Source organism: Kogia breviceps, chromosome 4, assembly GCF_026419965.1.
Source record: "Kogia breviceps isolate mKogBre1 chromosome 4, mKogBre1 haplotype 1, whole genome shotgun sequence".
In the NCBI taxonomy this organism is placed as follows: Eukaryota; Metazoa; Chordata; class Mammalia; order Artiodactyla; family Physeteridae; genus Kogia; species Kogia breviceps.
The window spans coordinates 29,158,354-29,446,711 of NC_081313.1; the positions used below are offsets into that span (position 1 = coordinate 29,158,354).

Sequence of the window (288,358 nt, forward strand, 5' to 3'; positions counted from 1 at the left end):
AAATAAACTCATTCTATTGATTGAATTACTTATGGTTGAAGTAACTGTGAGTAGCACCATGAACATCCTTGTACGTCTCTGGGTACACATACACACACATTTTTGTGTGATATATATACCGGTTGCCAAGCTCAAGTTCACCTACATTTCCTCCTACGTTACCTTCTAGAAGTTTTGTGTTATAGTTTTAGGTTCATGAACCATTTTGAGTTAATTTTTGTGAAAGGTGTAAAGTTAGTGTCTAGACTTTTTTTTTTACACGTGGTTATCCAGTGTTCCAACATCATTTGTTAAAAAGACTACCCTTTTCTCTATTGAATTGCCTTCGTTCCTTTGTCAAACAAATGACTACATTTATGTGGGTGTATTTCTGGGCTCTCTGCTCTGTTCCATTTGTCTATTTGTCTGTTTTTTCAACAATCCCACAATGTCTTGATAATTGTAGCTTTATAGTAAGTCTTGAAGTTGGGTAGCGTCAGTCCTCCAATTTTGCTCTCCTTCAGAATCGTGCTGGCTCTTCTGGGTCTTTTGCCTCTCCATATAAACTTTCGAATCAGTTTGTCAATATCCACAAAATAACTTATTGGAGCTTTAACTGGAATTGCATTGAATCTATAGATCAATTTGGGAAGAACTGACATCCCAGTCATATTGGGTCTTCCCATCCATGAACATGGAATCTCTCTTCATTTATTTTGTTCTTTGATTTCTTTCAACAGAGGTTTGTAGTTTTCTTCACATAGATCTTAGACGTATTTTATTAGATTTATACCTAAGTATTTCATTTTGGGGGCTGTGCTAATGTAAATGGTATTATTTTTCATTTCAAATTCTACTTCTCCATTGTTGGTAAGAGGGAGAGTGATTCATTTTTGCATATTAATCTTATATCCTGCAAACTTGCTATAATGACTTATTCCAGGAAGTTTTTTCTTTTTTTTTTTTGGTCAATTCTTTTAGTTTGCTACATAGATGATCATATCATCTGCAAACAAATACGGTTTTATTTCTTCCTTCCAAACCTATATATCTTTTAATTTCCTTTTCTTGTCTTATTGTATTAGCTAGGATGAATGTGAATGGTGTGTTTTTAATTTCAAATTTCCATTGTTCTTTTTGGTATATGGATAAGCAACTCTCTATTTCCTTTGTCAGCCCAGCTAGGGTTTCATCAGTTTTACTGATCTTTTCATACACTCAGCTTTTGGTTTCACTTATTTTCTTTGTTTTCCTGTTTTCAACTTCATTGATTTCTGCTCTAGTTTTTTTTTTTTTTTTATTGGAGTATAATTGCTTTACAATGTTGTGTTAGTTTCTGCTGTACAGTGAAGTGAATCAGCTATATGTATAAATATATCTCTTCCCTCTTGGACCTCCCTCCCCGCCCCCATCCCACCCATCTAGGTCATCACAGAGCACTGAACTGAGCTCCCTGTGCTATACAGCAGGTTCCCACTAGCTATCTGTTTTACACATGGTAGTGTAATTATGTCAAACCTAATCTCCCAGTTCATCCCACCCTCCCCTACCCCCTCCCCGTGTCCACACATCCATTCCCTACATCTGCGTTTCTATTCCTGCCCTGCAAATAGGTTCATTTGTACTATTTTTTCTAGATTCCACGTGTATTCATTAACATATGATATTTGTTTTATAACAATTATTTATTTTAACTATAAACACAAGATAAAGTAATGCGGAACCTACAGTATTTAATTATTTACCTTAAAACATTTCTTTTGTGATACCTGTTAATAAATTTGTAAGGATAGTCTACTAAAAAGAGTTTAATCTCAAAGGTGGTATGAAGTAAAACACATAATCAGCAAAATTCTTAGTAACTTGTAGAAATGTACTTTATTTCATGCAAAGCTACATAATTTCCTATATTTTAACAGCTAATCAAATAAACATTTCAAAAAATTCATTACATCACAATAAGTTAAAATACTACAAAGCAATTCCAAGTCCATGAGTTTGTCAAAACCAAACTAAGAGAACATTATGCATAGATAAGGCCAAAGATGCTAACTTACTTATAGGTAGCACTTTGCAGGTTTGTTCAAATACATATTTAGTGAGAATCTGCAGAGAAAAATAGTTACATCTACAACTCATTAGTCAGAAAGGAAAACATCTGCCATTACATACCAGGTAGTAATAGCTGATTAAAGATAAACTGGCATCATGCACCAAAAATGAACATAATTAACATTTTGAAAATTATGATCAGATGCACATTTGAAAGCCTTATCTTCTATTTCACCTAATCCACTGAATTAGATAAATAACAAGTACTTTCTTAATGCAACACAGAAATTAGGCATTTGGTATACTTTGCTTGGGTACTGGTATATATAAAAAGATACTGAAGAGATGTAGGAGTATTTCAAACTCATACTGGACTACTGAACTTTAGAGTATTGCCCTAAGGAAATAGGTTCTGGGCAGAATTTATTTGAGAAAGATTTTTAAACTACTTAAAAGCAATACTACAATTAGTTACTTACAAAAACATTTTATAAAAATTAAATACCAGAAGGTAACAATATCACTATTAGAGCTCTTTTTTCAATGCTATAATTTATAAACATATATATTAGATTACAGTAATTTAAAAGACAGGTCCACATGTTCTCTATCTTCTAAATGAGAAAAATCCTTCAAGTTGTGTTCAAAATATGGACAAAAACAAATCCATTGGATTGCTTTAAAAAAAAAAAAGTCTCTCCCCTACAATTTTGTGTACTAAGTAGGGAAGATGTTAGCTAGCATTCTTTTGAGAAATACAGCTCTAAGTGATTAGGTTGATAAGATTTATGTCAATAATATCAACTCAAAATGGTGTTGTACAGTCAGATGAACAAATTATGACTTTATTCTCCATATGTCTGCCACAGTAAACCATTCTTTCTACTCTTTTGCACTAAGTACAGTAAAAATCTCCTTTTGCAAAATGATGAGAGATCAGGATAATCACAAAAGAAAAGATTTTCAAAAAAAAAAAAAAAAAAAAGATTTTCACGGGAAAAAAGGTTAATTCTCACCAGGAAGTGTGTTAAAAACAGAAGTCTTTTAGGATATCTATGAGAAGAGGAACAGGCCAATATTCTTGCTTTATTAACAAGTTTAAAATTGTGATCAACCTCAATGGACAAATCTTTTGAAAGTGAAAATAAAATGTTAGGAAAACCAGGCTGAACATGAAAGGAATTAGGGGTGAGGGTATGTTCCCATTGCAATGGGACTGGGGATGGGGCAGGGCTAGTGGCTGCTCTGATGGTGGAGATGGCTCACAGGACCTGGTCTCCAGGAGTCAGTACAGGGGATAACACTGCCTACTCTTCCAGGTCTCTGAGCAGGAAAAAAGTCACTGAGTTGCAAAGAAGTACCCCACACAAAGGGAATTCACAATTCAGAAGGCTTCCTGTAACCCTCCCATATTGTTCCAACCTCTCTTTAATGAAAACTTTGACAATTATGTATATTATTTAGGAACTCCTTTTCATAAAAAGAGGCCTCAAGGTTCTCAATGTTTTGGGTTTGTCTGCTTGTTTTGTTTTTAACAATTACTGGTTTTGGAAGTCTAATTTTATGCTAAAACATTTACACTGAGAATAATTCATTTTACTGAACTGTCCTACTTAGTGGTGAAAGACAACACACTGGGCTAGCATCCATCACATTTACATTCAGATGTTGCTTAGTTGTCTAGCAAAATCTGTTTCACTACTCTAAGTGCAATACTGCTATTCAAGTAGTGGGATCTGTAGTAAGAACCTTCTGAGTGTACTGATCATCAAAAACAACTGTACACAAAGAACAAACGGAAAAAAAATCTGTGAGCACATTAGAAGTCATACTATAAAGGGAGGCTTCAGAGAGGAAGGAAGGTATAAAAGGAATGAAGGGAAGAAGGAAGAAAAGAAAGGAAAGATAAAACTCTAAATTCATTTACTCCTCAACATTTAGAATTTAATACAATACAATCCATTGTATTTTGGAGATTCAAGTATGTTAAGATTTTTCAGGGACATGTTTTGCCTCTTAGTGCAAATATATTTATCCCAGTGATTTTTCAGGCATTGCCCACACAAATCACAAGTATAAAACTCACACTACTGAACAGTGTGAATTATAATTATGGAGAGCTTATTTTTCCTTTAAAATAGTAATCAACACAAAAATCAAGAACATTCTCTAAATCTACTAAAGGTATAAAAAAATGAGGTTTGCTATTGTACATCAATGAATCCCTTCATTGATATTCTAAAATATACTTAAAAAACACTCACACTGACTTTCCTATCCAAATTTAATTTCATTTGGGCACACAACCAGCATAAATTTAAGAACTGATAATCTAATCAAATAGTAGTGTCCAAAAACAAATCAATTGGCAGCATTTTTTTAAAGAAAGTTTCGATTGTCAAACTCTCTGATCTATTCTTTAAATGAAAAACCCTTGAATGTTCTGATTTAGCCCTTACCAACTCTTGTGAAATGAGGGCCTCTTGTGTGATGAAATTATTCCAAAGCCCCTGCATTCATTTGGTAAGAGAACAAATTCTAATAATTAGGCTTATTTTAATAATGATTTTCACAAAAGTGCTCTACTGATAATAAGAAATTATTGATGTAGTAACAAAAGTTAATTAGCAACTTACAGATTCATGAAATTAATAGATTATTGTTATTTTCTGTAATGGTTATTTTGAACTACTGGCTTAGAATATCCTTACCTAACATTATTTAGAAAAATAATTTAGAAAACTTAACCAGATATCTATTATTATGTAAGAAATACCTCAAAAGATAACTGCCAGAAGTAATTCTTCAAGAAATTTACTTTGCATGTAGTGTATGAATTTAGTAGTAACGTTTTACAGTAGGTATCATTATATTTTAAAAAGCTTCTCAAAACAGAAAACTTTTGTTCTTATTACAGTTTTATACAAGGTGGCTTAATGAACATTAACTCACTTTCCCAGCAATGAACTCTTAGTCTTCAGGGGTTAAAGCATTACCTTCTATAAACACATATTTACCTAACTAGGTAACCTTCCTATATGATCATATATGAAATCCTGTAAGATAAATTCTGCTTAAAAAGTTGAATACTCTGGATCACTTACACAACCAAAAATTATTTTGGAAATAACTCAAAAGTTATTATAATCATAAAAAAATTAACAATAAAATAAAGTAGTACATTCCTTTACCTATTTCTATCAATATATCTTAGGGTATTATAAGTTATAAAAGTAACTGGATCATTTCTTCTCTTTTTCTGCTTCTATTTCTACAATAGCATCTGAGTTTCATGATAAAACCTGATGAGAAACAACATTATACTTAAGGAAAATATTCCAAAATAAACCCAAAGGCTGAATAATAAAACAATATTATTTTCAAAGGATTTTGATTAATTATTCCCCAAAGAGCTTTTGCTCTGGGAAGTTGTAAGCTTCTCCGTAATAATAAGAAACTGGACCCCTTCCAGGGGTGATCCTTTTACCATCCACTATTTTCATATAACAAAACCAGCACAGCTAACAACTTATTTTCTCTTTTTAAACGCCACCATATAAAATATAAACATCAACTCAATACCCTCACAATAGCTTTGTGAGGTAGATCAGTAGGTAAATAGCAAGAGTCCTCTTCATTTTGAAAATGAAGAAATTGAGGAACTGAATGGTTACATGATTTGCCCAAGGTTTCAATGGTCAATAATGAAATTTCAAACAGTGTTAAATTATCTCTGCTCCTGGCCTACTGCTCTCTAACCATGCTTCACTATAAAAGGCTGTGTGTGTGTGTGTGTGTGTGTGTGTGTGTGTGTCTCTGTGTGTTCTTGAATAAGCAGTCTATATAATCTTCGATTGAGAGTAAAATCTATCCATTGATAATTATTTTAAAAGGGATCTAATCTCAAAGTTCATAAAAATTTAAGAAAATCAGATAATTAGGATGATACACTATTCCTTTCAGTATCTGCATAAAACTGTGGCTTTTAAAAAATTTACATGATAACATTACGAAAAGAGGAAAATAAAACATTTAAAATTATGATTCACAGAAAAACTACCCTCAAGAAACATATAAACAAATTTGACTATATAATTCATCTTCAAACTGGGCCACTACTAAAAGTTACGTGGGATAATAGGTGTTAAACTAAGACAGCCATGGGCAAGCTCAAGTACAGTCACCACTGGGTGAATCCAAGGTATGGACTCTCAGAGTTGCAAATATTTCAGGGACATAACTCTCTGCAAACATGTTGTGCTCAACTATAGTCACTGTGCAATAAAACACTGATGATTTAAAATATTGGGCTTCCCTGGTGGCACAGTGGTTAAGAGTCCGCCTGCCGATGTGCGGAACACGGGTTCGTGCCCCGGTCTGGGAAGATCCCACATGCCGCGGAGCAGCTGGGCCCCGTGAGCCATGGCTGCTGAGAGTGCGCGTCCAGAGCCTGTGCTCCACAAGGGAGAGGCCACAACAATGAGAGGCCCGCGTATCGCAAAAAAAAAAAAAAAAAAAAAAAAAAAAAAAAAAAAATATATATATATATATATATATATATATATATATATATAAAAAATACCTAACTTTGGCTTAAACACAAAGTTTAAAAAATTCAATTTTAAATAATAACATGTTTAACCAACAAGTTACTACACACCTCCATTCTAAACTAGTTTTCTGTTTTCTATAAACCATAATTTAACTGTTAGTAATAACAGTAAATGGATTGACTTTTTACCTTTGAATAACCAGATATTGTTTTTCAAAAGGAATAAACAGGCACCTTTCAAAAGCAGAGAATTTTGTGGGACTCTTTGGTTATTAAAAAACCCCACTATTTACCATTAATAATTACGATTCTCCTTGAATGGAATAATCAATTCAAATCAATATGCTAAATGACAAAGGTGAACACCTCTCTCTGAAATGAAAATGTTTTACAAAGCAATACCAAAAGCATAAGACAATTTCCAGTTACCACCAAAGACTGAAATACATCACCTGATTATAGTACACATGCTGAAGATACAAACACTACCAGTTGAAGGATAATCTTAATTATACATGCAAAAACCTAACTAATTTGCATACAGCATTGAAAAAGAGCTTTCTACATTCAGTTATGTCTGGTAAGTAAGCCGTGTTTTAAGACATGGGTTTTGTAAATATGGTTGTTATTGAGGTGTCCATCTCTCTGAGAAATAAAGGATCAACATACTCTTTAGAAACAGCAAATATGTAAATCACAATAATAAAACTGTATAATATTATTCAATTATAACTTATGGCTTCCTTGGACCTTTGAAACAACTTTCCTGAAAAAAATTAATCTGAAACAAACTGAACTACATGTGTTTTCAACATATACTGATCTTAATCATGAATTAAATCCTTCCACTGTAACTGTACTTCTAAGGCAAACACTTCAGGAATGGTATGTAACAAACCTTATTAGAAAAGATGATACTCTATTCAATGAACAATAAACTATTATTACTAAGATCCCATTAATTTTTAGTGCCTTTTTTATCCTGACACTTTTCACTGAGAGTTCAGTGTAAATTCTAGGGCATACAGATGTTCATAAAGACTGAACTTATGTGTTGATCTTGATTAATTATTCCATATATTCTTACAGATTTTAAACATCATCAAATATTCTGCTGCGAGACATTGAGAGGTATCGTCCACCAGGCTGATACCTGAAAGGTGGATAAAGAAATGATCTGAGGCATCACAAATAAAGAAGGAGAAAAACAAGGACACATTAAAAGGAAGTGGCTACATAATTTGTAAGAACTGTAAAGTCTATTCAGTAGCTGAAATCAGGAACTTATTATCCAAGAATATTATCCCAAAGGGATTTACCTAATTATAAATCAACCAATGACTGTTTTAGAGCCTATGACATACAACACATATGGCGGGGTGAGAGATGTAAAAAGAAAGGAGTGGGGAGATGTAAAATACATCATGGAACTTAACAGATTTAATAACTACTCTAGATTATTGAATATAAATAGAATATCCTTTTTGCTATTTATAGGCAATACTATAGCAAATATCTTCATGCATATGATGTTTTGCTTTTGTTTAATTATTTCTACATAGTATAGTAGCTAAAAGCACAGAGTCTGTAGCCAGAGTCCTGGGGTTTAAATGCCTGACTTTGTCATTTACAAGCCGTGTGATTCTGGGTAAGTTACCGAGCCTCTCTGGATGCAAATTCAATTGGACTTACAACCGTAAAATACAATTACTGTTGTTAAAGTGCTTAGAATAGTGTGCCACCCAGTTATACCTACATAAACTATTGCTAAATATGATATATTTCAAAAACAGGATTGTCAGAAATAGGCATATAAATATTGTTAAGATTCTACCAAATGATTCCAATTCTTTTTTGTTATTTATCATACTACTAGTAGTAGTTTGCGAAGATACTAATTTCAATCACCACTACTAGATGCTATAATTTTTTAAAACAAAAGCATTGGAAGGTGTTAAAAGGTTTCAAAGGTTGCTTAATATGCTTTTATTAGTAGTAAAGATGAATACTTTCCTTATGTTTATCTTGTCAAGTCAGAATGTTATTAAAATTTCAGAGGAATGCTGGAGCCAAAATGATAAGCTGCAACTTACCTTCCTGATTCAGATTCAAGAGGATCATCAGTGAATGTTTCTGCATTAAAATCCAAAGGTTCTGCATCTTGGAGGAGTTCTATTCGGTCCCTTTCAGTCCTATTATTAGCCCTGGTATATTTGGATGCTGCTGCAAAAGAAAAAAATGTCCACTTTCTATTGTCTTTATGGGTCACAATCTATGGACTCACAGAAAGAAAAGTCAAGATTATAAAGGATCTGAATTTTGATTGTAAAAATAATATTAAGAAAAGATAACTGTGCAGTTATCTTAAAATTAGAATAAAATGATTAATAGTATGATAGAAAATAACAAGGAAAAATTCTCCCTTGTATGTAGTCTAAGCTCAGAAGCAGCTATAGTGCAAAGACTCAATATGAATCAGAATTAGTATTTAACTATGGTATCATAACAGTGAAATTGTTCATAATCAAATTAAGTTTCAGCTGGTTGCACACTGAATACAGGGGGTGCTACATCTCACTTCTCGGCTAGGATTTTAAGGTGTAATCAACTCAAGCTCTTCAAAAAAGGCCTGAGTCTTTTTCCCATGAAGCAAGAGTTTAGGGCAGTAATGTCCAACAGAAATAAATTCCAAGCCCCGTATTTACTTTTTACTAGTAGATACATTAAAAAAGTAAAAAGAAATACGTGAAATTAATCTTAATATATTTAATTTAACTCAATATATACAAAATATTATCATTTCAATATGGGGCACCATCTATACTGCAAATGCTCAACAGCCATATGTGGCTAATGGTTACCATCCTGGTCAGCACAGATCTAGAGAACTAATCCCTTCTCTACGTGAATGGGGTTTTCTTCATAAACAACCTAAATTTTCACAATGTTATTTTAAGCAGCTCAACAGCTTCAAAAAAACTATAATATAGGCCTTTTTGAAAATTTAAGGCAAGTCAATTCTCTCATATTTTTGTCATCTTGGACTCTGCCCTTTACCGTTTCTTTCATTCATTCAGCAAATATTGGTTGCCTACCACATGCCAGTTTCTAACTCATCATCCTAAGGCTTTGTGTTTTCTCTTCTCTTAACCATTCTCCATACTCCCAGATCTCTGCACTCTGTTAACTCCAAATCCATGATAAACTTCCAAATCTCTTTGTAGAATCCTCCCTCTATTTTCTACCTTTAACTGAAACTTTAGTTTTCTCCCATTTCTTCTACGCTAAATCTCATCCAAACACATCCTTTCTTCTTTATTTCCAGGGTCATCTCAAGGGTGCTTATTTCATGCCCTCATCATTTTTTGACTGCATTACTGAAACAGACACTAAACTGGTTTCTGTCTCACTTCTCTGGAAATCATGCTTTATACAGATGTCAAATTCATCTTCCTAAACCAAAAATCTGAGCATGCTTGTTTCCATATTGAAATCTTATCTTTGGGATAAAATCTAAACTTCTAAGCATGATAATACCTGTTTCCCAACTATCTCTGCAGCCTCACCTCTCATCAGGCTTCTCATACTTTAGGCTCTAGTCATAGAGAAAAACCTACATTTCCCCAAAGGTTCTCTCATGTCACTCATTCTTCCTTCTGCCTAAAACCGCTTCACCTGGCTAAGTACTACTTATTCCTAAATAGTACTTCTTTATAACAGAAATCTGTTCCCAATAAAGAATTGTTTTTCCATCCCCTGAGCTGAGTTCCCTCAGCATCAGGCATGCACCCTTACACTCTCTCAGCATCCCTGCATCTCCCCCAAACAAACTCTGCCTTCTACTCAGTGCTGGATGCTGGGAATTCACATTCCTAGAAGCAGATGGCAGGGTCAAGGATGTGGGGAGGTTTCCTAACCCAACCCACTGACCAATGTCTTGGGCCTGATATCAGTCCCTCACTAAATTATAGGCAAACCAAGGATGGAAGCTATCTTCTTTGTATTCCTGGGAAAGTACCTGATATATATGGGTCAATCAGTAACTTATTATAAAAAATCACTGAATAGCCTGAAAAACATCTAGGTAAATAGAAATCAGTACCTGCCTACAATGTGCCTGGGATAAGTACTACTATTTAGGTAGTGTAATTCCAACTATTCACTTGATGTCCCAGATGTCTCCTTCTCCTACCAGAATGCATATTTGAGTTTCTCCTTCCTCTCATACACTGAGGGATGAAAAAAGTAGTCACTGCAGAACCACATTTATAGTTCTATAAAGGCATTTCTGGATGGGTAACTAATCCTCAGTCTCTATGCAAGCAAGCATAAGAAAAAAATTTCTTAGAAAACTAGATAATAAACTACTTACATCGATTGGTACTAATATCTGAGAAGTTTGATTCTTTTGGGTCAATATGAACATTTCTGTTTCTAGTGGAATCTTCTCTACTGTGTCCATAACGTTCTTTCCATTCCTAGGAAAGAAACACAAATGATTATATAACACAAGAACACAGAGTCAGAAAATAATTCATCACTGATAACAAATTTAGATTACATATGTAGAGTAATATAATCTAATTCTTTTTCATCAGGAATTCATCAGTTAATCAGTATAATTAGCATAGTGCCTTTAGAAATCATAGATACTTTTCTTATCTCTAAATGCTTTTAATACTTGCCAAACTTAACTTGAATGAAGATATTTATAGACATTTTTGCTAGCTATGATTATTTTAAGTTACTGAATTCTATCTAAAATGTCAAAATAATTTTACAACTACAATAAGGTTACCTTGACCATGTAAGAGTTATGATAACTCATAGTAATTAATGAGATGTTAATAAAATTTTCTCTCACCCAAATAAACTACAAATTGTAGAGACTTGTAAAGTTATTTCTGACAGCAAAATTAGAGTTGTATACAAACATAATTAGGTAATGACTCATGTGCATTGTGCCTTAACTGCACTAAAACCTTATTAACTGGGATTCTACTCATTAAATTCTTAGAATTGAAAGGAACTTTAGAGGTCCTAATTAAGCCTCCCAGGCAGTGCAGGGTTTCATTTTAAAATAACCATGCCAGATACCATTCGGCTCTCTTACTAGAAGACACGGAAATTTCTATGTGTGATCATCCCACTGCAATTTTGGTGAACTGTGGAAGTTTTCACAAAGAGGTGAACTCTATTTCCAGTCACTTCTGCTCTTTTGTTCTAGTTATGCCTTCTGAAATAAAGACCAAGTCTCCCTTTACATAACATACACTAAAATACACGAAGACAACTATCATGTCTCCCGAGTCTTCACTTCTCTGGTAATGGACACACTCAGGTGTTGAAAATTTGTGGTAACTGTGACTAGATTTTTCTCATTTTTTGCCTTTTCAATTCTCTAGGGTGTTAGTTTGCCTCAGGAAATGAAGGATTAAGGAAAAATTAAAGAGGAATAAAATTAATGTCATATTACAAAAAAAGCATAATTTTCAAGCAATCTAAATCACTTTAATAGCAAGATTGCATGAATTTATTCACTTATCCAATAAATATTTACTGAGCACCTACTCTAGGCAAGAAACTGCTAGATGTTGGACATGAAGTAATTTATTACTAATGACGTTTCAGAACAGGTCTGACAGGATACCTACATGTACATCTGAAACTATTAAAACTGCTTTTCTGTAAAAATATATCCTATTTCTTTTTCCCACTGTTTTTAGCCAATTATTCTAAATCAATATGATTCGTATGATATTTTACATTAATCTTTAGGTTACAGAAATTTAGTAAGTATGGTACTTACTCTTCGTCGATTTTCACCTTCTTCTTGCCGTTGCCTTTTTCTCTTCTCTAGAGACAGAAAAGTGGTCTCAAATTTGGTATAACATGGTTTAATTAGATGTAGAGTAACTGAAGTAAAGGTATCAGGCTATGACCAATTTCCTTTAAATTACTACAAAGTCAAAGGTAATAGGTTATTGTTGGAAAGAACCGGAGAGGTCACCTAACTCCACAGAGAATACTTTCTCTACTTTTGTTGGAGATGGCCCTTTAGGCTCTGCCTAAATAGCTTTAGTGAGGAAGAACTTCTTCCCCATGGTGACTTGAAATTTGTTTCTCTGCAACTTCTCTTTTTCTTTATGTCTTGTCTTCTAAATTAAGTTCATACTTCTTTCTGCATAAGAGTCTTTTCCATTACTTTCTTCTGGCTATATACTCAGTGGTGTTTTCCCATAAGATATGCCCGACAGACTCATTCTGGTTGTCCTAGATTCCTTCTGACTTATCAGTCTTACTCTTGAAAATCTTACCCAGGACTGGATATGATACTCCAGATGAAGTCTAATTAATGCAAAAAGCAGCAGAACTATTACATTAACTAGATACCACCTTCCTATGAGAGCATGTGAAGGATATGCTGGCTTATTTTAGAGCCACAATACATTTTGGCTTACATTTAAATAAGATCACACAAAACCCCCAGACCCAAGTAGGGAGAATATCTAAGAACCAATGTCCCAAAACTCAAGTTTTGTTTTTCTTTTTTCCCATATTCTACCATCACTTGAACATCAGGAAATTTGATACACTCAGTTTTGAGATTAGATTCTAACAGAGTGCCATGCATTCTAACAGGTTGTTAATGATTACCACATTCTAAAAACCAGCCTTGGCCTGAATGATTTCCTATGCAGCATTGAACTAATGATGATTCTTTACCTTTTTTTATGACGATTCTTTAAATTAATGAGTTTTCTAACTGTATTTAACTTGGCAAATCTATTTCAAAGCAAACAGGAAAATGACTCCAACACCAAACAAGGGCGTTATTTAGTTGCAGACATATTAATTATTAAATCCTCTGCAGAATTTCTTAAAGACAGATGAAACAATCATTTATGTTTTCGAATTATTTTTGCTATGAAAGTTTTCTGTAGAATTTTAGCTAAATCACATTAATTTGTAATTTCTTAAGATAGATTAAAAATTTCAAATCATACAAACATTAATTTTGTATTCTCAGTCTTAGCACTTTCCCTTCATTTATTTTAAAAGACAAGTCTTACCTCGTCTGATTAATTCTTTTCCTTCATCAACTAAGTCTGATGTCATATCATTATCTCCCATGAACTGCTGGAAACCAAGTAGATTCAAACAACGAGTTCCCAAGCTAATAAAAGTCAATTTTCAAAAAGATAAGCATTATTTCACTCTGTAAATGTTTAGATAAATTAATTGTTCTTAAGTATTTGCACCCCACAGAAGCCTGTGGTTTATTACTAGTTATCATGTCAAGTTACCTGGAGCTACATTTGTCTTTCTTTAAGAAGTACTTATTTCCCTTTCTAAGAAGCTTACATGCCCAGTACTCCACTGACTAGGGTATGCACCAAAGCCATATTTCTTACAGACACAAATTAAGTTAGGCCATTAGCATACCTTCAGAAGATTATTATAGCAGGATGCTAAACAATGGCTATAATACAAAAGCAATTTGTTATTTTCTTATATTCAAACAGCAATTTTAATACTGAAAATACAGATACACAACCAGTATTTACAAGTGCAGAATATTCTGGCTTAGAAAGCCTTAGTTACGCAAATTAATTTTCATGTTTTTTTTTTTTTTTTATCCTGAGAACTAGTCAATTCTATTTAAATAGGTGTTACTATAAACTCAGAATTCATTACTATAGCTTATCTGGGGGTTATCATTTTATATCTTATTTACTATTTACTTTAAACCTCACTGTTGTACAGGACAGAAATACTCTGAAAATATGGCACGCAAGCAAGGAAGGATTAATATTTGTTAAATTCCTATTATGCATCAGACAATTTACAGATACTCTTATTTAATTCTTATTATAATTCTATGAGATAAATAACACTTTACAGATAAGGAAACAGAGGTACAAGGGGTTAAAAACCTTGCTAAAGATCAATTAATAAATTTTAGACCTGAGGATTTAAATCCAAGACAAAACAAAGACCAAACTCTTTTTATTATCTTAGTTCTCAAACTTTTTCATTGATGTACATTTTTTTTTTCTTTTGAGGTAGAGAAGAATAGTTTTATTGCTCTGCTAGGCAAAGGGGGCCACAGCAGGCTAATGCCCTCAACATATGCCCTCAACACCATACATGGAGCAAGGGGGAGAGAGGAAGAAAGAGAAAGGGAGAAGTACGTGTGTGTGTGTATGTTAGGAGGAAGAGAAAACAGCAGAGCAATATTAAAAAAGTGAAGATCTCCCATTTTACATTAGTAATGTGCAAAAATCTGGCTAATTCATAAATTATCTGCCTGTTTTAATATATAACGAATGCTCGTATGACTTAATGGTAAGTAAAACTGGGGTTTCAGGTAGATGGTCATGCTAATTCCATGACTTTAAATATTCCCTTACCATCTTCATATTCTTGTGGGGAATACTATATACTCCAGGATGAGATCATTGTCTCTGGGAAGGTCTTAGCTTTGTCGAAAGTGTCAGGAAACAGCTTTATATTCCCTAGGCAGTTAAGTCTGACTATAAGCTCTGGGTATGGCTGTGTGCTAGTAATATGGGAATTAGACTAATTATGGCAGCATTTCAAAAGAAAATTGACCTATAAAGTCAAGTTACCATTGAAATGTCAGCAAGGCATAGCTTCATATACTCCTATAATAGAGTATTTTTATAATTTGAAAACTAAGGAATATGACCATTTTTTCTCTTAAAGACAAACAGGCACTCATAATTTATCTTAATTAACTCTAAAACAACATTTTTAAGGAATTATTTTTAAGTTCAACAATTTTCCTTTTAGACATAATTCCTTACATTTGTTCAAGATTTTATAGTTGACAAGGCACTATCCCACACATCTATTCCTCGATCAGTATAACAATCTAATAAGATAAGAAGAGATGCTAATCGTACCAACATAACTATTAACATGAGAAGATATGATTTGTACATCAGAAGCTCTTAATGTTCCATTTGTAGTTTATAAACTGTTAAAATGAATAAGCATATAATAAAAATTTAATTTTGGATATCCAAAGGATGATTGGTCTCTTCCTTTAATACATCATTTTCATAGTATAAACCTGTCTTTTCTACCTTATGGAAAAAAATTGAAAATATTAGGTTTTTTTGTCAGTTCAAATTAACCGTTTTATTTTAAATTATAATCCTTTAGTTCCTTTACTTATGAGAAGGTAAAATATATATGTTTTACAAAATTCAATATAGAATTTATTTCAAACAAAACTTCTGTTTACTCAATATCCTAGTGTTAGAATATCAGTACAATAATGTACATTATTTATAATAACTATATAATGGTACTGAAAGTTTTAATGAAAAGTGGTTGGATGAAACTTACTATCAATAAAATTTTTTTTTTTTAAGTGGCATTTTTAGTGTGTCATGGAGCACTTAATCAGTGAAGAGGGTAGGCAGAGTACAGGATGTGGGCACCTAACACGTGGAAGTAGGGAAGACGGGGCTAGAAGCCAAGCACACCTGTCTTTTAACTCCTTTTGAGTCTGATCTCTGCCAAGGTTCTACCACTTTTTCTGATCCTATAAAAAGAGCAGCCCACATACTTTCCTGCCTTACACGTACTATCTGATTTCAACTGTTCCTCACCTGACCCTTTGTTCTGGCTATGATTTGAAACATCTAGAAACCCAAAAATGATTGTGGGGAAAGCCCTAAGACTAATATATGTTACTAGATAGAAGCTGGGTATGGGGATGCTTTATAAGCTACACTGGCTGCCAGTATCACAGGTCAGGACTCAGAGTTAACATTCTGTAATTAGTCCTATCACTCTGAAGACTAAATATGTATAATAGAATAACTCTCTCTCTTTTCTTGAAAATATCTTTGGAGGGAGAACCTGACCCAGTCACTCAAGCGACTTCTTTAAACTATGCCCAGCACCCCCAAACCCACAATAAAACAAACAACCAGAACCCAATCAGTGAATATTTAAAAGAGCTTTAAGGAGAAAAGTTATCCAGATCAGGCTAAGCATATGTGGAAAATAAGCAATGTTAAGTTTCTTACCTAAAATAAGTAGCAATGCAGAGAATTACCACCAACATAGGATAATATATATAGAACCCATCTGCAATAAAGGATAAAACTTTCATGGAACCCATAATCTGAGGAGCAAGAAAAAATTAAATCAGTACAGTTCTATATCTTTCATTCTTTTTCATCATTAGAAAATTCACCTATAACCATTTATATCAATTAATTTGGAGTTTTCATAAAAGTAGAAATGAAGCACTAAATAGACTGATTTTTAAGTTCTCATCACAAGAGGAAAGAAATTGTAACTGTGAGGTGATGAATGTTAACTAAACTTATTGTGATAATTATTTCACAATATACATATACAATATACATATACCAATTATGCTGTACACCATAAACTAATACAATGTTATATGTCTATTATATCTTAATTTGCTTATTTATTAAGATCTTCCTCTCCCAAATATTACCATTTTATAAATACTACTGAAAATCATCAAATACATTAAGACCATAAACATAAAGGTTAATATTATTATAGGTCAGGTCTATTGATATTGCTCAGCTGGACAAACTATATGAACAAAAAAATAATTTTTTATAATAAGGGACAGCAATATCACTTTTATTCAGTCATTAGTAATTACATATACAATCTGTAAAAGAAAGTTTAGTAATTTTTAAAAAGATCCTAATAATGCAACAGAACTTCTCTGCCAGCAGTAAAAAGAAATTTCACAATAATAGCACCCTATATAGATAATGAATCTAAAGAACTCTTTTTTGACAATACTTACAGATGTATAAGCAGTTGGCTGTGTATTCTGGTGAGAGATGGATGAATCCATATGGGTCAAACCCAAGAAATTAAGACATAAAGGAGGAGTCAAACGGCAAAATAACCTGCAGTAAGCATTAATAAACACAATATATAAAAAATAAACCAGCAAGATACATTATATATTATGTTGAATTACATTAAGAACATTTCAGATCATTGTAACTATTATTCTCATCCATTTGTATTTTTAATTCTTAATACAAACTGCCCTTACTTTTGAGACATTCTGAAAATCCTATTAATCACATCTTCCTTAAAAACATCAACACATACAAGGCAAAACTCCAGCCTCAGGATATCTCCTTCGGTGGTGTTTGCCACTGCTTTATCCCAAGAATTTGTAGAGTGCCTCTGTATGTGCCTCTTCCACGCCTACCATCTGTGTAATCTAAATCTGTCTCAATAGCATGACGAGGACAGTAACATCCTCAAGGTGAATGGTACTCAGTACGTAAAAGATCTGAAGTTTTATCAAAGTATGTCAACTCTGACAATTACAGGTATAAATAATTGTTGGAGCTCAGTTTTGACCAGATAAAAAGAGAACCTTACAGAACTACAGAGTTGGAGAGTAGGAGGAGACAAAAATGAAGAGAGGGTGTGAATACAAAGAGGTAATATGAGGAGTTCTTTTGTGGTGATAGAATAGTTCTGTATCTTGATTGTGGTGGTGGTTACGGGAATCTACACACACACATACACACACACGAATAAAGGACAAAAATTACTGAAAATTAATAAGGTCTGTGGTCTAGTTAACAGTCGTGTGTCTGTGTTTGTACAACAGCAATATAAAATGTCTCCCCTGGGGGGAGCTGGGTGAAGGCTACTAGGACTCTTTGTATTATATTTGCAACTTCCTTTGAGTCTATAATTATTTGGGAAAAAAAGGTAAAAAAAAAAGTCTTAGGGATGCCTCAGATATTGATTCCTCTTGAAGTTTCCAAAGTCCAGCCCTAAAAACCTAATATAACTAAGTTAACAATACGGACAAATAGTAGATTGTGCAACCTAGCCCAAGCTGGAACCATCTCTCTAAACTTCTACTAAATCTCTCAGCAAAAATTATTCTTTTGGTGTTCTTGGTCCTCCACAATTCAGTTTGAGGCCACTGAACCTCATAACACTTTCTAGGTCTGACTTAGTCTCTAAACTCTCAAATGTTCTTATTATTACTAACCTATTTATTGACCCTCTAATTGGTAAATCCAGGCTCACTATGTCTTTCTTTTCCTTCCTAATCTAGCATACCCATTTTAACCCTAAACTTCAAGCAGGATTTATCTAGCAATCAACAAGCACCTAATTAATACTTAAACCTAATCAATTAGCTCATAGAAATACAGGTGTTAGTGAAGACCCATAAACACAAAGAAATAAGAGAGATCCATAACAATACATGTAATGGAGACATTTCCCTTGTTTCTACACACAATCTACTTACATGCCACTGAAAAGAAGGCTGTAAGCATCAGTCTGGTGATGTGAAGCCAGGTAATAATAGTTAAATACACGAATCCTGAACACAGTAGAATAAACACAGATACTGAGGAAGAAGATGGAGAGGAAGCAAGCAATCTAGGAAAACAAAGAACCCAGTTTCAGGACTAACAGACTTCAATATTTATACACTATCACAAGCATTATCTTTTTTTTTTTTTTTTTTGTGATAACGCGGGCCTCTCACTGTTGTGGCCTCTCCCATTGTGGAGCACACGCTCCGGATGCGCAGGCTCAGCGGCCATGGCTCACGGGCCCAGCCGCTCCGCGGCATGTGGGATCTTCCCAGACCGGGGCACGAACCCGTGTCCCCTGCATCGGCAGGCGGATTCTCAACCACTGCGCCACCAGGGAAGCCCAAGCATTATCTTTTAATTCCAGTTAACATTTATTGACATTCTAAAATTTATACACAGTAACAGTATAAATTTTTAACCACCTAAGAAAATGAAATTATGAAAACAAATCTACATCTTAATCAGTCCCACATCCTATCCATAAGTTTCAAAGCTACCTCCTGAAGTGAGCCTGTTCTCCCATTCCCTTGGCAACTCTTCACATGAAGACTATAAGTTATGTAGCTTCACTGGCATAAAGAGGATCAAAGCATTCTCATAGAAGTACTTTGCACTATTTTGCATCTTTTCATCTCTCCTCAAATACAGTTCTTAGTTTTTATATTCTGGGTAAAATGATGAAGCTCATTTTTGGAAGTCTGAATAATAACACTGTGGGAAACTTCACTGCTTTCATTATTACTAGAAGAAATATATGGAGAAAAGATATAACAGTTAAGGATTATACTATGGCTGACATTTATTTACGACCCATATAAAATAAACTGACCTCGATATAAATGTAATTGTATGTTTTTTCGGCCAGCTGTATGAAGACTGCAAAGAGGGATAAGACAGGTGTAGTGCTAAAGAATGTGCACTCTGACCACACAACAATCACGGAGAAGATGGACAACACCACAGCAAGTACCCTATAAAACCACGGTCGCAAAAGACATTCCCAGTACCACTCTGGAAGATAAAAGAAGAAAATGATTAGGAAAACCATAAAGGAGTAACAGCGTATTTACAGTGTTTCAAAATACCTCCAATACAAGATACGCAATTGCAAAGAGAAAAACAGTGGTGGAACCAGGCAGACGCCATCCTAAGCAAATGATCATCAGTGATGGGACAAACTGATATTATGTGCCTCATGCTCTGATAAGAACACATTATTGCTAAGGTATTCCTGCCAAAAATGCAGAACCTGCATCTGATTATGAGGAAACATCAAACTCAAATTCAGGGACATTCAATAAAAAACTGACCTGTACTCTCCAAAACATCAATGTCATAAAATAATAACAGAGACACAGAAATTGTTCCAGATTAAAGGAGACTAAGGAGACACGACAACTGAATGCAATGCACGATCTGGGATTTTTTTACAAAGAATATTATTGAGACAATTAGCAAAATCTGAACAAGGTCTGTAGATAACTACTGTATCAATGCTAATTTCTTTATTTTGATCACATTGTACTTAGTTATGTACAAAAACGTCTTTATTCTTAGAAAATACACACTGAAACATTGAGAGGTAAAGGGGTTATCATGTCTGGATTTAACTCTGAAAAGATAAAGGAAAATTATGTATACAGAGAGAAAAAGATAAAGCAAATGAATAAGGTAAAATGTTAACATTTAAAGAATCTAGGTGAAGGGCATATGGGAATTCTTTGTATTATTCTGGCAACTTTTTGTTAAGTCTGACTTTAGGCAAAAAAAAAAAAAAAAAAAAAAAAAAAAGTTAAAGAAAAAAAAAGAAGAAAGCTCACAAAATTGAAAAGATTATACTTCATTTCATTCATTGAAGAGTTGAGCTCCCGGCTCACTAAATCTTTTCAACCCTACTCACAAGATAGTTCCTGGTGATTTCAATATCCACACAGGTGATCCTCCTTTCAATACCCTGGTCTTTCACTTCCTCGACCTACTCTCCTCCAATGAGTCTGTCCTCCAACTTACCTCAACTACTCATCCTTTAAATCTTTTATTACCGATAACTCCAACCCTTATAATCTCATTAAAGAATAGGATCCCTGTCCCCAAGCAACACCTTCATCTAGTATTCCAGCTCCACTGACTGACCTTCCCCTGACCAACAGTTCATTTATTCTACTACCTTTTTCTTGCCACTTAACCTGATGTCCTTATTGCTTTCTTTACCCAGCTCAGATTCCATAGTCTTTGACGATAATCACTCTCCAGTATCCCAGTTCCTGTGGCCTCTCTTGCTTCCCTGTACTTGCTAAGCTAAACCACGCTCTGGTTAGATTCAACTCCTTGGCTACCCTGAGCCTGCATCAATGGAACTGCACATTGCAAGAGTAAGACACACAACTCTTCAGACTCGTCTCACTTTCAATCTTTCATCAATAGCTTCAAGTGGACCCTGAGCACTGCTTGGCTAGCGTACTATAATTCACCAATCTTCTCCCATGCCTACTCTCCCTAAGCAACTATTTTGCGCCTTCTTTCCTCAAATTTCCCAAATCTCTTGCCCTATAATGACTCTCAGCATTTCACTGAGGAAACAGAAGCCTCCCCAAGTGCCCGCCACTACATCTTTTCACACCTGCTCAAGTATATTTGTGCTTTACCTTTCTCCTCACTATTCACTATCTCCCATTTCATCTCGCCTGTAAATGTACATTGTCCCAGCCATTCTCTTCTGTCTCAACATATTTCCTCGAAGGTGTCATTTGCAAATTACATGCAATAATTTCTCTTGACCCTACCACCCCCTCCTTCAGCCACTCCCTCTTTATTCCCTTTTATAAGGAAAACATTTTGAGAGTTTTCTATTGTGTCTCTAACTGCTTTCCCTCTTTCTTCTTTCAAATTTCGATCAGGCTTTTTTACCCTTCCCCCCACTTCATTTCTCTGAAATCCCATTGTCAAGTCTTAATATTCACAATAATCTACCTATCTGAAACATTTGAAAATGTACTTTATACAACCTTTTTCTCAAAATGTTTCACTGTCCTGGTTTTCCTCCTATTTCACTGGCCATTCTTTTTCTAGTCTTTTCTGCTGGTTCCTCCGCTTCAACCTGATGTCTAAATTGGCAGTACCTCAGGCTTGGTCCTCAGATGTTCTCTTCTCTATCCCATCACTTCTTCACTGACTTTATCCTAACCCATGGCCCACCTGTACATTAATGACACCCTAATTTATTTTTGCAGAGCAGACTTCTTCCCTGAACTCCAATATCTACAGCCAACTACCTACTCAGCATCCTGTTCATAACTTTATGTATATATTGCCTGTTTTTCTCACTCTGCAAGGGCAGGAATTTTTGTCTTTTTTGTTCACTGATCTATATCAAGCACCCAACAATTCACAGCATATGTAGGCTCAAATATTTGTTGAATGAATGAAAACAAGTATCACATCATTCCTTTATTTAATTTAAAAAAAAAGATCTTCATTGAGACATTTGTTATGGCCATTATGTTTTCATACTCAAGACCAAACATGTAAAAGAAAATCAAGTGAACTTAACAGTTTATTTGAATAAACAGGGTAAACAGAAGTTCTAATACTGTGACACTTTGGTATTTTCATTAAGTTCTTCATACTAAATTTGATAACATTTGAAGAAAGTGTCAAATAATCATAAAGGAGAATAAAATAATTATGACTATTGAATGTAGGTTTTGTATATAGACTAATAAATGTAAGTAATCAAAGAGGACATCTTAGGGGAACATTTTAGTAGTATGTCAAGACTAAAGAAGAGATCCACACTTGTGATATAAAACTGCTTAAAATTCTAGTTGTTTTAAGTATATATTATGTATACAAAATATGCTTGATGTATTGCATATATTTTTGCATAGAATTTTGGTTATCTGTGAAGAAAGAGTGGAAGCTAATAGTTTATATGTTATATGACAAGTAAATAGTTTTTTGGGGGAGGTTTATCAAATACATAGTATTACCATATGGCATAAGTCAAATAACACAATTATAATTCAACTTTGCATTGGTGAAAATATATACTTTCTGTCAGAAAAATTATCAGCATTAAACTTTGAAATGTACATCAAGTTACATACCAACTGTAGGATTATAAAAATATTGAATAAATCTATTTTCTGGCTCCGGCGATTGAAAGGTATGAACAAACTGACAAGTAGCACTAGTTTCATTTTTTGCTACATCTTCTAGGTAAAATGCTTGTTCCAAAAGAATCTGCCATTGTACTTGAGTTCGACGGTGTCTCTGAACTGAATAAATCACCTAACAAAGAGAGCAGGGGTATACCTGTCAGTGTTCTGATCCAACAGTGATTCAACTCCCCACTAAGGAGCATGTTTTGGTTGTCACAATAGGAAAGGGCTCGTGGCATTTACTGGATGGAGTCAAGGATGTTAATATTCTATAATACATATAACACTTATGCTTAGTGAATAGTTCTCCCTCCCCAAATGCCAACAGTAACCATGTCGAGAAAAACGAAGTTAAAACACTTCAAAGAATAATAAGGACAGGATCAAAGGAAGTTTCTGATACACATTCACTCAAACTTCCTTTTTTGTGGGCAGTAATTACAAATCTAACTAAAATCATCAGAAGGTAAAAAGGCTATATAAAGTTACCTGTTTATGTAGTTTTACCAGACTCTTTTCACTTGGATAGGTATTATGTTTTTCATCAAAATCTTCATAATCATCCATGTTCCTACCCATTTTTTCCTGATACTCTATAGGGCACTAAAAGGAACGAGTAGATTTTTAGAAATTTTATTTGCAGAAAAGATAAAAATTTTATTTTTATTAAAAATATTTCATTCTTGAGCATATCTAATTTTCTTGCAAACATCTTCCAGATTTGGAGTCGTCTACCCCACTATTAGTCATTTATTACCTCTATGAACTTGGGCAAGTTGGTTAACCTCTCTGAATAGATCTCAAAAGGTAGCAAATATAAGAGAAATGATTAGAGAATTGATTCTCATGACTATCACCTTCACCAAAAGGAGCACTAGCTAATAATTAGTATAATAGATTTAAAATATTGGAAAAGAACTGGACAGCCATATGCAAAAAAAGGAAACTAGACCACCATTGCATACCATACATAAAAATCAACTCAAAATGGATTAAAGACTTGACTATAAGACCTGAAACCATAAAAATTCCAGAAGAAAATATAGGCAGGATGCTGTCTGACATCAGTCTTAGCAATATCTTTCTAGATATGTCTCCTCAGGCAAGGGAAGCAAAAGTAAAAATAGACAAATGTGATTATATCAAACTAAAAAGCTTCTGCACAGCAAAGGAAACCATCAATAAAATGAAAAGACAACCTACCAAATGAGAGAATATATTTACAAATGATATATCCAATAGGAGGTTAACATCCAAAATATATAAAGAACTCATACAACTCAACAATGAACAAACAACCTGACTGAAAAATGGGCAGGAGAGCGAAATAGATATTTTCCAAAGAAGACATACAGGTAGCCAGCAAGTGCATGAAAAGATGTTCAACATCACTAATTATTCAAGAAATGCAAATCAAAACCACAATGAGAGTATCAATTCATACCTGTAAGAATGGCTATTATCAAAACGACAAGAAATAACAAGTGTTGGTGAAGATGTGGAGAACACAGAACCCTCATACACTAATGGTGGGAATGTAAATTGGTGCAGCCGCTATGGAAAACAGTAGGGAGAGTCCTCAAAAAATTCTATGGAAAACAGAATGGAGAGTCCTCAAAAAATTAAGACTACCGTATGATCTAGCTATCCCACCTCTGGGAATTTATCCAAAGAATATGAAAATACTAATCCTGAAGGATATCTGCACCCCCATGTTCACTGCAGCATTAATTACAATAGCCAAGATAAACAATCTAAGTGCCCATCAATGAATGAATGGATAAAGAAGATGTGATACACACACACACACACACACACACACACACACACACACATATACATACAGGGGAATACTACTCAGCCATTAAAAAAAGATGAAATTTTGCCATCTGTAACAACATGGATGGACCTTGAGGGTATTATGCTAAGTGAAATAAGTCAGATAAAGACAAATACCATAGGATTCAACTCATATGGGAAATATAAAAAGCTGATAAACAAACAAACAAAAAGAAAATAAATGAATAAACCAAACCAAATAAAAACAAACATGTAGATACAGAGAACAGAGTAGTAGTGGGGGATAGGGTGAAATGGGTAAAGGGGATCCACTGTACGGTGACTGATGGAAAATAAATGTTTGTGGTAAGGATGGTATAGGGTATCTAGAGGTAGAAATATAATGTTGTACACGCAAAACTCATATAATGTTATAAATCAATGTTACCTCACTAAAAAATAAAGGCTTACATACAAGTCTTTAAAAATAAACTAAATACAAGAAAAGGAATAGTTCAGTGGCTCTGTGGTTGCAGAGAAGACAATTGGGTAACTCATTTTTCTGGAATAATCATTTTCGGAAGTATATGAATACCTCTAATTCAATACTAATGCATCAAAACCTTAGTTGTATGGTTTCTTATTAAATATCTGTATTAAATATCTCATCATGTCATTCATTTTATAAAATATATTGTAAAATACCATGTACAAAGCTGATTAAATGTGATTATTGAGGACCTAATTTATTTTCTTATAGGAAATATGCTTTCAGTGACCACATTTAATGACACTTTTACAACCTATAAAGGTCCATTTCCATCATTGTGTCACGGTAATCATTTTACATTATTTAACATAACCTCTAGCCACATTTCAATGGAAAATACTGCCAATAAATAATGTTAAACCTATAGTAACAAAAGAACAAATTCTATGTACAAATTACTATGCGTTTATGGTTAATATTGTCATGAAAATGGAAAGGAGTTGGAAGACTTCAATCATAGGCTGTTTGCATACTTTTCTGATGCTTTTATTATAATATTATAGTATGTAAATTTACATTTCAAAAGAAAATAGAAGAGAATATTATTTACTTACCTTTTTAAGTATTGTGTCAACACATTTTCTCAGTGGGTGGTTATACTTGATGCTCTCGTTCACTTTACGAACTTCCTATGAAAACAGTAAGAGAAATAAAAATATAACCATTTCTGTAGATTAGATGTTTCAAATCAGGATGCTCTAGGTACTACATATATTCTCACAAGTTTAGTTCCAACCCAAATTACTCAGCATATAAATATTCTCTGAATAAAAACTCTTAAGAACACAAATAAAAACACAAAATTACAGGGCTTCCCTGGTGGCGCAGTGGTTGAGAGTCCGCCTGCCGATGCAGGGGACACGGGTTCGTGCCCCGGTCCGGGAAGATCCCACATGCCGCGGAACGGCTGGGCCCGTGGGGCCGTGGCCACTGGGCCTGCGCGTCCGGAGCCTGTGCTCCGCAACCGGAGAGGCCACAACAGTGAGAGGCCCGCGTACCACAAAAAAAAAAAAAAAAAAAAAAAACACAAAATTACAGAATAGATATTCCTATACCCTCACACTTTTTATAACTTTCTAGATTTACTGCCTTACCATTTGCTTACTTGGTACACAAAGATGAATAATCATTATAAAAAGTCATGAAGGATCAGGCAAACTGAGATTCTAAAATAATAGGACTACATTTCTCCATCTTGCTCCTCAAGCTCAATTATCTTATTATCTAAAATACAGCAGAGAAACCAGAGGAAGCAGAACAGGCTAAAAATGTCACAAAGCACCTGCTCCTTTCCAATGAGAGAGTACTTTACAGCAGTCACAACTAATGATTCATTCCACATTTTTAAAATTAAGAGTTCACTATGTGCCAGCACTGTGCTAGGTGTAAAGTCACCACAATCCATACTGGAGAGTGGAGTGGGAAGACATGGTGTTATAAGTCTTTCACTAAGATTGCAGTGTTGTGATGGGATAATTAAATCAACAATTTAATGCATATGAAAGAAATAAAGGGGTTAGAGAAGGGAATCTTTAGAATTAGTAGTTCTAAAAGAATCACAATATTCTATAATATTAATGAAATTTTTGAGAAGTTGGAACCACTGTTCTAGGAAGAAGAAACAGCATGTTCAAAGGCTGGGAGGCAAGAGTGAACCAACCAAGGTATTAAAAATAACATTCTGATTATAGGGTAGAGGATGGCCTTAAGAGGTGTAAAACTGGAGGGCAGGGAAACCATAGGGCATATAGAAAAAGTTGTGAAAAAACATAACATATATGGAAAAAAAATCACTATCCTTAATATATGGAGAGCTCTTAAAAATCAAAAGAAAAATGGGAAGATACAGAAGAAATGCAATTGGCCAATAAATATCTGAAAAGACGTTCAAACCCACTAAAAAAAACTACAACCTTTTAAAATGAGGACAGTTTTCTTGTAAATTATAAAAAATTGCTCTCACGTAATGAGGTAAGATTGCGGGGGAGAAGGCCTCCCTATACACAGTAAAATGTGATATAACCTATTTGGAAGATAATTTAGCAATATCCATCAAAATTTTAAATATGCAGACCCCATGAATAATCTGTACCAACAGACACTGCTCCTGTCAAAGAGCTTAGCTTAGTGAAGAAAACAGACATTATTCCAATAGAAATGGTGTGAAAACTGCTGTATAATCTAGTGTGGAAGACTTTCTGATGAACTGATTACTTAAACTGAGATAAAAAGCTAAACTGAGGGGCTTCCCTGGTGGCACAGTGGTTGAGAATCCGCCTGCCGATGTAGGGGACACGGGTTCATGCCCCGGTCTGGGAAGATCCCACATGCCGCGGAGTGGCTGGGCCTGTGAGCCATGGCCGCCGAGCCTGCGCGTCCAGAGCCTGTGCTCCGCAATGGGAGAGGCCACAACAGTGAGAGGCCCGCATACCACAAAAAAAAAAAAAAAAAAAGCTAAACTGAGGATAGGAGTCAGCTGACCAAAGGGAGGAGCAAGAATATTCCAGACAGAGGGACAGCATGTTCCAAGGCCTCCAAGCAGAAGTGAACAAGGAGTTTCAGGAAAAGAAACTCCAGTGACTAATGGGAAAGGAGAGCAGGGGTCTGCACTGTGCTTGATCAGGCTGTAGAGTAAGAGCAAAGTATTCCAGAAGGCCTTAATAACATTTCATTTTTGAGGTCAATGAGTCAGGCCTAAAAACAGAATGACAGGACTTGGGTTTTTAAAAGGTGCTTGAAGCATCACTACATTACACTCTTCCATTTCTAAGCTACCTTAAAGTTTTGTTGACTAGTTAGCATAACTTTCAATACAAACTATACAGTCTGATTATATATTATAAATGAAAATCATATTTTTCCTCTAAATTCTTTAGCATATTAAACAAAAGCAAGTAATGAAACATTGATATTTGCTATATCTTATAAATTTAAGTTTCCTTCAAGGTTCATAATTTTTATAAAGTGTGCAAAGTATTTGAAATAATAGCTTATTTTCTTCATATCAAATAACATAACTTTGAACTCTGTCATTATTGTGCCCAATTTTTTACCAGACAAAATATATCAAGTCAGACTAAAAGGCAATTTTCAGTGGAATAAGTAGCTATTTGTCCCTCTCCAAATCCTCTACCTTGAAAAATGACAGCAGGTAGAGGTGACCCCTGGCCATCTAGCAAAAATTCCTTCTGAATGGTTTGACATGGTTTATAATTTTTATTAATGCTTCAAAGAAAAGTAACAGACACACAGATGTATACATTCACTCCACAGAAAACATATCATAAAACACTAAGTTGGTTTCTATAAAACTGCATTTGGAAGATTTTATGGATAGATGAAAAATATAATTAGTAATTACCAGAAAAAAAAAAAGGTGATTGTGATCTCTTAAAAGATGTATTCAAAACCAGTGTATCTTAAAAGTTTTCTCTCAAAATAAGTTATCAGTATTCTTGTCCATGCTTTATTTTGCACACCTCCATCAGATTATCCTAAACCACATACAGGATCATGTCTCTTCCCTGCATGCAAGGTGTCAATGATTCCTCACTGCTTTCAAAATACACTCTGAACTTTTGAGTCTGACATTCAAGGCCCTGCTATCTGGCTATCTATCTTTCAAACCTTATAAACTTTATCTTTTATCTTATGCATAATTAACTTGGTTTTAAAACCTCCTGATACCTGACCAGAATGCTGTCAGCTATGAAAATTCTACCCATTCTTCAAGGCCCAGGTCATATTTCACTTCCTCCATTTCACCTCTTCCTCTAAGCAAAACTTCTTTACACTACAGCATGTATCATTTACAGTGCATTTATCATATACTGTGAGGGACTGTACAATTTTCTACTCTAGACTGTTAGTATCCTAGTGGCCAGTTCCACATAGCGCTTAACATGGCAGGAAGACACTAGGTATATAAAAAATAATGAAAAAAAATTTCTCCACCAGTTTATAAATATTCAGACATTCAGAAAAACAGAAGGATCCCAAATTCCCTTTAAACATATGGACAAAGAAATCATACCTGCTAAATCATGCATTTTTTGAGGGGGCAAAAAAGGGCTAGAGTTCTCCTGCTATGTATGTGCTGCTATTTTCAAAAGATCCATTAAGAAATCAGTGGTTTCTTACCATATAAAAATGGATCAAATTAACACTTGGTACACCTTAAATTTACACAATGTTTTACGTCAGATATATTCAATAAAAAGAGTGGTTTCTTTTTTACATGGAAAAATCTCTCTTATTGAAAATATTTTAAATCCCTCACACCTTAAACCTACACTAAAATAGCAAAGACGGCATCAATTCCAATCCTTAGTTTTCCACATCCTATTTCTAAGTAGAGGACTTCTATTTAACAACAATAACAACAAAATCTATCTTTATTCAGACACTAAAGATTCCTCCTAGCAAAATCCAGATCTAAAATAATAAACTGGGGCTTCCCTGGTGGCGCAGTGGTTGAGAGTCTGCCTGCTACTGCAGGGGACACGGGTTCGAGCCCTGGTCTGGGAAGATTCCACATGCCGCTGAGCAACTGGGCCTGTTAGCCACAACTACTGAGCCGGCGCGTCTGGAGCCTGTGCTCCGCAACAAGAGAGTCCGCGACAGTGAGAGGCCTGTGCACCGCGATGAAGAGTGGCCCCCGCTTGCCACAACTAGAGAAAGCCCTCTCACAGAAACAAAGACCCAACACAGCCAAAATTAAATAAATAAATAAATAAAATAATAAACTGCATTTAATTTATACTTGGTCAAGGAATTTTGAATGAACTGGTGAAATCCATATTCCTTAAATCTGAAACAACTGAATTTAATACCAACTTCTGAGGGGAACATTATCAAATTTAAATGATCTCCTTTAAATTATTTTATTATCAAATATAAATTTTCAAATTTTTTTCAAAATTCAAATTTTCAAATATATCAAATATAAAAAATACCAAATATAAATTAACTTCTTTTAAAAAATGTAATAATATCCATCACATGCCTAAGGAAACTTAATAGAGTATTATTTATAGGAGATTTACTCCTATATTTTGAATCAATGTCTTCTGCTACAGTTCTTAACATTTTATAAATAAATGCTGAGAAGCAATATAAAAATTTTCAACCACAATTAAAGAATCAGTATTCATTCTTTTGTTCATTTATTCATTCACTTAAAAATGGCTGCTGAGTATCTAAGAATCTGAAGGACCAAAGAAGGTGTTACGGGTTGAACTGTGTTCCCCCCAAAATCATATGTTGATGTCTCAAGCCCCAGTACCTTAGAATGTAATCTTGTCTGGGAATAGGGTTGTTGCAGATATAACTGGTTAAATTATGATAAGGTCATACTGGAATGCAGTGGGCCCATAATCTGTCTGGTGTCCTTAAAAAAAGAGGAAATTTGGACACAGGCACACAGGGAGAATATCATGTGAGTATGAAGACAGAGATCTATAATACAAGCCAAGGAACACCAAAGACTGTCAGTTAACTACCAGAAGATAGAAGAGAGGTATGGTACAAATTTCCCTATAGCCCTCTAAAGGAACCAACCCTGCTGACACCTTGATCTTGGATTTTCAGCCCCCAGAGCTCTGAAACAATAGATTTCTGTTGTTTAAACCACCTAGTTCATGGTACTTTGTTATGGCAGCCCCAGGAAACTAACACAGAAGCCTCCGCTGAAGAATTCTCACTTGTGTTGAGACCTGAAAATGAAGTAGGAATTAGCTAAAGAGACTGGAGAAATGAGCGTTCCAAAAGTTTGGGAATAGCATACTCAAAGACAGAATAGAGTGCCAACGAATGTAACAGTTAAGAGCAGGGGTCGGCAAACCGGATCCAATCAGGCCCACCATCTGTTCTTGTTTGAACACATCCATTGCTCATTCATTGATATACTGTCTACGGCTGCTTTCATGCTACAGTGATGGAGTAGTTGCGACAGAGACCATATGGCACAGAAAGCCTAAAATATTTACTATCTGGCCCTTTACAGAAAGTTTGCCAATCCCTGTTAAAGCATGAACTTGAGTCACACAGTGGCTCTATCATTCAGTAGCCATGTGAACATGGCAAACTCAACCCCTCTGTGTCTCATTTTGATTTATAAAACAAGGGTAAAAATATCTCCCTTATAAGGTTGTTTTGAGAATTAAATGTATTAATATATATAAAGTGCTTAGAAAGTCACAGGCTAATATGTGACTCTATATACTTGTTTGCCTACATACTTGTTTGCTATTATCATCACCATTATTAAGTCTGAGGAACCAAAGTTGACCAGCATGGGGAAGACGGAGAGATAAGAGAGAGCTAGACGTGGGCCAAATCATGTTTTGGTAGGCCACATTACAGCATTTTGCTTTACTCTAAAGTGAACGAAAGCCTTCAACATAAGGTTTTAAGCTGAAGAATTACATTATTGGAATAGCATATTTGCCCAGAGAAGCAAAATTTGAGGTGACTACAACCTTTTTTAAAATCAACAACGAAATTATCAAACAGCAAAATTTTATAATTTGTTGTATTTTTTGTGTGTATATTATTGAAATGTATACTTTCAACAACTGTGTGAAGTTGGTTCAAGTCATACGAATTTTACAAGTGAGTAAAATGAAGTGCCTTATTAAGATTACAGACAGGAAACAAAACTTAGGGACACGAGTTCCCATGTATATTGGTCTCTAAAGAGGTTTCCAGACTTGGTGGGATTACTTTGGGTCAAACTTTCAGGAAGATGCGTCCTTTAATTTTTATTTTCACTTCTACTATGTCACGGTAACCATATAACTTATCATCTAATCTGGGAAACTTTTGAGTCTTAACTTTTAACCATTAAAAGTTAACCCAGGGGACTTACCTGGTGGTCCAGTGCTAAAGAATCCGCCTTGCAATGCAGAGGACATGGGTTTGATCCCTGGTCAGGGAACTAAGATCCCACCTGCCGCAGGGCAACTAAGCGCGCACACCACAACTACTGAGCTCGCGTGCCTCAACTAGAGCCCCCATGCCGCAAATTACAGAGTCCACGTGCCACAACTACAGAGCCCACGTGCCCTGGAGCCTGCACACCACAACAAGAGAGAGCAAACCCACACGTCACAACTAGAGAAGCCCATGCACCACAACGAAGAGTCCGTGCAGCACAACGAAAGATCCTGCATGCCCCAACGAAGATCCCGCGTGCCGCAACTAAGACCTGGCGCAGCCATAAAAATAAATAAAATAAAAATAAAAGTTACCCCAAGACAACGAGCATAACCCTGCACTGTTGAATATATTCTCCCTGCATCTGTCGGTTAGAAGATGGAGATGGTATCTCATGAAGCTGAACTGCCAATAAGAAGTCATTCGAATGGATGAGACATCCTTAATAACTGTACATCACCGAATTTTTATTCTAAAGCCCATCAGTGTGCCAACAACAACGACAAAACCAACAGTATATCCAAAAGGAGATACACACAACTTGATGACTGTTGACTCTACGGTTTAAAGTTGCTTACCTCCATGACATCTTCTAAAGTCTCTTCTGCATCTGCTTTCTCCGTCATCAATTTAGCTGCCTTAAAATAAGTTTTCATAAGTAGATAACCTCTTTTTGCTCCATTCCAGTATGACCGAGGGATTTCTACCAAGCCATACCCCAACAACAACACCAGAAGAAAAAGACCCCATGTATTTGCAGCAGCTATCCCAATTGTCTGAAGCTGATTCCTAAGGAAGAAAACATAAGCAGATAGCTGTGATAGGTAAATTTCTGCAATAAAAATGTTAAATGGAACTAACTAGTATTAAAGTGTTAAATGGTTTTTCAGAAAACTGCCCTACAAGATGGCTCCAATTTTATATGAAAAAATTCGACCTTCAAATCCTCAGCTACTCTTTTAGCAACAGCAGATAACGTGTTTTAATGACAAGTGTCATTAAAGTGTGACTTTAATGACAAGTGTCATAAAGTGTGACTGCAGAAATAGACTTTAACACAGGAAACACGGCTTCTATTAGTTAAAATTAGAATCTAGGAAAATTAATGGCAAAAATTATCCTGAAGAAAATATATTTTTGGGCCTCCCTGGTGGCACAGTGGTTGAGAGTCCGCCTGCTGATGCAGGGGACGTGGGTTCGTGCCCCAGTCCGGGAAGATCCCACATGCTGCGGAGCGGCTGGGCCCGTGAGCCATGGCCGCTGAGCCTGCGCGTCCGGAGCCTGTGCTCCGCAACGGGAGAGGCCACAACAGTGAGAGGCCCACGTACCGCAGAAAAAAATAAAATAAAATAATAAAAAATAAATAATTAAAAATATATTTTTCATTAGGTGCTTTCTTATTTAATATTAACCAAGAGAAGCCTGAAATAAATTTTAAGCCTGAAAAAATTTTAACTTGTTGTAAGGCAGATGCATGCAAATCTCAACAATGCAACAGTAAGGATTATCATTGCTACTCCATTCCTAAACTTCTCAGCTCTTACTCTTTACGTATAACAGACCACAAGTATAATACAGATTTCAATTTTATTGCAATGATAAATCCAAAGCTAAAGAGAAATATGCCCTCAAATTATAGTCAGAACAAAAGAAAAGTATTCACAAGTTCCAATGAGAAAGAAATCTAGGTATTTAGTCATACACAAAATTTGAAAGTCTATCAAAAAATCATGGGAAGGGCTTCCCTGGTGGCGCAGTGGTTGAGAGTCCACCTGCCGATGCAGGGGACACGGGTTCGTGCCCTGGTCCGGGAGGATCCCACATGCCGTGGCCACATGCCGTGGAGCGGCTGGGCCCGTGAGCCATGGCTGCTGAGCCTGTGCGTCCGGAGCCTGTGCTCCTCAATGGGAGAGGCCACAACAGTGAGAGGCCTGCGCACCGCCAAAAAAAAAAAAAAAAAAAAAATCATGGGAGTTAATACTTTTAACATATAGCTCCTAGACAAAGCATCAGTCCCTTGTCCAATATGTATATTCAAAGATGTTATTCCATATTTTCCTTCTTAATAATATATATTATTATGATATTGGGGGAATCTATAAAACATGTAATGGTAGGTTTCTCAAGGAAATGTTTGTTTATCTGCATATGAGATAAAAATTAATTTTCAAAAATGCAAATGTATACAGAAACAATGTTAAGAACATGGTTTTTCTTACCATTCTAAGTGCAAGTGTGGGTTTACAGCTACATAAATTAAAAACGCTCCAAAAATCAGCAAGTAGGTGCCATAATAGATTGCATTCTCAATCAGTGCAGTTTTGATCTTTCCAGTAATGGAAAACCCTCCCGATCTTGCATATGACTGCATAAAAGGTAACAGAATCCTGGATGATTAGAAAAAATATGATTAAAAAACACTTGACATGTCTGTATAATCTCAAAATACTGAAAATATGTGAATCTCAATTTTAATGTGTGGTTCTTTTCATGAATAAATATGATTTTGAGTAGCAATTAATACTGAACCAAACTATAATAGATAGCTGAATATTTTTCTAATATTAAATTTTGGGGAGAGCAAAGCACATTCCTGGGAGCAAAAGGAGGCCACAATGACCAACAGAGAGTACAACAGTATGGGTGACTTACAATGAATCTAAAAAAAGGCCTTTAATGCTTTTATGAATAATTTAGATTGCATCCAAAGGATAATGAGGAATCATTTTCTTTAACAGAAAGGAGACATGATCAAATTTTAGTTTTCTAAGGACTGATAAAGCTTCAACATGGAGAATGTACTCAAATGGAACAAAATTGGAACTATATAGAGAGGGTAAGGGGTGGTGCTGTGGTAAGAAGCAGGAGAGAAGGGTGGCTGTCAGTATACTGATGTTGAAGTAGCTAGGACATATCCCAAAGGAGGTGCACAGGAAGTAGCTTAAGGAGTCATCACCATATTAATGGTACTGAAACACCAGTAGATGAAATCTGGAAGGGTGAGTATACAGAATGAATGAGGGGCTTCCCTGGTGGTGCAGTGGTTAAGAATCCACCAGCCAATGCAGGGGACACAGGTTCAAGCCCTGGTCCGGAAAGATCCCACATGCACGGAGCAACTAAGCCATGCACCAAAACTACTGAGCCTGCACTCTAGAGCCCACGAGCCACAACTACTGAAGCCCGCGCGCCTAGAGGCCATGCTCCGCAGCAAGAAAAGCCACCGCAATGAGAAGCCAGCGCACCGCAAGGAAGAGTAGCCCCCGCTCGCCGCAACTAGAGAAAGCCCGCACGCAGCAATGAAGACCCAACGCAGCCAAAAATAAAATAAATTAAAAATAAATAAGTTAAAAAAAATAAAAACTCATTTAGAATGAATGAGAAGGACAGATCTGAGACGGACCCCTGAGAAATATCAACTTTTAAAGGAAAGGCCAACAAACAGAAGGAGAGACCAGCAAAGGAAACTGAGAGAGCAGTCGAGAGTTACAGAAGAAGACTAAGGAGTATATGGAGCAGAAACCAGGAGAAGAAAGTATTTGAAAGTGGAGAGAGAAAACAATAGAATCAAATGCTGCCAAGAGGTCAACTAAATTAGGAGCCTGTATGTGTGAGTGGGAGGGGTAGAAAATACGGTTGAATGGGTTGAGGAAAGGGTAAGCAGTGAGCAAATGGAGACACTGATGCAGACAATTCAAGAAGTTTGGCTGGGTAGGATAAACTATGGTATATTCACAAAATGGAATGTTTTACAGAAATGAAAAAGAAAAGAATATGGAGACATACAACATAGAAGAATCTTCCAAATAGGTGAGCAAAAGGAGAGAGGCAAAAAAGTACATACTGTATAACTCCCTATTTATAAAGTTGAAAAGCAGGCAAAACTAATCTATGGTGATCAAAGTCAGAATCATGGTTACCTTTGGGGAGCATAATGACTGGGAGAGAAGTATGAGGGAAGCTTTGGGGGATATTGTTAATGTTCTATATCATGATCTGAGTGCTGATTACACGGGTGTATTCACTTTGAAAAAAGTCAAACTAAACACAATCTGTGCAATTTACTGTACTAATTCATACTCAAAAAAAGTCTCTCTTAAAAAATTCAGCTGTGATGAGTAATCATTGAGGGGGAAGATAGAAAACTGGAAAGGGTTCTGATTTGAGAGTTTTGTTTTGTTTTTAAAGATGAGAGAATTGTACATGCTTGGTTGAAACTGGAAGCTAGAAGTATAAGTAACGAGAGCTGAAGGGGATGGGTCCATATTTCAGAAAGAGAGACTCTTCCATTCTTGGAGGGAAGGAAAGAAAGGATGGGTAGGTAGGTAGGTTTGTTGGTGAGAAGCTGAAATGAGCTGCCATCTGATGACTTCTTTTTTCACTGGAAGGCAGGAAGTAAAGTCATCTGCAAGGAGAGAAGGCGATTGTTTCTAGGATGTAAGAGAGAGAGAGAGTCACAAAGGGAAGAGCTGAGGTTTGTAGTGATTGGAAAGATTTGTTGTGGAGAATGAAGAGCAAGCAGACAAGAGAAACAAAAGATGAAAGTCTGGCAATGTTGAGGGCCTAGTCAAGTTCAGTGAACATGCTACAGGGGCACTACACTGTGCTATGTGATTTTTCTCTTGAAATGTTCACCACTTCCAGTTTTACAGCTTAGTTACCTGCATAATATCTAAAATGCTCAGTAGGCAGTGGAAAAAGTATGAGTCTGGAGCACAGCAGAAAGACAAAGCTATAACAGGTAGAAAGAAAGATCTGGAATGCATCACAGGTTAATGAAACCACGGCTATAATTAAAGTTACTCAGGGAGAATCAGATAACAAGATGACCAAAGATGGGACCCTAGGGAACACCAACATTTAGGAAATGCGCCACAGAAATGGAGCCCATAAAGGAAATTCAGAAGGTTGGGCGAAGCACATAGAAAGAAAACCAGGGGATAATGATGACCTTAGCAAGAGAGCAGTTTCACATAACAATGGGACTTGAAGAAAACTGAATTGAAGAATGTCCAGAGAGAAGGCAATAACTAAAAGGGAATGGTGACGAGGAGAATTTTTTGTTTCTGTTCTCTATTTCTTGTTTGTTTTCTTTCTTTTCATTTCTTTTAAGATGTGAGAGACCTGAATGAGCAGAAAGAGACAGGATACAGATTTAAGGGAAAAAATAATGACACTTGAATAAATTCTAAAATATGAAAGTTCACTGGAAAAATAATCACTTTTAAAAGTTTAGCCAAAATATCAAAAATTTTATCCTTCACTACCACTTACCATGTTAAAAATTGTGATGTCCAATATACTACCCTCCAGAAAATTGGCATGATTCCATCAGGAATATAACTCCATGGCTTGAAACACGGATGTTGGCTATTTAATAACAATTTAAAGCCAATTAATCATAAATGCTTACTTACATGAATTGCACAATTAATTTGTGTGTGGCAAAGTTCACTTACATTCAGATTTTAAATTATTGATTCTAATTTGTAAAATTTCATAGAAAACTTAAAATTCAAAGCTGACTGTCGAAAAAACATACAAAAAGGGAATAAAACTGTTTCAACGAGGAATGCATTTAAAATTTCAACTTTCAGTGTTTTTTTAAGTCATTGAGTAAAAAGAGGACAGAATGCTCTAATAGACTAATAAAGTGACAGTCTTTAAAAGCAAATGCATCGTGAAATCAAATCTCTGATTTGGTTACCTTTAGGGCTGATGATTACCTTTAAGATACACACTCACCCCATTTGTGGGGCTGGTTATGGTAGGAAGGAGAGAAAGACGTTAGGTGATTAATTCCTAGAAACTGGAACCCTAATTCATCAGTCATTTAGCATATCTCTTATGGAGACAGATGCCAGCATCTATACATAATTCTGTTTGAAGTTTCTGAATATATGTGTATCTGCCCATAGATTCTTCCAGTAATAGTCAGCTTGCCTAGATTGTAAGGCTATCCTTTAGTCCAAGGGCTTCCAACAATCCATAATGGTTCTTCAAAAGGGAATAACAACTACATTTAAAATTTACCCTTATCCAGCTTTGATTTTAAAAAAATAAAATAAAAGCTGCATAAAGAAGCATGCAAATACTACTTAAAGCATTGGTAAAAGCTATAACCAATATTTGTTAGTTTTTTACTTGGAAGTTTGATATGAATTCAATATAACCTTTTGATAATCTGAACTTTATTCTCAGTCTAAAACTATAATGATATCTAAGGATGTGCCATATGAAAGGAATATCCTACATACAGAATAACCTCCTCGTCCTTTATTACAACCTTGTAAATTAAGGCAAATGACAAAATGCATGCCCCATTTTTTTTGATGGGGAGAGGCTGAGAGGAAAAACAGCTTTTGGAAGTCACTTTCTTAGTAAGGGACTAAAAAAAATCAGGTCTTCTCCAAGCTTCTCATTAGCATCTACTGAAAGGCCTTATTTACCAATAAATATCTAAAATTTATTTAAGATTTAAACTTAAATAAGATACAAGGTAATTAAAAGTCTATTAGCAAAGGATGAAGAAGGGAGGTGAATAGAGAATGAGGATAAACTTTTATAAATATAAAATCCAGATGGTAAAAACTGACAATTTTTAAACAAATTGCCCCCTACAATATAAAAAAAAAAAAAAAAAAAAAAGAAGAAAGTACCTTGGAACCGGGGTAGCAGCTGCATACAATCCTGTAATGTTGCTACTCTCAGTAGGGCTCGAGTTTGCAGCAGCATGTTTGCACCGGTTGTATATTGTCTAAAGCAATGAAGGTATGGTTTAAAAATGAAAACCAAAAAGTTACCAAGTACTTAAGGGATATTGAAGTGTATCAACCTATCTACCCAAAAGTACCTTCCTGGCTATGCTTTTTAGTGATCAAATTCATAGAGTTAACACTTAAGTTTAAAATATAAGTTAACTTTTACATGACTTGGTTGTCTTAAAAACATATCTCAAACATGCTGTATGACTACAACTGCCTTTTAAATTGTGAAAATCAGTTTCACCTCTTACCGTACTAACATCCAGAGGCAGTATGAAGACAATTAGAAAGCAGAGATACCAAGCTAGCAGTGTTCCAACAATTACAAGTCTATGTTGTTTCTTAAAGTCTCCATATCGATGAAGTAGGAATAATGCCAGAAAAAAGACAAAAACAATCTCAAGTCCCAAAGCTGCACCACTCATTATTCAATGCTTGCTCTGATTAACCAAAGTAATTCACATAGAGGCCTGGATCATATCTGTAAACTGAAAAAAAAAAAAAAAAAAAAAAAAAAGTGTTAACATAGGAAATGACCACTTGGAAATCTAATTTTTTTTTTTATTAATGTACTAATAGAGTCTTTAGAAAACTGTCAGGCTTTACATTGGACTATGAGTAAGATGAAAAGGATAATTCCTACTTTCAAGTACTTATGTCTTATTTTTTAAATCATATGTTGAAAATTTCACATATATTGTACCTTCAGGAAAAAAAAACTATTTTAGCAAAAACCACACTAGTTCCAAAAATATTATAAAGTAAGAATACTAGATATGAACAGTTTCAATACAGCATCACTTGAAGTTTGTTCCTTAATATTATAAGTCATAACAGAATATTTTCTATTAAATACACTAATTACTGGATTCTAGGAAATTACATATTTTGTAAAATAAAGTTTTCTAAGTACCGATAGTCATTACTTAAGATTTTCTAAAAGAGAGGGAGGGAGAGCCAGAAAGAGAGAGACCATTTGAAAGTAACGTTTCCTTTGTTTGAAATAGTATTTTTCTTTCTTTTGTCCTAATCTCATCTAACTTTTGGGACCTGAAATTCTTATTCATTTACTGCTCCACAAAATAAACTCAATATGCTCATCACTTTCCATCTATAATAAGATTATTATAAGATCCATAAATAAGATTTATACAAATCTTATTTTCTTTAAAGTTACTTCACCTCTTTTATAGGCAGAAAAATTTATCAATGATTACTGAATAAAGTCATACATTCGAAAATATTTTTAATTATAAATGTTGATGATACAGATAGCAGAAAATGGTTTATCTGATGTCTCTCTACTCATAAAATAATTTACCTTCACTAACTGAAGAAAATATATGTGCTTTCCACCTCTATAAAATCAATGTCAGGCATTTTTCTTTGTCTATGGATTAACTACAGTATCCCAAGGAATGAATCAACATCTTAACATAGAGAATCAAGATTATGATGCAACCCACCAAAATAAAATAAGGTAGAATCAATAAAATATGTCAAATTAACAAACATCTTCAACCAAAACTAGTTATTAAAAGAATAAAGAAATCTGGGTACTTTAACAGGCTAAATTTAAATTTACATAAGAAATACTTCTATATGGAATATCACAAATAAAAATCACATTTAATAAACTATTTACTTCATTATTTCTTTATATTATTGAAGTAGTTTCTTTCCATTCCTCTGTGGATTTCAACCAATATTTTCATTCTTAAATATCTAAAATTGAACCCCATTTGTCACTCTCTATCACCATATCCTGCTATATTTTTCTTCAAAGCACTTATCCACCTGATATAATGTATATTCTTTACTGTCTCCCTGAAAACACCCCCCAACACACACACACACACACACACACACACACACACACACTCTCTCTCTCTCTCTCTCTCTCTCTCTCTCTCTCTCTCTCTCTCTCTCTCTCTCTCTCCATGAGAACAGAGACTTGACTATTTTATTCAGTACTGTACCCCATGTCTCTAATACAGTGTCTGGCATACAGTCGCTATTCAAAAAATATCTCTTGAATGAATAAGCCAATGAATAAAAAACATTACTGTATGCTTTAGTATATACACTATTTTTTATTACTGCTGACTTCAAAGGCAATGTAAAACTCTTGTTATTGTCTCCAAAACTAATTTTACAAATACTTATTACAACTCAAAAGGCTTAGAACTCTGCTCATTACTACTACTAAAAATTTCAAATTTCATTTTCAAAGAAACAACTTGTACCATCACAATAACAGTGAGTCAAATCTTATTTTTAAGTCAAGAATAGATTAAGTGGTTAGGTGACAGCTCGATGGAGAATGTGCTGGTGAAAATTGTTACCATCTTTAAGATACAGCTTTTTTAAGAAAAAAATCACTCAATGTGAATTTCATATAATTATCATATGAAAATCCCTTTATGGTTGGACCAAAATATTTATTTTGCCTGAAACTGTCCAGTGCAAGGAATATGACAACCATAGAAAAAAGAATGAATATCAGAGATTAGCAAGGAAATGCTAAGGCATGGCAGAAGCATTGATGGACTATTATTGAAGTATAAGAAATGATACTTGTGGGCTTCCCTGGTGGCGCAGTGGTTGGGAGTCCGCCTGCCAATGCAGGGGACGCGGGTTCGTGCCCTAGTCCGGGAGGATCCCACGTGCCGCGGAGCTGCTGGGCCCATGAGCCATGGCCGCTGGGCCTGTGCGTCCGGAGCCTGTGCTCCGCAACGGGAGAGACCACAACAGTGAGAGGCCCGCATACCTCAAAAAAAAAAAAATAAAATAAAAAAAGAAATGATATTTGTTAAGATTATTCAATAACATTAGAAAACTACCCTAACATTAACTGAAAAACTGATTCACAGATTTTTACATAACATGCAAAAAAAATAAGAATGAATGAACAACAATGAAATATGTGGAAACATCGATAATAGTTATGTGATAAGATTATGGGTATAAGCAAACAACACAATCAGTTATAAACTTGCTGCTAGTTACTAACTCTTTTAAAACATCTGTCAGTTTTTCAGTCTGATTCATAGTCAGTACTTTTGAATGTTATAGTGAATAAACAGAATTATGGATCCTTTATTCTAGTATAAAGAAATGATTTGGTTACATATCTTTCCATACATACATGTATTCGTCTCCTATTGCTGTTGTAAAGAATTACTGTAAACTTAGTGTCTTAAAACAACACCCAGGTGTCATAGTTTCTGAAGGTTAGATATTTCATAGTTTCTGTGGGTCAGATGTCTAGGCACAGTGTGGCTCAACTGAGTTCTCAATATTGAAATCAAGGCGTCAGCAGGGGCTCCTTTCTGGAGACTCTGGGGAAGAATTCATTTCTAAGTTCCTTCAGGCTGTTGGTAAAATTCAGTTTGTTATGCTTATAGGACTGAGATCCTCATTTCCTTGCTGGCTGTCAGCTAGCATTTGCCCTTAGCTCTAGAGGCTTCTTTCTAGTCTTTGCATGCAGCCCTATATACCTCAGGGCCAGTAATGGCTTGTCAAATCCTCTGCATGCTTGAAATTGCTAACTTTCTCTTCTGCCCTTTGCTTGAAGAAAACTTTGCTTTTAAGGGTTCATCTGACCTTATTGGGCCCACCTGGATAACCTAGTCATATTTACTGGTTCCACAGGGATTAAGGCATAGATATCCTTGGGGGTCTATTATTCTGTTCATCACACCATTTATTTCTGCTCAAACTGAACACTTGTTGCCTTGTTATGACACAAGGTTATGCCTAGGGGGTCCCATGAAACTAGAAATGAAAGTTGGTATTTCCCTAACCTGAGATGATATAATAAGTTTTAAAGTACATATCTTTGACCTTGTACCTAATTTCAAATAAGGAATTTTTTTTTTACGGTCCAGAATTATAGTAGTTTCCAAGGTTCCTTACGAATTCCTATAGCCTGTTTTAGTTGTTTCAACTGAATAATTTTCTGTTCAAAGCTAGGGGTGCTGTATTCTCTATGAGATTTAGTTATTTGTATATTAAATTCATAAAATAATTAACAATTAAAATCTAATAAAAATAAAGACTGGACAACTCAAGTTTCGTGTATTTAAAAAAAACTCATTGCCAGGGTGGACAGCAAATTGGCACTATGTATCGAAGAACTTAAAGAAGGTATATATCCTTGTGGCCATAGCAACACTTCTTCAAATAACTTAGAGAAAAACCAAAATGGGAACAAAGATTTATCTACAATATTATTTTTCACAGCAGCATTATTTAAACATAAAATCATAGAAACAACTTAAATGTTTGTACTAAATAGTTCAGCAAGTCTTAAAAATGTCCACCAGTCTCACTGTTGTCCATTACCTTTTTGACAAAAGCAGCCAAGGGTTTCATAAATCACTAATCCCGCTAACCTGGCCATGACCTATGGGAGCAGGGATCTGTGTGTGAGTCAAGGACCACCTAACAGAAAGACTCCATTACAGACAATGATTAAAGGGGTCCTCCAGATTCCTCCAGCCCAGAAGAAAGGTGAGATCCAGAGGGACACTTTAGAGATGTAAAAAGGGGCGTGGGTGGGATCTTAGGGTGTATACATAAGAAAAGCACATATATGCACGGACAAATATACATCAAAATGCTAAGAGTGGTGCCACAACATAGTAAAGAGATGACTTCTCTTTTTTTTCTTGCTCTTTCTTTGTATGTGTGCTTTTAATTTCAAATGATAAGTGTATTTTTTGTAATTTTAATACTATTTAAAAATCAGTGTAGTAATATGAAAGACACATAGCAACTAGACAATGAAAAATTTTGCTGTAGTGTTACCAAGTGCCTAGAATTACAACTATTTTAAAACACAAATGTTTTATTATATTATGGTAAACTTGGGTTCCAAATCCCAACTCTATTTAATAACTGTGTAATTGTATGCAATTTAAGCTGTTGAATGAGGATATATGATCACCTCACACAGGTTGCTATGAAGATAAAGTGAGTTATAAAAGTAAAACACCAATAGGAGTTCCAGAGTAGGTCTTCAATAATGCTAGTTGCTAATCTCCACCTCCTTCATACCACGTGCTTCCAGAAGATAACTAGTTGCCTCAATGGTCTCAAAGCATAGCTTTACCCTAAATGGTCTCCCCCGCCAACCCCCAAAAAACCATGAATGGATGGATACCAAATGCTTTTTATTTCTCATTCTCTGTGGTTACCACAGCTTGGAGCCACACTCATTCCTATAAAACAAAAAATGATGTTCATGTTCACAGAAATTGCTCCCCTTGTCTCACCTGACAAAGTGGGATTACCTCTCTAGGTCTGTAAGATAGCCCAAACACCCCTTCATCTGTCCTTTGCGTTCTGTCCATTGTGCCATGTCAAGAAGGTACACTTGACACACCAACGTCAAATAAAAGACAATGCCATTCTTCTAGGCAAATGATCAAAATGGAGGTGAATCAAAATGGATCACTTGCTGAACTGTAACGATGTGCAGCTATGCAAAAATATACTTGGGGGCAAAAGGGCAAATATTCCTTTGACCACAACAATGGTCCTTCTAATGATATTCTTTATCAAAATAATGTGTTTAGGCTAAAAGGCAAAAATAAAACAAGAAAATGCTAAAAATTGGAGGCAAATCCAAATTTAGTTCCATGTGATTAGAAATGAAAAAGAGGCATAAAGCTATCATAGGTGGGCATTAACGCCACAGCAGCAAAAGTAGATTTTACTTAAAATCAAAATGCCAATTCATTCACTCATATTTGAGTACCTAATATGCAGGCACAGTCTACCTTTCAAAATATCAGTTCTGAAAGTTTTAAACATTTAAAATCCAATTCAGTCTTTTACCAATCATCAAGATATTACACAATACTACCTTCAAATGCTTTTCATAATTAGTCTGCCAATGTTACTGACTTGGAGTACTATTTCCTGAGTATTTTATGGTTGATAATAGTTTTTCAGGCTAAACACACTTTAAGTAGAAAACTTAGAGGTTAAGATCATTTTGGAATCTGAAACATCCCAAATATTTTCAAAGAAAAAAAGGGGGTGGGGGGAGAAAAGAAAAAGACAGGAAGGAAAGATTGGTATCAATTGAACAAGAGAAAAAAGGACAAAAATTTTGTCAAAACCTAAGATTCTGAACTGAATTAAAAACTTCCAACTAGAACCTAATGATTCATCAGACAGACTGTGTTAACTTAAATATGTATCTTTACTCAGACTTGTGAATAAAAACTAGGAGACAACTCGAGATCCAAATAATGAAAAATCAAAAGAATCAGAACTAGATGTAAATAATGAAAGTTAACAATTCTTTACCACCAATCAAAATTTAAACCTTCCAAAGATAATCATTAATCCCATGTTTAATGATTTCAAGTATAGGGAGAATTCAGCTTAGGATACAGATAGAATACCACAAAAGAATGTAACTCCCACTCTAAAAATGCAAAAAAGGCATAATATCTTTTGAAGCCATCTTTAAAAATGAGCTGAGTTGGCAAACCAACCAGGTGAAGTGAATTCCAAAGAGCAACAAGCCTTTTGAAGAAAGATGGACATATACAAACTGTTCCACCTTTGGGAAGGCATGAGAGAGGTAGCAACCAGTAAGTAGGCAAGAAGAAAACAACTGGAATTTTAACAGATCCTTAAAGATTTTAGGTAAAGAGATTATAAGACTTACTTTGGTAATTAGAAAATAATCTTTAGAATCCTTCCTAGTAACAAAATAATTTTTTTAAAAAACAAGCAGTTAATATTTTGTGTGAGTTTACTAGATTCCAAGCATTGTGCTAGCGCTTAACATGCTGTATCGAATAAGACTTCACAGCTAAGAAAGGTTAGTATCCTTGTTTGGTAGAGGAGAAAATGGCACAGAGAGGGTAAGAACTGGGATTCAGAGGCATCCTAACTACACAGCCAGGCTCACAATTAGGATACCAGAGTCTCTGCTCCAGTCCAAGACGTACTTTCTCAATGCAATTTAGACTTTTTAAATAATTTATTTTGCTCAGTTTTCATTTGCGCATTTCATTTCAATGAACAAAGTAGAAAGGTTCTCCTATTAGTTATTTCTTTATATATATAGAGTGCTAATAAAGTCATGTTTAATATAGAAGTTAAGTAAGCCTTTTTAACTTTGCAGGTTTAAGGCTGCCATAACTTAAGGATAATATATCACTCTAATCTACATGGGGAAAGCAAAAGAGAAAACAGCATATCAGAATTGGGAAAGAGTCCTGTTCTTGCCCCAATCTGCCCATTATAGAGAGTATTAAAAACTGCAGATAACTACTTTAAAAAGTAGATCTTTTAGGGCTTCCCTGGTGGCGCAGTGGTTGAGAATCCGCCTGCCGATGCAGGAGACACGGGTTCGTGCCCTGGTCCGGGAAGATCCCACATGCCGCGGAGCAACTAAGCCCGTGAGCCATGGCCGCTGAGCCTGTGCGTCCGGAGCCTGTGCTCCGCAACGGGAGAGGCAGATCTACTTTAAAATTAATTGAGGGGCTTCCCTGGTGGTGCAGTGGTTAAGAATCTGCCTGCCAATGCAGGGGACACGGGTTCGATCCCTTGTCCGGGAAGATCCCACATGCCGCGGAGCAACTAAGCCCGTGCGCCACAACTACTGAGCCCACGCATCACAACTACTGAAGGCTGTGCACCTAGAGCTTGTGCTCCACAATAAGAGAAGCCACTGCAAGGAGAAGCCCACGCACCGCAACGAAGAGTAGCCCCCGCTCGCCGCAACTAGAGGAAGCCCACGTGCAGCAACAAAGACCCAATGCAGCCAAAAATAAATTAATTAATTAAAAATAAGTAAAAATAAAATTAATTGAGGGAAAAGGAATCTTGTGAAATTTGATTAGCAGATAGAAACCTCTTGCTATGTAACTGTTCTTAGTCTTTTGTTCACCTAAGCTAAATAACATAAAAAAACACTAATGAATCTTAAGATTTACTTCATGCTATGATGGAATTAAGGAAAAAGCACATCACACTTCTACTTAAATAGAATCTCTTTTGTCACATTTGACTTTCAAAAAACAATAATATACTACTGAATATATACATACATAGAAGCTATATACATAGCTTATAGCTGAATGTAATTTCTAGTCCTTTTTGGCCTGTCCTATGCCCTAATATTGAATATGTTGTAACTAACTATGCTCTTGCCTCTTATATGAGAAACATTTTCCCAATTTACAAAGTCACTTTGTACTCTACCTGAAATTTCTAAAGAGTACTAGAAATTACCCACTCTAATGTCATTTGCAGACATAAAAAAAAAATGTAATTGATTTGTCCTAGATACTGATCTAGTAATTCTACTTCTAGAAATATGGTATACCTCTCTCACTAAAATGGGACATGGGGTGTGCTGAGTAGATTAAAATAATAAAATTAATCAGGAAAACAAAATAATCCACATCAGTAGCAATCATAATACAGTTCTTGAAAAGACCAAACAGCAACCTCTATGTAGCTGGTAATCCCAAGTCTTCAATGGACACAATTCCTTATATTAAAGTACCAAGTTAAACTTTTACTTACTATATTAAGAGAACAGCCATTATTAGAAGGAATGCAGAAAAACATTATTCCCATTTTAGTAAGCTAAAATATTTCTGCTGCCAGAGCAAACTGTTAGTGAAATATCTATTCAACAATTTGAAGACTTTGATTTTCCAAGTTGACAGGCTCTCTCTGAAGTCCTATAAAGGACCTTGTGCCCACTAATTCAGATATTTCAAGTATTCTGAAAACTAGAAATGTTCCCTAGCTCTCAGGCTAAATCCTAGTATGAGGATATTTCTTATCTTTAAATTTAGAATCATCCCATCTGTTAGAACTTCCTATCTATAAGATCTCTAAAGTGGCCTCTCCCAATTACTTTATACCTCAAAACTTTGTTTATTCTCATCATGGTATTTTAAATATTTTTTTCTTGATTGTTCTTTCTCCTCCATTAGCTTATAAGCGCCCTCTTGTCTTGTTCACTTTCCTGAAGGAGTCTATAACTTTTTTATGTTAAAAATATTTCCTCTGAGTTGCAATTTTAAGGCAAAAGGATGTAGATTTCAAGCGAAGGTAACTGCTTAAAGGTCACTTTATGTAAAAAATCAGAACACTGCATTTAACAATATTTTCCAGGTAACATTAGTTTAATGAATTGTGAACATTCAGCCTCGTATTCTTCACCTGGTTTCCATCAGACTAAATCTGTGAACAGACCCCTCTTTACACCAATTTCACCTAGTTTCAGGAACAAATTAAAGGTTCATGAATGCTTTCCTCTGTCAAAAGGTGGTTATTTTTCAAGCTAAGCATCAAGCCTGAAACAAGCACGTACCCAAGCAAGGGAGGTTTAATTCCAGGGTAAATCGAAGCTTTTTTTCCTTTTTTTAAAAGCAATTTTTTAAAAAGCCCCTCAATTAATTTTTTAAAGTAGTGGTTATTTTTCAAGCTAAGCATCAAGCCTGAAACTATCACGTACCCAAGCAAGGGAGGTTTAATTCCAGTGTAAATCGAAGCTTTTTTAAATAAAGAAATAAAAAGGCATGCTACACAGCATACTTAAGTAATATTCTAATATATTTATGACGCTGGGTTGCTTACTTCTGAACCTTATACATCCTCTCCATTTTTATTAGGGTTTGGAGGCTATTCTCCTATCTCTCTTCCACTGTTTTCCCAGGGTCACAGTTACAGTACAGTTTGCATAATGCATTTCGCACGGTCATCCTACCCGGAGTATGGCACCCTCTCTACTCCAACCAGCTCCAAACTCTTCGCGGATAAAGGCTAAAAACAGCGTGCTTTCAGGAGGCGAGGCAAACAGAAAGAAGCCGGTTGACAGTGAGCAACCAAATGGCTTTGCTGGCGGCGCCCAGCGTTGCATTGAAAGCCCTTTGCAAACAATTACTCACCTTATTTGTTCTCATGTTAGCATGTATGAGCCTTCTCGAGGCTGCAAGGGGATGTTCAGCGTTGCCACTGCACACAGGAACCACCGTGATCTCCTGCTGCCCTAAAATTAAACCGCCGCCTCTCGTCTGAACCGCACTTTCGTCTACAAAGCGCTTTCACACGCGTTATCCGGTTTGACCCCGACTCCAAGCCTGTGAAATGAGCGTCGCTTGCCACAGTGCCTAGTTTACAGATGAAGAAAGGATCCTGTCCACAGACCTAGTGCTAAGGGCCGCCCTCTTCCCGGTGAAGAACGCAGCTCCGGGCAGCGGGGCAAGCAGGTGTGACGCCCGCGGCCGCAACCTCTCACCTGGCCGGCGGAGCGGGTCACCGCCTCCACTCCGCGGCCGGGGACGTGGGCCCCGCGGCGGCGGCCTGTCTGGGTCTCCGGGGTCCCTCTCTCTCCGCCCCCGCTCCGCCCCAGACTCCAAAGTGCCTCACGCTCTCCCCCTCAGGCTCACCGTCCGCTCTCGCCGGACAGCGTCCAGAAGGACCGGGAAACCCCGCGTCCGCCACAGCCGTCCAGGGTCTGGGACCCACGCTCCCTGGCGACGGCGGTGGCGGTCACCTGAAGGCCTGCGGGTTCCGGGGAAAGGAAAATCCGACCCCAATCAAGCAGCTGACATTTTCCCGTCAGCCGCAGCACCGCCCGCTTCCGCTTCCGCTTCCCCTTCCCCGCCTACCCTGTGGGCCTTCCGGTCTCGTAGCCGCGGGGGGTTGTGGGTATCCTGAAGGCGGGCAAAGCTGCAAGGAAACGCAGTCGTGGCGAGGCAGCCGCACTACCCGGCAGGGCAGAAACTACAATTCCCAGCAGGCAGCGGGGCCGCAGACGGCGGCCGCGGAGGAGAGCGGGCAGAAGAATTCTGCGCGCGCGGCGGGGATGGAACGTTGATAGAGTTCGCGGGTCTAGCTGCTGGGGGCAGGACAGTGCGCCGCCGCGCGCCAAAGCGGGAATCCAGGAGGCGGGCACCTCTGCAATTAATGCACGCATTTAAAACTCCCGAACCTGCGGACGCCATGCACAGGTAAACCGATTGAAAAAAAGGGGCAGACGTGAATGGACCGTCTTAATTCTTTTAGGCCGCGAATTTTGCTGCTTGCTAATATTGTTAGTAATGCTGTAATGTGAATGGTTGCTTAGCCTCTTCTTTGGGAAAACGTGGATGGGTGGATGCTTTAGCGCGGTGATCAGCGTGCGATTTTATTTGGCTTCCCTTATTGGGCTTTCCGGCTGCTGTTTTCAATCATTGTATGATTGCCCTCCCTCTTTCCTTGTCTGTTCCTTCCACTTTAAGAAATTCTTGAGGCCTTCTGCATGATCGTAAATCGAAAAGACTTTTCGATGTGTTAGATTTGTTTGGTTCTTTTCTCTTTTATTCTTGGGAACTCGCCGCCGGCGCGTAGAAATGCAATTCAGTTAGCTGCTGTGAAAGTTTTCTGCAATGCATAACTTAGCTTCCTTTAGGCCTACCTTGGAATTATTTACGAGTGTGTTTTTGAAAGGAACGTGGGGCTACTGTGCGTTTCTGCAGGAAACACCTCCAGGAGATTCCCGACCAGAGTAGCAACGTTACCACCAGCTTCACGTGGGGATGGGATTCTAGCAAGACTTCTGAACTGCTTTCAGGCATGGGGGTCTCCGCCCTGGAGAAGGAGGAGGTGGACAGTGAGAACATCCCCCAGGAACTGCTTTCAAACCTGGGCCACCCGCAGAGCCCCCCACGAAAACGGCTAAAGAGCAAAGGGAATGACAAGGACTTTGTGATTGTCCGCAGACCTAAGCTAAATCGAGAGAACTTTCCAGGTAAGGTATGAGGGTAAAACTATCAGTCCAGTAAGTGGTGGATTAAACTATTTTGTTGGTAAACCTTTGTTCAGGGGCCTTTAGGATGGGGCCTTTTTAAAATTGCTGAATTCTGAAGTTATTTTCCAAAGAAATGGGACAACTCATTGTCTCTGAAGTGTACAGAAATGTTGGTATGTGTATCTCTTAAGGGGCACGACCGATTTTTAACCCATGGAAAGACACTCCATACTTTTTCTTTAGGAGGGACTCTGCCTGGTCAAAGGCCAGCTCATTGCCACTGACAACTGGGAACAAAGCGATGATCCTCTAGGATTCTTTTTGTTTATATTCTGCTGCTCTGTAGCCCTGGTTGAGCTTTTTGCCGTAATCTCTTTAGTTATTTGTCAAGGGGCTGCTAAAGTGAATGTTGAACTAAGGGGAGGAGACTTATCTTCCCAGGTCCATTCCCAAGTGGGATTCTTCCGGATGCTCTGTCTTCATTACTAACCGTGTTATCTGTTCAGTTCCCCAGCCCCCAAACCTGAAGGTTAGTCAGATTCCCACCATCCCCCAACATCCAACCAATCATTGACTCTTTCCCTCTTGTCTCCTAAATATTTCTCAAGCTGTCATCATCTCTTGCCTGATTCCTGGAATGGACTTATAATTCCAGCCTTATCCTCCCCAGATCCATCCCCCAGAGCTAGAGTGAACTGATTAAAATGTAGAACTCACCGCATCATTCCACTCTTAATAGCTCCCAGGTCCCAGGCTTCTCAAGCAGGTGAATAAATGCCTCCCAGAGTGGATCAGAGCCCCGGGAGTACTCAAAGCCATAGGGTAAACATAGTGCATTGACCTAGGGTTATCAGTTTTTCTTGCTGGCAAGCCATGTAAAACATTAATTCAGCAAATACTTGCTGAGCACATTCTGTGTGCTAGGCATTGTTCTAGGTGCTGGAGATACAGCAGTGAGCAATACAAAGCATTTCTACCCTCATGGAGCTTCTGTTCTAGAGAGAGGATGCAGTAAACATAAATCTGGTGTGTAGTATATGAGAATAAGTGCTATGGCTAAAAACAAAAATAGAACAAGCTAAGAGGGATTGGAGGTCCTGGGGTGGGAAGCTGGTTTGCAGGGTATTAAGGGAAAGCCTCGCTTGGACAGTGAACTTTAAACAAAGGCTTAAAGGACATGAAGCAATGTGCCATGCAAGTATCCTGGAGAAGAGAGCCCCAAGCAGAGGAAGCAGCTAGTGCAAAGACCCTGGGGCAGAGGAATGTTATGTTTGTTCAAGGAACAATAAGGAAGCCATATTCCCAGTGGATGAGCAAAGGGGAGAGTAGTGGGAGACGGACTAGAGGTGCTATTGAGCGAGCTGTGATGTGACCTTTTAAAAGGACACACTGATGTGTTGAGACTCAACTTTGGGGAGTTGAGGGTAAAAGCTTAGAGACTTGTCGAGAGGTGTGGGAGTAGTATAAGCAGCAGTCAGCTTTCCGGATAGATCCTGACATGAGAGTGGACAGACTTAGGAGACTTTGAAATTGTCTGTAGAAGAGGTGATCATAGTCTAAACTGAAATTGGGTGGGTCATTGATGGAGAAGAAGAGACAGAGTTAAGAAATAAAGAGGAAGTCTTGCAGAGCCAAGGTAAATAAGTATATTCCTGAATTCCCCCATCTGGCTTTCTTTGAGGACGGTTGATGGGTTGGTTGGTTGCTCGCTTGCTTTAAAAAAATATATATGTTTTTTTGGCTTTTGACCTTTTCTTTAGGGAAAGAGAACCTTCAAGTTATGAGGATCTATATTTGGTGTTGGATTAATTAGAAAGGCGGTGAAGTCAGGCACATCTGGCTTTGAATCCCAATTGCGCTGTTTACCAACCTCGGGAAGTTGTTTGAGCTATCCGTTCCTTAGTTTCTTTGTGAAACGGAATAGTAATACCCGCTTCATGGGTTCCTGTGAAGATTAAATGAAAGCGTATACATAAAGCCCTTAGCATCTGCCTGCACGTAACACTCAACAAGTAAATCCAGTTAATTTGGTGGACAAAATGACACCCAGTTGAGAGGCTACTTCAGTTGTCTTTCGTCCTTAATCCTGTTCGCCTGACCCTGTTTGCGTAGATCTTTTTGCTTCAAAATTGAACGCCACTGCTATTTTTGGTGTCTGGAATGCAGCACGAGCAATTTGGTGCTTGACTAACCAAATGTGGTGAAAGACACTTCCTGCTAAGATGAGCAGCTTTTGATGACTTTGTCCAGTGCTGATAGCTTCTGACATGGCGTGATTGCTGTGTGTCCTTCCACATTCACACACACAGGTGGCAATACAAATGACATTTTTAAAGCAAGGCATCATGGAAACAAGACAGAAGATCAAGGGATGGCTGCCGTCTTCTAGGAAATTGCAAGTCAAGTTGAGGAGAAAAGAGAATACATAGTAAGAGAAGCTCGCAGCAAAAGATGGCAGCTCATTCACTAGCAGCTGCTGAGTGGTTCAGGCAGCAGATGCTCTAGGAGGCCAGAGGGAGGGAGCCCCTTGTGCCAGAATGACCCAAAGCTTCCATGATGATCCCTACTGGACGTAGACACCCTTCCTCCTTCTACTCAGCAGAGCGGAGGCTCTGAGAAAAGAGAGAAGGATCTGGAAATGGTCTAGTCACTGAGTCCAGACTGTGAAAATTGACTTCAAAAATATATATTTACGGGGCTTCCCTGGTGGCGCAGTGGTTGAGAGTCCGCCTGCCGATGCAGGAGACACGGGTTCGTGCCCCGGTCCGGGAAGATCCCACGTGCCGCGGAGCAACTAAGCCCGTGAGCCATGGCCGCTGGGCCTGCGCGTCCGGAGCCTGTGCTCCGCAACGGGAGAGACCACAACAGTGAGAGGCCCGCATACCGCAAAAAAAAAAAAAAAAAAAAAAAAAAATATATATATATATTTACCTGAAGTGAGAGAAAAAAAAATCATGAGTTTTACGTTTGTTGTGACCTAAGAGAGAGGCAGGGAGGGACACCAGTTCTATGCTGTGTCTGTGCATGGGATTATGCACAGTAGATATTGGTTAATTGGTGTGGAGGGGGAGGGGCAGAGCCAGGGATGCAGGGTGAGGGACAGCTGGTGTAGAGGGTTCCCACTGGGCCTCCAGTGGTGCCAGATCATCATGCAAGCGAGTTTTGTCTGCAGTTGTCAGGACAGGTGGCTAAGAGCGCTGCAGGATTCGGCTGGAACAGGCCACACCTGCTTTCCGTCGCTATCTGATGACAGTGGCCCTGGGCTGTGTGAGTTGTTCTTGGTTCTTCACTCGGCCGTCTCTCTTTCCTGCCGGCCCCAAGCCAGGCTCACATCTGGTGACTAAATCCTCTTCAGCTGTTTAGTTTGGAAGATGAAAACGTTGTGGCCAACCCATGCCAGGACAGGTCTGATTGACCTTTGGGGTGAGTGTGTAGAAGGAGTCGGGAGGAGGAAACGGCCCCGTGATGAGGTCAGTAATGGACAGAAAGAGAACGACTGCACTTTATTCATGGTTGTCAAATGCCTGTCCTGGTCCCCTGTCTTCTGTACCCCCCATCTCCCCACCCCCGACCTCCCAAACAGGGCACAGCCCTGGAAACTCTCTTGAACTGATTTGTTGATCAGCTCTCCCGTGGCTGTTAAACTGCTTCAGATTCCAAGCCCCACAGTGGTTTTCAGACTGGAGACTCCAAAGTTTAGAGCCTGCTGGTATCCCCAAGGGAACATGTTCAAAGTGCAAAATTCCAGAGATTCTGATCCCAGGAGTCCTGCCTTGAGCCTGGGAATCTGCTTTTCAATGTCCCCAGGCAAACGTTTTTCCTCCTTTCTCTCCCTTTCTTTCTTTCTTTTTTGTTTTTTAATAACCAATAAGAAATACGTTTTACATTGCAACGCTGGGTGTGTATCTGGAGCCAAAATGTCACGAAACTAGATTTCTCTTTACTAAGATATTTCCTATTCTCTTCCATTCCATTCTTTCAAAACAATGCTCATCAAATAAATTGATTTCATGACTCACCAATGAATCTCAGCCTGCAGCTCCCAAAACTCAGCTCTGAAAGAGCCTTTACAGGACCCTCCCAAGCACCTTTCTTTGCCCTCTAGCTTCCTTTCATTCATTCAGCAAATGTGGATGGACCGTCATTCTAGAGATTGGGGGGGATCCAGCAGTGAACATAACGGACCAAAGATCCTGCTCTCCTAGAGCTTGTACCCAATTCTCCAAATCCCAATTTCCATGGTTTCTTAGTTACTCTTCCCACATCCCAGGGTTGAGCATAGAAATATGGGGTTAAGAGGGGTCATCGAGGACCCCTGTTTTAGTTTTTTGCTGTTTTGCTTTTTGCAGTTTTGTCTAGCCAGCCAAAAAATAAAAGTAAAAAATCCCCAAATACCAAGAGCTAGCATGGTCTAGTGTTTCTCTTAATGATTTTCAGGAAGAGGAAGGAAACCTCATCCCGGGTGGCAGAATGTTTGTAGTTTTCCAGAAAGGAAGCATGGGTTGTTAATACTTAAAACAAGCTAGCAAAGGCACGAACATGAGGTGAGCCTCCACCCTTAAAAAACAAACAAACAAAACCCCCAGAAAACAGTAGATGTGAATACCTGTACCTGCTTATCCTTCACGTATAACAGTTTATCTGTGTGTAAAGAGATGGGTAACTTTAAGGATCAAAGACTGAGATGACTTTGGAGTTTGAATTTGCATCTGAGTATAGGTGATGTTCCAAGAAATAAACATGTCAAGTAAGATGTTACCTATACTGCAAAGTCCTAATGCATCGAAAACTCTTCGACAAGCACCGCTTCCAGAGGACTTTAAGAGGCATGGGAGGTGATGAGGTTACAGAAGTGGACAGCTGGCTTTACACTGGAGGAATAAGTGGTGATCCTGGTGGCTGAGGGTGGTGACTAGCAAGTTTGTGAATCTGGCCAGTTTTCACCTTTCGTGGCTCCGAAGTATGTTTAACTGCTTCTATGTCGTTGAAACTAGAGTCCATGGAGTTAATTCTTTTCCTTACTGTGCAGGTCTGTTGTGCAGTCTTGGAGGGTTTAGAAGAGGTGAGTGGAAGAAAGACTTGCTCTGGACTTTCTCATCCTCTCTGGGCAGACAGACCAGGCAGCAGTGTAGTCAGGAATCCAGGAAACAGATGGTCGATGTTTTGAGAATTAAATATGGCAAGTAAAATTAGATTAAGCGTATCCCAAGCCTGGATACCAGCCCCTGGGGCAGCTACATGAAGACAGACTCTGCCTCCTCTGCTGGAACCAGCACCCAATTTCAGGCTGTGAAACTCCCCCTGCCCCGCCCCCTGGCCTTCACCCCTACCAGGGGCCCTAGAATCAGTGTCAAGTGTGGTCCTGTGATCGGCTCCATGGAGCCCTAGGTACTTGGCTGCTCGCAGAGGCTGTGCATTTTCTCAGCCACTGCACCTTTCATCTGCTCGCTGACCCGCTGAGAGCTCTCGGCATCTTTGTCTTACTCCCTCTCCCCTCTCCCCTCCCTCCCAAGCCCTGATAGAATCCTTTTTCCGTAGCAAGTCAGATTTAATTCTCACCTTTTAAAAAACTTGTAGAAAATTAAGTACTCAGAATAGGAGAAAGAATCCTAGGGTAGAAAGAGGGCAGGATTTGGAGTCAGACCTGGGTTTGGATTCCCAGTTACATCTTCTCGTGAAGCCCCTCCCCACCACCTCCAAGACTGCTCATGTGCCGACAGAGGACACTACCTGTGTCCCCGGGTTTCTGTCTTTAGCCTCATCCCCCCAAACACCTACAGGGCCGTGCCATTCCTTTGCAGGTGCTGTGCCCCGAGCCACCTGGCCAGCCTTCAGACATCCTCCTCTGTGGCTCTGTGCCTTCACCTCAGGATGTGGGGTTTGGAAACAGACAGAAGAGACCCACGTTGGCCTCTTGGCTCTGCCACCTAATCGTTGATAGCACCTTGGTGAGGTTAATTCATAACCCCACTAAGATAAGTTTCCTCATCTATAAAACGGGATACTACGACTTAGGACACGGACACATTAGAATCAGTGTGCATTAATAAATGTCTGAGACTTTGCTGAGGGCTCTCAGTAAATGGCAGTTTTAAATGTCAGGTTATGTTTTTGTTTATTAGTTTGTCTCCCACTGAGGCCACCAGGCAGGGACTGTGCTTATACACACTCGTGCAGTAGTTAGTCACCCAGGAATGTATATTGAAGTGGAGCCTTAGGCCAGCCTTGTCATTTTGCAAATGAGGAAACTGGTCCTAAGAGGCCGACAGTCTTGCCTGCCTATAAAATAAAGCCAGCATTCTTCTCTTGGGTGTCAGTCATTCCTTTGTGTAATATCAGTTGAGTACTTTCTTTTTTTTTTTTAAGCCCTTCCGCGGCATGTGGGATCCCCCCGGACCGGGGCACGAACTCACGTCCCCTGCATTGGCAGGCGGACTCTCAACCATTGCGCCACCAGGGAAACCCCAGTTGAGTACTTTCTGATGTTCACCGCCAGGTTTGTCTTAGGCACCAGGTGTAGCAGTTAATCCGTTAAGGAAGGTTAACCAGTCACACAGATGCAGAATTAGCACATTCACAGTTTGCGTGAAGGGGGAGTGAAAGGTATAACGCATTGAGCAATGATTTAGTGAATGCCTGTTATGTGTCAGGTATTGTGCTGGGTGCTAGGTGTGCAAATCTGGGCATGGGGGCTGTGGTGGTGACCTGGGAATGCTCCTCTGAGAGAGCGACACTTAAGCTGAGGTCTGAAGGATGGCTAGGAGTTGGGCAGGTGAAGATGGACATTGCAGTGCAAAGCCCTCCTAATTCTAGACTTAGCTTACTTGTGTGGCTTCATTTCCTGGCTTTGCTGTCCTCGGCAAACATCTGCATTCATTGCTTGCCACATTTTCCTTCTAGCATTTGAATGACTAATCTCATATTCTAATTGCTCTTGATTTCTTATGTCTTTCTAATAAAATGGGAAGCATCAAGTTCATTAATTTATTTATTTCTCCTGCCCTACACTTCACAACAAGCTTCCCTATTTCCTTTCCTCACCATCTTTGGTAGACACTTTGGTGCCCCATCCATAGCTCCTTGAAGGTCACCATTCCCTTTTATGCCGAAGGCTTTCTCCTCCATGTAGATGACACTGTGTTTGAGGGCTTTCTCTGGGCAGAGGTTCTAGGCAGTCAACATTCCTGCCCTCTCCCAGAAGCCGCCAACCAATGACTGACAGCAGTTGGTGGATTAATGCCCCAGCACCTGTGCCCTTGGCTGGGACCACTCTGGGGCAGGTGCCATATGCTTCCCCGGAGTGCCCTGCAGATTTGAAGCCCAGTTGACCATAGCGGTAATCTGCTTATTCACATACCCAGATTGGCTTCCTGCCCTTCCGTGTCTCGCTTCACTCTTTCCAGTACTTCTGAGGTCACTTCCCAAATAAACTACTTTAGTTCATGTCCTCAGGATCTGCTTCTGGGGATCCCAAACTTGGGTAGAGGACAGTTCGGGGGTCTCAGTAAATCATACCAGGCAGCCCTTGTCCAAACCCTACTCCCACCGTGGGTGTTTTCTCATAGGTGAGAATTCCAAGCAGCATTGAAAAGACAAGGTTACAAGAGGAAAATGTACAGATTTTATGGAGAAAGGAGAGGAATAGAGGCAAGAAAGTGAAAGTTTGACTCTCTGCTGCTTAACCTCTTGGCATAAGTTATTTAATCTTCATCGTGAACAACTTTGCAAGATAGACCTTTTGATTCCCATTCCTACAGATGAAGAAACCGAGCCCCAGAGGGACTGAGTAACTTGCCTAAGGTTCGTAGTCTTGGAGGCAATGTAGTCGAATTCCAGTCGAAGCTGTGCTCCTCCCTCAATCCAGTAGTCCTCACGCTTGTGGCGGGGGTCAAGCACGTGGTGTCAGGATGGTCTGTGCAGATCATAGTAAAAAAATCTCAACACGTTAGGTTCGAAGTGACCAAGTGTGTGATTTTTTTGCCGAATGAAATGCCAGCATCTGATCTGTATACGCAAGAAGCAGCAGAGGTCAGGGAGTTAAGAAGAGTTAATGGAAGAAAGACTTTCCCCCAATTTGGGGAGCAGGACAGGAGCCCTGTTGGAGAAGCTCTGTCCACACTGACCTTGGACCAGGAGCTGTGTGGCAGTGATGGAGGCTTGTGGGAGCTGCCTCCCCAGAACGTGGTCCAGGCTCAGCGCGGATGATCTATCTGCCTTCCTCACCCTGCCCCTCGGTTTCAGAGCCTCAGTCAGTCCTTTATTTTATTCTCTAGAGAGGGAGGGGCAGGGGTTCATTGAGCAGCTGCATCTCTCCTCCTCATCTTTCCACAGAGGCTGCTTCCCTGACCACGACTCCAGCCCCATACTCTGCGCAGCACAGCACAGCACCCTGAACCCTAGTGCAGCCCATGGTGATACTTGCTTGGAATTTCCTGTTTATTTATCTGTGTCTCTGAAAGTCTGAGCAGGCCAGGCCTTGTTCATCTTTGTCTGTAGAACAGATCCCAGCATAGAGTACATGTTCAGTAAATATATGAATGGATGAATGTGTCAGACATTGTGTCCTTAGAATACAAAGACTGTTTAAAAAAAGAAAAAAAAATCGTGTTCTCATTCTCAAGAACTCATGGCCTTGTGGGGGCCTACACAGGTGAGTAAGCAAATAATGAAATCGTGGTTAGAAAAGCCACCTGTTCTTGGTGATGTCATGGGAGACCGTCCATAGGAGTTGAGGCATTAATGGCCACTTGATGTTACATTAGTAGCAGTCGGGGGTGGGCACAGCATGCACGGAGGCACTGAGATGTGATGAAGAATGACTCATTCTGAGAATTCCAAGTAGCTCCAAATGGCTGGAACATATTTCTAGATAATGAACCTAGAAAAATAAGTGGGGCACTGCCAGAAAGCTTTGAATTTCAGGCTAAGCAGTATAGACTTTAGAATGAATATTCAAGGGACACCACTGAAGGGTCTCATTGAGGGACGGGCATGGACGTTTTCAGAAGATCGCCCAGGAATAGGAGAAAAGAGTCGGACTGCCATGTTTTTCACTCTCCTCCATGCCCTCTCCAGCTCTCCATCGTGTTCTCCACAGAGCCTGTGTAATGTCCGTGTTCAGTAAATACTGGCACCTTTTAAATGGGGAGGTGGGAGTGTTTGGGTTCTCCAGTGACACTGAACAAATAGGAGATATAGGGAGATTTATTAATAACGGATTGGCTTGCGCAGTCCTGGAAGCTGAAAAGTCCCAAGATCTTCAGTCCCAAAGACCTGAGACCCCGCAGAGCAGATGGTACAAGTTTCAGTCCAGGTCTGAAGGCAGGAGGAGACCCAGGTCCCAGCTCAAAGACGGGAGAGAGAGACAGTTCTCCGTTCATCAGCTTTTTGGTCTAACATGGCCTTGGATTGGATGAGGCAAGCCCACAACTGGGGAGGGCAATCTGCTTTTCTCAGTCCATTGATCGAATGTTAATCTCATCCTGAAACACCCTCACAGAGACACCCAGAAGAGTGTTTAACCAAAATATCTGGGTACCCCCTGACCCGGTCAAGTTGATACTAAAATTAACCATCACAGAGAGGAGACGATAGTGCTAGAATTTGTGTAGCAGATGGATTGGAGGTAGAGAGAAACTGAGAAGGCAAGTTATTGAACTCATCTAACCACTCTAAATCTAATCTAAATCACTCAGTATTTCTTTGGTGCATACTTCTTTCCTTCTAGGCCATTGTCATGTTAACCCAATCTTGTGGGTTATCCTGTACATTCATATGTAAGAGTTTAATACGTGTTGAATAGCTGTTTAGAGTTTGCTTTTATAAGACTAAGAAAACTGGTTTTCCTGCATCTACCTTTTTCTCCCTCCAGTTTATTCTGCACACAGCAGCCAGAGTGATCCTTTTAAAACCTCCATGAGATGCCGTCATGCCTGGGCTCAGAACCCCCTGGCGGCTTCTGAGCACCTTCATAGTCAAAGCTGAGGCTCCTCAAGCCCTGCCTGACCTGGCCCCCCCTCACCCCTCTGACCTCTTCCATCATTCCTACAACTTGCTCACTCTGTTCTACACTGGCCTCCTTGCTGTTCCTTAAAACAGACATGCTGTTCCTGCACCCCGAACGTACCCCAGAGACTCACAAGGCTGGCCCCCCTCTCTCTTCAGCCTTTGCTCAGTGATCACCGGCTCAGTAAGGTCTTCCCTGGCCGCTGTGCTCAGTCTTAGAACACTGGCCCCTGTACTCCCCATCCTGTCCTTCACCCCACGTAAGTTTTCTGCATAGCACTAATCAATTTTAACATATCGTGTACTTTTTAATATATTGAACAATTTTTAGCGTATCATCTAACATGTGATCGTTTCCTCCCGCCGGAATGTAAGTTCCATGAAAAAGTATTCTGTCTGTCTTGTTTTCTGTTTTCTCCCCAACATCTGAAACGATCCCTGGTGTCAGAGTTAAGTGCTCAGTACATATTTGTTGAATTAGTAGATGAGAACACCCTTTTGATATTGCACTTTTAGGTAAATTGACTTGTGAGTGCTTTCTGTAAACCCGAAAGAAGAGGGAGGAAGGTTCGTTTGCCTTTTAAATACGGTCACTACTTGATAAATCCACCACTGAATCCACTTCAGAGAGAAGTGAGGCGTTCCTTAGCAACCAAAAGCATCGCGATGTCTTAGACATTGCTGTCTGAGATCTGAGTGTCGTGGGACTTGCTGTGAACCACTGTTAGTATAGTACTTGCCTAAGACTGGCTGGTGGGCACTGAAGAGAAGAATGTTATGAAAAGTATTCTTGATATTTTCTCCTTTGCTGAAAAAGTATGGTACCCACTTCAGGGTACATAGACAGTGGGTGAACAGAAAAACATTTGTGAGGATGAGGAATTCATTTAGCATTAAATTCCCCTGTTTAAGCTACATGTTGTATATGCTTTAAGTGCATGAAAAGGCTCAGTAGACTTGATAGGGCAAAAGAATGGTGATTGGAAGACACTTCTTTTTTTCCCCTCAAAGGTGTTTCATGGGACTCCCTTCCAGACGAGCTGCTCTTAGGAATCTTCTCCTGTCTGTGCCTCCCTGAACTTCTGAAGGTCTCCAGTGTTTGTAAGAGATGGTATCATCTAGCGTAAGTATTTTTCACCCCTTCTGGTATATGTGGAGGAGGAGAAAAGAAGGGTTATTTATTTATTCACTTGGGTCTGGTGAAACTGAAAACCAAGAAAAATATGGCAGCACAAAGCAAACTAGGTATCTTCTCCCTTTTATTAATAATCAGTGTCTTGGGCTTCCCTGGTGGCGCAGTGGTTGAGAATCCGCCTGCCGATGCAGGAGACACGGGTTCGTGCCCTGGTCTGGGAAGATCCCACATGCCGCGGAGCGGGTGGGCCCGTGAGCCATGGCCGCTGAGCCTGCGCGTCCGGAGCCTGTGCTTCGCAACGGGAGAGGCCACAACAGTGAGAGGCCCGCATATCACAAAAAAAAAAAAAAAAAAAAAAATCAGTGTCTTATTTCAGAGTGAAGGGAGGGAGCTACCGGAAGTGACTTACCCCATTTCTGAAAACCTCCTTTCCCTGTATCCGGTGTAGCCCATGTTTATTGGGCAACGTACCGAGAGTGAGGGCAGTGATGGGCGTGCGCGAAGGCAGAGCTGCTGCTCCCCTGCCGGCTGGGCTGGGCAGTGAGTGCAGCGAGAGAGAACTCAAGGCTCTGGCATTAGACCTGAGTGGGAAGCCAGCCTCTGCCGCTTAGGCTCTGGGGGACCTGAGTGAGGTTCTTGACACTTCTGAGCTTCAGTTCCCCCCCATATATAAAATGGGGGTGATGGTACCTTCAGGACAGCACCGCTGTGAGGATGCGGTATAAAGATGCCAGGGCAATGCTCAGCTCGTAGGAACATTTCAGTGGGGGCAGCCGACAGTTGTTGGGGTTTTTGTTGGTTCGGGGCAGCACTTTTCAAGTGTGGACGCTGTAATGGGCCAGAAGCCGGGGTGGGGGGGGGATGACTGCCTTTCCATCTTCACCTTTTCTCCTACCCATTAACCTCTGGCCGTGCTTTGCTTTGTGCTTAAAGGCCATCTGTCTCTCTTCTCCCTCCACATATCTAGGACTCTCGTTGTGAGACAGCAGGAGCCCTTACCCTTCCATTCACGGGTGTGCTGGTAATAAGACACTCTAGGTTTTTACAGGAGTGGGCTACAGTCGTCCCTTGGTATCCGTTGGGTATTGGGTCCAGGACCTCCTGTGAATACCAAAATCCACGGATGCTCAAGTCCCTTATATAAAATGGCATAGGACAGTCTGTCTCTGTATCCGGGGATGCGTGGTCGCTTGAGTGCTTGAGTCCGCGAATGCGGAACCCGTGGATAGGGAGGGCTGACTGTATCTGCTTAGAAGAGCCACAGAGAGGTCTGCACACCTGAAATACTGGAGCAGGTAAATGGTGGTTGACTTTAACTTATCCCCGCTCAAGTGACCCCATCTTGATTTTCTTTTTCCGCCAGCTTTCCTCTCCCTGCAGAGTCTATTAATCTTCATTTCAACTGTCATAAAAGTTATAACTGACATTTATTCAGCACTTGTTATATGCCAGGCACTGCGGTCCTGCCTTCTTAATAATAGAGGTTGAAAAACATGTTGACAATTTGTGTAGAATTATTTCGAAGCTCTAGCCAGGGGTCTGCGACCAGTATTAAACAGTAAAATTCTCGTAGATATTTAAAATGCCTCCTCATGGGCTTGATCTCATGTTTTCTTTTTTGTTAAATTGAACTAATCTCTGGGTATTAAAGCTTTATTGTGTTGTTTCGGACATTTTGGCACCTCTTTTTTGCTTCAGAAACACCATCTAGAATCTAAATAATATTTTTACGTTTTTCCTTCCCATTAGTTCATATGTATATACCTATACATATATATATATATATATATATATATTTTTTTTTTTTTTTTTTTTGGTATGCGGGCCTCTCACTGTTGTGGCCTCTCCCGTTGCGGAGCACAGGCTCCGGACGCGCAGGCCCGGCGGCCATGGCTCACGGGCCCAGCCACTCTGCGGCACGTGGGATCTTCCGGGACCGGGGCACGAACCCGTGTCTCCTGCATCGGCAGGCGGACTCTCAACCACTACGCCACCAGGGAAGCCCTATACCTATATTTTCGTGCGTATATATATATTTTAAGCTTTTAAGGTATTGTAAAACAGAGCTGAACTATGACTTTTTCCTAATAGATATCTGACAACTATGTCTCATAATAAAGTTGTAAAAACTTTCCTTCTTTTAGTTACATTTACACGTTCGTTAGGGTCATAGAGGTAGCCTGTTCCTGCTTCACAAAAATGGCAAGTGGGATCATTTGGGCCATTTTGAACCTATCTACTCATTTGATAATCAGTTGAGTGATTTGAATAATCATTTTTAAAGTTATCGAGTTGATTTGAATCCTGCAATTGTATTCTTTGGTTCTAGATTATTGCATTGCACCTGATAGCATTGAACCAGCTAAATTGGAAATCCATGTAAAGAGGAAGATAAAAGCTTATCTGTGATAGGACCAAGAGCTATTCAATAATGCCTTTAAAATATCATAGGTAACTGTATAGTCAAAAACAAAGATGCCTTCGGAATTTGCTTCAAGGCGATTTAGTGGCTGTGTCCTCACGTTAGTAACGGTGTTGAGGGCCTCCAGTAACCAGTGCCTCGGCTTACCAAACACAGCACCTCCTCTTTTCCAGGTTTGACGAGTCTCTCTGGCAAACCTTAGACCTCACGGGCAGAAACCTCCACCCAGATGTGGTTGGTCGGCTGCTGTCTCGAGGGGTGGTTGCCTTCCGCTGCCCACGATCGTTTATGGACCAACCGTTTGTTGAACGTTTCAGGTAAGAAAGGAAAATCCCTGGAAAATCTTGGGATGGAAAACAGATCAAAATATCTTTTTTCCTGTATTCAGCTGTATGCCCTATGATAGGTCATCTGTGCATAATGGAGAGTTAGTTGCACATTTTGCCGTGTAGCCTTTGTGTTGAAACATGGCACAGGTTTCAGTGACATCATTTCCATTTTAACTCAGGGTTGCTCTTGGGCTCTTCCGAGGGTCTTAGATGCACTTGGGGTCCTCAGTAGATGGGTGTCCGGAGTCCCGTGACACAGGAGCCAGGCAGAGCCCTCACCAACAGATGCAAGGCAGCCTAGCTATTTCCCCACTGCCCACTTGTGATCAAGAAAAAATGTGAGGCATCCTTTCAGGTTTTGTCACTCTTGAGTTTCTGATCCTATCGTGGACAAATTTGCATCCAGGAAAAAAAAGGCCCTCTTGGAGTGTTTTGTAGACGGTTCTGAGAAAATATTACTGATAGTTTTGCAATGTGGTTCAGTGCCATCCCACACTTGAGTGGAAGAACTAGGTACTGAACAGAAAAATAAGCAGAGCTGAGGATGAAACACGCATCCCACCTCGAGGCCTTTTTGCCTTCTCGCCGTGGTCGTATGGCGACACTCCTCTCCCACGGGTGTTTGTCCTTCTCCTGCGGCTCTTCCTTCGTGGTCTCCTTCACGTGCGTGCTTGGGTGTGTTCCTCTAGGGTCTGTGCCTGGCTGCCTTCTCTTCCTGATCCACACACTCTCTTCGGATTAGCTGTGTCCTGTACACCCGTGTTTATGCCAAGACTCTCACAGTCTCATCTCTAGCCCAGCCCTCTCTTTCAAACAAACTCTTATTTCTAATTACCTAAAAATCTCCACACCTGGATTTCCTCCAAGTACCTTAATATTAGCATAGTCGTACCCAAAACCACGATATTAGCCTCCCTTTACAACTTACCGTCCACAATCTTCCGTTCTGGTACTTCTCCCACTCACCCTTGCTGGGAGTCATCATAGGCATAAACTTTTTGTCATCCACATCCAGCTCCTTCTCACAATGCCCATTAATTAATTTTCTACATGGGACTATATTGGCACAACATCTGGACTTGGCAAAAATGCTCTTGAATTTTAAAACAAACGAGGGTTGGGAATTAGCTAGTAGCAACTTATATTATGACCAAAACTAGAGCTAATATTTGAAATGTGTATTTAGGGTCTTGTCTGTGATGGAGTGCCCAGGTGGGGAGGAGAAAGGGGTCGGATGTGATCTGGATTTGCTGGCGTGAGCCACCTTGTGGAACCTCTTTTTTTTTTATTCCTTCTGTGTTCAGCCCTTTTCGTGTACAGCACATGGACCTGTCGAACTCGGTGATCGATGTGTCTACCCTCCACGGCCTTCTGTCTCACTGCTCCAAGTTGCAGAATCTCAGCCTAGAAGGCCTACGGCTTTCGGATCCCATTGTCAAGTGAGTGGCAGCCAGGAGCGTGTCACAAAGGCAGTTGTTTTGTTAATTTTGTTTCCTGAGTGTACCTGGGGTGTCCTGTCCATATCCAGATGGACTCAGAAAATATCCAGCGCAGTGTTCCAGCTTCCGCAAAACTTGCCAGGATTCACCTAGGCAACCAAAGTTTGCGTGCTAAGTATATTGCCAGGGCTCGTGCTAGGTTCTAGACATAAAGGGATGAATCGAGGCCTGGTCCCTCCCTCATTCATGGGAGAAACAGGTAATTACAGTGCTGTGTGTTTGTTAGGTGCGTTGGCGAATATGTAGCAACACACAGAGACCTAATTAAATTTCGAGAAGGCAGCCTTCTCAGAGGAAGTGACTCTTAAGCTGAGTATTGAAAATATGTAGGTAGGAGTTCTCCCCATGATACGGGGAAGGAAGCAGTCTGGTTGGGTCTAAACTCTGAAGTGGTCGGGAATTGCCGGAGCGTGGGGCTCAGTGAGGGAGGTGACAGGTGAGGGTGGTCGGGGACCAGATCATTGTGGAGTGGGCCCCTGCCACGCTGGAAGAAGTCTGGATTCTGCTGTGCGCTGTAAAGAGGATAGCGTGGTGAAGAGAGGAGAGTGGTTCTGAGGACGGAAGGAACATGTCAGAGTTGAATTTTAGAAAATTAACTCACTGAGCATCTCAGAGGGTCAGTCAGACATAAACTAGATTAGTTAAGATACTGTTGTATTCATTCAGGCAAGAAATGATGACGCCTGATGGGAAAAAATAGAATAATGATAACAATAGCAGCTAACATTTATTGAGCACGTACCATGTGCCAGATACTAGATTATTTAGAGGTATTCTGATTTAATCCTCCCAGCAACCCCATGAAATATGTTCTTATTGTTCCCTTTTTACAGATGTGGAAACTGAGGAACAGAGAGGCTGAATAACTTGTCCAAGGTCACACAGTTAGGTGGCAGAACCAAGATTTGAACCTGGCAATATAGTATGATTCCAGAACTCTCACTCTTAATCACTATTTCACTAACATGAGGCCTTTGGGAATGTAGAGGAGAGGGCAAGATTGAAAGAACCTAGTGACTTTATAAGTGGAAGTTTTACCAATTGTGGGTGAAATGGAAAAATGTTTATTTCATTGCTGGGTTGTTTTGGTTTTTTTTTAAAAGTACATTGATCCGTGTTTGTTGTGGACTTACTCTCTGTGCCAGGCACTGCTAAGGCCTTTATTACATTATCTCATTTAATTTTAACAACCTTACCAAAAAGGTACTGATCTTGCCATTTCACAGATGATAAACTAAGGCAAAACGTCCTGCTTGGTGTCATCCAGATAGTAAGATGTGAATTTAAACTCATTTCTGACTCAGAGGCCCGTGTGCTTTTAACTGTCTCAGCCTCATGCTTGTTGATTGAGTAAGAGTGTCTTGTTGGTGTTCATATGACTTTGTCTTCTTTCTCCAGTAATCTTGCTCAGAACACAAATTTAGTGCGATTAAACCTTTCTGGGTGTTCTGGATTCTCTGAATCTGCCCTGAAGACTTTGCTGAGCAGCTGTTGCAGGTAGGAGAGATTTGAGATTTTGATTATAGAACTGTTGTTTCAAATATACAATTATCTTTCACATCAGAATAGAATCAAGGAAAATTTTTAAGCTGTTCCTAACTCTCCAAGCTCTTGATTTGGATAATGCAATGCCTTTTGCCCTCCATACTTTCCATCCAAACTCAGAAGCCAAATCAATTAAGTTTCCAAGGGATACTTGTGTACTGATCCCGTTTTTTTCTGTGACTATTAAAATACGGAAAATGTAGTAGTGTGTTTATCAACAATATGTACAAACAGTATCTGTTTATACCTGACTGTACAGTCAGGTGTTTTTCCCTATAATATCTGTAGACCTAACTTAACAGTTTGGATTAAATTTGTTATTGCAAAATACACCATGAATTTGGGTGATTCCATTAAAAACATCTTTTATATTATGTAGTAATGTCAGTATATAAATAAGGTTACAGAGTTATAGAAATTAATAAGTGAGGGGAGACATGGTTCACAGAGTACCCAGTACTTTGTGTGTGTGTCTGTGTCTGTGTCCTTTTTAATATGCCTTGGTCTCTGTGCTAATAGCATTGTACTTATTTCTAATTAATGATCTGTTGAAAGTAGATTGCCTTTGGATAAGAATGTTATCAACGAGATAAAATGGTAGCCCTACATTTTCTCAGCAGTGCCAGGAGTGGGGTGTATAGTTTAATGGTTGGACTCTTTCTCCGAAGCCCTCATTTCCTCAGTTAGCAGAGGCCCAATAAGGTAAAGTGGATTTTTGTAATGTCAGCATCTCTTTATTAGGAATCCCCGGTACAATCCAGCAGTTTTTTAAAGCATCTCGGGCTCTTGCTCATACTGTGTAGTTTGCTAACAACCCAGGTGATTGAGAAAGCATAGAGACTAGAATTTTTCCATCTAGCCCTGCAATGAGGTTTGAGCAGGAGAGGAGAGTGCTTCCCTCCTCTTCCAGAAGGGGGCAGCATTCACTAAGTCCTTGGCTCACATCCCCTGGCAAGTTTCTGAAACACGCTGGAACAAGATGGGAGAAAGCAGTTTCAGGTGAGCGAATGTAGCTGCTTAGAGGCAGAGGTTCTGTGCAGAAAATGGTAAGGAATCGACAGCTTTGTATATTCTTGGTTTGCAGCTTTTGGCGGTGCTACGTCGAGAACTCATTCTGGGTAACGGTTTCATGCTTTCCTTATCACCCCTCTTGTGTGCAGATTGGATGAACTGAACCTCTCCTGGTGCTATGAATTCACTGAAAAGCATGTGCAGGTGGCTGTCGCACACGTGTCAGAGACTGTTACCCAGCTGAATCTCAGTGGGTACCGAAAGAATCTGCAGAGATCGGGTAAGACCTTCTGGGCTGCCGGCCCCTTAACCACAGCAGCCACAACAATAACAGCAGGTTTGATTTCTCGAGCATCTCCTAGGTATGGTCCTCCATAAGTTGTCTCATTTATTCCAGTGCATGTGTTCCTATTCCTGTTTTTCAGATGAGGTAGCAGCTGGCTGATCAGAGGGTCAGGTAAATGCCAACAGCTAGTGAGTAGCAGGGTTGGAATCCAGAATCTGAAAGTGGAAACCTTTATCCTTTAAAGCAATTTATGTTTAAGCAGAAGTTCTTTTCATTAACTAAATTGTTAGGTAAAACCCCAACATAAAAATCGATCGGTGCAGCGTTTGATCAGTATTAAGCTGTGGTTCTCAACTGGGGATCATTTTGCCTGCAAGGGGACATTTGGCGAAGTCTGGAGACATTTTTTATACTCACGGCTGCAGGGGTGTTACTGGCATCTAGTGGGTAGAAGCCAGGAATGCTGGTGAAGAACGCACAGGACAGCAGAATAACACACCAAAAAGAATCTGATCCTAAATGTCAGAAGCGCCAAAGTTGAAAAACCCTGTTTATAAACCCTCTTTCATATTTATAACTAACTCCTCTCAATTCAGTCTAAGAAGACAATGAGGTGTTTTAGACAAACACAGACATTTGAAATCAGGTAATGTGTGACAGTTAAAGTCTTTATAAGCCTCAACGTTCGGTTATGCTTTGTCTTACTTGTCTAATATGTCTAATATTGACAGAATCTTAATTTGCAAAAATAAGTTTTTGCAAATGGCAAGGTGTTTTTTTTTGTTTGTTTTTTTTTTGCGGTATGCGGGTCTCTCACTGTTGTGGCCTCTCCCGTTGTGGAGCACAGGCTCCGGACGCGCAGGCTCAGCAGCCATGGCTCACGGGCCCAGCCGCTCTGCGGCATGTGGGATCTTCCCGGACCAGGGCACAAACCCGTGTCCCCTGTGTCGGCAGGCAGACTCTCAACCACTGTGCCACCAGGGAAGCAAGGTTTTTTTTTTTAATTAAAGTGTAATTGATATATAATATTATATAAGTTACAGGTGTACAATAGAGTGATTCACAATTTTTAAAGGTTATACTACTTTTACAGTTATTATAAAATATTGTCTATGTTCCCCATGTTGTACAATATATCCTTGTAGCTTATTTTATACCTAACAGTTTGTACCTCTTCATACCCTACCCCTGGATTGCCCCTCAACCCTCCTTCTCCCCACTGGTAACCACTAGTTTGTTCTCCATATCTGTGAGTCTGCCTCTTTTTTGTTATATTCACTAGTTTGTTGTAGTTTTTAGATTCCTCATATAAGTGATAGCATACGGTAGTTATCTTTCTCTGTCTGACTTATTTCACTTAGCATTTTAACAGTTCCCTTCGTGATCTCGGGCTGTGGGCTGCACAAAGCCTAGTTAAGCCAGCCACATACCTCAGCCCTACCCTCGGGTCTTGATGGTGGTGTCAGCTTATCTGAGTAGAAGTGTTTTTATTTATTATAGTTTTTAATATACTTTAAAAGATTTGAACCAAACATTTGCAGCATGTGTCTAACAGAAAAATGTTCTGTGCTACATTTTTTCCCTTTAAACACAATTTTAAGTCTGGTTATAGTATTATATAGTCATTCTCAAATATACCCAAAACATGTAAAAACACAAAAACAAATCAATAATCCCGCTAACATTTTGCCAGTCTTTTTTCCTGTTAAAAAGTTTTTTTTTTAACGGGACATGGTGTATGGAATTCTTTGTAACACATTTTTATTTCAGGTAACCCTATTTTAGTAGCTACACAAATGTCATTTTCAGTGGCTGTGTGATATTCCATCAAATATATTTGTGTTGATTCATTCATAGCTTATTCAGTTAATCTCGTTGTAATGAATGTTTAGAATCTTTGCAGTTTTTTCCTTTTTTTTTTTTTTTTTTTTTGTGGTACGTGGGCCTCTCACTGTTGTGGCCTCTCCCGTTGCAGAGCACAGGCTCTGGACGCGCAGGCTCAGCAGCCATGGCTCACGGGCCCAGCCGCTCCGCGGCATGTGGGATCTTCCCGGACCGGGGCACGAACCCGTGTCCCCTGCATCGGCAGGTGGACTCTCAACCACTGCGCCACCAGGGAAGCCCCAGTTTTTTCCTTTTATAAACAACTTTGGTACGGACAGAAGTGAACCTTTGAGTGCATTTCTAAGTGGCATTGCCAGCTCCGGGATTAGGTTCCGTTCTCAGGTTTTGGATAGTTCTTACCAAGTTGCCTTCCAAGGATTTTAAACTCCCACCAGTGAGCATCCTCTTCACATTGAAACCCACCCCTGGTTCTTCCCTCTTCATCCCCAAGAGAAGACAGTGCCCTATGTACATTTCTGCCCGTATCTGAATTTCCCACTTCTTTATTGAGAGTTTTGTTGTAATGAACCAAGGCTCTGGGTACAAGGTCGAGAAGCTCTGCTGTAGGCAGACTGCTGTAAATTGTGTCCAAGTTTGGCTTAAAACCCTTTTCTTTGTTCCTCCGAAAAAGAACAAATCGCCTTTTTACTGAGTTTTGGCAGGAATAATAGGTAGTAAAATCCGGCTTGCTAGACACATTCAGGGCAAGGACAAAGACGCGGAGTAGAAGTTGAGGTGTTAGTTTCCTTAATTATACAATGGGAGTCAAAGATTTTTAAATGGATGTCTTTAGTAGTGGCACACACTATTTCATCGTTTAGATGGTAATGCAGATTTTGTATTTTAGTTCCAAGACCGGTGCCAGACCTCCTGGGGTCAAGTACCCACTCTGCCATTTACTGGGGAGCCTTGAGCAAGTCGCTTAACCTTTCTGTTCCTCCATTTCCTCATCAATAAAATGGAGATAACAGAACCCACCTCTTCGAGTAAGGAATAAATGGGTTAATACGTGTACTGGATGTTGAATTGTTCTTGGCACATAATGAGAGATCAGTAATGGTTGCCTGTTGATGTTTTCCTTCTCTACCCAGATGGGCACTGAATGAGGTTTGGAGGACCTAGCTTTTGGTCTTGGATTTACTTGGACTTCTCTAGCTAAAATTGTCTCTCTTTTAAAATGACAGGTTAGATTAGGTGGTTTCTAAGATCCCAAGTGAAATGAAGGAGACAGTAAAGAAGAATCTTGGCAGGGACTGCTGTTTACTAACTCTTCCCACCAAGGGAAGACCGTGGCTTCAACAAGGGCTGGAGACAGAGACTGACCAGTTTTATCCCCCAAGGTTTCGTTCTTTCCCAGGTGGTGGCGAAATAAGATGGTATCTGGTTGTGGATTTTGTAGGTGGCTGGCTGGCTGGGGAGATGATGGGTCACTTAAAATTGTGCTGTGCACTTCTTCATTTTTTAGTGACTAATGAGACAAATTTATTCCAATTTATTGAGCCCCTATAATGCATAAAGCCCTCTTCAGGCTTGGGAGGCGTGGCCTTGAACGGAACAGAGAAAGTCATCCTTGTGAAGCTTCCATTCTGGTGGGGAAGCCAGACAATCAACAAGGAATTAAATGTGATAAAAGGAGGTGAAAATGCAAGGAGGAAGAATTTAAAGCAGAGTGCTCAGGTGGAATGTAGCGGGTAGGGGGCTCTTTTCAGATGGATCAAAGAGAAGCCCTCCCTGAGGAAGTGACACTTGAGCACAGACCTGAAGGAGTGAAGGAGTGAGCCGTGTAGATATGTAAGGAAAGAACATTCTAGAACTAAGGACCAGCAAGTGCCTTTGGAGGAAAGTCACACATGCTACTTTGTAATCAGAAAATGAATCCATAAATGTTATTTATTTTTAAAAATGGACAAACTTTATTAATGTGTGAGGTTTTTTCCTCTTGGTATGGGAGCCAGTGATGGGGGAGGCAAGGAGGACAGTGGTAGGAGCTGAGATAGCTGGGGGGTGCTCTTTAAACCGAGGCAAAAGCTCTGTTTCCATTTTTTTCCTGAGTAAGATGGGAAGCCATTGGAGTGTCTTCAGCAGGAGTGAAATGATCTGACTCACCTTTGAAGTCTCCTTCTGGTGCTGTGCTGGGAAAAGGCTGCTGGAGACTAGGGTGGTAACATTTGAGGAAGTAAGAAGTGATCCGATTTCAGACACAGTTTGAAAGCCGACCTAATAGGATTTGGTAACAGATTGGATGTGGGATATGAGGAAACAGTCAAGTACGACTCCCAGGGTTTTGGCTACAGCAACTGGATTGGTGAAGTTCCCACTTACTAAGATGGGGAAGACTTTAGGGAAGGAGAGGATTGAGAGGAGAAATCAAGCGTTTGGTTTTAGGCATAAATTTGAGATGCTTATCACATAGCCCAGTGGGCGTGTTGGCTGTGTTGAAAATGCAAGTCTAGGATTCAGGGGAGGGGATGGGACTGAAGATGTAGCTGTGAGAAGGGGAAAAAACAAAAAACAAAACCCTCAAACATTAATAAAATTTGTCTATTTTCAAAGTAAATAACACTGACTCATTTTCTGATTACAAAGTACCGCATGTGACCTTTCTTCCAAATTCTGAAAAGTTATCTCTGATCCTACCATCATTGGTGACTGTAGTTAACATTTGGATTATTTTCTTCCAGCCTTCCAACCCCCAACCCCCTTTCTTTCTGTGTGTGTTTGTGTGTAAATATGAGTTTGTGTGTTTTAACTAAATTGAGATTATAATGCATTATATATGTTGTTTTGTTTTCACTATACAACATATCCTGAGTATTTTTTCCTGTCACAAAATGTTATTAAAAAGCTTTTTAATACCTGCTATTAACATTGTGTTCCGTAGGTTGGATGAAGGTTAACCTATTAAAGTAATCAGGGGAGGGGCTTTTGTAACTGTCACTACAATGAATATCTTAATGCATATCTCTAATTATTTTTCTAAAAGTGGAATTACTGAGCCATAGAGCTAAATGTGTAATGCCCTGCACACTTTTTTAAAAAAGAGATCAGTTCACTTTAAAAAAAAAATCGGGCCTTCTAAAAGGCTGCATAAAATTAAATATCCACTTTTAGTATATGGAGGGACTTACTTTATTATAGTTCATCAATTCTGGGCATTATAATAGGATTTGTTTTTCATTTGATGGCAGAAAAGCAAATTTTATTTTGCATTTCTTGCTCCATTTTTATTATGTCTATATTTTGCAAAGTATCTGTTTATGTTCTTTGCCCATTTATTTTTTAATACTCTGTATATAATGACCATTAACTCTGTTGCAAACATTTTTTCTCAGTTTTCTAATACATCTTTAATTCTGCTTATGTTCTGTTTTGCTTTAACATGGTAGAGTTTTCAAAAAATGTATGTAGCAGGGGACTTCCCTTGTGGTCCAGTGGTTAAGACTCTGCACTTGCAATGCAGGGGGCCAGGTTTGATCCCTGGTCAGGGAACCAAGATCCCACACGCTGCAACTAAGCCCGTGTGCTGCAGCTACTGAGCCTGCGTGCTGTAGAGCCTGCACGCTGCAACTAGAGGAGCCCATGTGCTTCAATGAAGACCCAGCATAACCAAAATAAATAAATAAAAATTTAAAAAAAATTATGTAGTAAATTATCAGTGTTCCCTTTATGTTTTACTTTATGTTTAGAAACTCCTTACCTATCCCAAGATGCAATGAATAATTATTCATTTTTGTATTTGGAAGTTTTTAACATATGTGGAATTTATTTGGATATTTTATTTGAGCTGGAGAAGTAAGTTTTTTCCAGTTGTGGTGGCCATATTATTTTTTAATAATCCATGATCTCCCCCACTGATTTTGAGTGCTACCTTTATGATATGTTGTTTGTTTATATATTGTGCTGTTTGGTTTTGCTTTTTGCTATTGTGAATAGGACTTGTTTTTCTCTATTTCCAGCCAGCTATTGCTGACACATAGATAAGCTAAGGAGTTTGTTTTCCAGTCATTTTACACAGTTAGTTCTCTTACTGTCTATTTCCAGTAGTTTTTCAGATGATTCTCTTGGATTTTCCAGGTAGAAAGTCTTATGTGCCAAGCTGATAATTTTGTTTTTTGTCTCTAATAGTGAGGGACTCTAATTGCACCATTCTGAATTTCCAGCACAATGTGAAATGAAGTATTGACAGCAGGAATCCTTGTCTGATTCCTCATTTGATAGTGACCATCATTTTTTTTCTAGATGTCTCTACCTTAGTTGGAAGATGTCCCAGTCTTGTCCACCTAGACTTAAGGTATGTTTTTATTTAAGACAAAAAAATTTTTTTAAAATGAAAATTCATGATGGCTCACTGAATGAAGAAAGGATCTTAATATGTTGAATTGAAGGAACTGAACAATAGACTATTCCTGTCTTCTCTATCTGGGATTGATGGCGAGATTTTGAATTTTTCCTTCTGTTACAGCGATAGTGTCATGCTGAAAAGTGACTGCTTTCCGGAATTTTTCCAGCTCAACTACCTCCAACACCTATCACTCAGTCGGTGCTATGACATAATACCTGAAACTTTACTGTAAGTACTTTTGTTTTCTAAAGGAAGCAGAGGGCAGGGACCAAAAGAGATGTCACTTGGTGGTAAAATTCATTATTAACAGCAGATGTTTAAAACTTACTTAAACATCAAATTAGTGTACCACACACTGGTTAGGAAAGACTAGCAAAATAGAAAAACCAAGGCAAAATTTTTTGCTTAAAATGTCTAGTAAAGTTGAGTGGAGTGAGGTAGTTTACTAAACATTTATTTAGCTGTGAGTGAGTTTAAATATTAGAATACTGTACTAGTACTTGTGAAGAACTTACAAAAGCGGGAGAAGATAGCCTTTACTCCCAGGAAGCTCAGATTATATGATGGGGTAGGCAGACCCAGTGTGTGTGCGTGTGTGTGTGTGTGTTTCCGAAACTTCAAGTCTACTAGAGTTGATTCCAAAAACCTTCATCTGAGTTTAGAGGAAAAATTCTGTAATCTTCTACTGGCGTCTGTCCTGGATGGTCAAGGAATGGAAAAAATATAAACAATTAAAGTAGTAAGTATTGTTAAGAATGATGCTCTCTTTGAAAAGGGGGGAGATTGAGATCCAGAAGAGTAAAGTAACTTACCCAAAGCTGAATAGTGAGTTGCTGGCTGAGCTGGGTCTGCATTCCAGGTCTCCTGGACACGTGCAAAGTAGACTGTGTCTAATCTGGTAGCTGTTACAGGGATTAATTTTGTCCCTGCTCAGCATCTTCCACAAAATCAAGGCAGTGCAAACAAAACCAGAATCGGGTCCATCTTCCTTTTAAGAAGTGCTATACCTGAGTCATCCTAGAAATAACATCATCTCTGTAGTTTTAAGACGTTTTCCTATATTTCAGAGGGCTGGAAAATTCTTCCCTGGTTCAAATATAAATGTATAGCAGCTTTATTAAAAACCTCAAGAAGTAAGTATCTTGGATTTGGCCTGGTGCCCTTCTTTCTCGTTCCAACCAGTATGCCCTGAATTAGTCTGCTGACCTCATTTAAACTCACTCTCCATATGAAGGTAATCAAGCTTCTGGTTCCTACCAAAGAAAGGTGGTGAATTTGAACACAGAATTTATGTAGTCCTCAAATTACTGGTTTGGATCTTGTAAGTTAGTTTCAAGAATTAATGAATATAGCAGCACTGTTTACAGTAGCCAAGACATGGAAGCAACTTAAATGTCCATCAACAGATGAATGGATAAAGAAGATGTGATATATATATATATATATATATATATATATATACACACACACATATACATACAATGGAATATTACTCAGCCATAAAAATGAATGAAATAATGCTATTTGCAGCAACATGGATGGACCTAAAGATTATCATACTAAGTAAAGTAAATCAGACAGAAAAAGGAAGATATCATGTGATATCACTTATATGTGGAATCTAAAAAAATGATACAAGTGATCTTATCTACAGAACAGAAATAGACTCACAGACATTGAAAACAAATTTATGGTTATCAAAGGGGAAAGGGCAGCAGGGGGGAGAGATAAATCAGGAGTTTGGGATTAACAGATACACACCACTATATATAAAATAGATAAACAACAAGGACCTACATTCAGTATCTTGTAATATAGCACAGGGAACTATATTCAATATCTTGTAATAACCTATAATGGAAAAGAATCTGAAAAAGAATATATGTATACATATATATAACTGAGTCACTTTGCTCTACACCAACACAACATTGTAAATCAACTATACTCCAATTTTTTAAAAATAACTTTTTTTTAAAAAAAGGACTTAATAAATCAGATACTTCAGCTACATAGAGTTAACTAGAAGAATTAGGGAATCTGGTAATTACATTTTTTTAATAAATCACTGTAATTAATCTTGGGCTCAGGGTCTGAGCGGATATCTCATTTGGGAAAGCACTGCCTAAAAGGAATGCTAGTATTTAGTTTCAGGGCTCTCAGATGTTGGGGTCTCAATTCATATGCATGGAACTCTTATTAAAATCTCCTGCCACTTGAATTTTCTAGCATCCAGAACTCCTAGGAGCCTGCAGTGTCCACCCAAAAAGGTTTCTCTGTCAACCATTCTTTCCCATGCTTGCCATCTAGGCTTCAGCTTCATTGCCTGTGCAGCGCCCTGGAGTGCAGTGATCATTCTTTTTTGGTTGCTTTTCTCAAGAGAATCTATCCACGTGTCTTACTTTTGTTCTTTCTCTCCAGAGAGAAAGAGCTAAGCAGTGAATACCCAAATGCTTTCTCTTAGCCTCTCCTCTCTAGAGCAGAGGCTAAGGGGAGGCTGTGAGCCTTCACATATTTTTATCCAGTGAGATGATAATGCTTGCATAGTAGTATCTGCAGCAGTGTGAATTGATGGTTCAGAGCTTGGTCCTGAAGTCACAGACCTAGGTGTGAACCCTCACAGAATTGTTGTAACTGATTTGTCTAAATATTGTCTCGAAATAAGGGAAACAGGGGCATCAGGAGTTTAGTGACAAGCCAGACCACCAGGATAGAGTGAGAACAGACAGAAGAAAGATGCAGTCCTTGAACTTTAAGGTAAAAGGGTATGTTTCTTTAGACATTCCATAGATAGTATACTGGTTTACCTTGTCAATCCATTAAGGTGAGTTTGCTAGTACCCTATCCTTAAAAGTTTCTCCAGATAAAATGTCTTGCCCTCCAATTTCAGTCATACTGGTGGCTGATGTCCGTGAAATGCATAGTAAGAATTCTAGGATCCTCAACAGTAATTTCCAGAAAGTCATTTGTGCTAAAGAATTTTCATTTCTTATCTCAGAAGTGGGAAAATAAAATTAGAGTATGTTTCTTCTGTAATGATAATGCTTTAAAATACTTGGGAAACTGTAGGATTTTTGTCTGCAGGACATACCCTCATTTTATTTATTCCCTTACTCCTTAATTGGTCTGATTTCCTTATATCCAAAAGTCCTTCTAATTATTCTGTATTTCTCATTCAAGTAAGATATTCAAGCTGGAGATAGTAAAGTGATCTGAGATTACGAGAGACTAAATAATAACTCCTGTAGGAGAATTTGTAGTTGAGGAATTTAAGATTTTATAAGAAAAATGGGATTATGTAGAGGAGGTAAGCAGTGAACCTGTGAAAGCGTTTATAAATACCTTTTGTTTACTAACTAGAGACATTTTAAGACATCAGTGTCATTTTATACTTCTTAAGTTAGAAATCATGGCTCTTAAACTATGCATACCTATTTACTCTCCCTTCGTTGGCTTTTCAGTCTCTTACCTTGTAGTTTCTACTTCTTAAGTTAGAAATCATGGCTCTTAAACTATGCATACCTATTTACTCTCCCTTCGTTGGCTTTTCAGTCTCTTACCTTGTAGTTTCGAAAAGATACTTGCATATGTGTTCTGCTGTGTTGTAGGTGATACACATACAAGAGGCTTGTTGTTGTTTGTTTTTTGTTCTCCTTAAAATTTTAGAGACTTTCTGGTTTTTTGACTTGGGAATGATCATTCGTCCACCATCCCATCTTACACCACTCACTTCTTACTCACATGTAAACACCTGAGTGTCTTCTTCTAAGTGTCTGGTGTAATTTCCTTCCTCACCAAGCTCTTTTAAAGTGCTGTTGCAAGAACATTTCCTCTTTTATCATCTGCCATCCCTCCTCACTCCCACCTATAGTTTCTTCTTTTAAATACTATCCACTGCAGAATATCTTACAATTTGGCTAATCTGGAGATCGCAGAACCCAAATTCTCATGGCTATGACAAAGTTCTCATACTCAGATTTCACATAAGAGGGATTTAAGTTTGGGGCAGGATTGCTATCATCAGTGATAATAAGTATAAACACCTATGTATACTGACCTTTCTTTACACTCCTGTTTTTTTTTTTCTTTTTTTTAAAATAAGTTTATTTATTTTATTTTTGGCTGCATTGGGTCTTCGTTGCTGCATGTGGGTTTTCTCTACTTGCGGTGAGCAGGGGCTATTCTTGGTTGTGTTATGCAGGCTTCTCATTGCGGTGGCTTCTCTTGTTGCGGAGCACGGGCTCTAGGCGCACAGGCTTCAGTAGTTGTGGCATGTGGGCTCAGTAGTTGTGGCTCACGGGCTCTAGAGCGCAGGCTCAGTAGTTGTGGTGCACGGGCTTAGTTGCTCCGCGGCATGTGGGATCTTCCCGGACCAGGGCTCGAACCCGCATCCCCTGCCTTGGCAGGCAGATTCCTAACCACTGTGCCGCCAGGGAAGCCCGATGCACTCCTCTTTTGTTCCAGAGATTAGCTTACTTTACAAACAGCAACAGTTTGTTCTCGCTGACTTTCTTTTCCGTCTGTTGTGACCTCTGGTTCTTACTGCCCCCTTAGGAACACCAAGCATATTTATTTTACTTGGATAGTACTTTTATTTTCTAAATTACCCTTCCTCTTGTTTTCAGCTAATGTGTATAAACACCTATGGGGTTTAAAACACTTTCCTGAATGTAGAATAAATATACTTAGAGGGGGAGTGGGAAGAGTGGGAGAGCAGGTTTAGCAGTGAAGGGCCTAAGGCCAACAGAATGGTTTGAGTTCTGTAAACATGAGGGAGGTATAAAAGATTTTTGAGCATGGGAAGGACGTAGTCTGAGCTAGGCTTTACGAAGATGCCTTGGTCATTGGTATATACACTAAGCTGAAAGGAAGAAAGATTGGAGGCAAGGTGACAATTATTATCAGGAAGGTTTATTTTTTTAAGTAATTATTAGCAATATGAAAATATAAAGGATGCTTCTAATTCTAGGTGATTAATGTGCTCATCGGTCTGCAGTGGGATTTTGTTGAAACTCCAAACTAAATATTCCCTTTCCTGAGACTTTGTACTGTGTGTCCCAACCTGGAGCACATACAGATCAGAGAGATGAATTTCTAAGCACACAGACCTGGGTTAAAAAAAAAGAATCATTACCAAAGAGTATTTACTTTGGGAAAACAGGCTCCCTTTTTTGTGGAACAGAATTTCACTCTTGACAGAGTTGTGTTTCACTTAATGTGAAATACCTAGGAAGAGGACTGCGATACATATGACAGAAAAAAAAATGGTAATATGTGGAGAAGTAAGATGTCTACTGTCTCTATCTGCACCCGACACATAACCTTAAAATATCGTCGTGAAGTCAGTTAGGTTTCATCACATGTAATGGACTTGTTGAGTATTAACCATTATTTAGAAGTTATCGGCTCTGCTCACAGCTCCTTTCGGGAGGGCGAGCCTAGTTCAAATAAAGGTCAAATCCGTATCCTTAAGTTGCATGTAACCTTTGGTGACTCCATCTGATGCCACAGTAAAACATTTACTTTTACCACCACTAGCTTGCTGGCTTCTCCTCACAACACGGTGACACTTTTCAGTCTAAACCAAGAATGGAGAAAGGAAGAAAGTATGGTTGGACTTTAAATAAACCTTGGAGTTTTCCAGTTATTAGAAATTGAACAAAATACACTTGTGTGTTTCCTTACGCTGTGTTGCCCAAGCTACGGACTGTGCCTTGTGGTTTGATTCACCTTTACAATTTTCTCAAATCACTAATTGCAAATTATGTCTTCAGTTTGCATTTTATAAAATATAATACAAATTGTAAAAAGTGGGTCATGTTACTCTAGGGGAACAGTTACCATAGATACTGCTACTCTGAAAGTCTCTCTCTTCCTTTCCAGTGAACTTGGAGAAATTCCCACACTAAAAACACTACAAGTCTTTGGAATCGTGCCAGACAGTACCCTTCAACTATTAAAGGAAGCCCTTCCTCATCTACAAATTAATTGTTCCCCTTTCACCACCATCGCCAGGCCAACCACAGGCAACAAAAAGAACCAGGAGATATGGGGCATCAGATGCCGACTGACACTGCAGAAGCCCAGTTGTCTATGAAGTATCTATTCCAGGATGGTGTCTCCTCTTTTCTTTGAACAGGGAAAGTAGGCAGGAAGCCCAGTTGTGGAGAGCTCAGCTATTTTTATTCTTGGTTTTCTCTTGCCTTCATTCTACAAGTATATTAGAGAACCGTTGGAGAGAGAAAACTATGAAGTGTTGCTTTTGAAAAATGACTATGAAAGCTTTTATCACTGCTATATCCTTAAGAGCCTAAGCTGTATGCCTTTCGAAATTTTAGGAGAGTGAGCCTATAATTTCAAGATACCTTAAAGAGCAAACTTTGAGCCACCTCTTCCAAGTGCCCTTCTTATTAAATCTATTTAGAATCAAGCTTAAAAATCACCACCAGCAAATCATTTTCATAGCCTATATGGCAACTGAACTTTCTTCTATTTAATTTTTCAGTACTGCTTTATAAGACGTAGGTTGCAAAAAATAATAAGCTATTTGTATTGTAAGCTGAACAAAATGAGAATCATAGATTTGCGGCAGTCTGCTGAAGATAGAAAGAAAAATACACATTTCAGCTTTGCCTTTAGATTTGCAATTAGGTATATGGAAACGAATAGCCCCAGGTCATTCACCTTAAAACCTAAATAAACAACCGGCCAACCAGAGGTATAGAATTAGTTAGAATTTACAGGCTCAAGAGGCAATTTTCTATGACAGGTTAACCTGGGGGATCCTCTAATGCACATTAATGAAGTCTCCTTTACGTACTGTGTTCCCAGCATTCTAAATTAGCTGAGGAAATTTAATTGTGGACTTCTGACTTTATGATCAAATTATGTTAACATAGGTTCTTTAGCTTTTAAAGTGACATGCTTTGTTTTAGAAAGGTGGTAGGAACCAGTCAGTCTCTAATTCTTAAAATGGATGGAATGCTGAACTGAGGTTACCTGTTGTTTTCCTTTATCTCTGAGGTTCTTGAGTTAGTTTTATATTACTCTGGAATCAAGTATTTTAAATTATCCTTTTTTTTTTTTAATGGCCTCCCACAGTGATTGAAACAACCCATTTTATAAGGTTACTGGACCTAGAGTTCCCTAAGAAGAACCGCATGTTCCTTTCAGTCAGAAATACACAGCAGAAGCACATGTATATTCCACACAGTTTCCGAGCGGTGAGCATAGCTGGCACCTGCATAAAAGTTAAGGCTCAGGTGTTGAACCTTTTGATGGCATCAGTGAATTGTTTTTAAATGATACATGGAAGCAAAAGGATTAAATTCTACTTTAAAAAACACTAATCTCTTATTTAAATTGATGACCTCCTCACATGTTCAAAATGGAACAAAAAGCCCAAACTCATCATTTCTATTAACATGGCTTTTTCTAAATCAGATTTTTCAAATGTTAGAAACAATGGTATGAAGTGCCCTTATCTGCTCAGACCTAAGGAAGAAAGAACATTATAAAGTAGTGTTATACAGGAAATGATCAGGTTTCAATTCCATAGTAGTTAAAAAGTGCTAAATACTACTTGAAATTATTGTTTACAGATTAGTGACAAGGGCTGGAGGTAGGATCCGGTTGGCCTGACTTCCGGATGCCCTCAGACATACAGTACTTCCAAACTCAAGTCCAGCCGTAAGCTACTTTGCTAACATGTCAGAGTAATCTGTATTTTTGTATGGGATTTCTACTTTTATAGACTTGTTTTAAAATAAAACACATTTTTATAAAAATGAATACTTCAGCTAAGTTGTATTCCTTTCTTCTTTCTTAAGTACTCTGGTTAAAATGAACATTTGCTGTGGTGTGGGATTTGTCTCAACCCTCTGAATAAGGCACTTTAAAACAAGCCCTAGGGCTTCCCTGGTGGCGCAGTGGTTAAGACTCTGCTTGCCAATGCAGGGGACACAGGTTCGAGCCCTGATCCGGGAAGATCCCACATGCCGCGGAGCAAATAAGCCCGTGCGCCACAACTACTGAGCCTGTGCTCTAGAGTCCGCGAGCCACACCTACTGAGCCGGCGCACCTAGAGCCCGTGCTCCGCAACAACAGAAGCCACCACGATGAGAAGCCCGCACACCGCAACGAAGAGTAGCCCCCACTCGCCGCAACTAGAGAAAGCCTGCGCACAGCAAAGAAGACCCAACACAGCCAAAAAACTAAAAACAAACAAAAGTTCCGTTTTTTAAAAGAAAAAATAAGCCCTAACATGGTCCCTTTTTGCCCCATCTACTTCATGTGTTGTCAAATTAAAATGTTTATAATTCTTTGACAAGGGGCTGAATATACAGGCTTGTTATGGTTAAAGTACCTCTCAAAGTATTAACGTGTTTATAAAACATTTGAGATTTAAAGTCAGCTAGTAGCACTTTTTAAATACAGACTTGATCAGCTTATATAAAAAATGTCAAATGCAAAAGATAGAGAAGATGATGAACCTCATTATCCACTTTCAAAGGTCATTAACTCATGGCCAATCTCAATTCATCCATCATCTCATCCATCTATATCTCCCCCACCCCACACATACCATACACAGGCTCACTGATTATTTTGATGCAAAACCCAGAACTCTGACTTCATAAATAGTTCAGTATCTACCTCTAAAAGATAACCTCCTGAATTAATTCTGAAACATTAAATATCAAGATGGTGTTGAAAGTTCCCTAGCTGTTGGAAGTGTTTTCTTACATGGGTTTGTTTTGATCAGGCTCCAAACATGGTCCATACATTGCATTTGGTTGACACTGACATTTCCTTAAGTCTCTTAGTCTTAGGGTTCCCCTTCTTTATTATCCTTACAATTTATTTACTGAAGAAACTAGGTTGTTTGTCTAGTATTCCACATTCTGGATTTTGCAGATGTGATCAGTCCCTGGAATAATGTTTAACAGGTTAATCTGTCCCCTATTTCCATAAACTGGTAGTTAGATCTAGCAGCAAAAAGCTCCTAACCAAGAGTGATTTTGCTACCCGAGAGACATTTGGTAACATCTGAAAACAGTTTTGGTTGTCACAAGTAGAGGGGCACTGCTGGCATCTAGCAGTTGTATACCAAGGATGCTGCTATCCATCCTACAATATCTAGGACAGCTCCCCACAATAAAGAATTACCTGATCCAAAACCTCAAGTGTCAGTGTTGAGAGACCCTGATATAGAGGCTTTGCCTATCAATGTTTTTTGTTTTAGCAAGGAGATATTTGATAGGTAGTATTAGTCTTCCTTCAAGACGCACATAACATCTGGCTGTCATTCTTTTTATGATATTAACATCTGCCTGTGGCCCTTGACTTTTCTCCTATACCCTAGCCGCTAGTTCCCAAGATATGTAAAGTCTGGCCAAATGCAAAATGTTTATTTCTGGGTAACATGACTTATGTCCCTTCTATCATGGTGAACTCAATTACAATCCAACACTGACTAACGATGTACAATGTAGAGGACGGGGGAGGTACAGAGCATGAGGAAAGGCACTAAGTAGTCCAGGAAAACTAGAAAGAAACACCTTTCCACTGGATACACTAAGCTCGGAATAAACAAAAAGGCAACCTCCTCTCTCCCATCCCCACCTGGCCAAATGTCCCAGGAAGTCAAAAAGCTCTCTTCACCAAGAGGTTAGCTCCTTATAATACAGGTTGAAGCACTAAAGCCTATATTAAACTTATTTTATGGCTTTCTTTTCTTTAATATTTATTTTTACTTTTTAGTGCATCTAAATATCAAAACGCTGATATTTTGGTATTCTTTAAGCCAAATATCAAAATATCTACCTTGCACATTTGAGCATTAAGATCACTATATTTTCAGGTCTTCAGATGGCAGTGTCTGTGATGAGAGACAGTAAGGCAGGCTTTTTCCATAGCCATACATTTTAAAATTAATAGGCACACTGGAATGTATCATATCCCAACCATTACCATGCATTTATATTGTCTTTTAAACAAAAACTGGCCATAGTCATTTACATTAGCTTTTTAAAAATTTTTATTTTTTATACAGCAGGTTCTTACTGGTTATCTATTTTATACATATTGGTGTATATTACATTGGCTTTTAAAATGTATTTTTACTCAAAACTATTTACTCATGTAAAGTGGATAATCCACAACCCATTTAAAAGACTAATGGAAATACTTAAAAGATTAATATTGGGGGCTTCCCTGGTGGCGCAGTGGTTGAGAATCCGCCTGCCGATGCAGGAGACACGGGTTCGTGCCCTGGTCCGGGAAGATCCCACATGCCGCGGAGCAACTAAGCCCGTGAGCCATGGCCGCTGAGCCTGCGCGTCCGGAGCCTGTGCTCCGCAACGGGAGAGGCCACAACAGTGAGAGGCCCGCATACCGCAAAAAAAAAAAAAAAAAAAAAAAAAAAAAAAAAAAAAAAAGATTAATATTGGGCTGTCCAAAAGGTTTGTTCGGTTTCTTCCATAAGATGGCTCTAGTAGCACTTAGTTGTCTTTAATGTCATTTGAAACAATTTTGTTAGATTGCATGCGAGCTGTCATACTACCATGCATTTAAAAAAAGACATCAAAATTGGTTAATTTTTGTGTAGCCATTTTTATATTGAAGATGGAAGAAAAGAAGCAGTATTTTCGGCATATTAGGCTTTATTATTTCAAGATAGGTAAAAGCGCAACTGAAATGCAAAAAAACATTTGCACAGCGTATGGAGAACGTGCTGTGACTGATCGAATGTGTCAAAAGTGTTTTGCGAAGTTTCGTGCTGGAGATTTCTCACTGGACGATGCTCCATGGTCGGGTAGCCCAGTTGAAGGTGACAGTGATCAAATCGAGACATTAATTGAAAACAATGAATGTTATACGGCACGAGAGATAGCCGACATACTCAAAATATCCAAATCAAGTGTTGAAACTCATTTGCACCAGCTTGCTTACGTTCATCGCTTTGACATTTCGGTTCCTCGTATGTGAAAAGAAACCTTATAGACCCTATCTCCACACGCAATTTTCTACAGAAATGTAATGAAAACATTCCGTTTTTAAAACAAACTGTGACAGGTGATGAAAAGTGGATACTGTACAACAATATGGAACAGAAGAGATCGTGGGGGAAACGAACCACCGGCAACCACACCAAAGGCCGTTCTTCATCCAAAGGTGATGTTGTGTATATGGTGGGATTGGAAGGGAGTCCTCTATGAGGAGCTCCTTCCAGAAAACCAAATGATTAATTCCAACAAGTACTGCTCCCAATTAGACCAACTGAAAGCAGCACTCGAAAAGCATCCAGAATTAGTCAACAGAAAACGCATAATCTTCCATCAGAATAACTCAAGACTTCATGTCTCTTTGATGACCAGACAAAAACTGTTACAGCATGGCTGGGAAGTTCTGATTCACCTGCTGTATTCACCAGACATTGCACCTTCGGATTTCCATTTGTCTTTACAAAATTCTCTTAATGGAAAAAATTTCCTTTCCTGGGAGACTGTAAAAGGCACCTGGAACAGTTCTTGGCTCAAAAAGATAAAAAGTTCTTGGTGAAAATGAAAAATGTGTCTTTAATTATTTTTACTTAAAAACCAAAGGCACTTTTTGGCCAACCTAATAGAATGATTTTGTGAAGAATCATTTCATCAAGAAATGATGTTTTGGACTTCCCTGGTGGCACAGTGGTTAAGAATCCACCTGCCAATGCAGGGTACACGGGTTCAAGCCCTGGTCCGGGAAGATCCCACATGCCGTGGAGCAACTAAGCCCGTGTGTCACAACTACTGAGCCTAAGCTCTAGAGCCCGCAAGCCACAACTACTGAGCCCGTGTGCCACAACTACTGAAGCCTGTGCACCTAGAGCCCATGCTCCGCAACGAGAAGCCACCGCAGTGAGAAGCCCGCACACTGCAACAAAGACCCAACGCAGCCAAAAATAAATTTTTTAAAAAATTAAAAAATAAATATTTTAAAAAACGGTTTGTAAAAACCTGTTTCTCAAATACTGTCCTACTTACTTCAACTATCCATACATCACCCTCCCAACACACACACAGTCTCCCTAAGAATGTTGTTTCAGCAGAGTAAAACTATTATTTATTATCATAATAGGCAATTTCTTCTCTAGCTATGCCAGTTTTCAAGTATTCATTGGGAGAAGGTACAAATCAGAACTCATAATCCCTACTCCCAGTGAATTCATAATCTTCTGGTATAAAAAGCTGTGTACTGTTCAGATAGATCTCTTCAACAGTCTTTTCAGGATCCCAAGTTTTGAAAAAATTTTTAACTGTTGATGTTTGATTTTTTAAAATGGGAGAACAAAATTATTTATAATCCATGCCTTTGCTATCGTATAAAATATTCAAATTAACACTTAAAACATTCTTTTCTATATTTTCCTTTTAGCTCCTCCTTAGTCAGTAATTTTCCAAAAATTTTATCATAAAATAAAGCCCATGACACTTAAAAAAAATACTCTTTATACCTTCCTTGATGTAGAAAACTTATGTAAGCCTTCTTATTGACTTACAGTACACTAATCCTTCATGGTTATTTTTAATGTTAACAAGAATAAATTACATTTGAAATAAACAATTCCTCTTTCTAGTTCAGCAGTTCAGGTAATATGATTTACTAGGGCCATGAATATAAATACATATGGAGCATCAAAAATATTAACTCAAAATTATCTGAAGAGTTTACATTTACCAAGAAGCACTGTGTCACATTAGCAGTGAATGAAGTCAAAGCGCACAGAGTAATACATAGCGGTGGGGAAAAAACTCTTGAAACATAACATTTTGGGGAAATCTGGTTTTCAAATAATGACCCATAAGAGCTAAAGAAATGAACTAAAAAATAAAAGATAACAATGGTTTAATTTTATTCACATGTAGTTGCCATGAAAAGGTTAACTCATGCATAAAAACATTTTTGCTCTTGAAACATCCCTTGCCTCTCATCATCTCTTACAAAGAAATCCCCACCACAGAGCAGAAATGTTAGAAGTTATATCACAAATGAAGCACATTAAGTATATTTAAAACCTTTAAAATATGGCTTATGAACAATTTTACATAGCAGGTTACCTATTAATATGTTACATATTAAACAGATCTCTGGTACCATTCTGGACAATCAGATTTCCTTGATATTAAAGATGGAGTTGGCACTTTTGTCAAAAAGGTATTTTAAACCTGTTAGGGAGTTTCTATAGTGTGGAATTTCACTTCTTTCTAAAGTGGCATCTTAAGTATATCATTTTTAAATCAAACAAGAAATTAGATCCATCTCTGGGAAAATACCAATTTTTATTGTATGCATCACGTAAACTCCTTGCTATTAGTGTCTATGCAGATACTCTTAACTAAGGAAAAACAAAACAGATTCTTGTTCTGGATATACAACAAAACCTAGATTATCTTTGTATAGTAACATTTACATAAAAATTTTGACAAGAACATGATAAATGTTGCCAGAACTAAGAGCACTCAATTTGATTATAATACATCCTAGCTTTCACAGAACTTACTTCTGAGTTCACTAGACTCAAGTTCTATACGATAGTCTGTTAACTTTACCAATCTAGCACCTGACACAGTACATGGCACAGAGTGGGTATTCAATAAATATTTCAGTGATTGAAGAAAAGCCTTTAACAGCAAGTGAAAAAAAAATACAACTTTGAATAACTGGAATGAGAATACCAATTGTTTCATGATGCAGCAAGAGGTACTTTCTGTGATAATTCTAGAATTACTTATAAGTAGATCAGGAATTAGGTAAAGAAACTGTCAATAACGGGAAAAAAAGAAAAGCCATAACATTTTATCCTCCAAAGCCAATGTGTAAAACTTGGAATATGAGTTAGGTGAAAACTACCATAATAATAAGTAAGGCAATTCCAAAACTAAAGTGTTTTGCATATTTATTAAATAATCCATTTTCTTTCTGACAATACTCCTACACTAGATGAAAATATTTGTTAAAGGTTTTACCAAACTCCTAATAGAATATGTCTAATTAGTTCATCCTTTTAGTCTTTGAATCCATGTTAGATAGTTGTAAATAAGGAAGAACTTTATTAGACACTCAAATCATTAAAAAACAAATTACCTAAGACCTAAAATAGTTATTGGATAATTAATACATTTGAAACGGAGTCATGATTTTGTCCAGATATATTTCACCCAGCATTGTCAAAATTAACCTGACAGCCAATTAAATGAAAACATCTATAAATAATTTCAAAAATGATTGTTTGAATTTTTAAAATCAATAGTCCTAACAATATCATTGTGTTCTGAAATTAGAAAACTCTTAGCATATAAAAAACACATTTACCTACTTCAATTAGGTCAATGTCAGGATTTATCAAAATTCTCCATCACCAAATCTTTTTAAAAATCTTGACTTTTAGGTACTATAAAAAAATACTAACCAGATGTGTTTGGTCTGACCAATTCCACAAAGTTAGGAGGAAAAGGAAGGAAAAAAAGCTTGTACAGTTTAATTTCAAATCCTGAACATTTAATCTTTTATTGGAGCCTACCTCTCTAAATTTAAAGATATCAGCACTCTTGGAAACCAACTGCAAGCAATATAGAAATTTCACTGGTATGAATTCTAATCAATTTAGTCCATCCATTTTCTTACACACCGAATATCTTTTCCATCAGAATCCAACAGAAGAATAATACAAATCTCACTTTCTTGATCACCTTTGAGGCCAAGGCCAACCAGTCTCAACGATAACCAAAAAACGTAGCCTTATGACTGGCAGTCTGTTTCCACAGTAAAACTATTTTTTCCAGTAATCAAAATTGTCATCTGAGGAAATCCTTCACTGTTCTAGAAGGACAGTTCGAAGCTCATCTTCTTTATTGATCAACATTGAAGCAATTGCTCCGTCATTAAACTCAAAGGAAGTTCCTCCATCGACAACCATGCAGGCATCCCAACAACGAGAACGAACACAAACCCTAAGCAGAAAGAAACATCTCATTAAATATTAACACTTTCCTTAATCCTAAATTAGTTTCTTTAAAGCCCTTCATTTTCATCTAAATTGGCAGATAGATCATTTGGCCTTGATTTTAAAAATCAAGTTGCTCTTTGGTATGAGAGAATTAGCGACCATGTGAATACATGGGTACATTATCAAAAAAATCTCAAAACTTAAATGTTCAGGAGAGCTCCATTCACCCACACATGTATCAGTGAACAGTTCAGATGCAATTCATAGGCTTTTGAATGTTGAGTTATTACCATTACAAGTATTTTAAGTAGTGAGCAAGAATGTAACTATTTTCATATAAAATTTTTATTTACATACAACATACAGAAAAGGCACAAATCATTAGCGAACAGCTCAATGAACACAGTTGCGTAATCAACACCCAAATTAGGAACTGAATGTTACCCAGCTCCCCAGAAGCTCCCTCACTGCTCTTACTCCCATCTCCCAGTCTCTACCCCCAGCCCCTCCTTCCCAAGCATATCCACTATCCTAATTTCAATCACCATAGTAGTAATAGTTTTGCCTATTCTTGAACTTTATATAAATGGAAGAACACAATAGGTATGCCTGTGTCTGGCTTCTTTTGCTCAATAACATGTTTGTGAAATCATCCATGTTATTACCTGTAGCAGCCATGTGATCATTTTCATTGCTGTCTGAAAACACTTGCATTGTACAAAAATACCCAAATTTAAGTATTTCTTCTACTATTCATGGACATTTGGGTTTTTACCTATTGGGAATAGTGCTGCTATGAATATTCTTGAGCATGTCTTTTGGTGCACACATTTCTTGTCAGTGTATACATTTCTGCTGGATATATATCTTGGAGCAGAATTACTGGGTCACTGCATGTTCTATATTCAGCTTTGGTAGGTAACTGCCAAACAAGTTTCCAAACTATTCCTAATGGTAGTACATAAAAGTTCCACTTAATCCACCTTATCAGCAACTGGTATTTTAGCTATTCTGGTGTGTGTGGTATCATATTATGTAGTTTTAATTTATATCTCTCAGATGAATAATAAGGTCAAGGATATTTTTCCATATACTTATCAGCCATTTGGATATTCTCTTTTGTGAAATGCCTGTCCATGACTTTTGGCCATTTTTCTACTGGCTTGCCTGTCTTTTTCTTATTGACTTGTAGGAATTTTTAAAATATATCCTGGATATGAGTCCATTGCTAGACTATCTCACTCTGTGGCTTGCCGTTTTATTTTCTTAATGGTGTCTTGATTAACAAAAGTTCTTAACTCTAATGTAGTTCAATTTATCAATCTTGTTGCTAAGAAATATTTTCCAACCACCAAAGTCATAAAGCTATTCTCCTACTTATATGAGCAAACATTTAAATGAATTTTTATAGTTTCACCCAAACTCAGTATAGATTCGTTGATTAATCAAAATTAACTCTCAAATGATAAAGTGATTTTTAAGTATAACGAGTTTCCTTTTTTGTGTCTTTCCTGGAAAAATTCAGTTGTGTTATTTTCAAAAACCTATAGGCACACTATAAGCAGCAATTTGTAATTAAACTGTTCTTTGCTTTCCATGAGATAGATGACAGTTTTTCAGAATTATAGTAAGATTTGTTAGTTTGGAAAAAAACCTTTACAAAATAAGAAATTACAAACATTTCTGTATATCCTCTTCCCCTCAAAAAAAAAAAATCCAAGGCAAATTTAATAGATGTGGGGAGCGGGGGGATTCACTTTTGGGGAAAAGCTAAAAGCAATGAATCCTACTCTAAAGTTATATTGCTGTACAGATTAGACTTTGTATGAATGCATGTCCTGCTTTTATGCCACAGCACATGAAAAAAAAAGTTGCTTTCCAGTCAGTTTCTTTTGAAGTGATAATTCGATCTTACTGTGTCTTACTAGAATAAACAAACAAACAAGCCCACATCACCCAATTAAATAACTATGTTCTCCTTTCTATTAACTTAAATTTTAGTTTCTCTAAAATGGAACCCTAAGTTTTAGACAAAATATTACTTTAGCCAGGTTAGCATGACACCTCTTTAGTTCTACAGGTTCTACTTTCCCTGCTAGATTAAGTTTGAAGGAGTGAATTTAATGAAATTGAACACTTTTAAAGCCAACTGTGCTTTATAATTACAAGGGAGGAAAACAGCCACAAGACAATTTTGGAAGCTTACTTTGAGGTGAAACAACGCTGACGACTGCTTGAAAAAACTCTGTTTGCTATTGGTTCTCGAATACTGAAAAGTATTTTTGGTTCTTCTGGACTGTAGAGCAGCGATTCATTATATTCATTTGTTACTATAAAGGAAAAAAAACAAATATTAGCACATTCGATGAAAGACAGTCACTTCTGAGAAGTGCAAAATGAAAATGGATGCCATCCTCAATTTACAAGCACAGTTCTATTCCAAAGGTCTGGTTGGCAGCAAGTTCCTTGGAACTCACAACACATTCCATTAAAAAAAAAAAAAAAAACCAACAAAAAAACTCTTATAAATGAGGAGTATGTTCCAAGATTAGCCCACAGAAGCCTACATCACCCACAATATAGCAGAAATAGGTACATTTGGCTGGGGTTGGGGGGTACCTACAAAGCTAGTAATCAAAAAAACAGAAACTAGTTTGAGGCACTCGAAAATGGACCTTAAGTTGCCATAATCTCTTGCTAATAAGTTCCTTTACAAAATACCATGTCAAAGAGTTCATAAGTATAAATTAATAGTCTTGATATAAAATTCAGTCTCAAACAATGGCAGGCAATATGCTTTCTCTAATGAAACTGCTATTACTCAAGATATTTCTAGAAGTCTTTTGGATCTGCTTTCTCTCTAACCAAGAGGCACACAAGAGTTGGCATGCAGAGCAAGCACAAACTGGTTAAAAACAACTGTACAAAGAAACTGGGCTTGGAAGAACATTTAGTTGAGTACCCCATTGAAAGACATTGCAAGACTATCAGATAATCTACCCTATATACCAAAATTTCATTTGAATTAAATGAAGTGTCTGTAACAGTGACTGCACCACTGGCATTCACTATTGATTCTGAAGATAGTCAAATCTTCAAAGGAATAATATTCATTCAGTAAAGCAGTATGTTTATTAAAAGAAAAATCAATCACTGTATTTTACATATACCCTTAAATTAATTTGTATACCTGACATAAATTTCAGTTGTTTTATATACATTATGCTTTAAGTTAAATTATATAATGAAGAATCAATTACTATAAATACCTAACTTTCCTTTCTTTGATGCAGATTTAACACTAATTCTAGCTCAAAGCCATGATTAAAATTATCTTTTAGGTCTCAAATTGAGAGAGGGAGAAAACAGTCCATTTTAGAGAGCTGAAAGTAACCGCAGAGATTTAGTCTTGTTTACAAACTATATTTTAAAGACAAACTATCTCCCCAACAGAGTCTTACGAGAATCCAAAATATATAAATAAAAGGAACTCACACTGTTAATATACTCTATCATGTATTGCTAAATCATTTTAAAAGCAACCAGTAAGAACATGTCTGTTCTGATAACTCTCAAACTCAAATGTTTATGGATGACAGTTGCAGCACAGGTAAATAGATGCAACTATAAACAAGTTTGGATTTTTTTGTTTCTTTAAAAATAATTTACCTTGAAATCTTAGGATACTCTTCAATTAAACAGAGACAGCACGATTTAGCTTTAGTTTGAGGTCCATACTTTTGAAAATGATCCTAGCAGATGAGTAGACTTTAGAGTGTTATAATTTCATATGCAAATCAAATGAATGTGGTTTTCAGTTTACGAATTTAAATATTTTTAAAAAATAAAATTTAACAAATAAATTTGAAAAATTCCTATGTCCCAGCAATCTACATCCACTCTCTTATTCCACAGTTGAGGAAGCAGAGGAGCAAAGAAACAGTCTTGCCCATCGTTTCACAGTGAGTGACTGGCTGGTCTGGGATTGGAACCTAGTCTTCAAATTCGCTGATCAGTATCCTTTCTCCAACTGTGCTGGTTCTCTTAAAGGAACCCTGAAATAACTGGGCAGGGATATATAGGAGAAGGTTAAAGAGAACATTTTAGTGAATGTGAAGGTAAGCAATCAGAGCTCAGTGAATTCCTTCTCATTTAGAGGATATTAATGAGTTTAGGTGTGCATTTCCTAATTTCCAGATGTGTATTCTTCTACATTTTCCTATCCCCCAGGACATGTTTGCAGTCACACTGTTTTGACACAGAGGTTATATTTCCATGGTTGACAAAAATCATAATATAAAATTCCAGCTTTAAACTTTTTATTGTTTAAAATATATTTTAAGGGGTATTATATTAAGAGCATGTTTGAGTCAAAAAAGTACTACACTTTGCTTAATTAGACAAGTACACTTCACAATAACATCCTCAAAATATGTACAGAACTTAACTGGAACATAACTACTGTTAGTAGTTATGATCATTGGTCACTGACCTTTCTCTACAAATTCTCTGTTCAATGGAAGACTTAAATTTCCTTGTCGTTTTGCTATTGAAAAAGGAAAGGGGGAAATATCTTGATTAAATATTTTATAATGTACAATACAGCTAACATACAATAAAATATATTTAGCATATTATAATAGTAACATATAAGAGCTATTTGGTACTCACCAATATTTAGAACATCTTCCACAGCCTGAGGTGCAACCCTGTTAATATTGAATGACCTAGAAACAAACACCATATACATCTTTTCTTATTTTAGTTCTAAAAACATACGAAAAATGAAAAAGGAATAATCTACTTAATGTACAGAGAACTCTTAGAAATTATCAGGAAAAAAAAAATGACCAAAAGACAACAGCCGCCTTATACAGTTTTAAAAAGTGGGCAGAGTATATGGGCAAATAGTTCATGGGTCTACATGAAAAAAATGTTCAATCTTACTCATACTTGAGGAAATAAAAATTAAAACAAGATTTTTCTCAGATTTTAAAGATTAAAAACTGACAATGTATTGACATGGGTATGGGAAAAGAAGTATTCTCATATACTAATGGAATTACAGAAATTGCAATTGGAGGGCAATTCTGCTCTATTAAGATTTAAAATGAACATATTCTTCAATCTAGTAGTTTATCCTAAAATATATTTGTACATATAATACACAAAGACAAATACAAGGATATTTACTGAAGCATTGTTTATAATAGCAAAACAACTGGGAAGCACATAATAGCAAAACCTTAGGAAGCTGGGTAAATAAATTATATTATAGCCACTCAGTACAATACTATGTAGATATTAAAAAGGCTAAAATACAACTATATGTACTGATAATGGAAAGATAACAATATGTTAAGTTAAAAAACCAAAAGCATTATATGGTATGTTATGTGTGCATATATATATATAAAACTTACCTGTTTTACTTATATTAAAAAATATATGCATATACAGAGTGGTTATATCTGGAGATTAGTACTAGAGATATGAAATGAAAGAGACTTTTTGTTGTATACTCTGTATTATTTAACATATTTAAAAATGTGTATTTCTTCAAATTATAAAATAGTTTCTGAAGATGAGAAATCTTTTACTAGCAAGATGTCTTGCTTAACCACTTAAGAACAAACGTTAACACAAACATGAATAACTTTTTAAAAAATTTATTTATTTATTTTTGGCTGCGTTGGGTCTTCGTTGCTGCGCGCAGGCTTTCTCTACTTGCAGCGAGCTGGGCTACTCTTCACTGCAGTGCGCAGACTTCTCATTGGGGTGGCTTGTCTTTGTTGAGAAGCACGGGCTCTAAGTGCACGGGCTTCAGTAGTCGTGGCACGCGAACTCAGTAGTTGTGGCTCGTGGGCTCTAGAGTGCAGGCTCAGTAGTAGTGGCGCACAGGCTTAGCTGTTCTGCGTCATGTGGGATCTTCCTGACTAGGGCTAGAACCCGTGTCCCCTGTATCGGCAGGCGGATTCTTAACCACTGCGCCACCAGGGAAGTCCCTGAATAACTTTAAAAGAAGCTCTGTGCTGGGGTCTAAAAAGATGGTTAAGGAAAGGGTTTTTGTTTTGTTTTGTTTTGTTTCACTGTTGTGGCCTCTCCCGTTGCGGAGCACAGGCTCCGGACGCACAGACTCAGCGGCCATGGCTCACAGGCCCAGCCTCTCCGCGGCATGTGGGATCTTCCCGGAATGGGGCACGAACCCGTATCCCCTGCGTCAGCAGGCGGACTCTCAACCACTGTGCCACCAGGGAAGCCCCAAGGAAAGTTTTTTTAAAAAAAAACTCTTCCAGGTAATTTGGAATTCTCCTGCCTTTAACTCTTCTCACTCTTCTCAGTAGATAATCCACACGAACAGGAACAACGTTGCATAGTCACACAACTCCAGACCTAATTCAGTGGCTCTTAATACTCTGTATACCCCTCTAATCCAATAGCTTCCACATTTTGAGAAATATGAAAACATTTTGGACATTCTCTTAAGAAAAATGCAGATACACAAATTTTTACATTAAAAAATTGGGGTCATTCACAGACCATACCCCTATGCTAAAAAAATCTAAAATCTGGCCCTTGCCTTTCCTATTTTTCACCATTATCTGTCCTCCAATTTCACATTCCAAACACCCCAGGCTCATTCTCGCCTCTATACCTTTGCTCATACTTACTATGTGGTATAAAGCAAAATACTTTGAGTGTTCTGACTTCCTTATTGTTTAGTATGAGGTTCACAAAACCTATCTCATTCACATTACTGTCACACACTACAAGACATAAGGCACTTAGGGCACTACCTGGCTCACAGCAAGAACTCAACACTGAATGAAAATGTCAAATGCAAGGAATATGTATGAGTTACACTCTAATTCCTCTGAATATACCCATTACTGAAAGATACTGTTTTGGAATTATACTTTAAATTAAAAGTCACATAAAAATAAGCTCTTTATTAGGGTGCCACTGAATTAAAATATGTTTAGGGCAAAAGATATTAATGACTCATGTCTCCTTATTGTAGTTAAGACTTAGTTTAAGAGAACAGAAGTCTTATAAGACATGCTCTAACATTCCTAGAACTATGACTTATTAGATATACCACAAATCAGCACAAACTAAGTTCTCTGAATTGGGGTTAAATTAAAACTAATTTCCTGTGGTTGTAATCTAAATCTCAGCCAATTCACTCTACCTTTAGGAGTAGTTTACATTCTATATCAAAGACAAACTATATGCCAAAGCAGGTGTTAGCTAGCACACAACTTTTTCCTTAGATCTACAACCTTCACCATTCTAAGAGTTCTGATTTGAAACTGGATATAACTTCTACTAAAGACAACCAAATTGAAAGACAGAGTCTCATATCTTCAACAGCTAGTAAAACTTTCTCTTAAGAACACCTCCTCACCCTTAATTAAGTCTGCTAGGACAGAATGTATGGAGGAGGAGGACTGGCAACAGTCTTAAGAACTCATGGAAACATAAATAATCCCGCTCGGTGGTACTTCTCCTAGTGTGTGCTACAGATCACATTCCACACTGGGAAGAGGACCGAGATGAGAATGCAACAATGCAGAGACACTTGCTATGCAACATAACCATTACATCCTATGTCTTGTGCAAGAATTTTTGGAAACGCAAAGATGGGATAGCTAATCCCTGAACTCTCTTTCCCCCGCCTCGACCCTGAACACATAATTAGGCTATGTTTTCCACCCCCTCTTGCCACATAAAGTGTAACTAAGCTCTAGCTAAAGGAACAAGAGTGGCTATCATGGGCAACACTTCTAAGCATGTCTCACAACCTCCCACATGGGACTGTCCATGCTTTTCCTCCTTCTGTGGCTCATGAGGTCTACAGCTTATAGTTAAGTCCAGAATTTAAATCCTGCCTCCACCATTTATTAGCCACATGGCTTTGGGCAAGTCAGCTAACTTCTGAGACTTTTTAAACTCTATTAATGAAAATAAAATCACTTAATTCCAGAGTAGTTTTGAGAATTTAAATAAGACAATATACTTACTTGGGACAAAGAAAGTGCTCAAAGATGGTACTGCAGTAAGTTGAAATTATTAACATATAGAACATATAACTTTCCCTCAGTCCCTCTGGCCCCCTAGGCTTCTCTCTTCTCCCCCTACTTTCTGAAGAGAAAAAGGATCAAAAGATACACGGGAAATGCAATCGTAACAAAAGAATTATCAGTTATGACAGGGAGGAGGGTAGAACATGCTAGAAGCAAGTAAGCTACATAGGGCTGAGTAGAGAAGAAAAAGGACTGAGTTAACCAAGGTGGCAGGGACAGGATATAGTTAGAGAAACAGAGAGAGTTGGTTCTATACCAGAGCACGGGAGACAAAGCAGACTCTAATAAGCAACACAGGAAGACTGAAATTCTAGTCTCAGCCATACTTATTTAAATGCAACATCAACACAGGACTCAACTATAAAGTGTGTGGTAGGGGAAATAAAACTCAATTTTAAAGCATCCAAACTTAGTCAGTTTGATAAGCACTGTTTTAGCTGTATTTGTGAGCATGTAGTCATTTATTCAAAAAGTATTTAAGTGACTTTGTATTAAATACTGTGCTATGCACACAAAAAATTAAGCAGGATGGGCTTCCCTGGTGGCACAGTGGTTGAGAGTCTGCCTGCCGATGCAGGGGACACGGGTTCATGTCCCGGTCCAGGAAGATCCCACATGCCGTGGAGCGGCTGGGCCCGTGAGCCATGGCCACTGCGCCTGCGTGTCTGGAGCCTGTGCTCCGCAATGGGAGAGGCCACAACAGTGAGACGCCTGCGTACCACAAAAAAAAAAAAAAATTAAGCAGGAAAAGAAACACCACTGGTCACCATCCCATGTGCCTCAAGTTGCTCAAACTAACTGGGTATGAGCTTATCAGAAACTAATAATGTGCTAAGTGCTACAACAGTGTGATGAGGAAAAAGTGCTGGGTAAGGGCAAAAAAGGGGATCAATTAATTAGGCTTATGAAAGGAACTACGTCTTAAGTAAAGGTTTCCTACAGAAAATGACATTTGAAGATTGGAATTTTCAGCCAGTGGATAGAAAGGGGAGAGTGTTCAGGCATTCAATGCAGGAAGAAGCTGCATTGAGCAAAAACAAAAAGCCCAGAGAGAACATGGCTTGTGCTAAGAATGGCAAGTAGCTTGCAGTGTCTCCAGTGTGATGGGTTAGGGTGAGGAGAAGTAGGCTGGCAAGGAGGTCATACTTAAAGGGCCTTACACGACAGTCTGAGCAATGTGAACACAGTAGTCAATGAAAGTTTTAAAGCACAGAAGGAAATAGTGAGTTATACCTACATTTTAGAAATATTACTCTGTGGTAGTAGTATGAATGACAGCCTGAAGAAAAAAGGGTGAGACACAAAGAATATTCACTGAAAAGATGGGGCCCTATACCAAAGATATAGAAATAGAAACTGAAAAAGGGGGCTAGAGCTTCTGAATTATATCTGACAGGATTTAGAGACTGGTAAATGCATAGGGGAGAAGAGAGAGACTCAAAGATAAGAGCAAGGTTTTAAGGAATAATGTGTTTTCCTGAGAACATGAAGTCGAGGTTAAGGGTGATACTATTAAGCAAGACAGGGAACACGGGGAGAACAACTGAAGACAATAAATTCAGTTTTAAATGTGTTGAATTTGAAATGCTATTAACATCCTATGTAGTAGGTAAGTTTACAATATGAGTTTATACTCAAGAGAGAAGACAGCTACAGATAAAGGTCTGGGAGGCACGTGCATGTGTGTACCAAGAAGTAGAAGAGACTTCCCAAAGAGAGGTCACAGGGTAAACAAGTTGCAGGATGTCCCAGGTTATCTCCAGTTAGGCCTTGAATGCACAAACCTCCAGCATATTTTTTGGTACTGTACTTTGTTTTCATTTCTTTACTATTACTTATTTTATATTTTTAAAAATATTCATTTTTAAAAATATATAGTCCCTAAAAACATTTCTCATTTTCTTTTTTCTCTTTACAAACCTAGTATGGGAAGCTAAAGAATGACCAGATCCAGGCTGCGCTATAATCTAAGAAGTCAAAGCTGGGCTCCTGGACCCAATCAATGAGTGTAGCATAAACTGAGCCAACAGATATAATAACACCAGGCTAGCTACCTCTTGCGTATTAGAGGCCTTAGATACACCGATGTGAGATAGCAACTAAATTACATTACTTAAAGTATTTCACAAAAGTTGATAAGCAACATCCCAAGTTACTCACCAGGCCTTTGATCCTGTTCCAGTACACAAATTGAGCCCTGAACTCTTCTGTTTTTCCCATGGACCATCATCAACTGAAATCTCGTAGTAGGAAGCCCTGTGAATGGAAAATATAAAAGTGGATTGGCTGAACTTATGTCTCATGGTAAATAATATAAACATAGTCTTTCAGCGCTGATGAAATCTAAGTAGGCCAGCTTGACTCAGACATACCTGACTTAGTCGGCACACACATCATGATGCTAATTTCAATACTAATTAAGTGAAAAAAAATTTAAAATATCTGCATGTCTGCATCCCTCTCTGATTATATGCACCTCCTTTCTATCAATACTTTAACATTTCAAACAGGAGCTTCTTGTAAATTTTTACCTAGCATTGCTGCTACTGCTTTTATGGAAACATACAGAACCTTATTTCAGAATTCAAAAAGAAAATACCATTCCTAGGAGAGTTTCATTCTTGGTAGCTAGTCCTTGATACATCTAAGTCTCCATCTAATCCTTCAAGTTACCAATAGTTTCTGCTAAACTCTTGTTTCTTAAGTTACATGCTAATGTGCCTTTTGAATTGATAGTAGCTAGCAGAGATAATGAAGTTCTAAAGAAAAATCTCAACCAGTCCTGGATCACTGGACGAAACTAGGGAAAAAGAACTGTAATTTTTTGAAAGATTTGTATTTCTTAGAGTATTTAATAAATACGGAATCAACTGAGTCTTCTTCCACCAGCAATAATGACACTTTCTTTAACTGCATGAATGTATAAATGATTTGCAACTATTCCAAGAGCTTTTGAAACACGTAAAAGCCTATTTTGTGAACTATATCTTAAAATAATGATGTCACTGGTCAACAATGGGTTACTTTTCTCCAGCAAATAAAAAAGTTAAAATAAACCCTTAACAAAATATAACTTTTCAAAATAATGACAATTGTTAGACATGCCTGCAAATACTAACATTCAATGGATAATTTATCTCTTATTCTAACCCTTTCATTTTCTCCTGCCAAGATCTTGGTTTGTGAACATTTTACATGATATAACTCCATGTCATTTTTTCTCTAAAGTCAGCATTCTCTACAAAAATAAAAGATAGCAAGCCTAATATTCACATTTAATCTATTTCATAGCTTTGTTATATCTTCCTAGAAAATTAGGAGTTTTAGGTACATTAGGAGCCTATTATACACAGACAAGCCATCTGAATCCATAGGAATGGCTGCTATTATGCCAGAATCACATAGAACCAGAGATTATAGGTAAGTGGGGATAGAAGAGAAGCAGAGGTGAAGAGAAAGGAAAGTATAGTCAGGTGAGAGACGTTGAGCCCAAAACAATGAACAAATTTAGTGTCATTCCCACATGCAGGTTTATCAAGATTAGTCAACTCATAGAATTTTGGCTTCGGGGAGATTATTTTTTTAAGGCAGCAATAAAACTCACAGTCCCTTTAGAGTGGGTATACTTCTTCTTAAATTGTCCACTGCTACAGCCCAAGAATAAGACATTCTAGGTTAGAACAAATAGGGGAAAAGAAAAAAAAAATTGGGCTTTTAAAATGTTCTTAAGTCTAAGAACATTATAAATGAGGCAGGAATAATATTGCTGCACTTCATATTTTCCAAGCAAAGCACTTCAGTTTTCAGGAAGACCACAGTTCTATTGTATACACTGAAGAAGAGCACAGGCTTACCCTGGCTCTGTTATTTATTAATTGTGTGATTTGGAGCAATTTACTTCACTTCTCTGAGCCACAGACTTCCCTATAAAATGGAGATAATGATAACATTTGGCAGGACTCAATATTTATTCATTCCATAAACATTATTAAGTGCCTAATATGTTTTAATAAGCACTGTATTGGTACTGGGGATTTAATGGCAAACATAATAGACACGATCTTCTTGACGTTTATATTCTAGTAGGTAGGTCAGAAATTTTAAAGTAAATAATAATTACCAACTATTTAGAGTACTGTTTTCTGCTTTAAGCAGTAAACAAGATACTATATAAGAAATAATACAAGATGACCTTGAGATAGCACTGCCAGTAGGAAGGCGTGTACAGGCAGGGGCAGTTCAAAAAATTGGCAATACTTCACAAGTTTTCATGACAACTCAATACAGGATCTGGAATCAGAAATTCTGGGTTTACATGATGGTTCTGATGCTAATTAACTAAATATATGACCTTGGGCAAGTTATTTGAATTCATCAAATCTCAATTTTTCACGATCAATACAACTACTTTTCTCACAGAGTTGCTATGAGCATACATGTGACAACTTACACAACATGCACAGTGCCTGACACATAGCAAGCATCCAATAAGTGTTCATTTCCTTTCTGCCTAAGGGTCTACGTCATAGAATCTTTAAAAATAAGTTCTAACATTTCCAGTAGTTAAATCTTTTTCAGTAGCATCAGAAGCCAACCCGTTGCTGCCCTTGTCTTAGTAAAGATATCAGGTGAGGCATCTAAGACAAAAAGAATAAGCATCAGACATCAGCGGTAAACCAACCAAATCACGACCACCACAAAAAATAAAAGCATTCAGCCTAAAACCTCCTAATGGGACTTCACTGAATTTCAAAAAAACCTATCAATCGACCCCAATTTTCCTCCTTTTATAAGTTATTTTTTAGTAAGTACAAATCATAAAGCAACACTAGTAGAAGCTCTCAGAAGTTATGACCTTTAAAATATACAAACAGAATAATGTAAGCCATTAAATGGCTTCCCTAGAATTAAGCATAAACTCACAAAACATCTTTACCTTTGTCATTTATTTGAATGCAGACCTCCTCCAATCTCATTTGGAAGTTGTTCTCTTCTGCCTCTTTAGCAATAATAACTAGATTATATCACTAATTAGAGCTACATTCTCTTCCTTATCTCTTATGACACAAATGTATCCATTACTCATTTCCATGTTGTTTCAAACTTGATATGCTATATACAAAGTTTTCCCGTTGCTGCATAAGTCTTACTATATTAAATACATCTTTACATTTTACCATATTTTAAAGTTCTTTAAGTAATATATTTTTATTTGATTTCTTTGAAGAAGACATTTTACTTTTAATAATTTTTAAACTATGTATTTTACTACCTTTATGTGAGATACCACTATCTTTACCTTATTCATCTTTATATCCCTAGTGGGTGCACAATGTATTTTATTGCATAAATTTAAAATTATATTAATCAAAATAATTACAACTCAACAAGATCATTCAAATCATTCTGTTGAATCAAGGCTTTGTGCTCTTCAGTACTACCTACCTCAGTTAAGTTATTGGCTAAAATGTGACTTTTTTAAGACAATAAGTTATTGGCTAAAATGTGACTTTTTTAAGACAAATTTTTCTCATCATAATTAAACTTCCTGTAAAAGGATATGACTTATAATAAGGAGAATTTCAGAATATATGAAACTCTCGGTAAACTAGGGAATCAATTATGTGACCTTCAAAGGGTCACATGGTTCTGGAAGCAGGAAAGTAGGATATAGATTCATCTCTATCTTCCACCCCTAATTCACTTACATCAACAAAAATGAGAAGGAAAGTTCTAACATACTACCAAGAGTTAAATTAACTTTATATTATGGCAGTCACTTTATAACTGGTAACTGGTGTCACACACAAAAATTTTTGCAAAAAAATTCTGACAATTTAAGCCTAAATTATATTCAACACTCACAAAATAGATTTTATCAGTAATAAAATATTGTATTTTTATATTCCTAGTAAAGAACTTCAATAACCTTAATTTTTGGTAATAATGGTTACAAATCTTAAGCTGTCAATATACTTGCTTTATGATGTTGCACTAAGAAGGATCAATATTATCTATGTAGTATACTTGCCAAAGGTGCTTATTCTAAATCTTATCATGCGGAGAAGAAAAAAAAAAATCATACAAATCTAAAAAAAAGGAATATTCTGCAAACCAATTGGCTTAGACCATTCAAAAATGTTAAAATCATAGATGACAAAACAGGGGTGGGGCTAAGAACTGTTCTTAATTAAATCTAATGGGCCATGATAGCCAAATGCGTTCTCCTTACCTGCATCCTGGACCAAAACAAGCAAACAAATAAATCAGCATTAAATAACACTAAGACAGTCAGGAGGGCAATTTTAATATGGACTGTCTATAAAATCAATGTTTTTATCAATTGCAAATATATGCCTATATATCATTCTCTTAAACATTTATAAAGCACCTATATGATAGATTAAAGGCTCTGAGAAATACTGCAGTAAAGAAATCTGAATAACTTTGTTTAACCTAGGGTTTCACAAACGTTTTTGGTAATAACACCTTCTTTCCTCTTAACATGTATTAACATGTACAAAGGTTTGGAACTATTTCATTAAATAATTCACTTCTCTTACTTATGCAGTAGTAATCACTCACAAATCTTAGGTTGTAGAAATAAAGAGCTTAAAAATTACTAAAATATTAAAATTTCAAACTCAAGATCACAGGTTTAAAAGTACCTGGAGGATAGACTCTCCCCAATGAAGACTTCATTTAGTGCTCTCACTGGCAAAAGCTGGGGTCCAGAAGCCTCAAACCCTGAAGGTAATGAAAAAAAATCCAAGAAAGCTCCTTAAATTTTAGAAATTTTATAAAATAGTAATATTCATATTTGTCTTAGTAGTGTCTACACCTTAACATTATTAACATATAAATTAAATCATATTTAAAGTATTCATAATACAGACCCACAAAATCATCTAAACATTATGAAGCAATGAAGCCCCTGTCTCTCCAAAATAAACCTTAGGTCTTCTTAAAACAATTTTTCAAGAGTGATAAAATATATTTATCCATCGCATAAGATTCATGTGGTCACACTTGACTTAGTTTTACTCTGGAAGCTTCACAAGTAGAAATGATCAAGTACTTCCAAAGGAGAGCCATTCTGGATTTAAGCAGCAAATTACATGAATGGCTCATATAGGAAACCAAATCAGTTATGTTAAAAATCAGGTTATTTTTTTCAAATAGAAAAGCTCAAGAGTGATTTTTAGCAATGGCAGCACTGGAGGAACAGAGCCACATCTCCTTTTATGACTCCTAAAAAAATGTCATCTATTTTTTACTCTATAAGGTTGTATGCACAGCTTAAGTAATCGTCCTTGATGATTACTTAAACATCACTCCATCATGCAAAATCCTCCAAAAAATTCCCACTGCTTTCTGGATCAAACTTGTGATTGTCACCTTCAATTGGTCTTACTTTTTAATCTTCTACCAGTCTCCAAATGGAAATTCCAGGACTTTCCTCTCAGTGTCTCCAAGAGCAGATTCATTGCACCCAAGTATCTCCTGCTAGGCAAGCTCTATGGAACAAGTCCCTTTTCTGTCTCATCCACATCTTTTTCCTTAGTCAAAGCTTAAAGTCCACCTCAGCTGTGGCAGCAGCTAGCCTCTAAGATGGTCCCCAGTGATTCCTGCCTCCTGGTATTCACATTCTTGTACAACTCTCCCTCTCACATCACACCAGGATTAGTCTATGTGACCAACATATGGCAGAAGTGACAGTACGTCACTTCTGAGATTTGGTTAAAAAAGACACCCTGGCTTCTACCTTGGTCACTCTCTCTCTCTCTCTCTCAAATCACTTGCTCTGGGGGAAGATATTTCATAAGCAGTCCAATGGAGAAGCCAGCATAGTGAGGAACTGAAGCTAACAGCCATGTGACGAGTTGTGACGCATATCTTCCAGTACAGTCTTGTCTTCAGATACTGCTGTCCTGGCCAACAGCTTGACTGTCACCTCCTGAGAGACCCTAAACTCAAACCAACAAGCTAAGCCACTCTTGGATTCTTGACCTTCACAATCTCTGTGAAATCATAAATATTTTGTTTTAAGATGCTCAATTCTGGGGTAATTTGTTACATTTTAAGATTCTATGTTTCGGGGTAATGTGTATAGCTATCTAATACACATTAGACACTTAATACACTAATAAAACTTTCCACCACTGTCACCAACACAACCACCAATCTATTATTCTCCTGACTTGTAGCCCATTTATGTTTATTGAATGTTAATTACATATATCTCATATCTTTTGGATTATAACTGCCTCAAGTGGCCCAACTATTCTTTTGATTATAAGCTGTTGTTACAATACCAAAGAACCTTTGCAAACTTATTTGACTAAATTATGTAATGGGTTAACACTATCAGCTAAATCTCATTAATACAGTAGGAAGAACGTGACACAAAAAGGTATATAGAAAATTTGCTGTGTTTAATCAAATTTGATTGTACTTCAGACTGCAAAACCTAACTCTTGAAACTCTTAATTTGGTACTAGATATATTCACATTTTCACATCTGACAAGTTTTACCAATGTAAAAAGTTAAAATTTGTTTAAATTATTTTTCTTTGCATAGGGTAAATCACTGATGGAATGTTTTACATCTCCCCACAGATTTCCTGCAAATGCTCAACTAACAGTAAGTACTCACTAAATATTACTAATAAATCTGAAATCTCACCATCAAACTGTAACCATATATTTTTATTTTATATGGTCTTGACTTTTTAACCTCTATACCCGTTTATCCTCATCCTAATTTTCCTTTCTGTATTGTACTTTTATTATGTGTGCTTGCTGAATTTCACTTGAAATCTTTTATCAAAGCAGGAAGAGAAAACATAAAATTGCTTCGAGTCTCATTAATCATCTTAATTCTGCTTATATTTTCTTTCATGCTAATTGACTACCAAACATTATCTAATCATGAACTGTTCATTTACAACTTGCTTCAACAGGACATAAGATGGACTCAATACCAATTAACAATTTTCTATCCAAGACAATGCATTACAAAATTAATTATTAATTTGTATTTTTAAGTATAGAATTGTTATACTAGTGACAGAGACTGCAACCCTGTGCAATTCCCTCACGCTGTCAGACTGTTAGACTATGCTTCCAGGTCTACTCGCATTGGGTATACCCATGGGACTAGTAATGGCCAATGGAATATAAGCAAAAGTAGTGAAAACTTCCCTAAGGATCCTCCATGCTCTCACTGTCTTCTTCTCCCCACAAGCTACAGAGGACCCAACAGAAGACTCAGAGGCCTTAGAAGATGGTAGGAGCCATTGTTCAGAGGTTGCCTGAACACCCCTTGGACAGTGAGCTGAGCTCTAAATAAACCTTCAGTATGTTAAGCCACTGAGATTATGGGATTGTTTATCAAATCAATTCACTTATCCAAATTAATACAACCAGGCTTGTAAATCAGAAAGTTACTAGTTTATGTGATTAAAAGTTTTTAAAAAAATAACTAATAAATCAACCCTACCTTCCCTTGAAGGTATAACGGTAATAAAAATGAATTCTTCTTCATTAACTTGTAAACAAATATAACCTAGTTAAGGATAGATAACACTAGATAGAAATTTTTATTTGCTTAAAAGTTAAATCATCCCTTTTGCAAGCTGAAGTTTAAAAAAAAAAACTAGGATTGTTTTTCTCTGTAATCTTTTGTTCTAAATTAAAAAGCGATCAGGGATCAAACATGGTGGTATATTTATAATTTCAAACCTACTCCTGTATTCAAAAATCCCAAATGGCAGCTTCCTAGAAAATGTTCCCTGCCAACTTGAAGAGAATTTAAATAGCAAATACGAGATATACCTTGAAATCCTTCTAAATTTTTCTCAGAAAATAAAGCTCTTTTATAAAACAAAAAAACACACCAAAAAACCCTCTAACAAGCCCACTAAAATAGTGCCTAGACATTGTAAATGTTATATAATTGCTAATAATATTAATAATTAACATAATAATTTCCAAGGTTATTATTGAGAAATCTGAAACTACTCTGATTCCAGATTCTTTATATATCATATAACCTGTTCCAACCACAATCACCACAAACACCACCACATCACTTCCTTTCTGGAAGCTTGCAAGAGGTTTGCTTTATCCCTACTATTCTAATAGACATACCTTGGTGTGGGACCTCTTTACCACTGACTATGTTAAGAACTTTGTGGGTCCTTAGATTCAAAAACTGGTGCCTAAGTTTTGAGAAATTTTCTTATATACATTTTAAAAATTTAGAACATTTTCTGTTCTTTTTCTAGAACTAACACTAATGAGATAGGAACATCCTGAATATTACTAAGTTTATGTATAATTTTGTTTCATATATAATATATTAATTTAGCTTATAAACTAAAAACAGTGAATCTGAGATAGGAATCTAAGCAATGAATCTTTAAATACCAATCTACATCTTTTCTATAATGCTGTTGGTGAAAAAAACCAAATCCTGAACATCTTTTGGAGACAGCAATAACTTCTTTTGGTGAGGTATAAAGTAAAATTTCTAGCTAAGATTTTAATATCTTAAAAAAATTTTTTTAAACTTAATATTTACTGCAATCTTTCAAGAATTATATAAAGAAATAATATGCTTAAGAATTACTTGAAAGATGCCTAGATTTTTAAAAAATAATTACTTAAAAACTTTCTAAAAATCAAATGATTTTTTTTTTTTTCCCGGCGAAGAAGTAGCATCTTTAAAACATGGCATTAACTCAGTTTAGGAACATGTTAACCTATAAAGCTATAAATCACCATGAAAAACTCTGAAAAAAAATAAACATAAGTAAACATCAAGATACCATGACAAGACAGAAACAAAGACAGAAAGCAGATATGTAAAGATAGCTTTTGCTGATAAGTTTAGCCAAGAAATGAAATGCAGGAGGAAAAAATATCCTTTTATACAGTCCACAGACATTTAGGATATCTCTTGGGATCTTCTTGAATCATAAAAGTCTTACAATTTACTGGAAAAAGTGGGAAAGTATTGCTAAATTATAATCCACAAATTAGCTCAAAACTGAGCATTCATCTTAACACAACAAAAAACCTGCATATCACCTTATGCTAATATTCTTTTAGCATTTTACACAAGTATTTGAAATGCAAATCTTAAAGCTGGGATGCAAAAATTTCCTAACAAAAAGATTCTAATCAATAACTAGAACCATGGTAAATATAATTAAATGTAAATATATAAATGTATAATTATTATGAAATCTTCCACAGATTAGTTCATTTTCTTTCTACCACTTTCTTTTCCCTTTCTGACATTTCAAAGATTAAGGCCAAGAATCTTTCCCTAAATATCAACTATCCTCTTGGACATTTTATAGTCCTTCCCTAATCAATGAGTTTTCAAACCCACCCTAGAAAAAATTTCACATGGAAATGTGCTATATTTGTTATTTCAGAATCTAATCATAATAAATTTTACAACTCATGTAGTTCATTGCACTTCCTTAAGTGTTGTCAGTGGCACTGAAATCCCCAAATAAGTTAATTATAAATTATTACTTCTAGAAATTAGAGATCAAAGGAACTATAAATTACATATTGCCCCAAACACACTTAATTCCCAATCTACCTACTTTCATCATGAACTCTCTCAATGTTGAAGGCTCTACTATGCTGATTCAGACTTAGCTGCTGTTCATGAAGATCCACAGGAACAGGGTTGATGCCAGTCCCTTCAAGGTATAACCTGATTCGCTGCCTCCACAACCATCTTAGAAGAGTGAAGGAAAAGCAAATTATATTAAAATAGAATAAATTAAACAAAGGGTTAGACATTATAATTTCTCCAAATTAAAAAATTCATAATAAAAAACTAGTTATACTCAAGCATAGCTGTATTAAGTTCTGCCAGATTGCTCTATTTTATACATTCCTACCAATAAAATCCCATTTCCTTAAAAAAAAAAAAAAAAAAAAAAAAAACTAGTTATTCCATGAACTTATTATACCAGAAACACCTAAAACCCACAGGTTCCTGATCAAAGACAGATTTAGATGTTTATTTCTCCTTTCTATTATAATGGAAATATCTAATGTATTTGTATAAAACCTCCCAAATAACTTGAATTAAAGTCAAACTCTTAAAAAAAAAAAAAAAAAAAAAAAAAGTCAAACTCTTTATCAAGTATTCATTAGATCCTATATACTTAGCTAATAGTTGTGTTTTGCTCATCAAAAAGTATAACACATATATAAAAAGGAAAGCATTCTGAAATTAAAACACTATTATGTTAAGGTGGTCAGATTAGATAAAAATCCCTTCCCTAAAATTCTGTAATAATGTTTTTCTGTTTTTTACAGTAAGAGATCAATAACAAATATTGTAACACTTAAGATTACACCTAAAACTTAAATGACTTTGGTAAAAGTGAAGAAAACAAGAATCAGGTTTAATGTCAAAATCAAAAACTAACATATGAAAAAGCCAATGGGACAGATTCTACTAGGTAAGTATACAAAAATATACTCCTACTTGGAGTGTATTAGTCATTTGTGAAGGTGCTAAATTTCTGAAATGACTAGAAATTGGAATCGTTACTAAAAAAAATGACTCCAGGGACTTCCCTGGTGGTGCAGTGGTTAAGAATACGCCTGCCAATGCAGGGGATACAAGTTCGAGACCTGGTCCAGGAATATTCCTCATGCTGCTGAGCAACTAAGCCTGTGTGCTGCAATTACTGAGCCTGCGCTCGAGAGCCCGCGTGTCACAACTACTGAGCCCGCATGCTGCAACTACTGAAGCCCGCACGCCTAGAGGCCATGCTCCGTTAACAAGAGAAGCCACCGCAATGAGAAGCCCGTGCGCTGCAACGAAGAGTAACCCCCGCTTGCTGCAACTAGAGAAAGCCCGCGCGCAGCAATGAAGACCCAACACAGCCAAAGATAAATAAAATAAATAAATTTTTAAAAAATGATTCCAGAAGTCAAGAAGATTTAATACAATTTCACAAATACCTAGAGAAAAAAAGTTTTCTCAAACTATAAAATCTAGGCTAAGTCAGGGAGAGAAAACTAGTCCAACTTGGCTCTCTCTAATTAATCGGCCAACCTCAACTCAGCTCCTCCTTCTACCCTTCTCTTTTCAGGGCAGTCTGACCACTGAACAAATTAAGTGAAAGAAATATGAAAAAAACATCTCCACTGCTTAAGAAAGACTTAACATGTAAGACAGAGATACCAGTAATCTCAGCATGGTTAGAGTAAATCTAACCCTCAGTCATTCTGGATGGGAGAAGATGAGGATAAAAAATGTAAAATCTCAGAGAATTTGAACATTTAATTTTTCACCAACAGTTTTAATCATCTTTCTACCAAACTGCTAAAAACATGTAACGAGTTAAAGTAGAGATATGGCCTCTATCTCACTGAAGGAGAAAAAACCTCTACTTGACATTACAGGCCAAGTGGCACTTGGCAGGGTTTTTCCATACAGTTCCAGTCAGGTTGGAAGAAGGGAAGTTAGATGTGGTTGTGACTCAGCTAATGTATTATTATTATTATTATTATTATTATTATTATTATTTTTTGTGATACGCGGGCCTCTCACTGTTGTGGCCTCTCCCATTGCGGAGCGCAGGCTCCGGACGCACAGGCTCGGCGGCCATGGCTCACGGGCCCAGCCGCTCCGCGGCATGTGGGATCTTCCCGGACCGGGGCACGAACCCGTGTCCCCTGCATCGGCAGGCGGATTCTCAACCACTGCGCCACCAGGGAAGCCCAGTGTATTATTTTTTATGGCTACTGTTACAACTATGGACTAATCCAAATATTATCTAATTTGTTCTGTTTAACAGCATTTTTAATGGCACACATTAATATAATTATATAATTATAATATTATTTTAATAAGATAATGATAGAGCAATAGTAAGAAATTCCTACCTGAACTCACCACAGTAGAACTTCTGTAAGGCTTCTGGGAAGGAATGCGTGTATCGAACAGGAAGACATAAATGACCCTCAGACCTTTATTTTAAAAGGAATATGCATGGTGTAAAGGGAAGAAGAAAAAAAAGTACTTAATTCAAAAGTAATTCAAAAGGTATCACTAAACTACAAAAATCAGATATGAAATTTTTTGAATTTCTACTTCTATAATTCATTTTGCCACAAGTTGTCTATACTTTCAACAAGAACAAAAAAAAGACCAAATAGAAATAGTACTTTAAATCCAGGTTTAATGCCATAATACAACTTAAGTTTCCACATTACAGTAAAACTAAAACTAACAGCGAATTTGCCACTGATTGATTTCCCTGTAAAATTATCTAATGGTATTGTGGTGTTTGCATCTTACCTTTAAATTATTTAACTATAACTTTGGGCAAGTCACTTTAGCATCAGCTTCCTCATCTCTAAAAGGGCCATAAAATCACCAATCTAAAAGGTTATTCTGAGGAATCAAACTATTTATGTGAAAGTTTTTTGAACCATAAATCCCTTTTAAATGTCATTTAAGATGTTCTCTTAACCAAAAGAGAACTCACAGCTTAATCTAATGTAACCCTTCATTTATTCAAAAAATATATAAGGATGAGCTCCTTCAAGGAATTAACAGCTTTATGTGGAAGACAAATTTTTTTTTTAAATTGCAAATTACAAAGTGTTAAGATTGCCTATAGGTTGATACAGGAAGATGAGAGGATATGGCACCTAACGTGAGGAAAGGTGTCCAGAAAGTTCAATCATCATCATTTATATGATGCTTCAATCTTGAAGGAAAGGTTGAGAGGAGGCCTGGCAAAACAAACCCTTAATGATAACTAAATTAACATAAACATGAAGAGTAGAGAAAAAGGCTTTTACAAAGTTGTGACTAATCAATTTATCTGAAAGGGTCAACACTGTGGTTAAGAAACTTAGGCAGGGGACAAAATTTTTAAAACTTTTATATTTACTGCAATACTTCTCTACAGTACTAAGATTATAAAAGATAATCAACATTTGATAGAATGCCTATGGAGGTCAACTGCAGGTCTAAAACACTCTAGAGAGAAGAATCTAGACCTGACCTGGAGGATTCACTTTCACTGTGGCTTACTCACTGGTGCTAGCTGTTGGCAAGAGGCCTCAAGTCTCTCTCCATGTGAGCCTCCCCACAGGGCGGCTCTGGTGTCCTCACATCACAGTGGCCGACTTACCCCAGAATGAGCAATCCGAGAGACCAATACAGAAGTCGCAATACCATTTATGACCTAGCCTTGGAAGTCACACACTGTTATTCCATATTCTATTGGTCCCATAGGCCGGCCCTGATTGAATACAGAAGTGGGAAGGGAACCACATAAAGGTGTAAACACTAGGAGGCTATCTTGGAGGTTGGCTATCACATGCCCTCTATCCCATTTTGATCATTAAGCATTTAAATGTCATAATTATTTACAGGGGTCAGTAGAGTAGAGTAAGTACAGAATACAAAAGAGAAAACCGAAGTTGTATATTTAATTTAGATGAGTCCACAAGTGAGCCATCTTAGAAGTAGATCCTCCAACCCAAGTCAAACCTTCGGATGCCTGCAGCCCCAGCTGACATCTGACTATAACCTCATGAGAGATCCCAAGTTAAAACCACCCGGCCAAGCTCTTCCTGGATTCCTGACACCCAGAAATCATGAGAGATAATAAATGATTATTATTGTTTTAAGCCTCTAAGTTTTGGGATGATTTGTTATGCTGCATTTGACAACCACTACAGAAAAGAAGAAACTTAAGTTGAACATTAACTTCTGGGCTTATTTAAGGATTGTGAGACACCTCAGTGCTTAAGAAAAAGAATTCAGGCAACCTGAATTATGAAACAAGCCAGGGGCTTAATACATTTCTGCCTGGAGGCAAAAAGAAAAACCAGAGGACTTCTAGAACACATCATTTTAGGCAGAAATGAGAGAAGCAACACCTGTTGCTTACCAGTTTCAAAATCCCCACAGGCTAATGAGTATTAAGCCAGCTTTTAAAGGAAAATATATTTCAACAAACTGTATAAAATATGATCACTAAAGAATCTCTTACTTTATTTTTTTATTTATTTATTTATTTTTTTTTTTTGCGGTATGCGGGCCTCTCACTGTTGTGGCCTCTCCCGTTGCAGAGCACAGGCTCCGGACGCGCAGGCCTAGCGGCCATGGCTCACGGGCTTAGTTGCTCCGTGGCATGTGGGATCTTCCCGGACCAGGGCACGAACCCGTGTCTCCTGCATCGGCAGGCGGATTCTCAACCACTGCGCCACCAGGGAAGCCCTCTCTTACTTTAATGATGTAAAAATATGTCATTGCAAAGTTCTAAAATACATGTGCATGAATACTAAAGGCAATTAAAATGCTAGCAATAGAGAAATTAAGTCCTATACTCAAGGAATTTATAGTCTAATGGAAGAGACAAACAATCAAGCAGAAAATAGTATGAAGAGATAAGTGCTCTCTGTACATGGAATCATAGTCAGAGCCCAGGAGAGGTACCAGTCTTGAACGAAAAAGAACTACACAATTGAGTAAGTGTCGTAAGGGCACTCTAGGCAAAAGCACAAACAGGCATGAAAAGCACATGGACATCTGGAGAACTCTTTCACTTACTCTTTCAAACTTTCTTGATATCAACAAAGCTCCTCACCAGAGCAAAAACTCCCATATGTGAGCCTTCAATCATGACATGAGGATGCTCATACATTACACTGCACTTAAGAACAACCTTCAGAGGTTAGGGGAGAGGGGACTGAATGAAGGTGGTCAAAAGGCATAAACTTCCATCTATAAGATAAGTAAGTCCTGGGGATGTAATGTACCACATGATGGCTATAGTTAACACTGGTGTATGGTGTATTTCAAAGTTATTGAAAGAGTAGATCCTAAGAGTTCTCATCATAAGGAAAAAAAGCTTTCCTCTCTTTTTTTTTTCAGCTATATGAGTTGACAGATGTTAACTAAACTTATTGTGGTAATCATTTTACAACACATGTAAGTCAAGTCATTATGCTGTATACCTTAAACTTATACAGTGCTGTATGTCAATTATACCTCAATAAAACTGCAAAAAAAAACAATTAAAAAAAAACCCAAAGAACAGACTTTAGGATCCTAGAATGTTCCTAGAGAGGCATCAGTCTTTTTTTTAAGCTGAAGAATGTATAGTGCCTACAGGTAAATGAGGGTAGATGAAACTAGAAAAGCAGATAGGCAACAGATGGTGAAAGATCATATATATTATGCTATGGAATTTGTAATATAACCTGAAGGTCATAAGGAAACCCTGAAAGACTTTAATTAAGGAGTGGATACAATCAAATTTGTACTTTAGAAAGACCATTAAGGCAAAGTATAAAGAATGGGTTGGAAAGAGCAAGACTGGAAATTACTACAGTAATTTAAACCACAAACTATAAAGCTATGTTTAAATACAGTGAGGAGGGCAAGAGATGGACTCAAAGGTAAGATCCCTAAAACTTAGAACTAAATCCCTAGACCAATACGACGAAGGGAGTGAGGGAAGGCGGTGAGGGAGGGGTCATCACAGCTTCAGCACCCATTATGATTCCATTTATCAAGTATGGGTGGGGGGAAGGAGAGAAGTTCATCTGTAGACATGTTACATTTTTAATGCCACCGGATACATGCAAGTGGAGGCCAGTATGGCTAGAATAGTATGAAGAAAGGGAAAATAATAGGACATAAGGACACAGAATAGTCAGGGGCCAGATAATGTAGAGTCTTGAATGTCACAGTGAAGGGGACCAACTGTCCCAGTTTGCCTGAGACTGACAATTTTCCCAGGACATAGGACTTCTGGTGCTAAACTGAGAAAGTCCCAAGCAAACCAGGATGAGGATGAGTTGGTCACCCCTGTCATAGTAAAAAAATCAGATTTTATTCTGAGTTAGATGGGGAACCACAGTAAGACTTTGAGCAGAGGTCACAGAATATATCAAACTTTCATAAAACAATCACTGTGGCTGCAGTGGGGAGAAGAGACTATAAGGTAAGAGTAGAAGCAAGATCAGTGTTGGATATACAGATTCCGGAGTCACCGGCATTTAAGTTAAAATAACAGATGTTAATCAGTTATTCTGGAGATAGAAAATAGAAAAGAATAGAATAGAAAAGACTCATCCATGATTGAGCAGAAAGATAATGGTACAAAATACTTAAGAAATTTGTCAGGAAAGTGAATGAAGTAAGGGAGAATTAAGAAAAAAATAGAGGGGATCAACACACTGAAAGTCAAAGGGCAGATTTACTAGAATTGAGGAAGTAGGACTGCTATTAAGGTAGGCGGCTATGGTCAGAGTGATTTGAGAGGTGGGGAAATTCTAGGTGATGACAAAGTCCAAGTATGATCATGGCTGTGGGTGGCTGGAACAGAATGAGGATAAATGTCAGTGAAGCTAAGGAAAGGAAAAGAAAGTGATAATAGGGTTTGGTCTATTTATTAAGTCAACGAAGGCACCCAGGAAATCAGTGGAGGCATATTCAGGAATGTAGATGAGAGCCAGAAGGAAGGGTAGAAGATGGAACATCATTAACTCATCCATCTCCAGCAATACCAAAGTCACCAGTACTCACCTGGGTCAAGGGCTCAAGTCTATTCTCCCACAGATATTACTCCCAAACTATCCGGGAAGTCAAATGTGAGAACTTGTCCATCCCATACCATAATTTTCTACCACCAACGCCGGCTAAATGCGTATATATTTCTCATACCTAAGCTCAAAAAGAGAGCTGTGTCCTTGAAAATAACGACAAAGAAGATAAATCTATCTACTAAAGGTAGAGATCAATTCTACATGCCTGAATTTCATCACTGAAATGATTTTGGAACATGGTTCTAACATTCACGATAGCCAGGAACGGTGATGTTTCCACTTACACAGCATGCACCATAGTAAACACCCTGTACCAATAGGATAAGGAGCTTCCACATTTAAGATTTATCATAAACAGGTACTATGCAAAGCAAAGCACAAAAAAGTTTTTCCTTACCGTTCTGGGTCAGTGTTTACTCCAATAACTGGTTTAAGTCTGTCCAAGACTTTACTTGCTGCCAAAAGCATTGTGCCATCACCTAAAGGACATAAGACATAACCAGAATTGTTATAAAACTAGTTTTTAACAACATTTTGAACACTAGTTCTTTTAATAATCCCACCCGCACCCCGTCCTGTTGTCTGCCACAGTCTACTCCTTTCTACCCACTATCCCTCAGTATTATCTCTCCCACTCTAATCCAGAATTTCTCAACAGTGGCAAGATGGACACTTCAGGCCAGATAATCCTTTGTTGTGAGGGCTGTCCTGAACTTTGTAGGGTGGCGAGCAGTATCCCTGGCCACCCACCGGATGCCAGCAGTAGCCTCCAGCTGGGAACCGCTATTCTAACCCTATCACTTCTACTAACCAATCCTCTTTCCCTCTCACATAACATCAGTCCCAATTCATAAATTATTTTGATGAGACTACATCCAACGAAAGTGTCCAGCTTTGGATTTTTCTCTCCAAAAAAAATGTAAAGGTTTATAGAGAACAGTCACTAACATAATAATAAAGCTCAGGAAAAAACAAGCGTTAAGTGTAAGTATATTGGGGCCAAAGAGGGATAGAATGTATCTAATCTCATTAAACTCAACTTTTTTCTAAATACTGGCATAACTAAACCAAAATAGTTATAAATAATCCTTTGAATCATACTTAAAGTTAAACACACTTTAAATATACACACAGAAATACATGCACAGAACCACAGTAACATCGTTCACTAGAAAAGTAAAATGTTGTATAAAGCACGTCTTTTAAAACCTGATCCTAAAAATCCAAAAATGTGTCTTATGATAGGACTCTGAAAGCTTTATCACAGCTATACCACAGGGTATTTGGCAATATGATTATTAAAGAGCATTTCCATATTCCAGCACCTTTACCTCTGTAAAACTATTACCTCCTGCAGCTATGACAGCATCTGCCCATCGAACAGTTTCTTCATCATATTCTCTCCTCTTTACGAGACGAACCTCAATCCCCTCATTCCTAAGATAAAAAAAAGTAAAGCGTGTATAAAATTTCCACTAACATAAGGGAGTATGTTTTTTGAGAGGCAGATTATTACAATAGAGATTTAAAGTAAATAAACAAGTTTGTTTTATAAACAAATTTATGTTTAGCTTTGTAAGGTCAGCTTCATTTTCACTTAACCACAACAACCAATTAACTATTAACTATAGGAAGCATATGAATAAACTGACTATCCCAAATCGCCATGTGCTTTAAAAACATCTCTTAAAGCCCTTGATGAATAGCAATATTGATTAATCAGAATTGCATTTCCTTTTCTCTACTCTTTCTGATGCTAAAATTCATTAATACAAAACGGCCCAGAAGACTAACACCTAGAGAGACAATTTTTTAAATTATAAAAGTGAATAGCTGTTATTTTTAATTCAACAAATATTGAGTGCCAGACACTGAAAGTGACTACAATACTTTCTAATTTGCATGTTCTCACACTGATTCTCTTGCATACACAGAAACTTATTTGCTGACTCATTTAGGCCCTAATTAACTGAAGTTTCTGTACTTATAATCTTTACACATTCAAAGACTATTAATAATGAACATCTACATAATCCACTATTCTGTTTAAGAAATAAAACACTGCACTACAGTTGAAGCCTGCTGTGTACAAAATTAACTCTTTGTAGAAAAGGCACTTCTTGGGCAGACCAAATAATAACTGAAAATCTGTGAAATTTTCAGAGTACAATAAAAATTTCCTTAAAAACACTATATCAGGTCCATTATCCATGATATAATTTTCTTAAAATGATTCTATAATGGTCATCTTTACTAAAAATCTAAGTATTAGCTGCTAGTAAAAATAAAAATTGAAAGTCCCACTCAAGACCTGATCCCCCAGACTTACCGTAAACTATCAAGAATGTGCTCTACATTTTTGGTGTGAATATGATGTCGTTCAAGCAGTCCACTGTAGCTAGAGCCTTTTAATGCAAGCTATATCAAAATAAAACAAGTTTTGCCTTATTACATAATATATATTACATATTATATTTCTTTAAAAAGCCCTATATAAAACAGAATGGGGTTTTTTTTGAAGATACATTTTAATGACTATATGTGAAACCTACAAGTATAAACTTAATTAGAAAGTCTGGTTCCAGAAAATCATAACTTGGTTTTAATACCAAATACAGCAGTAAGTTTCCTGAATCATGTGGTTAATGGGATCTCAAAAATCTCATGTTTTACAGCTTGAGTGCTTTTTTTTTTCCTAAATGGATTTTTAACATACTGCATGCATGTGGCTACTGAAGACCAAAGATGAACTAATATTTTAGGAGGCAGTTAGATGACCTTTGTTCTACTTGGATTTTCAGCTCTCTTGTATTCAGATTAATGAACTCTATTTGGAATTTACACAATCCAAACAAAGGGCTTGTTAGCTGCTTGAGAATGGATAACTTTTAGATATACAGACATACAGCCCTCAAGGATTATTTTTCCTAGTCATTTAGAATATTTTATAATGTCACTATCTTATCAGTAATATTCTTTTAAAGTATATGTCTTCTAAATAACCCATAAAGTAAAATGTTGAGAGAGTTTAGAAACATCCATTTAATCATCAAGTAGGAAATAGGTCCACTAGAGTGTATGCTAGAATTAAAAAGCATGTTATTTTTGGCATACAACAAAATTACAACTACTTACAGAGAAACTATTCAAGAAAAAAACCAGGAGACTAGCAGAAAAGATCATCTACAACTGAAGATATAAAAGAGAACCACAACGAGACAGGTAAGAGGTTCGGAGATGCACTATAGTCAATACCCACCCATACCCCTGGGTGGGCAACCCACAAACGGGGGGAAATAATTTACAATTGCAGAGGTTCCTCCCAAGGAGCAAGGGGTCGGAGCCCCACGCTGGCTCCCCAGCCCAGTGGCTCTGCATTGGGAAGACGAGTCCCCAAAACACTTGGCTTTGAAGGCCAGCGGGGCTTACTTTCAGGAGAGCCGGGGCTTTGGGGAACAGAGACTCCACTCCTAACGGGCACACACGAAATCTCACAGGACCCAGGACCCAGGGCAGGAGCAGTAATTTGAAAAAGCCTGGGTCAGACCCATCTGCTGATCCTGGAGAGGCTCCTGAAGAGACAAGAGGCAACTAGAGCTCACCCTGGGGACACAGACACTGGTGACAGTCATTTTGGGAAGCTCGTTCTACCACGAGGATGCTGGCAACGGCAAGCACCATTTTGGAATCCGCCTTCCAGCTTTTTACTGCCAGGATGTGAACCCACAGGTCTGCTGCCTGAAGACTCCGAGGCCACAGATACCCCAGGACCCAGCCCTGTCCACCAGAGGGCCCAAGACCCAGCCCACACACCAGTATGCTCACACTAGCCCTGGGACCCCCAGGGCCCCACAATCAGAGACCCCAGGACCTGGCTCTGCCCACCAGTGGGCCTGCAACAGTCTGGGGGCCAGCCTCACCCACCAGTGGGTAGGCACCAGCCCCAGGACACCCTGGGCCCTGGCCCTGGCCACCTGTGGGCTGAAATACTGACTCTAAGACCTCCAGGGCCCTGCAGCCAGAGACTCCAGGACCACCTGCATCCACCAGTGTGATGGCACTAACCCCAGGACCTGGCCTCACCCACCAGTGGGAAGGCACCAGCCTGGAGATTCTCTTGAACCCAACCCCACCCACCAGTGGGCCAACACCAGCTCTGGGGCACCTTGGGCCTCTCAACCAACTGCCCCAGGATCTGGCCCCTCCCACCAGCTTTGAGACACCCTTGAACCCACAGCCAGTCATGTCGAGAACCAGCCCTATCCAACGGCAGGCCAAGACTAGACCCGGGGCCCCGCAACCACCTACTCCAGAACCCAGCTCTGCCCACCAACACAAGGAGCCCCAGGGCCCCACAGCCAGCAGCCTCGTGACCCAGCCCCACCCAACAGCAGCTGGCAGCCACCACGCAAGGCAAGGCCTGACAACCAACCAGACCTGGGGCCAGCCATGCCTTCCAGACCACCCACAGTAGTCAGCCCATCACAGGAGGGCCTATGCAGCCCACACAGGGGTCACCCCTAGAGCACACAGGTCTGGTGACCAGAGCAGAGTGTGCTGTTGGCATGCAAAGGACATCTCCTACAAAAGGCTGCTTCTCCCAGGTTGGAAAAACATAACCAACCTACCAAATACATACAAATAAAAACAGCAAATTAGGAATAACGAAGCAACAGAGGGATATGTACCGAATAAATGAACAAGATAAAACCTCAGAAGAACTAAGTGAAGTGGAGATAGGCAATCTAAACCTGATAAAGAGATCAAGGTTATGATCATAAAGTTGTTCAAAGAACTCTGGAGAAGATGAAATGAAAAGGGTGAGAAGTTAGAAGTTTTTAACAAAGAGTTAGAAAATATAAAGATGAACCGAACAGAGAAGAACACAATAACTGAAATGAATAATACACTAGAAGGAATCAACATTATATTAGATGACATAAAGGAATGGATCAGAAACATGAAAGATACAGTAGTGGAAATCACTGAAGCTGAACAGAAAAAGGGGAAAAAAATAAAAAGAAATGAGGATAGTTTAAGAGACCTCTGGGACAACATCAAGCATACTAACATTCACATTATAGGGGTCCCAGAAGGAAATGAGAGAGAAAGGGGCAGAGAACATATTTGTAGACATAACAGCTGAAAACTTCCCTAACATGGGAAAGGATAGACATCCAGGTCCAGGAAGCACAGAGAGTCCCAAACAGGATTAACCCAAAGAGGACCACACCAAGACACACAGTAATTAAAATGGCAAAAATTAAAGATAAAGAGAGAATATTAAAAGCAGCAGAGGAAAAACAACAAGTTATGAATAAGGGAACTCCCATAAGGCTATCAGCTGACTTTTCAGCAGATACTCTGTGGGCCAGAAAGGAGTGGCATGATATATTTAAAGTTAAGAAAGGGAAAACCCACAACCAAAAATACTCTACACAGGAGGGCTTTCATTCAGATTTGATTGAGAGATCAAAAGTTTTACAGACAAGCAAAAGCTAGAAGAATCCAGCACCTCTAAGACAGTTTTACAACAAATGTTAAAGGGACTTCTCAAAGCAGAGGGGGAAAAAAGGCCACAACTAGAAATATGAAAATTACAAAAGGAAAAAGCTCATTGGTAAAAGCAAATATACAGTAAAAGTAGCAAATCAACCACGTACAAAGCTAGTAAAAAGGTTAAAAGACAAAAATAGTAAAATCATCTATATCCACAATAATTAGGTTAAGAGATATGCAAAAAGATGTAAAACATGATGCCCAACAGTAAACATGAGAGGAAGGAGCAAAAATGAGTTTGAACTTAAGAGATCAGGAACTTAAAACAGTCACATGTATATATAGATTGCAAGATATAAACCTCACAGTAAACACAAACCAAAAATCAACGATAGATTCACATGAACAAAAAAGAAAGCAATCCAAATATAATACTAAAGATAGTCATCAAATCACAAAGGAAAAGAATAAAAATGAACTACCAAACAACCCCCCAAAATTAACAAAATGGCAGTAAGTACACACCTATCCATGATTATTTTAAATGTAAATGGACTAAATGCTCCAATCAAAAGACACAGAGTGGCTGAATGAATACAAAAACAAGACCCATATCTATGCTGCCTATATATACACAGTGGATTACTACCCAGCCTTGAAAAAAAATAATGAAATCTTGCCATTTGCAACAGCATGGATGAACCTAGAGGGTATTATTATGCTAAGCCAATTAAGTCAGACAGAGAAAGACAAATACTGTATGATTTTACTTATATGTGGTATCAAAAAAAAACAAAGAACAAACATAACAAAACAGAAACAGTTATAGATACAGAGAACAAACAGGCGATTGCCAGAGGGGAGAGGGGTGGGGGAAGGAAAGAATAGGTGAGGGAGATTAAGAAGTACAAACTTATAGCTGCAAAATAAATGGGTCACAGGTATGAAATGATCATGTGGTGACCATTTTGAAATGTACAGAAATACCAATCACTATGTTCTGTAACAGGAACTAACATAGCGTTGTAGATCAATTATACTTCAAAAACAAACTCACTTATAGAAAGAGGTAAGATTTGTGGTTACGAGAAGCAGGGGATGGAGGGACGTGGACTTGGATGAAGGCAGTCAAAAGGTACAAAGTTTTAAGATAAATAAGTGTTAGAGATGTAATGGACAACATGGTAATTATAATTAGCACTGCTCTATGTTATATATGAAAGTTAAGAGAGCAAATCCTGAAAGTTGTTAAGAGAGCCAATCCTAAGAGGTCTCATCACAAGAAAAAAAATTTTCTATTTCCTTAATTTTACATCTATATGAGATAACAGATGTTCACTAAACTTATTGTGATAATCATTTCATGATGTATGTATGTCAAATCATTATGCTGTACACCTTAAACTTATTCAGTGCTGTGTATTAATTACATCTCAATAAAACTGGAAGAAAAAAAAGCATGTTATTTTCTTTCCTTTTCCAAATTCCCTTACACCTTGCCTCTTTATGATACAAAATCTGTTTTTCAAGTACCTGTCCAAAATACAATCTTAAATATATTCTTTTGTTTTAAATCATTACTTACTGAATTATAAAGTAAAACCAATTTTTAGATAGTATTTTTAATATGTATTTTTCTTTTTAAAAGGTTATAAAAACAACACAACATGGAAGATACATTCATGAAAAATTAAAACTACATATAATCTTATTACCTTGGGATAATTAGTGTTAATATTTTGATACCTACCTTCCCAATCTTGTTTATGAATAACGGGTTAAGACTTTTAAAACAGTGTTGTCCTTACTCTATAATCTACAGGGAAACATATGCTTTTCAGAAGAGGAGCTGAGGACATATTTGGCTATTTGAAAATTAGTCCATCTACAAATAATAAATGCTGGAGAGGGTGTGGAGAAAAGGGAATCCTCCTACACTGTTGGTGGGAACATAAATTGGTGCAGCCACTATAGAGAACGGTATTGAGGTTCCTTAAAAAACTAAAAATAGAGCTATCATATGAACCAGCGATTCCACTCCTGGACATATATCCAGAGAAAACTATAATTTGAAAAGATAAATGCACCCCAATGTTCATAGCAGCACTATCTACAGTAGCCAAGACATGGAAGCAACCTAAGTGTCCATCAACAGATGAATGGATAAGGAAGATGTGGTATATATACACAGTGGAAGATTACTCAGCCATAAAAAAGAATGAAATAATGCCATTTGCAGCAACATGGATGGACCTAGAGATTATCATACTAAGTGAACTAAGTCAGACAGAGGAAGACATCACTTATATCACTTATATGTGGAATCTAAAATAAAAATGATACAAGTGAACATATTTATGAAATAGAAATAACTCTCAGACATAGAAGACAAACTTATAGTTACCAAAGGGGAAAGGGGTGGGGAGGGATAAATTAGGAGGTTGGAATTAAAATATACACAATGCTGTATCTAAAATAGATAACCAACAAGGACCTACTGTACAGCACAGGGAACTATACTCAAAATATCTTGTAATAACCTATAATGGAAAAGAATCTAAAAATGTTTTATATATATGTATATAAATATGTGTATGTATATATATATATATAAAACTGAATCACTTAGCTGTACACCTGAAATTAACACAACATTGTAAATCAACTATGCGTCAATAAAATTTTTTAAAAGGGAAAAAAAATAAACTGAATTCCACACACAGAAAAAAAAATTAATCCATAGATGTTAACTCGTATATACTAAATGAGACAGCCTGTACAACAGTTTAATGCCTAGATATAAACCTCATTATATTTAGACAAAGCAAACCAATGTTAAGAATATTTTCTCTAAAGGAAAGCAGCAAGCAAGGTAATAATTAGATAATCGTTCATTTACTTTGATCAACAAATCAATGTAAATCAGGGTTGAAGACCTATTCTAAGAGTATCATTTCTAAATATGGATGAACATAGCATTAATATTCAGATTACTTCCATTACCCAACCACAGATTAACTAAAACTGCACTAACCACCTTTCAGTAAATATGGATCACAGTGATTTTCTTCTCTGCTCTCTCCCTGGGGATCTCTAGTTTCAAGGCTTTAAGAGATCTTGTTATGCTGATGCTGATGCTGATGCTGATGACTCCTAATTGCAATCTCTAGTCCTGGCCTATCTTTAGGGCTCCAGGTGAAGGTACCCAACTGTGTCTCTGACATCTTTCTCTGGATATCTAACAGGCATCTCAAACTAACCTGCTCAATATCAAGCCCCTGATTTTCTAGCAGATTAGTTACCACGCTATATTATTTTTTTTACAATAATTACCTCTCATGAGCCATTTCAAGAGTAAACACTGAACAGCTAGAAATTAAGCTCTAAAAAATTGAATTTATCATTCAGATATGTGAGTGCCTACTACTGTGTTCAGTTAAACATTAGCTGAGCTCAATCAAATGCATTAAATGCAGCACTGAAAACTCAGTGAGAACTTATTCAAAGGTAGAAAAGTCTATTAAAATATTTTCATCAAATTTACTGCCTCTAACCTGCTATAAATAAAACTTAAGGGTAAATGGCCTTCAGAGTTCAATTCACTGTCCAGATTTTTATCTTATGTTCCCATTTTTGGCTTGCACAATACAGAACATGTACCCAGGAATAAAGGACATAAATCCTAAATATCGGTACCATTAATTCTAATCTGGTGGTTCAGCTGCTTTGGTGCTTACTTCCTGGCTCTCAGAAAACTCAAGAAAATTAAGATTACTCAGCAGCTGAGTTTTATGAAACTTCAATTTGACATGGTGAAGGAGGTCTGAATTTGCAGGGGAAAAATTATAGAGAACTAACAGAAACTAAGTTTTCCATGATTTTAATATGTTTTGCTAGCAACACTGAAGTTTCAAATCTAAAGACAAAGTTCATTTAGCATTAGAATACTTAATATTGGAGCAGAAATGTCACTTCATAAATTCTTATTCCCACTCACATTTCTTCTTGTGAACTAATTCTTTAAGAACTCATGCTCGATACATTTATTTAGAGAATACAAGTTCTTTAATTATTTTCATAAACAATCTAGCTGGTTGGGCTAGTAAGCTGCATTAACATGTACTGGCTAACTAGGCAGCTACGAGATAAGGCATTTTTAAAAATCACTAATAAAAAGCATCAATTAGAAAGTCTTAAACCACTATTCAAATGGCTAATATTTTTTTTAAGTTTTATTTTTAATACTCAAAGGCTAGTAAGAATTTCTAGCTACCCCCTCAGAAAATAACACTTCAAAGATTAAAAACATACTTCAATCAGACAAAAATAAGAACACATGAATTCCCTGTAAAATGTCTTACAATTAAGAGATTAGAGAAATTACTGAAATTTAGAATACATTTTCAATTCTGCAATGCTACACATTATGTATTAGTAACAAAGTTCTTAATATTTTCTTCTTTTTTCCCCCAAAAGCTTGTTAGTTCCTATTGGCATTAAAAAAAACAAAACATTTGTTTTAATGATTATTCAGTAGGATACTTGGAAAAAGCAGTGTGAATCTAAAAGCTCTACAGGCAGACACATTCAGTATTAGCAATAGAATTTTCTTATAAAATCTCTAAAAGCCAACATCACTTCTTCCCATGCAGCTCAGAGGTTAAAACACAACACAGCATGAAAGGAAAAAAAAAGAGGGTTCTGAAGGGACAGAAATTCACCACACCTTAAGGTCAGAGGTGATAGGCTATTTTCTAAACGGCCCAAACACTTTTATTCAAGTATCACAGACATTTTTACTTGAGCAAAACTGAACCAATTACAAATACAAATTGTTTAAATTTGTTTTACTAGTCAGCTGAGTGTTACTATTTTGTACTCCAGTAAGGGAAGGAAATATGTCTTTTTTAATTTAACACATAAATTTAACACTCTGTCTCACCAACTTGTGAGACAATGACATGTCTCACATGTATGGTATGTAAACTCAACTAGGCATAATTTAAGCACTCTTAGAAGAATTCACTTAACTAAATGGTACACCAAGCACCATTCAAAATTGCCTTAAAAGCGTTAGTGGTACCTAATTGACAGCTAAAGTATACTACTTACCTAGTACGATCAGGCCAGGTGCAGGGAACCCTAAATATTTCTTCAGCTATAGTTGGTATTTATCTTGGATCATTTCTATTTCATTTAGTCTTTACCTCAGACTCTCACCTTTACTTTCCCCACTGTTTTATTCCTACTTCTGCATTCCCCTTAATTCTGTTTACCTACTCCCTTATAGGTTGGGATTGCTCAAGTTACCTTCCTTGGCATTCTTATCCATTCTCACTTCATTTTCGTTATCTCCCCACTCTAGGGACTTGATCTACCAAGTATACACCAGTACCTATGAAATTAAACTGTTACGGCAAGCTTGTTTCTTGAGCTACAGGCTTAAAATTTCAAATGCCTACTTTTATATTCACCCACAGGTAGATCAAGTACCGTTCCCCAAAACCATCTAAATCTGATTATGTATTCCCCTTTCTAATTTGCTTTTCTGAATCCCATATAACAGTTAATAATACTTCCATTTACCTAGTCAACAAAGTAAGCCCCAGGTGTCACCTTTAATTCTCGCTTCACACTCAATCTCCATAGCCGGCCAATGGTGAAGTCCAATAATTAATTATACCTGTAAACTGTTTCTCCAATCTGTCCTTTACATTCATGCTGCCACTGCTTGAGTTCTGGGCAACATCAACTCTTATCTGGTCTCATGCAACAGCTTGCCTCTGGAATTTCTAAATTAGTTTCTTCTCTAAAGAGTATTTCCTATTCCCCTCGTCATCTAACCACTCCCACCAGAAGCCTGCTTTCATACTAGTCCCAGAATGGTGACGTCTCAGAAAACTGACCCATCCCTCCACTACTGTGGGGAAGAGAGTAGGGCTGGGCAAGGGTTGTGCTCCTCTGCTAAAAGACTGAAAACCACCAGGAGATAAAACCATGGCATTTAACAACTTTATAAGGCCCACTTACCTGTTTAGCCTCAATATTACTTCCTCTTGAGCAATGACTTTCAAATTGCCCTTAGAATGGGTACCATACCAACCCAGGGATCACAACCAGCATTATAAATAAACTATACTACATGTAACAAGGGTAAACTGCTTCAGGTTATCTTCTATTTCAAATATGAGTACATCATGATGTAAGATTTTTCTGACTGTGAATTAAAGTCACCAATGTTTGAGTTCTTTTTACTGGCAAAAAGATGACCTTTCCCACTGTCTGACTAGTACTGTTCTCTCCCCTTCACCTATAAATTCTTCGTTATTCTTTAATATTTAAGTATCTTAAAATTAAAAGATACAATTTCACCCTCATCACACTGGCAAAAATGTTAAAGTCTACCAAGTGCTCATGAGAACACTGGGAATCAGGGAGTTATTCAATGCTTATGGAAAAATTATTTGTATTATTATTATTTTTGTGTGTGTGTTACGCAGGCCTCTCACTGTTGTGGCCTCTCCCGTTGTGGAGCACAGGCTCCGGACGCGCAGGCTCAGCGGCCATGGCTCACGGGCCCAGCCGCTCCGCGGCACGTGGGATCTTCCCGGACCGGCGCACGAACCCGTGTCCCCTGCATCGGCAGGTGGACTCTCAACCACTGCGCCACCAGGGAAGCCCTGTATTTTTAATTGCAGCATTTTTTTTAATAGTGGAAAAACTGGAAACAACCTAATTATCCAAACAATGGAATATTATACAGCAGTTAAAATGAATTAACATATATCAACACAGATAAATTCCAAAACCAACAGTGAATAAGAAAATTTCTAAAAAATAGACACATTCTAAAGAATATGATATTACTGATGTAACTTTTCAAAGACACAAAACAATATTAAAATAAAGTCAACTTATACTTTACTAGCTGAGAAGATATTAATGTGTATAATATCTTAACTCAGAGCTTAAGCCATATAATTAAAAATATAGAAAAAGTGATCACAGTAAAAATAATGTTATTTACAATTTCACTGTAAATGAAATTGTATTTATCACGCTTACCTGACTGGCTATAGGCTCCCCCAGGGAGGCCTGATACATAGTGTAGGTTGAATATCAGGGCTCTAAAATATATTGGTCAATGATTCTGTTAATGGTTAATTCCAGCTACTGTGATATTCAATCCTTTTACATCTTTATGAGTCTCCTATTTAACTGCAAATATTTACAGGAGTATACGTTAAGCCTCTATTTTCCAAGTTGTGTTCCACAGAATTAAAAACATTTTATGCACCCCCCCAAAAAAATCATAGTCATATAAAAATCATCTTTTGTTTAGGCTCATGTTTATCAAACATATTTAACCATAAAATCTCTTTCAGGGCACTCACATCAGTAATCTCTACCTTAAGTTTTTAGCAACTAACATCTTTTGGAAGACTGACAGCTGGAAATAAGGCCCTAGACTGGCACCCTCAGGGTGAAAAGAACTAAAAATGTTTGTTTTTAATTCAGAAACATTTCACCACCTTTAACTAGTGGGGATGGAAAGGCAGAGAGGATGATGAGTAAGATACAGTCCTTGTCCTCAACTCCAGAGAAGAAAATAACCACAGATAATATACTAAAATGGAAATCTCAAAAACATATGTATCATGAAAATACAGTGAAGAATACCTAACGTAACCTTGGTGGCCAGAAAGAGGCCCAGCAAGGTTACCAAGGATGGCTTCCTGTGAGAGTAATGTGTAAGCTTCACCTCACAGCAAGAACAGGAATTGGCTAAAGGATGGAGGAGCATTCAAAGCAAAAGGGGTTACAAAGGTAAAGACAGTGATGGATGCAAATGAAACTACCCTGAAATACCGTTTTTCATCTACCAGGTTGGCAAAGACCACAAAGTATGCTAAACTGTTTATGAAAAAATAAGCACCTCCATATATTGCTGGTGAAGGTATACACTGGCACAGCCTCTAAGGGAAGCAATTTGGCAATACCTATTAAAATTTCAAATCCACATACTTCCTGACTCAGCAAGTCCAGTTTTAAGTATTTTAGTGTTTGATTCATTAACACAAATACTATTCATTACACAGTGTATTTTAATAAACTAAAGCATCTGCACACAATAAGTACTATATACATACTATTAAAAAAAGAACAAGGTGCAGAATAGCTTAAATAATATATTATCACTGAGTAAAACGGGATGGGATAAAGAAAAAGAATATTTCACTCTGTTGATTTGTATGTATATATTATTTCTGGAAGGAAAAACAAGAAATTGATTAACATTGGTTACTTCCAGGGACAAAAACTGAGTGCCCGGTGACAGGAATAAGAAAACGACTTCTCATTGCATACTCTTCTGTATCGTTTACAGTTTGAACCATTTTAACGTGCTACTGATCCATAAATAAGTTAATTAAATAAGCACATCTAGTGGAAATTAAAGCAGTTTGAAATCAATGGAAAATGAAGTTCTAGACAAGAACTGATTAGAAATGAAGCTCAAGAGGTGGACAGGAGTCAATTCATGAAAGGCCTTGTTTTAGCACACTAAGGATAATAAAGGTTCACCTACAATAATGTTTCTCGAAGTCTGATCTGGGAACCACTTGCAAACGTGGAGAGCTTGTTAAAAATGCAAAGCCCTGGACAAAGCATCAGCAACCTTAAGGGTATAGTTCAAAGAGGCAGTGAATCTTTATACTGAGGGGGATGAGAATAAGGTTCAGGTACCTGCATTCTAACGAATTCCCTGGGTGACTCTATAGGTTATAGGGAGCTTCTGAGGGGTTCTAAGCAGAGGAGTAAAGTGGCCAGATGTTTACTTTGGATAGACCATTCTGGTTCCTGTGTCTGGAAGATTTGAAAGGAGTGAGGCTCCGTTAGAAGGTTCTCTGGCAGTACTCCAGATCATGTTCTTTAATTTGATAAATACTCATATTGCATACACTACACTCATTGCACATGTGGCAAAAATATTATCTACCCAAGAATTACAACCTAAGCTACACCAGTGTTTTAAGGAAACTGAGTAAGGGAAACAAAATCCAAGGCACAGCAACTCCCAAATCTGCTAAGAAGGCAATAACTAGTAAGCCAATAAGAGAGGGACCACTAAATGAAATTATTCTATCCCATTAGGAAATTAATTTGTTTAAAAAAACTAAAAATGGAAACCATTAAAGGGGGTTGCTTCTGGGGTTGTAAGACTTGGAGTGGGGGCAGAGAAGGGTGGAAACTGCTCATTTCTTATTTGGTATGTATTAAAATATTTTGAAATGAAACATTCTCTTTGGCCAATAAGGCATGTTTGTGACATCAAAACCCTTTCCAATCAGCTTTGATTCACCTAAAGGTCTAGTTTGTGAGTGTCATCAACCCTGTTAATATAAGCTCTACAACCAACAGCTACATCACTTATGATGCAAGTAAACTGTAATAATAGTTCAATTAGCCCTTGCAAAGTCTTGAGCCAGTAGATGTAAAATCACTGACTAGAAATCCTCTATTCACAAGAAAAGTCACTGACAGGTTAGGGGGAAGAGAAATGCAAGAATTAAAAATAAACCAATGTAAAACCAATATGAAAGAGCAAATGAAAGTCAAACTTTGACCCAGTCTATACATGCTTTATCAGCTAAGAAGTATTTCCTCTAATTGTTTAAGTTTCTACAAAGTTAGAGTACCACAAGGCTTCAGGGTATGAAATTATACTAGCACTCCATCCCTCCTTTCATTTGCATTTTAACAAGTAACCTAATAGAGATCTATTTTGCCACAAAACAATCACCACCACCACAGCAAAAGAGAACCCTCTGATACAAAACTTCAGGTTACCAGGACACCACAGACATAGCCAGCCAAGGTGCCAGAAGACTCAAGTAAGCACTTGGCCACTTTCTTTCATACCCAATTCACATGACTCATATACCTTAGTATCTTTTACCCCAGGAAAACAGCAAACAGTATTAATCATCTTATCATTCCTATTACAGAATCCCATTTTAGAACAACTTCATACAGTCTAGTATTATTTGGTCTGTTCCTGATCTCTGGTCCGGGCTCCACCTAATACTATGCCATTCTGAATACTGGCCTTAACATAAATGATAAAACTCAAATCAGTAAGAAACAAATCCAGTAAAATTTAATTGAAATGATAGCAACAACAACTATTTCAAAACTGTGTTCTACAGTCCAGAAGTTTTACTTCAAAAGTTTTCTTATTCCAAACAGCATACTTAGCAATAGGCAAATATTTACCTATTACAGATTTCTCTTCAGATACTCAGAGTGGGTGTACTAGGTAGTTCGATTTTTAAAGACTTGATTTGCCTTACATTTAAAAAGTTTTGATTAGTGTCAATCTAGTTCAGAGGTCCAAGAATTAATCTAATTCAGATGCCACTCATATTCTTGAGGTCTTGTAAAAGTTCTTCAGTTTTAAAATACCAGAAAGGGCCTTGGAGGCCACCTAGTCCAATCCTAGTATTTCACACACTGAACTGGTGAAAGCACTTTGAAAACGACAGCACAACACAAAAAGTATCGTTGTCACCAAAGAGGCCCACGGAAGTTAAAAAGAAGTAGAGGAAGTTAACCACAGAGAACCTGGGCCTGGCTCCAAGCTCGTGACCCCCAATCCCACACTCTGAACATGCCAATCAAGTATACTATTTTTACTTGTTGTGAGAGGCTTCCATAAAATTGTATGAAGAACACATTTATGGGTATATGGCATCCGACAACTTCTAAAAAGATGTGCAAAATTAGGAGTACAACCCATATGGCACACCTCTTTCCCAAATCAGAAACGCTTGCTTCAAACATTTTTATTCCCTGCCTCACACTCAACTTCACTCCCTAACACAAACTCAACTACTCCGACCTCCTGCTCCAACTGTTTGCTGATTTACTCTTTAAATGATGCAAATGTTTTCTATAAATTGCTACCTTCAAACACTTACAGAAAAGGAGAGAAATCTGCACCTAGCATGGCCACCCGATGAATACAGGGGCCCTCCTCAATTAACTCATTAAACAGTCAAGAAGTTAAATGCTGAAAACAGTCAGTACTTAAACAAGGATGATTTATAATTTCATTTTGATACCTCCACAAAATATTACCAAAAGATTGCTTATGATTACGAACCAGAAGTTCAGAACAGGCTGTCTACTCCTGCACAGAATTCTACAGGATTATGGTTATAGGCGATTTATTCCAAAGCCTTTTGGTGCACTGTCAACAATTAGAGATTTCCAATGCAGATTTTTCTGGACATACTGCTCATGGTAGCGTCATCCCTCTCGTTTCCTTAAAGTGGGTGGGGACATGGGATCAGAAGTTCCAAAAATAAGAGTGAAGGCAGATAATATTCAGGGTTTATTTTCCCCCCTTAGGTGTATTTATATACTTTGCAAAGGTATTAGTAAATATCTATACCAAATATAGTCTGTTGTGGAGGCACTACTATACTATACAGACCTAGACGCTGTATTTCATAATTACCCTGTTTACCTGCCTTTTGTCTGGGCCTTTCTACTTAACAACATACATTCAAATTTTCCCCGCTGCTCTGCCCAGCACTGGAGACACGTGAGCTTTTGAAACAAACTCCTGGAACCTTGTCTGAGAACCACGCTCCAGCGCGGAAAAGGCTCAAGCAGACCGGCTCCCCGGAGTGCCCAGGCCTGGCAGTCCTGCCCAGTAAAAGGGGGTGTGTCTGCGGTACCATAGCCTCTTTTCCTCTGCCCACAGCGGCGCCCAGGGGCTCCCTTTCCCCCGGGGCGGCCTGCGGAGCGATTCCCAGAACCCCCCACAAAGTCACGGCCGAGCCAGTGAGCGAACCAGCGCCGGGCCGAGGCACAAGGGCGGGGGCCGCCGGGACCCACCAACTGCTTCAGGTCCTCCTCAGAGAGCTCCGCGTAACGGTACCGCTGCTGCTCGAACTCGTACCGGGTGGTTTTGGCCACCACCACCACCCGGGATGGCCGGAAGCCACCGTCGGGGCGGCTGCCACAGCCCGCCAGCTCGCGCGGCTGCCCCTGCCCCAGGTGCCGCCGGCCGCCGCCGTCACCGCCGAGCCGCGGCCGCGCGGCGGGGCCTCCCGCCCCTGGCCCCCTCAGTGCCGCTGCCCGGCCGCCCGCCACGCGACGACAGCTGCCCAGCAGGAAGCCTCGGTAACAAGTCATCGTCGGCCCGGCAGCGGCTGCAGGCCCGGGCTCCCGCCTCCGCTTCCAGCCGCCAGCAGTGCGCGCCGCTCGCGCCGCCCCGGCCTCTGCGTTCCAGCCGGGCGGGTAGAGGTTAAGTGCACAGCCGTGCGTGGCCGGCGCCGCGAAGGGGACGTGCCCAGACGTTGACGGGGGCGGGGAAAGCCAGGCGATTGGGAGTCGGGAGAGCCCTCGAGAGGGAAAGGTGGGCGGGGAAAAGCTGTAGGCCTCCAGGTGGTGGGTTGTGTTTGTTTGGGGAGCCTTGTACATCGACGCCTGCGCAGTAGCCTCTTCCCCGCCCGGGGACCGACCTCCAGCTCCACCCCTTTCCCCCTGCGGTCTCCACCCTCCCCCAGGCCACCTCTGCCAGCCACTCAGAACCCGCAGCGGTTTCGGAGGCCGAGGAGCTTCAGGGATTGGCTGCGCCCGGGGGAAGGGCTGGAATTCTATTTGGTGCTGGAGCTGAACCCAGCTGGAACCGGTCTGAGGCTAAGCAGGGCCTGCGAGTGCGGTTTTAAGGGCTTGGCGGGAACACGCGTGAGGCCGCAGCTTCTTGCTCGGGGTCAGTTCTTTTTTTCGTTATTGCACATAAGACTAGACTCTTTTATTATTGCACATAAGACTAGACCCTTTGTTCGTTCATTCAGCCACCTCGTATTGGAAGGCTGATATGTCCAGCTCTGGGCCAGGGTTTGAGGAGACGGACTCAGGAGCAGCTGCACAATTTGCGGGGCCTAGTGCAAAATGAAAACACGGAGTCCCTTGTTCAGAAATTGCTAAGAATTGCAAGAGGGATAGAGAGCAGTAAGCCGAGCACCGGGCTCATTTAACCATGGTACCCTGTGGGACTGCAGAGGTGGTACAGCTCCTGCTAACCTCCAAAAAACTTGGGGCGGAGGGGAGGTGTTAGCCTTTGAGAAAGTTAGAGGATGATGGAGAGACGAGTCTGGCCAAGTGGACAATTTCTAGATGGGAAGATATGGTTGAAAAAGTAGATAGGAAAAGAGTGAAGGGTTAAGAATGTTAATAATTTGGACCTTATCCTGTAGGCAGTAGTTAGCCTTTTGAAGGCTTTTAACTGGAAAGAAATGAGTCCTGAGAGCAGTGTGTGATGACTTGTTCGGGCTTTCGAATGTGGAACAAATTGGGAGGCAGGAGGAGGAAGGGAGACTTGCGCGCTGTTCGAATAGTTACACTTGGATCAAAGCTAGAGTAAAAGTAATGGAAATGGAAGAAAATGCTCCTGTTACAAGAGGAGAATCAAATGGCAGTGCACATCCTAATGTTTATCCCGCCTGCTCTTTAGATCCTTTTTTGGTTTGGCACTCTCTTTGCTTCTTTGTAGTCCTAGCACTATCAATAACTAGCTTTTGGACTTTGGGCAGGTTGCTTCATCTTTCTGGGCTTCAGATTCCTCATCTATAAAGTAAGGGAGTTGAACTAGAGTGATTCCAAGGTTCTGCCAAGCCCAAATTGATTCCAAATCTGTGACTTACTTTTCAGCTAGCCGCCAACGCCAACATTCACTCTTGAGTTCACTGAATATTTACTGGGTCTCTACTATGTGCCAGGTAGTATATTAAACTGAGAAATACACAGTGCAGTCTGATAGATGTTTGCTTTTAGTAGGTCACTGACCCCTTCTGGCCAGGAACTTTGCCTCACAGTAGCTGCTAATAGTGACTGGTAATGCACCCTAAAGCACACCTCTTAACTTCTGTGAGATGTGAGTTACTCATTTGTAACTTTGAACATCCTCAAGGTCCTTTCTAGTCTTACTAGTTCAACACTTTATAATTCCTTAGATACTAGGAAGGAAGAAAAGGGAGAAGTCACAGATAACACTGAGCTTTGAAGCTTGGTGACTAGGAGAATGTCAGTTGATCCATTTGACAGAAAAAATGAATTTAGAAAACCTGGATCAAAGTCTATGAGTTTTGTTATGCATATGCAACATTTCAGACCGCTTTTCTTCCCATTTCACAGATAAGTACTCAAATTTTTGGAAGTACTCAAATTTTTGGATCTCCCCCGGTTCCAGCTACAAACTTGTCTACACTGACATCTTCTCATTTGGTATATCTCTGTCCATTGTTATTTTGGGATCCCATCTCCTTCCACCTGCTCAAAAATATTACTCTGTCAGGTTATCACCTTTAATATACCTTTAATTATCCCTCTCTTTTGGACTTTCCTCTTCACTGTTTAAACATGCTCATGTCTATGACATCTTTAAATTAAACAACAACAACAACAACAAAAACCTTTTATGCCCTAGCTTTTATATATTGCTTGTTTTCTCTTTATAGCTAGGATTCTTGAAAGAGTAGTTGGTTCATCATTGGTCAACATCCCTGCTGCCTATTCATCTGTCAACCTGTTGTAATCTAGTTTCTCCGTGCTACTTTACTAATTACTGCTATTTCCATGGTGACCAAGGATGTGATTGTAAACTCAGAAGACATTTATCAGCCCTTAACTGACTTGGTCTTCCTGCAGCGTTTGAAATGGTTATCATTTCCTTTTGAAATTTTCTACTCTGGTTCACAGCACACCAGTTCCTAATGGTGGTCCTCCCATCTTTCTGTCCCTTTTCTGGATTCTTCCTAAGCTCATATTTGGGATCTGTCCTTCCCTATCCTCGCCTTCCCTTCTCTCTGTCTCTGTCTCTCTCTCTTTCTCTCTGTGTCTCTCTCTGTGTCTCTGTCTCTCTCTCTCCACTCTTCTGCATGATCTTATCTACTCTTGTGTAATGAAAAGAGCTTGGGTTTGGGATTTAAAAAGACCTTGGTTCAATTCCCAGCTTTACCATTTATTACCTTTGTCAACCTTGGACTGTTCCCTTAATCTTTCTGAGCCTATTTCTTCATTTACAAAATGTAATAGCTTCCTTGTAAAGCTATAAATATATGTACAAATGCCTAGCCACATGCCCATTACAAAGTATACACTTGTCAAATATTAGCCCTTTTCCCCTTCCCTGACTTCAGCTACTACCAGTATCTTTAGCCCAGACTATCTCCGGAGCTTTACCTCCTTATTTCTAGCTTCCTATTGGATAACACTTCTTTAGTCTTATGTATACAACACGTCAGTGGAGGTCAAATTATACTTGATTGCCTGCTATGGGCGAAGCACCCTGCTAGGTGTTGGAGATAAAATGGTAAATAAATAAGTAGTCTCTCCCCTTGAAGAACATACAGTCTGTGCAATGGTAAAATTATTCACAGGGTGCTGTAGGAATTTGGAGGAACAAATCTTAATTCAGCCTAAGTGGAGTTAAGGAAGGCTTTCTGGAAATGTCTCAAGCTAAACCTTAAAGAATGAGTTAGGTATTATCCAGAATCAGCAAGAGTAAGAAAGGAATTCCACAGAGGAAACAGTATGAGCAAAGATATGGAGTAATAAAATAGTTCTGAAATCCTAGAACATTTAGAGAGAGGCAGGCAACAGTGGGAGATGAGGCTAGAGAGGTTGACAGGGTGAAAGACATGAAGTGTTATATCCATGCTTAGGAACTTGGCTTTTATCCTGTATATGCTAGGAAGCCACTGAAAGGAGAGAATGACATGGTTAGCTTTGCAAAACTTATGAACAGAAATTTCTTAGAAGAAACACAAGCAGTGAATACATATCTAAAAGATCCTCAACCTTAATAGAAATCAGAAAAATACAAATTAAGCTAATAGTGAAGGAGTCTTTTACATCCACTAGATTGGCAGAAATTAAGAAATATTGGTAATCCTCTAATTGTTTGAAAATTATTATATCATCAAGTATTTATTAGGCTAAACATTTGCCAGTTATTTCAATATCTCCTCCAATGCCATAGTTTGCAAATATCATCTTAGAAGTTTCAACTATGTTCAGGTATTCGAGTTTGTCAATTCTGAGTATGATGTCAAAAATTACTCAGTACCGTGGGTATAATCTGCCCATTGCAAAACAAACCAAAGTGTTGGCATTCATGGATTTAATATCAGTTTCAACTACCCTCAAACAACTAAAATAATCTGTCGTATTATTGAATTTCAAACTCAAACCCTGCCTATGACAAGGCTGGTGTTCTTTTCTAGTGAATAAGCCTACCCAGTAGCCACATCTCAAGCAAGCTTAATTGTTCTCAACATCTTATGGGGAAGAAATTATATATCACTGTGATATTCACAACTTGAAGATTTACAAAGGTTAAGATCTATCCTTCCCAATCCCTACAACCCCCTCCAGCTCACTTCATGTACATTCTGATTCTGAAAAATATATATGACCACCCCGTGGCTTTTTAAAAAATGGCATGCACTTACTCTAAGGCATGTATAGGATATTAGGCCCTGACAACTAAGGGTTCCTGGCTTTGGCAGTAATGGATGTAAAATACTTTAAGAGAGAACATTTTGCTGGTTTACAATTAAGCTGAATAACTTGGTATAAAAGTACTGTTGAGGGCTTCCCTGGTGGCACAGTGGTTGAGAGTCCGCCTGCCAATGTAGGGGACATGGGTTCATGCCCCGGTCCGGGAAGATCCCACATGCCGCGGAGCGGCTGGTTCCGTGAGCCATGGCTGCTGAGCCTGCACGTCCGGAGCCTGTGCTCTGCTGCTCTGCAACGTGAGAGGCCACAACAGTGAGAGACCCGCGTACCGCAAAAAAAAAAAAAAAAAAAAGTACTGTTGATAAAAAAGAATGTTTAGATTATTGTAATATATAATCGGATATCATATTAAATATATCTTGTGTATTGGGGGAATATTTATCTAAGTAACTTTTAATAAAAGGAGCTTCTGGGACTTCCCTGGTGGCACAGTGGTTAAGAATCCGCCTGCCAATGCAGGGGACACAGGTTTGAGCCCTGGTTTGGGAAGATCCCACATGCCGCGGAGCAACTAAGCCCGTGCGCCAGAACTACTGAGCCTGCGCTCTAGAGCCCGCGAGCCACAACTGCTGAGCCCATGTGCCACAACTACTGAAGCCTGAGCACCAAGAGCCTGAGCTCTGCAACAAGAGAAGCCCACACACTGCAACGGAAAGTAGCCCCCACTCATGCAACTAGAGAAAGCCTGCGTGCAGCGACGAAGACCCAATGCAGCCAAAAATAAATAAATAAATAAATTTATTTTAAAAAGCAGCTTCTATGGAAGAAGACGTATGCTTTGAAATCACCCACCTAGTAACTTGTGGAAATGAATGTCATTATATGATTGATCACTTCACATTAAAGGGGGGGACAAAGGATACAGAAAAGCCAAAAAAGAGAAGGCTAGATGAAGATATAGGACAAGGAGAAACTATAAGATGTTTCTATTTCTATTACCCCCCCAAAATATTACCAAATATATGCATAAAGAGTATAAGAAGGAATAGCAGAGTGGAAATGGGTTGAAAGTCATAAGCTAAATATCATGTTTCTGCTGTTAGTAGCCATGTCAGAATCCCTAAATAAAATGTTTGAGGCATTGAGAAAATTCATCTCCACAACTAAAGAGGGGTCAAGAATGAACATGTCAGGAAGATAAGGAAAATCTCTGTTTCTCTGCTTTACTTTAACAATTTAGCATAATCCCAATGTTCCCATATCAGCTAAGATCTTATAAGAGAACCATTTCTTTTTTTTTTTTTTTTTTTTTTTTTTTTTTTTTGTGGTATGCGGGCCTCTCACTGTTGTGGCCTCTCCCGTTGCGGAGCACAGGCTCCGGACGCGCAGGCCTAGCGGCCATGGCTCACGGGCTCAGTCGCTCCGCGGCATATGGGATCTTCCCGGACCAGGGCACGAACCCGTGTCTCCTGCATCGGCAGGCGGATTCTCAACCACTGCGCCACCAGGGAAGCCCGAGAACCATTTCTTTAATATCTTCTCCAAATGTCTCCCTGTTTATATTATGCTTCTAATGAAAATTCTCATCCGAGTGTGTTCTGCATCAGAATCACTCTTTTAGAATTAAAAAGAAAACACTTAAAACTTCTGATTTTCCATTCTTTTTATTCTTCCTTTCATGTTAGAGCTCTTCTTTACTGTTTTTTATTTTTCCTTCTCTCAACCTTTTCTCTCTTCCTCTTACATTAACTTTTCTTCTCCACTTCCTGAGTCATTGCTTAATTTAGAAGTAAAGGATTTTATTTACTGTATTTCTTCTGGAGTCACTAGAAGAATTAATGAAAGTTAGATACTCTTAGTAGCTAAATTTTACTAAGTTATAGTTAGTGATAGGGAAAGAGCAAAACTTTCATCAATTATAACATACTAGCTAAATTATAGTCTAAAAGTAATTCAACTTTCATATGCTAAACTTTCAAGCATTAGATTTGACAATAAATGCATATATATAATTGCTTTTACTATTATCTATGGTATATACTATAATAAAGTAACGTAACTTTTAAAAAATATGTATTCACACGTATACTTCCATGTGAATATTGTTCTTCGAAGTAGAAATGAAGCTATACTCTTATCCCATATATGTTGTCACTGTCCAGAACATTTTCAGAAATCATTTTGTACTGTGAATTATTCCTCATTATGGACTGAATGTTTATGTTCTCCCCAAATTCATATGTTGAAGCCGACCCCACAATGTGATGGTATTTGGAGATGGGGCTTTGGGAGGTAATTAGGGCTAGATGAGGTTATGAGGGCCCTGGTCTGATGGGATTAATGTCCTTATAAAAAGAGACACCAGAGAACCTGCTGTCTTTTTCTCCCTACCGCCTCCCCGTGCTCCCACAAGAAAGAGGTCATGTGAGCACACAGTGAGGTGGTGGCCCCGGAAAGCCAAGAGAAGAGGCCTCAGAATGAAACCAACCTTGCCAGCATCTTGATTTTAGATTTCCCAGCCTCCAAACTAGAGAAATAAATTTCTGTTGTTTAAGCCACCCAATTTGCGGTATTTTGTTATGGCAGCCTGAGCAGAGTAAGATGCCTCTAATAGGGAAATTGTATAGGGGTCACAATCAAAAGTCATTTTGAAGCCACAGGGTGATCGTACTGGATTGAAAACTGAAATATGTCTACAAGTACTGAGACTAATTTTCTTGTGTAACTCCTGAAGTGTCTCTGAAACAAATCTCAAAAGAGGAACATCAAAATTCTGTTGCACAATTGTGGAAATTACTGTGTTTTACCTTAATAATGGCATTTAAGAAAAAAAGTCATTTGGCTTATAAAAGGTCTCTGTACAGCCTCACCTACTAGAATGTTAATGACAATTTAATTACATAAATAAAGCAAAGAACAAGTTAACATATTTCACTTTTCATATAGTTACTGTTTTGATACACAGGTAATGTATTTTGTTCATTCCTTCAACAAATATTGGATACTGACCGTGAGTCAAGCATATACAAGGTGCGATAGATACAAGTGCAAGAACAGATATTCTCCTTAAAGGAATTCATACCATGTATATATAATATTATAGAATTAGGAAGTCCAAAGGTTAAATGAAAATACACATTTCTCAGAAGAAAAACATGATTTAATAACATGTTAACATGCAGTTATAACATTTTTCAAAGAAACGACTTTGGAAGTTTTGTAAAATATTTGTTTTATGGCCAGACAATATATGACTAAAAAAATAAATATCTTAGATATTTATCAAATCCAGCAATTTATTATTTTAACTATTGTATCCATCAATGTGATGAATAGTCCAAATTAGTTACCAAATCTTATTCTAAATTAACTTCTTCAAAAGTGAAAAATTTTGAACTTCCAAAGGCCGTGTGTTTCTTAAATTCTGTCATTTTCTCCACAATAATCAAAATATAAAACCTCAGAATTATTATACTATACAGAGAAACATTTTAATTGCAACAAATTATATTTCTTGGACTTTTCTATAAAAACTGTTCCAGGAATGAATAGGATCTTCTCATTTCGTTGTTAGGATGGCTTAGATTTTTTCAGTAAGGTGATCTTTTTGTAGATGTTGTCATGTTTATAGTAGGTAGCGCTCACGAACAGGCAACCGACTGTCTGTGGGTCCACCTAGAAGAATCTGTGATATAAATTTAAAATAATTTATTGTACAATATTGTATTCAGTTGGGTTTAATATTGAGTACAACTGAACATGAATACTCATGAATATGCTTACTAGCAAGGAAATAAAATATATATAGAATCTACGTATTTTTAAGTAACGTTTGGAAATGTTCCTAATTTTAAATGTGACATTTTCAGATAATTAAACCTTTCCTTGATTCCTGGGCAACAAAGTTTAAAAAGCCAGACATTTTATTGCTTCCATAACATTTAGCAGTTGTGTGCAACACTTCCTAGAGAAAGTACTAAGTAAGGAGGGGAGGAGATGGGTTCATATGATTGGCGTTTACTTGGCCTTATTTCCATTGTTTCTCATTTTGTATGAAGATAGTTGCATATCACCCCTTTCCTAAAATGGAATGTGATAGAATATAGATTCTATTCATAAACGTGTCATTTGTTGATGAAATAATTTTGCCATTTAATCCTAACTGCAGGTTAACATTTTTAATGGATACCAACCCATTTTCTAATAGATCCCATTTTATTGTGACAATATAAACATTATAATAATTTTTATATATACATTTCATACATTAAAAACAATTAAACCTCTTGTTTAATAGTAACAAGAAAAATCATATTCGCTTAGTTCTCTGGCTCACTGAGTCTAGCAGTTTATGATCCTGCTCTGCATGTGTTCTTCATTTTTCCTCTTGACTACATTTTTAGTATTAGGCCAAGGAAGCTATTTCATCAAGTTCTGCACATGTTGTTTGATAGATTCTTAAATTATGTATGATTAAAATAGCTTTAAGATTTAAAATGATTAAAAATTGGGAAAATGCCTGCTAACACTATTTTTGTAAGTCCTTTGTCAGTCCTCCATAGAACAGAATTCAGGGCTAAATAAAAATATTACTGAAAATACTTGGACGACTTATTGGAATAGCTACATCTGTATAAAAAAGCTGGATTACTCAGCCATAAAAAGGAACAAAATTGGGTCATTTGCAGAGATGTGGATGGAGCCAGAGACTGTCATACAGAGTGAAGTTAAGTCAGAAAGAGAAAAACAAATACCGTATATTAACGCATATATGTGGAATCTATAAAAATGGTATAGATGATCTTACTTGCAAAACAGAAATAGAGACACAGATGTAGAGAACAAATGTATGGACACCATAAAAGAAGGGTGGGATGAATTGGGAGATTGGGATTGACATATAGGAAAACCTACTGTGTAGCTCAGGGAACTCTACTTAGTGCTCCGTAGTTACCTAAACGGGAAGGAAATCCAAACAAGAGGGGATATATGTATTCGTATAGCTGATTCACTTTGCTGTACAGTAGAAACTAACACAACATTGTAAAGCAACGATACTCCAATAAAAATTATTTTAAAAACCCACAAAGCTGGGCTTATTATTTCCTTGACAGTGGTTTTCTCCAAAAATAATGATGAATTTTAGTTTTAAATTCACTCATCAGGACAAGCACTAAAACCTAAAAATCCATTAACCAGTGGTTCCACTGCAACCTTGTTCAATTCATGAATCCGGATGTAATAAAAGAAATAGCGCCTTTTGCCCTAGGTAAAGGTCTTTGAAAACAAAACAGTCAAATTCCAAAAAGGGAATAAGCCAGATTTCCCTGCTGGTTCCATTACGAGTATTTATAATTTCTTCTATTATGACCAATAATAGGAGAATGAGAACAAGTGAAGAGAAATCTTAATAATTGGTTAGTTTCAGTGTAGCGATTAATAGTTTACATTGTAAATATGGTCTTTTATGAAATGTATATGCAAATGATGTGCAGGTATTAGAATAAGGCTGACTTTTGGTGAAATCCCAATGAAGGCCACATGCAGAAGACAGTGATTTTCAAACCCACCTCTCAGATCCAAACATCTAGGGCTCTAACCCCTGCCCACTTTGAACAGACAAGTTCCACTTTTAAAAAATCTGTTTCATATAAAAGGGTTGTGAGTAAGATTTCTTTCTTAAACCTCTGAACTAACAAAAGAAAAGTTCTTTACCTGATCTAGTTTTAGTAACTTGGATAAAATCATCCTCATCCTCATCACAGCTATCACAGTTAAATTGTTGGAGGACTGTTTCTGACTGGCTTTCAGCTTGATTTGCATCTTTCTGCTTATAGAAGCTTCGAAGTGCAACAAGACGGTGATGAATTGCTGCATGCATACATCCTATATCTTTGGCACTGGCCTGCAAGAGGAAAATTAAGTTGTTAAGAATATAAGTAACTTAATAATAGCCACACTTTACACATTTGTAACCTTTCACTATTAATAAGGAAGGAATTATATGACATAAATCTAGAATGTAAATAATCCTAGAAACTAAAGGGTAAAGAGCCAATTCATCTTGAACCAAATTGAATCCTAGAGCAGATAATTTTAGGAGGTCCCAATTTGTGCATTTTAAACTGAGAAAATGAAATTTTGTGATTTAAATTTTCTATTTGAATTTGTTTGTTAAGACCATCCTTCCTTCACTGTGTTATACTGTAGAAAATTTTAGGGTTAGGGGAAAAAGACTTTCATTTCCTTTACATCACTTAGACATCCCTGCAAGCCGCATAGCTCTGTAGAAAAGCAGAGCTCATTCGAATAGTCTATAATGTTGTACCATAAACACATCAGAAGTCCTTGCTTTCAGTACTTTTCTATTTTTACAGTTGCTATTAATATAAAAAATGATGGTAACAATAACATTGGTATAACATTTGCTGTTATAATATCCTTTTATTTTTTCAATCCTTATAATAAAACTTTAGGTTATTTATTCCGTTTATGTTAGCAAAAGCACATAGTGCAGGTATTCAGTAAATACTTGTTTCCTCTTCCCTTTACAGATGAGAAAATTATGGCTCAGAAAGGCACAGCTTGTCTGCATTTAAACAGCTAGTTGACAGATTGGCTGGGACTTCGTTTTTGTCATCAAAGTCAGTGCTCTTTAAGGTAACATGTCAGTGGCTTACATTTTTGTATCTTTTCACAATTTCAAAGAAAATCTGGGAAAATTTTTCTCTTTGCTAATCCTTCAGAGAGCTACCAAATATTTCAAAACCAAGAACTGAGGGTTGAATCAACTACATGCCAACATTTGGGGAGAGGGTCTTAAAATATGTTTTTTCTTTTGTATGTTATTAAGTTACCTTAATTATTTTTAGGGAAGAAAGTACACATTAAATAAATATTTTTGTTTCTCATATTATGTTAGATATTACATAGCAGGTGTTGAGTAAATATTTGTTGACTCTTGACCAATTTAATTTTTATATTAAGTACAAGGGTGTAATTTTTCTTCAGTAGGTTAATTAATAACAAATATTGAAAATACATGTAATTGAAATATAAATACAGTTCTGCTGCCTTGACTTTTTTACATTAAATTTTAAATATGCCTTTCACTAGTGTATATATATATATATATATATATATATATATATATATATATCCAAATTCATTCAGATATTTTCATTCAAGAAATTCAGAACAAGAAGTAAAAGCACAATAATATATGTTTTTTTGGACAACAAATCTGCAATGCTTAAAAAAACTTTCCATGAAGTACCATAAGAAAATGCTGGTGAGAATGAAAATTGGCTCAGTCTTTCTGGAGATAAGTGTGTCAAGACAAGTCAAAACCTTTTTCCAAGAGAAATAACATGTATGTACATAGAGAATTCCTTGCAGAATTTATAATAATGAACACAGTAAATTGCCTAAGTATTTAACAAAATGGGATTAATGGAATAAATTATGGTACATAATAGAATAGAATTTATTTTCACCTATAAAAGAATTCTTGAAGAATGAACTACTATTTAATAACAGAAAGCACTCATTTTCATTGATAAGTGAAAAGGTTACATATGTGTATTTCACAATCAAATGTTAGCTATTTAATCTTCTCAATCACTTTATAAAGTATATTATTATTGTCTTCCATTGGCAGATGAGTAAAATCAGGTTTAGGAAAGCTAAATAACTTGCCTGAAAGTCATGCAGTATGTACAATATGGTACACATGTATATATGTACCCACACATACATGTATATACTAAAATGTAGTATAAGACCAAAATGTTAATAGTGACCATCTCTGGGAGTGGAATTTTGGGTGATTTTCATTGCATTTTGTTTGCTAATCTCCAAAAATTATCCTGCAGTTTAAAAAGTCAGCATGAGCCAGATATTGAGCAGCAGAATCTAGTCATAGTTAAATTTAATCGAATCTAATCATAGTCTCAATCTCAGACAGGCTGCTTTACCCACTCAAAGACAGGGGCATCTGGCCTAGCAGAGTATCCAGTATTATCTCCCTAAATGGTAAACAGGGTTTAGACACCTTACTCTAAGATTTTAACACTCAACATCACTTATACCTAACAGTGCAGTTACTGGTAGTTAATAAAACCTTTGGTTTTTTCATCAGTGGGCTCTCGCCAACTTTTTTTTTTCATTATTATATGGAAGCCAATTTACTTGTATTGTCATCTTCTACCTGAGTCGCTTAGATATTCAGTCTTCTCAAGTCTTCTGAGACTTGGCCTGTGGGGGAAATCCAGCCTTTTTTCTCACCTGATTCATGTCAGCTCTGTCTCTTTTGCCTGGATCTTGTATTTGAGGTCAAGCATTCCTGCTGCCAGAACAGCTAAAGCTGTGCTCCCATCCTGTTACCTTGGAGACTGACTCATATCCAGAATTGGAATTTGCTATTGGACTGGTTGTTTTAACTTGCTAGCCCTGTGTTTTTCCATTTCTCACTGGTTCCTTTCCAGTGATTTCAAAGCCTCAATTTCAGCACACAGTGTAAGCATCAGGGTGTGGATTCTGCTGGCCTCCTAGGAGCCAATAGTGACAGTAGTCTCTCTGGAATTTAGTAAGATGGTTGACATAATTTTAATAGTAAAGAAAAAATGTAGGGGTTTGACAGCATATACCGATACAAATGTCTTGGGACCAGTACCAATTGACTGCTTTAAGTTGTTAATCTCTAAATTTCACGCAAAATTTAGGTCTTATATTAGACTGCAAACACCATAATAAATGGCTGATTTTTTGCCAATGGTATAGGTTATTTTAATAAAATGAAAAAAAATAAGAGATCTGCAGAGATCTATAGATATAGTATGATAATCTTCTATCACTGAAATTTGTCACTTACCTGAATTAAAAACACTTTGATGTTATAGTCTTCTAAATCAGTAGCTGTTATTCGTAAATTTTTGTGGTTTGCTCTTTGAATCTCCATTTGAGCCCAGAGTTTACTATTGAGAATCAGCCTCAGGCTGCCTTGATTGTGCATAACTAAAATAGGAAGATGAATTTATCAGACTTTAGAACAGTTGATTCCTTAGCCTTTCAGAGGAATTTGCCATTTTGGAAAGCAAATAAATCTGGTAGTTGTTTTTCAGACTCTATTTTCACTACTAAATTGTAATTTAATTGACTAGATTATAATTTGGTTTCCAAATTGGGCTTTATTATGTTGGAGGACTTTTTTTTAGCTTAAATGCTAAAATACTATATTTTTTTTACTATAATATTAAAAAATGATTAAATTTTAGAATTCCTTTGAGGACATAATGGTCTGAAGAATATTTACCCAAGCATTGTTTATAATGAAGAAAACTGAAACGAAAACTTTAAACATTCAAAAAATGGAATTAGTTAAATAAATGATGGTACAGCTATTGAGGATATTATGAACTCATTAAGAATACCAAAGAAAGATAATTATTAATGTAGAAAGGTGACCATGGTATACTATGCAAAAGAAAAAATCAGGTTACAAAGTAATATAAACACCATTTATCACAGATTTTTCAATGTATTGTATACATTTATTGTATACAAAGTCCTTAAGAATATATTTTATTTTATTTATATTTTATTGACAGAAGCTAGCTACTACAGGAAGATAGGCCTATGAGTAATTTAATTGTTTTTTCTTCTTGTCGATCCATATTTTACATCTTCTGTAGTGGACATGTTTTACCTGTATAATTAAAAGAAAAGTTGTTTTGTGCATTTTTTTGGCAAGCAGTGGAAGGAGTGAAATTAAACCAGAGTAGAAAACAGCTAATACCTGCCTTGGGAATAATAGTCAGGTTATTTAGAGACCTGTTTGCCAGTGCTCTTACTCTCTTAGTCTGAATTCTATTCCTTACTCACTTCTTGAGCTTGATACCTGAAACTCACCAAATATCCATTTACCAGCTTCTACTTGTGGTCTCCTCCGCAAGATTTGACCACCCGATATTGACTGGTAAACCCATCCACCCCTGCCCAGATCTTTGCCTGTGCTTCCTTTCAGTTTGGACCGCTGAACAATGCCCGGTGTGTCTTTTGGATGCCAGAAACCTCCTCAGGCTTTTGGTTTGGCTGACCAAATTCTGACCAACACTCTGCCTGAAGGATTCAATAACCACACACCTTTATTTACTTGGAAATTGACCCTTCCTCCCAACCCACACACTGTGTTTAGAATGCCAAGAACAAATTACAGGGCAAGTATTCTCTTTTAGAAAAACTATTCCACTTCAAAACTAAATTCATCACATTCCTTTAAATAATAATGAGATTACTATTTAGGTGTGTGCTGGGCTCAGTCATAGGTGCTTTACGTGCATTATCTCACTAAATTCTCACACTCACTAAGTCATGGACTTCTATTATCTCCATGTTAAACTGATGCAGCTGGGGCAGAAGGAGATTAAGTAATTTGTCCAAGGTCACCAGTTAGTGATGGAGCCAGAACTAGAACCTGTATAGTCTGACATCAGAGCCTACTTTAAATAGGAAGCTCCTGTAGTACATTAAAAATAATATTGTTTGTTGACAGCAGTCTAATGTATTGACAGCAGTCTAATGTATTGACACATAACACATCTCCAGAAAATGATATGTACTTATATTGGAAAAATTTCCCTGAGAAATACTGACTCGCTTTACAAAATGATTCCTTACTTAGTCTTGACTGGAATGTTCCACAGTCACTGCTTGCTGAGTCATTCAGTCTCAAAGCTCCTCTGCCCCTTTCAATCCAGGACTGTGTTGTTATGTTGAATATAAAAAGCTTGCAGTTGATCTAAAGGACAATTTTTTAAAATGTCAAAATATAGAAAAATTTTCAAAGTGATTTCTTTCCTGTGCTATAACACTTTTATTGGTCTGATATGTTACCAGAATAACCTTTGTTAATGATTTCTAAGCCAGCTTTAAAATTTTACTTAGCTTCTAAAACAATACAGTTTTTGAATAGTTCAAACATTAAAAAGCAAAAAGATGTACAAAGTGAAAAGTAACCCCACCAACACTAATTCCCCATCTACCAGTTTTCACCCCCTACAACAGGTAATCACTGTTGCTAATATTTTGTTTATCCTTCTAGAGATATTTGTATGTATATACATGCCAATATGTATATATTTTTCTCCTATTTTTTCTATAACTGGTAGAATACCATAAATACTTTCTGCATCTTTCTTTTTTACTTAACAACATATCTATATATACCAACTTTTAAATTAAACAATGTTATTTGAATCATGTAATTTATCTGAAAGTTAAGGAATCATGGAATTACTTGTATGCTTTAAAAATTTTAACAAATACAGCATCCGAACTAGCATGTGATACCACAGAGTACCATACTATAGTTTAATGCTTACCAGTGGTTCTCAAATACTACTATGTACAAGAATCACCTAGATGACTTGTTAAAAATATAGAATGTCAGGGCCTCACCCCTAGTGATTACTTCAGTGAATCTGGGATTGATCTGATCTGAGAGTTATGCTGTGAGACACACTTGTACAGTAAGTGTATCAGTAGATCAAGGGGGAAGAAAATAGGAATGAAGAGAGTTTGGGGTAAAGCAGATGGAGAAAGGCTAAGGGAAATCTGTGCTTTGTTGAAAATGATTAAGTTGTAGTAATTACATTTTATATGCCTAGATTGACAGCTATACCACTCAACATTTGAATCCTAGGTGTGATACTATATACTACATCTGTGAAATTCTTGATTCATGTGAAATTCAAAAAAAACTTATTTAAAAGAACCTTTAGGATAAACAACAAGGTCCTACTGCATAGCACAGGGAGCTATATTCAATATTCTGAGATAAACCACAATGAAAAAGAATCTAAAAAGAAATGTATATATATGTATAACTGAGTCACTTCACTGACACAACATTGTAAATCAGCACAACATTGTAAATCAGCTCTACTTCAATTTTAAAAAAGGAACTTTTAAAGGAAAACAAAAGCTTTTTATTATCTTGAACTGAAATCAATTCATCTTATCTGCATTTTTAACTTTCAGTGTAAATAGAATTTTAAATCATATGATGAATTATAAAAGCTGACATGAAAAGTGTAAAACATAGGTTGTTTTAAAACAGGGTCCTTGGTTGTCTTCTTTCTAAGGGACTAACGGGCATGGTTGTAAAGACAGCAATCCGTTTTCCTTCAAATTACACATACAGATCTAAGAATACGACAAAATATTGGTTTAATCCTTGGAAGCCTGTAACATTTTTATTTAAGCAGCTCAGTCTTTCTGAAAAGTATACTTCTGCCTTTATTTTTCAAGCTGTCTCTGCTAAGGGTAGTTTATTCCACATGGAGGTGCGGCCAGGAAGAGCAATACATGATGCACAGACCTTTAACACACTGTGTTCTGCCTCCTCCCCGGTTATGACATCAATTTTCTCCAGCAAACATTTTGGTGATGGTTTAGAAGAGAAAGCTGCAGCTGATTCAGTTAGGGGTATATTCTTAAGAGAGTCTGTTCCTGAGAGAAAATAGGGGGAAAGAACACATAAAACGCCCCATTTTCCCTACTGTGAAAGTTCTTTCTTGCCCCTGTTAACATGCATGTAGCCTTAGCTTTTTATAACATTGAGTGTTTCCAAGAAATCAAACTGCTTGAGTTGAGGCAGATCTCTTTAACGATCCCCCATATCATTAAGTCACACAATTATTAAAGCTTATATATCATGTTTATATGCTTTAATCTTCACCAAACATTTTAAAACACTGGGCTATTGTTTTTGTATTTTATAGATATTAAACAAATGACATGGAAAAACAGGAAATAACACCAGTTGAATCAGATGTTTTACAAATGAAATAATTCTTACTTGAGTTTGGAGAGTTGATAGGAAATTTTAAAGTGAATTTGAATGTTTTCTCCTTGATGTATGAATCATTTTCAAGTTGAGGCTGAGTGAGTTTTTGAGTACCCTAAGTGGGGGAAAAAGATGTATTACTTAATTTTATCCCCATATATTTGCAGTAAGCCAAGAGATACTTTTGTTCTTCTCAGGGTGGCAAACAAACCCAAAAGCTCTGTTTTTGTTTTGGGCTTCTTTTGTGCTAAACAGAGAATTCCTCCCCATTATTAGAAGACCTTGGTTCTGATCTCAGGAAACAATCTAGTTACCACCAGCCTACTTCAGGTGGCATCTGGTTCCAGGGGCAATGGGAAAACTTTTCGAGACCCAAAAGGAGGTAGCAGCTGTTGCATGCTACCACCACACTAACCTGCTGCCTAGAAGGAGGTGCAGCTGTTGTCACTTTTTCAAGGTATTTCAGTATTCCCAACAATCCACTCTTTCTATCCAGTTCATTTAAAAAATTAAAAAGTTATCCAAAGAACCCGCTAGCTGTCTCAGGTCATCACTACAGAAGGAATCCTAACTTTTCCTCTAAGACAATTTTTGCCAACAATCACTTTTTAAGGCTGCATACCTGGGGATTCGCACATGTGTCGTAATCAATGCCTGTGTGAAAAAAGACCAAGTAATTTCCATGCCATTTATAACCTCCTGTACAGACCCCTGCATAGCTCCCTGCAGAACAGGGAGAATTGGACAATACTTCAGAACTTAGGTTTATATCTTTTCCCTTACTAATTCAAGATTCTTTCACGTTATTTAACTGGACATAAAGATAATCTGTTAAAATTGGTAGAGATGGGTGTAACTATTGCCATTTTAAGAAAAACTAAAGCACAGAAAGTTTAATGACTCACTCTAAAAGCACATGGTCAGCAAACAAATCAGGAGGGCATCCTGGCCCCCAAATCACACAGCCACAGGATTACAGGATTAACTAGAGGACAAACACAGGTGATCTCTACAGCTCCTGCTATCCTAGCGTGTTATCAGCTTAAGGAGACAGGAAGCTCAGGTTCCTTTGTAAGTCAAAGTTGAAGCGCCCATAGGAAATGCACACAGGTACCTACCTCCTCGCACCAAATCTGTAATTCCCACTGTAGTTCATTTGTATCTCTCTCTTTCCCCTTACTGGGCTATAAATGTCTCTAGAGGACAGGGTCTTCTTTAGCTTTGCATAACCACTTACCCAGGTGGTTTTCAATCCTGGCTGTATATTCAAATCACCTGCCACCTGGCCTCACCCACGGAGATCCTGATATAATTGGTTAGGGGAAATGGCCAGGCATAAGTCCTCTGAAGGCTCACCAGATAATTGTAATATGCCACCAAACTTGAGACCAATGCCAATGCTTTATATATCATAAGAACACAATCCATGTCTGTTAAATGAGTTGAATGTTAAAGTTGATCCCATGAGGTTTGAAGAGTATTTTATTTGTGTCTGTGACATCTTACAGAAGCTGTGACTAATCTAGAATAAATGTGCCTAAATATATTGCCTGGAAGTTGGTCCATTCTGGTTCAGATCCAAAGGTGTGGGTCAACGGCTCTTGGATCGCTGGGGCTGACCTTCGTCCTGGAGGTGGCAAAAGGGTGCCTCAAAGCTGAGAAGCTGTGATACTTCTCTTGGAATTGGGGTTAAGCCTGAGGCAGGTGTAGAATAAGCTAGATCTTAAAAGCAACTGATTTTGGGCTTCCCTGGTGGCGCAGTGGTTGAGAGTCTGCCCGCCGATGCAGGGGACGCGGGTTCATGCCCCGGTCCGGGAGGATCCCGCATGCCGCGGAGCGGCTGGGCCCGTGAGCCATGGCCGCTGAGCCTGCGTGTCCAGAGCCTGTGCTCCATCACGGGAGAGGCCACAACAGTGAGAGGCCCAAGTACCGCAAAAAAAAAAAAAAAAGTAACTGATTTGTGAAAGCCCTTAAAATCTTGGAATAAACAGGCCTCATGAGTTGGTGGTCCTTTTGTTATTCTGAGCCTTGCACAGGTTTTAAAATCTGTACATCCTCCGTGGGATTCTTCATGTAACTAAGAACCCTGAGACAGGCTAGCTTCCTTGTCTTGTCTCAGCCAAGATTCTGGTCTGGGTGAAAGTGGAAAGAGTATAAAGATGTGTTGGACCAGATAAAACCGTGGGCACGTTTGCTGTACAGCTTCCACTTGGCTGTATAATTCCCCACTGTAGATCATGCTCTGTTTTAGAAACGTGCCCTATGGAGGACAGAGCAGCAACTGCCTCACGTAGGAGGATGCTCAGTATTAATTAAGGATGATGGTAATAATAATCAGGGGGTTCCACTTGGCAAGTACATACTCCTAGGCAAGGAAAAGACTATGATTTTCCTCTTACAGCTAGCAAAAAAAGTTATAATAATGCTTTTCAGTGTAAAAGCTTGAAGGGGAAAGTTGTGGTTAATGAGAAAAATTTGGCAAATGATTTTAAATGCGTCTTGTTACAAAAAATGCTATTGAAAAACTGTATTAAAATATCATGACCATTTGAGTTTATCTAACTACTGCAAACAGTTCTGGGATTTCCTTGGGTACCTCTGGTTTAATGCAAGTCAAAGAAGTATTTAATATTTCTTATCAGTAATAATGTTATAATTATACAATTCCCTTCCTCTGTGGTTCTTGTCTATTATTTTAACAACTAGAACTTGCTTCCCAGGAGAACCTTTCCAGTGTGCCTTTGAACGCAGGAGTTAAAAAGTATGCTCCAATTTAACATTGTCTTAATTAATTTGCCTTCAGAAATTTGAAGTGACAGCTCTCTATATAATAATAGAAACATTTGCCAAAATCTTACCAAAACTCTTTCTACCATGTTTTCTCCAAAAACGAAATCAGAACTGCAGCTTTTAAAAGAATACTTATCTTCATTTGGTTGACATCTAAGGAAAAGAAATAAGTATTTGCTATTTTAAATATAGTAGCAATGAATATAGCCATTTTAAACCTTAGCACATGAAATAATCAGATGATTTAATAGATTTATGTAAAGCATAATAACATCTGCTAACCTTTGTTTATCTGAAGTTAATGAGAAATGATGGAAAAATTGAGATAAGTACTTCCAGGGATGCTATTCAAAATATTTGACAGCTATTACAGCACTGGCCAAGACCAGTCCAAACAGGCTGTGTGATCAACAGGGGAGCTGCCCAGCCCTTATCTTTTTGCTTTTCCAGCACTGATTCGTCTCCAGTCTCCAGTCTTCACTCTCCTCTTCCCCAACTGGCCAATGCTTTTAGCGATCCAAGGTCTCAGGGCAAAAGCAAAGCCAGTCTATCTTCTCAGTTATACTTGAGTGTGCAGTGGTTTAATTTGGTTTTTCCCTCCCAGAAACTTTTTTTTTAGTGTTTTAAGTGTTTTGCATAATGAGAAACTCAAAGACAGGCAGCCCTCTATTTGTTGATGGCAGATAGACTCCGGGATCCCTTTTGCATCCCCACGGTGCACAGTAGGTAAGGGCTGAGGTACCTGCGTGGACCCTAATCGCAAGTCCAGAATGTCCACGGCTAGTTGTAATCTTCTCTCAGATCAAACATGCCCTCATCACTGGTGATGCTAGTAAATATTAACTTTCATTTTGCATATTTCTACTGCTTTCTTTGTTGTCTATCCAACCTATGTTAATAAATAATAATGCCAGAAATAATTTAAAAGAGGGCAAAGAAAGAATGTCATGGAAAGGCTAATCTATTAGCCAATAATTAATGCCTAAGTAAATAAAAATTTAGCTGTACCTATTTGAAACATACTTATCCAAGTCAACAAGACAATAGAGATGATCCAATATCAATATGATAATATTTAAATATTAGAGATATTTTAAAAAGCATTTTAAATTTGTATATTTATAAGATCTCCTTTCAAACAGAAATCTTACCAATTTATCTCTACAATGTCAGAAAATTTTTTCCCGGAAATGGTTATAATGATAAAAGAAAGCAAGAATGAAAGAACACCACCTGTTTCCCCATCACTAACTTACCCTACTGATGTAGGACCTAAAAAATTCTGGTTAGTAGACAGCTGGACTGAAATTCTGGCACTTGGTAAATTTTCACTTAGCAAATCGGAGTTCTCCTCAGAAATCTGAAAGAAAAAAAATCCATAAAAAAGTTCATTTAAACTGCCTTACTAGATAGATAAATGTGTTGAAAACTTACTTTGTTCAAGTACTACCCTAAACATTTTATATACATTATTTCATACGCTCCTCAGAACAACTCTACACACTTTGTACTTCTATTAAACACATTTTACAGGTAAGTAAACTGACCTAACAAGTTTAAATAATGGGGGTAGGCCTGGGCAACAAGGAAAGGGGACTGACATTCGAGCCTGGGTCTGCCTGACACCAGAGACTGAGCATGAACATTCAGAAATCCCACCTCCCTTTGTTACTTTTACTCCTTTAGCCAAGTGGAGTTAATTCTCATTTCTAGATTAGTAAATATCTTTCAGGACTGTTTAATCCCTGGAAACACCCTAAGAGCTTCACCATCATGGCCACCCAGTGTGAGAGAAAACTTCATCTCTTCCTCTAGAAACTTCCGACTGGTAACTAAATCAGTTAGTTACTCCATCTGATGTGTATATACATATGCACCTTACCTGCATTAATGTATAAATGAAGGAGTGAGCAGTTTTAGAACTGGAAGGAACCCTATCAGTTATCTAATCTAGTGTCCTCAGTGTTTTGTGGGCACATCCCTTCCTCCACCAGGGATTTTCAAAGATGTTGCAGGGACTTCCTATCTTTAAAGGTAAATGGGGTCTGTTTCCACTTTAATTTTATATTAATCAATAAAAATAATTTTGAGTATTTTTCCCTTTGTAACAGAATTTGAGAGCTGAGAAATATGTGTCAAGAGAGTATGTGCCATTGGTTAGCAAAAATCAAAGTACATGCTTACGACTCAGTCACTCAGATGATTTATCTCAGCCAAAATGGTAGTTTTTAACTCTGTTGGTTGAGATAGTTGTTATTAGGCGTATATTATTTGAATTATATGCAATAAGTGACCAAAATCAATGACAGGATGAATGAAAATTGCTCTAATTTTGATATACAAGTAAATAAAGATCATAAAAATAAGTATTCTATAAAATTCACCTACAGATAATTCTTACTAGATCTATAAATTATATCATTTTGTCAGAATTCTGACATAGCATCATTTTTTTAAATTTTTAAATTTTATTTTTTTATACAGCAGGTTCTTATTAATTATCCATTTGACATAGCGTCTTATATATAGTTTGTCTTTAGATCTTCAAAAATCATCATTCAATGGAGAAAATTCAATGATGGGCATATCCAATTAGGCTTTTCACTTATTAGGAATAAGTTCTATTTATGCCCTTAATAAGTTATTCAAGAAGAAATGCTTATAAACAATAGCCTGAAAATTTCTTATGCTTTATTTTTATTTTGTTACAAATTTTATTTTAAATACATGCAATGCAGGATTTTTAAAAATCATGGCAAAAATAAATATTGATCAACTTCTGATATAATGTGCAATAAAAATTTTAATCTATAATTTATAGAACATGCCATTCCAAAATCAAAAGCAATGTAATAACATTTTAGAAATTAGTCAACACATCATACTTTTTCTTACATACTTCAAAACAAATTAAACATGTTTCACTCCTTAAATAGGTAAAGAATTTATGTAATATGGTGATGATTATATTTAAGTGAAAATGTTTAATAAAATACTGATTTGAAATTTAAAATGTTATACCTACAAGTCACATCATATATCATGCATAAATGATGAAATGATTTTTAATATTCATAATGGGTCTCATGAAATCATGTCTTAACAAAGAAAAAGATTTGGAAATATAAAAATGATGGTAAATGCTGACCAAGTTCAACTCCCTCACTTCACTGATAAAAAAGAGAAGGTTGGGTGCTTTGTCTAAGAATGCAAACACAGTTAGATAGCAGTAAAGGTAGGATTAGTACCAATCAGATTATTTTCATTGAATTGATTAAATGATTGGTATTTTAACACTTCCATGTGTCACTGTCCTCATGTTCAGTCTGGGAAAAAAAACAAAACCAGGTGGTCAGTAGTTTAGCTGGAAACAAATGACTGATGGAATAACTCTCAAATTCCACCCTATTGATCCTGTGTTCCCTTCCTCTCAAGTGTCTGCTTCTGGAAGACACAGATAGAACTATAGCAACGGAATATCCCCAAGCCCATATCTGCATGGCCTGAGTAAAACGAATATCTCCTTAGAAAGGCCCACAGCAAGTGATTCAGTTGGAAGAGAGAATTTGTTTCTGTCTCCAGAGGCTTCCCAAGCCCTCCCAACTACACTGTGGAGGTAGTTCGTTGCTCCTGTTTCCAGGAAGATGGGTCTGGAATGGAAGCCACACTAGCATGTCCACCAGTTGAAGATACAAAAAAAAAATCCCTTTCCTTTTTTTGACATCTGACTCCTGGCCCGTGCCACCGCATTGCTCCCCTATTCTCACATGGGATCAATGCACCAGAACAAGACCCCAAGGGTCCCCACTACACAGGACTCAGCTTTACAGCTTAGGAGATACCACAAGACTTGTTCCCAGGAGCAACCCTCCAGCTTAAGAGGACAAGGTTAATAAGGTTACTGAGGGCTTTTGGCTATCTTGTCCAGCTGTTTTTCCAGCCTGGTAGCTGCTTCAGCAACAGAACAAAGGCCAGGAAGTCCCTAATTCCTGATATGGGGGCCCACAATAATCTACCAAAAGAAGGATGGAGAATTGAGGTCAGTCCTACCATAGGAGGTTTTCTTACCTTATTTTTGTTTTTTTCTCTACTCTTGCAGGTTTCCAACACATCATGCCCAAATGATTTTCTTACTTTTATACACTTTTGAGCTTGAGGTGGCTTCAAGATAGCAGGTCTTAGAACATGTTCAGAATGTTTCACAGGACCTCAAAAGAACAGAATTAAAGCGTCAATATAACTTTAGTGAAATACTTTTCCTCTCTATTTTTTACTAATTTAATGCTAATTTTCTAAAGTCATGATTAAACGAGGGGTTAATGTTAACTAGTCAAAGTCAAAATAGCCAGTGAGCTGCCTAGTACTTTCTTCCTGCCTACCTTTTACCCAGTAACTATTCATTTTGATCATGGGACTTAGCTTCCCAAATGCTTTCCTTCATGTTTTGTCTCTCAACCGCCACACCACCATACACACACACAGAGATTAAGATATGGATGGTAAAACAAAACTTCTTAGGTTCTTGTAATAAAGAGAAGCTACATACCTTGTTCTGCACTGTTCACATCAACATTCCTTTGCACAAAAGTTGATGTCATAAAAACATTGTTTTTCTTCACTGTAAAAAACATGTTTACAAAAATTTTTAAACTTATTGTCAGTTTCTACGTTTTTAACGGTCTTGCACTGAAGTTACCAGTAGATGTCGCTGTTGGCTCTAACAGAGTAGTAGGCAGTGCTCATGAGAGCACTGATTCTGCTAAAAAAGTGTGATGGCAAGATGAGTTTCGCTAGTCTTTTTACTCTCAGAAAAATAAGTGAAAATTAGGTCGTAAGTGAAATAGACAGTTTTCTTTAGAATCATGAAACTGAGTACTGAGAGAAATTCTTCAGATTATAAAATCTGAATTGGTAGTGAACCATCTGTGTGCATTAATATATATTTCTTATAGAATGTTATAAAGCTTAGCAAATTCTGCCCCTTCCCCACTCTTTAATGATACCCGAAGAGAGAAGTAAAGATGACCATTATTCTAGGCCATTCTTCTATGAAGTGAGTTGATGGGATAAGACTGTGGTCTTGGCTGCAATAATAGAATTATAGGCATACCAAAGAGATATTGCTGATTGGCATCCAGACCACTGCAATAAAATGAGTATCACAATAAAGTGAGTCACACAAATTCTTTGGTTTCCCAGTGCATATAAAAGTTACATTTACACTATACTGTAGTCTGTTAAGTGTGCAATAGCAATGTATGTATCTTAATTTAAAAATACTTTATTTATATGAAAAACAATATACGTATCTTAATTTAAAAATACTTTATTGCTAAAAAAAATGCTAACCATGATGTGAGCCTTCAGAGAGTCATAATCTTTTGGCTGGGGGAGGGTCTTGCCTCAGTGTCGATGGCTGCTGACTGATCAGGCTGGTGGTTGCTGAAAGCTGGGGTGACTGTGGCAATGTCTTAACATAAGACAACAATGAAGTTTGCAGCATCTGTTGACTTTTCCTTTCATGAATGATTTCTCTGTAGCATGCAATGCTGTTTGATAACATTCTACTCACAGAACTTCTTTCAAATTTGGAGTCAGTCCCCTCAAACCCCCAACTAAGTTTATTCTAAATCCTTTATTGTCATTTCAACAACCTTTGCAGCATCTTCACCAGGACTAGATGAGCAGGAAACCACTTTCTTTACTCATCCGTGAGAAGCATCTCCTCATCTGTTCAAGTTGTATCATCAGATTGCAGCAATTCAGCCACATCTTCAGGCTCCACATCTAATTCTAGTTCTCTTGCTATTTCCACGACATGTGTACTTATTTCCTCCACTGAAGTCTGGAACCCCTCAAAGTCATCCGTGAGGGTTAGAATCAACTTCTTCCAAACTCCTGTGAATGCTGATATTTTGACCTCTTCCCATGAATTACAAATGTTCTTAATGGCAGCTAGAATGGTGAATCCTTTCCAGAAGGTTTTCAAATGCCTTTGTCCAGATCCATCAGAGGAATCACTCACTATCTGTGGAAGCTATAGCCTTACAAAATGTACTTCTTTTTTTTTTTTTGTGGTACGCAGGCCTCTCACTGTTGTGGCCTCTCCCATTGCGGAGCGCAGGCTCCGGACGCGCAGGCTCAGCGGCCATGGCTCATGGGCCCAGCCGCTCTGCAGCATGGGATCTTCCCGGATCGGGGCACGAACCCGTGTCCCCTGCATCGGCAGGCGGATTCTCAACCACTGCGCCACCAGGGAAGCCCCAAAATGTACTTCTTAAATAATAAGACTTGAATGTCAAAATGACTCCTTGATCAATGGGGTGAAAAGTGGATGTTGTGTTAGCAGGCATGAATGACATTAATCTTGTTTTACATCTCCGTCAGAGCTCTTGAGTGACCAGATATATTGTCACTGAACAGTAATATTTTGAAAGGAATCTTTTTCTGAGCAGTAGGTCACAACAGTGGGCTTAAAATATTCAGCAAACCATGTTGTAAACAGGTGTGCCATCATCCAGGCTTTGTTCCATTTATAGAACACAGGCAGAGTAGATTTATCATAATTCTTAAGGGCCCTAAATTTTCAGAATGCTAAATAAGCACTGACTTCTATTTAAAGTCTCCAGCTGCATTAGCCCCTAACAAGAGAGTCAGCCTGTCCTTTGAAACCTTGAGGCCAGGCATTGACTTCTCCTCTCTAGCTATGAAAAGTCCTAGATGGCATCTTCTTCCAGTATAAGGCTGTTTCGTCTACACTGAAAATCTGTTGTTTAGTGTAGCCACCTTCATTAATGATATGAGCTAGATCTTCTGGATAACTTGCTGCAGCTTCTACATCAGCACTTGATGCTTCACCTTGCACATTTATGTTATGGAGATGGCTTCTTTCCTTCAACCTCATGAACCAACATCTGCTAGCTTCAGACTTTTCTTTTGCAGCTTCCTCAACTCTCTCAGCCTTTACAGAACTGAAAAGAGTCAGGACCCTGTTGTTGATTAAGCTTTGGCTTGAAGGAACATTGTGGCTGGTTTGATCTTCTTTCCAGACCACTAGAACTTTCTCCATATCAGCAATAAGTCTGTTTCACTTTTTTATCATTCGTGTGTTCACTGGAGTAGCACTTTCAACTTCCTTCAGGAACTTTCCTTCACAGTCACATATTTGCTAACTGTTTGGTACAGGAGGCCTAGTTTTTGGCCTATCTTGGCTTTAGACATGCCTTTCTCACTAAACTTAATCATTTCTAACTTTTGATTTAAAGTGAGAGACATGTGACTCTTCCTTTCACTCAAACACTTAGAGGCCACTATAGGGTTATTAACTGGCCTAATTTCAATATTGCTGTATCTCAGGGAATAGGGAGACCTGAGAAGAGGGAGAGGGATGGGGGAGTGGGCTGGTTGGTGGAGCAGTCAACATACACATTTATTAAGTTGGCCATCATAACTTATATGGTCGTGGTTTAAGTGACCCCCCCAAATTACTAGTTCAGTAGTAACATCTAAGATCACTGATCACAGATCACCATAACACGTATAATAATAATGAAAATGTTTGAAATATTGTGAGAATTACCAAAATATGACACAGAGACACAAGGCAAGTAAATGCTGTTGGAAAAGTGGCACCCATAGACTTCCTTGAGGTATGGTTGCCAGAAACTTTCAATTTGTAAAAAATGCGGTATCTGTGAAGTTCAGTAAATTGAGGTGTGTCTGTACTACACATCTCAAAGAGATCACCTCTTGGTTGCAAATCGCAGAGATAGCAACCTTTGAGTTTTAGACTAAAGGAGATGAGAAAAGAACAAGGATTGCTTCTTTGAAATATTATAAATGTTGGGGTAGAATAGCTTCTCTAATTCAAAGTTCAATTACATGGTTTTTATGATCTTTATTATTAAAAAGTAACACTGAATGGGCCATTTAAAATTGTACTATTTGTCTCCATTCCAACAGCGCCAAGATTCTGCACAACATAAAGTGGGATGTGCTTGGAAATATCAGTGTTTTTTTAATTCATTCTTTTTGTATGTGTGTCTGATTTTTAGAAAATGAATTATCCAGAAACCGTTATCCAGATAATTTAAAGCCATCCCTTTATGCACAAATACAATAAAACAAATCCTCTGGGCTTAAGACCCCTATTCCTCTTAATGTCTGTAACTTGTCAGGCAGATATAGGTGGGGCTTATTGAACTAGAACCTGTCTTTTCTGTATGTGAAAGGTGTCTGACGATATTGTTGCTCAGTCATGCTTGGAATTGTTAATAAGAATATAAATTCATTAGTTTGAAAACTCTGTGGTTCCTGGGTAGAATCCGCTAAAAGGAAGTGAATAGCTTGTATTTTCTGTTTCTTGTGGTAAGCTTAACTCGGAAAAGGCAGTCGTTCTTCAGTAGAAACAAAAATATACAAGAATACAAATCATAATCTTGATGTAGAGCATGTTTCAACCATTTCCAATATTTTATTATGATAAAATAGTTTTACTTAGCAAAGTATTACAAATTTCAAATAAAAAGAGGTAATGTTTTAATTAGTGAAAAATTCAAAAGGAATCATATTCTAAACTTTAGAATATAAATGTAAAGCATAAACTTTGAGAATCTACACATAGTTATATATTTTGAGTACTACATATAAACTATACAGATGGACAATAATAAGGAAAATAAAGCAAATTACTATGTTTTATAGGGCTACCTTACATAAAATAATGCTATCATAAACATGAAATCCTAAAAACCGTAATCAAGCTTAAACTTTCTACCAAAGATAAACAGATACACTGTCTAGATTTGTGGGGCTAGAATTTAGAAGGTATTCTTCCATGCATACTTTGCTAAGGCCCCTATTTTATTTGCCACTAGAATGTCAGAGTTTTATAGTAGCCGAAAAAGAAAGCTCATCATGAATAAGAATGGATTTTGAAAAGTCAGAGTGTCAGGCTTGAGGTTCTAAGAAGTTCTTTATTACCTGGCCCAGAAGGGGGGAAGGTCGGGAGATCCGTGAAGGATGACGATCTTAGTCGCTTCTGGGACAAGGTTGATGCTAAAAGCAGATTGCAAACTGGAGTCAATAAGGAAGTGGGTTTTGTTTTTCTTTTGATTTGGATTTTTGCTGTTTTGGAAAATTTTCTTTATCACCAGATTAGAAACATCTTTGTATTTTTATCAATTAAAAACAAAGAGTGCCTCTGGTGAGAATTACATCAATTCAGTAAATATTTAACATGGTCATCATGTGTTAGACACTCTATCAGGCATGAAGATGACCTCAAGGAACTCTCAGTGGAGGAGACAGACATATACATAAATAGCTGTATGACGCAGCAGAGGGCAGTGTGATCTATCATAAAAGGAGTCACCAGAGTGCTTTGAGTGTAGGAGAGAGGCAAACTAAGTTCATGGTTTATTCAAAACACAGCATATGATAAAGTTCTTAGAATAAAGTGTTTTTTTAAAAGCAGACATCTGTTTATTTAAGTAGATGTTTACTTAGGAGGAAATAGCAGTTTCTCCTAATTGTAAAGCTAATACATGCTTAATGCAGAAACTTTGTGAACACAGCAAAATACAAAGGTCGGAGTGGGGGGTGGAGGTGGGGGTGGACAGGGGAACCAAATCACTTGTAATCCCATTACCTAAGACAACCATTGCCAACACTGTGGTTTATATCCTTTCAGTCTTTTTTCCAATGTTGATTAATTGAATTTTAAAATAATAACTCACTGTGCAACTCATTTATAGACTGCTATTTTCATACAACAATATATTATAAACACTATCAATGGGTAGATTTTTTGTTTCTTTTTTTTTTGCGGTACGCGGACCTCTCACTGCTGTGGCCTCTCCCGTTGCGGAGCACAGGCTCCGGACGTGCAGGCTCAGCGGCCACGGCTCACGGGCCCAGCCGCTCTGCGGCATGTGGGATCCTCCCGGACCGGGGCACGAACCCGTGTCCCCTCCATCGGCAGGCAGACTCTCAACCACTGCACCACCAGGGAAGCCCCAATGGGTAGATTTTTAAACATTACCTGTTTGAAAAGTCCCTTAGTACTATCACACTCAGAGTAAACATAACAGTGAACACTCAACAGTCAAGGCTATACCTACCTCCTGGGGATTGAGAATTTGTAGTATGCAAAGTAAAAGATGAAGACCGAACACGCTTTCTTGAAGAATCATTACATTCTGTAAGAAATTCAATGTGAAGGGTAAAACTGATTGCAGTAACAAATTAGCCTCAATCCATGATATGAGAGGAGAAACAAAATTTCCTTTTCTCTAAATATATCATCGTTTGACAATCTGTTAATTCCTGAAGCACAGTGTTAGATATTGGGGTTAATAACTTGGTGATTATAAACCGATAGGCATATCATCCTACTATGAAACAATTAGAAACAGGTGGTTTTGGCAAGAAGTTGCGTACAAATTCTGAGATTGTATAGAGAATGCTTTTGGAAGGTTGAAGTACAGGCAGTGGAGAATCATGGGATTTTAGCGTTGTTAACATCAGTGTTGTCAAAGACCTGCATGTCATCTTTCAAAACAAGAGCCAGTCTACTTGCATGCTTAAAAACAAGAAAAAACGTTCGATTTTACATTGTCTGTGCCACATGCCAAAATGCTTGTGCCTACTTATCTCTTTGTATAAAGATTGCTTTTGAAATACAGGATACAAATCATTACCATGTTCTGCTGCTTCATACACGGTGTCTTCTGCAGGTCTCTGGAAGGAAACAAAGCTACCAGTGAGAGCTGAGTGTTTGCTGTTTTCAAATCAGACTTTCACCCTGTCACTTTATAAGAGAATTCTCAGAAGCCAGGTCTATTCAGCTAGGCTAGGAAAAGCTGCTCACCTTTACTCACTAGGAGTTGAGTTTTTCTTTAGTTAGTTTTGTGGGTAGTAGGGTAAATTACCTCCATAAGTAAGAATGAATAACAAGAAAGCTAAAGTGAGAATGCTACTAATGCTATCGTTTGTCTTTCAAAGCAAGTGATTTTAGTATGATGCTGAAAAAGCAAATAGAGTCCTTTAGATTTCTTTTGAGTCATATATTGCAGTTGAGAACTTATTTTATATCCAGTTTTAAGCTAGGTCAGTGGTGGGGAATGCAAGATGAGCCTTAGCCCTCCTAATCTCTTTCAGCCCCTCCCCTTTCCCAGTCACTCCAAAAAAAACCCCAGGTAATTTGGTAAAAATGGCATGTTATCCATAGTTTCAAGATAAGGCCTCTGGCTTCCCATTTCAGCCACATTGCTGTCAGTAAATCCCTACGATGTAAATATTCTGGAGTTACTACTCCTCTAAGTGAAGAACAGAGGATAAATTTATGCAGCAGTGATATCATTTAGTATAGCTAGCTTCTCGAAATACAATCTTGTCAAAGTAAAAATCAAAGAGGGGGCTTCCCTGGCGGCGCGGTGGTTGAGAGTCCGCCTGCCGATGCAGGGGACGCGGGTTCGTGCCCCAGTCCGGGAAGATCCCACGTGCCGCGGAGCGGCTGGGCCCGTGAGCCATGGCCGCTGAGCCTGTGCGTCCGGAGCCAGTGCTCCGCAACGGGAGAGGCCACAGCGGTGAGAGGCCCGCGTACCGGAAAAAAAAAAAAAAAAAAAAATCAAAGAGGGACTTTCCTGGTGGTGCAGTGGTTAAGAATCCGCCTGCCAATGCAAGGGACACGCGTTCAATCCCTGATCCATGAGGATCCCACATGCTGCGGAGCAACTAAGCCTGTGCACCATAACTACTGAGCCTGCGCTTATATCCTGTGAGCCACAACTACTGAGCCAACGTGCTGCAACTACTGAAGCCCGCATGCCTAGAGCCGGTGCTCCTCAACAAGAGAAGCCACCGCAATGAGAAGCCCAAGCACTGCAACGAAGAGTAGGCCCTGCTCACCGCAACTAGAGAAAGCCCACACACAGCAAAGAAGACCCAATGCAGCCAAAATAAATAAATACCTTAAAAAAAAAATCAGACAAAGTAACTTGATCTTACCTTAAAAGTTTGTTTTCTCTTTTCAAAAACAAATGTTGGTTGAGCAATGACAGATTTTTCTGTAAAAGTAAAAGAACATGCAAGAAGTCAAACAGTACTCTGACATTTCTAACACCAACTACAAATATTTGAAGATTTTTTGGTTTTGTATTTTTCCCTGCCTTTGGGTAAAATCCAAACTGTTTTACATGAATGCTGTAAATCACATATTTACAAATGATTTTTAACAATTAATTAGAGAAATAAATATTGGGGGAAAGTGATAGTAATATGTTTCCATAAATAGAGAGATCATCCCATTAAAAGAACAACCTTTACGTGTTTAAGGAAAACAAAGTACAATTACCTGCCTTTGGAAACTCATTGTGACATAGTGATTAACATCCTTACTTTTATTTTATTTATTTATTTTTTTGGACGTACGTGGGCCTCTCACTGTTGTGGCCTCTCCTGTTGCAGAGCCCAGGCTCCGGACGCGCAGGCTCAGCGGCCATGGCCCATGGGCCCAGCCGCTCCGCGGCATGTGGGATCTTCCCGGACCGGGGCACGAACCCGTATCCCCTGCATCGGCAGGCGGACTGTCAACCCCTGCACCACCAGGGAAGCCCAACATCCTTACTTTTAGAATAAAACATTTCAAAGGATGAAAAATCTCATCTGAGAGTAATACTTCTACTTGGTTTGGATCTCAAAATATAAATGGTACAGATGTACTTAAATGATCCAGGAATAATTCATATTTCCTTCACTAGTCATATACTAAGTCATGTTTTCAATATTTAGACTAAAAATCAGTCTTAAACAGTATTGTAAAGTAGGTAGTTTGTCTTCAGCCCTGCCAACCTTATTAATCTTTTATATTTTCCTATCTTAGGTAAGGATAGAAAGGAACTCATTCACTCTAGGGTATAAATGAGTGATAACAGCATTAAATATCAGCACTCTAGAATTCTTAGGGAAGATTATATGGTTGTTAAAAGCTTGGAGGGGCTCTGGAGTTAGGGAGGCATGTGTTCAAATAGAAGTTCCACCGCTAATTGGCAATATACTTTCGGAAACAATATGTCTGTACCTGGGCTTCCCTGGTGGCGCAGTGGTTGAGAATCCGCCTGCCGATGCAGGAGACACGGGTTCGTGCCCTGGTCTGGGAAGATCCCACATGCCGCGGAGCGACTAAGCCCGTGAGCCATGGCCGCTAGGCCTGTGCGTCCGGAGCCTGTGCCCCGCAACGGGAGAGGCCACAACAGTGAGAGGCCCGCATACCGCAAAAAAAAAAATAAAAAAATAAAAATAAAAAATAAAAAAAATAAAATATGTCTGTACCTTAAGTTTCTTCATCCGAAAAAAAAAATGAAGACTATAACAGTACTTACTTTACAGAAATTATGTGAAAATTATATGGATTTTTAGATATAATTACTTAGATTTTAACAAGACCAAAAAAAAGCCTGAAAGGATATTAAATATGTGACGTGACACCAATCCCTATTCCAAAACTCATAGCTGACCTTGCTAATCTATGACAACAGTTTCTTGATGAGCCCCAATATTACCTCAGAACTTTTATCATTATAGTCTTCTAGCAGCCATTACTGATGTATCATGCTGGCATAGAAACTGAGGTAATTTGCCATCACTGGCTGAATAAATAAACGTCTAGCTGAAGAATTTCAAGGAACTACCACATAATTACATCTTTTATATGCCAGAAAGGGGTTTTCCAATTACCCACAATCTTATCCCATAATAGTGTGTCAAAACTCTGCCAGACCACCCTTTGCCAAGCTCCTGGGCCCCTGTGAACTTGGGTACCTTCTTTCGGTCCAGCAAGATAAGCTTCATTTTTTTATGCAAGTCTGCCCTTGGAGCCAAGTGAACCACAGCAGAAAATGCTCAACAACATATTGGCATTGCCATCCATATTAAACTGTAGCTTGATTCTTCGTTCTTTCTTAGAACAAGCTCCTTTTTCAGCAATTACATTAGATTTAAGAAATGAGATCTCTAATGACTTTGAAAGGACATAGTCTTTGTGAATGTGCAGTGGAATACTTATGAAGTGGAATAATAAATGGGCCTCTTCTAAATTGGACTTAGGATAGTTGTCCTTAAAATAGTATGACTTGACCTAACCATAGACAAATAGCATGTTGACTTTTCTCTATCAAAACATAGAGCTAAAAACGGGCAAAAGTGATCTTCAATGGCAGCATTAAGTAGGAAATCATAAAGGGTTAGTTACTTGTAGCTTGGAGGGCATGTGGTAAAATAGGAAGGCCATAATTCAAAAATATAATTCAACAAATATTTATTGAGTATCTTTTTGTGCCAGCCACTGTGCTAGAATCCAGATATACATTGTCTGATTGAAGGTATATTAGCCTCAGTGCAGCCACCTCCTCTCCCTGACACTGCCCAGCTCATTAGCTGGAAAACAGATGACCTCCTTACCTCCTCTTCCATCTAGATTCTCTCTCCCTTTCTCAAACCAGTCCTTGGGCTCCAAAGACAAAGTCAAAAGTAAACATTTATCAAGCCATTGGGTTCATAGCAGTTTTCTAACCTGACCCAGTAGGAAAACTTGAAAATAAGATCATGGTCCTTAAAATGATATATTTTAAAGTGTATCCTTTCTTCTTTCTAATATATTTGTTGATCAATCCACTTATTCAACAAATATGTATTGAGGGGTGACTGTATACAAGTAACTTTGCAAGGTAAGAGAGAGAGGACAGTGGTATAAGATGAGGCTGAAGATGAAGTTGGATTATCTAAGATAATCTTCCCATCTCAAGATCCTTAACTTAACCACATCTACTGGGTTTCTTTTGCCACATAAGGTACGTATTTACAGGTTCTGAGCATTAGGATACAGACATCTTTAGGGAGCTGTTATACTGCCTACCACGCATACAAAATATTGAGGTTCTGTCTGAGCACTCTCTACTCAGTTCACAGAATGCTGGCAGCCACGTTTATTTCCTCCAGGCAGGAAATTATAAGATTTTTCTCTGGAGAGTCTGACCAACCCGAAAGAAAAGAACAAAAGATATTGGCAAACAGATTTCTCAGTGAATGGTCAAGCCACGTGATGAGTCCCCAGTGCAAGTGCACATAGATGCCAATGAGCTTTTTAGTGAGTGCCCCTTTCTTAAATATAAGCAGGCAATCAAGAGTCACCAGACATACAATTCAGTGATTGAATGAGTAAACAGAAGGAAAGTAAACTGGAGGGAAAAGACTGTGCAGAGAGTTTAATATATATTTTCTTAAATTATATACAAATAATTTATTTTCATACATATATATTTTATAATTATATATCTAATATGTATATAATTAATATCCTCACAAATATGAAACATCCATGAAGCAAAAGCAGAATACTATTTTTTAAAAAGAGCAACACAGACCAAGAATAAGCTTTTAGAAATTTAGACTTTAAAATATGGTAGTAGAATCAATGTTGACTTAAAAACATCAATAGGGGCTTCCCTGGTGGCGCAGTAGTTGAGAGTCCGCCTGCCGATTCAGGGGATACGGGTTCGTGCCCTGGTCTGGGAGGATCCAGCATGCCGCGGAGCGGCTGGGCCCGTGAGCCATGGCCACTGAGACTGCGCGTCCAGAGCCTGTGCTCCACAACGGGAGAGGCCACAACAGTGAGAGGCCCAAGTACCGCAAAAAAAAAAAAAAAAAAAAGTCAACAGAAGATTTAGAGAATAAAACTGAGTAAATAGTTCACATAGCAGAGCAAAAGAACATAAATGAAAAATGTGAGAAGAGATAAGAAAACTCAGATGATCAGTCCAAGAGTCACTTCAATGCCTGACTAATAGAAGCTATAGAGAAAGAGAATACAGGAAAAAGAGGGCTAGAAATTATCAACAAATAGATCATTAAAATTCCCCAAATCGAAAGACATATGTTTCCAGTTTGAAAGAGCCAATCCAATACTCAGAACAATACATGAAAATAGAACCGTACCAATGCACATCATGAAATCTTAGAACACCACTAAGAAAAGGTCCTATTGGCATGGAGAAGGCAGTAAAAAAAAAGTCACATATGAAGGGTCAGGTATCAGAATGGCTTTAGGTTTCACAACAACAATCCTGTAAGTTAGAAATCAAAGGATCAATGCTTTTAACACTCTGAAAGGAAATGATTTCAAGTCTAGAATTATGTGCTAATATAATGTACCGATTAAGTGTAAAGACATGATAAAAACATTTCCAACTGTAAGCTCTCAAAGTATGTACCACATGCACCCATTCTCAGGATGCTTCTAAAGGAAGTGCTCTACCAAAAGAGCTAGTAAACTAAGTAGCCAAGAAATAGGGGCACCGACTCTAGTTGTGAAGGTGAACAATGTGAACAATGTGCGGTGAACTCTAGAGGTGAAGGCAGCCTCCAGGATGTTGGTGAGAGGATAGCCCAGAAGGATAGCAGTACACCAATTGCAGAGAATAACCAGTCCACAATGGGGGAGGTCCCTGAGGAGACTCCAGGAAAGAAGTCTCCAAAAGGATCAAACTAAAAACTGTTGAATATCTCAAGTAACTGAATATTTTGAAAGCATATTTAGATAACTGGAAGAGACTTTGGGGGTTGACTGGTAACTAGTACATAGAGAATTAAGAAAACAAAACAAAACAAAAATAGGACACAATTATTAAATCCAGAGAAAACAAAAGGTTGGGCAGGAAAACAAAAGTAATAAAAATAGTAATCAAAATATATTACATAATCATGACGATGTGAATACTGAATCTTGATCTAATCAGACTTCTGATGCAATGATTTGGGGAAGATGGGGGAATGGAAAGCATTCATGTGTATGGTGGTAGTGGGTTGAAGGGGTCAGAAAAATCTGTATAAAGGACCTAAATTCTTCCATAGTTGCAAACCAGTAGCACTTAAACATAAATATAAAGAAGTAGCCCTAAGTGCCTGGTATTTGGTTATATGGAGGTTAATACAAAAAAAACAGCTATGAGTTGGATGCTGTTGTTACCTCTGGGGACCAAGAAAAAAGAAAGCAGAGGAAGGGGCTAGGAGGAGATTGCTACTTTTTTCCAGAAGAGTCTTGTAGGACCATTTGATCCCTTAAACCACATGAATATACATAACTTTGAAAAAATAAAAGCAAAATTTGAAAATAATTTCTTTTCTACCATAGTGTCAGACACTCATGATCAAAGGACAATTCTCACGCTCCTGGACAAAGACAGACTTCTTATTGAATTATACTGCTTAACAAGCACCCAGTATCTTATTTCTTTGGCCTACCTGTTCTTTGCTTAGAGATATATGAAAATAGATGTGTGAGCAAGATGGATTCACTGAATTCAGAGTGCAATAACACGCTTCTGAATAACTAAAGATCTGCTCTTTATAATGCCGTCTAATCTGCTGAAAGGCATTTTATGTTCTCGTCCTTCACCTTCATTCAAAATACTCCTTCACATCTCCAGACAAGAATTCAGCTAGAACATTATGCATCATGTAAGAGCTTTGTTCTTCAGGATTCTAAGGTAGTGTAATGGTCAGTGTTAACAGTAAATACACACTTATTTTCTCCCTATTCTAATATGTACCATAATTTTCCCCCAAAATTTTGGGTGAGTTGTAAGGTCTTGTTCCTACCTTTTTGTTTTCAATATATTTTATTGGCACTCAGTCTCTGACAAACCTGTTTCATGTAGGAAAGTAACTGGAGGATTTTCAGTCATCTCAGAGGAGGAGGTTTAAGAGTATCTACTGAGCCAAAAGCAGATCCGGAAGAGGAGGAAGAGACTGAGAATGAAGTCCCAATGGGCATGGGGGCAGGAAGCTCTAGGGGTCCCAAGTTTCTGCTACATGGCTTCTCCCACAGAGAGTCTGGCAGACTGCTTCATCCTGCTTGGTAGTTTAGGGTGATTAAGGTGAAAACTGAGTTCTCCACACTGGATAGAACCAGGCTACTCCAACCAGGGCCACGAAGGTTGTGGAAACACTCTTGGCAGGAAAGATGGTGGCAGCAACCCCCCTGCAGAGGAGTGGACACTGCCAAATGGGTCGCCTCTAATTGCTACCAGGACTGGAATTATCCACTTGGACTGCAGCCCTGGCATGCCCTGCATTTTCCTCTCCCTTTCTTCCTGGATTTTACCATGTGTCTCTGCCACGTCCTCTTTTCTCATTTCTTCTCACGCTCCAAAACCGTCCTCTTCACCTCTTTCACTCGTGTCTGGTTCTCTGACTGGTCAAAGCATGGATTTGGGAGCTCTGAAGTTAGATAATCCTAGACCTGTGCCTTAAAAAAAAATTACTGCAAGGCTTAACTTTCTCATCTTTCTCGATACATATTTTAAAAGGGTTGTTATGAGGATTGAAGGAATGTGTGCATGTAAGAGCACCTGGTACAGCTTCTTCAAACCTTTTTGGAACAAGGCAGAATATCTATCTCTCTATCGATCCATCCTCCATATATATACAGATATATACATCTATATATATACATTTACATATACATGCCTAAACACATGGCAATATGTCAGAGCACAGGCTGCACAGAAGACACTCAATAAAAGTTAGCTTCCCTTCCCTCCTCCCTTCCAGTCCTATGTCATTGCCATCACCTAGCTACCCTGTTAGCTCTGGGGAAATTTCTTAATTGTTCCTCAAAGGTCTTTCTTTTTCCTTTCACTCATAACCTTATTCTTACCCCTGGTTTTCTTCTCACTTTTCCTTGTTTTACTCCTATCTTTCTTTTTCTTTTTTAACATCAGGAAGTTTCTGAATTCAGGCCCACGGCCCATTGATAGTTTTAGAGATCCTTGCCCCTCAAAGTGTGGTCCAGACAGACTAGCAGCATTGACCAGGGACTTGTTAGAAATGCAGGCTCTCAAGCCTCACCCCAGACCTACTGCATCAGAATCTGCATTTTACAAGATCCCCAGGTGGTCTGTATACGTGTTTGAAGACTGGTCCTATGGAGCACCTCCAGGTGTCTGCCCACTGAGACCAAATCTAGGAAGACGGCAGTGGAGACCCTTGGAGTTAATGACTAAACCTCCAGACATTCTGAGTAACCTGACAGTTAACGAGAAAATAATTACAACTCAAACCACACACTATGATTATTGTGATTCAGTGTAAGGTGAAGTCAAGGGCTACTCTGAAGACCTAAAAAGAAATACCTGTAGTTAGGATATTGAAATATCGATACTGATATTGAATCAGTCATTCAGATATTCTGCTTAAAACAGTGATTTCCTCTCTGATGCAAGGAGTCTTCTGTTTTAATAATATGTCTGAAATCTGAGTAATGGAAATTTTTTTAGAAAATATCTTTGCTTGGGATTATTAGATGTCAGTTAAAATGTTTATTTCTGCAAAGCAAAAATTTAGCCTGAAAGCATAAACTACATCAAAAGCATTTGTCATAGTTCAAAGATTTTTCAACAGGAATTTAAAACATCTAGTCTCATCTATAAAAAATGACATCTTCTGTAGAAAAAAAAGATAAATCATGGCAGGAGACCCAGGAAGAGGAGATGTAGAGGGTCTGAATCACAATCTTGATTTTTAAAAAAACCCCTCAAATCTATGTTAAAATATTTTAAGATAGTTTTAAGAAATGACAAATTGTTGCCCCAGAAGAAAAGTGAATCTGTGCCAATTCATGAAGGAACTAGGCATAAGACATTCTGTACTCATTTCTAGCCATCTATGGAGGAACTCTGTAAAAATGCAAAATAAATGAACTAAACAACAAATTACCCACCAAAATATTAAAAAATATGTCTTTAAAGAAGGAGGTGGTAGGGCCACAGAGTCGTTATTAACTATGATGGGACACTCTTGATTCTACTTTATCAGATGTTTTGTACTGACTGACTTGAAGATAAAATAACCAAGACCCCAGAGGGAAACAGGCAGTTTACATAGGAAATTGCTGGGCTGAACTCACAAAGCACGAGCTGAACTTGAGACACAAGATAAATGGACCCTGCTGGAACAATTCCAGCCTTGTCGTCCCCGCTGAAGTTATAACCAATTGTGTACTATGAATAGGAGAAAACACTTTTCAACCCAATTCTGAATTTTTTGAACTGCTGTAAATTTTTGTTGGAAATGGAATTATAAACTGCCTGCTCTAAGAAATCTAGAATTTCTTAGTTTTGATTCAATGTGAGCACACATTTGAGAAAAAAAAGAATCAATATTAGAATAAAACGAAGGAAGCTATCCCTTTTCTCATAAATACCATGCTGATAAAGAAATTACTCATTTTCAGAATGGGACATTCTGAATAGGACATTGGAGAAGAAGAGGAGGAAAGTATCTCGCAACCCACTGAATACAGCCAATACCACTGAGAACTTTGTCTAATCCATCCAATTTTCTGAACTCATCTGCTTCTTATGCTGCTAGTCTTCAAGAGATCCATTCATTGTAAGTTCCAAAGACTTTAGACTCTTTTCTCAACTGGTTTGTATATTGGTCTCAATCTAGACACAGATCAATTTCAAAAAACCAAGACATAAAAAATAATTAAAGTATCTGATGTGAGCCAGAACTAGAGGTTGTGTCACACACAGACCTTGCTACCCTTCTGGAGGTCGGACCAAGCCCCTGAAAACTCTGTGTTTAATGCGTTCTCACCCCAACCTCAACATCAAGCCATGCTGCTTAGTTTATAATCCAGTCATTTGTGGTAGTGGGCTATGGCCAGTGACTTGATTTCATTTGCATTTTAGAATCTGGAGATTTGTGTCAATTCAATTGAAGAAAAATTCTTCTCATTTCTTAAAGTCATGTACTTCACTAACGTCATTATAAATAGGGAACTTCACAGATGTTAAAAAACAGAAAACTTTAAGTCATTTGATACAGAACATCTGGCAAAAGCACTCTGCAGATCAAAATACAGTGATGAAGGAAGAAACTGGCTTTATATTTTTGAGAGTGCTCTGTAATGTATCCCAAAAGACCTGGTCATCATGTGCAGCGTGCTTTATATTTGGGGATGATCAGTGAGTTGAATGGTTTCTTGAAGACCTTCTTGTTTTCCAAGAGACCTTTTTCAACAGCCAACACAGCATACTCCATTAAATTTTACTATTGTTTCAGTGTCAAAACATGACTCTTTGAATTATTTCTTTTTCTTTCTTCTTAAAACAGTACCATATGACATGCTTATGCATGTCATGACTAGTCTTTAACCTTTTGCCTTTTGAAATGTTTAACTTTATATGACCTAAAAGGTAGACCTTGCTGATCTCCCATGATGCTTCTTTTATGCACATGTGTAATGTGAAGACGTATATTTGTATCATACCTCATCTATCATAAAACATGTTTAAATATATTAATCTTTGGTGACTACCAGGAGCCAGAATGCAAGGTTTTATAAACCTAAACTTTGGCAAAAACGAGACTGGATTCAAATTCCATCTCTTCAATTCACTAACTTTGTGAGCTAGGGCAGATCATTTGATCCCTCTGAGGCCACATTTACTCATCTGTAAAATGGGAATAGTAAGACATACTTCACAAAGTTGTAAGGATTTAGCGAGGTAATATAGATAAAATGCTAAGCACAGCACCTGGCATATGAGAAATGCTTGGTAAACCGCAGCTCTTACTACATGATACAATCCTCAAGAGGTAAGTTATTAAACCCTTGGATCATGAGACAACGAAGGCTCCAGAATTACAAGATGTGTGCAAGGTCACACAGCTAGTACTTAGAGATCTGGGACTGAAACACATGAGAGCTAACTCCAAATCTCATGTTTTTTCCTCTAAGAAAGTCTCCCTCTTGGCTTAGTTAAATGCCTGTTTTACAGCTTCTTTTCTTATGAAGCTGTGATATACCTGAGCTGTGATAGCCCTTCTGCTTTTGTGGTCTGTACGAGCCTAGTTGAGATGTCATCCCAGACTGTGTGAGTATTCCTGCACTTTTGTTTTGCCATCTGTAAACATGCAAGATGCTTCACTTAATCTTACCATTTTCTGTTCGTATTTTGACTTTAAAAAGGCTTGTTTGAGAATGTTGGCAGGCAAATGGAGTGGTGAGCCTAGCAGTTTAAAACCTCTATGTCAATATTTATTTTCAGCCACTGGCAAAAATGACTCAGGAGAATGTATTACTTTTGACAGAGCATACCCATTTCTCCAAAATTTGAAGGTGTTATTTTATCTATAAGTATTATTGATGTTCATAGTTTATGGAATATAAACTATTGTATGCTTTTGTGATAAGGTTACCTGTAATCTTTAATTACTTGAATATGTTGGTCAGTAGCAAGTGTGGGCCCTCTGGATTGATAATGCCAGAAAGAGCTGTTTGCTCTTTCTCTACACCATTCCTTCATTTATGCCCATGGGGTAGTAAAGATGCAGAACGTGTCTTGTGATGTGCCTGGTCCACTCGGTACCATTTGGAAATACATATTTCATTTGACAGCATTTATAAATCACATATTTTCCCCTTAGAATAACTTGCAGTGTGAAAATGCTTCCATATGTTAGAAGTGGATCTCTCCATTTTGCTGAGGGAGGAGGGGATGGAAATATAGTCTAGGCTTCATGGCATGTTGAAGATAAGTATTGTACAGGTTTAAAGTGGTATCTGTTCATTTTAAGTAATTCCCTAGCGTTTTCTGCACTGCTAAAATTAGAGGTGATTTTGACATAAAATATCATATTAGTAATAATTAAAGCACTCTTCACAAAGACTATTAGATATGGCTGAAATGCTGCTTCATATATGGAATCCAGATAAATTCAAGCTCTTCCTCTTCAGTAAAGAAGTACGCTATTTTTAAATTCCCTCATGGATTCCAAGGCCGGATAGAGAAGCTTGATTGCAACTTCTTGCAATTTCTGAACTCTCTTCCTTAAACTCACTCCTCTTTGCCCTGAGCCTTTGAGCAAGCAGGAGAAAAGGCTCCTTGTTTTCCCGTTTCACAGGAATAAATGGATGTTATTCCACTGAGAACAAGACCTCGGAGGCCTAGGCAGGAAGAAAGGAGCAGGGCTGCTATCCAAGGCCCTCACAAGCCCGGAAGGCCTGGACCCTATTCTCTTGGGAACTTGCGGAAGCCCCCGGAGGTCAGCATTCGTCCTCACCTTACGTGTGTGAGGACTGAAATGCCCTGCTCGCCCACGGGGCACAGAAATGGAGCAGGGGTACTGTGCCGCCTGCCGCAGATGGTTCTGCACACACGTCTCACTGCTCTGCATTAGAACTAGTTCGAGAGAAGTAAAGGCCAGGTAGCAATTTGTACACCTTACCAGAAACATTTGTTCACCATGCTAAAGAAGATTACAGGATAAAAACTTAATCAGTTTTCAAAGGTATCTGACTTGAAAAAGCCTCAAAAAGAACCGCCAAAAACCTGAGAACAATCCTTTATATTTATTCATTTTCTTTCCTTCAAGCTTTTATGATCATTGAACTGTTATGACAAGTCAAGATGAAAGGATCAGAGGAGATTTTGTAATTATGTGATATCTTTTTTTAAAACATTTTTTATTGTGTGAAAATATACATAACATAAATTTTACCATTTTCACCATTTTAAATACAGTTCAGTGGTATGAGGTATTTTCTCAATACACAACTATCAACAGCATCCATCCCGAGAAATTTTTCACCATTCCAAACTGATATCCTCTACCTATTAAACACAAACTCCCATTCCACTCTCTCCCCAGGCCTTGGTAACCACTGTTCTACTTTCCGAGTCTATGAATCTGACTAGGTACCGAATGTAAGTGGGGTCAGACAATATTTGTCTTTTTGGGTCTGACTTACTTCACTTAGCATAATGTCTTCAAGGTCCATCTGTGTTGTAGCATATGTTAGAATTTTATTCCTTGTAAAGGCTGAGTAATATTCCATTGTATGTGTATACCACATTTTGGATCTTTTTTAAAAATCAGCTTTCCCTCATTTGTCTCCTTCTCCTTTCTTTGCTTCCATTTGGCTCCATATTTCTCTCTAACACCCACCTTCCTTGGCTCCCTACACGTTTCCCTCCCTCTACTCTTCCCATTTCTCCTCCCTCCCTCCCTGACATACTCATCATTTTCTCTACAGGCTTAATATGTATTAATATTACATACCAAGTACTCTTCTTATGGGTTGTTTTTTTTTTAAATTTTATTTATTTATTTATTTTTGGCTGTGTTGGGTCTTCGTTTCTGTGCGAGGGCTTTCTCTAGTTGTGGCGAGCAGGGGCCACTCTTCATCGCGGTGCGCGGGCCTCTCACTGTCGTGGCCTCTCTTGTTGTGGAGCACAAGCTCCAGATGCGCAGGCTCAGTAGTTGTGGCTCACGGGCCTAGTTGCTCCACGGCATGTGGGATCTTCCCAGATCAGGGCTCGAACCCATGTCCCCTGCATTGGCAGGCAGATTCTCAGCCACTGCGCCACCAGGGAAGCCCTGGGTATTTTTTTAATGAGGTAAAACTCAAATTTATCTCATCTTAATTTTTTAACTATGTTATATACTTTTAATAACGATGGTCCTCATATCATAAAATTCTTAGATGTAGACGGACATATAGTCCCAGCTCTCTGCACTAACTACTAACTTTGAGTAGATGACTTAGCTCCTCTGGTTTCAGTTTTCTAATATGTAAATTCAATTGTACTACGTGATCTTTGAAGCCCCAACATTCAATGATTTATGAATATCAATCACTCGGATGAAATTTTTGGGAAGAAAAATATTGATTTATTTGGTAAGTGTTAATTGCATGCTGTGAACAAAATAATGAACAATATCTTGAGTTTAAGCCTTAAAATGTGAGAAACGTTTACAAAGATAGAAAGAAGTTTGGCACATCTATTATGGTGGGGTTTTAAAAAAATATTTATTTATTATATTTATTTATTTTTGGCTGCACCAGGTCTTCGTTGCAGCATGCGGGATCTTTAGTTGCGGCATGGGGACTTCTTAGTTCTGGCATGCAGACTCTTAGTTGTGGCATGCGTGCGGGATCTAGTTCCCGGACCAGAGATCAAACCCAGGCCCCCTGTGTTGACAGCGCAGAGTCTTACCCACTGGACCACCAGGGAAGTCCCTATGGTGGGGTTTTTTTTGAAGATTTGTTTTCTCTATCTTTTTGTTTTTTTCTTATCTTTAAATTTGTAGCTAGCTGTTCTCTACAAACCCCTCTAAACCTACTTTGCTTCATCCCACTAACAAAACAATCACTTCTACTAATTAATTTTAGCTTACTCAATTTTCAAAAAGAAAAATGGCAAATAACACCGAAGCTTGAGAATGAAGCTCCTTATAACAAAGTTGGCCTTGTTGAACAAACAGAACCTCATAATCTGTAGCACCGGTATATGTCTTACCCATGCTCAATTTATAAAAACACACATGCACACAAATCTTTATCTTCAATTTCATTTCTCTGCAGACAACTAAAGTTTAACACAGCCAACCTTAGACCAAAATAGTCCATTTCCAACATTCAAAAACTTACTCCTTACTTTACACTCTCTCTCTAGATGGCAGCATCCCTCTTTGTTACAAATTACCTCCTTTTATCAAGATGAGAAAGGATTTGGTGCCAGTTACTTAAGCCAGTCATTATATAGATCTGAAGTATGGTTTTTTCACTTAGGTGCATCGCTACTCTAGAGGCATGATCAAGTTACTGAGTTGTAGTTTCTGGAGGTCTGGTAGTTTCTCTGGATCTGCTAAGGGAAAAGAATTTATGTCCTGTTAGCATTACATTCTTTTAGGACCTGAACCCATTCTGTGGAGATATAGGCCACTTAAAAGATTTCTTCCTTCTCTCTCCTGTGAGATCAGGTCCCATCTTCCTCAGTTCCAAAGAGGACAGTTCCCTGTCCTCTTTCTGGCTCAGCTCACACATGCATGTTCTATGCTCTTTTGATGTTAACTTTAGTTAGTCTCAAAATATATCTTCAGACCCTCATCACTTGTTAGCAGTCTAGATCTTATACCTATGACTTCTGCCTTGCTTGTTTATTGCCATCCACAGGAGGTGAACCATCTGACATTTGGGTAGAAGGAATGCAGCTTCCTACTGAATACAGGTATTGATTGCATATTAAATCCTGACTTTTGTACTAGATTTGCCAACAGACTTCATTAAAAAGCAACTCTGGTGCGAAACTTACCTTGCCGAAATGTTGTTTAAGATTTCAAGTCAAGTTAATGATTTAATATAATGGTTGAGCCAGCACTTTTTAAATAGAATCCTCAATTTAAATAAAAAGTGAATTATAACAATGACTGTTATTTAGCCCTTTTTCATTTGGAGTTTGGGACACTGCTTGTTTATTTTGTCAAAAGTACGAAGGATTTCTCTAAGGCCATATCAGTCCAGTTCCAAAAACAGTGCATTGCTGTCTTTCACACTTCATGCAGTGTGAGAGATATGGACTGTGCTGTTGTTTAAAAGAAAACTGCTAGCCCAGCAAGCAGGTCACTTTCTCTGGGCTGATGTGTTTGCATTGATACAGCTACATTTTCTCACCTCTTTCTCTAAGGGACAAATACCCCCTTCTGAGACAGTTGGATGTGGTTAGTAATTTATATAGAAATTAACCAGTGACTTCAAAAACAACACATTTTGAACAACTGAACCACAAATTGAGTTCAGGGGCCAGCCATCACTCAGGCCCTTCATAAGTGCTTAGCTGAGCATCTATTTTTGTGCCGGGTAAGAGGCAGTGAGCATGGATTAAAGCAGAGGCTCTGGAGTCAGGGTTCTTGGGTTAGGATCTTGCCTCTACACCCCTGCTGTGAGGTCTTGTCCATTACCTATCTCATGAGGCTTTTGCAAAGAAACGAGCTAATACATGAAAAGCACTTAAAACAGTGTCTGGCCTATGACAAATACTCGGTAAATGTGATTTGTTTATAAGTGACATGTTGGCACTGTGCTGTGTAGTCCAGGGCATAAACTCAGTTTACTGCTCTCAAAGAACTTGTACAACACAGTTAAGGAGACAACATCAACATGATTTAAATAATTATGGACAAATCATAGAATCTTAGTTTTGAAAGGGGTCCTATAGGTCCCCAAGTGGAACTCGCCATCTAAGGTGTCTAGAGCATCCTCAGTAGATGGCCTTCCATAACGTGGCATATCAGTAAGTGTTAAAAGGTATCCTGTTGCCTGAGTTTCCCAACACGCGTGGCAGCATTCTGGTGTATGCGTTAACATGTGCCAAGATCTTGGTCCTTCATCCCACAGGGTCAGCCTCCTGTTTTTACCCCCAAGCTGTTATACACATTTGAGATTCATCTCTGTGGTACATGTATCAGTAATGCATTTCTTGCTACTACTGTGTAGTTATCCAGTGTATGAATATACCACAATTTGCTTATCCATTGACCTTGCTTATATACACTTGGGTTGTTCACATGTTGAAGTTCACAGGAATAAAATCTGCTATGAACATTCTTGCTCAAGCTTTTTGTGGACGCATTATTTTCATTTCTCTTGGGGAAAATGACTAAGAATATAATGGCTAGATCATAGGGTAGGTGTAGATTTAACTATATAAGAAACTGCCAAACTGTTTTCCAAAGTTGTTATATCACTTCACGGCAATGATTAGGAGTCTTGTTTCTCCACATTCTCCCCAACACATAGTATCAACAGTGTTTTTTTTTTTTTTTTTAATTTTTTTTTTTTTTTTTTTTTACGGTATGCGGGCCTCTCCCGTTGCGGAGCACAGGCTCCAGACGCGCAGGCTCAGCGGCCACGGCTCACGGGCCCAGCTGCTCCGCGGCATGTGGGATCCTCCCGGACCGGGGCACGAACCCGTGTCCCCTGCATCGGCAGGCGGACTCTCAACCACTGCGCCACCAGGGAAGCCCTCAACAGTGTTTTTAATTCTAGCCATTCTAGTGAATGTGAAACAATATCTCACAGTGATTTTAATTGCGTTTTCCTGATGACTTATTATGTTGAACATCCTTGGTTGTGCTTACTGGCCATTTGTGTATTCTTTTTGAAGTTCCTGTTTTTCTGTTCTTTCGTCAAATTGTTTACATTGAGTTCTTTATATATTCTGATTTCAAGTCCTTTTTCAGGTACATTTTTTACAAATATTTTCTCCCAGTCTTCTCTTTTCCTAATGTTATCCTTTAAAGAGCAGATACGTTTAGTGTTGATAGTCTGATTTGTCTAATTTTTATGGTTAACACTTTTTCTGTCTGTCTAAAATCTGCCTATTCCAACTTTGTGAAGATAGTTTTCTGTTTTCTTTTAAAAGCTTTATAGATTTGCTTTTGCATTTTAGTATATTTCATCTCAAGTTAATTTTTGTATGAGGTAGGTATTAAGGTTCATTTTTAATAATATGTTTATCTATTTGTTCCAGGATTATTACAGAAAAGACTATCTTTTTCGCTTTCAAATTATCTTGGTATCTTTGTCAAAAATCAATTGACCACATATGAATAGTTCAGTTTCTTGGCTTCCTCTTCTGTTGCAATGGTTGATTTTCTATCCTTACACCATTATTATACCGCCTTATTATAGCTTAAAATCCAAAGTACAATTTGTCAACTGTGTATTTCTTTTTCAAGATTGATTAACTATTCTAGATCCTTTGCATTTCCTTATAAATTTTAAATCAGCTTATCCAAAAAAAAAAGTCTGCTAGAATTTTGATTGGGATGGCCTTGACTCTCTAGATCAATTGAGGAGGATTGATACCTTAATAATATTGAGCCTTCCAATTCATGTATTTAGTTCCATCTTCTTTAGCTTCTCTCTGCAATGTCTGTTTTAAGTGTACAGGTCTTGCACATATTTCGTTATTTATTATTATTAGTTCTAGTGTTTTGGGCAGTGGACGTAGATTCCTAAGGATTTTTCTACATAGACTATAACTTGTCTGTGAATAAAAACAGTTTTATCTCTTTCTTAACTTAGTACACTGGCTAGGACCTCCAGTATGATGCTGAGTAGAAGGAATACAGCGGACATCTTTATTATCTTCCGATCTTAGCAGGAAAGTGTTCAGCCTTTCACTTGATACTAAAAGTACCATGTTAGATGCTGGTTTTTGTAAAGTCCTTTATCAGGTTGAGTAAGTTCCTTTCCATCCCAAATCCTTTTAAAATTTTTCATGACTGAATGTTGAATTTTGTTTATGTTTTTTTCTGCATCTTTCTGGCACAGTGTTGTTTATAATATTCCCTTGTTATCCTTCTAATATTTGAAGGATCTATAATGGCACTCTATATCATTCCTGATAATGGATTATGTGATTATGTGTTTTGTCTCTCTCTCTCTCTTTTTTTTTTTTTTTGGCTGCACTGTGCAGCATGCAGGATCTTAGTTCCTCGACCAGGGATCAAACCCATGCCCCTTGCAGTGGAGCAGTGGAGCACGGTGTCTTAACCACTGGACCAGGGAAGTCCTTGTTTTGTCTCTTTTTTATTGATAAATCTAGTTAGGATTTTATTAATTTTATTAATGTTTTCAAAGAAATTGCTTTTGGGAATCAGGGATGAGTAGAATATTTCCTCCTAGCTTTGGTTTTAGAAGTAGGAAAATGAAAGAGGTTTTTTGTTTATTTTTACTTTCATTTTTTTAAGTCTAACTTCAGAAATGTAATTAGGGATAGCTTTGGACAGCCATAGCTGTAAAAAAAATTGTGGTAAAATACACATACCATAAAATGTACCATGTTAACCATTTTTAAGTGTACAGCACAGTACTTTTAACCTTGTTTACATTGTTGTTCAGTCAATCTCCAGAACTCTTTCACCTTGTAAAACTGAAACTGTATACCATTAAACAATGACTACCTACTCACCCCTCTTCCTGGCCCTGCCCAAGCCTCTGGAAATTCCCATTCTGCTTTCTGTCTCTACGAATTTAACAGTTCTACTTATCTCATATTAGTGGAATCATGCAGTATTTGTCTTCTGTGACTGGCTTATTTCACTTAACATAATATCCTTAAGAATCATCCATGTTGTAGCCTGTATCAGAATTTCCTTCCTTTTTAAAGCTGAATAATAATCCAGTTATGTATTTTGTTTATCCATTCATTTGTTGATGAACACACAGGTTGCCTACCCTTTTTGGCTATTGTGTGTGCAAATATCTGTTTGAGTCCCTGCTTTCACTTCTTTGGGGGTGTATACCCAGAAGTAGAATATCTGGTTCATAGAATAATTCTATTTTAAAATTTTAAATAGTAAGGAACTACCATACTATTTTCCACGCAGATGCGTGATTTTACTTTCCCACCAACAAAACACAAGGGTTCTAATTTCTCTACTCTCTCATCAACACTTGTTATTTTCTGTTTTCTTTTTTTAATAGTAACCACCCTAACAAGTGTAAGGTGGGAAAATGAAGTTTAAATAATTACATTTATTTTCCAAATCCTCACATATGTGCCATCCACTAGGAAGGCTTATTATGGAAAGGATTCCTGTCCTGGGTGTGAGGTTGAACATGATAAATAAATAGAATATGAGTTCTCCCCTTTCTAATAATTTTTTAATGATCTATATTTGTTTCTACCAATCTGTGACTTTAAATGCTTTGCAAATAGAACAAAACTATCTCTTTGAAGCTCCCTTTTGGTGAAAGAAAAACAGAAGTGTGTGTAGGTCTTCTGGAGATTGAGTTTAATAATAGTCAACAATTTAATCAGTCATGCCCACATAATGAAATCCCATATAAAAACTCCAGACAACAAGCTCAATGGAGCTTCCTGGTCTGTGAACTCATTGATGTACTGGGAGAGTGGTGCACCCAGACTCCATGGGGACAGAAGCCCCTGTGCTTAGGACTTGCCTAGACCTTGCCCTATGTATCCCTTCATCTGGCTGTTCATTTGTTTCCTTTATAATAAAATGGCAGTTGTGAGTATAGAGCTTTCTTGAGTTCTATGAATTGTTCTAGCAAATTTGTAAACCTGAGAGAGTTGTGAGAAGCCTTGAATTTGTAGTTGTCCAGGAAGAAATGTAGGTATCTTGGAGACACCTGAGAGTTGTAACTGGCATTTGAAGGGGGGCAGTCTTGTGAGACTGGGCCCTTAACTTTTGGGGTCTTTGCTAACTGTAAATAGTGTTAGAATTGAATTGAATTATAGGACACCCAGTTGGTGTCAAAAAATTGGTGTCAGAACACACAAAATCAGGAGGAATACCAATACATCTTGGGTCTGCAGAGGTTTTCTAATATGGACCAATGAAGAAACTTAATCATGGTAACACTAAGAATTGTGGATTTTATGAGACAGCTATATATAACAGAAAGTGCCTTGAATGTAGATTTTAATAACTATGTAACCTTGGAAAAATCACTTGACCTTGAAGATTCCTAGTGTCCACATCTTTAAAAATGAGGCTAATGATGCTTACCTGTAATAGTTAATTTTATGTGTCAACTTGGCTGCACCACAGTGCCAGATATTTGGTCACACATTATTCTGGATGTTTCTGTGAGAGTGTTTTGAATGAGATTTACATTAAATTGGTGAACTTTGAGTAAAGTAGATTGCCCTCCATAATGTTGGTGGGCCTCATCCAGTCAGTTGAAAGCCTGACTAGAACAAAAGATTGACCTGTCCCGAGGAAGATGGAATTCTGCCAGCAGACAACCTTTGCACTTCAACTGCAACATCGGTAGGATCTTCACGTGGGTCTCCAACCCGCTGGCCCACACAACAGACTTTGGACTTGCTAGCTTCCATAATCATGTGATCAGTCCCTTAAGATAACCTCTCTCCCTCTCTATATATCTTTATATGTATCTATATATTTCAGTATATACACACACGTATATACATATAGAGTATGTATATACGTACATGCTTTGAGGTTAACAAAGTAGTTTCACATACATTATCTTATTTAATTCTCATAACAACCAGGTGAAGTAGTGTATTAATCAAGTTTCTGCAGAGAAAGAGAACAATAGGATGTATACATAGATGTATACACACACAGGCATACATACCTACATGTATGTAGACTCATGTTACATACATGTATACACACGTATATATGTATACACATATGTATAAGTAAATAAGATAATGTCTGTGATACTACTTTGTGAACTTCAAAGCACTGTAAAAAAAAAAGGCACTGTAAAATGTAAGGATCGTTAAGTCTGCCTAGTACATGTAATGGGTACTGAACTTTGTGCCGAGTCTTTATAGACATATAAATTAATGTCTACAAATGTGGTCTCAGATCAATGTTATAGACAAATGGATTTGAAATATCACAGAAGAAGCAACCGTAGAAAGATTAGCCTTCTGGACTTCTGTTCTGGACTAGTGTAGCACCTGTTGCCGTAGAGTGTAAAGTCTATGCGGACAGGAAAGCATGCGGCTTAGCTGGCTTAGTTCAGCGTACATACCCAGCATCTGGCACAGTGTTTTGCATAGTCAATTGTCCAGCTAATTGCTGAAGAATAAGTGACTTTTATCTATGTGGTCACCCAAAAAGCACATTTTGTGAGTGACTAGGTGGAAAGAGTTAAATAAATACCTCAGACTTAACATAAAGCACTTTAGCATCTAGCATGGAGGACTGGAAAGTACGCATGTGTTGAACCTGGTTATGGCTCAGAAGAGTTAAATGTCAATTAATCCTGACCTGTGTGCTGGAATCTTAGTCTGGCTGGTGGTAGGCCAAAGCCACAAACTCAGAGTACCTCAGTGAATAAATCCACAGCCAGCCCTCACTCTCTGAAACAAATGGCTTTGCTTCCTTGGTCCTTTGCTGAACTTTGCATAATAACAAGGTACAAATATAGCTTGGTGGAAAAGTCAGAACCATTGCAGTGAATGAATACTTTTAAACTCTAGGACAGTAACTGGAATGCAAACACTGCCCAGCGTCACTTGTCAACTCAGATCTCTAGATGACATCTCTTGTAGCAGTCAGTGGCCAGTCTGGATTGCATTAGCATGCTTCACAACTTTATGGATTGTGGTTTATGTGGGCAGATATTTTGAGACACAGTTGTGGAAGAATATGGTTGCTTTCAAAACATTCTAGGCAAAAGCTTTGGTCTGCAAGAGGAGACCAGACTTCTAATCTTTTTGATATTTTGGGAAGTATGTCATCACAATGTTATTTCCAGGCTGTTCTGGATATGGCCAGTAAGGCAGAGACCATCAACACGGCCTGCCTTAAATTAAAGCAACAGTGGGATACTATTTTCCACTTATAAAACTGGAAAAAAACAATTTTAAAATAATACCCAGTATTACTGAGACTCTATATCTCTACACTGCTGATTAGAGGAACATCTGCCTCCCCCAGCTTGAAAAATCTTTAAAAACATGCATATCCTTTGACTCCACAATTCCACCTCTAAGAATGTATTCCAAGAAAATAATCTTATCTTGGCAATGATTTATCCATTAGTGTACATTAAACACAGTGTTGCTTGTAAGAGTGAAAAATTAGAAATCAATGAAATGTCCATCCACAGTAAATTGCCTAAAAGAATTCTGCTACATCTATATGAAGGAATAGTATACAACTGTTAAAAATAAGGTTGTAGAAGAATATATAATGACAAGGGAATTTGTTCATAATCTATTGTTGAGTTAAAAAGCAGTTTGCAAACTCTATGTACAAAATAAGTCTATATTTACTTTAAAAAATCAAGCAAAAGAATAATTTGTACATGTGCATATAAGAAAAGGCTAGAAGGCTATACATTAAGATGTCAATAGCAACTATCTTTGGGTGGTGATTTTTACAGGTGATTTTTACCATCTCCTTTATGCTCTCCTTAGCAAGGTTACTATAATAAATATTACATCAACAATTGTGGGAGAGGGAAAGTAGCTTTAAACATTTCAAACAAAATGAACAGCAAACAAAAAACCTCTGATGAATTAGATTGTCTATTAATAGAGAAGCAAGTGCATTTGACAGTGCTGTGATTAAACCCTGGCACATTCTAGGACTTGACATTCTAAGGCAGTTAGTTCAAAATAATTTATATGAGCCCTGATGGTACAAAAGGGTCTTAGTAGTTTTTGCTGTTTTCACTTAATAGGAAGTATCTTATACCCACACTCTGCTAAGCCTTGTACAGAATGAAGTCCAGGAACTGAAGCACGGAAGTGGCCTGACACATTCACACAAATGTTAGCACACAGATGCCAGCTTGGAAATGGGAGGTTTCAGCCCTTCAGCCAACATTCTTCATGCCACTGAAATCTAAAACTGTGTCTATGGAAAAATAAGCAAAGAGCTTGTAGCCTAGAGCCATATATAGACAGATTCATCTGTCTATTGAGGGTATTGAGGAGAAGTTAGAAATGTCTGGGGTAAATCCTTAACCTCTTGGGGGTGATGTCATCCCTGACACCCAGCCTTTTCTACAAGTGTCCTTGGTGTCCCTGACAGAATGGATTGGAGGGATCGTCCTGTCTATTCATGTCAACCATCTGCTGCTAATTGATGCAGCTGGCTGAGTAGTGGATTTGAAATTTTAAGACTGATGGTGAAAATGGCTGCAAGGTAGATAGTTCAGTATGAATGAGTGCGCATCGTGTGAAATGTGTCACTTTTCCCTGTCTGTCTCCATCTGTTCCAGAACCATAAAAGAGGAAGAGCCAAGAATATATTTATTTCTCCCACAAATGAATGAGCCAGAGATCCAGACAAATTTAGGCTTAAGCTTTACGTCCAAGATGATACCATTAGTGGTAGGACAAGGGAGAACGTTGCAGACTAACTTAAAGCCACTCTCAGCAAATTTCCCCTGTAGCAGATTCAGCCTTGCCTAGGTGGGTGTTTTGAATTACACAAAATCCAGAGTACTCTGGAAAAATGACAGTGGCTAGAAGTTTAAGCACATAAGTTTCAGAATGACAACTCCAAGGAATATGCATTCTCGATAGTCTTCTATAGTCCTTTAAAAACCAATAGTGAATGCAAGTTAACTTACCCTTATACATCACTATTAAGTCTATTCTCGGAGTTTAAAAATGGAAGATTGCAAAGCATTTCACAGCAGAGGTTCCCCAGCCCACCACCCTTCCGGGAATGCAAATGGACAGGAGGTCACAGAACACACAACTCATTCCCCTGACTGACTCACCTTGATGTTGCTGGTCCTCTGGAATCTTCAGTCTACAGGTGTGCACACTGTTGAACAGGTGGCTGCTGCCCTTTCTTTGTATGGTAGACATGGTACTGGCAGTACGGCTGTGGCTCCAGTATCAGTAGGGTATTCCTTCCCTTGGCCAGTCACCTAGAATGGTCTTCACACGATACCTGGAACCACAGAGGTACAGGCAGATCCTGTTCTTGAATGGAAAAACATTTACTTCTCTAATAAACTTCCAAGTGTTTCCTAGTCATGATTCTTGAAATAAGTATTTACCAACTTGTAGCTTCTCCTACATACAAAGATGCCAGTTCATTTGGATAAAAACACAACTTAATTCTTCTTTCATTTCAAAGCACATTGAAACTTCCCCCCTTATAGTGTAAAATCCAGTAAAGTAACTGTTTCTAACAGATTACAGTTTTGCAGTGATCGACTCCTTCTGCTGACATGACGTCTAATGTCCTGAGTATTTAGAGACGACTGCTAGAGTAATACATACACAAAGGGGGAAAAAAAAAGTGCTGCTGAGTTAAATCAAGTGATTTCTAAGCCTGGTCTGAGTTACCCTCCGTGACAGCTGAAAGTGAACGGTTCTTAAAGGAGGCTGGAAGGGGGAGGAGCCGAGTGGGCTAGGCTGATTAGCATATAGAGGCAGGCAAGAAATGGCGTTGGAGTTGCTTTGAATAATAGTGACGAAAGCAGGGATTCTAAAAAGATACCCATGCCCCGACGTTGCAGTCATCACATATCTGACTTCTGCTACTTTGTAATTAAAACGAAAGCTCACAGAAGGGGTTTATGCCGCATGGATATTGACGTGTATACCCGACGACTAAAGGAACTGCTAATGAGCTCATGGAAATCTACTGCTGGAACTTTCAGTTTCTGTAAACACCTTTGAGTCTTCAGAAGGGGGCCGTTTTAGAGCAAACTGCTGTCAAGGCAATTATTTGGAGTTCTGCAAGAAAAATGACACAAAACATTATCTTTCCAGAGATCTATATCTGTTTCCCCTTAGATTATCTATTACTACTTCTAGGTCATAAGACAAAGCTATTTCCAGTGTTTTCTTGTGCTGAAATAGCATACTTCATTGAAATACTGAAAATCGTTTCTATTTCATTGAAATAATAACGTATTTCATTACTGCTTAAAGACAAACCCCAAACACCTTTCATTGAACTTAGGAACCTGCTACCTCTGAAGTTGTAATGAATGCTGGTAGATCCTACCCTTCAAGATTCACAGCTCTTGTAGAGTCAGAGATGAGGTGGTGGGCAAGGACAAGGAGAAAGGCAGAGCTGTTTAGCCTCAAATTCTGGAACCTGCAGCTTCCTGTGCACATTTGGAAACTGGTGCTAAGCTTGACACCCTAACTAGAAATTTACCTCCTAGCCGGATCCTGGTGGGCACCCTCATTTCACTTTGTGGCAATTTACAGTTCCCCAAGCATACTCTGAGCTTTGAACACTCTTTTGGAATGTAACTGCTGTTTCATAATTCTTATGATTTTTGTCAAACTGCTTTTACTATTTTAATGAATAGTTTACCTATTGCAGTTTTTTAGGTCCCTCAGAGTGTAACAAGTTATAGAAGTGTTTGGCTACTTTGAAAGAGATTCCTGTTACTAGAGAACCATAGTTTCTGCTTTAAATGGCTGGTATTTATCTCCTGCTTCACAATGGTCATGGTAGGAGGCTGAGTTATTTCCTTGCTGAATTACATACAGCTATTAATATGCTATCTAAAGCAATTATACTCCAATAAAGGTGTTAAAAATAAAAAAATTAAAAAGATATTTTAAATATAAAAGAAAAAAGAAGATGCTTATGCTGGCATTAAGTGAGAGTGAACGAGGGCACCAACACTATGTGTTCCCCACATTTGCTGGTATCACAGAATCTAACAACATTAAAAAGTATTCATATAACTTATTGGGTTTGTTTTCATTGGAACGCTTATTATAATATCAAAAATGTCTTCTGATTCATTACTGAAATAAAATAATTGTGCTCTATATTAAAAATATATATATTCTATCTAGTTGTGGACCTCACTAAACATATTATCATGTAGGTAAATCAAATAACCCACAGAACTGTAAGCCAGGCCTTGAGAGAAATGAATGTTTTAAAAAGTGTTTGACAATGAGAAAAAAAAAATATATATATATATAAGAAGAGAGAATAGCATAATAAACCCTATGCACCCATCTCTTGGATTCAGTCATTATTAGCTCATGGATAATCTTGTTTCTAATGTGTGTTTCACCACAACCACTTTTCCCCCTCTCTCCACCATTGAATTTGAAGCATCCCAGACATCATTGCATTCATAAATATTTCAATATGTATTTCTAAAATGCAAGGACTTTGAAAAATAGAACCATAAGAAAAGTGTCACCTTTTTAACAATTAAGCATGATTCCTTAATGTGATTAAATATCCAGGTGGTATTTTGCTCAAATTGAGACCCAAAAGTCCACACATTGTATTTGGTTGCTATGTCTCTCTTTTATTTTTAATAGTAATCTTTTATTTATTGATTTATTTATTTATTTTGACTGTGTTGGGTCTTCGTTTCTGCGCGAGGGCTTTCTCTAGTTGCAGCGAGCAGGGGCCACTCTTCATCGCGGCGTGCGGGCCTCTTCACTATCGCGGCCTCTCTTGTTGTGGAGCACAGGCTCCAGACACGCAGGCTCAGTAGTTGTGGCTCACAGGCCTAGTTGCTCCGCCGGATGTGGGATCTTCCCAGACCAGGGCTCGAACCCGTGTCCCCTGCATTAGCAGGCAGATTCTCAACCACTGTGCCAACAGGGGAGCCCACGATGTCTCTTTAAGTCTTTTTTATTCTGTAGGTTTCTCTCTGAGAGAAAATGTTGCTCGGAAATTAGCGTCTACATTTACCCTAATGCAGGATCTAGTGTTTCAAAGAAGTCCCCTAGATGCCTCCATTTTTCTTACTCACGAATGAATGTAAAGCTGGGAAAAAAGAGAAGGAAAGGAATGGTCAGCTGACCATAGAGCCAGCTTTCTAACCCCAGCACTCCCACTAGTGTACTGTGTAACCTTGAACTAGGAACTTAACATCTCTGGGTTTGTGTCTTCATTTGTCAAGTGAAACAAATGTTTAGTAAGCAATGCAAGAAAGTATTCAACACTCGCTCTGTGGATATGAAGGCCTGGAAAGGGAAGGGGTATCCTGTTTTGTCTTTGGCTAAAGCCTGAGAAGAAAAAGTAGATTTAAAACTGAGAATCTGAGTAGAATTGGGGAGTGTATTTGAAAATCTAGGCCTTCAAGTCTCAAACTTGGCTGACTAACGTAATTACCCAGGGAATGTGGTAAAGTTAGAGAGTTTTGAGCCCCAATTTCAGAGTCTGGGGTGGGGTATATATAAAGTAAAAATCTATATATGTATTTTTTTTAAGTAACTCCCACCCCCCAATGCCAGCATTATTGAGATGCAGTTGACACATAACACTGTGTAAGTTTAAGGTGGTACCCGTGTTGATTTGACGCATTTTTTTATATTGCAAAATGATTATCACCACAGCATTAGCTACCGTCATCATCTTGTCACGCAGTTACCATTTCTTTTTTGTGGTGGGAACTTTTAAGATTTACACTGTCTTAGCAATATTCAAGTATACGATATAGCACTGTTAGCTATAGTCACCATGCTGTACATTAGACCCTCAGACTTGTTAATCTTATAAGTTTGTACTCCTTGACCAATAATACTCGACAACCCCTGGCAACCACCACTCTACTCTGTTTCTCAGAGTTTGGCTTTTCTTAGATGGCATCAGTATAAAGTCCTCTTATCAAAGTAAAGAAGCATAACCTGCTTAAACAGATCTGGTTTGCTCCACTACTTCATTCATTATATCTTCCCTGAGGACTGATGAAACCAACCAAACACTCCCTAAACATAGTAGTTTCCAGTCCACGACCTAAGAGTATAGGGACAGTACCGGGGAAAGCTTGCTGCCTGGTTCCTCTATGTCCTACTGTTCTGTATCATCGAGTGAGCCCATGGGGCAGTGACCCCATGACTGAGTCAAGAGCAGGCTCTTATACTGCATGATCAGTTACACTCCTGCTCTCAGAGGACTCTCTGTTCTGACTCGCCAGTTTCTATTGGACATAAGCCAGTGTAGCTGAAAGCAGTATGTTACAGGAGTACTGTATGTGAAATAACATCAGATGTATCACCCATAGTAAGTATCAGCTATAAAAAGCCATAGCCGTTACTTTTCAGACACACCACCAAGTTAGTAGTATGCAATGGGCATGTTGTACTTTGCTTGTAAATAAAAGCAAAAAGTCAGAATACAAAAGGTGAAGTCTGCCTAGGTCAAGAAACAGCTGAATAATATCTTTTCTTGCAGTTGGTTTAAAAATGAGTTAGAATCCTCTGAAAGCCAAGCTTTTTTCCCTTATCAGCTCTCTCTCATGCCAAAACGATGCCACCAGTTTCCTTGGTCTAGGTTCTTCCCTCCCATATCCTTTCTGCTTAACCTGTGTCTTTGTACTCACACAAGAGTAGAGTAGAATGGCATGTCACAGGTAAACAGTTGATCTTATCAGCTGGTGCTTTTGGAGTGATACTGGAAAAATTGATATTTGATTATTAGAATTCTCAGAAAGCTATGAAATCTAATCATAAGATATCAGTTTTATAATCTAAATGGTTCTCAGTTTATAGGAGAATTTTCTTTGGTCAATTGAACCATGTTTAAAAAGTATTGTACGTTGCACATGCATTGGACATTAGTTCACAAGTGAGTTACTTGTTTAATAATAACTTGCCTTGTTTCAAAAGTATGTATGATACCTAGTTGACAAGTTTACCTACTCTTTGGGGGGTCTTAAGACTGTTTTGAATGACAAGTATTATATAAATACAAAGCAGTAGTATTGCATTCATCACTCTCATTCCTAGAGCATAAGATAAAAGACCCTTAATAGAATCCAAACACAAAACTATGAGGCCCTGGGCTGAGCCCAAAGCACTGCAGTAATTATTAAATGGTTATTGCAGTTCAAGACTGGGGAACTAGTGTTAACACTTTCGATTTTCTATTGATTTTAAATAACAGATCCCTTGCTCGTCTGTATCAGCCAGTGGTAGATTTTTTTTTTTTTTGAAATCCTCTTCCTTCCACCAAAGACATTATAGATGAGAATGTTGAGTTTCAAAATCTCACAATGACTCATGTAACATGTGTATCACAAAGTACCATCAAGGCAGGCTTTTGAAGCTGTTCAGAGTTGTGTTACTCTAAGTTACTGTATGTTATTAGCTCAAAGAATTTCCCAAGTAGTACAGTTAGCTGGACTCCCATGATTGCTATTTGTAGAAACAAAAGAGATGCAGATGGTTGTATTAGAGATTGTTTTGCTTGAATACTTACTCCTGTCAATAGATTCAGGAGGCTACACTGGCATAGCACCAAATTGCTTATTTATCAAAGTTGCTCACCATTCTGAAATTGCTACCATTGAATGCCAACATTTGAGTTTTGGTTATCAGAAATATTGCCACACTCCATGAACATTGCCTTGGCAGTTCCAACTAATTTTGGATCTTTCACGGCAGCCTCAGATTTGGCTGCCAGAGGGCTCCCTCTGGAGGTCAGCAGAGTCCAAGGTCAGTTAGTAAAATAGCCTTGGCCTCAGGATAAACCCATGTGTTTTCATCCAGCACCCACAAGAATGGGGTCTTACATTTGTGAGCTTAGGAAATGATTATCTGTATGTGAGATTATAGGAAAGTTACCTGATTATGGGTGTGATTTGATCATTGCTATGTGCTGATATTTAATCTCTGTAGCTTTACATTTCCCTATCTTTACTGAAGTCTTTTAGCCAAAGTGAAAACACAACAAAATAAAACCAAAGATCAGAAAAATACCAAGTTTTAATTTGTTCGTTCGTTTGTTTTAAGTGGCAAGGAAACACAGAGTACAGTGGTTCTGGTTCCATAATGTCCACCATCTGGGTAAGAGCAAATGTTCCTGCAGAGTCTGAATTCCATCTAAAAGTGTTTGAAGTACCCAGGAATCAGGGTCAGCAGGTTTGCAGAAGAACTGAAATCTTTGAAGGTAAATACTCATTAACTGGGATCATTTCCAAAATAAAGCAAACTAACTGGCACCAGATCAAACTCTTGTTACTTCATTTGAATTTATGTTTATAAGAATAAAATAATAACTAAACTATGTTTCTCATCCTCTCCCTCCTTCCTTCCTTTCTTCCTTCCTTCATTTATTCATTTTCTCTCTTTTTCTTTCTCTATTTTTTCTTTCACTCGTTTCTTTTATGTTAGCTAGGTGGAATATAATGTATAATTAATTAATTTAATTATTCTATATCTGGGATTTGTTTCAAAAATAATTTAAGTGAGAGATATGGGGGATATAGCTGAAATAACATTGGTCATAAATTGATAATTATTAAAACTAAGGGATGGGTACATGGGATTTATTGTACTTTCATGTCTACTTTTTTTTTTTAACGTTTCCACTATAAAAAGTTTTATAATTACTCAGTGAATCTAATTGAAAGGGTACAAGAAATAAGCAATGTGCTAAATTTATTAGGATGTGGAGAGAAACTCTTCAAATTTCCCATTTTTTACTCCACATATTATAAAACGTATACAAATATAGGAAATGCTACTATTCATAATGTATTCATATAGTAGTACAAGAATACAATTTATAAACAAACAAAGGAAACCACACTGGGGTACACTGTTAAATATCTGGGCCATGATCATCAAATTCAGAAACCTCTGTGGCAGAGAAAGAAGGCTGGACGTATGTGAAAATGACATTGTCATTTAAAGAGAACCAGTCATTTTACTCATTACTTCTCAACTGCACAGATGTTCTCTTCTATACCATTTTTCTTATTTTCTTATTTCTATTTCTAAAAATACAATTAGGTTGTGTCTTAGTTTGGGCTGCTATACAAAATATCATAGACTAGTGGCTTATACACAACAGAAATCTCTTGTCACAGTTCTGGAAGGTAGACTTCCGAGATCAGGGTACTAGCATGATAGGTTCTTGTGAGAGTCCTCTTCTGGATTGCAGACTGCTGACTTCTCACTGTCCTCACACAGTGGAAGGAGGGTGAGGGAGCTGTCTGGGGTCTCTTTTATAAGGACACTAATCCCATTCATGAGGGCTCTCTCATGACCTAATCGCTCCCCACAGGGCCTGCTTCCTATCATCATCACATTGGGGGGATTACAACATATGAATTTGGGAGAACACAAATATTCAGTCCATAACAGATTGTATTTGCAAAGATGGAAGAGAGTTTTCATCCAAATTCAGTTCCTCAGTGAGGCATTGAGGAAAAAATATCTATGAGCTCTTTGTATCCCCATATACATGACTTCAGAGGCCTGCCCACAATATTCAATGAATATTAACTACCTACTGTAGAACTACAAACACTTCTTCCCTCCCAACAGACAGATCTATGAGTGCATGCGCACACACACACACACACACACACACACACACACACACACACGCACTCCCATTATCCCCCTGGCATTCACAACTGGCATGTGAGAATCAGGTGTTGTAGCTCAGACACTGATCTTCAGCTTTAAATAACAACAGCACCTAGTGAGCTGCAGGTGGGAAATCCTAGACCAGTTTTGGGGCTCCCTCAACATTTGCATCAGTACCAGGGCCATTGAAACCACTTCCTAATTTCTCAGTGAGGACCCAGAGTGGCTGGGCTTGAAGAAGATGGAAGGATCAGAATATAGGATCCCTCTCATTGTCTCAGAGATCCAGTGGGATAACCATATGAGAGTGGCAGAAGGTAAATCAAGAAAGAATCAGCCTTCCACATCTGATCATATGATTATTTCTCGATTTAATGGGAGCTTGAAGCTCTCCCAGGAACTCTGAAACCTGGATTTATGTGTTATTGGCACAATTAGGTGAAACTACTAGCACATTTTTCTGTATATTACACATATCAGTTACATCAGCAAACATACTTCTTCACTGTCACCTTTTTGAAGTAAACCTGTGTAGATAGTCAATCCTAAATAGAAACTTTAAGAAGGCAGTAGAGAACAGATATTTTAAAATTACTTGTAGGAAAGACTAATCAAAATAACAGGCCAAGCACACACTTCCAAATCCATTCAAATGATTAAAAAGTTGTACAAAGAGAAAAATTTTAAACATAGATGTTTAAAATATAGACGTTATACATTAGAAAGTTATCTTCATGTATCTGCCATAATTGGACAAGATACTATGAGGACTCACAAGAAGATAAAAAATAGAAGGAATCTAAACAATAAGAGTGGAGCAAAGCATGGTAGAGAGGAAGCTTGGGGTCAATAAATATAGGTAACATGGGCAGTCATCACATATTAATGAAAAAACTGCATGTGGAACAGTAGCATTTAGCCACAGGATAAATGCTAACAGTTGTCCTTTAAGAATGTGAGTTATCTGCCTGGAAAAGGCTTTTCAACTGGGACCAGAAAGAGGAGGAGAGCTGGAAATGCCCTAGGACCACCCTCTCTCACCTCCTGGCTGGAAAAAGATATGGAGAGAGACTGGAGAGGAAAGTAGATCTGTTTAGGAAAGAAATACACTAAAGGCTTCCAGTCCTTTGCAGTCACTCCTCCTTTGCAGTAATGGGAGGATGTCTTCAGGCTGCCTGTCTGCTCTGTATCCATGAACCCCAAAGTGAAGTCTGTCAGCATAACCAGCACACTGACACAAAGTATGCAGTCAGCCCTCAGGAGAAGACCTGCTGGGGGAAAAGACCCACACAACTGCAGAGGAAAACGATGCTAACTCCCAAAACAGTGACCTAAATTTTTACTCATAAATATGAATGGCCAATGCAGCATCATCAGTTATTTGAGAAAAACCAGTAAAAGAAAGGAAAAGGACCAGGATTAAGCAAAGGGTTAAGCAAACAGAACAGATGACTCTGGAAAAAATAGAAATAATGCAGAAAACCAAAGAGAACTTTAAAAAAATAATTTTATTTAGTGTCCTCAGAGAGAGAAAAGATATTACATCCATAATACAAGAATAGGTCACCATGAAAAAAATGAGCTATTAGGGCAATATAAAAATTATTTTAAATTTAACATATGATTGCCAAAATTGTTTTTAATTACTAAAAACTGACTTGAGTAATAAACATGATTAAAGATAGAATTAGTCGAATAGAAGGTAAAATAAAGGAAATCTCAAAGGGTGCAGAGCAAAAAGGCAGACAAAAATGTGTAAACAAACTGAAACATGTAAGTTCAGTGTAGGAGGTTCATCTACTCCTCCACTTACTAGTTGTGACCTTGGGCAAGCTGCACAGTACTAATATCCAACCTTAAATGTGCATTTACTGTTTTCCAGTACTAAGTCCTTACACATATTAACTCATCTAATCCAGTCAGCATTCCTCTATCTGTAGGATATCTTTCTATCTGCCATGATCTACTACACCCTTGATTTGAGGAGCTGGATGCTCTGTAGTACTTTCACCTGATAAATTAGTCTCTTTATAAGATACCAATTAAGTGACATAGAGAATCCACAACCTACATTTCACCCCTCCTTTCAAAGGTTAGCCAGGGATTCTCTCTCTGCCTCCCTGCAAATTTTGTGGTGCCTGTGGTAGAGGGAAAACATAAGGCACAAACATAGAAGCATCTAGTCATACAGCCAAGAAATCTCAGAAACAAGAGTCAATGCCAAAACAGGCAGTGGTAATCCACTGACATGTGGTTTTGGCCTAAACAGAGCTTCAAATAATATTGAATTAACAATCAACCTTTCTTTTAAAAGACTTGTAGATTTTGTCCAAAATTCTAAATTGTAGTTTCTTATGACAAAATTGGAAGATTTGCACCCCCCTTCCAAAAAAGCAACAAGTCTGCTAATTAAGGCAGGCTATTGTAATAAGTAGACTCTAAAATATAGTCCCTCAAAGAAGATAGAAATTTCTTTCTTTCTCACATAATAGTCCAGAGATGAGCAGGTGATCCAAACTGAATAGGTGGCTCTATCTGAGGTCCTCCAGGAACACTGGTGGCTTCTAATATTTTGTTCCAAAAGAAACATTTTTATTTAACATTTTTGATTAAAGAAATGACTACCTACACCAAAAAACAATTTTTTTGCCTCCTGCAGATATTCAGATATTGAATAAATTGAGGCAAATTTACATCTCCTGCATCTTGCAGATGACAAATAGAAATTTAAAAGCACTAATATTTATAAAGTACTGTTTTGAAGATTATAGATAAAGATATAGTAAAACAAAGTGAAAACCAGTAAAAAGTCCTCTGCAAAGCATTACATGTGACCTATAATGACCAGCATGGTGCTAAAGAAGAGAGAAAATATGCAATGCTCTGTCTTCAATTAGAACACAGGTACCTCATTTGTACTAACTGCAAATGTGAACCTGATAGTACCTTCATATTCTTATTCACTCTGTAGTGGACATTGTTGAATGCCTGCCCAACAGCCATTTCCTCCTCTCTCCATGTTGACAGAACTCTGATCTTGTGCAACCATGTGCTTCAGGGGAGCTAGACCTCATCCCCATCATCAGGGATTATTCTGACTCATCATAAAGATCCCATTCTCCTTGCACTAAATATTTGTGAGAAAATAAATGCTTTGAATACAGCCTGGCTCTAATTTGTACCATGTCAAATGGCTTTTATAATGAATAGAAATGATACTGATAAAAATTAAACATTTAGTATCATAATTTCCAGGAGAGAGAAGTCATTCCATCAACATGGACTGGCTTGGAGCCATCCCTGCAGCTGCTTCACCTTTCACTATAACAATGCTGAGAGCAGCAGGACCCCTGTCTTTGGAAACAGCACACACTTTGCCAATATCAATACAATACTTGTTTAGCTCTGACCTTTCTACATCTCCATTCCTCTTATTATTGCATGTAGTAATCACTGGTATAGGAATCTGTACCCAACAAAGATGCCCCTGGGCTTTTCATACTCTGTGCTGTCCCTGAAATGCCCTTTCTCTTGCCTATTCATTCTTCAAAACTTAGATACCCCGGCACCACCCTCTTCAGGACAGAGTTAATCACACTCTCTTCTGGTCTGGAACTATATTTTGAATATATTTCTATCATTGTACATATTATATTTCCTGATAATTATCTGTACATATATGTTTCTTCTCAGTAAGATAGGAGTGCATTGGGCTTAATCTATGGTGCTTTTAAATTAGAAATAAATAGAAGAAAGGAAAGGAGACAATAAGAAAGAAAAGAAGAAGGGAGAGAAGGGAAGAGGAAGGAAAGAAGGAAAAATGTTATGGTTTCTTTCTTTTTCCTCAATGAGACCATGATGAAATAACCAACCTGCCAAGTGTTTAGATCCTAGCAGATTATTCCCCAAATTGGGAACATTTCTGCTCTATCCATGTTTAAGAAACCAAGTGGAAGAAATTGCATCCAAATTTTCTAGAAAAATTGTTTGGGAAAAGTAGATTAGATGGCTATAAAGAAGTGGTTGATACCATACACAAAAAAAACTCAAAATGGATTATAGACCTAAATGAAAGACGAGATACTATAAAACTCCTAGAGCAAAACATAGGCAGAACACTCTTTGAAATAAATGGCAGCAATATCTTTTTGGATCCACCTCCTTGAGTAATGGAAATAAAAAGAAAAATAAACAAATGGTACCTAATTAAACTTAAAAGATTTTGCACAAAAAAGGCAACCATAAACAAAATGAAAAGTCAGTCCACAGAATGGGAGAAAATATTTGCAAATGATGCGACCAACAGGGATTGATTTCCAAAATATAAACAGCTCGTGCAGCTCAATATCAAAAAACTAACAACCCAATCAAAAAACGGGCAGACGATCTAAATAGACATTTCTACAAAGAAGATATACAGATGTCTAAGAAGCACATGAAAAGATGCTCAACATCGCTAATTATTAGGGAAATGCAAATCGAAACTACAATGAAGTATCACCTCACACTGGTCACAATGGCGATCATCAAAAAGTCTACAGACAATAAGTGCTGGAAAGGGTGTGGAGAAAGGAAACCCTCCTACACTGTTGGTGGGAATGTCAATTGGTGCAGCCACTATGGAGAACAGTATGGAGGTTCCTTAAAAAACTAAAAAATAGAGTTGCCATATGATCCAGCAATCCCACTCCTGGGCATATATCCAAAGAAAACCATACTTCAAAAAGATACATGTACCCCAATGTTCATTGCAGCACTACTTACGTTAGCCAAGACGTGGAAGCAACCTGAATGTCTATTGACAGAGGAATGGATAAAGAAGATATGGTACATATATACAATGGAATATTACTCAGCCATAAAAAATGAAATAATGCCATTTGCAGCAACATGGATGGACCCAGAGATCATCATACTAAGTGAAGTGAGTAGAGAAAGACAAATATCATATGATATCACTTATATGTGGAATCTAAAAAAATGATACAAATGAATTTATTTACAAAACAGAAACAGACTCACAGAAAACAAACTTATGGTTACCAAAGGGGAAAGGTTGTGGGGAGGGGTAAATTAGGAGTTTAGGATTAGCATATACCAGGACCTACTAGGGCTTCCCTGGTGGCGCAGTGGTTGAGCGTCCGCCTGCCGACGCAGGGGACGCGGGTTCGTGCCCCGGTCTGGGAGGATCCCATGTGCCGCGGGGCGGCTGGGTCCGTGAGCCGTGGCCGCTGAGCCTGCGCGTCCGGAGCCTGTGCCCCGCAACGGGAGAGGCCACAACAGGGAGAGGCCCGCGTACCGCAAAAAAAAAAAAAAAAAAAAAAAAAAAAAAAAAAAAAAAAAAAAAAAAAAAAAAAACAAGGACCTACTGTATAGCACAGCAAACTGTACTCACAATTCTGTTATTAACCCATATGGGAAAATAATCTGATAAAGAATATATATATATATATATATATGTATAACTAACTTTGCTGTACACCTGAAACTAACACAACATTGTAATCAACTATACTCCAATATAAAATTAAAATTAAAAAAAAAGAAGAGGTTGACATTTGGAACAAACAGAAAGAATAAAGTGTTACTGACCTAAGAGGCAAAGTTAGACTTTAATATCATTTAAATAAGATCAGGTTCATTGAATTGGAAGGGCTGTGAAATCAGGCAGGCCTGCTGGAATCTGGGCTTCACCCCTTGCTGGCAGTGTGACCGTGAGCAACTTACCATCTGCCAGCTTCTGTTTCTGGATCAGACAAAATTAGTACAGAAATACCTGTCTTATAAGATCAATATGTCATCTATATTGGGTGAGATAACTACATCTATCTCAATGCTGGGCACAAGCCGTTTAGATGTTAGTATCTTCCATGCATAGCAAGTACTAACTTAGAATATATATATATATGCACGTATATACATACATATATATACACACGCACACACATTTCTTCCCACTAATATATCCGCATGCAAGGACTGAACCAACTGTGGATCATGTAGTACTATAGTATCTACTGGGAAACAACTGTGTATAAGTGGACCTGTGCAGTTCAAACCCATGTTGTTCAAGAGTCAACTGTATACTTAGATATATAAGTATATATATATATATATATATATATATATATATATATATATATACACACACTTAGAAGAAATATGTATACATATATATGCACACACTGGGGAGGACTCATGGTGGAAGTGGGGGATACTGACCAGGATGAGAGGATTGCCCTGGCTGGTGAATAGCAAAGGAGTTTTTAGGGGTGTTGGGCCAGCTCATACATATTCTGATTTATACTCTATAGTGATTCTTTTAGGATGAGTCAACTCTCCATAGAACCAACATTCCCAGGTGAATTTCTTCCACCTAATTTGAAGCCTGTGGATTGCACAGGCCTCAGTAAGGGGGCATGAAGATTCTCTGAGGACAGGGACCATGTCCAATTCAACTTTGGGTCCCAAGTGTGGCTCACTGAGACTGGCACCCCAGAGGTGACAATGAATTTCATCAGAAGAAGGAACTCGTGAAATCACACTAAGGTCCTGTCTGAGGCCTAACTCCTGAGATTTACATTAACAGCAGAACCCAGAAGTCCTTGCCAAATTTTTCTTTGATGACATCTTTTTAAGACCTGCATAATATCAAGCAGGAAAGAAGTAGGGCTTCATTCTTCCTTGACTTTCCTCACATTCCCATTTTCTCTCAGTGCAAGGAAGCCTTTGTCAGCGCTGTGGCTGAGACAGCAGCCTTTCAGCTGTGGGAATTTTCCAGTTGCATGAGAGAGCTTCATTAGAAATCATCTGTACTCTCACCCTGCAAAGGAATAAAAAGAAGAAGAAAGAGAGAAATGATGACTCCAAAAGCCAGATATTTTTGCTTTTTCTTTTCCTGACTCTATTTTCATGTGTTATTCGCTATACGTTTAAAATTATGTCATTGTTTATGATTTATAAAGTTCTAAATAAAATACTGTTTACAGTTGCACAAAAGATGTTAACTAAATATGATAGAAAGATGGCAATAGCTCTCCAGTCTGAACGCAAGAGGAGAACCCCGCTGGGAGCTGACTAATATGATTTGTTTAGTCAGCATTTGGCAGCCCCAGTGAAGGACAAACACAGCAGATACCAAGTGGAAATAACTGCACTACATGTCAGAGAGTCAGCCAGGCTTGGTATAAGAAATAACATTGTTTGAGGGAATTAGAATTACGAAATGAAGTATGTATTTAAGTAGGAACTGTCTAAAAACTATTAAGTGAAAATATATGGTTTCCCCTTTTAAAGCTCCTTTGAAACAAACTTTATAAACCTCATTTTGAGTTCAGAAGTAGGCAAGCATTTAGTAGTTTAAAGAGGCCTATTCACTTAAATTCCAAAAGGCTGACAGATAACTAAGATACTGAATTGTCTAGCAGAACATGGCAGAGATTTGGTTTCATAATTGTTTCAGGTGAAGTATTACATTTCAAAAAAATCTCTGTGGTTTGGGAAGCTGATTCACAGACTTTGGAGTCCACCTGGTATTATGTTCTAGGACAGAAAAAGGCATGAAAGTCATGAAAGAAGTGATGTCCTCCACCCCCAATGTGATGTAAAGCCTGGTCCACCACAGCCAGATGGTGAACAGTTCTTGGATGGACTCATAATGACCTCTAAGGGCCCTTGTACACCTCCAGGGCAGAAAGAACTCACCAGGCAAACCCTGTAACAGAACTTGTCCAAATTCTTAAAGGGATTCAGGATCTGCTGGGTTGGATCACAGGCCATGGAGAACAGAATCAGAAGATATTCATTCATTCGGTGTCATTTCTTGCCTACTAGGTCAGTAGTTCTCCACCCTGGCTGTGCATTAGAATCCCCTGGGGAATTTTAAAGCATTCTGATGCTTGCCCCCCCCCCCCGAAAATTTGAATATATTGATTTGGGGTAGAGCTTGGGAGCAAATATTTTTCAAGAGTTCCCCAAAGTGATTCAAATTAATAGCTAGGATTTTAAAACATGGCTCTAGACTATAAACTCCTTGAGGGTATGCTTACTACCGCCACTCATCTTAGCATCTACTGTAATGCCTGGTCCATGGTACATGATAAATATTGTTGAGGTGAGTGAAATAGAATAAAAACAAAGGGTTCTCTTCTAAACCAAGATCAGCAATGTTGCTGCCAGTTCTCCTTTATGTTTATCTCTAAACCTTGATGCATACCAGTGGGTTGCATGGCACTTGTTAGCACAGTACCTCACTTAGACCTGGTGAAGTAGGGCCCACACTTTGGGGGGCCTTCCTAGAAATTTCTAAGTCTCTTCCAGTGCCTGTGATTGACTGGGAAGGGCAGTGCCCTCTTTGTTTCTGCACTCTCTATTTTGCCTGTGTGCTCAACCAGATACCTCCAGGAGCTTCTAGTCTCAACAGAGAGGGGATTTGACAGCAGTTCCTACAATCCTGGTGTCCCCACAGATATTGAAGCAGATGTTGAGTTGGAAAAGTACAATTTCTGAACCTTGTGTTTTAAAAAAGAACATTAACAGTGTCACAGGGATAAAAATTACATTCAGTTATTTATGTATTTGATCCTGCCAAATAGATGCTTGGGAAAAGCAAAGATTCTCAACTTCCGACTTTCCTGAACAGCATTTGAATTTAAATGACAAATGCTTTGTTATTAGGGTTTCTCTTCCAGTCCTTTTAGTTTCTGAATGTCTTAATTTGTGGTAAATACAGGGAAGATTCCTGTTAGTGGCAAGATTGCAAAATAGAGAACAGATTTTCCCAGGGTGTTGGGGTTTTTTAAAAAACATTTATTTATTTATTTGGCTTCATCTGGTCTTAGTTGCAGCATGCAGGACCTTCGCTGTGGCATGCGGGGTCTTTTGTTGTGGTGTACTGGCTCTTCGTTATGGCGGGCTGGCTTCTCCCTGGTTGTAGCATGCGGGCTTCAGAGCTCGCGGGCTCAGTAGTTGCAGCATGCAGGCTCTCTGGTTGTGGCACACCCCACAGCATGTGGGATCTCAGTTCCCTGACCAGGGGTCAAACCCCCGTGCCCTGCATTGGAAGGTGGATTCTTAACCTCTAGACCACCGGGAAGTCCCTCCCAGGGTGTTTTACTTAAACACTTTACTTTCACTTAAACAAATAGGGATGGGGATTCCCTGGTGGTGCAGTGGTTGAGAATCTGCCTGCCAATGCAGGGAATATGGGTTCGAGCCCTGGTCTCGGAAGATCCCACATGCCATGGAGCAATTGGGCCCGTGAGCCACAACTACTGACCCTGTGCGTCTGGAGCCTGTGCTCCGCAACAAGAGAGGCCAAGACAGTGAGAGGCCTGTGCACCGCGATGAAGAGTGGCCCCCGCTTGCCACAACTACAGAAAGCCCTTGCACAGAAATGAAGACCCAACACAGCCATAAATAAATAAATTAAAAATAACAGTAGGAGTAAAATAGACAATAAAAGTTATTTTTAAAAAAACAAAAAAACAAATAAGGATGAAGAAGAATCATGTTTAAAAGTATCCTTCCAGGGGTTTTGTGGGAGAGTGGGTTTTATAGCATCAGAGGTGTTACTGGTTGATTCAGACCAGTCATCCAGCCAGTTGTAGTGACTTTCCAAAGCTATATTTGGAACCTAGAACTACCCATTTTCACCTCCCCTCATATTACCACCAAAGAGAGGTACTGGAGAAGTTGATAAACTATTAATTGTGACAATAACTTGAGACATCAATCCACGTCTTACTTTCTTCCCTTTGCTACAACAAACCCCTTCCTGGGTCAGAGAACAGACATAAATACAGATGTATAGGATCAATAAGGACCAGCCAGGTATGAGACAAAAACAGTGGGGGAATCAGAAGTCAATTAGATGCCCTACTCCACTTGCTAGAGGAGAGTCTATAGAGCTATTGGAGAGAAAGACTGGGGTGACTCCTTGAAGAAATCTTGGAGTGTTAGAGATGGAACACATTCTTTTCACACCCTCACTCCCTTCAGAAAGGAGAGCACTTGTCGTGATTTCCTATAAAGAGGATCCGCAAAGAAGATCCTGTGACGTTCAGGAGAACACCTGAACACAGGGACTTGCTGAGGTCCCATAAGATGGTTGGAAGCATAAGTCATCTTGCTAAGCAAACCCCCATTCCCGGGATACACACGGCAACAAAGGGACAAGTACCAGCCTTACTTAGTCCCAGGGAAGAGGGGCCCCTGTCCTTGACCCCATGATTGAGAGGGTTCTGCATATTGCCAACAAATGCATTTGCCGAAACCACATGGTACTGCTGCCACCAGGGATCTGAGATCAGAGCCGGCACAGACTGACACTTTTCAGGTTCCAGGGAAAGCTTCTTCACTCCTTTAGATACTCTAAACAAAAGGCAGTTGTGTCCAAAGCCCTGAAGGTTTGTGGGCTGTGCTTCTGCAGAGGTTGCTTGGAACTATGGGGAGGAATTTAGCAGTGCATTCAATGCAAATACTTCAGGGAGAAAAAAGACAAATTTATTTATAAGCCCTTTCTCTCAAATAGTGTGAGTGCAGAAGATTCCTTTAAAATGAAATTTGTTCCCTCACAGTATCAACTGTCCATTTTCTTCTTCCTCTTCATGTTTTACTTTGTACTTCCAGAGGTGCTCATAAATTTGCCCAGTATTTTCAATAGTTAACCTGATAGCTGAGAAACAACTGTAGTATTGTTTGTATAATCCTTAAATGTGTATATTTGTAGGTCTAGTTGTAGCATGCATGAAACACGATTCCTTTCCTTTATACTGGCAATTTCATGGGCATTAAATTCTAGAATGACATATCGTATTACTTTAAAAAAATATTTAGTAAGATTTAATTTAAATGCTTAAAAATTTTAAATTTTCAGTTTTAATGAAATCATTTTGACTTAAAATATGGTGAAAAAATGAATTGATACACTATAATTTGTAGTTTGCCTTTTAATTTTAGTAAATAATTTAAAATATTTTAAAAGAAATTTATATATTTTAGAATTAAAAATTAGTTTTATTTGTTTACATCTATTTTAAATTTTCTTAAAAATTAATCCAAATTTTATACAGGTTAAATATAATTACATTTTATTTTTAATCTATTTAATTATTACTGACATGAAAATACAAGTTATGTGTGAAAAAAAGTTTTTTGAGAGTTAAAGAAATTCACATTTTATTTATATGTGTGAAAATTTTGATTATATCAACATAATTAGTGCCTTTACTTGAAGGTCAAAAAATTTAAATTCTAGGAAACAAATATATATTAATTTCTGAACTATTGTTCATCCACACATAGCTAGCCCATCAAGAGAACACTCAGTCATGTGTAATCCAAATTAAATCTCATTGATTTAATTGATATTTTGCTAACTCTAAGCTTTATATATATATTTCTGATTTGTTCTTACAAAGTCTATTTTCAAGTTAGGACAATAGAACATATTTCATTTAACAATGTGTTAACTTGATTAATAATTCTTAAATATATAGACTTAAGGTATGTGGGCCTCCATTTGCCTCAGACCTTATAAAGGTTGGGTAGGAGTGAAGGAATTCTGCCAAGAGAGACTCATGGCAGACCACCACTCTGGGGGTGAAGCAGAAGTGAATCTCAGGATGCCAGGAGCGTACAAAGATTCCTCAGCCAGCAGGAACATACCCACAACCAGACTAGGTAATGACCTTGCCAGCTAGAATCAGCAGAGAAGTGACTGTAACCAGCTATTCAGTTTCCTGCCCACTGTCCTGTGTCAGTTAGCTCATTTTTCCTGATCTTCCCATCTCCCTGAAGCCTTCACAAAGGTCAAGCATGAGATTCCGCCTCTGCAATTTCAGTAAGCTTTGGGAGTGAAGGCAGTTTGAAGAAAGAATTTTGAACTGGATAGTGATTGAAATAATAATACCCGAATCTGACAACAGATATACTAAATTAGATGGCCACTTACCTGATTGTACTATATTTTATTTTCCTGCTGTAACAGAAATGGGGGCTTGTAAAAGGAAAATGGACACCAATACAAAAACTGAGTTTCATGTTTGCCAACATCTGGCTTGCATGTTTACAATGCATACCTCTTACTAGTAGCACCTTACTGGAGAATAGAACACCTTTTAAATGGTAGGGATCAGCAAAGGTAGAAGGATGGAGATTATTGATTTCTTGGCTTGACACAGTAATTTGTAATCTGAGCTGTAGGATAGAATTACCTAAAGGCTTCAGAAATAAGCCAATTTCCTTGCCTCACCTCAGACTAATTGAATCTGAATCTCTGGATATAGGGCTTAGTATCTTAGTAAGTCAGGTGATTCTGGTAAGTGACCAGGGTTGTAACGCACAAGGCAGGTCTGCCTGGTCAATTCTTTGCCAGTTTTATATCTGTTCCTAAATCTTGTCAGATTCACCAGTTAATGCTGCACTCTTTCTTCTCTCCCTATCTGTGTTGTCATGGTCCGAAATCCTGCCAACTGATTAGGTCCTTTGCCTCAGGTGCCTTGCACAACAGTTTGTTTACTGAGGAGTGTGACAGTCATATCAGTGACCTGGGAAATAAGCCTGTGTCAAAGCCAGTTAGTCTCACTGTTTCTGTTTTAATGAAGCAGATCAATTAAGAGGGCTGCACTGGAAAATTCCTGAGCTGCCAGACAAGCAGTCCTTGGGTGATTAGGAACCAAATTCATTCATTCACTCATTCAACAAGCATATCTTGAACACCAACTATGTGCTCAACACTGGAAATAAAATGATGAATAAAGATACAATCTCAACCTTCAAAGAACTGTTTTTTATTTGTCAACTCAGAAATCAGTTATTTCTCAGCCACCTGGAGTTTACCTGTTCTCAGTCCCCAAACTTACCACTCCTTTCTAGACTATGGAATTTGATAGGCCAGTAGTTTTTTTTTGAAGAGTCACCAATTTTTAATTTTACAAGGTAAAAAAGATCAAGTGGAAGTCTTCTTAACACACAAATCTTAGCAAGTATATCATCTCAGCCATTTAATGAAACTGCCATTTAAATGAAATAAATTTAGCTTTATGAAAAACTCTACACTATTTTTTTTCTCATTTTGCTGCCTCCCAACAACCTTTCTCTACAACATTTGTTTAAAACCAAATAACTTTCTTTCTTTTCTTTTTCCTTTCTTCCCTGATAACGAATAGTACCGGTTATCCTTCTCCAAATAAATACTCTAGGAACTGAATTATACTTCTGACCAAGATGGAGCAACAGGATCAGATTAATTCTCCCACCTTTAAACAATCAATCAGTGAAGAAAATATACGAAGCAATAGTTTTCAAGACACTGGCTATCATACATTGAATAACTGTGATTCCTAAAAAAAGGAGACAAGTGAGATGAGCCCTATATTTACCCTTGCTTGCTGTCTTAAGAGAGATTCCAGTCTATAGTGCAGAAAAGGGAAAAGGTAGGTGGAGCCTGGGTGATTCCCTGACTTGGGAGGGAGCTGAAAGTCTGGCATGAACAACGTGACTAGAGTTCACAGGAAAGAGTACTGGGAAAGAAAAAGTTGTACAGAGCTATCTGAAGATCTGAGGAGTTTTCCTTGAATCTTCAGTTGAGTACAGATGAGCATATGCATGTGAGGAAACTGCCTTAGACCAGGGACAGAATCACCTGGAATGGGTAGAGGAAGAGTACCTGGCACTCATACAGGATCAGAATAGTTCTTGTACCCAGAAATCACACTGGAAAACCTCATGATTCATGGGGCAATGGGTAAAGTACTCAGAAGGATATTGTCTTGGTAGTGGCAAATCATTAGTTCTATACTGAGGACTGTTCTGATCCCACCTAATAAATCATAAAGCAAGACTTGAAAAAATCAAATTCTTTCCACATAACATAACTATGTCCCAGAACAAAGTGCAAGAGTATTTATGTAAGTATCGTAAAAGTAAAACTTATAACAAGGTAAAATTGACAATGACAGCCATCAAATAAAAAATTACCAGGCATGCAAATTATTACTAGGGATCAGAAAAAATACAGCCTCATAGTAAAGGAAATAATCAGTCAATCGAAATAAACTCAGAACTAAATATGTTAGAATTAGCAGACAAGAATATCGAAATAGTGATTATAACTATATTTGATATTTTCAAAATGTTAAATGATGACATGAAAGATATAAAAAATAGACCCAAATAGAAATACAATGTCTAAAGTAAAAAATACACTGGGTGCGATTAGCAGAAGATTGAACATTGGAGATTTTAAAAATTAGTGAATTTTCAGGTAGACTGATAGATACTATCTAAAATGTAATGTGTAGAAAAACAGATTTTTAAAAAGTGAACAGAGTATCAGTGAGCTCTTGGACAACTTCAGGTGAACGAATATATGTGTAATTTGAGTTAACAAGAGATGAGAGAATCAGGAGAAGGCAGAAAAAATATTTGAAAAAATAATAGCCAAAAAATTTTCAAGTTTGATGAAAATTATAAACCCACAAATTCAAGCACAAGAAAAATAAAGAAAGCTACACCAAGGCACATCATAATCAAATCAAATTCTTCAAAACCAATGACTTATATACTGAAAACAATAAAACATTGCTTAGAAAAATTGAAAACCAAAATTAATAGAGATATATTGGGTTGGCCAAAAAGTTCGTTCAGGTTTTTCCATAACATCTTAAAATGTTATGATGAACTTTTTGGTCAACCCGATATATTGGATATGAATCTAGAGATATATTCATGGGTTGGAAGACTCAGTATTATTAAGATTTCAATTATCTCCAAGTTGATTTGTAGATTCAACACAATCCCAATCAAAATTTCAGCAGGATTTTTGATAGAAATTGACAAATTCATTCTAAAATTCAGATGGAAATGCATAGGACCTAGACTAGCCAAGATAATTTTGAGAAAGAACAACGAAATTAGAGGACTAACACCACTTGGTATCAAGACATTACAAAGTTACAGTAATCAACTCAATGAGATGTTGGCACCAAGATAGAAATATAGATCAATGGAAAAGAATGAGCCCCCAAATAGATGAACACATATATACACAACTGATTTTTGAGAAAAGTATAAAGACAATTCAATGAGGGAAAAAATAGACTTTTCAGCAAGAGATGCTGAACATTTGGATATCCACAGGCAAAAAATTGAACTTGGACCTGTATCTCCCATCACCATACAAAAATTCCATCACCATACAAAAATTAACTCAAAATGGATCATAGACCTACATGTAAAACCAGGAACTATAAAACTTCTAGTGGAAAACAAGGGAAAAAAATCTTTGTGACCTTGGATTAGGCAAAGATTTCATAGATAGGATATGAGCGGCTCATAGGTATGAGAGTCATAAAATGAATGATATGATGTTATGACTCATTGGCATGAGTCATAAAAGGAAATGATATATTGAACTCTGTCCGAATTTAAAACTTCTGCTCCTCAAAGGACACTGTTAAGAAACTAAAAAGACAAATTACAGACTGGAAGAAAATATTTATAAATAATATATCTGATAAAGGATTTATATCCAGAATATAATAACAAACTCAAAATTTAATAAAAAGAAAACAACTCAATTTTTAATGTTTTAGAATCAATTTCAATTTTGAAAAACAAGGCTTTTAAAAAAATTTCATTAGGGAAAGACAATTTATAAATTTATAAATTATAAAAAACATAATTTAAAACCAGAATTTCTGTCAAATAAACTCTACCTTAATTTCCAAGCCACTGTGGCTACAAGAGACAGATATCAATATATAACAAATAGGATAACAAAGAGAATTGGGACTAAAACTAAATAAACAAACAGATAGTTACTAAAATAAAACTCTTAACTAAGTCAGTTGCAAAGAGATATGCAGAATACTTATAGAATGAGTTGCATCTTAAGATATATTCAGCAATATCTTATCTCTATTGGCTACTTAATAAACTGATGCAAAAAACATTTTTTTTGTAAGAGTAGAGGAAGGCAGATGGGTTGCACATGCACAACGCTTTTATTACCTATGCATGAAAACATTAAGGTCATCTCCTGAGAGTTGGGGAAGGGAAGATGTCAGTCATCCACGGAGAAGTGGAAAATATAGAGAAGGCTGGAATCATCATATGCATGGTATACATAGAAATACATTTAGAAATTACCAGAAAATCCAAATTAAAAATACTTTGATCCTATCTTCTTAAGCCAATGAGAAATATCTTAAAATTACACTTTTTTGATATTTAAATTCAGTCTTCCAAATTGCCTCCTGAGTCTAGAAATGTGATAAAATTCCTTGAACTATTCTTCTCTCACTCTTGCTCTCTTATATTCTCTTGGTGACAGGGATGGAGAAGATGGGTTCACTATAAAGCTAAGAAATCCTCAAGATAGTAAAATATGGTAAAGAAACAAACAATCAATAGCTTCAAGGGTATATCTTTACTGAGAATATGTTTGGCCTAATCACCCATTCTTTGCAGTTCTACATTATTTTATTATGATTACATATATTAAGAATAAAAACCCTAAGGCAATCTAAATATGTATATCAAGTATATATATGCTATGAACCAAAAAACCAAAATCTAATTGTCTATCCAGACCTGATGACTGCTTAGGGCATCCATGATGAGTTGTAGTCTTCAATTAAGGGACTAGGTGGTCTAGGGGGTCTTGTTTCTCCTATGCTTTCAAATGACACAAGAACTTTTTAAGACTTCCATCAAATGTTTTACTGATGAAGCTTTTGGGGTTTCACACAAATCTTGCTTGTGGATCTCAGACACTGCTATGCAGGTCTAGCAAGTTATTGGACTCAGACTCAAAGCATTATTGGGTGAACCAGAACCAAATTCTCCCTAAAGAAGGAATGGAAATTTAAAGAGTTCCAAAAGCAAAATGAAGGACAGCTCTTAGCTTTTGACTAATTTGTGTGACAAAACAGTCACAAACCCATGAAGGAACCTACATTGTCAGTTCTACTGGAAAGAATATATTTTAAAATATTAAGTCTTTGTGCTTTTCTAAAAAACACCAAATGTATCTGTTCACACCTGAATGTTACCAAACAGTTTTAGTTAATACTAAACAGTTAAATTTTGACTACCAAACAACTTTAATTAATACTTTCCCATTACATCTTCAAGTGTACTTTCTCCAGATATTTTTTTTTCCTGGAAAAATAAGGCTAATTTTTGCCTTTGTTTTATTTTGTTAAGATCAAATACAAGCCTGTATAATATGCCAGTTTTGCTGGTGCTGCATTATCAGTAAAATGCAACTAATTGGATCCTGAGTAATAAACTAACAAATATTTTAGGCAGAACATAAATTTTACACAGCTTGAAATACCCATCACCCTCTGCTTGGGATGGGATCCTATCTTTTTCTCCATCTTTCTCTGGCTACTGACCAGAACCAAGAAATACAGATGTGCATGAAAATTGTTTTTAATTTAAAAATTAACAAATTTTTAGTGCCTAAGGAAGGGGGCTACACAAATGTCTTGAAGGCCTTACATATATTTTTGACCAAATAAATTGTCATTTTATTTGAAAAGATTTCTCTCACACCTTCTCGAAGAAGTCTTTAAAAACCGATTCTAGAACAGGAACCACATTCACAGAAAGACAAGATGAAAAGGCAGAGGGCTATATACCAGATGAAGGAACAAAATAAAACCCCAGAAAAACAACTAAATGAAGTGGAGATAGGCAACCTTCCAGAAAAAGAATTCAGAATGGTAGTGAAGATGGTCCAGGACCTCAGAGAAAGAATGGAGGCAAAGATCAAGAAGATGCAAGAAATGTTTAACAAAGACCTAGAAGAATGAAAGAACAAACAAACAGAGATGAACAATACAATAACTGAAATGAAAACTACACTAGAAGGAATCAATAGCAGAATAACTGAGGCAGAAGAACGGATAAGTGACCTGGAAGACAAAATGGTGGAATTCACTTCTGTGGAACAGACTAAAGAAAAAAGAATGAAAAGAGATAAAGAAAGCCTAAGAGACCTCTGGGACAATATTAAATCCAACAATGTTCACATTATAGGGGTCCCAGAAGGAGAAGAGAGAGAGGAAGTACCAGAAAAAATATTTGAAGAGATTATAGTCGAAAACTTCCCTAACATGGGAAAGGAAATAGCCACCCAAGTCCAGGAAGCGCAGAGAGTCCCATACAGGATAAACCCAAGGAGAAACACACCGAGACACATAGTAATCAAATTGGCAAAAATTAAAGACAAAGAAAAATTATTGAAAGCAGCAAGGGAAAAATGACAAATAACATACAAGGGAGCTCCCATAAGGTAAACAGCTGATTTCTCAGCAGAAACTCTATAAGCCAGAGGGAGTGGCATGATATACTTAAAGTGATGAAAGGGAAGAACTGACAAACAAGATTACTCTACCCCTCAAGGATCTCATTCATATTCGATGGAGAAATCAAAAGCTTTACAGACAAGCAAAAGCTAAGAGAATTCAGCACCACCAAACCAGCTCTACAACAAATGCTAAAGGAACTTCTCTAAGTGGGAAACACAAGAGAAGAAAAGGACCTACAAAAACCAGCCCAAAACAATTATGAAAAGGAAGATACATATCGAAAATTACCTGAAACGTGAATGGATTAAATGCTCCAACCAAAAGACAGAGGCTTACTGAATGGATACAAAAACAAGACCCATATATATGCTGTCTACAAGAGACCCACTTCAGACCTAGGAACACATACAGTTTGAAAGTGGGGGGATAGAAAAAGATATTCCATGCAAATGGAAATCAAAAGAAAGCTGGAGTAGCAATACTAATATCAGATAAAATAGACTTTAAAATAAAGAATGTTACAAGAGACAAGGAAGGACACTACATAACGATCAAGGGATTAATCCAACAAGAAGATATAACAATTATAAGTATATATGCACCCAACATAGGAGCACCTCAATACATAAGGCAACTTCTAACAGCTATAAAAGGGGAAATCGACAGTAACAAAATAATAGTGGGGGACTTTAGCACCTCACTTACACCAATGGACAGATCATCCAAAATGAAAATAAATAAGGAAACAGAAGCTTTAAATGACACAATAGACCAGATAGATTTAATTGATATTTATAGGACATTCCATCCAAAAACAGCAGATTACACTTTCTTCTCAAGTGCGCACGGAACATTCTCCAGGATAGATCACATCTTGGGTCACAAATCAAGCCTCAGTAAATTTAAGAAAATTGAAATCATATGAAGCATCTTTTCTGACCACAACACTATGAGATTAGAAATGAATTGCAGGGGAAAAAACATAAAAAACACAAACACATGGAGGCTAGACAATACGTTACTAAATAACAAAGAGATCACTGAAGAAATCAAAGACGAAATCAAAAAATACCTAGAGACAAATGACAATGAAAACACGATGATCCAAAACCTATGGGATGCAGCAAAAGCAGTTCTAAGAGGGTAGTTTATACCTATACAAGCCTACCTCAAGAAACAAGAAAAATCTCAAGTAAACGATCTAAACTTACACCTAAAGGAATGGGAGAAAGAAGAACAAACAAAACCCAAAGTTAGTAGAGGGAAAGAAATCATAAAGATCAGAGCAGAAATAAATGAAATAGAAACAAAGAAAGCAATAGCAGAGATCAATAAAACTAAAAGCTTGTTCTTTGAGAAGATAAACAGAATTGATAAACCATTAGCCAGACTCATCAAGAAAAAGAGGGAGAGGACTCAAATCAATAAAATTAGAAATGAAAAAGGAGAAGTTACAACAGACACCGCAGAAATACAAATCATCCTAAGAGACTACTACAAGCAACCTATACCAATAAAATGGACAACCTGGAAGAAATGGACAAATTCCTAGAAAGGTATAACCTTCCCAGACTGAAGCAGGAAGACCAGTCACAAGTAATGAAATTGAAACTGTGATTAAAAATCTTCCAACATACAAAAGTCCAGGACCAGATGGCTTCACAGGTGAATTCTATCAAACATTTAGAGAAGAGCTAACACCCATCCTTCTCAAACTCTTCCAAAAAATTGCAGAGGAAGGAACACTCCCAAACTCATTCTGTGAGGCCACCATCACCCTTATACCAAAACCAGACAAAGATACTACAAAAAAAGAAAATTACAGACCAATATCAGTGATGAATATAGATGTAAAAATCCTCAACAAAATACTAGTAAACAGAATCCAACAACACATTAAAAGGATCAAGTGGGATTTATCCCAGGTATGCAAGGATTCTTCAATATATGCAAATCAATCAATGTGATACACCATATTAACAAATTGAAGAATAAAAACCATATGAACATCTCAATAGATGCAGAAAAAGCTTTTGACAAAATTCAACACCCATTTATGATAAAAACTCTCCAGAAAGTGGGCATAGAGGGAAACTACCTCAACATAATAAAGGCCATATATGACAAACCCACAGCAAACATCATTCTCAATGATGAAAAACTGAAAGCATTTCCTCTAAGATCAAGAACGAGACAAGGATGTCCACTCTCACCACTATTATTCAACAAAGTTTTGGAAGTCCCAGCCACAGCAATCAGAGAAGAAAAAGAAATAAAAAGAATACAAATTGGAAAAAAAGAAATAAAACTGTCACTGTTTGCAGATGACATGATACTATACATAGAGACTCCTAAAAATGCCACCAGAAAACTACTAGAGCTAATCAATGAATTTGGTAAGTTGCAGGATACAAAATTAATGTGCAGAAATCTCTTGCATTCCTATACACTAATGATGAAAAATCTGAAAGAGAGATTAAGGAAACACTCCCACTTACAATTGCAAGAAAAAGAATAAAATACCTAGGAATAAACCTACCTAGGGAGACAAAGGACCTGTTTGCAGAAAACTATAAGACACTGATGAAAGAATTAAGGATGATACCAACAGATGGAGAGATATACCATGTTCTTGGATTGGAAGAATCAATATTGTGAAAATGACTATACTACCCAAAGCAATCTACAGATTCAATGCAATCCCTATCAAATTACCAATGGCATTTTTTATGGAACTAGAACAAATCATCTTAAAATTTGTATGGAGACACAAAAGACCCCGAATAGCCAAAGCAGTCTTGAGGGGAAAAAATGGAGCTGGAGGAATCAGACTCCCTGACTTCAGACTGTACTACAAAGCTATAGTAATCAAGACAATATGATACTGGCACAAAAAGAGAAACATAGATCAATGGAACAAGATAGAAAGCCCAGAGATAAACCCACGCACCTGTGGTCAACTAATCTATGGCAAAGGAGGCAAAGATATACATCTATGACAAAGGAGGCAAAGATATACAATGGAGAAAAGACAGTCTCTTCAATAAGTGGTGCTGGGAAAACTGGACAGCTACATGTAAAAGAATGAAATTAGAACACTGCCTAACACCATACACAAAAATAATGTCAAAATGGATTCATGACCTAAATGTAAGACTGGACACTATAAAACTCTTAGAGAAAAACATAAGAAGAACACTCTTTGACATAAATCACAGCAAGATCTTTTTTGATCCACCTCCTAAAATAATGGAAATAAAAAGAAAAATAAACAAATGAAACTTCAAAGCTTTTGCACAGCAAAGGAAACCATAAACAAGATGAAAAGAGAACCCTCAGAATGGGAGAAAATATTTGCAAGTGAATCAACGGACAAAGAATTAATTTCCAAAATATATAAACAGCTCATGCAGCTCAATAGTAAAGAAACAAATGACCCAATCCAAAAATGGGCAGAAGACCTAAATAGACATTTCTCCAAAGAAGACATACAGATGGCCAAGAAGAACATGAAAAGCTCCTCAACATCACTCACTAATTATTAGAGAAATGCAAATCAAAACTACAATGAGGTATCACCTCACACCAGTTAGAATGGGCATCATCAGAAAATCTACAAACAACAAGTGCTGGAGAGGGTATGGAGAAAAGGGAACCCTCTTGCACTGTTGGTGGGAATATAAATTGATACAGCCACTATGGAGAACAGTATGGAGGTTCCTTAAAAAACTATAAGTAGAATTACCATATGATCCAGCAATCCCACTACTGGGCATATACCCAGAGAAAACCATAGTTCAAAAAGACACATGCACCCCAATGTTCATTGCAGCACTATTTACAATAGCCAGTTCATGGAAGCAACCTAAATGCCCATCCATAGATGAATGGATAAAGAAGTGGTACATATATACAATGGAATATTACTCAGCCATAAAAAGGAACGAAACTGAGTCATTTGTTGAGATGTGGATGGATCTAGAGACTGTCATACAGAGTGAAGTAAGTCAGAAGGAGAAAAACAAATATCGTATATTAATGCATGTACGTGGAACCTAGAAAAATGGTACAGATTAACCGATTTGCAGGGCAGAAGTTGAGACACAGATGTAGAGAAAAAACCTATGGGTACCAAGGTGGGGGGGGAACCACAGTGGGGTGGGGATGGTGGTGTGCAAAAAACAAAATACCCATTCTAGGAGAGGTAATGTCAACATACTGAATTATAAATAATCTCTGAAATGAAATATTTGGATGAATCATCACTTTCTGTGTTTTTGTTTTATGAAGTTCACCTTTCAAATATTATTTTGATGTTTACCTTGTCCAAAATCAAAGACATGAAAGCATTCTAATGAGCTGTTGGCTAGTTTCCTTTGTCCTTAACATATATCCCAACTTCTGTTCTTTAAACTGGTACAGGAATTTACCAATAGTTACCAAAATTCAGTTTTTATTGAATTAAGAGTGTTTATACCAGAAATAAGAAAAATAAAGCTTATCAGAAGACCATGATCTTTGTACTATTTATCCAGCTGTCCCTCTTAGAACTTACTGCCTGTTGCTTGGAACAACATTTTCCTTCTTGCCTATGAGATCCTGAGATGTTGGATTTGGTGTTTGTTTATATATTCTTGTATTCAAAATATCAAGAACTACATCTCTGGGCAACTAAAAAATTGAGGACAGCAGTGAGCAAACAAAGTCCCTGCTCTTTGGAACTTCTGCTACATGAGGAGTGTGCAGTGAAAGCATAAGTAAGGAGCTGTTGGTTAGAAAGTGGTCCTTGAGGGGGAATTTTCTGGCAGTCCAGTGGACTCCGGGCTTTCACTACCGAGGGCCCGTATTCGATCCCTAGTTGGGTTAGGGTTAGGGTAATAAGATCCCACATCCCATAAGCCACGCAGCGCAGCAACCCCCACCCCAAAAAAGTGATGCTTGAGTATTCCTTTCCTATCTTGGGGAGCTTTCTACAGTGGAAGGATCCACGTCTCTTGGGACTCTGGCAGATAAACTCTTGGTGAGTTGGACATGGGCTGGTGTCTCACCTTCCTCGGTGCTGTTTCACTTCCTGGGGTTTGGCCACAACATGCAACATCTGGGCTCCTACTCTCAGACTCTAGGCAGACTCTGTGTTTCACCTTCCTTTCTTTTTACCAGCCCTTGCCTAGTTACTGGAGTAAAACTTGTCTCCTCTCTCTTTTATTCTTCACTCCCCCCTTCATTTCATTTTATTAAACCTACAGATGACTTTTGAACATAAGAGTAATAAGAATAAAACGTTTTGTTAAGCCCAACTAAAACCCTGTGGTTTGAAATAAAATGAGCCAAAATTAATAAACCGTGACAGCAAACTTGCTACAAAGCCCTCACAGGCACTTAGAATTCTCCTTTAGGAAGTCTGCATCTGTCTTTGCATCCTACTTTAATGAACTTTGCTTCTTGGTAGTCCCCCCTTTTCACTGAGCTGGACCACTTAAATTAACCTGTGGTTGGAGTTAGGCCCCCTCCAGTCTAGAACATGACCAGTTCAGACTGTAGTTGGACAAGATTTAAGGGAATCCAGCCACACATCTCCTAAAAGTCACGTTTTACTGGTGAATGAGCATAAACACCAGTAGGCTGAGGTCTGAGAACATGCATTATTGTTAGGATTATTGTTTTTGTTGTCTTCACTTTTAGGAAACTCTTCCAATAGCTCCAAGTCATACCTTAGTTTATGAGCTATTGTTACAAACAATGTCTCTCAAAATGAGACTCCAAATGAACTACATCAGAATCACAAGCTGTATTTATTTTTTAAATTAATTAATTAATTATTTTGGGCTGTGTTGGATCTTCATTGCTGTGCACATGGACTTTCTCTAGTTGCGGCCAGCAGGGGCTCCTCTTCGTTGCGGTGCACGGGCTTCTCATTGCAGTGGCTTCTCTTGTTGCAGAGCACAAGCTCTAGGCACGTGGGCTTCAGTAGTTGTGGCTCATCAGCTTAGTTGCTCCGTAGCATGTGTGATCTTCCCCGACCAGGGATCGAACCCGTAAACTCCGCACTGGCAGGTGGATTCCCAACCACTGCATCACCAGGGAAGCCCCACAAGCTGTATTTCTTTAAAATTTCTTTAAAATTTAAAATTTCTTTAAAATGCCAGTTTCCTGGGCCTCATATCATATTGTTTAAAATCTGTAGGGTTGGGTTGGGGTTGGGGCCTCTCTATGCATTTCTGATACATACTCCAGTTTTAGATCCTTACAGGTCACAGAAACAGTTAAAATACATTTGTGTGTTTACATACATTATTTTTTAGAATTGCCATTTTGTTTCTCTGAGTAAATGGGACCAGAGGAAGTAGATTAAAAGGAAAATTGATTTTTAAAAAATCACTCTCTAAAGGAATTAGTATTGTGAAACTTTGCATTCATGTGACTGGAACTTTACTTTTCCACATGTGCATAATTTTTGCAAGTCCTTCTTTATACTTCAACCTAAACTTAGACTATGTTATTTCATTTCTACCTGGTTCTACTGAGCAGTTACTCATTATTCAGCAAACAACCATTGAGGGTCTTCTATGGGCCCCACACTGTCCTGAGATTGGAGATGCCTTTAAGGACCTTACGTTTGAGAAGTGCAGTAGACCGAGTATTGGAGTCAAATAGGTAACTAGGGAATTATGATACAATAAGGCAAGCACCATGATGAGATGTGCACAACACTCAAGCAAAATAAACTACACAAATAAGTCATATTCTGACCACAGCACTTATCTCCTGACTTCTGCAGCTGCAGAGTCACCCACCATGGGCATGGTTTGTGGTCTCCTGCCACCGGCAGAGGCTCAACACAGTATCTCTTTTAGTAAGCCTTCAGAAAAAAGAGTGTTTATACTTACACAAAAGAAAAGCAGTTTAGACACAATTGTAACTGGAATAAAAAATCTCCAGCCTTAAAGGACTTTTTCTGAACAGGGGAAGTAAAAATGTTTCTACTGCTCTTCTTACTTTTAAAAAGTTAGTAGGCATGGTCACTGCTCAAAAATAAAATAAGGATATGCTAGAGAAATGTTTGTTGATTCTTTATATTGCTAGGGGTGGAGTCTTGATGTAATTGGCCCATTGTTTAGCAAAGCAACTTGATCAGAATTGGGATTTGCAGACTTATTCCCTGTTCCTGGTTTGGTTGGCTTGGTTTGGAATTAGATCAGGGTTTCTCAGCATCTGCATTACTGACATTTTAAGCTGGATAATTCTTTGTTATGGGAACCTGTCCTGTACAGTGTAGGATATTTAGCAGCCTCCTTGGCCTCTACCCATTAGATGCCAGTAGAACCTCACTGCTCAGTCATGACAATCAAAATTGTCTCCAGATATTGACAAATTTCCCCTGGGGAAGGGGTAAAATTGTCTCCAGTGAAGAACCACTGGGTTAGATGGATAGTTTTCTCTGCACTAGAAAGTAACAGCAATTGGGGGATGTTAAGCTGACATCTAGGAAGACAGAAAAAGGAGAGGCAGCTCCCAGTAGCATAGCAGCAGGCCTGGCTTGAGAAACTATGAGTGAGAGGGAAGACATTGGATTTATAAGAAGAGTAATGTCTAATATTGCTTCCTGTTTGGGGATGAACTGAAATTTCTCTTCTTCTTTTTTTTTTTAAACCCACAAATATCCAGTAAAATTCTATTGCTTAACAGTGAGGCAATTGTGGCCTCCTCTACCTGAGCCCCCTACCCCTACCCCACCTCCTGGTGAAATCATTTGGCATTGCAGCCCAGAATTCTGGGCAGTGACCAAGAGTGAAGTGAACAGAGGCCCAAGACGACCCTAGGAGCTCTGGGTAGAAGCCATAGGACAATGGAGAAGCTGCACAGACTTAGTTAGATGTAGACTTGAAACATACTTCCCTTTCCCCAAATATTGCAGGAAGGAAGGCAACCATTGTGGTGGAGGAGATAGGCAGACACTAGAAAGAATAACTGATGACAGTAAATTGTGTCTTTCCCTTTCTTGGAAATGTCTTTAAATATAGTAGCAGGTGAACATATTTCAGATGGATTAAGCACCATATTTTCTGTATGTATGGGAAAGGATTAGAAAACCTTTTGGAAGATGTTTCTAAATTGATGATTTTAAAGCAAGACATGAATATCAAAACAGTGAAAACTAGGTATTTTAATTATTTTTTAAAATGAATGACTTAGGTAAAATTTCTAAAAATTTATTTACTGAGGAGAAACTCTAAGCATACAAAAGAAATCCTTAGTTTTTTTGCTCATTGTTGAATTCGGATGGTGAGGATAGCAGTAATCCTTCCTTTAGCCAATTTATTTTTCAAATGTGGTTACTATCATTTTAGTAAAAAATACATATATATGTATATATATTTGTTATATGAATGTATCAGTATGTTAGGTGACCTCATTTCAACTCAGAAATTTAAGCAGATGGATTCAATATAAACCAGATAAGATGATCTTCCTGCAGAAGTCACTCTAACACGGTAGGATTTCTTTAGGCTGATGGTATGACTAGGACCTATAATGTTATCAAGACTTGAACAAATGTGAAGGGAAGAGAACTGGAGCCCAGCATTTCCTACTTCTATTAGTCCTGAGAGATACTCTGAGAAATCAAATATACAGAAAAAAAGTTTGAGACATGTCATATAGTAGGCTCCCTTCTTGGAGTTTCATGATTCACATTAATACATAAAAACTCTGAGAAGTCCCACAAAAATAAACAGTTTAACTTCACTTACCCCCAAATTTCCAAGCTTATTTATTATTCTATGGGATACACTTTGAATTACACCACTGTATGCTAATCAATGGTTTTAACATCTGAAGAAAGAATGAGTAAGCAGAAGTGTATTTGGTAAGGAAGGGGAAGGCTGGCTTGGAATCAAGAAAGGGAAAAACCCCAAGATTAAGAATGTAATGTGTCAGCTACCTTTAGCACTGTATAGGGGACTCTGACTGATGAACACGGGTGTTCTGGTTTGATTGGTAGGCACGCACCCAGCATGCAAATGGATATGCCAAGACTTTTGAGTTTGATACAATAGCCATGAGGATCATTCAGATACTCCTTTGATTCTATACTCAGCAAGCAACTTTCTGGCTGTGATTTGGCTTTCCATATAACTTTATCTGTAGGGAGAAAAAGCAATGATATTGTTCCAGTGCATTTGATAATTTCCTTTTGCAAATCATTCAATAAACCTCTGGCATGGGTCTCTTGTGAGCTCCATCAGCTGAGTCCAGTTAATCCTAACTGCTTCAGGGAACTCCAGAAAACATCAGCTTTGCACCTGCAAGCTCAGGACTGATCTTTGGTTTTAATGATTCTTCCTAGGTACTAGCATCTTCCATTCTCAAACCCAGCTTGAATGGCCTCCTTTAAAAATGCTTCTCTTCACTCCTATTAACTACAACCAAATGACAAAGGTGAGTTTTGGAAAAGAAAGTTCTTAAAACAATGACAACACAACAAATCTCATGTATAAACCTGTGCTTCTCAAACTGGGAAATGTAGGTACATGGCACTGAGCAAAGATACACACAAAGCCCCAAGACAAACATGGTGAGTCTTCCAGGACTGCCCATTTTATTCGACCTAAAAATTACTTTTGTATTGAAACAAACATGGATATACCTTGGAATAGAATGAAAAACCCCTTTGAAATTTTAGGATAAAATGTGAAACATCAAAAATTTCACACTTGTGGAAGACCACTTTGGACTTTGCCCTCAAGACTGCCCTGGAAAGGGGATGGTGGCATGGTAGTAATTATCATTATCTGTGATGGAAAATCGTGGGGGTCATGGCTTAAGAAAAATTTAAAAGGAAAGAGGAAAAATGCCTAACACTTTTCAAATAGCTACTATGGGCCAAGCATTTTAGATAAATGATCACACAAAACTCACCACTATCAGGTAAGCATGCTATATATTTGTAAATGAAAGTGTAGTAGCAATGGTGGAGCCAAAATTTGGATCCAAATCTTCTTTCTCTGTGTTCCTGCTACTACATCAGGAGTGTTCTAAACAATGAATTGCCATACATTAGTGTAGATTCTGCAAACTTGATTTATAAAGAGCCACATGATAAATATTTCAAGCTTTGTAGCCATATGGTCTCTGTCACAGCTACTCAAGTCTGCCGTTGCAATGTTAAAGTAGTCATAGATGATATATAAATGAATGAATGCCTGGGTTCCAAGAAAAATTTATGACACTGAAGCTTGAATTTCTTTTAATTGTTGCATATCATGAAATGTTCTTCTTTTTCTCTTTTCCAAGTATTCAAAACCCATTCTTAGCTCATGTGCCATACAAAAACCCGACCATAGTTTGCCAGCTTCTGCATTAATGAGTTGTAAAACTCAATTTAGTGAGTTGCTTCCAATATTAAAAAATTTAAAAGATACAAAATAGAACAGAAAAGAAGAGAAAATGTCACAATATATCATATACGGTAACTGTGTCATGAAACTTATGACAGGCACCATGAATTTATGTATCTACAAGAGAGAAAAAAAGGTTGACATTTATTAGTTCAAGATCCCATCAACTGTAACATGCATCCCAATTTTAGACATGTTACTATGTAAAAAATTATGTATCTTATAATGACAATATAATGAAATACAATTTACATATATGAGTGTGTGTGTGTGTATCCTAGTAGAGGATATAAAATATATTTTTCACCGTAAGTCATAGTCCACACCACACAGCCACTGCCTATGCCATGCCTTTTGAAATAAAGAAATGAAAATGAAATTTAAAAGATGATTCAGATTCTACCATCTTAAAATAAAATAAATTATTTTTCCAAATTTCTTTCCAGTTCTTGCCAGAATGCATACCTAATTTTAACTTAGCTGTAATCATAGCAGAAGCACAATTCATATTCTGGGTTTTTCTTCTGTACATTTTTAGGTTGCTACTTAATTTTTGCCATTATCACTTTTAATGGCTGCATCATATCTAATTGAAATTGGTAATTTCTCATGCATAATTTACCAAGCCATTTTTCTATTAACTGTTAGGTTGCTTTCTATTTTTCCATAGGTCCATAATGAATACCTTTAGATTCTAGCCTGTTCTTTTCTTGGAATTTTTATTATTTTGTCAAATGGTACAAATGCTTCATGACTCTTTAGATGTATTGCCAAATAAACTTTAAAAAAAATTTTTTATTGAAGTATAGTTGATCTACAATGTTGTGTTAGTTTCTGGTGTACAGCAAAGTGATTCAGTTATACATGTATGTGTGTGTGTGTGTGTATACATATATATATATTTTTTCCTTTCCATTGTGGCTTATTACAAGATATTGAATATAGTTCCCTATGCTATACAGTAGGGCCTTGTTGTTTATCTATTTTATATATAGTAGTTTGTATCTGCTAATCCCAAACTCCTAATTTATCCCTTCCCCACCCCCTTTCCTCTTTGGTTACCACAAGTTTGTTTTTTATGTCTGTGAGTCTGTTTCTGTTTTGTAAATAAGTTCATTTGTATCATATTTTAGATTCTACATATAAGTGATATCATATGGTATTTCTCTTTCTCTGTCTGACTTCACTTAGTATGATAATCTCTAGGTCCATCCATATTGCTGCAAATGACATTATTTCATTCTTTTTATGGCTGAGTAATAGTCCACTGTATATGTATATATACATGTATATGTATATTCCACATCTTCTTCATCCATTCATCTGTCGATGGACATTTAGGTTGCTTCCATGTCTTGGCTATTGTAAATAGTGCTGCTGTGAACATTGGGGTGCATGTATATTTTAGAATTAGAGTTATCTCCTGATATATGCCCAGGAGTGGGATTGCTGGATCAAATGGCAACTCTATTTTTTAGTTTTTTAAGGAACCTCAATACTGTTTTCCATAGTGGGTTTTACCAATTTACATTCCCACCAATTGTATAGGAGGGTTCCCTTTTCTCCACACCCTCTCCAGCATTCGTTATTTGTAGACATTTTATTGATGGCCATTTTGACCAGTGTGAGGAGATACCTCATTGTAGTTTTGATTTGCCTTCCTCTGATAATTAGCGATGCTGAGCATCTTTTCATGTGCCTATTGGCCATCTGTATGTCTTCTTTGGAGAAATGTCTATTTAGATCTTCTGCCCATTTTTTTATTGAGTTGTTTGGTTTGTTGTTGTTATTGAGTTGTATGAGCTGTTTGTATATTTTGGAAATTAAGCCCTTGTCGATTGCATCTTTTGCAAATATTTCCTCCCATTTCATAGGCTGTCTTTTCCTTTTGTTTATGGTTTCCTTTGCTGTGCAAAAGCTTGTAAGTTTGATTAGGTTCCATTTGTTTCTTTTTGCTTTTATTTCTATTGCCTTAGGAGATTGACCTAAGAAAACTTTGCTATGATTTATATCAGAGAATATTTTGCCTATGTTCTCTTCTAGGAGTTTTATGGTATCCTGTGTTACATTTAAGTCTTCAAGCCATTTCGAGTTTATTTTGTGTATGGTATGAGGGCATATTCTAACTTCATTGATTTACATGCTGCTTTCCCCAAATAGTTTCTTAAATGGGGGGAATAATTTACATGTTTAATATATCTCAGCATTGTTTTAAATTTTGAAGACAAATGCTTAAAGGAATAAAAAATGGATGTTTTCCTATTAAGAGATAATGGATTTTGCATCTGGAACTTCAAAAATAATGATTCTCTTCAAAGAAATAAATCCCAGGAATTAATCGTTAGCTTAGATGAGAAAAAAAAAAGTGGAATGGTAGGGTAGGTCCACGCCCTCTCAGTTGATTTCACTCCACCAGTGGGCAGAACAAGTAGCAAGTGAATCTACTCCATGCCCCATGACATGGGACTGTTCTTTTAGGAGGATGTGAAGGATAAAAAGGGCAAAGAAGCAAAGATGGCTTCAATGAGGCCTGCCTGGGCCACTGGAAAAGTTGCACATTTTATAGAGCTAGAGAAATTGGGAGGGAAAACCTGTTTTGAGTGGGGAAGTGATTCCCCTCATTTCAGATATGCTGAGTTCATGATTTCCAAGAGTGGGGTACAGGATAAGAGTGGGAGAATAGAACTGGCAATACAGTAGTAGAATCATTAGCATAAAGGTGATGATCATTTTATCTATGAGAGAGACAAGCTCTCAGAGAAGGAGAGAGAGGGGGAGAGGGAAGAAGAGGCAGATGGTGAGGGAGAGAGAGAAAGAGACAGACAAAAAGACAGAGGTGGCAAGAGAAGAGAGCAAAAGGCAGAAGCCCAGTTTTAAAGAGCAGGAGGAAGCAGAGTTGATGAAGGAAAGGGAGAAAGGCAGTCAGAAGAGTATATCAGAAAGCACAGAGGAAAGTGTTTCAAGGTGAGCACGACCAACGAAAACACACACTTCTACAAAGTGATGAGGAATTTTGATTGGCTGGCAGGAAAGACTGAATTTGACATGAAGGATCTTTTAAGAGTGCATATTGGGATGGGAGGAAATAGAAGCCATTTCTTCGGAGAAATGGAGGAGAAGAAATGGATGTTATGAATGTAGGCTATCAGTTCCAGGTGGATGACACCTCAATGAAAAAAAAAGTGGCAAGGAAGTAGCAGGAACACGTGGAATTTGTTAAGCAGAAGATACATCTTTGAAGCCTGAGAAGAAGGGGCAGGGAAGACACCAAGTTAATAAAGATGCTAAATGAGTGTGGGACCAAGTTTGCTATGCTTAAGCTTGCTATGGTCAGAGTTGTACAAAGCCATGCGTGCAAAAGTCTCTTGAAACACGTGTTATTTGCATGCTCTGTAACAGTAGATTTCAATCTCTTTTGACTGCAACTAAGAGTAAAGAAAAAAATGTCTAGCTGAAACAAAAGTTTCATCCTGATATTTTCTATTATTTTCCATTTTTCACCCTTCTCCTCTTCCTCAATCTCTCTCACCCTTCTTTTCTCTTCCTCTATCTCCTCCTCCCTCTAGTTGAGTCTCATTAAATAAACTTCATAACCCACAATTTTGAAAACCCTGAACTACAGGGTGGCCCTCAAAGAAAAGTTTATTTGTGGGAGGGGTGTGGGGTGTGGGTTGCATTATATCAAAAATTTCCCATAATATGCAAAAATATTTTATCACACTAATTTAAAAATGTATGATTCAGATTCATATCAAACACAGCTATACTATAAAGTTCTTCTTCCTTCTGCTACAGAGACTAGAAGAACCAAATATTTCCCCAGGCTCCCTTGCAACTATGCAGCTAGGAGTGGCCAGACATCCAAGATCTAGCCCATGAGACATAAGCAACTGTCTGCTGGGGATATTTGGAGAGCATTTGTTTTTCTGTTGTGTGGCTCTGTACCTCTTCTTCCTGCCGTGAATGTGGAAGAAAGTCTTGCCTGGAATGGAAGCAGCCACTCTGTGACCATGGATGAAAGATCAAAAGAATTGCAGGGACACTCTGACATTGCTGAACCCCGGAAACAATGCCAATCCTACCTTGTGGCACTTGCTGCATCACTAAAGTTCAGAACAAAATGATCTTATCCAGAGTCCAAGAACAGCTCTATGCCTGTCCCTCCAGTTCATACACTCACCTTCTCTTCATGAGACCTGGAGGTCCCAGCCAGGTACAGAACAGTCTCATTTGAAACAGAGAGGACCACTGCACCTCAAAAAACAGATAAGGAAATGGATGGAGAACAAAAAAATTCTCTTCTTGCCAAGAGACCTGTAACTGTTAAGTTCACATTTCTTTCCATAAGAGTTGGGAGTCCTGCTGCAGTGTGCTAGTTCAAGTCTTGATAGGAAAAATTGGCCTTGAACAGAGAGGACCCTAACTCTGGGCTTGTCATTACTGTTCCCCCTGGCTTTTCCCTCTCAGAGTTGGTGCCTTGCCAGGAAAACCTCTGTGGCCCGGAAGGTCCCATTGGCACAAAGGGAGATAGATGAGACACGATGTTCAGGTTCCCCAGGAAATCCTGCACTGACCAGGCTACTCCAACCAGGTGGTAAGTCTCAGGCTTGGTCACTTGTGTCTCCTGCTGCTGGCCTTGGGAAGTTCAGAGTCTCTCCCAGTAAACGTGGTGGTCAGGGCTAAACCATTCTTTGGGCCACTGTCAGGCTCACTGTGACACCCTTAGTGTTAGTAAGGTTTGTCCAGAGAGACAAAGCCAGTAGGATATGTGTGTGTATATAAATTTACATACCTATAGACATATGTATGTAGATAAAGAGAGAGAAGAAGAGACTGATTTTAATTGGCTTATGCAATTGTGGGGCCCGGCAAGTCTGAATGTTGCAGGCCAGGCCAGCAGGCTGGTGACCAAGGGAGAACTGATATTGCAGCTCAAGCCCAAAGGCAGTCCGGAGGCAGAGGTCCTTCTTCCTAGGGATCCTTCAGTCTTTTTTTTTTCTGAGACCTTCATCTGATGGGTGAGGTCCACTCACGTTATGGAGGATAATCTGCTTTATTCAAAGTCTACTGATTGAAATGTTAGTCACACCTGAAAAATACCTTCATAGCAACATCTAGACTGGTGTTAAACCAAATCCCTGGGTACCATAGCCCAGCCAGGTTGACACATAAAGTGGACCATAGCACCCCTTACTAATAAAAAACACCTCCCCTTTTCTAGGCCTCCCCAAATAGGAAGACAGAGGTGTCCCTGAGGGGTGGTCTGGCTTTCCACGTACTTTTTTCTACTTCTATCAGCCAAATTAAGATTTTCCTCAAAAGGAAATGTAGGAGTTGGAAAAATTCTTTGAATTTAAGGGTTTTGTTTTGTTTTTTTCAGGAACTTGGAAATAATCAGTTTAAAAGCACAGCTTAAAATGTTTCAGACTGTAATTCTAGTCATCTTTGTAGGTTGTTTTGAAATAGCTGGTACCTATTTCCTTCTGCTTAAAATGTTCCAGAATTTCTGGCACAAAGGAACAAGCTATGGGAGAAGATAAAATTTTCATATTTGCATGTGTATAGATTTCAATTTCCTTAACTGCAAATTAAGGGGATTTGGACTAAATTATCTGAAAATCTTGTTTATATCCAGTCTATAACCATAATAAGTCTACAACCATAATAATTCTATAACCATAATGATTATAGTAGCCATCTGTCCCATGGAAAAGGTGAGTGCAGGTGTGTGAAATGGAGTGGTATACTAAGTATTTACGAATGGCAATGACTCAAGACACCAAAGTATGGGTTTTGCTTCTACTTTTGTTGTCATCACTCCAGCCCCACCCCCACCATTTCATCATAACTGCCAAGAACAAAGAAACTAGGTTATTGATAGCCAGGCTCAGTGGAGACTTAACAAGTGCTGGACAAAATTGATTTGAGCAAAGCAGAAGGTCTGATTTGTGACCTTTGCCACCATGTTATATTAAAAGAGTCTGGGCAATGAGACTAGCTCTTTTTGGAGAAGTGAGAGTTTGTGGAGCCTTCCAGTGTTATTGAAGAAGGCAGACATTGGACCTACCCAACCTCCAGTTAGAGGCACCAAAAGAATCTGCCCAGTGAGTTTTGAAGGAATCAATCTGGAGTATAGGGCTGGTGTGCATTTCTCATCAGGAGCTCTCTGGAGGGCTGGTGATGCACCGAGGCACACCATGTCAGCCAGTATAGGTAAGAAACAGGGAAAGAGTGTCTGGGGACAGTCCAAGTCCCCACTGTGTGGTGTGGCAAAGGTGTGTGAACTTTCCATGGGCTCAGCATGGGCTCTGGAAATTGGTGTGCACGGACGCTGGCTTGCTGCCCAGACCTATATGGCCTGATGAAGGATCAGTGTCCTGGGAGACTAGAGACAAGCTCCTGGGCTGAAGGAAGGAAAGTACATTCTTGTGGGAATGTCTGTATCCAAAGATGTGCAAAGGTCACAGCAAATGCACCACATGTTATAGCTCACAACAGATGAGGACACAAGCAGCGGAACCCAGCTAAGGAGAGACCACATCCAGATACAGAACCTCCTCCCATCACCAACATTCAGCCGTGTGCCCTGAGGTCTCACCCTTCCCTCTCAGAGGCCAAGGCTGCCAGGAATGGTCAGGATGAGGGCCCCTGGGAGCTTAAGGGTCAGACATGAGGAGGGGGTGAGCAGAAGCTTGGAGAGAGGTTAGATGAACTAGATGAAACCGAACTAGATGAAAACTGATAATAATAATAATAATAATCCTTGGATTTGACTGAATACAAACTGGAGAGAGGTTATGTTTCAGTCAAAAGTGGCTAAAAATATTACAGGGTTGGTCTGAGTTTTCTGAATTATCTTGAATTTAGTTTTCTTATTGGAGGAAGATATGGGGACTAGTCAAAGGAATACACACAGAGATATAAAAATAGAATGAGATTCATATTTGCACATCAATGCTTTGTGATTTTCTGCTTCATACATGCCACATAGAAAATTCTAGAATGAATATTCTTTTAAAGCTAGCATTATCTTTCAAGGGTGATATTTAGACATGGCAAGTGTTTCCCATGTCTGTTCACGCCACGTGGTTTTATATGGGTTGATTGAATCCTTCCTGAACTCAGACTTGTTCCTACTGATTTTGAATACTTCCCAATGGAGAGAAGAGCTGAGATGATTGGAGGGGGGTTAGGAACAAAAGAAGAGGATGGAGTGATCATTAGTAATTCTGTCTTAAGACTCCTAGCTTCTGCTTTTTAGAGGGACAATTTGACCAAGGCTGTATTGTACATGCTGTTGTTTTCAGGAGGGATAATATTATATGTATAGTGCCCAGTACACAGGTGGTACCAGGAAACGGTAATTACCGATGTTCTTTGCAGATGCATAATCTTTCATTGCATCATCACTGCTAAGCGACTCTCTTAAAGTGGCTCAATAAACTTCATACCCGAGTTTCTGAAAGAAGCTGGGCAGCAGGGACGGCTGGGAGACCTTCCACATGTGCAGGGCATTGCTCTGGGCGACTGAATAGATGCTTCATGCTTCTGACCCATCATCTGTGTTTGTGCGTGTCCAGTGGTGCTGCCTGCATTTTCCCCCTAGGGAATTCCTAATGAATGCTAGGAATAGGGCACTTTGCTTTCCAGCATTTTCACACTGTGAGGCTTTTTCTTCTTCATTGGTTTTTGGCTCCTTATTTCAGAACTCCTGCACCAAGTAACCAGTAACCATTGCTACTTACTGGTTGGTTTTATGTGCTTCTTATGACAGATAATCTACTTGGGACAGGTCACTTGATTTTCCTTCCCTTAACATCAGCCAGTGCATGAAGAGCCCAGGTGAAAGAGTTCAGGGACTTTTTGAATCTAAATTAGCTTTGCTGTCAGGGCTGTGTACTCTGAGCCTTTTTAGCAGTGGAGATGAAGTATAAATGAAAGATAAGTAACCCTGCAGATAAAAAATATACCAGCAACTACCATTTATTGAACATATGTGTGTAGCCTCCAGTGGCCCCAACAGTCTCTGGGATGAGGTCATTTTTCCCATTTTACCCCATAGCTTGAGGTGATGAAGTAACTTGCTTAAGGCCACACAGCTAATAAATGGCTTTGAACCCAGTTCCATTTGACTTCAGTACCCACATTCTTGCCTCTGTGCCAGAATGCCTCAGAGGGGCCCTTGCCCAAAGAAATAACAAACATTGGTTGAAAGGAGACTTCTGTTAACCTAAGCAATCTACCTTCTCTCTCTCTCTTTTTTAAAAAATATTTGTGTATTTTGACTGTGCTGGGTCTTAGTTGCAGCATGCGGGATCTTCGTTGCGTCGTGCAGGATCTTTTAGTTGTGGCATGCATGTGGGATCTAGTTCACCCACCAGGGATTGAACCCAGGCCCCCTGCACTGGGAGCGTGTAGTCTTACCCACTGGACCACCAGGGAAGTCCCCACAATCTACCTTCTCTTATCAAAACAAAAACAAACAAAAAAACAGGTTGATGTGACTTAGTTGAAGTGGAGAGAAGGTGTCTTTGAGAGGACTAGGAGTTAACTAAGTGAAGAAGTTAATAGACGTATATGGGGAATAAATGTTCACCATTATTTTTACTGCTAAGGATGAGTAATGAAAATGTTTAGAAAGCAGTGGTCTAGAGAAAAACTTCAAAGCTGTCCAGGAAGAATAGACAGTTAAAGGAAAGAAGACAAAAGGGTGACACGTCACGGCAGAGAGGCAGGAGAGAGGTTTTGTATTGCACCAAAGGGTGGAGGTGGAATCATAGGGTAAAGCCCAAGGGAGGCAGATTTCAGCTCAACATAAGACAAGACTTTCTAACCATTAGAGGTGGGGAAAAAAAAAATTGCATGAGCTGCTTTGTGAGCCAGTGAGCCCTTGAACTGGAGGGATCCATCTGCAGCCTTGACACATGAGGATCAGGGCCATGATGCTGAATACTCCTGCTTTGGCTGGGAGGTTGGACACACAGTTTTCCAGGCCCTCCAAACTCTAAGCACCTATAGCTCTGTGATTATTATAGGATGTGTTGCAGAGAGCATAATAGATGACTTCTCAAACATGGCAGGCATATCTTAGAAATGGTTCTCGGCCCACTCCTGCCTTAAGGTCTTTGCACTGGCTCTACACTCTGTGGAAATGCTCTCTCCCACACAGTTACACCCACAGCTCACTTCTTACTTCCTTCAGGTCTTTGCAACAAGGTCTGCCCCAACTACACTATTTAGAATTGCACTGTCATCATCCCTGTTTGCACTCCCAATTCCTCCTGCTCTGCTCAACTTTCTTTTTTTAGAGTACTTGCCACCGCCTAACATACCAGGTAATTCACTTTGTTAATTCATTCATTGTTTATTATCTCTCTCCTTCTGCCAGCTTTATTGGGTCAAGGATTTTTGCCTTTTATATCTAAGCACCTGAAACAGTTTCTGAAGTATTGTAGGCCGTCAATAAATATTTGTTGATGAAATGGTGGAACAGGGTTGGGCAGTCTGAGCTCAGGCTCTGCTGGGACATGGCTGAGTGATATTGGGCAAATCACATAATCACTCTGGGTCCCTGTTTTCTCTTAAGGTCTGTACCTCTCTAAAAATAATTGTATGATTTTAAAATTCCATTGGGTGGTTTGTTGTTTGTCTCAAGAGTATACCAAGTAATTTCAAGTGAACACCAGTACAAATATAAGAAAATACGCCAATCATCCCTTTTGAACCACACTTTGTTCTTCATGTAGCTTGGCTGCTAACCTGAGCCTTTACACACTCAGATTCTTTGTTGTTCTGAGGACCCTTTATTAATGGAAACACAGCATAGAAAGATAAATCTAGTGACCAGCACATGTTTACCACACTTCCTCTATGAACCTTCATGCTGGGGATTTTCCACTGCTAGGTTACTGCTTAGGGGAAAAATTTTAGAGCAACAGAAAAAAACACTGATAGTCTGCTCCCAGTACTGGTATAATTCATTTTGATTGGCCTTTCTAAGAACACTAGGGATATATCAGCTAGTACTGATTGTTTGATGGCTTGTGTTGGTTTTCTTTTATCCACACACATTTTGTGAGTTTTGCCATTGTTTTCAGATATACTTTGACGGCTTCACATGAACATGAGGGAAGCAAGTTTATGAGCTATATGAGAGTATATAATGATTAGCTCATCATATCTAATATATATATACTGTATTTAGTGAAATACAAACATATAAGATAAACTCAAGTAGTATTTTCCCATAGAATGAAAAGCCTCGAGAAACTAGAACAATAAGGGCAAAATAATACCAAAGCCAACAGAAGGAAGGAAATAGTAAAGAGCAATAATCAATTGAAAATTGCAAACAGAAAAAAACAATAGAGAAATTCAATAAATCAAGAAGATGGTGCTTTGTAAAGGTCAATTAAATTGGAAAACTCTAGCAAGACTGACAGAGAAAGAGGAGGCAAATTACTGATACAAAAATGAAGTAGGGAATATCACTACAGACCCTCTATCACTACAGATTTCAAAAGGATAATAAGGGACTACAAACAATTCTACACGCAAATTTGACACCTTAGATATAAAATTCACCAGTTCCTTGAAAAGCACAAATTACCACAACTCACCCAACATGAAAGATATAACTTGCATAGTCCTATAACTACTAGGAAAATGAAATTAATAATTTAAAAACTCCAACAACAGCAAAAAAATTTCTAGGTCCAGATGGTTTCTCTGGAGAATATTACTAAATATTTAATTAAGAATTAAAATCAATCCTACATAATCTCTTCTAGAAAATAGAAGAGGAGGAAATACCTCTCTACTGTTCAGAGCTAGTTCAGCTCTGAAATTGGCAAATATTTGCATTATTTAGGTGTTTAAATCCCCATCATTCCTTAGAAACTGGGGATAAGTTTTTTCTCCTTAGGTTATCTTAAGTTAAATTCACAGTAGGTACTTGATAAATATCTATTGAGTAAATTTTTCCAGTACTTTGCCCATTTAGACATAACTACAGAAAAAGTGGAATTGAGATCTTTTCTCTAGGCTGCATTACTCTCTATTTATCCTCAAGCATCCCAGAATTGTTTTTGTTGATGTTATCCTGAGATGCAGTTTTTTAAAATGCTAATACAAAATAGCTAGTTTAACTAAACTTCCAAGTAGGGCTCTCCGTTTGAAGGTTCTTCTGCATATCTAGAATGTTCTAATTATAGCTCACAGAGGTGTCAGTTATCCTTTTTTATAAAACAAACTTTCCCAGAACTAGATGGCTTAAAACAACAATGATTTTTATTGTTTCTTATGATTTTTTAGGTTGAACAAACAGTTCTTCTATCCTTATCTTGGGTACATTTAGTTGGCAGTTAGGTTGGGGCCGTCAGCTGTGATGCCTTTATTCTCCTCCATGTGGCCTCTCCATATGATAGCTTGGGCTTCCTCAGAACAAGGTGGTCTTAAGGCAGCATTCCAAGATGGCTTCATCACATCTGGCACTTTGGTTGAGATAGCTGGACTTGCTAGGGTCTGGCCACATGGTCTCTCCAGCAAGGTAGCTGGACTTCTTGACATGATGACTCAAGACTCTGATAAAGCAAAGGTTGACGATACTTAAAGAAGTTTTAGCTTAGCTTAGACTAGACTAGCATCACTTCTTCCACATTATGTTGAACAAAAAAATTCACAATGCCAACCCACATTCAAGAGCAGGGAAGTTAAACTCCATCTCTTGGTGGAAGGAAAGCATAGGATTTGTGGCTATCTTTAATAACCTATGGCTCTAACTTATTTATATTCCTCCTACACGCAAAATACACTCATCCCTCCCTAAGATCCATAAACACCTCATCTCATTATGGCATCAGGCACAGGCTTATGATCCAGGATTTTGTTGTCTAAATCAGGTTCAGATATGAATGAACCTCCTAAGACAGTTCCCTGGGTACAGACAATCAGTGTGGCTCATCTCTACCCGAAGGTCTGTGATTTTAAAAGATAAAATTTATGCCTCCCAAAACACCCAGCCTACAAAGGTGAGACAGAAAGAGAAAAATAGTAATGGACATTCTCATTCAAAAAGGGAGAAGAGTGTATAACATTCCTTGATCCATGGTAATTTTGAAATTCACAGATTGTCAGGGTCTCCTACTATAGTGCAGAGAATGTTCCTTGATTAGGGTCCAGGTTGCTCTTTCAGCATCTTTTCCCAACCCAGCATTCTTGATAGCTCTTGGTTCTACCTGTCAGATCTTGACTCTATAATTTCCTTCTTTTCTATAAGATAAGGCCCAAGTTTACAGATGAGTGGCTTACTTTGCCTGGTTTCTGCCTATACAAATTTTGGAACCCAGAAGTCTCATTTTATTTTGTACTGCCCCTGTCCCTTTTAGTCCAAATTGGTGCTACTTTGGCAATACAATTCTCTTTAAAATTGTGCTTGTTTTTTATGCATCAAATTACAGATTCATGTAGAGAACAAACGTATGGACACCAAGGAGGGAAAGCAGGGTAGGGGAGGGCGTGGGAGGGGATGAACTGGTAGATTGGGATTGACACATATACACTAATATGTATAAAATAGATAACTAATAAGAACTTGCTGTATAAAAATAAATAAAATAAAATTCAAGAATTTTTAAAAAACCCCAAAAAACCCCAAACAAATGTACCATACTAATGTTAGATGTTAATAATAGCAGAAATTGGGTGCGGGATTTATGGAAATTCTGCAATTTTTCTGTAAATCTAAAACTGTTCTAAAAACTAAACTTAAAAAAATCTCAAAAAAAATTTACAGATTCACTTCATTAAATAAAAATCACACACATAAACTTTTCCAAGATGGGCACCTCTTTTCTTTAGACTGCAAGTCAGGGTTTTGTGGAACAATGCTCTTAAGATTCTTACATCTTTCTGTTTTCTTAACAAAGGGTTGCACAACTGCAAAGCAAGGTCATAAAACCTTCATCTGATCTTCACTCAAGTTCCTGTTTTACTATCAGCATCCTGAATTTAATCTTTACCCTGAGACCATTTCTTACTTTGATACTCTTTTGATACATGGAGAGGCTAAACATTTTCCAACCTAGTAAGTCTGGGGCAGGAAACATTCCCACTAAATTCTGTTTTAAGAAGGAATAGTTTCTTCTTTGGATCATTCTCTCTTTCCATATTTTATCATAGTTGGCTAAAAGAAACTTTCACTTTCAGCATTTTGCCTGGAAGTCTTAGCTGGATCCATAAATTCAATTGACGTATTTTCTATCTTCCAGATTACCATGGGCAACAGTGTGGACAAAAAATTAATACTACATAATATGAATGTTGTTTTCTCCAACTTGCGATGGCAAGTACTTCACTGCTGTTCCAACTTCCACTACTAATCTCCTTGCCACGCTTCCAGCTTCCACCTATTACCTTGTCTAAAACCTATGCCCCACATATTTTAGGTTTTCTTTATGGCCACACCCCACATCTAGTTACCAATTTCTGTATCAGTTGTATATTGCTGTGTAACAAACAACCCTAAATCTTAGTGACATAAAAACTTGGTATTACTTCTCATGATTCTGTGGGTTGACTGAATGATTCTTCCACTGATCTCCCTTGGTCAGTCATGAGACTGTATTTATCTGGCAACTGAGCTTGGGCTATGAGGTAGGATGCCTTAGCTCTCCATGTGGCTTCTACACATGACTAACTTGCATTTCCTTACATGATGGTCTCAAGGCTACATTTCAAGATGGCTTTGCTCACGTATCTAGCACTTTGTTCAAATGGCTGGAACAGCCAGGCATCTCTCTCTCCATGTGCGCTCTCCAACAAGGTAGCTGGACCAGTTTACATGGTGGCTGAAGGATGTAAGAAGACAGGACAGGCCAAGTTTCTTAAAACCTAGGCCTTAAAGCCTAGGCCTACAACTATCACAGTATCACTTCTGCTGCATTTATTGGTCAAAGAAGATTACAAGGCCAGCCTGGATATAAACAGAGAGGAAAATAGATGCCACTTTTTGATTGGAAGAGTGTCTGGAATTTGTGGTCATCTTTAATCCACCAAAATGACAATGACCTCAAGACAGTGTAAGATCCTCCGGTGTTTCTTTTTTTTTTTTTTTTTCTTTTTGCGGTACGCGGGCCTCTCACTGCTGTTGTCTCTCCCGTTGCAGAGCACAGGCTCCGGACGCGCAGGCTCAGCGGCCATGGCTCACGGGCCCAGCCGCTCCGTGGCATGTGGGATCCTCCCGGACCAGGGCACAAACCCATGTCCCCTGCATCGGCAGGCGGACTGTCAACCACTGCGCCACCAGGGAAGCCCCCTCTGGTGTTTCTTGATTCTTAGATTTTTTTCTGTATATTTTACATTCTACCTTCCACAGTAGATGTACAGTTCCTTGAGAGCAAACACTGGAAAAGAATAATTTATACAACCCTCTAAAGCTCCTTACTTAGAATATGTCACATAATAAGCACTCAAGAAATGATTAGTGAATGAATGTTGGCTGAATGAGATGTTCAGTTTGACTTTTATAATGTATGTATTATTTTATCCTAATTCCATGTAGAATGGATTTCCATTCACGGTAAACTTGTCAACTCTCATAACTAAGATATTTGATTACCAATAGCAGAGATCCCATAACTGTTGCTTTAATAGCAGTTTTATAAATAGGATCTTCTTTAGTGAAATGGAGCTTCTCATAGGGTCTTTCTCAAGGACAACAATTCTTAACCCTCACTGCACAATAGAACTATCTGGGTTGCTTTTTAAAAAATACCAAGCCAGAGCTCTTCTCCCTAGACTAATTAAATCAGGATCCCAACATGCATTAGGATTTGTCCATAGGTGATTCTAATATGCAGCCAGGGTACAAGACACTTTTCTAGGGATAAGACTCTTAAACTATGCTTTGCATTCCAAGGAGGTAACTTTGGCCCAATCTCACTCAGCTTCAATCACAGTAGTCCAGCTTTTTTATCTGATATATAGATACATAGATATAGATCTAGATTTAGACCAATTTAGTTCACCAAAAGAATATGATGCAAAGATAAAATTTAAAAACACTAAGCTGTTTTGATAGCCTAGGACTCCTAGCATTATGAAATAGGACAAATAATCATTAAGATATTTTTCTTGGCACTTTTATGGCTGGTCTACATGAATAACTTTGAAGTTGTAATTGTTTTGTAAGAGGCAGGAACTTCCTTCCAACACCTCCAGGGTGTTGCTTTATTTGTGCAAAGCCTTCTGAACACATTGCAGATCTGAAAGTTATTGATCATCTTTTCTATTTACCCAAAGGGCACACAGGACCTAGTCTCTGTGTATAGCAGATCAAGAGACCCTTTCTGTGGCTCCGTGCTAGGTGCTTTGCAAGGCTCAATGCCTGACAAGGCCCCAGAGCTTGTTTTTCAAAGGAAGAGCTGCCAATTCATTTCCCTTGAACTATACAGACCTAATTCTTGTAGGAAACTTTTACTCTATAGAGAAAGGTAAGAACTGCTACAGAGAAAGTCTTCAAAAGCATTATTTCTCTAAAGGCTAAACAATGTTTTGTTTTGTTTTTATTTTTTATTTTTGCGTTACGTGGGCCTCTCACTGTTGTGGCCTTTCCCGTAGCGGAGCACAGGCTCCGGACGCGCAGGCTCAACGGCCATGGCTCACGGGCCCAGCCGCTCCGCGACTTGTGGGATCTTCCCGGACCGGGGCACAAACCCGCGTCCTCTGCATCGGCAGGCGGACTCAACCACTGTGCCACCAGGGAAGCCCTAAACAATGTTTTTAATAATCAAAGTAGAATCAAGACTAGAATGCTCTGTTATTTGGCAAGCTCTACAACTGAGCAAGCCATGTTCTTCAGGAATAAGAGCTTATTAACAATGTCCACATGGGCCTTCATTCTAAGGGTCCTATAAAGCTGGTCCCAAACACATTTCCTCTCCTCTCTGTCGTTCCTCAATCCCTTGCAATCTGCTTATGCTCAGACCATTCTGTTCAAACTTCTCTGGTAAACGTTGCCAAATCAACGGACAGTTTATGGTACTTAGGTGGCTGCACATCTGTGTTTAATCAGGTATCTCTTCTCTAAATTCTCTAAATTTTCTTCCTTGTCTTCTCCAACAACACACTCTACAGGCTGTCTTTGACCATTCACTTTGTTCCTTTTAATGGAGTCCTTATCTTCTCTTCCCAACCTTAAATATTAGGGCCACTCACGTGTTCATGCTTGGATCCTACTCTTCTCATTTATGTGTTCCAATAATTGCATTCACACTCTTTGTTTTAGTTATTAACAACTGCTGATAATTCCTAAATTTCTTTGGGCTCAATGTTACATACTTTTGTACTCAACAAATATTTTCCAAAGCACAGTTACAGTGCCAGTGTGGATTGGTCTGGAGGGGCTTCTAGCAACATCCACATGTTGTGCTGTAACCCTCCACCACAATTCCTTATATTGATTTCTGACCATTACTCTATACACTTTCTTCCCTTTACTCTTTATATGTGCCTCCCTCCTCTTCCTGTCCCGAACTTCAATCAGACATCATTATAACATCTCAGTGTGAGAGCTAGAATTTTGCACCATGAAAGAAAAGAGATTTACAATAAGATTTACTAGTCTACTCTTTCTGGCCAATTACATGCTCTGCAGGATGTCATCGGAGTGTCTCTTTCTTAGAATTACATTCAAATTTTGAGTTCTCATTTTTTATAGGTAAAAAGATGCTTTAAGAGGACATCTTTTCCTTTTGCTCCGTCCTTCTGTTTTCATATTGTCACACATTCTTCATGTTGTTTCCAGCAACTGTGATCTTACTTGTTTAAGGGAACTTGACTTTTCATCATGGACTTGAATCAACATTTTGGTAGATCTTCCCTGTTCCATGTTAACCTAGGGGGCTTGGAGAAAGGACAATGAAGTGCTACAGGGCTTGGAAGTTTACTACATAGCACTGTTTCATATGGTGATTAACGTCCCCTACAAGACCCGATTACAGAAACATTTTGTCTCTTTCCTTTGCACAGATCTAAATGACATTTAAGGGCTCTCTTGAGAAGCTCAAATTGATGTAATCACTCATATGTTCTGTATCTTTCCTGCTTAAGACATGTAGCTAGAATTTTATCTTTACTGCTCATTGGAGACACTCCTGACTCTTGCCTGTAACAGACCCTTAGGTATCAGCTCATTTCTGGTTATTTAAGATTACCCATGACCTTTATAAGGTTGCTGTTATAATAATTCAAGGTGGTACTCTGTAAGGCAGTATCCAGGTCTGTCTTATTCACTGCTCTATCCCTGGCATCCAGCACATAGTAGGTGCTCACTAAAGATTTGTTGAAAAAAATCTGTGAATGACTATATCCTTGTACCTTTCAGCTAATAATGTAGGTCCCTCTTGTTCATGATGGCTGAGACAGATGTGATACATTTCTTAGGCCACCATTTCTTAGACAGATGTGATACATTTCTTAGATGTGGGTTTGGGAATTCATCTTGACACCAGGAAAATTTTGATAATTACAGAGCAACTTTAGCTGTTCACATCTTGTGCTGTTGTGTTGAAGGTCACTTAGTCCCTGCATCTTTCAAGGAAGAGCCTGGTCCAGTTGCTGAGCACAACTTGCTGGGCTGGTTGCATAATAACTTTACTTTAGCATTAAGATATCCTACAGTTCATCAGAGGGGATTAGTTCCAGAACAGATCCTAAAAGCCTTTTAATGGGAATAAGAATTAGGGAAATAAGAAATCTGATTTCAGGTAAGCCAATGGAAATTTCCCATAGAAAGGTGGGTCCCCAGAGTGGCCCCAGAGACGGACACATCATGGCGGGCATTCTGTCCAGTCTTTTCAGATTCCTTTGTAAAAATTCTCAGATGGCTGAACACAGTGAGCAGCTTCCACAGCTACAAAATATCAAAGACACATTTCTCCCATTATCCTCTCTCCCAAGGGGGCAAACCAACATCTTTTCTCAGAGAGGAATCAGTACCGCTGCGTCTGGGTCACAAGGAACTCAAACAGTTGCTCTCTTCAAACTTTGTTTGCATCAACATTACTCGTCAACATCTGTAAGTCTCTGTTTTATATTCAAATGTTGAATACCTATATACTCTACACCAGCATTTCCTATGGAAGTTTTTTCAGTAACAGAAATGTTCTGTATTTGGTTGTCCCAAAATGATAGCCACTAGCTACATGTGACTACTGAGCACTTGAAATACGGCTAGTGCGAATGTGACACTGAGTTTTTAACTGAATTCAATTTTGATTAATTTAAATTTGAATACTCACATGACCGTAGTTGACCTGCCGTGTTGAACTGCACAGCTCTATACAACTGAAATATAGACAAACACAAAAGGAGAGCACATGAAATAGTCTTTAATTATGGTAAAATTATAAAAGCAACATGTTGTCAATAAAGAAAAAAAATTTCAGTAGACAAATGTGGAGGAGAACACTAAAAACATTCATTTCTCAACACTTAAATGTAGGTATTGTTCACATTGTGGTAGATGATACCCTTTCTAGTATTTCTCTTCAGTTTTCGGTAAGAAGGGAAAACAGTGCAAGCTGGCTAGTATATGGTTAGAATGGTCGAGAGAACAGCATGAAAATCCCAGGTGCTCCTGGGTTTCACTGATTACAAGAGCTATGCGAGGATCTGTCTCCTGCGTACACAGCGGGCCGGTGGCTGCCACTGTGGGGTCAGTGACCCCCTCCTGTCCTCACACAAATCTCTTCCTCATAAGCTGTCTACCATGTCCCCAATTCCCACCATATTTAGGATGATGTGTTTCTGTTAACAGCTAACTGTTATGCACGGCACCTCCTGACATTTCAGCCTTTAGTATCTTAGGGGAGCATGGTCTAGACGGTCAGACCTGAGGCTGGGGCATTTGAGGGGCCTGGGCAGCTAACGGGCAGTGTTTAGCCACTGGCACAAGGAAGGAGAGTGCCTCAAGGGAAGAGACTGGATGGAGAGAGATGGAGGATACCATCCTCATACTTTAGTCTAGGACAGGGTCTGGTATACTGAAGGCTTTGTTTATTGACTCATTCCTGTGTTCATTCAACAAGTAATCTGTAAGTACCTATTCGATGTCAGGGTCTTTCAGAGGCGTATAGCATATGTTGGGACGAAAGAGCCGTGTTCACTCCCTCACGGATTTTGGAATCTAATATAGAGACAGACAATGAACAGGGGAACAACAAAAACTCAGTTACAAGTTGAGAAAAGTGCTCCTAAGGAAACATGACATAGAGATGAGAGTAAAGGAGGACAGGATCTCCATGGATAAGAATAGGCACAGAAGCCTTCTTGAAGAAAGGATCGTTTTACCAAGATGTAAAGATTGGGAAGGAGCTAGTCCTGTGAAACGTGTAGAGTGTGTGTGCGTGCGTGCATGTGTGTGTGTGTGTGTGTGTGTGTGTGTTCAACGCTCTGGAGAAAACATTTTCAGAGGCCTGGTCCGGGAGAGCTTGGAGCAGTGGATGAAGAAAAGGCGGCTGGGGCTTCCCTGGTGGCGCAGTGGTTGAGAATCCGCCTGCCGATGCAGGAGACACGGGTTCGTGCCCTGGTCCGGGAAGATCCCACATGCCGCGGAGCAACTAAGCCCGTGAGCCATGGCCGCTGAGCCTGTGCGTCCGGAGCCTGTGCTCCCCAACGGGAGAGGCCACAACAGTGAGAGGCCCGCATACCGCAAAAAAAAAAAAAAAAAAAAAAGAAAAGGCGGCTGGGCCTACAGTCGGAGAAGTAAGCAGGCGGCAGAGCACGCAGGCTTCACTGTTTATTCTAAAGAAAACAGAAGATATTGATGATGTAGTCAGGAGGGTGACATGATTGTTAGCACTTATTTCTGGTGAAACTCCATGCTAATTGTTGAGGATATAGCATGGAACTAAACCAGCAAAAATCCTTGTAGTCTAGTGGGAATTGAAATCATAGGAAAGCTGAGTTTAGAGAAACTGTTGAGGATTCAGCCACAGCCTTGGAGGTGATTGGAGACACTCCCTGAGGCAGATAAAGTCAGACAGGTAGGATTCCACCTGCAAGCATCAGTATCTGTCTCCCATCTCAGGAAGGACTTTTCACCCGGATCTTGGGCTCTGCCTTATCTGAATGTTCTCTTTTCAAACTGTTCACTTGTTTCCCGACCTCATAAACATGGTTCTCCTTCCAGGCAAATCAATTCTCTTTTGGTCTAGTGAGGTCTAATGGCACGGCTCTGGTATTGTCACTCATTTATTTCCTAATTCAGATTAGTATGGGCTGAAACTTTCAAGCCAGCCGAAGTCAAAAGCTTAACTGTAAGCCAGTGGCAGGTTAGATAATGAATACTTCTTTCAGGAAGCATTTCATCTGCTGCTTAAACTGCTAGAGAGACACAGCCAAAATCTAAGCAGTCTTAAATTTGCTCTCAACTGACTTCTGGTAGAGAAGCCACAGAAATTCACTGGGCCAATGTCCAGCTCTGCCACAGACCAGCAGTTCATCTCCATCCTTGTGACTGGCCATCACTGCTCCTGCAGACACAGCACAAAACTATAATGAGGCATAACATGACCCTCTGAGCAAAAGGACAAGATGTCCAGTTCGTTTCCGTTTCTAGATGCCATCCCCAGACAGGCGAAATGGGGTGAGGTTTTCCTTAAGCACTCTCCATCATTTGGCTATGGCCTTGAGGCAAAATTTAAGAGAATGCCAAAGAAATTCAGTGACCAAGATAAATAATACTTTAATGCAATGGTTTAAAACTCAAAATTGATGTAAAATATCCATGATGGACAAAATATTGTAATTTTAACTGAAGACAATATCCACTGGGGTGAACACCATTGGCTGGGCTTCAGGGGACCCGGGGCCCTCCTTCAGCTGTGCAACACGCGGTAAGTTACTCTACCTCTCTGCTTCCAACGTACAGAGGAACAAACTAAAACCGGGAGAGGTGCTCATTCTTTCAAGGAGCTATTAATTCATCAGCTTCTCTTGAGGGAGGGGATGTATGCTTGACACTGGTAGCTTTTTGAATTCTGCCCAGTAATTCTAAGTGCACTAGGGTTGAGGAAGATGACCTGGCTGGCCTGAGAAACTAACTGCAACTCAAGTGTTAGTTGCTAAGTGTGGATTTCTGTATTTCTCCTGCCACATGTTGTCAGCACTTTGACAGTAATACTCTTCTAGTTTAGGGCAGTATGACACCAGGACAGGGTCATGGGGAAGGCTGGAGCAATATTTATTGAGCTCTTACTTCCTCTCAGTTATCATGCTAGATGCTGGTCTTTTGGTTTAATTCCCCCCATCTCCACTGAAGAGACGAAGAAACTAATGTCTGTAGATAGGGAGGCCTTTCATGAAAACCCTCAACTGGCCTCACAAAGCAGATTTATTCCATGGAGCATTAGACTTGCTCATTTCACAGACCGTCCAGAACTGCCCATGTGTCTGCACTCAGCCATGAACATTTCAGCACCATGAAAATGCTGCTTTCTATTTAGAGTTAGAGAGCCCCAGATTCTCCAGCAGCTTGAAGTGACTGGGGCAGAATTCAGGAGAACAGTGGTTGAACTGGCTCTGGGTTCTGTCGAGAATGGGCTGTGTCTAGACAGACGGCATGAGGAAGTCTGTTTGGGGGTATACTGGCTCCAGCCCAGATCACCCCTCTGAGGAGAGATTTCCTAGTCCCTTTCTTCCCTTCCCTGTCTCATTTCCCCCACTGTTAACATGTTTTGGAGCTCTAACTCTGTGCCAAGCACCGTCCATCCTTTGTATAATATATTATTTTTACTCTTCATAACAACTTATGTGGTAGGAATTATTAGATCCTCTTCATTGATGAAGAATCCAAGACTCAGTGATGTCAAGTAATTACCAGGCTTCCTGCAGGCAGTAAGTAGAATTCAAAGTCAGCTGTTTTTACGCCAGAGCCTGCACTATGAAGCATGGTCTGTACTGCAGACCCTAATACCTTTCCTGTTAGGAGCAACTATTTGAAAATTGGTGGGCTGGTGCCTTCTCAGTCAGCTGTCCAGAGTGTGGTGCAGAGGGTATCACTGAAAACCCAACAGCTTCCCATTGGTAAATAACATAAACTTTCCACCATCTGGGTATTTTCCATTTAAGGAGACAGCATATTTTACCTGGGTCAGGTGGTAGTTTACTCACAGCTCAAGGAAATGCTAGAAATTAAGAGCTCTCTATAGTTTGTCTGACCTCAGCCCATAATTATGGAATCTTACTTCTGAGCATACCAGTAACTTTCCACTTCAGTCTAGGTTGAAAATATTCCCCACCTCCCAAAACCTGGGAATATTATTCTTCAGCATCAATCAGGGGATGCAAAATGACAGTAATTTCAGTATTCAGTGCTTTTTCTTCCCTCATATTTAACCCAAATATACAAATATACCCTTCATCTTTTGGACCCATTTCCTAAAAAAAAAAAACAAAAAAAACCAATTGGTACCCAGAGAAGATGTTTGAGGCCAAGGAATATGTTTTATCCACCTTTGTGTCTCCAGCACATGATACAGTACCTGATGCAATGTAGGCCCCTAGGAAGTATTTGGTGCATGAATGAATGATATGCTCTGAATGTGGAGAAGGGGCTACTGGACCACCATTGATAGGACACCATCAGACACATTTTTTCTAGAAGTGCAGAAGGATTTTCAGTAAGCCACCATGTATGTCATACTCCACCTTGCTTCCGCTGCTTTATCTGCTGGGCTCATCTCAACCCTCAAGTCTCCTAAGGCATCTCATCTAATCCTCGCAACAATCCAGCAAGGTAGAGACTGTGCCTGTTAGGACTGGGTTTGTCTGCACAAAACAGAAGCCCATACAAACAAGAGTTTCTTTTACTGCCGGAACAAGAAGCTGTAGGACCATTCAGGGCTGGTCCTGTGGCTTCCAGTGCCATCAGGGTCTTGGGCTTTATTTGACTTTCAGCCCCACCAGGCTTAGTTTGTGGCTTTGTGCTTCATGCTCGCTAGATGGCTGTTTCTCTTTCAGCATCCCGTCTGAGTCTCAGGCAGAAAAAAGGGGAAAGGATGAAAGGCAAAAGCAAATGCCAGTGGAGTCCACCCTTTTTACAAGTTTTTCCACAGCTCCTTCCAGGGATTTCTGTTTACAGGTTACCAAACACACCAGGGACTCTGGGGATATTCGTGTTTTTAATCGACCACAGTGTTTCTGAAACAATATCAGGGTCCTTTTTATAACGAAAAAAGGGAGATAAGGCTGGCATTTACTAATGTCCCACCACAGCATGGCAGCCACTGGGGCTGCAGGGAAGAGCCCTGGGGGCCCATGGATTTGAGGACCATGGTGCTTCTTCCCCACCTTTGGGTGACCCAGTCGGTAGCACCAGGCTTCCATCTTGCTTCCTCTCTCCTCACTCACCCTCCCTCACACCGCAATCCTTCTCCTGACCTAGAGCCCTGCCCTGAGCACTTTCTTCTCCCCGAGGTCCCTCCATTGCTTCTTCTTCAGCCCCTCTCACTCACTGCTAGTGAGATCCTTCTGTCTATTGAGCCTATTTCCAGTGCTGATTGCTATTCTGCCTGGCCTCTGCCTTTACTCAAAGGATGGCATCCTTGCCTACACGCCCCCTTCCCCACCAGGCACCAGGCTGGACCTCCTTGAACTTGAGACTGTCCAATTCATCTCTGAACTTGTCCGGAGATGACCCAGAGTCTGTTCTTCTAATCAGGTCAGTTTCAGTGCCCATAAAGTTGGCAGGGGGCGGGGGCGGGGGGGGGGCGGAGGGAGATGTCATTTCCCGTGGTAACGAGGTTCCCAAAGCCTTGCATTTGGCCCCTGATGAGGCTGGATATACCATGTTCAGAGCTGAAGGGAAGCAGCTTTCACTCTCCCTTTCACATGATCTGACCACTGAAGAGGCATGGAGGATTTGTTTCCCTGGCACCCAAAGATAACAGGAGGTAGGATTTAAGAGAGCTGGAAGGCACACAGCCATCATCTAGTCTAACTGTTGTGCTTTATCCAAGAGAAACGGAGGTCCAGAAGGGTGGAAGTTATCTCCCTAACGGGGGCAGAGCTCTCTGAGACCAGCTGTTGGGATACTTCCCAGAACTCTCTCCCAGCCCCCTCACCTGTAAGCAAACCATCCAGCTAACTTCCGACAAGGCAGAGGGACGGGACATGAGGTAGCTACGGGGGGCATTTCTCTGTCCTAAACCAGGAGAGCGTTTTGGCAGAAAGCTGGGAAGGCAGGAGTTTCAGGGAAGTCAAATGCTGAATGGTTGAATGGGAAGAAGTTTACACTGTAACAGTTCCAGGCAGAAACAGGGAAACAGATTGGGAGCAATGATGGATAATTGTTCAAGGACGCTTAGGGCTTCAGTAACAGAGGGAATAGTAATGGCAGCTAACATTCACTGAATACCTACTATGGACCAGGTACTATGCTTAGAGCTTTGCTTGAATCAATTTGCTTAATCATCACAGCAGCCCTATGAGTTCTCTACCCATGGCCTGCAATTTTGTATCCAAATTTCTTGAAGCCAAACGTGTTCCCACTTCAGAATTTTTCATATTTTATAAAAAATAGTATGGTGCATATACTGCAATATTATGTAGCATTATGGGATTTGGGGCAGCACCCAGTCAATGAGTACATTGACATTTCTGCAGCAAGCGGGCTAGACAAAGACCATAAAAACCCTCACGTCAGGGCTTCCCTGGTGGCGCAGTGGTTAAGAATCCGCCTGCCGATGCAGGGGACACGGGTTCGTGCCCCGGTCTGGGAAGATCCCACATGCCGCACCCCGGTCCGGGAAGATCCCACATGCCGCGGAGCGGCTGGGCTTGTGAGCCATGGCCGCTGAGCCTGCGCTCCGCAATGGAAGAGGCCACAGCGGTGAGGGCCCGCGTACCACCAAAAAAAAAAAAAAAAAAAAAAAACCCTCACGTCAGTCTTGCCACCAACTTCTTGTGGGTGCCCCACTCATGAAAAAACTCTAGGTTTCTGAGCTTTGGGGATTTCAAAGCTTTCAAACTGCATCATTATCCTCAGTTTCCAGAGGAAAAAACTGGCAGTCTGGCTCCAGAGCCTGTGCTGTTAGTTATGTTGTCCTGCTGCCTGGTGATAATGCATGTCCATCATATTGTATACTTCCAATATCACTGTAATGCATGTAACCTCATCTAGTCTTCCCAGAAATGCTAAGGAAGAGAGATCAAACTCTGCTGCACCTCTTTAACAAATGGGGAAACTGAGACTCAGGAAAGGGGTGTCTTGTTCAAGGGCACAGACTGGATGGATAGAGGCAGAAGCTAAACCAGAAGTCAGGTCTGCAGACTCCTGGCTCTCCTGACTCCTATCCCTGTGCCATTTGGGCACATTTCTTACGAATTATTTGAAGGAAGAGTACTATGAAGAGAATGGTATTATTTGTGATGCTTTGAAGAATAAGTCTGAAGTGGCAGCAGAATCAGGGTGGAAACATGAAAACATTTGCTAACTTTTTGAACAAATTGTAAAAGAGGGTGTGACAGCCTCCTTATCTTCCCCAGATGCCAGAGAGCAAGGTCCTGAGCAAGGGGACGGCAGCCAGCCCACCCCTCCTGCAACTGGAGATTTGATCTCTGAGACTGAGATGATCCTTCCTGACATTAGGGTTATCTGAGGTCTCCTGTTTATCTCCAAGGGCGGCAGAGAAAACAGGCAAGCGAGCAAACAATATCCTGAGCCCTGGAAGTTTTGGGCAGGAGGTCTCTGCTTTTGTGTCCTAGAGGCTGCAGCCCAAATATCAGAAAGCCATAGCCACAGAGTCATGAGAAGTGCTGTCTGCAATATTCAGGAAGGGGGCAGAGGAGAAGGCTGCAAAGTCAGCCTCAAGAGCAAATAGATGAGGGACGTAGACGCTGCTGCCTAGCTCTTTGTGCTCGGGATATATGTTGTCCTTCTCATGGACAGGAGAACAGGCAGGGGTGGGGGCAGGAGGAGAGGCAGGTGGCCCTGGAGGATCCTGGGAAGGGTGGAGAGATGAAGGACATGAAGAACTTCAACATTTCTCCACCTTCTCACATCACCCCTTCACGGAGCATTACTTCCAGGAGGTATCTTTGGAGATGTTTCCACTTCTGGCTACAGCTATAATTTTTCTAAAATTACAAATCGGCAGCTGGTCTTATTTAAGGGTACCAAAAAGCCCCCCTGCCCTGGCCTGCAAATATCTCACCATTAGAGGAATTCCTTTGTACTGATGAATTCAGTACAGGAGACACCACATGCAAAGATTTTGCCAAAGTAGTACCTAAGCACGTGCCATCCATCTGTCTGGAATGTTCTCACCTCACTTTTCTATCTTTTAAATTTCTACTCATTTTTCGAGACATTCCTTGGACCTGTTCCTCTTTCCTGGGTACCCCAAGAGGTTTCTTACATATGCCTCTGTTAGAACTATGGTCCCTCTATAATATCATTGCATGTTACAGGTTGGTCTCCCCCACTGGATTGTGGGTATAATAATATAATTCACAAAGACTAAACAGGACAGTGTATGTGAAGTGCTTGGCACAGAGTAGGCACCAAGCAAAGGTTGGCATTTCTCTCTCCTTCCTTCTGTCAGTTCTTCAGTTGAACTATTTCTAGGATTCACTTCTTTCCCTCCTGCTTCCTTACCATCACCATAAGCCATTTCTCTATTACTTTAAAAGCTTCCTAATTGCCGTCAATGCCTCCAGGGTCTTTCTTTTAATATACCCTATAGGCTACTGACTAATGAATTTCCCTGAGATGTCTCTGTCCTTGTGTTCTGCCACATTCAAGGACTGCAGTGGTTCCTAGTGGCCTACTGCACCAGTCCCAACAAACACCTAGCAATATATCCAGCAGTATCATTTGTTCCTCCTAATCATAAAACTCCTTCCTAATAGAACTTGAATGTTTTTCAGGTTTGGAAACAACCCTGTGCAGATGTGTCTCAGGGGAGTTTGAAGCTCAACGATGTCCTAAAGGACCCAGGCTCATTCCAAACTTTTGCTTCACCATCCTTAGTATCTTGGCTTTTCATCCTCTTGCTCATAGCCCATGACCTCTAGATGACTGCCATCATTCCAGGCAGCATGAGCGATTCAAAGACAGGAAGCAAGCGGAAAGGTCAAAAGTTTTTCTCTTCTCAATGCTTTGTCCTCTTATTTAGAAAGGGAAGGCTGCCAACTGCCTAATTATCATATCTGGACCCCTCCTCTGGGCACTATTTAACCCCACTGGACATTTTATCCTCTTTCAGCCACCATTGTCCCTTATGGTAGGGTTGCTACATTTACCAAACAGAAATATAGGACACCCAGTTCAAACTGAGTTTGATAAACAACAGATAATTTTTAGTATAATTATGCCCCAAATGTTGCATGAGATATACTAAAGTTTGTTTTTTATCTGAAGTTCATATTTAACTGGGCACCCTGTACTTTCCCTGGCAACCCTACCTTACAGGCACTGCCACGACTTTCACCAGGTACCACTGTCTCCCTAAGGAATTGATAGGATGGCCTTGAGTCCTCAAAATGCCACAGAACTGGAATGTTAAATGAGAAACTTGGCCCAAATGCCTCTCTTCACCTTTTGTTTTACACTCTCTTAATGGAATAACAAAGAAAAGTCACTTGTGCCCCATCGTCCTAGTACATTCTCAACAAAGCATCTCTGCTTAGAGCCACTCCTCCCTGAGACTCAGCCCTGAGCTCTGGAGGTGGAGCAGGGACAGAAGACAAATGTGAATGGCAAGGATTGTGACGTACCCAGCACTGCTGTTTCCCCCTGAAGCCCAAGGTGTGGCCACGCTGTCTGCCTTCCTCCACTCTAACTTGGACATGTCTTTAGCAGGGGCTCCAGACCTGTTATTTTGGGCAACATCTTTTCAGTTCATGCAAACATACCTACCCACCTGTCTACACCGACATTGCAGAATTCTAGTAGACACAGCTTAGTCCCCTAAGTGCCACAGACTTAGTCTCATAAGTGCTATTCAGAGGGGAGGCCAATAAAGGCTTCACTGCTTAAGGCGGTCTTCATAGAAATTAACATTTGGCTTGGTTCTTTTTTTGAATCAAGAAAATGTTTTATTATATGTTTACAATACAATAATACAACACAAAAACATAGAAATTCTGTTGTTTGCGACAATATGGGTATGCCTGGATAGTGTTACGCTAAGTGATATAAAAATCCTTTTTAATATGAGGTGCCCCAAACTGAACTTGATACTCATTTTATAGTTCACCAGCTTACAGTGTAGTGACAGTATCACTTCCCTTTTCATTGCCACTCTATTTCCCCTACTCTTTAATTTCATGTGTACGATTCACCTTTTTTTTTTTTTTAACATCTTTATTGGAGTATAATTGCTTTACAATGGTGTGTTAGTTTCTGCTTTACAACAAAATGAATCACTTATACATATACATATGTTCCCATGGCTTGGTTCTTGAAGGAAGGAACTGAGCTGGTCAGGAGGCACGAAGAGGCTGTGTGTGGGAGATGGAAGAAAGTGTGCTTTCAGGAGACTGTGCGGATGTGGGGCGCGGCAAAGCGTTGCCGCAAAGCAGGATAGAAAAAGCTGAGTCATCCATCCTGTAGCCAGTGCGCATGCGTTGAGATATGCTAACAAGGTTTTAGAGCAGTAACCAGTCCGAAGGCGACGTGTAATTATGCCTTCGATATGAACCAGTCAGAGACTTGCACGGTACCCTGAATCTTATATAGGCAGCTGCCGCTAAGGCTGCGGGGTCTTCCTTCCATCTTTCTTTAACCAAGCTGTACTCCAATAAAGTGTGATACGAGAAGAATCTAGCGTGTGGCGACTGTTATTCTGCTGGTCAGACGCAGCTCGCCATATGCGGAGACCAAGACTGAAGCAGGGGTTGCGTGCTGAGGAGTTGTGGAAAGGAGGTGGAGTGAATTCAGGACCCTGTTATGGAAGACGCCGCATAAGGAAAGGCAGCTCACTCGGTGTAGTAGGAAACAGAGGACCTGCAGAGACTGATGAGTGACCATGTGATCGCTGCATTTTCATATTTGCCGACTGAATTAGTCATACAGAGAGAAATCACAAGACCATGCGTAGGCACAAAACTGAAGTTAAAAACTGTTTTACAGCCATCAGACTTTATAATCCAAAGGAAATATTTCAGATCACTCAACCTAGGCTTGTTTTTACATTTCCCCTCATTATTCCCTGGTATAAAATTAAGTCACTTAAAGAGAAACCCAGGACATTTTGTTGAAGTTATGCACTCCTCTGCCAGTTAAGAAGTCTGAGCCTTTAGAAGAATTCACTCTTTCTAGTTAAATTCTTTAGTGCCTGGACTTAAGAATAAGTATTTGAATACTAGTATTTGAATAAAACATGTATTACATGTTTTATTTGAATCTAGTATTTGAATCTAGTATTGAATAAAACATGTATTACATTATTAGATATTCAAGTTTATGTCAACTTCATCTTGGGCATTAAGGACGTTCCAGGGCAACTTTGATCATCACTAATTCTCTGACAGCCACTTCCTTCCGCCTGGTCCAGGAGCTTGTTGACAAGAGATGAGCTGGGTGCGCATACCATTCCTCTACCTTGTATCCCAGCTGCCAATGAAACAGCCCCCACCTCACCCAGCTACCCTCCCACCACAGCACACACAGGCTTTTCCTGCATTATTGCCCAAAGAGGTGGGTGCGCCCTGTTCTCCCTTTCCTCAGGACAGCACATTGATCTGGCCCAAGGTTGTTCCCTCCCCTTTTTGTATTTTGTCTCTCTGGATGGCCCCTTGTTCACCCAGGGCACTTGGGGCCCTCTGTTCCCTCCATCCTAGCTTTAAACTTATCCCAAAAAGGATCTGATACACTACTTCACTTGATGCTTGGAGATATTCACATGGGGGTGGAGGGAAACATGGAAAATTGAGAGACAAAAGCATATTATGCAGTCCTAAGACATCTTATTTTCTTCTTCTCCTAAACAAAACAAAACAAACACACAACAAAAACCACCTCGGCTGGGATGGAGGGCATCCTTGCTGTTACTTCTGTTTTTCCTTGGAATTTTCCCACTATGACATTTACATGTTTGCTAGGGTAGATATGGTCACCAAAAGCTTAATATGTAATCCTTCCTAGAAAAGCAGGAAGGAAACTATTTCTAAAATAAGTGGAGCTCAAATCGTGGGGATTTGGGCATCAGCCTTCAGGGGTGGTACCACCTCCTTAGGCCAGGGGGTGCCTATCAGGATGAGGAACAGAGGGTTCAATTGCTCCCTGCTCGGCACTTCTGCTCCAAACCCTTCACTCAAGTCATCAGAAGGGTCATTCTAGTTTAAAGTTATGTTACCTTTTCATTTATTTATTCATGAATGGATAATCCATGTACATAGCATAGAATTCAAAGTATTCAACAGGTGAGGGATAGAATGAAAAATAAGCCTCCTTCCTTTTCCTGCCCTGGCCACTCTGTCCTCCCTGGGGGTGATCTCTATGATCAGTTTCTTCATTGTCCTCTTTCCCGAGATTGTCTATGCATTTTCAGAAATATAGAGTTCTTTGAAGTTCTTTTATTGGCTTATTTGCTAATTTTTTCAGAGCTCTGGGTCATTCACATGGATCAAAAATAACAAATATAAATAAATACAAAAGATGATCAGTGAAAAGTCACACACACAACCCCATTCTCTGCCATCTCCACAGTTTCCCTACACCCCATCGAGTAACTGCTTTTATGTTCCTCTGAATTATTCCAGACTTCTTAAAGGAGCATATGAGTAAATACAATTCTTTTTCTTCCCCTCCAGGGACCCTATAAAGACAACAAAAAGGATTATTTGAAAAAGCAAAATATGCATTAAGAGAATTAGCAATATGCAATTTATGGAGCAGTCAAACACAAATATATATACAACAAACTATAAATAATAAACAAATTTAACCATATGGGGTTTCTTTGCTTCAGGATATTGTGATCCTCTTAAAAGGAACGCTCCTAATTATACTCCAATAAAGATGTTTTTTTAAAAAAAGAACCCTCCTTTTTAAAAGTATTTAAAAATCCCTATGTCCTGGGCTGGACCAATCAGAACATCTGCCAGGAGTACACCATACAAGCTGTACCTGGTATACCATACAGGTGTGTCCTGTATTTCATGTGTACGATTCACCTTTTTTTTTTTTTTAACATCTTCATTGCTTTACAATGGTGTGTTAGTTTCTGCTTTACAACAAAATGAATCACTTATACATATACATATGTTCCCATGGCTTGGTTCTTGAAGGAAGGAACTGAGCTGGTCAGGAGGCAGGAAGAAAGAAACAGCTTGTTTGCCCCCGAGTCAGTCTGTGCAATGCTGGGGACCAAGGTGATTTATCACCTAGGTTGGCTCTGTGGATTTGCCTGTCACACAGGGGTGGTGTTCGTGGATCACTGTGGCTCTTGATGGGAAGAGGAAGCTTCTGTCCTGAGCCCCACCATACTGTGGTGGAGCCCCAAAGCCCCACCACACCTTTATTTGAGAAGTTCATAGGTCCTTCACAGCAGCCTGGAATTTTATTGTGTAATCATTGCATTTTCTCTCATGGCTGGGCAATCCCAGCCCCCCACAATAGCTGGGTAGGTTACTGCCTCATCTACCTACTTGGGAGGGTGATACAAAGAGGGATGACCCAGTTGTAGGCTCGGGAACCTAACCGTGTCCTAGCTGCATTTGCTCCTGCTGTTTCTTCCCTCTGCAATACTCTCTCCATGCAATGCCTAATTTTCAAAGTCCAACCCATCGTTTAAAATCCAGTGTAAGTATCCCCTGAAAACAACCCAGATCTCCCATTTAAATGTATTTCTTTCTTTCCTCAAACGCTTATTGCTGTTTCTATCATACTATCACATTCTGCTTATAACTGTAATCCCAGCTATAATTATAAATATGTTTTTCACCACCATAGGACTATAAATTTTGTGACCTTGGCTATTTATCTCTGTAATCCCCATGGCACAGCTTAGCATGGTACATAAAAAACAGTAGGCTTTCAATAAATATTTATGAAACAGAATTGAATTTCTTGGTTAAATCCTCACCATCAGCCCAGCTGGGTGGTATAGGGTATAAGGAAGAGGGGTAGTGCTGAAAATCTCATACTCTATAGGTCCAGAAAAAAAAGCTTTCCCCTTGGACAGTGAAGCAGGATGACCCTCAGAATGGGAGAAAATATTTACAAATGAAGCAATGGACAAGGGTTTAATCTCCAAAATATACAAACAGCTCATGCAGCTCAATATCAAAAAAAACAAACAGCCCAATCAAAAAATGGGTGGAAGACCTAAATAGACATTTCCCCAAAGAAGACATACAGATGGCCAAGAGGCACTTGAAAAGATGCTCTACATCATTAATTATTAGAGAAATTCAAGTCAAAACTATAATGAGGTATCATCTCACACCAGTCAGAATGGCCATCATCAAAAAATCTACAAACAATAAATGCTGGAGAGGGTGTGGAGAAAAGGGATGCACTGTTGGTGGGACTGTAAATTGATACAGCCACTACGGAGAACAGCATGGAGGTTCCTTAAAAAACTAAAAATAGAACTACTCTATGACCCAGCAACCCCACTACTGTGGATATACCCTGAGAAAACCATAATTCAAAAAGAGTAATGTAGCACAATGTTCATTGCAGCACTATTTACAATAGCCAGGTCATGGAAACAATCTAAATGTTCATCAACAGATGAATGAATAAAGAAGATGTGGTACATAGGTACAATGGAATATTACTCAGCCATAAAAAGGAACGAAATTGAGTCACTTGTAGAGATGTGGATACAGAGTGTCCACATCTAGAGACTGTCATACAGAGCAAAGTAAGTCAGAAAGAGAAAAACAAAGATCATATATTAACGCATATATATGGAATCTAGAAAAATGGTACAGATGAACCTGTTTGCAAGGCAGAAATAGAGACACAGATGTAGAGAACAAATGTATGGACACCAAGGGGAGAAAGGGAGGGTGGGATGAATTGGGAGATTGGGACTAACATTTATACACTAATATGTATAAAACAGATAACTAATGAGAACATGCTGTATAGCACAGGGAATCTACTTAATGCTCTGCGGTAACCTAAATGAGAAGGAAATCAAAAAAGAGGGGATATGTGTATACACATAGGTGATTCACTTCACTGTACAGCAGAAATTAACACAACACCATAAAGCAATCATACCCCAATAACAAAATTTAAAAATAAATAAATAATAATTAAATAATTTTAAAAATTAATATAAATAAATAAATAAAAAGAATTCAGTCTCTGGCCTTAGCATGATCTGAATTCAATCCAGATTCTGCACTTATTAGCTATGTGACCTCAGGCAAGCTACTTGACCTCTTTAAAATCATTTCACCAAATGTAAAACAAGGATGGGAATAATAGTGCCTACCTTATAAAGCAAATAATAAACATTCAATCATTACCATTTTTAAGAGTTTTTATTGGGGTGACTGTCACTATCATCTGTTTCTGGTCAGAAAGCTTTGACAGTAGCAGCTGAAGTCAGGAGCTCTTTGAACCAAGGCTCAGACCACTTTCACTTCCAAGGTGCTATTTGCTTGGAAGGAGGGAAATTAAAAAGTCATTAATGAAACTTCAGTGAGCCTTCATTTCCCACTAGGAAAGCAGGCTGAATAATTGTGAATGCTTTGCCCAAATCTGTTCATTGGTTCAAAAATATTCTCAATCCGAACTGATATCAATACAGAAAGCCACAGGGCATATTTTTTATTTGCTATTTGGTACTAATCACTAGTGTTCTTAAAATGTTATTTTTTAAAAATCTGTCCAATTATCTCATTATAGTCTCAATAACAAATGGAGAGTTGAACTTAAATATTAGGAAGTTTTCCAACATGAAACAATTAGAAAGAGCATTCAGCTGACAAAAGGACACGGAAAATGTACAATTTCTAAAGAGAAGTTTATACGTAGCCTGCAAACACCATGAATCTCTGCAAAATTCAGGAAGCAGAGAGTTAATGACTGGAAACTGCTTGTCAGTTGTGCTGGAAATTTCCACTGCTTGTTTTGTTGGCTATGCAAGGGGTTATACACGGAGAAGAGCTGTCTCCGTGTGTGTGTGTGTGTGTGTGTGTGTGTCTGTGTGTCTGTGTGTCTGTGTGTGTTGCCTCTTTAGAAATGCTCTGCAACGCTATGTCACAATCTGTTTCCCTCCCAGCTTTGTTTTCTAGCTTTCTCTGGAGTCACCAGAGGACCCCCTCCTGGCTTGTTTATTGTATAACCAATGCCCTGCTATACATGGCCTTACTCCCAATATGATCTATTAATAGTTCTCTTGCAAAGACATTGTTAGTCTTCTTAATGAAATAGTTAATTAGAACATATATTGACTTGTATAAACAAAGGAAATAGTAATAAAGGTCATTTGAAAGTTTGTGAAGAATGTTAGAAGTTTAATCCCTTAGAGCAGCAAGGGACCTAAAACAGTACTTAAGACGGCCCCTTTTAAAAATTTTAGATGATGAAATGCAGGCACAGAGAAAAGAAGCAATGTTCCCAAAGTCACAAAGCTCATTACAAAGTCTGGTTTTCAGACTAACAATGTACAGCCAACCACGTAAAGAGTAGAAATAGAGTGGTTACCCACCATAATCATGACCTGCAGAATAAGAAACAGCATGAGCCCTTATGGAGTCATGTTTGGGAAACAGAAATACCAGGATGGCACATTGAAATTCTATTCATGAAGCAGCACCACTGAAACAACCATTGCAGAGCTTAAATATCAAGATAAGTGTGGATAAAAAGAATTGCTATGTCTCCCTAATTGTCTACCTTTCTTCTAGGAGAATGTAGACCCAGGAGAGGATGGCAGCTACATCCTAGGTGTGTGGGTGTGGCCACGAATGGAGAAATGACACATCCTGGACCCCAGGTGGCTGGTCTGGCCAGGGCTAACCCATAGGCCAATCTGAGGTAGAACTGTGGAGAAATGTGGCTAAAGGGGAAAACAGTGACCAAAGGAAGAGGCAGGAAGACACATGCTTGCCCTGCTGTTGCCACTGTTTTGATATTTGGAGGATTCTTCTTTCTTTCTTTCTTTTTTTTTTTTTTTTTTGTGGCCTCTCCCGTTGCGGAACACAGGCTCCGGATGCACAGGCTCAGCAGCCGTGGCTCACGGGCCCAGCCGCTCCGCGACACGTGGGATCTTCCCGGACCCGGGCACGAACCCGCGTCCCCTGAATCGGCAGGCGGACTCTCAATCACTGTGCCACCAGGGAAGGGAAGCCCTGGGGGGGGTTCTTGAAGTGTCTGAAGAGTTCCTGCTTTTCTCTCCAAGCAATTATTATATGAAACATCTTCTGGACCTTTTCAGTCAGTCTTTTTAATTTATAACCATGCAAATGGTGATCATGTCAGGCAGACGCTGTGCTCCCCCAGCCTCTGGAAGCATCATTTCTCTTGTAACATGGCTCACTGCAGTTAGAGGGGAGGCTAGAAGCATTCCTGGTAGAGGGTGATTGGGCTTCCAGGGCCAACTTTGTAGGGGCACAGCAAGGGGAACTCTTTGGAAACAAATTCAGTTGGGTTCTCCCCAGAGTGAGGGGCATGTAGCAGGAGCAGGCTGGCTTTGCACCAGAATGGCCCCTGATGAGCACTCCAGACTCGGTCTGTAACCAGCAGCTTTCATGCTTTCCTCACAATCGTGTCAGGCTTATCAGCTACATGACAGGAAATGCCTGTGGTCTGGAATTGCCAGTGGACCTGCATATTAACCTTTGCAGGACTTTCCCAGACCTCTCCTCACCACCAAAGGGGAAAAAAAATACTCATCTCCCACCAGCAGCCAGGAACCCCAAATCTCTCATTCTGGAGCCATTTCCTGTGGTGACGTTTATCTCAGATTTCCAGAGGAAAAAACTGAAGTTCAGAGAGATTAAGTGACTCGGAATTAATCAAGATTTGGATCTGGATTTTCAAACTGGATGTTAGTGGGTTTTGTTGTGGGTTTTGTTTTGTTATTTTCCCTGCTCATCAGAGTATCTTCACTTACCACTTCAATGAGAAAGAGTTAATCAGGTCAGCTTTTGTGCCTGAGAAAGATGCTGGATGGGCAGGGCAGAGACACTTTTCTTGTTCGAGAGAAGGGCGTTAGAAGCATTATATCAGCCTAAGCTATGTTCAGCTACAAGCTTCAGCTCAGCTAGGGTTCTGGGATGCAGAGCAGGGTGGAGAGAGGATCTGAAGGGACAACTAAAATATATCCAACAGAGTGTGGTGATTGGCACCCCGCCAGAATCCCACAGAACGGGGACAGAGCAGCTTGGCAAAGGAAAATCAGATAGCTGCCACCCTAAGAAGGGAGATGAGGGGGTACACAGTCCAACATAACAGATGTCCATTAACATCTCCTAGGGGCGAAACCTGTGCAGAGGGGCTGTGCCGAGACCATCTTACAGCCTGGATGACAACTGATGTCCCAAACCTACCTCAGCCAGGTGGAGGTCCACAGCGCTGGAAGACCCGGCTCTGTCACTAATACTCCGCCCACCAGAGCCCACCGTGCTCTCTCTGTCCTCTCCATCCCCACCCACACACTGCAGGGGCCCCGCTTTGGGTACTGCCACGTGCTCTGTTGCATTGCTTATCTTCTCTTTTTGCATACACCTGAATTCCCCAACTAGATCTAAAACTGGCATCCAGCTTAGAGATCTATCCCAAATATTAATAGATGTCTGATAAATGGTTAGTGATAAAATAGCGTTGACTCAAGGTAGAAGAAAGGTGTGACTTTTCCTTAGTCCTTTAATTACTATGTCTCCCCTTTCAGCCCCTCATTAAATAAATAGAAGAGAGAGACTAAAATGAATCTGGTTTGGGGCTGGTGAAATGGTATAGTTAAAAATATTAAAGCAGTGACCTGAGCCTCAGGAGACCTAGGTAACTGCCCTCGCCCAGTAGTCTGTGTGGAACCAAGGCTCCTCTCTCAATTTCTCTGTGTCTTAGATTCTCTTCACTATTAATTGAAGTGCGCTGTGGCTCATCAAACTCAGCACCACTGATATTTTTGGCTGCATGATTCTCTCTTGCTGGGGGAGGGAGCTGTCCTGTGCACTGTAGGGTGTGTCAAAACAACCCTGGCCTCCACTCACTAATGCCGGCAGCAACCTCTGCACCCCCAAATGGGACCACCAAAAGTGGCCCCAGACATTTCCAAGTGTTCTCTGGGGACAAAATTGCACCTCCCCTGTTGAGAGCGGCTGAGCTAGATGGCCTCTGCACCAGCTGAGATACAGGCTTGGCTTCATGTTTCTGAGACTGAAAATAACAAAGGCTAATACAAGATAGAAATTAACTTTTCTCATATCAAAGTCAGAGCTGGAAAGGCAGCTCTGCTCTGCCAAGTGAACAAGAACCCAGACTCCTTTATCTTGTCATTTTGCCCTTCAAGGCTATTCCTCATGTCTGCTTCAAGTTACACCCACATTCCAATCAGTGGGATGAAAGAAGGAGGATAGAGCTGAGGGGGGTTACATCCCTCCCCTTTAAGGGTTTAGCCTGTAATTTCCATTTGTAACCACTCTCTCCCATTGTCCAGAAATTAGTCACAAAGCCCTATGTAACTGCAAGGGACTCAAGTAGTTTTTGTCTGCAAAATATATAGCAAATATAGTTTTTCTTATGGGCTGCCAAGTGCCTAGTTGAATTCATTGAAAATTAAAGGTTTAACTGTTCTTTTAAAAAATTTTTTAAATGTTTAGTTGCGGAAATATGTCCTTGGCTGACTTGGGGCTGTGGGAAGCAGAATCCATTTCTCTCAATGCTCTTTATTTCCTTCGTCTCCTCTAACCATCAGAGCCCAAGACCAGCTGTCTGGGCCATAGGAGCCTTGCAGATCTGCCATAGAGCTCAGAGGTGGTTGAGTTCATAATGAGGAAAACTGAGGGTCAAATCTCAGTTTCTGAACAGTTGTAGAGAAAAGTATGTCACTGCTGAAGGGAATGTGTCTGAAGCTGGGCTTAAACAGGCTTGTGTGAAAAGAGAGACTTAAGAAGATCAGAGTGAGCCCTGCAGAGTCAGAGATTCTGCCCAGAGCTGGATGACTTCTGACAGCAATGGAGACAGCAGCTAGAGGCAAGTGGGGAACAAGACTTTTTGCACTGATGGGGTCATCATTGGCTTTATCTCTGGCATTGTGGCCTACTGAATGAATTGATTATGGTTTGTTTTTCTCTTCCAGTTAGGGGAGTTGTATATGATAAAGAATGTTTCCCCTCTGTTAGCTGATAACAGCATGAGGAAGATAATGCTTAATATCCCCAGCACACTGTACTTCATTGTACTTACTACAGATAGTTAATTAATTATATACTTACCCAGTTATATAATATATAATTACCTATTGTAGTATATAATCACACATTTGTAGAATTATCCAATTGATATCATTTTCCCTTGATACACTGTTAAAAAAACTGTTAAAAAAAACAACTTAATATAGGAAAAAAAAATGCTAAATTAAATTGCATTTGGTTCTTAGCCCAGGAAAGACAGGATGAATGAATAAGACAATGTTTTTCTGTTACACAACAAAATGGGCCTTCTAAGAGTTTGTTGATTCTCAAGCTCTTAATTTCATATGTGTTCTGAGTAGCCTATGGCTACAGTGATTGCATTTTTAAACTTTTTTTTATCTTGAAGTGTCATACACAAATAGAAAAGTACACAAAACATAAGTGAATGATCATAAAGTGAACACTCATCTGTGCATCCAGGACAAGAAGTAGAACACTACCACCTTGAAGCCTCACTCATACCCCTTCCCAATCACCACTCCATTTCCCCCCAAAAGATAAACACTGTCCTGACTTAACAGTGTAGCTTTGTTTCACCTATTTTGAACTTTATATAAGTGGAGTCATACATTTTCTTAAGATACATGTTTGTAGAAGCAAACATGTAGTACTTATGTATACCACTTGGTCAGTGAGATGAGACATTTGAAATGGGGACTGCCTCAAAATCCACAACATACAGTCAATGTAACTTTGCATCTTTATGAAAGTTCATCTCTAACTACCACGCTTATTCCTCCAGAAGAAAGAACAAGGCTGATTGACCAGTCCCAGAGACCCAGGAGCTTTTCCTGGGAACCAGCAACTTACACCCAAAGACAGTAGTTATGTTACCTTTGGCAAGAATCCGGAAAGATTTTACAAACAATCAAACACTGACAGATGGGATTTAGTTAAGAAGAAGGAAGAGGAAGAGGAGAAGGAAGAGGGGAAACAGGCGAAAGATTGAAGGTAGAGAGAGGTAAGGTTTTGCCTTCTTTCTTAATTATTTTAGGAGAGGTCATTACTTAGGAGCACCCATAGTCAACTTGTATTTTTGATTTGCTTATAGATCAGTAACTAGTTGAACCAGGAGAGAGAGGGAGAAAATTGAAATTTAAAGAGTTAGAGTTAACAATATTCGGCTTTCACTGAGTTCTGCTGTATAACAACCAACCTCCAAATATCAATAGCTTAAAGCAATAAAGGTTTTTCCCGTTCTCACATTACTTTAGCTGCAGTAGACTTCTCCTCTTTTCCTCATGTCTTTTTCTTCTGCAATACAAGCTTAAGGAGCCATCCTAATCTGGGACATACCATTCTTGAGACAGAAGAAAGTGAAAAAGAGGTGGCAGAGCCACTCAGTAGCTATTAAAACTTCTGCTTGAAACTGACATATGTCACTTCTGCTTATATTTCATTAAGAAAAGCATATCACTTGGCCAAGTGGACATTAGTCCTTTCTAGGAAAGCAAATAATAGAGAAAAATGATGCAGACTATTTACAGGGGTCATTTTCTAATGAAGATCAACCAGAAAGTATAATACGAAAATCAGGGGGAAAGAGAAGAAACTCCCCCAAATTCAGTGAACTCAGTCAAAATCTATCCATTTTAGTGGATCATTTATATAAGAAAATCCACTGAACAATTAAACATATTTGTGTTAGAAGCCCATACAGTCCCTGTATGAACAATGACTTCTCTAGGAAACATCTTTTACTCATTGCACTAGATTTCCAATAAATTCTTTGCTTTCTTGGAGAATTTGAAGAATTCTAAGGGTACAACTCAAATGAAAGGAAGAGCCATAGCCTAATCCCTGCTTTGTACCCAGAAGCCTCTGCTTATGGGCCGGATCTTCAGTGTCTTCTGTTCTCTAATCCTCCTCCTGATGGACTCCTCTGTGAGGATGTAAGTTATCCATCTTCAAGCAAAAGTCGGCTATGATGTATTTTCAGAAATTTCTCAATGTCTGATCCTTGCTGACAACATGAATCCTGTCTTCATACTGAAAAGACAGGAAAACAATTCCTTGTTTCTTTGGATTTTTTGGGGAAGGGTGCATAAAATTTCTTATTTCAGACAGCATTTCCTTGAAGCTCTTTTTTTCTCTTTGAAATCAGCATTCTTTTGCCTAATTTTCAATGATTCACGCCTGTGGATTATCTGCCTTAAAAGTCAAGTCAGGAGACTGGGGAGATTACAGCAGCAACTGGATTTCAGTCTTCAGAAATGCAAGTCTGACACCTTCTGGAAAGCATGTTGCACTCAAAGTAGTTTTCTTGTCAGGAACAGTAAGATGGGCCCTACGAATCTCATTTAGAAGAGGAGTTCCTGACTTGAGTGGGATTCAGGGCTACACGAAATAGGATGGGACAAACCTTGCATCTCTATTTCCATAAATTTCTATTTGCATCTCTATTTCCAAAAATTGCTATTTGAATAAATTGCTATTTTCAACTACGACTATAGGCTATCAACTCTATTAGTATTATGAGTGATGTCAACAGTAGAAATCACAGATATTTTCTAATCACATTCTAGTTATTGCAGATATCTCAAAGCATTGTTTACACTCGATGTTACTTTGAAATCACCATAAACCTGACACCAGATTCTGTTATTTAATGTGTTAGTAAATAAACACATATTAATATCTCATACATTTGATTTTTTATATTTGGATTTTTAGTATTTCAGTATAATTGGTTTCCTTTGAGATTCCATGTATTTTATTTCATACATTTACGGGCCATTTTAAGAAGGTGTTTATCATTTTCAGCAGACAGTTAAGGGTTTATGGCACAGAAGATATTAAGAATGCCTGTTCTAGATGCATTCTAGAGGGGATAGAGAAGGATAAAAGAAAATATAGAACAACTCTCTTTCACTAAAATGATGATTTTTCATTCTTTTGTATAGAATTAAATGGAAAGAATTTCTCTTCTTAACAAAAGGATGTTTTGATATCATATTAATCATCAATGTATAAAACTTGTGCTTTCTTTTTCTCCTGATGAAACTGGACCCTAAAACTGTGGTGAGAAGACACCTCCCTCTCCTTACTCTCCCTTCCCTCCAACCAACCAACCAACCACACACACACACACACACACACACACACACACACACAGAGTGGTGTGTAAGTACGTTTAGTTCTCTAAAAATACCTCTTTTGAAACCATGAAATTTGTTTTCAATTTGTACATCAGGTGATATTTTCTGAACACCGAATTGCACTCAAAAAACGAGTAAGAAGAGCAGACTGTAGCAAATTCTCAGTTGTTCATTGAAATGCTTCTATATCAGGAACATTAGAAAAAAGCCTGAGCTCCAGGAAAGGAGCAACTGTCCAACACAATCAGCTGGTGGAGCTATTCATGTACACAGAACGGGCTGGAGAATTGGCTGTCAAGTCTGAGTGACCTCCACGTGCTTGGTATACACTCCAAGGAAGCACAAGACTATCCAATAGAAAGCAGAAAGTTGAAAAAAAAAAAGTGCCTTCATTCTGTCTGTCAGAAGGTCGAGTTCATCTGAGGGACGTGAGATGCCCTTGGGAGGTGAGGACGTTCTACAAAGCAGTAGGATTGACAGCCACCCCTTCTCCTTCCTCTGCTTTCCAGCACTGAGGCATTCACAGTTTTTGTGTGCCCCGTTAGGCGGCCTCATTGATGACATTATCTAGTTTTAACTAAACTGCCCCTCACAAAATGGAGTTCCACATGAGCTCTGGGTTGAAGATAATGTTTGCAACATGCAAATTCACAAACCTATACAACTACAATGGCAGAGGTCCAGTTGCTCTTTTTTTAAAAAATAAATTTATTTATTTTTTATTTTATTTTTGGCTGCATTGGGTTTTCGTTGCTGCGTGTGGGCTTTCTCTAGTTGCGTCAAGCAGGGGCTGCTCTTCGTGTGGCGCACAGGCTTCTCACTGCGGTGGCTTCTCTTGTTGTGGAGCCCGGGCTCTAGGCACGCGGGCTTAGTAGTTGTGGCTCGCGGGCTCTAGAGCGCTGGCTCAGTAGTTGTGGCGCATGGACTTAGTTGCTCCGCGGCATGTGGCATCTTCCCGGACCAGGGCTCGAACCCATGTCCCCTGCATTGGGCAGGCTGATTCTTAACCACTGCACCACCAGGGAGGCCCATTCCAGTTACTCTTAATGTGATCCCTTCAGCAACAATACAAGAAGAAAAATGACTGTTTCGTCACAACTGATAGTAAATTGGATCCCCCAAAGTTGAAATTTTCAGGATGATTTAATATATGGATCTGTAAACATTATCATTAGTGGTGGCTTTGCTGGTCTTGTAGATTGCATCTTGAGAAAATAGTTAATAATGGTCCTACTTGTGTATAATTTATATAAATGTAGGTTCAAAATTCCTTACTAATAAAAAAAAATTCCTTTCTAATAAAAATATGTGACCAAAAGAGTTTGAATATCACTAAAGTTCCAAGTATGAAATTTTTGAATTAAAATTTGAAAAAAAAAGTCTATTGTGAGTTCAGAGGCATTAGGGGAAGAAGTGCCATGTTGGCCAAAAGCAGTTTTACTGTCCAAGGATAAACAGAACTGTAATGTGGAAAAGTGAGAGAAGACACTGTTGGTTGAAAGGGATATCGAGGTACCGTGGGGTGTATTTAACCATCTTTACCTGTCTCCGCAGACAGACTGTGAACCTCATGTGGTCAAGGACTGTGCCTATTAACTCTACAATCCCAGCTGCCAGCCCCTTACCTAGGATTGGTTGGGGCTCAAAAAAACTTTTGCTGGATTAATGCATTCAAAAAAACAAAGAACTAGGGGAATTTGACCTTTGTTTTATAGGAAATGTCTCTTTGCCCCTTAGCATTTCCCAGTGTGGAGGAGTTATTCCAAGATGGAAAGCTACTCTCTGTGTCCAGTAGAATTCAAATGACAGCAACAAGACCCTGGGTTGATAGGAAACATCAACTCCTGCAAACAGTTGGAAATCCCTCCGTGCTCTGGGCCTACATTAGCCTTTGCACATCACTCTCTATTACGGCAGGTACAATTTTGCACCGTATTTTTGTTTCTGGTTGTCTCCCACTGTTAGTTGAGGAATTCCTGGAAGGGAGACAAGTATCTTACTCATCCTTGTTTTCCTAATATCTAAAACAATGACAGACACAAAAGAAAGGGGCAGGGAGCAAATACATATGAGCACCTACTCTGTGCCTGGCAAGTGATATGTGCTATCTGCTTTTCACATTAACCCTGTGAAAGTTAAATTACGTTCCAAGGTCACACAGTAGGAAAGGGATTCGGGATTTGAACTTAGGCTTGACTCCAAGTCCCAGACTCTTCGTACTATCCCACAATGGGTTGATAAATGTAGGGCACATAAACTAATTGATTAATTAACATAGACTCTTCATCATGATGCTCAGTTGGTACAGTGCTCACCACCATGCAGGGAAGCCCACTTTATTCTCAAGACCCCTAATTATTTTTTTTTTACCATCTTTATTGGAGTATAATTGCTTTACAATGTTGTGTTAGTTTCTGCTGTATAACAAAGTGAATCAGCTATACGTATACTTATATCCACATAACCCCTCCCTCTTGCATCTCCCTCCCACCCTCCCTATCCCACCCCTCTAGGTGGTCACAAAGCACCCAGCTGATGTCCCTGTGCTATGAGGCTGCTTCCCACTAGCTATCTATTTTACATCTGGTAGCGTATATGTGTCAATTTTGCTCTCTCACTTCATCCCAGTTTACCCTTCCCCCTCCCTGTGTCCTCAAGTCCATTCTCTACGTCTGCATCTTTATTCCTGTCATGCTCCTAGGTTCTTGAGAACAATTTTTTTTTTTTTAGATTCTGTATATATGTGTTAGCATACGGTATTTGTTTTTCCCTTTCTGACTAACCTCACTCTGTATGACAGACTCTAGGTCCATCCACGAAACTCAATTTCGTTTCTTTTTATGGCTGAGTAATATTCCATTGTATATATGTGCCACATCTTCTTTATCCATTCATCTATCGTTGGACACTTAAGTTGCTTCCATGTCCTGGCTATTGTAAATAGTGCTGCAGTGGACATTGTGGTCCATGACTCCTTTTGAATTATGGTTTTCTCAGGGTATAATGCCCAGTAGTGGGATTGCTGGGTCGTATGGTAGTTCTATTTTTAGTTTTTTAAGGAACCTCCATACTGTTCTCCATAGTGGCTGTATCAATTTACATTCCCACCAACAGTACAAGAGTGTTCCCTTTTCTCCACACCCTCTCCAGCATTTATTGTTTGTAGATTTTTTGATGATGGCCATTCTGACTGGTGTGAGGTGATACCTCACTTTTGATTTGCATTTCTCTAATGATTAGTGATGTTGAGCATCCTTTCATGTGTTTGTTGGCCATCTGTACATCTTTTTGGGAGAAATGTCTCTTTAGATCTTCTGCCAAGACCCCTAATTATTAACTTCTTTTCATTGAACTAAACTCTACTTCCCTACAGCTTGACTTACTGCTCTGGTTCTTCTCTGGAGCCACACAGGAAAACTGTAAACCCCCCTTCCACAAAATCAGCCCTTAGCTTATGAAGACAATCACTATATGTCTCCCCCCAACCAAGCAGTTCTTTTTCCATGCCAAAATGACCAAATCGCTTGCAAGAAGCAGAAAAGAAGCCTGATTTTAATCTTTCAGTCACGGATCCTTTGCCTTATCTAGCTAGAAGGCTCTTGCACTCCTAACGAGTAGACTCAAATGTGACGCTCTCCTGGCATTCTTTTATGCATCAAAACATGGCAGTGAAATCCATTGGCCCTTGCTTGTTCCCCTGTGAATGTCACTTTTGCTAGTAACCACTGGGTGCAGGCCTAGAGGGGGCTTGTGACTCACAGAATGCCACTGAGTGGGCTCTATGGAAAGTACCTTTATCGGTTTCAAAGTGTGGTCTCTCAAACCACCATCAGAATCATTGGAGGTCCATGTTAAAGTGCAGATTCCTGGGCCACCCCAGAGCTCCTGGATTAGAATTCCTAGGATGAGACCTGGACTTCTTGCTTGTTAATGAGCACTCCCTCCTTCAGTGATTCTAATACATACCCCAGCTTGGGAGCTTCAGATGAAAGCAGGGCTGTGTTGAAGTCACAAGGAGGTTGCCTTTTAGTGCAATCCATGTTGGTGGATGGCAGCCAAAGTCTGTCCATTTAAATAAGGAATATTTTTCTAAGTGGGATTGTCAATATTTATATAACATAAGAAAAGCAAAGGCATCTGCCAAGAGAAGTTAGCAGCAATCACACAAAAAACATGGTAAAAAAATGGAATCCTATGGTTAGCGGGGCTGACCTAGCAGCATAAGTGGGCACCTGTGCCAGCAGATGGAATGGATGGCAGATGAGATCCTAGTGTTAGTTTGGACTCATCTGGGTACTGGGTTGACAAGGGACAAAGGGGTTTCTACCAAACTCGGTGTCTCCTGTGGAGTTTTCACTGAGGCTTTGTGAAATCTTAAGGATTTCTGAAATATAAAACAACTTCCATCTCCACTCCCAACCTCTTTTACTAAAAGGAAAGGTGTTTTACCTAAATTGAATAAACCCTAAAGTTCTTTATGGCTCATGTGATACTTAGATGCATTTATAAAAACCACACACACACAGTCCGTGAATCAAAGTAATGAAAAGAAATTCCATTTTCAGTTGTGTTTTTTAAAGAAATTAAGAGAGATTCAAATCCTGTCACTCAGCAATATTTAAAGTCCCCTTTCTCATTGTTCTTTCTCTCTCATATCTCTCAGCTGCACTAAGGCTCTTTCTCCTCACCCCGACTCTCAATTCTCTCTCTGGTAGAGCCTTTGTACTTAGTGAGGCTGAAAGGTCAAGTGTAGGGAAAAGGAACCCACAAAGCAAAAGCCTTTGAAGAAATCGTGTCCTGAATTCTTAGGAATTCTTCTCTGAGAGCCATTGTGTGATCTATCTGGGACATTTTCATCTTCTATAAAATGGGGTCTTATAGTTTGCGAGGTCATTTCCATCATTGTTTTCTTTCTGTTCAGTCTATAGGGTCTTGCATGTGTTTAAAATAGACAGAAGCCACCAGACAGGCCACCAAGGGGATAGAAGTTCATGAACAGGATCGTTTGTGTATTTGATTTGGATGATGTAAAAAGGTTAATTTTATGTGTCAGCCCGACTGGGCTAAGGGATGCAGAGAGCTGGTAAAACATTTCTGGGTGTGTCTGTCAGGGTGTTTTCCGAAGACATTACTACTTGAATCAGTGACTGAGTTACAAATATCATCCTCACCAATGCAGGTGGGCATCATCCGATCCTCTGAGGACCTGAACAGAACAAAAAGGTGGAGGAAGAGAAAATGTGCTGTCTCTGCTTGAGCTGGGACACCCATCTTCTCTATTCTCGGACATCAGTACTCCTGGCTCTTGGGCCTTTGGACTCCAACCCAGACCTACACCATCAGCTCCCCTGGTTCTCAGACCTTTGGGTTTTGACGAAATTCCAACACCCCATAGGCTTTCTTAGTTCTCCTGCTTGAAGATAGCAGATTGTGGGACATCTCAGCCTCCATAGCTGCATGAGCCAATTCTTCTAATAATCTCCATATATATATATATATGTACACATATATACCCTGTTGGTTCTGTTTCTCCAGAGAACCCTGACTAATACAAATGGTAAGCAAGCATTTTATTCTCTTCATTTCAACTGTTTTATAAAAACTCAGAGCACCCATTTCTGGTGAACTGCCTGATTCTACCCAGCAGGTGAAAAGTCAATAGGGGTCAGCAAGTGGTCTCATTCCCAAATGAAATCAAAGAGCCTGCACTCTGAGCTCAAACCAAAATATTTACATGATATCTTGCGGAGAACAACAGTATTTTGAAGAAGGACAAGGGTATAGGAGACAAGAAAAATCACTCAAGGATGTTGGGAATAACCTGGGATAGGAAGGGATGAGCTAAAGTGTTGGGTTAGGTTTTTCCAGCTGTGATTTCTTAAGGAGCCATTGGGCTCAGAGGCTGGACAAATTGCCAGTGTGGCAGGCCAAATCCCAGGATCCCAGTCTACTGAGAAGACGGTCTGTCTTTGCCTCTTAGTTACCATTCCTGGCAACAATTGTACAAAAATACAGATTATGTCTCAGTACCCTAGAATTTCTTCACCATAATGACCCTGGATGAATTCTGCATTAAGAAATCCAGATTTATGAAATGGCAAATTATTTATGAAAAAATCTTTCAAGTTAGAGAGTCACCACAGGAATATTCACGAGTGCACTTGAAAAATATGATTCCAGGTATGAAACTCTGATTTACCCATAGCTTTTCTAGAACACATCTCCTGCATCACAAGAAACACTGCAAAAAAGACCACAAGGCCCAACCACTTATAGCAGCTGAGCAGCCCATCTGAGAAATAACTCTGAACCCCTTCATAAAAACATGCCGTGGCATGGTGACCTGGCAGTCACTGATTCCTGCCAGCTCATTTGCGGCCAGTATTTTTCACAGATGCTCCCTGGTGAGTAGCAATTTCCGGATATTTTTCAAATGATTTTCATTCTGCCAGCTGGGCATAGTTCAGGGAGAACAGCTTGGAGAACTCAGCCAGATGGACCAATCAAAGACACTTGCCAGCCTGATTTGGATTAGACTGGATTGTGTTGAGTCTTGCCCTGAGGTTGGCACACCCCGCGTTTTCCTCCCCTGTTGATTTCCATCCTTCACCTTACACTTCCCTAATCCCCTGTGTGCCTGCTATGAGCTCACAATGCAGCCATCTCCTTCCCTCCAGCACCTTCTGCCCAGGCTGACACCATTCAAGGGCAGGCAATGGGACAGAGTGAACCATATTCTAGGAACAGGAAAATTTAAATTTAAATCTAGTCCAAGTTCTGCCACTAACTAGCTACATGGCCTTGGTCAAGTTGCTTAACCTTTCTGGGTTTTAGTTTCCTCTTTGTTAAAATGAGAGTCCATCACTAGTCTCACGTAAGGCCTTGACCAAGTCATACAAGTCATTCTATTAAGCTGCACATCTGATGACAGCCTCACCACTGAGTATCTTTCTGGAGATATTTCAGGACTAGGATTTCAGAAGCAAAGTCATGTTAGTTGCTGAGTCTGCTTCAACGACAGACTGGGGCTGAACATTAAATTCGGAAGAAGACATGAAATCTATTATTAATGCTGCTTGGGGCAAGAAGAGGCTGAAAGAAATGCAGCAGCTATAAAAATCAATGGTGAAATGGAATTTATCACCTCTGTGTCAGTCTGACCTCCCAGGACTTTTCCTCCAGGGTCCCAGGGTCCTGAATAATGAACAGTGAACCAAAACATGCTCTCTGTGACCTTCAGGATATGCAAAGATGGGAGGATGATAAAAGAATAAAAGAAAGGAGAAAAATTCTGGGAAGTTTAACTTTATTATTACACTCTGACTTAAAAATAATGTTTTCTCAGGTTATAAAATGAAGACAGATTTGGAGACTACTGGAAAATATAAATCATAAAATCACTCATAATAGAGATAAACATTGTCAACATCTTGACTACCTCCTTTCACCTTTTCTCACCTGGACACTATGAAAACAATTTCCTTCATTATTTTGAAGTGTCAGTCTTATCCTCAAACATCCTGGCTCCTGGAAATCTCTGAATCCTAGAGAATCCAAAGTACCAGGACTACTTTTGATTTTTTTTCCCATATTACATCCTTACCCAAAATGAAAAATAATGCTAGTAGGTGAATACATGAATATGTGGCAGAATTGGGGGCAAAGTTAGAGGGTTCCTGTTGCTTAGCATTTGTAAACAAGCCTTTGTCTCTATCTCTGTTTCAGTATGTGGTACAAGGCACTTTTTTCCAATATGCACTTTTTGCTCCTCCTCTTTAAATTCTTCAATGGTTTCCCATTGTACTTTTGATAAAATTCACACTCCTTAAGAGGAGTTTCTAGGACCATCATGGTCAGACCCCTGCCTCTGCCTCTGTTTATAACCCCCTGACCAATCTCCCCAGCACTCTCTGCTCCAGCAATACCGGTGCTTTGCTCAGGCTGTCCCTCTTCCTGAAGCACTCCTCCTCTGCCATTGTCTGGCTAATTTTTAATTTATCCATCCAACGAGGTTAGATCCTTTTGCTATACCCCCCTGTAATCTTCCCATGTGAGCGCTCACTGCATTTCAGATATGGTTTATTTTTTGCCTTGCCTACTAGGCTCTAAATACCTTGAAAGCAGTGACTAGCTGTTTTGCTCTCCACTGTATCCCCATCCCCAAGGATGGACTTTTTGCAAAGTGAGTGTTCAATAAACACCCTTGAATATATTAAAGAATGGAAGGCTTCATCCATATTAATCAAGAAAGCTCTTCAAGAGAACATAGACTACTATCTTTCTGAGTGGGAGATTTTATAAGTGTTCAGCACTATGAAGAGAGAAAGAGAGAAATACTATTGTGCCTTTTTTGAAGCTTTAGAAAGTTGACATTGAGACCTTTTTATAGCTTTTGTAATGACTACTGTGACAGTTAAACTTCCCCAGAATAGGATAAGAACTAGGGAGATGATCAATACTAGCCCTGCGTCCTATGACCCCCAGAGAGCACCAGTAACATTTGCATTCTACCATCTTTCTCCTCAGAGGGTTCCAGAGGCAACCTCTAGCATTAATACCACAGGGCTCCATGATGCAGACTCCTCACTAGCACTAAAACCTGATAATGATAAGCCACACATGCAGGAAATTTCTAGTTGTCAAAGAAGTAGAGAACTGGGGCTCAACTGAAAGCAGCAGAAAATCCAAAGTTACATATATTTGATATACTAAGCATTTTTCTATGATTATAGCAATGAATTTTGTCTTGACAACAACAGGTAATGGGCTTTAATTCTTTGGGTGAATAGCCCCTTATTTTCAGGGAGGGGATCAGAGAAAGACTCAAATAACAAAAGCCAGATATTATTAATGTGCATTTGCCTTCATCCTACCTACAAATGCAGCAGCTCCCTGCTCCAGCCAGCCTAGTTCTCTCAGTGCTTTCCAAAAATGTAAGAGGGGAATTGGGAAAGGACATGCTGTATCCCAACATCCCTAAGGGGTGGGGTGGGGGGTTAATCATTCTATCATATCTCTGATAGTTGCAATTACTTATAACGAGCAACATAAACTGTGAAACTAAACCATGGTTCTATGTGTTCCATAAAAGTGTAAGAATCCCCTCCTTTATCATTATAGAAAATAAAATAATGAACAAACACGTCTTAAGGAGATACTTACCCCTCCACATGGGTCCATCTAAGCTCCATGACCATTCTTTTCATACTCTGCTTCTGCTATTCTTAATCATGCCATGCTCATTTCCAACTCCAAGCCATTGCTCTTGCTGACCAGATACCTGGAAGAAATGCCTTTCCCCCTCCCTTTCACAATTGCAAATCCAACCTACCCCATAAGGACCAATTTGTTACTACTTTGTCTCTAGAATCTTCCAAAACAACTCTAGTCCACGTTATCTGCCATATCTTGCACTTCTTTTACACTTATAACCAACATCACTCATTTTGTTGATTAATTACACTCTGTTTTGCATTGTCTTTTGGCTGTTCCTAATGTCTCTCTTGACTCCCTAATGGATCTCTAAGTCCCTAGGAGGAAATTTTGACTTAAACTTCTTTGTGTTTTTATTACAGTACTAGGCACACAAAGGATGTTGAAAGATGTGATAATTATTGAAACAATCATCAAACTAACAGTGAACAAACTGTAGATCATAGTGGTAAAATCCCTAATATTTAATTATGGTCAATTAGGAAAGAATTTACTTAACAAGACATGGACTAAAGACCAGCCAGAGGAACCCATGTTTTCTAGATTTTAATGTGAAACTACTTATGAACAATTTTCTTTAACTAGATGATTTAAAGCACAATTAACCATTTGTAGTATAAAAAGGATATCTGGTAAACCAACTTTTGTATTTCAATGTTGCCTGAGTGTCCTTTGCTTCCATTTTTTAGTGATATTTCAAAAGATTTAAGATACTCACATAAAACATTAAAATTAACTGTATGAACATCTATAAAAAACCTACAGCTGGCATCATCCTTAATGATGAGCCTACAAGATTTTCTACTAAGGTAGAAGGCAAGAATGTCTTATCTCACCACTCCTTTTCAACATTGTCCTGTCAGTCATAGCTAATACAATGAGATAAGAATAGGTTTAAAAAAAGGCATACAAATTGGAAAATAAGAAACAAAACTGTCTTTGTTCACAGATGCCATGATTGTCTATGCAGAAAATCTGAAATTGACAAAGACACTCTGGAACTAACAAGCAATTATAGCAAGGTTGCAAGATACAAGGTAAATATACAAAAATCAATTACTTTCCTATATACCAACAATAAACAAGTAGAATTTGAATTTAAAAACACAATACCGGGCTTCCCTGGTGGCGCAGTGGTTGAGAGTCCGCCTGCCGATGCAGGGGACACGGGTTCGTGCCCCGGTCTGGGAAGATCCCACATGCTGTGGAGCGGCTGGACCCGTGAGCCATGGCCGCTGAGCCTGCTCGTCCGGAGCCTGTGCTCCGCAATGGGAGAGGCCACAACAGTGAGAGGCCCGCCTAGCACCAAAAAAATAAAAAATAAAAAATAAAAAAAATAAAAAAAAAATAAAAATAAAAATAAAAACACAATACCATTTACATCAGTACTGCCACAAATAAAATACTTAGGTATAAAGTTAACAAAATATGTACAAGGTCTATATGAGTAAAACCACAAAACTCTGATGAAAGGAAACAAAGAACTAAATAAACTGAGGGGTGTTAACATGTTCATAGATAGGAAGTCTCAATATTGTCAAGATTTCAGCTCTTCCCAATTGGAGCTATAGATTCTATGCAATTCTGATCAAAATCCCAGCAAGTTATCTGCAGATATTGGCAGACTGATTCTAAAGGTTATATGGAGAGGCAAAAGACCCAGAATATTGTAGAAGAACAAAGTCAGAGGATTGACACTATCCAATTTCAACATTTACTATAAAACTATAGTAATCAAGACAGTGTGTTAGTATAGACAAAAGAACAGACAAACAGATCAATGCAACAGAATAGAGAGTCCAGAAATAGACCCACATAAATATAGTCAGCTGATCTTTGATAAAGGAGCAAAGACAATACAATAGAGAAAAGATAGTCTTGGCAACAAATGGTGTTGGAACAAGTGTACATCCATATGCAAAATAAAGGATCTGGACAAAGACCTTACACTCTTCACAAAAATTAACTCAAAATAGATCATAGATCTAAATGTAAAATGCAAAACTATAAAACTCCCAGAAGATAATGTAGGAGAAAACCTAGATGACCTTGGGTATGGCAATGACTTTTTAGATACGATGCCAAAAGTTCTATCTGTGAGAGAATAATTGATAAGCTGGGCTTCATTAAAATTAAAAACTTCCAATCTGCAAAAGACACCATGGAGATGATGAAAAGACAAGCCACAGACTGGAAGAAAATATTTGCAAAAGACTTATCTGATAACGAACTATCACTCAAAATATGCAACGAAGGGCTTCCCTGGTGGCGCAGTGGTTGAGAATCCGCCTGCCGATGCGGGGGTCACGGGTTCGTGCCCTGGTCCGGGAAGATCCCACGTGCCGCGGAGCAGCTGAGCCCGTGAGCCATGGCCGCTGGGCCTGCGCGTCCGGAGCCTGTGCTCCGCAACGGGAGAAAAAAAAAAAAAAAAAAAAAAATGCAACGAAGTCTAAGAGCTCAATAAAAGGAAAATAAACAACTCAGTTTTTAAAATGGACAGAAGACCTCAATAGACAACTCACCAAAGAAGGTATATAGATGGCAAATAAGCATATGAAAAGACTCTGTACATCATATGTCATTAGGATGTTGCAAATTAAAATAACAATGTGATACCACTACATACCCATTAGAATGGCCAAACTCCAAAACAATGGCAACACCAAATGCTGGTGAGAATGTGGAGCAAGAGGAACGCTCATTTCATTCTGGTGAGAAGACAAAATGGTACAGCTACTTTAAAAGACAGTTTGGGGCTTCCCTGGTGGCGCAGTGGTTGAGAGTCCACCTGCCGATGCAGGGGACACGGGTTCATTCCCCGGTCTGGGAAGATCCCACATACCGCGGAACGGCTGGGCCCGTGAGCTGTGGCCGCTGAGCCTGCGCGTCCGGAGCCGCTGCAACAGTGAGAGGCCCGCGTATCGAAGACAGTTTGTATCAATATTCCATTGCTTTTTGTAGCCAAATAATATTCCATTTAATGGATACATCATATTGTATGGATATATTACAAATTACCCATTTATCAATTTATAGACATTTGCATTGGTTCCACCATTTGGCCACAAAAAGCAATGGAATAAACATGGATGAACCTTGAAAACATTAAGCTAAGTGAAAGAAATCAGTTACAAAAGATTGCATATTATAGGATTCCATTTACATGAAATATCCAGAATGTGAAAATCTACTAAGACAAAAAGGAGATTAGTTAGGACTTGATGGCTAAGAGGTACAGCGTTTCTTTAGAGGGTGATGAAAGTGTTCTAAAATTGATTGTGGTGATGATTATATAGCTTGGTGAATTTACTAAAAACTATTGAATTGTATACTTTAAATGGGTGAATTGAATATTGTGTGAACTATATCTCAATAAAGCTGTTACCAAAAAGAAAAAACAAAAACAAAAACAAGACAGTTTGACAGTTTCTTCCAAAACTAAACATACTCTTACCATATGATCCAGCAATCATGCTCCCTGGTATCATTATCCAAAGGAGTTGAAAACTTATGTTCACACAGGAAACCTACACACTGATGTTTATAGCAGCTTTATTTATAACAGCCAAAACTTGGAAGCAACAAAGATACCCTTCAGTAGATGAAAGGATATATAAACTGTGGTACATCCAGACAATGGAATATTCAGCACTAAAAAGAAGTGGGCTATCAAGCCATGAAAAGATATGAAGGAACCTTAAATTCATATTACTAAGTAAAAGAAGCCAATCTTAAAACACTATATACTGTATAATTCAAACATATGACTTTCTGTAAACTATAGAAATTGTCAGAGCATTGGTGTTTGGCAAGGGTTCAAGGGGAGAAAAGGATACATAGGCAGAGCACAGAGGATTTCTAGGGGCAGTGAAACTACTCTGTATGATATATGATACTACAATGGTGAATACATGCCCTTCTTCATTTGAAACCTAATCTAAACTTTGGAGTGTGGGAGATAATGATGTAGGCTCATCTACTATAACAAATGTGCTCCTCTGTCTGGTGTGGCATATTGTACCTATACAGGAGAGAATAGACGAGAAATCGCTGTGCCTCCTGCTTAACTTTTCCGTGAACCTAAAGCTGCCCTGAAAAATAAAGTCTATCTCTTTAAGATCTGGAGTGAAGTTTTATAAAAACATAAACTGTACATTGATCTTAAGACTTGTTGCAAGTTCTCACACAGGAAAGGAAACTGGGTCCCCGTGGCCTAACAAGAATGTTATATTTCCTTCCTGAAGGTGGCATTTGTGTGCTATGGTCAAAGAATGCGTCCCTCATTGTTAAGGGGAAAAAAAAAAAAAGGAAAAAACTTTACCAGAAAGTAAAACGACTCATAAAACTGTCATGAGTAATTCCAGCAGCTGGGCTGAAATGAAAGGCTGCTCACAATACCTCTGCTTCTCTGTGACAGGGGTGAGCGTTTATACATTAAGATTATAGACTTACCTGTGGACACTGAGACTCATAACTCAACTTACAGGTGCCTTAGAGCTGAAAGAATATTTGCAGAGCTACCCTCTGGGATTTGTTACAGGCACCAGGAACTTCATGAGCTGTGGAAGGCCACAGATCTGGTTGAGACAGTCCAACAGGAAGGAGAGTTCTCAGACATGCACAGAACCTGTGACCAATTTACTCTCAGCCAACAAACGGTTGCATTGTGGAAACTGAACTTGAAGGGGAAAATCTCCTAATTAAAAGGTTTCTAAACCCAGCTTCTGCATAAGGATTCCTTCTAGGGCATGTTAAACACAGAGATTTCTGGACTTCAACTTCAGAGATCTTAATGTCAAGAATATCAGTGGAGTCCAGAAGCTTACATTTAAGAAGCTTTCTAGAGTGGACAATTACTCAGCTATATAAATAAAACAAACCACTGACATAAGAAACAACATGGATGAAATCTCAACAACAATATTCTAAGCAAAAGAAGCCAAACACAAAAGAGTAAACACTGTATCATTGTGATAATATATATATATTATATATGTGATTCTATATTATATATATGAAGTTCTAGAATAAACACAACTAATCTGTGGTGATAGAAATGAGATTGGTGATTACATAGGGCAGAGGGTTAAACAGTGGATTGACTGCAATGGGGCATGAGGGAACTTTCCAGTATGATGGTAATGTTCTATATTTTTACTGGACTGGTAGTTACACAGGGGTATACATTTGTCAAAACTCATCTAAGTGTACACTTCAAATTGTGTGCACATACTTGCATATAAATTGCACCTCAAGGGGCTTCCCTGGTGGTGCAGTGGTTGAGAATCAGCCTGCCAATGCAGGGGACACGGGTTCGTGCCCTGGTCCGGGAAGATCCCACGTGCCGCGGAGCGGCTGGGCCCGTGAGCCATGGCCACTGAGCCTGCGGGTCCGGAGCCTGTGCTCCGCAACGGGAGAGGCCACAACAGTGAGAGGCCCGCGTACCACAGTAAATAAATAAGTAAATAAATTGCACCTCAATATAGTTGATTTAATCAGATACCTCCTAGGTGATTCAGATGGACATAGAAGTTTGGGTACCACTGACCCTTTGCTAATGGAGGATGATCAAATCTTAAGCGCATTTGAACCACGTGGGGCTTCTTTTTTGGCATTTATATTTCCACTGGGAGAATTTCTGAGCCCCAAGGCACCTTCAGGATCAAATTATCTGCCTTCTGGGTTTTCTATATGAGAAACTGAAGCTCCAAAAAGTTGAGAGCCTTTTTCAAGGCCACACGGTAAGATGTTAGCAAGTATCACATAAGAATCCTGGTCCTGGCAGCACTTTTTCTCTTCTCGCACTATCACACTGTATTCAAAGGAGTAGGAGAAGGGAAGTGGCTAGTAGATGTTCCTTGCTCTAATTTAGCTTCTTCATTCTTCACTGCTGTCTGTAGGGCAGAGCTACTTTGTTCCCTGAGCCAAACAAACTGAGTGGGTGAAAGACTGATTTCAGGTTTGTTCACTGACTCATTTAACTAATAATCAACACATATTTGTTGAGGGCTTGCTAGTCACAGTTCTAGGTACAAAAGATTCAGTAATGAATAAGACAGACAAGACTCCTGCCCTCAAAGAGCTTATGTTATGGCCAACGATAAAGGAATGAACAAATACATGAGCAAAACAACTTCAGACTGTGAAAAGTGCTTGAAGAAAACAAAGCAGGTGATTGCTGGAGTAACTGAAAAGAAGGCTGTACTAAGCTGAACTCGTCAGGTGGGCTGCTCTGAGGTAGTGGCCTTGATGAGCACGAGTCTAGAGATGGTGAGACTGAAGGCAGCCTTGCTCCAAATGCTGCACGGGCTGTGGAGGAGGAAACTTGTCTCATGTTGACTCAGAAGCTGAAATGAGAACCAATATGAGTAGAAGAGACTCATATTGGTTGTATTAAGAAGTTGTATTAAGATCAGTTAAGGGAAGAACTTTCCAGCCTGGCAGAAAAAGAATTATTTAGTTGAGGACATTCTGTGTGCTAGCTTCCTTATTTGTAATACTTTGTTTCACTCTTATTAAAAAAAAAAAAAACTCTGGGTCGCAGGTGGAACAATGTCGGTTGAAAGGAGAGATTTCCCCCTCCCAAGAGGTATGGACACTCAAGTGGAATAGTCGTGTATTAGGAATTCTGGAGAAGTGATCCATCACTGAGTACTAAAGAATTCTGAAGGTCTTTTCCATTTCGAAGCTAATTTAAGTCTGAACTGAATAATTTATGTTTAGCAAATGAACATGCCCATGGATTTTAAAGGTTTAGGTGTGCTAAGTGGTATCTGCTGACCTACAGAACTCTATGATCTTTCAAATAGTCACCAGCATTGGGAACACAGGAGGTACCCAATTTATGTTGGCTGAGATGAAATGAGCTCCCCGGCTGAGGTAGAGACAGATGAGTGGGGGGCTTCCTTAACCCTGTGGCCCTTGACCCCTGTGGCTGTTGCCCTAATTATGCCATAGAAACCATTGTAAAAAGCAAGAAAGTCATACTCCATATTTGAATCCAGATAATGGAAAGTTACTAAAACTTCTTGAACAATGTTAGAGTGTTTCCAGTTTAATTAAGCTTTATACATAAAATTTGGGGGAGGCCTTTTGCTGGATATCCTCCCCGAGGAATGTAGCAGAGTGGCGTTCCAATGCCTTCTCCAATGAGAAACCAGAATATGGCCAAGAGTTACTCTTGAGGACAGATATCAGCAGGAGAGGAAAGGGCAATGTGCTACCCGTGGTCCAGAAATTCTGCCTGGCTCTCTTCATTAAGAGAAAATTTGCTTGATTTACTGCAAGAAAATAAAGGCATATATGAGAAAGCAGCCTCGATTGGAAGACCCTTAAACAGGGGTCTTTCCAGAGAGACTGGTAAGTCTCTTCTGCTAAAGGCCCTGCATAGAAAAAGGAAGACATGGAGATCTTGGATTATTTGAGCATGGCCTTGAAGACTGGCGCAAGGAATAAATTAGGTGAGCTTAGGATTTCTTTTATTCTGTGAGTCATGGCTTTGTCAAAATTACCCAGAAACGGACCCGCTTGGCTCCATGTGGAAGACAAAGTTCAAACTACAGTACAGGCAACCACAAGATGGAAGTAGGCTGTGCAAAACACAAAGTCCCCACAGGCCAGACACAGTCCCCTGCTTCTGGATGCCTGCTCATCGTGCTGCAACTGTGTCCTCTGTCTCTCATCCTATCCTGAATTCTTGTTCTCTGAGACTATGAACTTGCGGGAGGGCCCAACCTCCCTGTCTGTGAGCGTGCCTCCAGCCCAGAGCCCAGCACAGAGAGACAGAAGGCACTTGATAAGCTGTGATGAATGAGGGAAGTTTCATAGCCCTTCTTCCAGTGCCTATTCACCGCTAGTCTAACTGAACACCTCTGCGTGCCAGGCTCCATGCCAAATACTTTAGAGATGTCGCCTCACTTAATTCTTTTTTTTTTTTTTTTTTTTTTGTGATATGCGGGCCTCTCACTGTTGTGGCCTCTCCCGTTGCGAAGCACAGGCTCTGGACGCGCAGGCTCAGCGGCCATGGCTCACGGGCCCAGCCGCTCCGCGGCACGTGGGATCTTCCCGGACCGGGGCACGAACCTGTGTCCCCTGCATCGGCAGGCGGATTCTCAACCACTGCGCCACCAGGGAAGCCCTCACTTAATTCTTAAAACCACCCTATGAAGTAGGTACTATCATCATCATCATTGTTTTAATCATCACTATTTTCATAAGAAGAAACAGACCTAGACTTGAAACCGTTAGCTATACTGCAGATTGGAGTTAGGTCTGTCGATGCTGTGGGTCCAGGGACAGGCAGTATGGGAAAATCTGTGGACTGCTTTGTTACAAATCAGAGTCAGTGTCCCAGCTTACACAACAGCCAGTTTCTTAGCAATCTGGGCAATACTTAGAGTTGACATTATTTAATGCAGACGAAAAAAGCCAAGGAGCAGGAATGACTTTTTGTCCCTCATTTTCCCTTGACCTCCTCTCCTGCTTTCCTGTGCTGACAGGGGATGCTTAGACGGAGCCTGCAAATTGAAGTGAATTCATAACTTACAATGGCCAGTGTTTTGAGGGAGTTTAGGGTGGCTGCCTAGGGCTTTGATAACCTACTGCAAAAGATGTTTCACTTCTAACTTGATAAGGTGTGAAGGCTTTTAGGACTTTATCTGTTCATCCTACACCTCAGTTAATTTTAAAAAATAAGTGATGAGGGCTTCCCTGGTGGCGCAGTGGTTGAGAGTCCGCCTGCCGATGCAGGGGACACAGGTTCGTGCCCCGGTCTGGGAGGATCCCACGTGCCGCAGAGCGGCTGGGCCCGTGAGCCGTGGCCGCTGGGCCTGTGCGTCCGGAGCCTGCGCTCCGCAACGGGAGAGGCCACAGCAGTGAGAGGCCCGCGTACCACAAAAAAAAAAAAAAAAAAAAAAAAAAATAAGTGATGATTTACAGGGAGTTCACAGTGCCGGACACTGTTAAACACTTCGAATACATTATCTCAGTTAATTCTCAGGACAACAAACACTCCTACTGATTTAAATTGTTTTCCTTTGGCTTCGATGTAATGTATTGTTTTGTGTGTAGGTGAGCAGGTATCACTGACGGCCAAGGGCTGTGTGTTCATCTACAGAGAAGAAGGAATAAACACAAAAGCTTTGGCAGATGATTTTTTTTTTTTTTTAACCAAACAAAGCAAAAAGAACTGACTCCTTGACAATCTGTCGTGTCTGTCTGGGTCAACCTGCCATGTCTGTCTTGGTGAGCCCCAAAAGACCCAAGACGGTCACAAGACTTCAGAGTCCTGCACAGCCATGTGAGTGGATTCCACTTGGCCCTCTGAGCTAGTAAATCCTTCACCTCACACAGTTCATGAGCCAAGAAGGCAAGAAGTCATCTGTTTTATGGCAGAAAAAAAAACCAACAAAAAAAACGGATCTGGGTTTGTGTTTCATCTTTAAAAACTAGTCACTGATCTCTTCTCCATCAGGCTGGGCCATCACTAACCTAAAGGCCACCTTGGCTCGGATTAAGAAAAGGTGCCCTCTGTAGGCAAACCTGGTGACTTTGGTGCAGTCCTAGGTGAGCGGACAGCACCTCTGTGCCCCTTCCTCCTGGAGCACGGAGCTCTGTGGCAGGCTCACTGAGAAGGGCACTCACCCCACAGCAGGTGCCCCAGAACAATTGGCAGAGTTACATGTGGCAGGGCCACCATCAGGAACAACACAGAGGTCCCCAAGTGACAGTCTATGCGCCCCAGCCCACTCACAGATGGGTTTTATCATCCTAATCATGTTTGAGAGACTTTGAATTGCTTGTCAACCTTAAAAATCAGGAAATTTTACACGAAATCGAGATTTCAAGCTTCTCTTGAAAAATTAGAAGATGTGGGAACAGTGGGTCTGCATTCCTGCACGACAAAACGGAGTGGAGCTAAGAAATGCTGCCTGCTTTATGTATTTACTTATTTTACCTTTTTAAATTTAACACTATATCTTGAGTTTCATTTTACATTAGCACATAAAGAGCTACCATCTTCTTACATTAAATTATTATTTGTATTAAGTTATGAATAGATAATACTTGTATCAGATTTAAAAATCCAAAGGTTATAAAAGGGTTTAAACATACTGTCCCCCCAGCCGCCCAGGGCTGCTCCCCCAGAGGCGACCACTGCTACAGGTTCTTGCGTGTCCTTCCAGAGAGAGGGTACACACACACACAAGCAAATACATATGCTGTCTTTTTAAGACACCATCAACTGCAAGATACACCGTCGTGTTCACTAACTAAGAAAAAAATCCTAATAAAATCATGACACCATGCCTTAATTACGGTCCTGCCCGATCCATAAATCGATCAGGTCAGCCCCTTAGTGCTTTGAAATGTGTTTCCTCTGTTCCAAAGCACTGAACATTTTCCCCTGCCCTTCTGTTGCGTTGCGCGAAGTATGGCAGGCAATCCTTTTAGCGTAGCTGGGTTAAAAATAATGTAACACAGCTTTATTTCTATATCAATATATATGATTAAGAGGCTATTCCCCCAACTTATTTTGGTGTAAAAAATGAGGTAAGAATCTAACTTTATTTTTCTCCAATTGCTGTGAGTTTACTACAGTTCCTACCATTTCCTACTGTCTGACTTTGGACAGCTTCACTCATGTTGCTTGTTTGACCCTTGTCAACACTGGAGCTCTCAACCTGGACTATTGGGCAAATGGCTGGACAGTGTAATGAGCAGTCTCATTGGTGGCCCATTTGCTGTGAAGGGTGGGATGGTTTCAGCAGAGGCAGAAAAGCTCAGGAATAAGAACTCTGCGGCGGTGTACACAGGTTCAATGAGGAAGAGCCCTTTAGGAGCCCACCTGTAGCTAGAGCTGCTGAGGTGGCCTGACCTGGGGCTTCTGACCCCTGCCTTCATTCACCTCCCAGTTTCTTGCAGGTGATGTGACTAGGTCACTGGTAGGGGATGCAAGGAAAGCAAGTAAGATCTACGTCAGTATAAGACACCCTAATGAAAAGCAAAGCTGAAATTGAAACCTGGGAACAGGTTTCTCTGTTTACATAAAACGTCGTAGCTTTGGCACAAATTGACATGGTTGTTCTAAGACAGATGTGTCTATGACCTTAAGCTATGCTTTGTACTTAAAGGGTGTTTCTCAGACAAATTTTTAAGGCACGAGTTCCAGTCCTTATTGTGCTAGGACTGTGCATCCTTGAATAAGCCACTCTCTGCACCTCCATTTACTGGTCTAGCGTACAAAGTGATGGGTTTCGACTATAATCTGGATCTAGGTTCTTAAGTTTTTGCACAATGCATGCCTTTGAAATACACTTAATTTTGCATAAAATTGCCGAGCATTCAAAGACTCCCTAATATCCATCCACTGATTGCTTTTCATTTGTTTTTTTATGAAAATGTAGTTGTACAATATTATGTTAGTTTCAGGTGTACTACCATCCACTGATTTCTATACATGACTGTCTGATGCTTGCCTTTATACACATTCTGAGTTTCACTGATTTTCT

At 38.6% G+C, this 288,358-nt stretch overlaps 4 protein-coding genes, 1 long non-coding RNA gene and 1 other non-coding gene across 21 annotated transcripts; 3 read left to right on the plus strand and 3 right to left on the minus strand.

Moving 5' to 3' along the window:
- Positions 1-6,690: 6,690 nt before the first annotated feature.
- On the minus strand, positions 6,691-49,815 carry LMBRD2 (LMBR1 domain containing 2). Of its 6 annotated transcripts, none has more exons than XM_067030873.1 (19): positions 49,607-49,808; positions 49,106-49,297; positions 39,422-39,658; positions 39,066-39,163; positions 37,681-37,776; positions 34,626-34,793; positions 32,985-33,195; positions 26,025-26,099; positions 23,631-23,744; positions 23,088-23,271; positions 19,811-19,992; positions 18,909-19,042; positions 17,421-17,526; positions 16,651-16,748; positions 13,657-13,760; positions 12,393-12,439; positions 10,956-11,061; positions 8,677-8,803; positions 6,691-7,736 (listed from the first exon to the last, which is right to left on the minus strand). In XM_067030873.1, exons 3-19 carry the CDS (start codon positions 39,593-39,595, stop codon positions 7,676-7,678), a joined length of 2,085 nt encoding a protein of 694 aa, XP_066886974.1. In that variant the 5' UTR covers positions 39,596-39,658; positions 49,106-49,297; positions 49,607-49,808; the 3' UTR covers positions 6,691-7,675. The 6 variants fall into 6 exon arrangements, with proteins under 6 accessions (XP_066886974.1, XP_066886971.1, XP_058916101.1 ...); XM_067030870.1 differs by having other exon boundaries at positions 8,677-8,806; positions 49,106-49,327; positions 49,456-49,808; XM_059060118.2 differs by having other exon boundaries at positions 49,106-49,815.
- An 84-nt stretch (positions 49,816-49,899) lies between these two features.
- On the plus strand, positions 49,900-120,319 carry SKP2 (S-phase kinase associated protein 2). 5 transcript variants are annotated; one of them, XM_067030876.1, is made up of 11 exons: positions 49,900-50,170; positions 50,678-50,949; positions 61,966-62,077; positions 64,685-64,828; positions 66,145-66,279; positions 67,738-67,836; positions 69,045-69,175; positions 75,305-75,356; positions 75,528-75,635; positions 107,103-107,127; positions 120,242-120,319. In XM_067030876.1, the coding sequence occupies exons 1-11, from the start codon at positions 50,127-50,129 to the stop codon at positions 120,272-120,274; spliced, it is 1,155 nt and encodes a 384-aa protein (XP_066886977.1). In that variant the 5' UTR covers positions 49,900-50,126; the 3' UTR covers positions 120,275-120,319. The 5 variants fall into 5 exon arrangements, with proteins under 5 accessions (XP_066886977.1, XP_058916109.2, XP_066886978.1 ...); XM_059060126.2 differs by lacking the exon at positions 120,242-120,319 and adding an exon at positions 107,731-107,780; XM_067030877.1 differs by lacking the exon at positions 120,242-120,319 and having other exon boundaries at positions 107,065-107,132.
- On the plus strand, positions 74,483-74,554 carry TRNAA-UGC (transfer RNA alanine (anticodon UGC)). The gene has a single exon. It is a non-coding gene; the product is annotated as a tRNA-Ala (tRNA).
- Positions 88,279-134,916, minus strand: NADK2 (NAD kinase 2, mitochondrial). 2 transcript variants are annotated; one of them, XM_059060121.2, is made up of 13 exons: positions 134,508-134,916; positions 119,434-119,522; positions 118,453-118,541; positions 117,502-117,583; positions 112,416-112,499; positions 110,108-110,244; positions 105,152-105,230; positions 102,088-102,153; positions 100,644-100,739; positions 95,068-95,123; positions 94,889-94,942; positions 92,603-92,726; positions 88,279-90,400 (listed from the first exon to the last, which is right to left on the minus strand). In XM_059060121.2, the coding sequence occupies exons 1-13, from the start codon at positions 134,805-134,807 to the stop codon at positions 90,262-90,264; spliced, it is 1,395 nt and encodes a 464-aa protein (XP_058916104.1). In that variant the 5' UTR covers positions 134,808-134,916; the 3' UTR covers positions 88,279-90,261. The 2 variants fall into 2 exon arrangements, with proteins under 2 accessions (XP_058916104.1, XP_058916105.1); XM_059060122.2 differs by lacking the exon at positions 102,088-102,153 and having other exon boundaries at positions 134,508-134,895.
- A 379-nt stretch (positions 134,917-135,295) lies between these two features.
- On the plus strand, positions 135,296-225,169 carry LOC131755383 (uncharacterized). Its single transcript, XR_010840102.1, has 4 exons — positions 135,296-135,387; positions 145,691-145,796; positions 175,064-175,221; positions 225,096-225,169. It is a non-coding gene; the product is annotated as an uncharacterized lncRNA (long non-coding RNA).
- RANBP3L (RAN binding protein 3 like) lies at positions 140,782-190,664 on the minus strand. 6 transcript variants are annotated; one of them, XR_010840101.1, is made up of 16 exons: positions 189,881-190,483; positions 166,783-166,841; positions 165,474-165,513; positions 164,895-164,972; positions 163,756-163,830; positions 159,320-159,391; positions 158,842-158,981; positions 156,030-156,133; positions 154,842-154,926; positions 151,996-152,098; positions 151,516-151,646; positions 149,814-149,934; positions 148,009-148,151; positions 147,423-147,713; positions 144,852-145,041; positions 140,782-142,821 (listed from the first exon to the last, which is right to left on the minus strand). XR_010840101.1 is itself a non-coding variant. In XM_067030879.1 (16 exons), the coding sequence occupies exons 2-16, from the start codon at positions 189,969-189,971 to the stop codon at positions 142,778-142,780; spliced, it is 1,476 nt and encodes a 491-aa protein (XP_066886980.1). In that variant the 5' UTR covers positions 189,972-190,056; positions 190,166-190,469; the 3' UTR covers positions 140,782-142,777. The 6 variants fall into 6 exon arrangements, 5 of the variants coding, with proteins under 5 accessions (XP_066886980.1, XP_058917849.1, XP_066886981.1 ...); XM_067030879.1 differs by lacking the exon at positions 147,423-147,713 and having other exon boundaries at positions 189,881-190,056; positions 190,166-190,469; XM_059061866.2 differs by lacking the exon at positions 147,423-147,713 and having other exon boundaries at positions 189,881-190,664.
- Positions 225,170-288,358: the final 63,189 nt, after the last annotated feature.

What these genes read in the sequence shown, in the direction of transcription:
- LMBRD2 (XM_067030869.1), bottom strand. Translation starts at nt 39,595, where the DNA reads ATGAGTGGTGCAGCTTTGGGACTTGAGATTGTTTTTGTCTTTTTTCTG. An exon ending in TTTTTATAATCCTACAGTTG is followed by an intron (nt 19,993 to 23,087) that starts GTATGTAACTTG and finishes TTTATCTTCCAG; the next exon opens with AGTGGTACTGGGAATGTCTT. An exon ending in CTTGAATCTGAATCAGGAAG is followed by an intron (nt 7,737 to 8,676) that starts GTAAGTTGCAGC and finishes TCCACCTTTCAG; the next exon opens with GTATCAGCCTGGTGGACGAT.
- SKP2 (XM_059060125.2), top strand. Translation starts at nt 50,127, where the DNA reads ATGCACGCATTTAAAACTCCCGAACCTGCGGACGCCATGCACAG. An exon ending in CTTGTCCACCTAGACTTAAG is followed by an intron (nt 75,357 to 75,527) that starts GTATGTTTTTAT and finishes CTTCTGTTACAG; the next exon opens with CGATAGTGTCATGCTGAAAA. An exon ending in ATAATACCTGAAACTTTACT is followed by an intron (nt 75,636 to 81,290) that starts GTAAGTACTTTT and finishes CTTCCTTTCCAG; the next exon opens with TGAACTTGGAGAAATTCCCA.
- NADK2 (XM_059060121.2), bottom strand. Translation starts at nt 134,807, where the DNA reads ATGACTTGTTACCGAGGCTTCCTGCTGGGCAGCTGTCGTCGCGTGGCG. An exon ending in TGAGAGAGTTCATGATGAAA is followed by an intron (nt 105,231 to 110,107) that starts GTAGGTAGATTG and finishes CATTACCTTCAG; the next exon opens with GGTTTGAGGCTTCTGGACCC. An exon ending in CAGCGTTGTTTCACCTCAAA is followed by an intron (nt 90,401 to 92,602) that starts GTAAGCTTCCAA and finishes CTTTCTGCTTAG; the next exon opens with GGTTTGTGTTCGTTCTCGTT.
- RANBP3L (XM_067030882.1), bottom strand. Translation starts at nt 189,971, where the DNA reads ATGTCTACCATACAAAGAAAGGGCAGCAGCCACCTGTTCAACAGTGTG. An exon ending in AGAGAAAACAAACTTTTAAG is followed by an intron (nt 165,514 to 166,782) that starts GTAAGATCAAGT and finishes GTTTCCTTCCAG; the next exon opens with AGACCTGCAGAAGACACCGT. An exon ending in AGTTACTAAAACTAGATCAG is followed by an intron (nt 141,876 to 144,851) that starts GTAAAGAACTTT and finishes GATTTGTTTCAG; the next exon opens with AGACACTTCAGGAGTTACAC.